At 51.8% G+C, this 283,855-nt stretch overlaps 3 protein-coding genes and 1 pseudogene across 6 annotated transcripts; 1 reads left to right on the forward strand and 3 right to left on the reverse strand.

The window, feature by feature from the left end:
* Nucleotides 1-322: 322 nt before the first annotated feature.
* On the reverse strand, nt 323-50,089 carry CA5A (carbonic anhydrase 5A). Its single transcript, XM_025370763.1, has 7 exons — nt 49,863-50,089; nt 40,407-40,604; nt 18,948-19,066; nt 15,553-15,648; nt 15,036-15,098; nt 4,471-4,626; nt 323-576 (listed from the first exon to the last, which is right to left on the reverse strand). The coding sequence occupies exons 1-7, from the start codon at nt 49,999-50,001 to the stop codon at nt 424-426; spliced, it is 924 nt and encodes a 307-aa protein (XP_025226548.1). The 5' UTR covers nt 50,002-50,089; the 3' UTR covers nt 323-423.
* Nucleotides 50,090-52,010: 1,921 nt separating this feature from the next.
* On the reverse strand, nt 52,011-52,340 carry LOC112613850 (annotated as a pseudogene).
* A 4,159-nt stretch (nt 52,341-56,499) lies between these two features.
* On the forward strand, nt 56,500-185,407 carry BANP (BTG3 associated nuclear protein). 4 transcript variants are annotated; one of them, XM_025371079.1, is made up of 14 exons: nt 56,500-56,742; nt 82,334-82,472; nt 87,492-87,583; nt 90,586-90,761; nt 107,644-107,760; nt 109,440-109,615; nt 122,687-122,926; nt 133,341-133,508; nt 139,095-139,231; nt 141,316-141,378; nt 143,964-144,002; nt 173,791-173,856; nt 180,114-180,257; nt 184,744-185,407. In XM_025371079.1, the coding sequence occupies exons 1-14, from the start codon at nt 56,578-56,580 to the stop codon at nt 184,813-184,815; spliced, it is 1,794 nt and encodes a 597-aa protein (XP_025226864.1). In that variant the 5' UTR covers nt 56,500-56,577; the 3' UTR covers nt 184,816-185,407. The 4 variants fall into 4 exon arrangements, with proteins under 4 accessions (XP_025226864.1, XP_025226866.1, XP_025226867.1 ...); XM_025371080.1 differs by lacking the exon at nt 56,500-56,742 and adding an exon at nt 76,433-76,596; XM_025371081.1 differs by lacking the exons at nt 56,500-56,742; nt 173,791-173,856 and adding an exon at nt 58,110-58,187 and having other exon boundaries at nt 90,562-90,761.
* A 9,936-nt stretch (nt 185,408-195,343) lies between these two features.
* Nucleotides 195,344-198,615, reverse strand: LOC112613851. The gene is given in 5 exon segments (XM_025369731.1): nt 195,344-195,364; nt 195,366-195,442; nt 195,445-195,552; nt 195,555-196,064; nt 198,483-198,615. Coding segments are annotated over 5 exon segments (849 nt in total).
* Nucleotides 198,616-283,855: the final 85,240 nt, after the last annotated feature.

Consider the following 283,855-nt stretch of genomic DNA (forward strand, 5'->3'; position numbering starts at 1 on the left):
CACCATGCCCGGCCAGGAGTTCTCACAAGGAGGAGGCAGAAGCTGTAAAAGCAAGGAAAAGGATCCTCCCCTAGAGCCTCAGAAGGAAGCAGCCGTGCGGACGCCTTGGTGTCAGGCTTCTGACTCACTGAACCATAAGAGAATCAATCTCTGTTGTTTTAAGCCACCAAGTTTGTGGTACTTTGTTACAGTGAAACTAAGCACCCTGCACCTGCCTTGGGTGCCATGACACACGCTTCCATCCTGCGTTATGTTCCCTATGGTACTTACACATCTTTCTTTCACTTGCAGCTGAAGAGTGTATCAACTAAAGCAATAACCCCATTCTCTCTTTTTAATTTCAGAAGTCACGTACAATCACATTGTGAAACCTGGGAAACAACACTTCCTTCTTTCAAAGTCAGTTCTGCTATTTGTGTGGACCTAACGTCTCAAGGATCTTGTGCCCTCATTAGTGGTCTGGAAGGATGCCCAGACCTTCCGGTTCATCAGGGGTTGAAGAGGGCGATAGTTGTTCACCATCATCTTCTCCTCTTCACCAAGTGCAGAAAACAGGAGAGTACGAAATGCAGAGAGCTGGAATAGAGGGCAGCCAGGGTGAGCTTGGTATGAGTGCAGAGTGAGCCAGCCCCTGGGTGTCCCTCAGGCCTTGTGTGGTCCCCTCTCATGCTGAATCAGGATTGCCCGAAATGACCAGTAAATATGGTGTAAGGGACAGTGTGTGCAGAGCCAGGTTATAAGAGGCATTGCCACTTCTGCTTGGTCTTTAGGATCACTTGCTCTGGGGGGAAGCTGGTCGCCATATTGGGAGGGTACTCAAGCAGCCCCGAGGAGAGGCCCATGGAGAGAGGAACTGAGGCTCCCAGCCAACTGCCAGCACCAACTTGCCAGCCACTTGAGAGGGCCAACCTTGGAAATGAATCCTCTAGCCCTAGTTGAGCTTTCAGATAACTACAGTCCCAGCTGACATTGGGCTACAACTCATGAAAGATGGTAAGCCAGAGCCACCCAAATTCACAACCCATGGAAACTGTGGGAGAAAATAAATGATTGGTTTGTTGTTGTTGTTGTTGTTGTTTGACACAGTGTTTTGTTCTTGTTTCCCAGGCTGGAGTGCCTTTGGCGAGATCTCAGCTCACTGCAACCTCTGCCTCTTGGGTTCAAGCGATTCTCCTGCCTCAGCCTCCTGAGTAGTTGGGATTATAGGCATGAGCCACCTTGCCCTGCTAATTTTTTTTTTTTTGAGATGGAGTTTCGCCTTTGTTGCCCAGGCTGGAGTGCAATGGTGTGATCTCGGCTCGTGGCAACCTCCGCCTCCCAGGTTCAAGCAATTCTCCTGCCTCAGCCTCCCGAGTAACTGGGATTACAGACATGCACCACCATGCTCGGCTAATTTTGTGTTTTTAGCAGAGATGGGGCTTCTCCATGTTGATCAGGCTGCTCTCAAACTCCTGACCTCAGGTTATCTGCCTACCTTAGCCTACCAAAGTACTAGGATCATAGGTGTGAGCCACCACACCCGGCCTAATTTTGTATTTTTAGTAGAGACAGCGTTTCCCCATGTTGGTCAGGCTGGTCTTGAACTCCTAACCTCAGGTGTTCCACCTGCCTCATACCCCAAAGTGCTGGGATTACAAGCATGAGCCACTGCACCTGGCCCAAATGATTGTTTTCTGAAGTCACTATGTTTTGGAGCTATTTGTTACACAGCAATAGATAACTGACACATATAATATAAATGCTAAAGTAACATTTGAATTTACTTTTCACTCAAGGAACTAAAAGACTACTTTTTATGACTGGGCACAGTGCCTCACGCCTGTAACCCCAGCACTTTGGGAGGCTGAGGTGGGTGAATCACCTGAGGTCAGGAGTTTGAGACCAGCCTGGCCAACATGGAGAAACTCTGTCTCTACTAAAAATACAAAATTAGCTAGGTGTGGTGGGACATGCCTGTAATGCCAGCTACTTGGGAGGCTGAGGCAGAAGAATCACTTGAACCAGGAGGCGGAGGTTGTGGTGAGCTGAGATCATGCCATTGCACTTCAACCTGGGCAATAAGAGGGAAACTCCATCTCCGAAGGAAAAAAAAAAAAAGACTTTTTATGTATCATCTCACTTATTCACAAAATATACTTATGAACTCTGTGAGTTAACTCACGCATTCAATTAAATTCAGAAGTGAGATTATGTCTACATGCTGACAGCGTACTGAGCCAGTTAACCCTGCGCGATGATCACGTGCCCCCTAGAGTTGTGTTGTGCACGGTGCACGTGGTCTCCTGGGCCCTGACCACGGTGTGCTCATCCACATTTGTGGTCTGCATATTTGTTGACTGTCTCAGAGAGGCAGCCTTTCTCCTCCCCTGGAAAACTCCCCGCCTCCCAGGACATGTGTACCCTGCCTCCCTAGCTCCCCTGCTCAGGATAAGGGGCTCCTGCCCTGCATTTTTACATGACACTGGCCACCCTGGCTTAATACTATTGGTTTTGCTTCTACTTTCCTGCCAGACTGCAGTGTTCTGAGACGAATGCCCTGTTCCTGTGCCACCCCTCCACACCTGCCCCCCTCCCACCCTCTCCTGGCGGCACAGACCCAGAATGGGCACTCGTCACATATATGCTTGTTGAGTGGCATAAGGGTCTTGCTGACAAGGGGCTACCTTCAACCAAAGCCTTCCCCATGTCCGACGGCTCTGCTTCGGAGGCAGGCAGATATTCTGCATCCCACATCTCCAAGTGCGAACGACATCACGCCGTGATGAGTAAACAAGGGAATATTTTCGCTGACCCAGGAGACTGAAAGACCCTCACCTGGAGCCCTCGGAAAGAGCCAGAGATGCTAAGTCCTGCTGCGACTGCTGAGAAACGTCTGCCGGGTGGGGGCGGGGCATATAAGCAGCACACTTGTGGTTCTAAACTGCCTTGGACAGACAGAATTGTTACAGATTCTTAAGATTTCCAGAAAAAAATGATAGTATAAACTTTTATTTATTTTTTGTTTTAATTTTTTTGAGACAGAGTCTCACTCTGTTGCCCAAGTTGGAGTGCAGTGGTGCGATCTCAGCTCACTGCAACCTTTGCCTTCCAGGTTCAAGTGATTCTCCTACTTCAGCCTCCCAAGTAGCTGGGACTACAGGCGCATGCCACCATGCCTGGCTAATTTTTGTATTTTTATTTATTTATTTTTTTATTTATTTGAGATGGAGTTTTGCTCTTGTTGCCCAGGCTGGAGTGTAGTGGTGTGATCTTGGCTCACTGCAGCCTCCACCTCCCGGCTCCAGGTTATTCTCTTGCCCCAGCCTCCCAAGTTGCTGATATTACAGGCATGCACCACCACGCCCGGCTAATTTTGTATTTTTAGTAGAGATGGGGTTTCACCATGTTGGTCAGGCTGGTCTCGAACTCCTGGCCTCAAGTGATCCGCCTGCCTCGGCCTCCTAAAGTGCTAAGATTATAGGCATGAGCCATCACACCCAGCCCAACAGTATAACTTTAAAAAATGTATACAAGTATTATTAACTAATTTTCGGGAAAAAAGGCAATGAAACTATTTAGATAAGAAAAAGGAGGGCCGGACGCGGTGGCTCACGCCTGTAATCCCAGCACTTTGGGAGGCCAAGGCGGGCGGATCACGAGGTCAGGAGATTGAGACCATCCTGGCTAACATGGTGAAAACCCATCTCCTAAAAAATAGAAAAAATTAGCCGGGCATGGTGGTGGGCACCTGTAGTCCCAGCTACTCAGGAGGCTGAGGCAGGAGAATGGCACGAACCCGGGAGGTGGAGCTGGCAGTGAGCCGAAAATGTGCCACTGCACTCCAGCCTGGGCGACAGAGCGAGACTCCGTCTCAAAAAAAAAGAAGGCCGGGCTCGGTGGCTCATGCCTGGAATCCCAGCACTTTGGGAGGCCGAGGTGGGAGGATCACCTGAGGTCAGGAGTTCAAGACCAGCCTGGCCAACATGGGGAAACTGCGTCTCTACTAAAAATACCAAAACTGGCCAGGTGTGGTGGTATGCGCCTGTAATCCCAGCTACTTGGGAGGCTGAGGCAGGAGAATCGCTTGAACTCAGGAGGTGGAGGTTGTAGTGGGTTGAGATTGTACCACTGCACTCCAGCCTGGGCGACAGAACGAGACTCTGTCTCAAAAAAAAAAAAAAAAAAAAAAAGAAAAGAAAAAGGAAGAAAACAAAAACCATGCAGACCCTGGGACAACTCCCATGAATGCCTTGTGTTTGTGTGTGATAGATCAGGGCGCTGCTCAGAACATGCTCGCTGTGATCATTGGAACCGCTGTCCAATCTCAACAAGCTCCTGCTTCGATTGGAAATTTTTTCTTGTGTAAGAGTGCCCCAAAGGCATGAAAGAATATAACTCCACAACGCTCTTATGCAGCATCTTAGTGACGCTGCCAAGCAAGAGAGATGCCTTCCATGAAGTGCCATCATGCCAGTTACGGGCACAGCTCACCTGGCTTGGGGCCACTTCAACGGGCTCCTTCTGGATGATCCAGGTGACCGACTCGGTCAGCGGCGGGGTGGTGAGCGAGCCCGCATAGGTCCAGTAATCCCGGCAGGCAGGCAGCAGACTGGAGGGGTCGAAGGGGCCCACGGCCGCCCGCGTGTCCTGAGAGACCAAGAAGCACAGGCTGTGTCAGTCCTCAGGCGAGACTAGGAGCTTCCATCTTATCTCAGCACGTGAGGCCTTCACGGCACTTGGAAGGAAGTGCTTTCCCCGAGATAAGGCCACAAGGCCACTGCTGTCACACTTGGAAGCAGTGATGAGAAAATATGACCCTTCTATACAGAGCAAGGATTCCTGCCAACTTACATTGGTGGGAATTACATTACTTTACACCAGCTTACGCTGGTGCTTACATTTTTCCTTTTGAAGTCATTTCTTGGCCGGGCGCAGTAGCTCGCACCTGTAATCTCAGCACTTTGGGAGGCCGAGGCGGGTGAATTACTTAAGGTCAGGAGTTCAAGACCAGCCTGGTCAACCTGGTGAAACCCTGTCTCTACGAAAAATACAAAAATTATACAGATGTGGTGGTGGGCGCCTGTAATTCCAGCTACTCAGGAGGCTGAGGCAGGAGAATCACTTGAGCCCGGGAGGCGGATGTTGCAGTGAGCGGAGATCACGCCACACTGCGCTCCAGCCTGGGCAACAGAGTAAGACTGTCTCAAATAATAATAATAATAATTAATAAATAATACAGATAAAAATAAAGCCATTTCTTTTTGCATACTTTGGCTGCAAAAAATATTGCTTTTTATTGTGATAAAATATACATAACATAAAATTTACCATCTTAACCTTTCTTTTTTTTTTTGAGATGGAGTTTTGCTCTTGTTGCCCAGGCTGGAGTGCAATGGCGCCATCCTGGCTGATTGCAACCTCTGCCTCCCAGGCTCAAGTGATTCTCCTGCCTCAGCCTCCTGAGTAGCTGGGATTACAGGTGCCCACCACCACACTTGCTAACTTTGTATTTTTAGTAGAGACGGGGTTTCTTCATGTTGGTCAGGCTGGTTTTTGAACTCCCGACCTCAGGTGATTCACCTGCCTCAGCCTCCCACAGTTCTGGGATGACGGGCATGAGCTACCATCCCTGGCCCATCTTAACCATTTTTAAGTGTAAATTTCAATGGCGTTAAATGCAGTCACATTGTGGTGCCACCATCTCCACCATCCGTCTCCAGAACTTTTCCATCATCCCAAACTCAAAAAACTCTGTTCTGGGGACCTGATGTGGGTGTGATCCTGTGGTTTTTTGTCTTCTGTGTCTGGCTTATTTCACTGGGCATAATGTCCTTCAGGTTTATCCACATTGGAGCATGTGTCAGGAGTCCCTGCATTGTTGCTTTTTTTTTTCCTTTTGAGACAGAGTCTCGCTCTGTCACCCAGGCTGGAGTGCAGTGGCGTGATCTCGGTTCACTGCAAGCTCTGCCTCCTGGGTTCACACCATTCTCCTGCCTCAGCCTCCCGAGTAGCTGAGTCTACATCCGCTTGCCATTGCGACTGGCTAATCTTTTATATTTTGAGTAGAGATGGGGTTTCACCATGTTAGCCAGGATGATCTCGATCTCCTGACCTCGTGATCCACCCACCTTGGCCTCCCAAAGTGCTGGGATTACAGGCATGAGCCCGGCCTATCTGAAGACATTTCTACTGCTACCTTACCAATGAGGGTATCCAGTATCTCCATGATTACCTTCATCTGTCCCCAAAAACTGTGCCTGCCACCCTGCGCTGCAGCCATCCAGAGACTAGCAGGCCTTGGCCTAAAGGTCTGGAGGGTGACTGACCTGCAAGACTCACAAGAGGGGAAGCCGACAGAGATACCTACAGATGGAGCGCTGTGCTCCTGGTGCCGACAAGAAAGCCGAGGCTGGGGCTGGGTCAGCAACCAAATTCCAGTTTAGAGGCGGATTTGCTCGTGGATGTGGCCAGCCACCTCAGTAAAATTAGAGAGGATTATTTTGCATTGAATACACTTACGGCCAAAAAAAAAAAGCTTTAAAAAAAAAAAAAAGAGTCGGGCTCTTACTTTGTCACCCAGACGGGAGTGCAGTGATGCCATCAGAGCTCACTGCAGGTGCTAATTCCTGGGCTCAAGCGATCCTCCTGTCTCAGCTTCCCAAGTAGCTATGACACCACACCAGGGTTTAAAATTAACTGTTTGTAGCCAGGGGGTCTTGCCATCTTGCCCAGGCTGTTCTCCAACTCCTGGGCTCAATCGATCCTCCTGCCTTGGCCTTTCAAAATATTGGGACTACAGGCATAAGCCACTGTGCCCAGCCAGCTCTTTTGGATATATACCCAGAGGTGTAGTTCTATTTATTATTTATTTATTTGTTTATTTATTTTGAGGCAGAGTCTCACTCTGTCTTCCAGGCTGGAGTGCTGTGGTGTGATCTCGGCTCACGGCGGTTGGGCCTGGCCGCAACACAGCCCTCATCAGTGTCCCAACCCAAACAAGCACAATTCTGCACCTGCCCCTGGCTGTGGGACAAGAGTCCAGCTGGAAGTGACAGAGTCTCTGTCTGCAAGGAAGACGGCCTCCCTGCTCAACCACAGCACATTGACTTTGCTGGGCCCTGGCCTTCCGAGGTGGAAGCCGGCAACCCAGATGCCTTGGGCTTGTCTCCTAACATCAAGCAGTGAGGGTCAGGGTCAGGAGAGGCGGCTGAGCTACCAGAAGGAAGCCCAGGAGTGTCCACGCCGACAGACACATGCATCCGTTCTGGGCACACGTGTTCACGTTTGTAATTATCCAGCTAATTTTTTAAAAACAGCATTATAGGCTGGACGCAGTGGCTTATGCCTCTAATCCCAGCACTTTGGGAGGCCAAGGCAGGCAGATCATCTGAGGTCAGGAGTCGAGACCAGCTTGACCAACATGGCAAAACCCCGTCTCTACTGAAAATACAAAAATTAGCCGGGCATGGTGGCAGGTGCCTGTAATCGCAGCTACTCGGTAGGCTGAGGCAGGAGAATTGCTTTAGCACAGGAAGCAGAGGTTGCAGTGAGCCAAGATCGCGCCACTGCACTCCAGCCTGGGCGACAGAGAGAGACTCTATCTTTTTTTTTTTTTTTTGAGACGGAGTCTCGCTCTGTCGCCCAAGCTGGAGTGCAGTGGCGGGATCTCAGCTCACTGCAAGCTCCGCCTCCTGGGTTTACACCATTCTCCTGCCTTAGCCTCCCGAGTAGCTGGGACTACAGGCGCCCGCCACCTCGCCCGGCTAGTTTTTTGTATTTTTTAGTAGAGACGGGGTTTCACCGTGTTAGCCAGGATGGTCTCGATCTTCTGACCTCGTGATCCACCTGTCTTGGCCTCCCAAAGTGCTGGGATTACAGGCTTGAGCCACCGCGCCCGGCCAAGAGAGACTCTATGTCAAACAACTACAACAACAGCAATAAAACCCACAGCATTATTGTGATAGAATTCACATACCATGCAACTCTCCCATCTAAAGTGTACATCCTGGTTGGGCACAACGTCTCATACCTGTAATCCCAGCACTTTGGGAGGCCGAGGTGGGAGGACTGCTTGAGGCCAGGAGTTTGAGACTAGCCTGAGCAACATAACAAGACCCTGACTCTACAGAAAATACAAAAACTAGCCAGGTGTGGTGGCGCATGCCTGTGGTCCCAGGTAGCTAGGAGGCTGAGGTGGGAGGATGGCTTGAGCCCAGGAGGTCGAGGCTGCAGTGAGCTGTGATCATGTCACTGCACTCTAGCCTAGATGACAAAGTGAGATCCTTTCTTAAAGTAAGTACATAAAAATTGAAGTGTACAGTTCTATGGTTTTGGGTATATTCATGGTTGTGCAGCCATCCCAAGTCAATTTTAGAACATTTTCAACACCTCAAGGAGGAAGCTTGGTACTTTTTAGCTCTCGTCCCCACCCCCGCCCTGCTGCTTCTGTCTCTGTGGGTTTCATAGGAACTGAGTCATGTAACATGTGGAACATTTGTGTCTTGCGTCTCTCACTTAGCATGGTGCTTTTGAGGCTCACCCACACCACAGCATGAGTTAGAGCTGTGTCCTTTCTGACTGCCAAATAACATCCCATTGCACGGTCTAGCTGGGCTGCGAAGGAGCACGCTGCTTGTGCACATGGGTAACAGGTGGGTGTGCAGTGAGATGGTCTGTGCACATGGGAAACAGGTGGGGTGCAGAGAGATGTCGGTCTGTGCACATGGGTAACAGGCGGGTGTGCAGTGAGATGGTCTGTGCACATGGGTAACAGGCGGGTGTGCAGTGAGATGGTCTGTGCACATGGGTAACAGGCGGGTGTGCAGTGAGGCGTCGGTCTATGCACATGGGTAACAGGTGGGTGTGTCCTGAGATGTCCGTCTCCTTCTGCCTGCCACACGTCCTCGCTCCCAGGGCATAGATGTGCCAGTCACTTTCTGAGCAACTACTTCAAATCTTCAGAACAACCCTTCGAGAAGTATTTCTGGTTTACTGATAAAGACAGACAGACAGATATAAACAACTTGCCCAAAGCCACGTTGCCAGTCAGGGCCACTGAGGCCTGGCCCGTTCTGAGGTGCGGGCTCTTCCCTCTGTCCCCAGGGCTGCAGGAATCAGTCGGGGGAGCAGCAGGCCCCAGCCATTCCGCTGCGTGCAGGTTTCTTGCCAGTTAAGCTTTCTAGTCTTGGGCTGGGAAGAGGATGTCTGTGTGTTGCATCATCGTCCCTAGGAGCTCCTGTCCTGTCTCTAAGATGCATGAGGGCTGGCGCTGCTATGTGGTTACAGAAAGCTGCTCTCCCCCGGGTCCCCAAAGCAAGTCAGGGCCCTTCCTTTATGCGTGCAGTGAGCCCAGACGGCTAGAATGGGACACTGGTGAGCACACCAATGAGCCTGAGATCATCACATCTATTATCTGAGCATGGATGGACGAGCTACCCGTAGAAAGCACCACAGCCTTTGCTGGTGGAAGTGGGTCGGTGACTTGTTCCACTTTTCTTTTCTTTCTTTTTTTTTTTTTTTGAGATGGGGTTTCACTTTTGTTGCCCAGGATGGAGTGCAATGGCACGATTTCGGCTCACCACAACCTCCGCCTCCCGGGTTCAGGTGATTCTTCTGCCTTAGCCTCCTGAGTAGCTGGGATCACAGGCATACGCCACTACGCCTGGCTAATTTTGTATTTTTAGTAGAGATGGGGTTTCTCTGTGTTGGTCAGGCTGGTCTCAAACTCCCGACCTCAGGTGATCTGCCTGACTCAGCCTCCCAAAGTGCTGGGATTATAGGCATGAGCCACTGCGCCCACCCTATTCCTTGTTTTGTCTTCTTTCTCTTAGACAGGACCCCACATCTTATGAGTGTCAAGCCCCACCCAGCGTAACTCCACCCTTGCCTTGTCCTCTTAGAGCCTCAGTTTCCCCAGGTGTATGATGGGCGCATGGTGGCTGTAACGGCTTCCGTCAGTCCCTGCCACATGGGCATGGGGCTCAGTAGGTGCTGCCCCTGCTGCTGCCAAAGCTGAAAGAGCCTCCACAAGGGCATAGAGCCGTTCCCTGGATCCCCTGGACCTGGTGGGCTGTTTCCAGCTCCACAAGGCAGCCAATTCCCCTGTAGCCCTGACTCTTGCGAAGGCAGGGACGAGGGGTTCCCCAGCAGCCTGAGGAGCTTGCAGCTTGTCCAGGCATGGAGGGTGGGGACCCTCTGTGGGCAGTTTTGGCCAAAACTTCTGGCTACGGAGAGAGGGTCAAAGGTGAAGCCTCGAGGTCTCCATTCTGGGATTGTCTGCCTAGGGTCACCGTGGCCACACTGGGGCTGTGCCTGCACGCTGGGAGCTGAGTGCACAGTGACAGGTCGGCACTGGTAGGGGCCTGTGCAGATGGGATGGCGCTGGGAGTGGGGGGGTCCGGGCTTCCTGGCAGCGCCTGATGTGGTTTTGGTTACAGACTCCGCCCGTGTTTCCCTCGAAGCTGCTGAAAAGCTCAGAAATGTGCAGCAGGGGCTGGAGCTCAGCCTGAGTTCTGACTGAGTGTGGGAGGTGGGTGCTGGGACGGTTGGGAGTTCAGGCTGCATGAACCCACTTCCTTGGTTTAAAAACGGGCTGTTCACCTGCCAGCTGTGTGCCCGGGGCAAGGCCTTCTTTGCCTCTCTGAGCTTTGGTTTCCCTGTGTGCGGAACAGAGATGAATCACAGGCCCTGCCCCACAGAGTGATTGGAAGATTCAGTGTGATAATTTGTGTGGAGGGCTGTCGTTTCTTTGAACCCCTCCCACCAAGGTGTGGGGTGATATCCCCTTGCCCTGAGCCTGGGCAGGTGCCTCTGGCAGGAGTGGCGAACAGGACGCCGCAGGAGCAGTGCTTTGTGACTCTGGAAGCCAGGGTAGAAAAGGACATCGTGTCCATCTGACTCTCTCTGGAAATGCACCCTTGGAGCCCTGAGCACTGCGTAGAAGCCAGCTGGGTCCCCAGGGAGTGACTGTGGCAGGGATTCCTGGAGGGTCCCTGCCGAGTCAGTCCCACAGCAGGGCCCAGACCAGCCTGGAACCAGGAGAGATGATAGGGACTACGTGACTCTGGTCTTTCCTGCCCTAGTTCAGGACAGTTTGTTCCTTAACTGCAGGAAACCAGGAAAGCAGCCCAGAAGCTGCAGTGAGCCCGTCCCTGGGTGAGGACTGCTGAGTTCTTGTGGGTGAGTGGCAGAGCTGGGATTTGAAGCCAAGGCCATCTGCCCTTGAGCCTGAGGCCACCACAGCCCAGTCCTGCCCTGCACTGCCCTCCAATAAGGAGTTAGATTCAACCACACTTCTAGCATTTTCCATCACAAGGCCATCATTCTAAAGTTTCATGGACTCCCAAAAGGTGATAGCTCTCTCTGGGAATCAGCTGACTGAAAGCACCCGTAGCAACAAAAAGCGATTTTAACCTCAATTGGTGGATTTTCGTTTCGTGACGGGCAGCAGCAGCCTGTGTATTCCACAGCAGATGTGTGTGTGTGAGGGCTGGCCACAGCTGGGCCTTGAACTCAACTGCACGTTTAACCAAGAACCAGACATGATCCTTATTCTATTACATTGTAAGAATGCTTCTCTAGTGTGGATTTTTTTTTTTTTTTTGAGACGGATTCTCGAGCTGTCGCCCAGGCTGGAGTGTAGTGGTGCCATCTCGGCTCACTGCAACCTCCGTCTCCCGGGTTCAAGCAATTATCCTGCCTCAGCCTCCTGAGTAGCTGAGATTACAGGCATGTGCCACCATGCCCAGCTAATTTTTGTATTTTTAGCAGAGATGGGGTTTTGCCACGTTGGCCAGGCTGGTCTTGAACTCCTGACCTCAGATGATCTGCCCACCTCGGCCTCCCTAAGTGCTGGTATTACAGCTGTGAGCCACCACGCCCGGGCTACTCTGGATGTTTAATATCTCCATTTCACAGGTAGGAAGCTGAGGCTCAGAGGTGCACAGCTCAGCAGTGGTGGATCAGGGCTCTGGACCCGGGAGTCCAACTGTAGGGCTCTCTGATACACGGTGCTATGGGAGAAGCTCCCGGAAGTCCTAGGCTAGGAGCCTCTAGACTAGAGGGTTGTTCGAGTCTCCTCCCACTCCCTGACCCATGAAGCACAGACTCTTTCCCCCAAGGCTGGTCCTTTTACCTCCTAAGGTCTTTTTTTTTTGAGACGAGTCTCGCTGTGTCACTCAGCCTGGAGTGTAGTGGCACAATCTCGGCTCACTGCAACCGCCACCTCCCAGATTCAAGCAATTCTCCTGCCTCCGCCTCCCAAGTAGCTGAGATTACAGGCACCCACCACCATGTCTGGCTAATTTTTGTATTTTTAGTAGAGATGGGCTTTCACCAAGTTGGCCAGGCTGCTCTGGAACTCCTGACCTAAGGTGGTTTGCCTGCCTTGGCCTCCCAAAGTGTTGGGATTACAGGCGTGAGCCAGGGCACCCAGCCTCTTAAGGTCTTTTAATTTATCAAGGGTCTAACTTGGCCAGGTGCGGTGGTTCACACCTGTAATCCCAGCAATTCGGGAGGCCAAGGCAGGTGACTCACTTGAGGTCAGGAGTTCAAGACCAGCCTGTCCAACATGGTGAAACCCCGTCTCTACTAAAAATACAAAAATTAGGCAGGCATAGTGGTGGGCACTGGTACTTCCAGCTACTCGGGAGATTGAGGCAGGAGAATCGCTTGAACCTGGAAGGCAGAGGTTGCAGTGAGCCCAGATTGCGCCATTGCACTCTAGCCTAGGCGACAGAGAGAGACTCAGTCTAAAAAAATAAAATAAAATAAAATAAAATAAAATAAACAATCTCTTTATTTTCAGCTGAGGAGATGAGCCCAGAGATCAGCATCAGGACCAGAGCTGAGTCCCCGATGGCACTTCCTCCCCTGTCCCTGGCATCATTCCTCCCCTGCGGTTTGCCTAAAAAATTCTGACTTACCCCATGGGGAAGAAATGCTCCAGAACCTTCCCCGGGAGGAACACAGCCCTTGGGTAAAGGGTCCTTCACAGCCAACTCTTTTCTTTCCCATCAAGAGGTGGGACCACCTGGAGTGGAATGTGGCTGCTGGCGGGGAAAACATCCCCTCCCCAGGTTTCCTCTGGCTGTGGAGCCGTGCAGAGGAAGAGGATGGGGCGTCAGAGCTCTCAGAGCTGTGGCCTCGTGGAGTTCCTGAGCAGGCAGATGGGGCGGCAGGGGGTGATCTTGTCCCAGTCCCAGGAGGCCGCCCCAAAGCCAGCATCAAGGCGAAGGCCACGCACAGATCAAAAGGCTCCTTGAACCGCGAGGAAGGGCTGGCCCCAGCTCCAATTGGACCAGCCCGCACCATTGTTAACACAGGTTGAAGCCTCATCCGTCCGTACATCTGAGGCTTGCATTGACTCCTTCCGCCCTGGAATTCTTTTGTTTGCTGCTGAATAAATAAACTACATTTCTTTGGAATTTCCCCTTCTCCCTCAAAGCCTTTTCTCAGCTGATCTTGGAGAAACGCAACACTCTTGTCCCAGCCATCTTTTCGAGCTGTGCTGGATGCAGGGAAGCGTATGGAGAGATGGACGGAGAGCTGTGGTTTGGGCAGGTTTCTGTCTGCCCTTGGGCTTGGGGTCGGATAGGGACTGTTTTAAGTTCCTTCCCAAGGAGAGTGCTGGGTGGTACACGGGTCAACATTCGTATGTTATTACTTAGGGATTTGTTTCAATGTTTTAAAACAAATTTTATCATTAGTGAATATCATCACCCAGAACAAGGCTAAAAATTTTTCGAGCTAATCAATTTAAAGAAAAATATTAGATTGGATGCGGTGGCTCACACCTGTAATCCCAGCACTTTGGGAGGCTGAGGTGGGTGGATCATGAGGTCAGGAGTTCAAGACCAGCCTGGCCAAGATGGTGAAACCCCGTCTCTACTCAAAATACAAAAATTAGCTGGACGTGATGGTGGGCACCTGTAATCCCAGGTACTCGGGAGGCTGAGGCAGAGAACTGCTTGAACCCAGGAGGTGGAGGTTGCAGTGAGCCGAGATCACGCCACTGCACTCCAGCCTGAGTGACAGAGTAAGACTCCATCTCAAAAGAAAAAAGAAAAAAAAGAAAGGAAGAAAAAAAGAAAGAAAAATATTAAATAGATAGGCTGGGCACAGTGGTTCACGCCTGTAATCCCAGCACTTTGGGAGGCCGAGGCAGGTGGATTACCTGAGGTCAGCAGTTTGAGATCAGCCTGGCCAACACAGTGAAACCCCATCCCTACTAAAAAATACAAAAATTAGTCGGGTGTGGTGGCACACGCCTGTAGTCCCAGCTACATGCGAGGCTGAGACAGGAGAATTGCTTGAAACTGGGAAGCAGAGGTTGCAGTCAGCCGAGCTCACACCACTGCACTCCAGCCTGGGTGACAGAGGGAGACTCCTCAAAAAAAAGAAAGAAAGAAAAATATTCAGTAGAGAGTAGTCCCATTGGTAGGCAGACATGTCAAATGTTTTCAGGATCCTGCCTGCATGGCTGAATTTTGGGAACTTCTATCAAGCCCAACACCCTTGTTTTATGAAGAAAGAAACAGGGTCCCAGAGCAGTGGTGATGCATTCGAAGTCAGAGAGAGCCAGCTGTGGACACACGAGCATCAGCCCCGTGGAATCATGTTTCCAGAACTGGAATCACGGCCCCTCGGCGCGGCTCTTTCCACTACACCTTTCCTTTTTCCTTGTAAATGAACCACTGCACTAAACAATTTTGCTTGTCACATGATGCTGATTTCTTTCTTTTTTTTTTTTTGAGACGGGGTTTCACTCTTGTTACCCAGGCTAGAGTGCAATGGCGCGATCTCAGCTCACGGCAACCTCCACCTCCAGGTTCAAACAATTCTGCTACCTCAGCCTCCTGAGTAGCTGGGATTGCAGGCATGCGCCACCACGCCTGGCTAATTTTGTATTTTTAGTGGAGACAGGGTTTCTCCATGTTGGTCAGGTTGGTCTCAAACTCTTGACCTCAGGTGATCCACCCGCCTCAGCCTCCCAAAGTGTTGGGATTACAGGCGTGAGTCACCGCGCCTGGCCTGCTGATTTCAAATATGCAGCTTACCTTATGTTTTATTTCCGGCAAGATGTCCACCAGCCCCTGCAGTGTCTGATGATGGGCCCCGAGCTGCGTGGCAGACACAAGAGGTGTTAGCTGAAAAGGCAGTGGATGGGAGAGAAGCTCAACCCACTGTAAATACACCACAATTTAAAAGCAATCCTTGGCCAGGCACGGTGGCTCACGCCTGTGATCCTAGCACTTTGGGAGGTCGAGGTGGGCAGATCATCTAAGGTCAGGAGTTCGAGACCAGCCTGCCCAATATGGTGAAACCCTGTCTCTATTGAAAATACAAAAATTAGCTGGGTGTGGTGGCACACTCCCATAGTCCCAGCTACTGGGGAGGCTGAGGCAGAAGAATCACTTGAACCCAGGAGGTGGAGGTTGCAATGAGCCGAGACCGTACCACTACACTCCAGCCTGTGTGACACAGTGAGATTCTGTCTCAAAAAAAAAAAAAGCAATCCTAATGATGGATCACCACTTTTTTCATTAGGAGAGCTACACCACAGCAAGCGATTACCTTTAAAAACACACCTATCACAGCCAAGCCATTCTCTCCCATGACAGCTTCCTTGTAATTTTGGTATTTCACAGAATTCCAGTGAACTAAATGCAGCTGAAACACAGTGGAAAGAGAACTTAAATCGATCGGCAAGAAGTAAGACAGTCACTTCCCTTTCTGAACGGCTGCCCTATGTGTCCACTTAATTATAATGAAAGGGCCGGGCGCAGTGGCTCACGCCTGTAATCCTAGCACTTTGGGAAGCCAAGGTGGGAGGATTACGAGGTCAGGAGTTCGAGACCAGCCTGGCCAACATGGTGAAACCCCGTCTCCACTAAAAATATAAAGATTAGGCCAGGCACGGTGGCTCACGCCTGTAATCCCAGCACTTTGGGAGGCCGAGGTGGGCAGATCACAAGGTCAGGAGATTGAGACCATCCTGGCTAACACGGTGAAACCCCATTTCTACTAAAAATACAAAAAAAAAATTATATATATATAGCTGGGCGCAGTGGCGGATGCCTGTAGTCCCAGTTACTCGGGAGGCTGAGGCAGGAGAATGGCATGAACCTGGGAGGTGGAGCTTGCAGTGAGCCGAGATCACGCCACTGCACTCCAGCCTGGGCGACAGAGCGAGACTCCATCTCAAACAAAACAAAACAAAAACAAAGATTAGCTGGGCATGGTGGTAGGTGCCTGTAATCCTAGCTACTCAGGAGGCTGAGGTAGGAGAATCACTTGAACCCGAGGAGCGGAGGTTGCAGTGAGCCGAGATGATGCCACTGCACTCCAGCCTAGGCAACAGAGTGAGACTCCGTCTTGGAAAACAAAAAAACAAAACCAGAGGCCTCCAGTTAAGTTTGAATTTCAGATAAGCAGTGAATAACTTTGTAGTGTAAATATGTCCCAAATATTCCATCTTCCTGATGTCAAGGCACTTGACCTTGACCCTCATCCATGTCTGCGTTTGACACTCCGCCTTTGGTTTTCCTGTGGTGGAAACATGGATCTGGAATCGTGTTCCAGTCTCTGTGTCCAAATTGGCCAGGTGACAGGGATTTAAATCGGGGTCAGCACAGGCTGGGGAAGGGGCTTTCTGAATTGCTGGCAAGCAAGAGGCAGAACTGTGATCTGGGTCCGGTTCCCCGGCTGGGCGTTCCTGTGGTGAGAGCGTGGTCTTGCCTAGAAGGGGCCTGGGCACCTGTCCATGTTTCCTTATAAGCACAGGGGATATGGGGCAGCCTTTTATAATGGGTGCTCCAAGCCCCAAGTCCACCAGGATGGGGCACAGCAAGCCGTCAGGCTTCTTGTCCACCATTCCCCACACTGCTGGGACTCTGGGACCAGGGGCCCCCTGGAGGGCATTGGGGCCAGTGAGAACCACACAGCACCTCGATGCCAGCAGGTTCACGTGCTTCCAGATGCATCTGGGCCAGTGAAGGTGGGTGTGGGCTCTTCCTGCCACCTGTGGCTCACCTGGAATGCCACACCTGAGGCCTCACCATAGACCCCCCTCCCCCTCCCCCCTCCACCCCCAGGAAACCACACACTGCAGCATGGGCCAGACACTCAGCCAGGATGGGGGCCCCCAGCCCTTGCTCAGCCCGAGTCAGGGAGGTCCCTGGGGGCCCAAGCTTACTGGTCTCCTTTCTCTAGGAATACATTGCAACAACCTTCCTCCTTTAAAATATCTGTTCATTGGCCGGGTGCGATGGTTCACACCTGTAATTCCAGCACTTTGGGAGGCCAAGGCAGGTGGATCATGAGGTCAGGAGTTCAAGGCCAGCCTGGCCAAGATGGTGAAAGCCCATCTCTACTAAAACTACAAAAATTAGCCAGGCACGGTGGCAGGCGCCTGTAATCCCAGCTACTCGGGAAGCTGAGGCAGGAGAATCACTTGAACCTGGGCGGCAGAGATTGTAGTGAGCCAAGATCGCACCACCGTACTCCAGCCTGCGCGACAGAGTGAGACTCAGTTTCAAAAATAAATAAATAAATAAATAAATAAATAAATAAATAAATAAAATATCTGTTCATCAAAAACAAAGTTGCAGATAGACGTACTAAAATAAAAGGCATGTTGTTAAATGAAGAGAAACACACAGAAGCCATTGTCGCACTCGTTCTTGGAACTATATATAAATATGTGTATAATTATGACAATAGATATCACTCCCTATTTAAAAAACGTCCCAAGGTCACCTCTGGGTGTGCGGTTAAAAGCAATTTTCATTTTCTGGTTTGGGTGGACTCTAGTTCCATATTAACTGCAGCGTTACTTTCATAACAACAAGTTCAAAAAACAGAAAGAGTCCTCAACTTGAAAAAGCATCAGAAAGTCAGGTGGGTGGGTGAGCAGAGCTGTGATAAAGTGAATATGGCAAAAATGGTCATCACAGGACTGAGACGTCAAACGCGTGGATTCTTCTCGTTCATTTCTTTTCATTTTTTTGTATGTTGCAAAAATTTCATAATAAAATATTTGGGGAAATCTATAAGGCATCACCAAAATGGTGGTTTTTATCACCCAGAAAAACTACAAAAACCAATTCCCAACATTGACCCACACTCATTTTCTCTACTGACTCCCACTTTGGAATGTTGAAAATAAGACTGCTTTAAGAAGATGATCTCGGCCAGTGCGGTGGCTCACGCCTGTTATCCCAGCACCTTGGGAGGCTGAGGCAGGTGGATCACTTGAGGTCAGGAGTTTGAGACCAGCCTGGCCAACATGGCGAAACCCCATCTCTGCTAAAAATACAAAAATTAGCAGGGCCTGGTGGCACGCACCTGTAATCCCAGCTACTCGGGAGGCTGAGGCAGGAGAATGGCTTGAGCCTGGGAGACGGAAGTTGTGGTGAGCCAAGATGGCACCAATGCACTCCAGCCTGGGTGACAGAGTGAATCCTGTGGTGAGCCAAGATGGCACCAATGCACTCCAGCCTGGGTGACAGAGTGAATCCTGTTTCAAAAAAAACACAAAAAACAAAAAACAAACAAACAAAAGAAGATTATCTCTACTGCAAAGATGTGCAAAGATGTTCAGCTTCTCAGCAGAGGGCCTTGTGGATCTGCTAGTCCCTACAGCTGCAAGCACACAGCTGAGTGAAGCACAGCAAAGAGCTCAGGCTCTGACCTTGAATCCCAGCTGTCTGACTTTGGCAAGTTCCATAACCATTCAGAACCTCAGTCTCTTCTTGCGTTGAATCAGAGTGCTTACAGTGCCTTCTTCATAAGAGCAGGGTGTGAGTAAATGGGTGGGGTGGCCGACTGTTCTGGTTTGAGCACTGACAGTCCCAGGTCCCAGGAGATCCTTCACATCTGAGCAGCGGGCATGGCTTGTTCACCCCCCACCATACAGCCAGAGACATAGAAAGTGTATAGATACGTGCCGTTAGGCCACATCTACAAACCTCGGCGGGGTACGCGTGGCCGTCCACTGTGTGCTCCGAGCCCGCCTCGTTCACTGCTCCCCAGTGGAAGTGAAATTGCTTCAGTCTGTAGTGGTTTTCCAAGGGCCCACCACTAATTCCTGGAAATAAAGGCAGCAAGACGTGTGTGTCATTTTGTCTGTTTGTTGAGCTGTGGTGTTACCTGAGGCATTGTCTATGTCAGGGTTGTATAAGCTCACTCACAAGGGGTTGCTATATGGTTGACGTGACAAGCCAAGGTGGGCTTCGTGAAAGGTGGGCTGTGTCTGTCCCATTCACTCTGCCCCACCACCAGCCCAGCGCCTGCCCCAGAGGTTCACAGTAAATGCCGAATGAGGGCAGGGTCCCAGTGCTGCCACTGGGTGGTGGTGGGGGCCTCAACTCGTTGCAGACAGAAATTGGTAAAGAATGTTTCTGAGATGTCTGCCTGTCCTATAAGATTTCCAGACTTCAATTTAAAAAAAAAAAAAAAAGATGTCTTCCAAATATTTTTTAAAAGCAGCTTAAATCCTATCACCAAATAATGTTGTAAAATAACACACAGTGATCAAGGTTTTTGTTTTGTTTTGTTTTGTTTTATTTTGAGACAGAATCTCACTCTATTGCCCAGGCTGGAGTACAATGGCACAATCTCGGCTCACTGCAACCTCTACCTCCAGGTTCCAGTGATTCTCCTGCCCCAGCCTCCCAAGTAGCTGGGATTATAGGTATGTGGCACCATGCCCAGCTAATTTTTGCATTTTAAGTAGAGATGGGGTTTCGCCATGTTAGCCAGGCTGGTCTCGAACTCCTGACCTCAGGTGATCCACCCGCCTCTGCCTCCCAAAGTACCGGGATTACAGGTGTGACCACTGCACCTGCGTGAGAAGGTTTTTAAATAAGCAGACCCTGAGCTATAGCATCAGTCCTGATCGCTCGCAGTCCCTGCTTAATCTAGGCCCACCACAGGGCCAGCTTTTATTGAAACACTCCTTCCTTCCTAAGTCACCCTAAACACTGACCTTGGAGTCAGCGCTCTCCACCTGCAGGCCTCGGGGTGCCCTTCTCCACGGCACAGTGCCAGGTGTGGCCTCCCAGGAGCTTGGTTCGCCTGACATGAGGGACTCAGCCATGAGCATCACTCACCGAGGCCTCAGGCTCTGCCCTGCAGAGTCATGGGTGCTGTCCCCAGGTCCGGGTAGTGCTGGGAGTCTGCCTTTTAATGAGCTCCCCGGGGGGTTCTGATGTGGGTGGCTTCTCCTGTGTCTAAGCCCTTTGTCACTAACAGATTTCCATCAACAACTGCTACAAATGTGGTACCTGTTCCACACGTTGTTTTCATTGAAAGGAGCACAGTATGCTCCCGGGATGGCTGGGCAAGGCTGGAAGGCACTGGCAGAGCTAGAGCGCTGGTCACGAATTCGGGGTGGTCCGAGTGCCTCCCATAGCTGTGGAGGAGCTTCGTGTCACCCACCTTGCTCATGTCACCTCCCACTGCGGCAAAAGCCAGGAAAGCACTGAGCGTGTGATGAATGCCTCGGGGAACTTGACACTGCTGACTCCTGGTGGTTTCCCGACACCAAAAGTATGTATAGTTGGGCTGGATGTGGTGGCTCACACCTGTAATCCCAGCATTTTGGGAAGTCGAGGCGGGCGGATCACTTGAGGTCAGGAGTTTGAGACCAGCCTGGCCAACATGGTGAACCCCCGTCTCTACTAAAAATACAAAAATTAGCTGGGCGTGGTGGTGGGTGCCTGCAATCCTAGCTACTCAGGAGGCTGAGGCAGGAGAATCGCTTGAACCTGGGAGGTGGAGGTTGCAGTGAGTTGAGATCGCGCCACTGCACTCCAGCCTGGACAACGGAGTGAGACTCAGTCTCAAAAAAAAAAAAAAAAAAAAGTACTCATAGTTGGAGGCACCAAGGTGTAAACTGGAAAATGGAAAATGGATTCGGCTCTGGTCCCGTCAGGGGCTAGGCAAGTGGTGGACCAAGCCACAGAGTTGCTCACTGCCCCTCTTCACTCAAAATCTCAGTGTTGGTCTGGAGCAACCTCGGAGTCACACCTAGTTTTAGAAATCTACCATTATGAGCAAGTCTTCTAGTCTGCTTAAATATGCACAGATGAATTACATCTCAATTTTTTTAATGACACAGAAAGAGTCCTTCCCACAATAAGCACACAAAATCACTTTGTTAGGCCAGGCGCAGTGGTTCACACCTGTAATTCTAGCACTTTGGGAGGCCAAGGCGGGCATATCACTTGAGGTCAGGTGTTCGAAACCAGCCTGGCCAACATGGTAAAACCTCATCTCTACTAAAAATACAAAAAATTAGCCGGGTGTGGTGGTGGCTGCCTGTAATCCAAGCTACTTGGGAGGCTGAGGCAGGAGAATTGCTTGAACCCGGGAGGTGGAGGTTGCAGTGAGCCGAGATCGCACCAATGCACTCCAGCCTGGGCGATAGAGTGAGACTCTATCTCAAAAACGAAACAAAACGAAACAAAAAAAACACTTGCTAACAATCAGGTCTTATTCTACGGTGGCCCGCAGTGCTGTGAATGAGAGGGAGAGGTAGGGAAGCCGAGGCACGAGGAAAACCTGCTGGGTCACATTGCAAGAGTTTCATGGTGATTTTCTAGCTTTGAAATTACCAGAGAGATGAGTTTTTTTTTCCTTTGAGAGGGAAGAGTATAAGAGTCAATGGGCCTTTGTGGTTTTCTGTTGTATTTTAATTTCCAGGGAGAGGTTAAGCAGATTGCCAGCAGTCCCTGAGGTATGCCAGTGGGAACCAGGATTCAAATCCAGGTTTGACACCAAAACCCACACCTTTTCCACTTTGTCCTTCAAAGCACAAAACACAATCTTTTTTTTTTTTGGAGACCAAGTCTTGCTCTGTTGCCCAGGCTGGAGTGCAGGAGTCCGATCTCGGCTCCCTACAACCTCTGCCTCCTGGGTTCAAGAGATTCTCCTGCCTCAGCCTCCAGAGTAGCTGGGATTAAGGTGCCTGCCACCAAGCCCGGCTTTTTTTTTTTTTTTTTTTTTTTTTGTATTTTTAGTAGAGACAGGGTTTCCCCCTGTTGGCCAGGCTCATCTTAAACTCCTGATCTCAGGTGATCCGCCTGCCTTGGCCTCCCAAGGTGCTGGGATTACAGGTGTGAGCCACTGTGCCTGGCCTCCAAAACACAGTTTAAGGAACTTACAGAACCACAAAATGCAAGTACGGTGAGCTCTGTGCTCGCTTCTGCCTCAGCCTGTGTCTGAGGTGGAAAGGGGGTTTGTAGCCAACCAGCCCCAGGGGCACCAAAGTGCATTGATTGGTGGCTGAGGGTGGAGCCTGCCAGGGGCTCTGCCTCACTCTTGGGATGGGTTCACTCATGACGAGTTTACTGTGTGGAAATTCATACATGTCTGTATCATCTCTTCTAGAATAGAAATGCCTAGAAGGCAGGGATGATGGATGCTTCATGGACAAATTGGACTGGACCCAACCTGGTAGATGCCATTTGTAAGACTCTGAGTTAAGTCCCACCCAGTTGCACTCTTAGGACAGAAGCTGTTTCTAGGCTGGGCATGGTGGCTCATGCCGGTAAATCCCAGCACTTTGGGAGGCCAAGGTGGGCAGATCACCCAAGGTCAGGAGTTCAAGACCAGCCTGACCAACATGGTGAAACCCCATCTCTACTAAAAATACAAAAAATTAGCCAGGCGTGGTGGCAGGTGCCGGTAATCCCAGCTACTTGGGAGGTTGAGGCAGGAGAATTGCTTGAACCTGGGAGGCAGAGGTTGCAGTGAGCCAAGATTGTGCCACTGCACTCCAGCCTGGGCAACAAGAGTGAAACTCTGTCTCAAAACAAAAACAAACAAGAAAAGAGGCTGTTTCCGTCTGGACCATCACTGTATCAACAGGACTTAGTGCAGGAAAGGGTCATTGAAGGCACACAATGAACCCTCATGGGATGAATGAATACAGGAACGAATGGGATTAGTCAGTTCATTGATTTATTCATTGAATCACTCGGTTGGTAAGCAGCTCTGTGTGTTGCAGTGGAATCGAGCCTTTCCCACGGCAGCTTGGGAACCGCTGGGGATTTCTAGGAAAGTCCACGGAACATAGAAATAGTTAAAGACCTGGATTGGCAACTTAGCTCTGCTTCTAACTTGCTGTGTGACCGTGGGCAAGTAGCTTAGCCTCTCTGAGCCTAAGCCTCTCTACCCGTAAAATGAGAAGAGCGGGCAGGATAAATGGAGACAAGGCAGGAAGCATTTTGTAAAATGTCTGATGATGGCAGTGATGGTGATTGTGCATCGCACACTGTTCGGGGGCTCTGCAGCCTCATCTGTGTAAAGTGAGTTACTACACATTTCTCTTGGTCCCAGCTCAAGCACCCTAGGGTTCTATGTCGGCACATAAATAGGGTCCCAAAGAGAGCGACACCAACTGCATAAGTCCACTGACAGCTGGATGCCTGCCGGACCCCCACCCACAAAACCTAGTAGAAAAGTCAGCCTCCAGACTGTGGCCAACCCACGAGGGCCAGGAACAGGAGCTGTTGAGACCAGAAGGGACTTGTGAGTCTTGAGCCTTTGCAGGGTAAGGTGCTATGCTAACTCTGGGGCTAGAAGACTTTCCCAAGGCCACCATCCCAGCAGGGCTAGAGCCCACGGGCATCTCCTCACCCTTCCTGACCCCAAGCTGTCCCAGAATTCTTTTTTTTTTTTGAGATGGAGTCTTACTCTGTCACCCAGACTGGAATGCAGTGGCGTGATCTCGGCTCACTGCAACCTCTGCCTCCTGGGTTCAAGTGACTATCCTGCCTCAGCCTCCCAAGTAGCTGGGATTACAGGCGCACGCCACCACACTTGGAGATATATATATATATATATATATTGTATTTTTAGTAAAGAAAGGGTTTCACCATGTTGCCCAGGATGGTCTTGATCTCTTGACCTCATTATCCGCCCACCTTGGCTTCACAAAGTGCTGGGATTACAGGCGTGAGCCACTGTGCCCAACCTGTCCCAGAATTCTCTACTGCAGCAGCCTCTGAGGGGCTGGATCCCCCGCCTCTCTACCCATTGGAGTAAGAGAAGTCAGCCCTTTCCAATCTGCCCCTGAGGGGAACCATGAAGCTCTCGGAACACGCGGCCCCTCCTCAGGCTCAGGCTGGCTCGGGGCATCTGCACGCCTGTACCTGAACAAGGGACTTGCTTGAAACGGCAGCCACCCTGGGCTGGGGACCAAGCACGCTCAGGGGAAAACCCAAAAAGGCTACTGTGTCTCACTAGCTCTGTGATACACAAATAAGGAGGGAAGCCAAACGTTGGTTCTTCTAAGAGGGTAACTGCAGAGGAAGGCTGGGCCGCTGCGTTTTCGGGAGCAGCAGGTGCAGGGGCCGATGGAAAACTCGGGCTGGGCTGGAGCGGCCCCTGGTGGCAGGTCGGTGGAGAGACACCCGGCACCCGGCCACGTGGCCCGCGCGGGGCGCGCGCATTTCAGGAAGACACAGAGGCGGAAGGAAAAGCTCGGCCTTTTCATTGAAAATGCAGCGAGTATGGATTCCACAGGAGCCTCTTCAGCATCAGTCTAGTGTGGGATTCATACACCTTGAGCCTCTTTCAAAGTGAAACAGAGAATCTCACTGCAAATTTTAAATCCCACTGTAAATTCCAAAATTAGACCTGCCCGGGAAAGGCCGCCCACTAACAAAATGCCAAGCGTCTTTCTTGAAAAACTGGAAAGCCGTGTTTCGTTGCTCTTCCTGTGGACAACACAGCATAGGGTCAGGAGTGGGGCCTGGAGTCGGACGCATGCACGTTCAGAGGCTGGGGCCACTGCTCCCAAACTGTGTGCTCTAGGTCCAGCTTTTACACCCCTCCTAGCCTCAGTTTCCCCATCTGTAAAGTGGGGATGATCCTTGAACCTCCCACCATAGGACTGTTATTACCATTAAGTCATATGGGAAATACGAAGTCCTTAGCACAGCGCTTGAAGTAAAGGAAGCACTCTAAAACAAACAAGCAAACAAACAAAAACAACCAACTGGAAGCCACTGAAGCCTTCATGGGGTGAAACAGCGGATTACGGGGCAAAGGCTCTCGCTGGCCAGGTTCTGGCGTGTCCCGGGCACCATGCATCCTGTCCATGAGCTCATGTCATTGTGGTGATGGGGAAGGCTTGGTGCGTGCCAGGAGTGTGGTGGAGGAGCTGGTGTTCACTGGGCACCTGTTCCTGCTGAGCATTGCGAGGTAACTTTATGTTCCCACCAGGATGAACTCCTCACAACGGCCCTACAGAGCAGGTCCTGTGAGCCCAACTTTGAGATGAGGAAATTGAGACACAGAGAGGTTCGGTCACCTGCCCCAGTTTAGCTGGCAACCTCACCCAGGTCTGATGGTCCAAGCCCTCAGCTTTTGGAGCAGGGCTCAGGCCAAACTCTGCTACTTGCCTTGCCAGTAAACTTAGGGACCCAATTTAAGGCTGCAGACCTGGATAAAATAATCTCAAAGTGACCTTTATTTTTTAGGTGGAGTCTCACTCTGTCACCCAGGCTGGAGTGCAGTGGTGTGCTCTCAGCTCACTGCAACCTCTGCCTCCCAGGTTCCAGTGATTCTCCTGTCTCAGCCTCCTGAGTTGCTGGGACTACAGACGCATGTTACCAAACCTGGCTAATTTTTGGTTTTGTTTTTGTTTTTTTTGAGATGAGCCTCGCTCTGTCACCTAGGCTGGAGTGCAATGGCCAGATCTTGGCTCACTGCAACCTCCGCCTCCTGAGTTCAAGCGATTATCTCACCTCTGCCTCCCGAGTAGCTGGGATTATGGGCACCCACCAGCATGCCCAGCTAATTTTTGTATTTTTAGTAGAGATGGGATTTCACCATATTGGCCAAGAGTCAAGAGGTCTTGAACTCTTGACCTCAAGTGATCTGCCGCCTCAGCCTCCCAAAGTACTGGGATTACAAGCATGAGCCACTGTGCCCAGCCTACAGTGACTTTTTATAATGACAATACAATGTCAGGGTATTCTCCTTAATTAAAAAAAAAAAAAAAAAAGGCAAGCCCCATTCACAAAAAGGGGTCTTTAAGCTGCCAGCCCCCATCCCCCAGACTCTGCTATCAGCAGGGCTGGTCCACCGGGCAGCACTGGCCACTGTTGCCACAGCGTCCTATGCAAGCAGGTGCGTCAGAACCGGCTTATGGAGATATAATTGAATGATTGCCTCAGCGCGTGCCAGACCCTGCAAACATAATAACAGATGACGTTTGGGGCCGGCTCCAGGCTGTGACGTGCTGGCCCCAGAGAATATTGTCTCTGCTATTACAACAGATGCTGTTAATAGCCATCTATTTGTAGTTCCGGGCTTTTACCAAGATAAGCAGGCTTTTGGCAGGCACGGGTTGTTTGAAGGTTTAAAATTAGTACAAGAGAAGTTTGAGATGTTCTAATTACTTGTAACTTCAAATAACACGATGCTGCAAGGGACCAGCCTGTTTCCGGTGCCATTCTGGGAGGTGATGCCGGTTCCCAACCTGTAAAGGGTGACAGCTGAGGGCTTCCGTGTGCCACCTCCCCAGGCAGGCAGGGGCCGCAGCCACTGCAAGCCTCTGCCCACAGAACTCCATGACGACAGAACCGAGACCGCTCCCTGGATGTTAGCCTCTGAGACCATCACATATTGGCACTCGTTTGAAAGCCAGGCAAACGCGGGCTCCAATCCTGGCTTCACACGGTGGGGCTTTGCAAGTTGTTTTATAGGTCTGTGGCCCAGACTAGACGTTTGTAAAAGGATAATGATGCCTACTTCAGGGGCCCATGGCAAGGACTGAGTACTGTGATGCTTACAAAGTAGCTCCCTAATAGTCCCTGGCACGCAGTGAGAGCTCAAATAATGATCGCCACTTACTTTTATTAGGACTGGTGTTATTGTTATTATTAAAATTACTATTATCACCCAGGCGCGGTGGCTCACGCCTGGAATCCCAGCACTTTGGGAGGCTGAGGTGAGCAGTCACTTGAGGTCAGACGTTTGAGTCCAGCCTGGGCAACATGGTGAAACCCCGTCTCTACTAAAAATACAAAAATTAGCCGGCTGTGGTGGCATGCGACTGTAGTCCCAGCTACTTGGAAGGTGGAGGTGAGAGAATCGCTTGAACCCGGGAGGTGGAGGTTGCAGTGAGCTGAGATCGCGTCACTGCACTCCAGCCTGGGCGACAGAGTGAGACTCCATCTCAATAAATAAATAAACAGTAAAATAAAATAAAATCGCTATCATCATTGCCATCGCCATCATCTCACCATGGCAGAGATCCGCAGTCCCCGGAAACAGATACCATGAGTCTCAAGGTAAGACCTGCACGTAAAGACGTCGAAAGATAAATATATCTTGAGAAGACATGTCTTCTCATGTCCATGACAAGGGGCTTTGCCAGCCGTGCAAGCACAAAAGAAGAAAGGTCCCTCATTCATCCGACAACATCCACTGAGTTTCTCCCGTGTGCCAGGCACCACGCTCAGTATGGGGGACAGAGGGAGGAGGCTGTGGGCTCAGACTTGTCCTTGCAGAGCTTGGAATCCAGGAGGGGCAGACAGTGGTGGAGATAAAAAGCTGTGTGTCTGGGAGGTGAAGGCGCGGGCTTTGGGGCCGTAAACTTGCTGGGGACACCCCATGGAAGTGGCATTTCAGCCCTGAAGATGAGTTTTTCTGTTTTGTCAGGTGAAGATAATGGCGGTTGCAGGCAGACAGGTACGACCAGTGGAAAGGGCCCTGGTGACAGCAGCCACCACGACAGAATAGGTGGGAGTACCAGCCGGCAGAGATGCTGTCGGGGACAGCGGGAGATGGGATTGGAGGGGCAACGGGGTCAGCGCCGGTGGTGGTGAAAGGAAGCGGGGCCTTCGCCAACAAACCCCAACAGGGTTTGTTTTGTTTTGTTTTTTTGAGAGAGAGTCTCGCTCTGTCACCCAGGCTGGATGCAGTGGTACAATCTTGGCTCACTGCCTCATAGTTTCAAGCAATTCTCCTGCCTCAGCCTCCCGTGTAGCTGGGATTACAGGCATGCACCACTACAAATGGCTAATTTTTGTGTATTTAGTAGACAGGGTTTTGCCATGTTGACCAGGCTGGTCTCAAACTCCTGACCTCAGGTGATCCGCCTGCCTTGGCCTTCCAAAGTGCTGGAATTATAGGTGTGAGCCACCACACCTGGCCCATCAACAGGTTTTGAATGTTCCAGTCTTTTTTTTTTTTTTTTTTGAGACGGAGTCTTGCTCTGTCCCCCAGGCTGGAGTGCAGTGGTGCGATCATGGCTCACTGCAGTCTCAACCTCCTGGGCGCAAGCCATCCTCCCCTGTCTGCCTCCTGAGTAGCTGGGACCACTATGCCCAGCTAATTTTTTTTACAAGACCACTGTTAAAAGCCCGGAAGAATCCCGCAGCTCGCGGTGGTGGGCCGTTCTGCATGTGCTAGAGTCTGTTCAGCATTTCAGACAGAAAAACCTCAGCAGTGCTCTTCCGTGGGTCTCCACCGTAGCTCCTTTGAAATCTCTGTTCTTTCTCTGCACCATGGCCCTCCCTTCCTCTCCAATACAAAGAGTCCACACTCAGCTCCCCTCGCTCCTCCTCCACCCCACACTGCCCTAGCACCTCACCCTCCCAGTGACTGACTCGTCCCCGGTTTTGCACACACCTGGGAAGCGTAGCTGGCCCGTCCTGCTCACCAGCCTTGCAGGCTTGGTGAGTAGATCATCCTTGTTTGCTCTTGCCAGGTGCAGCCGTGTGCAGTGGCCCATGAGGGGTCATCTGGGAGGGCACCAGGAAGCGTACGTGATGTCCACCACGAGAGGTGTGGGGAGCTACGGCAGTGCGTCCATCCACTGTGCTTGACGTCGTTTTTCTCCCCAGTGACCTTTTCCTGGACTTCCTAGCTGGATCTCCGTGAGTGCCAGGGCTGCTTCTGGGAAGGATTTTGGACCCAGCACATCACCTGGCACAGTCAGGGTTTGCTCAATATTTGCTGAGAGGAAACGGCAGCCACGTCACAGATTTACAATAGGAGCTTCTCGTATGGAGCAGAAATGTCCATTTGTTGCCTGTGGCTTTGCAGGAATTCCGAGCAGTGGTGAGAGGAAGTCACGGGTGACCACGGTGGGCATCACCGCCTGATAGGGTTGCCGGCTGGTCCTGAGCTCATCACCGCCTATCTTCTGCGTCCACAGTGATTTCTATTAAGTGCAGCGTTTCGTCAGGCAACCGCCCACAGCACTGAGGGGTGGGACGATGGCAAATTGACCCAGACGCTCAGTGGGTGCTAACCACGCGGCAGGTGCAGATGTGGACCCCCAGCCCCACGAGATTGGAGTGCTGTTCAGCCCCGCAGCACCCCTGTCTCCAAGGCTGAGGAACTGGGGTGGGAGGAGGAGGCACAGAGCCGTCTGAACACAGCTAGGGCCACTCACCGGCCCCTGCAGGGGAGCAACGCAGTGGGGAAGCCAGGAGCGAGGGAAGGTGCAGTTGCCGTGGGTGGGCACGGGGGCTCAGCTACTGGCACAGAGCAACACGAGGGAACCAGGGAAGAGCAGGAGGGAGGACATGGGGGTGGGTGTGGGGCTGGAGGACCGGGCGGTCCACAAGGTGGTCAGGACCTCAGTGTGGCTGGCGGCTGGGCGTGGGAGGGGCTGGGATGGAGTCGCGGGCCACCGTCCCCAGAGTGTTTCCCTAGGCAGAGTTCTCATTCCCCTTGTCAGGGGAGGGGACGGGCACAGAAAAGCACAGCAATGAGCCGGGAACAGAGCTGAGATGAAACCTCGGCCTCCCTTGTCTTCAGAACGAGAATTAATCCACAGAGGAGCCCAGGAAAACGCAGGGCACCGAAGTGATGGGTGCGGGGTGTGAGCGACGTGGCCAGCGTGGCCGCCCCACCACCAGCTCCATCCTGAGCGCTTCACAGACGTGGCCCTCTTCATCCACACAACTGCCCCGGGAGCCACTGAACGAGGCTCGATGAAACCTCGACTCGCGCTGCTGCGCACGTCCGACCACAGTCGCCTTTGATCACTTTTGTCACCCAGGGTCCTGTAGTCAGGGCTTTGTGTCTTCAACGGTCCCTGGGAAACAATCTACAAATCGAAGCTCCACCAAACTCACTCAGAGTCACAACATTTCTATCACTGACTGCTTTCCTCCAAGGCCCAAACTGGATTTATAAACTTCCAAAGAAAACTTCATATTGAAAAAGTGATGTACCCACAGTATGGTAGAATGACATTTACCGAGGAAAAATGGGGCCGGGCGTGGTGGAGTGAGCTTGTAGTCCCAGCTACTTCGGAGGCTAAGGTGAGAGGATGGTTTGAGCTCAGGAGAAGCTTGCAGTGAGCCCAGATGCATGTCAGCCTGGGCAACAGGGCCAGATCCTGTGCCAAAAATAATTTTTTTTTTTTTTTTTTTTTGGTGGCTCACACCTGTAGACACAGCTACTCAAGAGGCTGAGCTGGGAGGATCAATTGAGCTCAGGAAGAGGCTGCAGTGGGCTGTGATTGCACCACTGACTGCAGCCTGGGCAACAGAGCAAGATCCTGTCTCCAGAAAAAAAAAAAAAAGGAAAAACTATTGTTTATGCCGTCACCACCCAGTAAACATAGTTACTGATATTTTTACTCCCAGTGTAACTTTCTGGTCCCTTCCCATAACCACATGTATTTGGTAAGCATTTCTTTTTGTTTCAAAATAAGCCAGTAGCATTTAATAAGTAACAACAGTGTATTAGTCTGTTTTCATGTTGCTGATAAAGCCATACCGGAGACTAGGATATTTACAAAGACAAAGAGGTTGAATGAACTCACAGTCCCACGTGGCTGGGGAGGACTCACAGAAGGTGAAAGTCATGTCTTGCATGGCGGCAGGTGAGAGAGAGTGAGAACCAAGAGAAAGGGGTTACTCGGGAGGCTGAGGCAGGAGAATGGCGTGAACCCAGGAGGCAGAGCTTGCAGTGAGCTGAGATTGCACCACTGCACTCCAGTCTGGGCAACAGAGCGAGACTCCGTCTCAAAAAAAAAAAAGAAAAAAATCAGATTGGCAGGGTGCAGTGGCTCACACCTGTAATCCCGGCGTTTTGAGAGGCTGAGGTGGGTAGATAGCTTGAGGTCAGGAGTTCAAGACTAGCCTGGCCCACATGGTGAAACCCCGTCTCTACTAAAAATACAAAAATTAGCCAGGCATGGTAGCACACACCTGTAATCCCAGCTACTCAGGAGGCTGAGGCGGGAGAATCGCTTGTACCTGGGAGGCAGAGGTTGCAGTGAGCCAAGATCATACCACTGCACTCCAGCCTGGGTGACAGAGCGAGACTCTGTCTCAAAAAACAAACAAATTAACAACAAACAAACAAACAAATAAAAAACCCATCAGATCTCGTGAGATTTAATCATTACCACGAGAACAGTATGAGGGAACTGCTATAATTCAAGATGAGATTTGCTGGGGACACAGACAAACCATATAAAACAGCTACTTGCTAAATTACATCCCTAGGCCAGGCATGGTGGCTCACACCTGTAATCCCAACACTTTGGGAGGCTGAGGTGCGCGGATCACCTGAGCTTAGGAGTTCAAGACCAGCCTGGCCAACACGGCAAAACCCTGTCTCTACTAAAAATACAAAAATTAGCTGGGCATGGTGGCAGATGCCTGTAATCCCAGCTACTTGGGAGGCTGAGGCAGGAGTCATTTGAATCCGGGAGGTGGAGGCTGCAGTGAGCTGAGATCATGCCACTGTGCTTCAGCTTGGGCCACAGAGCAAGGCTTCATCTCAAAAAAAAAAAAAAAAAAAAAAAAAAATTACATCCCTGGTCTATGAATATTACCACAAAGACTGACCCGCTGGCATAAGCCCTCTCGGCATCCTCAGTCCACTCCCTCCACCCTCTCCTACACTCAGCCACTCTGCCTGTTCCCTGAACCTGCGAGGCTTGTTTCTGCCCAGGCCCTTGGACTTGCAGCTTCACAGTTAGAGAAGAGTCCTCAGACAAGACACAGGATGCCCAGTTAAGTTTGAATTGCAAAGAAAGCAACACATTTTTAGTGTAGATCCCAAATATTTAGCATCGGTATGGTTTGTGTAATATTTAGGATGCTCGTATTTTAAAACGGTGATGCAGGAATGCTTCTCCCCACGGTCACGAAGCTGACACTTTCTTAGCAGCTGGGACTTGGGTCCAGCGGGGTCTTTTCTGACCATGTTGTGTAATGCTCACAACCTCCCTCAGTGGAGTCATCTCTGGCCCATCACCTGGTTTCATTTTCATCATAGCACTTATTGCTATCCAAAACCATCTTCTTTCTTAGGTACATATTTGTTTATTTTTCTGTAAACTTGCATAGAGAAGTACCTATTTACTAATTAATGTTTACTAATTTTCTTATCTCACACGAACACAAGCTCCTTGGGAGCAGGGGTTTCCCTGTCTTGATTGATCCTTTGTCCCTATAAAAGACCACACAGCACAGAGGGGTCGCCGTGCGCCTGGGAAGCATCTGGGAAGCTCGACAATTAGAAATGGGCTTTTGGATCCAAATGATAACGATAGTGGCTCCACTGCCTGACATTTTGTCCAACATGATCCCACCCCTGGCCACAGTTGATTGGACAGGGATGGCACTCAAACCATGCTGGACCAATCGGAGCCCCTTCCTCAGTCCCGCTCCTAATTAGTGCAGGGCTGGGCCAATCAGAGACACTGCCTGGGAATTTGGAATTGGAATCGAGCAAGAACAGGAACAGTGGCTCCCCGGTGGCCGAATCTCTAACAGGTAAACTTTGGAAGCTGTTTGGTACATTTTCATTTTTCAGTCTCGAGGACCAAAAAAGCAGAGAAAACATCTGTAGAGAGAGACTGGACACTGACTTCTACCAAACTTCCCCCAAAATATTCACACCCAGGCCTGAGGGGAGGAACAGGCGCTACATATAGAATGGACATGAAAACACACATGTGTGCACACATGCACACATGACACATGTGCACACACGAACACACATGCACACGTATACACACGTGCTTACACAGTGCAGACACGTACACAAACACACATGCACACTTGTATACACACGTGCTTACACAGTGCACACGTGCACACACGTACACAAGCACACATGCACAGGAACACACACGTACACATGTATACACACATGTATGCACACAGTGCACATGTGCACACATGCACAGGAACACACACACAAACACACATGAACACACACATGCACACACGTAGTCGTTTTAGGAACTAGACTGCCAGTTTATGAATTTGCAATGCCAAATAACTTTCCCAGGATATAAGCATGATGGTCACATCCTTTCCTCTCAGTCCAGGGGTCGTCCTTGAACCGCACAGCCACAGTCCCAGCCCTGACAGTGCCAGGATTCCCCTCCAAGGAATTCACTCTTCCCCTGCCTCTCATCTTGGAGCTGCCAATCTGTGTCCCACCAGAGGAGCCAAAAGGTTCCTAGAGCCTGCTCCTCTCACGGGGACAGCCCGGCAGGCACCCATCCCCCAACCCCGGGCTCTCAGGCCTCGTTTGGATTTATTTTGAAGGAAGCTATTGTCTACTAAATGCTTAATTCTCCCAGAACGGTGCCAAGCACTTCACACAGCCCTGCCCAATGAGCGGGGCCCTCCCGCACCTTTAGGGATTAAGCTGAGCTCTGTGAGAGCACTCGAGGTGGGACAGGCACAGCGTGGCAGCACGTGGATCCGGCTGCTGTTTTCCTTTGTGACTGGCACCTCTCCTCTCCCCCTTCCCTCCTCCACCCGCTTTGCTCCTCCCCACCCCCTGTCCCCCACAGCTTTTCCTCCTTGGCCTTCAAGGCCATACACATTCCCTGGAAAGAGCCTTTGCCGCCACCTCTGTTACTCATCGTCCTTGGCCTGTGCTCGCTCCAAGTGCTGGCACCCCCAGCTCCTAGGAAAACTGCTGGCAGTGTCCGCAGATGGAAATTTCCTTGGCCTCTCCGTTTATTTTGCTTTGTTTCTGGCCCTGCCACGGTGTGGTCCAGGCCTCCAGAGCCTGTCTGTGCACAGTTGTCTGCACCTCATCTGCTCCCTTCCTTTCCTCTCACCGGCACTGCCCCTCCTTCCACCCAGGGTTTGCTGTGTTTTCGTCTTATTCTTCTCTGTTTCTCTCTGAAAACCTTTCTCTAGCCCTACCTGTCCCTTCATCTGAGGTTCTCCTTCCCTCTGTCCCCGGAGGCTCCTGATTCCCAATCCGGGTGAACAAAGAGGACAGAAAATCTGCGAAGCAGAGGACCGAGAACCTGGAAAAATTGGCTGCAGAGATGCGGAAGGGACCGGGAGCACGTGAAGCTGAGTAGGAGAGAAAGAAAAAGGAAACTGGGTTTCGGAGAAAATGACAAATAAAGTGAAACCAGATTGGCCTGTGTGGACGGGAGCCAAGGGAGGGATGACCCGGCTCATTTCCATGGCCTGGGAGAGACACCGGATCCTTCTTTTGGTCTGTGGCAGGGAGGGGCAAGATCCTTTGAGCAGATGTGAAGCCGGTGGAGAAGCCAAAAGTGAGGTCGGGACAAGGTCAGAGGCTGACCCTGGGAGACAGACAGCGGCAGTGGCCTTGGACCTGAGAGCTACCGAGTCAGGGAGGGGCCGAGGTCAGCTTGGGGTCCACAGCAGGGTGCACGTCCAGCGAGGAGGGCGCCCCATCCTCACTCTGGGAACAGCATCCTCGGCTGTCCTGCGGGACTGCTGCTCTCCACTCTCCGAACATACTTTGCTCCAGGCAGGGTCACCCTCGGGCTGGCCAGACAAGCGGCCAAAGCCGGGCCCCTGAGAATCAGCCCTGGGACGGTGGCTGGAACTGCCGGGAAAGAGGAGACTTCGCTCCACTGGAGGCCAAGTCACAGTCTCGGGTGGCCGCCTTCACCCCATCGGGAACCCCCATGAGTATCCCCTGGGGAAAGCAGAGCCTGGGAGAGCCCTCAGAGGAAAGTGGAGCCTGGGGGAGCCCTCAGAGGAAAGTGGAGCCTGGGGGAGCATTCAGAGGAAAGCGGAGCCTGGGGGAGCACTCGGAGGACAGCGGAGCCTGGGGGAGCACTCCGAGGAAAGCAGGGCCTGGGGGAGCACTTAGAGGACAGCAGAGCCTGGGGCAGCACTCGGAGGACAGTGGAGCCTGGGGAGCACTCAGAGCCCTGGCAGTCATCAACCCCTGCACCTGGTTGCAGCCCGGACTCTTTAGGATCAGAGCCGGCAAATCTCCCTCTTCTTTGCTTATGCCAGTTTGAGGTGGGGTTCTGCCAGGTACAACCAAAAAGAAGTCTTAAGAAGTCTTCACGGAATTCCTCACTTGGAGAGCAGCAGTGAGATCCCAGGCTGCAGGGACAAGAGGGAGGAAGGCAGGGGGCAGTGGCGAGTGGGAGATGGCTCATGCTGACTCTGGAGCTGACGGTGCAAATCTCTTCCCAACTCCACCATCAGTGACTGTACCTTGGAATCTTGAACTCAGCCGTGCAGGAGTGTTTGCACCACGGAAAGTGGCGAACACCACACATCAACGCTTTTGTCCCTCCACCCAGCCCCGGAAAGCCAGCTGCTAGGCCTGTACCAGCATTCCCCACCCATGGACTCAGGAGGGCTGGGCTTACCTGGGACCACTTCTGAAAGCTGCACCAGGCCCAGCTTCCCCGAGGACAAGGCTGACTCACGGAGCGAGGACAAGGCAGACTCACAAAGTGAGGACAAGGCTGAGCTGCAGTCGGCACAGGTGGAGTTAAACAGGCCATAGCCAACTCGCCCCTCGCCCGGGGTCTGCATAGACCCCACCTGCAGCCAAATTACATTTGCGCACACAGTAAAAGGATTAAAACTGATGATCCTCCTGCTCTCTCCTTTCCATTTCTTTGCTCTCAGTTTAGTCACTGTTTTTGTTTGTTTGTTTGTTTGTTTTGAGACAATGTCTCACTCTGTCGCCCAGGCTGGAGTGCAGTGGTGCGATCTCAGCTCACTGCAACCTCCGCCTCCTGGGTCCAAGCAATTCTCCTGCCTCAGCCTCCCCAGTAGCTGGGACTACAGGTGTGCACCACCACACTTGGCTAATTTTTGTATTTTTAGTAGAGACAGGGTTTACCCATGTTGGCCAGGCTGGTCTCGAACTCCTGACCTCAGGTGATCCACCCACCTCTGCCTCCCAAAGTGCTGGGATTACAGGCGTGAGCTACTGCGCCTGGCCAATTTAGTCACTTTTATTTTTATTTTTTTTTTGAGACTAAGTCTCACTTTGTCGCTCAGGCTAGAGTGCAGTGGCGTGATCTCGACTCACAATGTCCACCTCCCAGGTTCAAGCGATTCTCCTGCCTCAGCCTCCCCAGTAGCTGGGATTACAGGTGCTTGCCACCACATCCAGCTAATTTTTGTATTTTTACTTTTTTTTGAGACCGGGTTTCACTCTTGTCACCCAGGCTGGAGTGCGAAGGCACAATCTCGGCTCACTGCAACCTCCGCCTACCAGGTTCAAGCAATTGTCCTGCCTCAGCCTTCCGAGTAGCTGGGATTACAGGCATGCACCACCACGCCTGGCTACTTTTGTATTTTTAGTAAATATGGGGTTTCTCCCTGTTGGTCAGACTGATCTCGATCTCCTGACCTCAGGTGATCCACCCGCCTCGGCCTCCCAAAGTGCTGGGATTACAGGCGTAAGCCACTATGCCCGGTCAATTTTTGTATTTTTTAGTAGAGATGGGCTTTCACCATGTTGGCCAGGCTGGTCTCGAACTCCTGACCTCAAGCAATCCACCTGCCTCAGCTTCCCAAAGTGTTGGGATTACAGGCATGAGCCACCGCACCTGGCCACTTTTATTTGTTTGCTTGTATCAGGACTCTTGGAAGCAAGTGATAGGAACTTAAACTGATTTTAAAAAGAGGCTTATTAGTACAGGGGTTAACTGGGCTTCAGGTACAGCTACATTCAGATGCCCTGAAATTGGCTTGGGCCTTGATTTCTCCCCTTCTTGGCTTTGTCCTCTCATGTGGACACTTTCTCAGGAGGGCCCTCACCTGTTGTGGGGCACAGCTGACTTTTGCCCAGCCACGGAAATAATCTCTTTAAATACGTCCTAGGAAAAAAAAACTCCTTGGCTCTCATTGGCTGGTCTTGAGTCACATGCCCATGCCTGGCCCCATTGCTGCAGCCAGTGACAAGGATGTTCTGAGAGGCCACACCCAGGTCCCCACCCACTCCTGTCTCTGGACCCCCGTGAATGGGAGTCGGGGATGGGCTCCCAAGGAAAACAAGAACGTTGGACCCAGGAGGCAGGAGGATGGAGGCCGAGCCAGCAACACAGCAGATGCCCTTACAAAACCACGGACTGTCAGGATCAGCGGCACCTGGGAGCCTGCTGGCATGAGATTCTTGGCTCTGCCTTGCACCTGCCAAGTCAGAATGTCTAGAGGAAGTGAATTTTATTCACTGATGTGAATATCCTCGCCAGGACCAGGTGCGGTGGGGAAGGGGAGGTCCCAGGGAAAGTTCCGAGGCTGTTCCTGGAGAGGGTGTGCCACACAGACAGGCACGAAGGTGGAGATTCTTGACCTAAAGCAGGCTTTGACTTGTGATCCTGGGGGATAATTACCATCTGCGGTTTTCTTGTTTTCCAGCCTAAAACCTGAGGCTGGGTTCCCTTGGGAATACAGAAACATCTAGATTCCAAGGCACACATGCTGCCACTAGCTAAACAAAAAATAACAAGTGTGCCCTTAAAGCACCGCAGAGATGTCCCTGCTCCACTGTCAACAGTTCTTGTTCTTGCCCTGGGGGGTGAGGGACGGGCCTCCTGCGCAGACCTCAAGGCCTACTGGACACAGCCTCTGCTGGGCTTGAGCCAGAGGCCCGTCTGGGCCCTGGGCCAGCTGCCGGCTCTCCTGGGGACCGACTGTGACCTTAGCCTCACTCACCCAGGGTGCTGGTGCTTCCTCTCTGCGTGGAGCTCAGCTCCTGGTGGCCTCCTGCTCGATTTTTATGGATGTTGGATGCAGATTCTTTAAGGGTGCCCGCTCCCCAGATTCCCTTCTTTGCAGAGCACAGGGTCCCATTGGGAGGCCTCTGTGGCCTCTGACCAAGGAGTTCCCCAAACCTCTTTTTTCGCATCTGTAAAATGGGGACTGGTTTGTGTCTCCCACGACCGTTGAAAGACTGCAGTTGTGCAAGTGAAGCCCTTGGCGAGAAGTGAGTTGGTGACGGGCTAGAATCTGCAGTCAGAACGGAAGCCAGCTCCTCGCACTGGGTCACTCACCCTTGGCAGTCGCCCCTTCTCTAAGCCTCCATTTCTTCTTACATAAAATGAGGGTCCCGCAATACTTTCTGTAGTGGCTTCTGTTTTGTGCCATGCTGCTATTCATGGATGGCAGCGCTTTTTTTTTTTTTTCTTTTGAGATGGAGTCTCACTCTGTCGCCCAAGCTGGAGTGCAGTGGCTCAGTCTCTGCTCACTGCAAACTCCACCTCCTGGGTTCAAGTGATTCTACTGCCTCAGCCTCTCCAGTAACTGGAACCTCAGCTGTGCGCCACCGGCTAATTTTTGTATTTTTAGTAGAGATGGGGTTTCACCATGTTGGCCAGGCTGGTCTTGAACTTCTGACCTCAGGTGATCCACACACCTCGGCTTCGCAAAGTGCTGGGATTACAGGCATGAGCTAGCTCGCCCAGCCTGGCAGTGCTTTTAAAGGAGGTCCGTCCACATACCTTCCTCCTCCTAGTCGTATCAGGATTCCCCTGGGGCCTCCTGCTCCCCACTGCGTGAGGTCTTGGTGAGGACATTAGCCGGGTGCCTGATGCTCCAGCAACTGAGGGCCGGGTATTGGCTCAAAGTAAGATCCCCAGGCGTGTGGGACACACCCGGGAGGAGGCAGATGGGATGCCTGCCGGAGAGGACGTGGGGCTGCGGCTGCGTCGGGGCCCCCGGGTTTGATGATTCCCCAGGAAGAGTCACCGGGTCCAGCACAGAGCCACCCTCAGAGCTAAGCTACATTCAGCAAAAGGATGCAGAGCGAGATCAGCCACGCGAAGAGGTGCCTGGGCTGTATCTGGAGGACTCCAGGGGAGACACACAGGACAGATTTAATTCTCCCCTAAACCAGCAGCAACAACACGTGTGACGTGTTCTGTACCAGGGCAGCTCACTAGCGACTCAGTGCCCAAGGGTTTATTGGGAGCTGTTCACATAGGCACCTGATACCCAGCACGTGGCCCAATTCCAGACTCGCCGCAGGAGGGAGAGCAGGTGTTCGGCATGAAGGCAGCTTACAGTGCCACCAGCTGGTGCTGGGAAAACACCAGGTAGGACCTGACAGCCACCCTGATAAAAATGCAAACATAATAGGCATAGAGAGAACCTTCTCAAACCGCAGAGCATCCGCCTGGAACTTCCAAGAATCATGGTGAAGGTTTGCTGAGATGATCCGCAGAAGCCCCTGGCCAAGCGCTGGAACCCAGTAAGGGCCTGGTGGCTTCCAGGACCTCTCAAGTCACCTCCCAGCCCACCCCGTTCCTCCACCACCGTCTCCCACCTGCATCTCCCCGGACCGCCTCCTATTTAATCCCTGCTCCCCTCCAGGCGCCTCCTCAGTCTGTCCTTCACAGCAGCTGGGGGGTCCATTTAAAAGGTCAGCCAGGGCTGGGCGTGGTGGCTCATGTCTGTAATCCCAGCACTTTGGGAGGCCAAGGTGGGCGGATCACCTGAGGTCAGGAGTTTGAGAGTAGCCTGGCCAACATGGCGAAATCCCGTTTCTGCTAAAAGTACAAAAATTAGCCGGGTGTGGTGGCAGCCACTTGTAATCCCAGCTACTCGGGAGGCTGAGGCAGAAGAATCACTTGAACCCAGGAGACAGAGATTGCAGTGAGCTGAGATCGCGCCACACACTCCATCCTGAAGGACAGAGCAAGACTCTGTCTCAATAAATAAAATAAAGGTCGGCCAGGTCACCGCCTGCTCAAGCCTGCAGTGATCTCATTTCCAGGCTCCCGACACCCCTGCCCTGCTGTGGGCCCATCTTCCTTGCAGGCCTCTGCCTAGATTATCAAGGCCAGTGTGGGCGTCACAGCCACCACTGCCTTCTGTCCTCCACCCCGTTCTGAGTTCCTCTTCCAACGTGCAAAGTGTTCGCATTTCGATTAGCTTGTCTCTCCCAACCCCTGCAGAGCAAGCCCTGCGGGAAGGGGTTTTTCCTTTCTAGGTGCACCTGTGTGCATGCAGATGCTGGCGGCATTCTCATCTGTAAAGTGAGCACCAGTCTCCGGTCCCCTCGAGAACCTTCGCACCATCCCCCGGGTGTGTCCTCCCCCAAGCGAGTCTCCGTCCCTGCCCCAGCAGCACAAGGAAAGCAGCACCTTCCTGCTCTCCTCCCTCTACTCCGCAAAGCCCCCGATCCTGCGGAGAGGAGAAAGTCCTCAAGCTCCAGCTGGCACTTACCTGATGCCTCGGTGACATCGTCAAATTCCACCTGGAAGAGGTAGCCAGTGTTCCAGACGTACAGGCAGGATACTGCGTCATAGGAGACCCTGAGTGGCTTTAGCCGGGGGTCGTAGATGCTGTCCCTCCACTGGATGTTGATGGGAGACTGCCGGGTGCCCCCTGGCACAGAGCCTGGGCCTGTCCAGAGTGGGTGCACTGCAGGGAGAGAGAGGGAGACCCTGAGTGAGGCATCAGCTTCATCCTGTGTTTTGGACGGACAGAGCAGAAACCCGGCCGCACGAGACCCCACAGGTCTCGGCTCACGGGAAACTGGCACGTGGGGGCCCCTGGGCAGCTGGACATGCGCCCACAGGGTGTTCGCCTTCTCCTCTCTTTTCCACACCACCTGGGGACTCTCTTTCCCATCTGGAAGCAACTCCCTCGGCCTGTGCCGCCCGTATTGATGGGTTTTTGACTTCTGTGTTGCCGTCGCCACAGAGTGGCCAGGAGAAGTACGGAGAGACCTTGGGGAGGGCAGGTGGACGGAGGAGGGCGCTGTCCGGAAGGCAGGCTGAGTGCAGTGGGGTTCTTGTCTCTCCAGAAGGGTTTGAAACCTCCCTTCCTCCTCACAGGAATCCCACCTAATGGGTCCTGTGGAAACTGGAGCTGCTTTGGAACTCTCACCCTCCAAGCCCTCTGGCAAGGAGGAAATGAAATCTCAGCGTGGAGAAAATTAAGCGGAGTGGCAGCCCCTCTACCCACTTCCTCGAGGCTCATTTCAAACTGCTTTGATTGTCCTTTTTAAAGTAAGAGCCACTAATCAAAAACAGTCGAGAGGCCAGGAACAGTGGCACACGCCTGTAATCCCACCACTTTGGGAGGCGAGGCGGGCGGGTCATCTGAGGTCAGGACTTTGAAACCAGCCTGACCAACATGGTGAAATCCCATCTTTACTGAAAATATAAAATTAGCTGGGTGTGGTGGTGGGCGCCTGTAATCCCAGCTACTTGGGAGGCTGAGGCAGGAGAACAGCTTGAACCCAGGTGGAGGTTGCAGTGAGCCGAGATCACACCACTGCACTCCAGCCTGGGTGACAGAAACTCTGTCTCCAAAAAAAAAAAGCAGAAAAGTTTATGCGTGAAGCAGCAGCTGTCCATGATCGCACCCCACGGTGTGTGTCTGCCCCGCCTATTCTCTGTGCAGTAGCCTTATTTGAAGACAGAGCTGGATTTTTCTTTTTTTTTTCCTTAAGAGACAGGGTCTGAAGACTCCTTGGGATATCCTGCTCTCGAAACCTGAGAGCAGCTTCCAAATACAGAGTCTACAGAGTCCCCTTATCTGGGGACGTCACCCCAGAGGCCTGGCGTGCCCTGCGGCTCCTGTCCTCACCTTCACAGGCCTGAGCTAAACCAGCTCAGGTTCTCAAAGGGGATTAAATGGAATAGTCTTTTTTTTTTTTTTTTTTTTTTTTTTGAGACGGAGTCTCGCTCTGTCGCCCAGGCTGGAGTGCAGTGGCGCGATCTCGGCTCACTGCAAGCTCCGCCTCCCAGGTTTACGCCATTCTCCTGCCTCAGCCTCCCGAGTAGCTGGGACTACAGGAGCCCGCCACCTCACCCGGCTAGTTTTTTGTATTTTTTAGTAGAGACGGGGTTTCACCGTGTTAGCCAGGATGGTCTCGATTTCCTGACCTCGTGATCCGCCCATCTCGGCCTCCCAAAGTGCTGGGATGACAGGCTTGAGCCACCGCACCCGGCCCTGGAATAGTCTTTTTTTGAGATCAGGTTTCACTGTGCCGCCCAGGCTGGAGTGCAGTGGTGCCAGTCGCCACAGCCTCGAACACCCAGGCTGAAGTGATCCTCCCATCTCAGTCTCCCAAGCAGCTGGGACTACAGGTAAACACCACCACGCCTGGCTAACTTTTTCATTTTTTGTAGAGACAAGGTCCCACTATGTTGCCCAGGCTGGTCTCAAACTCCTGGCCTCAAGCGATTCTCCTGCCTCTCCCAAAGTGAGTCAGGCATCTCCCAAAGTGCTGGGATTAGAGGTGTGTACCACCACACCAGGCGAGGATTTTTTATTTTAATGAACAAGGTTTTTACTGTGTATATTATCTTGTAAATTGCCTTTTTTCATTTAACATTGTGAACTCATTTTGTCAATAAAAAAAAAATATATATATATATACAATTCTTTTTAATGGTGATACATTGTACAATTATGACACAATGTTTAAAATCCATTATTTGGTGATGATATTTAGGTTATTTCCAACTTCTTGCAGTTAAAGCTGTGATGAAGTTGCTGTTCTTTCTCTGTATTCTCATCTGGATTATTTTCTTCTTACAAACTCCTAACCACAGAATTGCTGGGTCAAAGGGTGTGTCCAGTAGAAGTCTAGAAAACAAGGATAAAGATGGATAGCCCTGGCTGGGCATGGTGGCTCACGCCTATAATCCCAGCACTTTGGGAGGCCGAGGTGGGTGGATCATCTGAGGTCAGGAGTTTGAGACCAACCTGGCCAACATGCTAAAACCCTGTCTCTACTAATAATGCAAAAATTAGCCAGGTGCAGTGGCTCATGCCTGTAATCCCAGCTACCTAGGAGGCTGATGCAGGAGAATGACTTGAACCTGGGAGGCGGAGAGTGCAGTGAGCAGAGATGGCGCCATTGCACTCCAGCCTGGATGACAAAAGCAAATTCAGTCTCAAAAAAAAAAAAGATGTATAGCCCTGTTGGAAATGCTTCTCCAGCCGAGTCAAATGGTTAGTGCATTGCTGTGTTTTGTTCTTTAATGAACTTGAAAAATTTTTAAACTGTTATTTAATAAGTAAACCATCAGAGGTCAGTAGAATGTATAATACATGTTTAAGTTAAAAAGTGCCGGGCGGCCGGGCGCGGTGGCTCAAGCCTGTAATCCCAGCACTTTGGGAGGCCGAGATGGGCGGATCACGAGGTCAGGAGATCGAGACCATCCTGGCTAACATGGTGAAACCCCGTCTCTACTAAAAAAATACAAAAAACTAGCCGGGCGCGGTGGTGGGCGCCTGTAGTCCCAGCTACTTGGGAGGCTGAGGCAGGAGAATGGCGTGAACCCAGGAGGTGGAGCTTGCAGTGAGCCGAGATCGTGCCACTGCACACCAGCCTGGGTGACAGAGTGAGGCTCTGTCTCCAAAAAAAAAAAAAAAAAAAAAAGATTGCAGAATCACAGAAGAATGTTTGTTCTAAAATCGCATCTTATCTACTCATCAGTGTTAAAAAGTCCTATGGGAGATAATGGTGATGATAGATAGTAGGTTGGTTGTGTGCCTGTTTATTTTAATTTTCTCTCTTGGCTTTTCCTCTCCCCCATCAACGTGCTTGGTAACATCTGCTAGGGGTCTGCTGTCTGTCTCGTCAACCAGAATCTAAGAGGGGCTTGGTCATTTTGCTGGCCTGTGCATTCCCATGCTTTGACGGCATCTGGCACTATGAATGTTTGTTGAATGAATAATCCCTAGTGTGGATTAACTGCCCCTGCCCCTTACAGATGAGAAAGCAGAGGGCCAGGCGCTGGAGTCACTTTTCCAAGACGTCCAGCAAGCTCGCTGCAGTCTGAACTAAGATCCTGGCCTCTGGGAATCTCTACTAGAGCTTCTGGCTGCTCTAGGCTGTTGCCCAGGTCTCCGGAGTGTTCCCCTGTTTTTTGTAGACCAGTGGGGAGGACACCCCTAAGCCCTTCCCCAGCGGAACCTGAAGCCTGAAATCCCATCAACATCAGACCTGGGCGCCTGGCTTCCCTATTAAGGTGGACGTGTTGTGAGGGCAGCTGTGGGTGACGGGCCCTCCCTGGCAGGCTGGGCGGGCAGGAGGGAGCGGTGGGGACTGCGGCATGTGGAGAGCACAGGGTGACTCTGAGAGGGTCTGCTGCTACCCCGCTGGGCAGGAGAGGGAGGGGGAGGGAGCCCTCTGCTGCCAGATTTTTGTATTTCGCTCTTTTTTATTTTGAGACAGAGTCTCCCTCTGTCGCCAGGCTGGAGTGCAGTGGTGCGATCTCGGCTCACTGCAACCACCAACTCCCTGGTTCAGGCGATTCTCCTACCTCAGCCTCCCAAGTAGCTGGGGTTACAGGCACACACCACCATGTCTGGGGAAGTTTTGTACTTTTAGTAGAGATGGGGTTTCACCACGTTGGCTAGGACAGTCTCAATATCCTGACCTCGTGATCTGCCCACCTCGGCCTCCCAAAGTGCTGGGATTACAGGCCTGAGCCACCATGCCTGCGGTGGATACTTAAAGAGAAGCTAGAAATACAGATGTACAGGTAGAGTATCCCAAGGTTCAGGTGTTGTCAAGTAATTTTTTTTTTTTTTTGAGATAGAGTCTTGCGCTGTTGCCCAGGCTGGAGTACAATGGCGTGATCTCAGTTCACTGCGACCTCCGCCTCCTGGGTTCAAGTGATTCTCCTGCCTCAGTCTCCCGAGTAACTGGGATTACAGGTGCCCGCCACCACGCCTGGCCAATTTTTGTATTTTTAGTAAAGACGGGGTTTCACCATGTTGGCCAGGCTGGTCTAGAACTCCTGACTTCAGGTGATCCACCTGCCTCAGCCTCCCTCCCAAAGTGCTGGGATTACAGGCATAAGCCACTGCGCCTGGCCTTGCCAAGTAATTTTTAAAGTTTTACTCATTGTGCAGCGGGGAAGACACATCTGTGGGCCAAAACCCCGGCTCTCCCCACTCACTCTCCCAGTTACCTGGCATGTTATTTACCACCTTCCCCCAGTCTCAGTTTCTTCATCTGTAGGAAGGAGAATAAGGGAGTAGAATCACAGCAGCTTTGCTGAGAAGATAAGCTCGCTGGCACCGGCGAAGGCCTGGAATGCCTTCCCACGTGTTATAGACAGGGAAGATGCGTTTTCCTGCCCCTGCTTTACATCCCAGCCACAATGCTGCGGTCACACACATAACTCGCTAAGTGCTCCAAAGCCAGGACTAAGCCGGCGCTGGGAAACGGTGGGCCCTGCAGCGTCCTGCAGATGCGTTCTGTTCTCTCTCACGTGATGGACGACTATGGACGCGGGAGCCGGCGGACTCTCTCCTAAGAGCCCCTCTTTGGAGAGGCCGGGTGTGGTGGTGCACGCCTGTAATCCCAGCTACTCAGTTACTTGGGAGGCTGAGGCAGGAGAATCCCTTGAACCTAGGAGGTGGAGGTGGAGCTTGCAGTGAGCCGAGACTGTGCTATTGCACCCCAGCCTGAGCAACAAGAGGGAGACTCCATCTAAAAAAAAAAAAAAAAAAAAAATCCCCTTTGAGGCCTCACAAATCTCCTTTGCATCCAACAGGAAGCAGGATTCAGCGCGCTCTCCGCGGTCCCACGGCCGCTGCCTCCGTTCCTCCCTGCTGGGCAAGGGGCGTTTAACACAGCGGCACAGACCTGAATGTAGACAGAACCCAAAAGCCACGGATGCCACAGGGGAGGCGCTCATCTAGGCAGGAGACGCTCATCTAGGCAGGAGGTGCAGGCTTCCCGGGCTCACAGAGACGCAGGACGCGGGAAAAGCGGGTATTTTTAGGTTCTGCTTGCTGAGCTGCACCAACGGCCCACCAACAATGAAACACCCACGTTGAACTCTGTGTGTGTCACCCAACAAACGGATGGTGGTCATTGCCACCTGCATGGAGGCCACGCCTGAATGCTGAATCGGCTTCCAATCTCTGCACAGCCGATCCCGGTGCACGGCAACGTGGGTTCTATGCTAATTCAACTAGGGCTCCGATGGGAGGTAATACAAACGTTATCCTCTTTTTCAATCAGTCAACAAATATTTACAGAGGTGCTCCTATGGGTCAAGCCCTGGCCCAGGTGCTGGGGACATGGAATCAAAGACCCAGGGGACCAGTGTTTGCTCCTAATTCACATGGGGGCAGCCTGGAAGGAGACCCTCTCTCCCCGATGCATTCTCAGTCTCCAGGTTTGACAATGGTTCAGCAAATCTCCAATTCCTTCCCCCTTAACCTCCATGGGAGGAGCCATCCCCTCCCCTGTTGTCACTAGGCTTGGCCACCTGGTGACCTGCTCTGACCACCAGGACATGAGCAGACGTGATGTGAGCAGTAGCTTGGAATACACGGGCACCACTGGCCTCGCCCTGTGAGTGCCCGCCCTCCGCTGTGAGAAGAACAGGCCTCAGGTGGCTGCGGAGGAAGGATGAGAGATGCAGTGAGCAGGCCTGGACCCACCCAGAGTGGGGAGCCCAGCCCAGCCACACTCAGCTGGGGGGAGCCAAACCCAAGAAGACTTACGCACAACTGAGCAGGAAATACCCGGTAAAATGTCCAAGAATGTGCAGCAGTGTGCTGGTTGGTGTTTAATAAGCCGTTCTCCCAGGAAATTAGAATCTTTGATTTCCAGTGTTTGCCAATTACTGTGGTGTAAATATTTTCACCATGGCCAATTTTAAGTTACCAATGTAATGTTGCTGATCACACACTTAGGAATAGATGGGTACTGCCAGTGCACACCCTGAAATGTGACTGGAAAACATGATTAAATGATCCCTAAAATTATTATTATTATTTTTTCTTAGGGTCTTGGTGTGTAACCCAGGCTGGAGTGCAGTGGCCTGATCAGGGCTCACTGCAGCCTCCAATTCCTGGGATCAGTGATCCTCCTACCTCAGCCTCCCGAGTAGCTGGGATGACAGGTGAGTACCACCATGTCCAGTTAATTTTTTCATTTTTTTTTTTTTAAAGAGATGGGTTCTTGCTGTTTTGCCTAGGCTGATCTTGAACTCCTGGCCTTGAGCCATCCTCCCACATCAGCCTCCCAAAGTAGTGCTGGGATTACAGGTGTGAGCCCCCATGCCTGGTTCTAAAATTATCACTGAACGTTTTGTAACTCTTTGACTTTTCTCTCAAGGCCAAACCACCAGTGATTTTTCAATCATTTTTAGTAATGATATTCTTTTCCCAAATGAAATAACCTTCAGAATGCCCATAAATAAAATACAAACATAGAAGGATGAATTCCTTATGATGTTCCAATCTTCCCCGCTTGGCAGAATATTCTGCTCTTTGTGGAACTCTGAAATGATTTGGCAGAGCCCTCTGTTCGCTGGGAACAGATTGAGGACCACGGGGTAAATGGATTTAGGTGCTAATACAGAATATGACTCTCTCTAGCACAAGATGTAAGAGGACATGTTGCCATAGTAAGAAATGGGATGCTACCTGCTGCCACTGACGGGGCAATGCTTAAATAGACACAGGGCGCCCACCTCTGCCTTTGTTAGCAACAGCAGCAGCTGGCATCTAGCGAGGGCTTCCTGGAGCCATGTGCTGTCCCCAGCCTTTGCAGGTCCCACCTCGGACCCTTCTCCCAACGACACTGTGCAGTAAGCACCATTATCAACCCCCTGTTACAGACGACAAAACCAAGGCTGGGGGAAGTTAAGAAAGTCACAGAGGGCACAGCCAGGCACGGTGGCTCATGCCTGCAATCCCAGCACTTTGGGAGGCCGAGGTGGGCGGATGACCTGAGGCTGGGAGTTCAAGACCACCCTGACCAACATGGAGAAACCCTGTCTCTACTAAAAATACATAATTAGCCGGGTGTGGTGGCACATGCCTGTAATCCCAGCTACTTGGGAGGCTGAGGCAGGAGAATCGCTTGAACCCAGGAGGCGGAGGTTGCGGTGAGCTGGAGATCGCACCATTGCACTCCAGCCTAGGCAACAAGACTGAAATTAGTCTCAAAAAAAAGGAAAAGTCACAGAGGGGCAACAGCCGTAGGGCAGTGGGGTCAAGATTCCAATCTAGGCAGCCTAGCACTCTTAACGGTCATTAAGAATAAAAGACGGGGGCGGGCATGGTGGCTCATGCCTGTAATCCCAGCACTTTGGGAGGCCGAGGCAGGTAGATCACTTGAGGTCAGGAGTTTGAGACCAGCCTGGCAAAATCCCATCTCTACTAAAAATACAAAAATTAGTTGGGCGTGGCGGTGCACACCTGTAGTCCCAGCTACTTGGGAGGGTGAGTCAAGAGGATCGCTTGAACCCAGGAGGCAGAGGCCACAGTGAGCCGAGATGCACCACTGCACTCCAGTCCACAGGTGTGGACCCCAACAGAGGGAATGAGTGCAGCTCACTGAGAATCTGGAGAGGGCCAGGCTTTCTACACTCATCACGTCATCCTTCCATGGCCCTGGAAAGTCTGGCCACCCCCATCTCGAGATGAGGACATGGAGGCTCGGGGGTGAAGACCTGCCGAGGTTCCACCTCAGCCAGCGTCAGTAGCACCGCATGCCTGGGGTCCGGCTCCTAAGCCCATCCTCTTTGGATGGCCCAAACACGGAACGTGTGGAAGATCTGAGTTAGAAGAGAACTTGGCAGCTGCCGAAGCAGGCTCTCATTCTGCAGAGGAAGCACCTGAGACCCAGAAAGAGGAAGGGCCTCGTCCGAGGTCACAAGGCACTGACCATGCAGCCAGGAGGGGCTGGCACGGGGCAGTTTCTTGGCACAGCTGGCTGAGTGGTTTATTTGTTACAGGTTTGCTTGAAAGCGTTCTTTGCCGAAAAGTTTAGGAGTGATCGTGACTGGTTAGCGTAGCCCATTCCGCCAGGTCTGGATGGTGAGTCATGCCAGTATGTCCTATGGGAATATGGACTACCCGCCTGCTCCCAGCATCTCACCCTCCCCAGGACCCCTGAAACAGAGGCTAAATGATTCACCCAAGGTCACCAAATACAAGAGAAACGGAGTGTGGTCAGGCATGGTGGCTCATGCTTGCAATCCTAGCACTTTGGGAGGCCGAGGTGGGTGGATCACCTGAGGTCAGGAGTTCGAGACCAGCCTGGCCAACATGGTGAAACACTGTCTCTACCAAAATACAAAAAATTAGCCGGGTGCGGTGGCGGGTGCCTGTAGTCCCAGTTACTTGGGAGGCTGAGGCAGGAGAACCACTTGAATCTGGGGGGCAGAGGTTGCAGTGAGTCGAGATCATGACATTGCACTCCAGCCTGGGCAAAAGAGCAAAACTTCATCAAAAAAAGAAAAAAGAGGGCCGGGCGCGGTGGCTCAAGCCTGTAATCCCAGCACTTTGGGAGGCCGAGACAGGCAGATCACGAGGTCAGGGGTTTGAGACCAGCCTGGCTAACACGGTGAAACCCCATCTTCACGAAAAATACAAAAAATTAGCCGGGCGTGGTGCCGGGCGCCTGTAGTCCCAGCTACTCAGGAGGCTGAGGCAGGATAATTGCTTGAAGCCGGGAGGGGGAGGTTGCAGTGAGCTGAGATTACGCCACTACACTCCAGCCTGGGCCATACAGCAAGACTGTCTCATAAAAAAAAAAAAAAAGAAAAAAGAAAAAAAAAATAGAAACAGAGTGGAAATCTGAACCTATCTGGCTTGGACGGTCTCTCCTCTCCTGTCTCGAGAGACCCCATCAGCTAAGACAAGGATCCAGTTGCATCTTGGGAAATTTGAGGCTCTACTTACAAGTGTTAGTGCTGGTTTGCCGTGCACAGGAATGCTGAGAACACCATCGCTCTGGCCTCGTTGGACGGCTCCAGAGGGGGGCCCACATCTGCTCCACCAAGGAGAAAGCTGAGGTCTTCCAAGCGTTCCTCCCCGACATCTTGGGTCTGTTCCCACTGACTCCAATCTGAAGAGGGTGCTGTTCCCTGCTGTCCTCACTTTGATCAGGACCACTGTGGACTGGCGTGTACCCACCTCTTTTTGTAGAAACTCATCCCAACCCCTGAGCCTAATGGTTAAAGTTCAACCCATGCCTTTCCCAACGGGATGGGTCCACAGGGAAAAGTGGCCTCTGCTGGGGACAGGCCACTCAGGTCACTGGGCTTTGATCTGGCAAACAGCGGCACAAGTCTGCCAGGGAGCTAGAAAAACTTTACGGGGGTGCTGTGTGAGCACCAGGGGATTACACGGGGCGGGGGCGAGCGGATGAGAGCAGAGTCCCTGTTTCTTTCGTGGTGTTGACCCTGTGGTTTGGGGCTCCGGGACACTCAATAGCAGACACAAAGCCACGGTGTACATGTGAGGAGGGACTGGCAGGCTCAGACGTACAGGAATGGGACTGGCCAAAGTGCTGCTGGGTGGACGGGCTGGGGGAGGAGTCAGCTTCTGTCCACCCACCAGGGCACCTGAAGTCACAGAGCACTTGCTTGCCACAAAATAGGTGCGATTTCATTCATCCTTTTTTTTTTTTTTTGAGACAGAGTCTTGCTCGGTCGCCCAGACTGGAGTGCAGTGGCCGGATCTCAGCTCACTGCAAGCTCCGCCTCCCGGGTTTACGCCATTCTCCTGCTTCAGCCTCCCAAGTAGCTGGGCCTATAGGCGCCCGCCACCACGCCCGGCTAGTTTTTTGTATTTTTTGGTAAAACCGTGTTAGCCAGGATGGTCTCGCTCTCCTGACCTCGTGATCTGCCCGCCTCGGCCTCCCAAAGTGCTGGGATTACAGGCGTGAGCCACTGCACCCAGCCTTCATTTCTTAAATTAGAAGGTAGGAGATCAAGAAACTGCTCCTCTCTGTCTGTTTACAAACATTCTTCATACTTGAACCCAAAATGTTTAAGTCAAACCTTCTTTAATTGATTCTAAAATGGACCCTGTGTACCCAGATAACCCTTCCACGTGCAGAAGATTGAAATTTCTATTCTTATTTTTTTCTCACCTGTTAAGATTTTCTATTTTTCATATGTCCCATAGAGCCCACACTACATTAGTACCTAACACACAGATATAAATGTACATATATGCATGTTCATGGCAAGTGTGTGTGAAAAGCTTTTTACTGGAGTGAGTGAGAGAAGCCCGGGGCCCACCATTCTCTGAGAACCCTCAAATTTCTCTGCATCACTTTTTGAAATAGGGCTTTATTCTCATGTGATAGAAATTGAAAGTCATTTCTTTTTTTCTCTCTTTTTTTTTTTTTGAGACAGAATTTAGCTCTTGTTGCCCAGGCTAGAGTACAGTGGTGCGATCTCGGCTCACTGCAACCTCCTCCTCCTGGGTTCCAGTGATTCTCCTGCCTCAGCCTCCCGAGTAGCTGGGATTACAGGCATGAGCCACCACGCCTGGCTAATTTTATATTTTCAGTAGAGACAGGGTTTCTCCATGTTGGTCAGTCTGGTCGTGAACTCCCGACCTCAGGTGACCTGCCCGCCTCGGCCTCCCAAAGTGCTGGGATTACAGGCGTGAGCCACTGCGCCCAGCCAGAAATTGAAAGTCATTTATAAATGCACTGACTGCTCTCCACCGTACTCCATGATCTCAAAATGATACACTGTCCATGAAGAAATGCTATTTTAGGTGAAAAAATCAAATAGGAAAAACTTGCATTGGACAAAATCCTTGAAAACACACAAAAGTTTCTGCACAAGTTTTGTTCACAGTAATTTCTTTTGCTGAGCCACTGGGCTTTTTTTTTTTTTCTTCATGGTTTGTGTTTTATTCTTTGACGAATGCTTCTAAAACATCACCCTAAGTCAATCTGAAAGGTAAAGTTTAAAATCTTTTTAAAGGATAAGTTATGTGGAATGACTGTTCACTCTACAAAATCTTCCTCTTACGGCTTATGATACACCCAGCCGGCAGGAGCGCCCGGGTTTTCCAAATAGCCAGTTATCACTTTTCTCTTGTCTGCATAGATTTCTCATTGGCTGTCTTCTGTTTTGTTGCATGATCTCAGAGTCCCCCTGCTTTCTCTGAGAGGTGGTCAAGCTATCCTCTTTTCTTCTTCCCTTGCTAATTTCCTGGGTTTTCTTCGTGTTTTCTGGCGGGCACGTTCTCGTTGATTTCCACGGGCCACGCCGACCACCGACAGAGCCTGGAAGACAGCGAGTTGGAAAAGCAAGGGCTCCCTGGCACTCTGGGCTACTGTCACTGCCACTGGATTTTTTATGGGTTTTTACTGATTGCATGGATTTGTACACCTGTTTCCCCCACCTGCTTCATAGCAGCAACTTCTCATTAATAAGGACTCGAACGCCCAGCAGCCCCTGTTGAGATCCTAATCAGCTGTCTGGCTTGGGCGACCTGGATTAATTGCACCATTCGCAGCCTCTCCTGGGGAGTTCGCATCAACGGCTGCCCCCATTGTCAGACAGGAGGACAGAGCTGCCGCCCGACAGAACGTCGGTGCTGACGTCAGCATCCACGCGGGCAGGAGGAGAGCCCTGGGGGACCCCGCTGGCGACCGGTGCTGTTTCTGCTTGCACACACCCAGCTCTTCTCCCTGGCAGCTGCTGGGTTTGCTCTGGGAGACCAGCCCTCCCCACCTGCCCTCCACGAGGCCGGACCAGGCTGACGCTTCCCCCGGACGTGTCTCAGGACTGGCCACTCGGAGTGACGGTCATTGCCAGGTACACAGGCTGGCCAGTAAGCGTCGCCCCGGGAGTCTTGCTGGAATGATTGAGGAAAGAGGTCCTCCCTCTCCCAGGGGATGGCTGAACTGGAAAAACCTGTTGGTAGTTGCTGGGACCCCTTCGTGAGATCCTGCTCAAGAATGGAGAAAAACCAGCCAGGCGAGGTGGTTCACGCCTATTATCCCGGCACTTTGGGAGGCCGAGGTGGGAGAATCACTTGAGCCCAGGAGTTTGAGACCAGCCTGGCCAATGTGGTGAAACCCCGTCTCTACTAAAAACATACAAAAATGATAGCCAGGCTTGGCGGCAGGCGCCTGTAATCCCAGCAACTCGGGAGGCTGAGGAAGGAGAATCGCTTGAACCTGGGAGGCGGAGGTGGCAGTGAGCCGAGATCACGCCATTGCACTCCAGCCTGGGTGACACAGCGAGACTCCACCAAAAAAAAGAAATGGGGAAAAACCAAGCCCAAAGATGGGAAGGGCGGGGTGGAGAGAGAATCAGAGAGAGAAAGAGTCAGAGACAGAGATGAGGGAGTCTGTGCAGTGGACTCCCAGGGGTTTCTGGAGCTGGTGAACCTGGCCCTAGTCCTGGAGGGGCAGGCTTGGGTGTTTTCAGAGGGTCTCATATCAGCCCAGATTGAGAACCGACCATGAAGACTGCTTGGCCGTATGTTTGTCTGGACAAAACAAATCAGTCAAAGTGCTAGGCCGAGGCAAGGCCAGTCTCTCTCTCTCTCTCTCTCTCTCTCTCTCTCTCTCTGCCGAGGCAAGGCCAGTCTCTCTCTCTCTCTCTCTCTCTCTCTCTCTCTCTCAAATGCATGTTACTACGCAGACAGTAAGGGCCTCTGTGACCTTTACAAATGGCCTAGCGCACACACATGTAAGTGGCCCCCATATTTGAGCCTTGCTGACCCACTTTACAAGGGAGGAAGGTACAGGAAGCTTAGGTTGTTTCCCCAGTTTCAGAGGGCACCGTATCCACACAGCAGTGACTGGGTAGGATCCTGGTCTCTTTCGACAGCCCAGAGTGTGTGGCCTGTCCGTGGAGCAGGTGGGATCCATGCCAGGTGGGGCTGAGTGGTGCTGATGACCACCCCCTCCTGTCACCCCTGGATCATCATGTTTCCCAATGGGGTCTCCTTTCAGGGCTCTAGTTCACCCCAAAGCTGACCTCTTCCAGTGAGACCTTCAAACCCTTACAGTGCCCCTGCATGAAGTGGCAAAGTGGGGTGGGGGGATGGGGAGAGTGGAGGACGAATTACAGAAGGAGCGCCCCCCGAGGAACGATTGCAAAGACGTGTTTTCAGGGACAGTCCCCACGACCATGCACGGTGGCCATGATGTCTGGTCTCCCACCTCCGGGAGCTGTGCGTCCACCATCCAGTATGGCACCTGGACACCCCCTCTCCCTTGGCTGCCCCCAGTACTGGGCTCATTGGCAAGTCCTGTGGACTTCACCCTGTGGAACCTCTCCAATCTGCCCATTTCTCTTCATCCCGTCCGCACTGCAACCCCCTGCAGCAAGCTTCTGTCTCTTTCCGTCTCTCACTTGGAGCCTGCCACAGCCTTCTCCACTGTGCTCCCCAAATTCATGCAGGAAAATATATTCCCTCCCCGCACTCCTTTTCCAGTGCTCCAGCCAGACGGGCTTTTCTTTTCTTTTTTTGAGACAGAGTCTCGCTCTTGTTGCCCAGGCTGGAGTGCAGTGGTGTGATCTTGGCTCACCGCAACCTCCACCTCCCGGGTTCAAGCGATTCTCCTGCCTTAGCCTCCCGAGTAGCTGGGATGACAGCCATGCGCCACCACACCCAGATAATTTTGTATTTTTAGTAGAGACAGGGTGTCACCATGTTGGTTGGGCTGGTTGCATACTCCTGACCTCAGGTGATCTGCCCGCCTCGGCCTCCCAAAGTGTTAGGATTACAGGTGTGAGCCACCGCGCCTGGCCGCCAGATGGACTTTTCAAGACACAAATCTGATCCTACCCACTCTGGCCCCAAACTTTGTGAAGTCTTCCCCGTTGCCGCAGGAGCAAGACGACACCCCTTCCTCGCTGACAAGGACGCAGTTGCACCTTCACTACCTTTGCTGCCACATCTCAGCACCTGCCTCCTCTCGTCTCTACCCCCACTATGGCTGTGTGACCCCAGGTGTATCACTCAACCACTCTTACCTTCCTGTTCTTCACAAAGAATAGGGATTACAGTGAAATGTGCCCGGCTCGTGGCCACTCAGCCCGTGGTAACATGAGCACATCTGGGATCAGACCCTCTACTAAACGCTTCGTCACCTCCATGCCATGGACCCCTCCCAATATCCCTGTGAGCTGTGGGATCTAAACACCAGTTCCCAGAGTGGGAAGCCGAGGCTTGAGAGCCTCAGCAACTTGCCAAGGGAAGACTCAGACTCTAAGCCCTGGCTGGGCAAACTCCAAGTCCTCACACTTAAGGGCAGCCAGGCTCAGCGTTCCAGCATTCCACTCGGCCTCCTGGGCTTTTCCTGGGCCGCTGAGTGCATCGTGGATAATTTCTCTTTCTCCACCCCGGTGACATTTTCAGAGAGAGGAACCGTCGGAAGGTTTCAGGGTTTTCTTGACGTGGGCGTTTCGAGGTGTTGACGAAAGGACCTCTGTGACCTTTACGAATGGCCTAGTGCACACACATGTTAAGTGGCCCCCATATCTGGTGCCACACAGGCCAGAGCGCACTTCCTGCTCCTCTTATAACGCCCTCACTAATGTGACTGTAACTTCATTAACTCCAGGGGACCAGATTGGATCCTTGTACCGACTGGTGAGTAAGTGAACCTTCACTGTAGACAGTGGTCTTTGCTGATGACTCGCTACTTCATTTTTTAAAAATTACAGTGAATCAACTATATGCCAATATTGAACAGTGTCTTCCTCTGTTTTAGCTTCCAGAGCAGCAAAATAAAAACTAAATTAAAACCATCAAAAACAAAAAAGTGTAGTAGTTCATGCCTGTAACCCTAACATTTTGGGAGGCTAAGGCAGGAGGATCGCTTGAGTCCAGGAGTTCAGCCTGGACAACGTATTGAGACCTCTAACTCTACAAAAAACAAAAAAATTAGGCAATGATGGTGGTACGTGCCTGTAGTCCCGGCTACTCCGGAGGCTCAGATGGGAAGCTCACTTAAGCCCGAGAGGTGGAGGCTGCAGTGAACTATGATTGCACCACCACACTCCAGCCTGGATGACAGAGCAAGACCCTGATGCAAACAAAACAAAACAAAACAATCAACAACTGCAGCATAGGCACAATCATAGTTGGCTTCATTTCTGATCATGACCTAGTCAGCAGTGGCCTTCAACAAATCTCACTGTAGCTTGTTGGATGGTCACAGACAGATTCACCTTTGCCCACAGGTTCCTTCTCCCGTCCACTCACACCTGTTCATGACGCTGGGCCCAGCATTGCACAAGGCCTGCGGATAGGGAAAAGGCAGCTCCAGACACGGATTTGGGGATGTTCTGAAATAACACGAACAACATCACCCTAAGTTGGTCTGTTTTCGAGCCAGATATTCAGGCATGGATGCTAAGAATTCTTACATGGGCAAGTATTAATATTTGAATGCAGCCGTGATTGAGGTGGAGGTGGAGACAAAAGGCGTGTCTCCCTAGAACATGTTTTGTCTCCACCGCCGGAGGGAATATTCCGTGGCAGCTCCCGCATGCACCCTTTCCCTCCATGTGAGTGGACTCCACACTCTAAGCAAGGTGTTCTGTATTGCAAACTCGGCTTGTGCCTCTCTCCAGCCCTGTGGCCTCGCTGGGCAATTTTTCTAATCTCTTTGGAGCCAATCTTCATGTTGAAAAACGACAGGTCCCATCTTCAGATCGACACCTGTCCCAGTGCTGCCATTCTGTCAAGGCTCCTCCTTGGAGTGTTTGTAAGTCATTTTTACTGCGAAGTAACCCAGCCACCGGCCTCAGGGGAACCTCCGAGCCTAATTCTAGAGGAGACTAACTCGGTAAGGTTGCCCAAGGTCGCATAGCCCATGACTGCACCGAATCCTGTTTTTATTATTGGCAAAAGGGAGCTGGGCAGGAAATTCAAGGTAAAGCATTTTGTTTTTCCCAGTGAAAATAGCTCCCTTGCCCTGTGCTTGGGAGATCAAAGGCATTCTTGCTCATTGCAAATAATTCAGAAAACAGGAGTATAAAGAGGAAAATGAAAGGCAAGGTAATTCTAGATAAGCAGAGGGAGATAACCAGAAATGACATTTCTGGGAATTGCCCTATAGTTTGGGAATTTTTTCCTATGATTACCCACAAATGCACATTTATTCTACATAAACGATAACGTGTGCACATTCACGCCATCACTTTTTTATTTTTTTAGAGCCAGAGTCTCGCTCCGTCGCCAGACTGGAGTGCAGGGGCGCGATCTCGGCTCACGGCAACCTCTGACTCCCGGGCTCAAGCGATTCTCGTGCCTCAGCCTCCCGAGTAGTTGGGATTACAAGGTGCGCGCCACCAGGCCAGGCATAATTTTTGAACTTTTAGTAGGGGGGGGGGTTTCGCCATGTTGGCCACGCTGGTCTCCAACCTCCACCTCAGGTGATCCGCCCACCTCGGCCTCCCAGAGGGCTGGGATTACTGGCGTGAGCCACCATGCCCGGCCGCCATCACTTATTTATATTATGAGTTAGCTGTAGGACATATCTAAGACCATGGTCACTGCTGCGCGCGCTAACTCCCGCGCGCGTGCACTCAGGCCCCTCTGGACAGACGCTGGGGACCCCTGACCACTTATGTCTGGGAAAACGCCACCAAGCGCTCCGGAACCTCAGGGCAGGATCCGCCGCAGCAGCAGGAAGGACCCGCTGGGGGCGCACAGCCCACCTGAGACATTGTAACTACAAGTCCCAGCAACCCTTGGTGCGGGGACAAGACGGACGACCGGAGTCCGGAGAGACTACAAGTCCCGGCAGGCATGGCCCAGACGAAGGGACTACGAGTCCCCGAATCCATGGCTCCCCGCTTGCGCAGGGCACCCTGGGAGGTGTAGTCGTTGAGGGAGCTAATGCCTATTCATTCCGTCTCAAAGAAGATGCAAATTCCTCACACCGTCCACTGAGGTGATTTTTCTCAGGCAGGCCACGTGCGTGGGCGAAAAACGGGGGGAAAAAGCTCTGGGAAGCCGGTACCGTCGCGGAAGAAGGCCGCCTGCGCATGCTCACCAGGAGGCCGAGCGGGAAAAGCGCGCGCAGCTGGCCTCGCTGCCCGCAGGGGGGGCCTGGCCCCAGCCCCGCCCCCGGCCCCGCGCGCCCGGTGAGCCTGCGCGGAGGGCGGGGGCAGAGCGTCGCGGGGAGGGGCTCGCGGCGCCTGCGCAGAGCGGCGGCTTCTCTCGCGAGGACGGACGCCATTATCGCATCTCCCCGACAAACACCACGAGAATTCCGCAGCCCACACGGTAATTGCAGCTCCCGCAGCCGGTCGCGCCTCCGCCTCCCCCTTCCCGCGGGGCGAGAGCGAGAGCGAGATCTCCCTCCTCCCTCCTCCTCCCGCCCGCCGGGCCGCCCGCGCCGCAGCCCCGCCGCCTCCAACCGCCCGGGCCGGGCGAGCGCCCCCCAGGCCCCGCTCCCCGTCCCCGGCCGCGCCCCGGAAGAGGGGCTCCCGCTTCCTCGCTTCCGCACCCCCGGCCCCGCCGTGCCCCGGCGTCCGTTGAGCTGCGGCTGCCGCAGCCCGGCCCGGGGGCCTCGCGCTCCCGACCTCTGCCCCGGGCCTAGCCCCGCGGGAAGGACCCGGGGCCACGGCGGGGAGACTGGAAAGGCCTAGAACCGCGCCCGGGCTCCTCTGGGGACCGAGTCTCCCAAGGGGTCGCTCCTGCTAGCCAGCCGGGAGCGACAGGAACCGTTTTTGTGCCTCCTCCGTGGCTGTGGACTGGAGCCCCATAGCCCGGGACTCGCACATGCAAGTCTCTGGCGAGGCAGCGGAAGGGACGATCCCGGGGCGACCGCCGACCCCGGCGAGGACCCCAGCCCGTCCCCCTAGGGGCCCCGATGAACGAGGACTTCGGGGTGCCCCCTCCCCAGCACGTTTGTGCGATTTCTGTGATCTAGTCCTTAAGAAAGGTGGCCGTTTTTTTTTTTTCGCCCCTAGGATGCAGAAAGTAGATGACATTCCATCCACACTGTGTGAGCAAATTGGAGAGAGTAATAGAGGACTGATGTTTTTCACTGATGAGATGGTAGGGGTTGCCTTGCTATTGGAGAAATACATCATCCCTGAAGAACTGTGAGCAAGTGGAGCGAGTGTGGGCTTTGAAGGGTAGCAAGCTTGCACCCTGACCGGGGAGGGCGCCGGTCACGCAGTTGTTGGTGTGGAACAGGTAATTGCCCTGTTTGGAGTTGCCTGTTCTGCCCGGGAATGTACTCCAGGGCCTGACGGCGATGGCAGAACTATAGTAAATAATAAGAGGAGGCAGTCGTAGGGGCCACTTTTAGCTGGAAGTTCTTGGGGGACAGAAAAATAACTTGGAGTAGTGAGTGCTTCTGAGTAAGCTCAGGAAACAGCAAAGAAAAACTGGATCTGGTCATTTAACACGCAGCTCGCAAATATCCAGTGCTAGAAGCAAACACCAAAACGCGGTAAAATTCTGTATGTAGGTCCACTTCCCGTGTCTGGCAATTAAAATAAGAATATATTCTTGCGATGTTGGATTCTGTCATCATTGGCTTTATTTTTTGGAGATAGGGTTTCACTCTGTCCCCGAGGCTGGAATGCAGTGTGGTGATCTTGGCTCACTGCAGCCTCGGCCTCCCTGGCTCAAGTGATCCTCCCACCGCAGCCTCCTGAGTAGCTGGGACCACAGGCACCACCACCCCTGGCTAATTTTTGTATTTTAGAGGGGGTTTCGCTTGTTGCCCAGGCTGGGGCTTTAATCTTTTTTAAAAAGAATATCCATTTGTGATTCCACGCTGCGTGGGGGCAGCTCAACATCTCGGGTGCTTCACCATGACCTGGGAGGCAGAGGCTGCCCCCACTTTATAGATGAGGTGGCCAGGCCCGCAGACACTAAGGGACTTGCTCAGATGTACAGAGCCAGGGTTCAAATTCAGTCTGTTTGAAGCCTGTATATTTAGTATTTTAATTAATGTATACAATAGGAACATCAGTGAAAGACTTACAGTGAAAAGCAGTGGTCCCCTGCCCCACCTCTCAGCCCCATTCTTCAAAGAGGTTTACATCTTGAGTGGTTTCTTTAGGTCATTCTCCATAGCTCTAAGTAAGCTGATCTTTTTCATTTTTTTCCTGAGATAGGATCCCCAGATGTTGGCCAGGCCGTACTTGAACTCCTGAGCTCAAGTGATCCTCAGCCTCTTTAGTAGACGTTAATACAAGTGTGAGTGACTGCACCTAGTTCTAAGCTGCTACTTGGTTTTACACAGCCTTGACTTTTCTGTTACGATGGGGTGATGGAACCCTTCTGTCATATCCCACCTCTTCTATCCCCTGGACTGTCTGTATCAGGCCTATGTAAATACTGTTCTCTTCACAGACAAATTGAGTGTTTCCCTTCCTGTACAGCATGTTTTTTTTCTGTTAGTCATGGCTTTTCTCTTGGCACTTTCTGTTCCCATCGACTCCTTACATTGTTTTAAATGATCTCAAGGATAGTGTCAGGTCCCCTTCCTCCTTCAGCCCGTAACCTTTTTCTCATCTGGATGGGTTATTCTTTAGCCTGCAGATGAGCCAACCTGATACTTTCCTTTCTTCTGCGGCTGGGTGCGTTCAGAAATGTTTTCATCTCGGCTTTGTTCATTTCCACAGGACCCTCTGGCAGATGCTCTTCCTCTGTGGAGACCCTTCTCCCTCCCTGAACGCTCTTGGATCCTCTCTTTGGTGTTAATGACATTTTACCGTGTGCTGAGGTGTGTGGATTCCTACTCCGGGGACTCTTTGACTCTGGTGCCTTGTCCTTCAGCTCTGGGAAGTTCCCTTGTTCTGTCTGAGAAGTTCTTCCTCTCCAGCTCTGCTCTTCTGTCTTAGGAGTTCCTGTTAGTTTGTGATGGACATTCTAGATGGACCCCCTGGAGTTGCGTCTTTATCCTTCCTTCTGTGTCTTGTTTATTCTCATTTCTGGGAGAGGGCTTTCATATGTCTTCACAATCAAATTTTTAATTTCCAAGCATGTATTTGTCTTGTTCCTTTTTCACAGTAGCTTATTGTTTTACAAATGCCTCATCTCCATGACTCTAGGGAAACTAATAAGGATTCTTTCCAGTTCCTCTTTGTTCTGATTTCTTGTTTCCACTAATGTCACTTAAAAAAGAGTGTTGGCTTTTTGCTCTGTATGGCAAGTCCTCCTCAAATACTGATATTTACTGTTGTCTGAGGCAGGAGGAGGCCGGCGGAGAGCCCGGGTCTGTGGGGTGCTTTTGAAAGAGTCCAGTTTTCCCTTGGGTGATTGGGAGCCTGTACTGTGGGACCTGGAGCGCCAACTTGCAGATACTTTCTCTGGGCTGCTCCGCTTCTTTGGGAGCCCCTTTGCTGGCCGTGGGGGAGTTCGCTCTCCTGTGCGGGACCGACTTGGCAGGTGCAGGTTTGGCCTGTCCGCAGGGCTCTGTGAGGCCTGGAGCGCCACGCCTGTGCCCCCGGTGCTTTCCCTTTACCCTGATTGGGTTCTCTGCATCTGTCAGGAGTGTGTTCTTTCTTGTGGGTTTATAACACTCTATTAAAGATGATGTTAATGGGGTGGGAGGACATCACCTGTGTGGCCAGTCACTTCCCTTGAGCAGTGGTTTGAAAGCCCGTTCTATTCACCCCGCCTTCCTGCTGCCTTGTGGCCTTGGTAATTGCCCACAGTCGATGGGATGAGGTGCCAAGCCACTGTTCCACAGCCGCCTGCGAATTGCGGCGTGGGCTGGTGGCTCTGGCCCTGTGGCCTTGGAGGGCTGCCAGCGTACCTGGGCAAGGCCTGGCAGACCCGTGTGGTAGCAGAGACCCTGACTCTGGCTCCTCGCTGGGTCAGTGTGCCAAGCGGGCGGTCTGCCCTGCTGGTTTCCAGGAGGGCCTGCAGTGAAGCAGTGGCGAGCATACTGGGAGCATGATCTTGCTGCCTGGTAGCTGACTGTCACTGGGAAGTTGTGAGTAGTGAGGTGGGCTCTGTCTTCTGTCTGCCAGAGCCTTGCTAGCAGAGCGGTCCAGGGGCCGGCAGCATCCATGTGTCACTTGGGTATTGGTGAGAAACACAGACTTTTCAGACCCCCCCCCCAGGTTCTCATGCAGAATCAGACTGCAGCTTGGTTAGCTTTTAATTTTCAGGTAGTTTTTGACTTTACAGAAAAGATGGAAAAAATATTTCACTGAGCTTCCCTGTTCTCTTCATCCGCTTCCCCTAATGTTGACATCTTATGGAACCAGGCATCCATATAAATACCAGAAAGTTCACAGCATTATTGCCTAAATGACAGACCTTATTCGAACTTCGGTTTTGCACCAGTGTCCTCTTGCTGTTTTGGGATCCCCTCTAGGACCCCACACTTAATGTCCTCCTGTCTGTGATATTTACATAGTCACAAAGTATCTCCCCCAGGACGTACATCACAAAGGGAGAAATAAAATTGTAGCCTCTTGGTGGAAAAACCCAGCAGATATTGCGTGAAGCAAGTGATCAGGGTAACACCATCAGTCATAAGATGTTGACACCAAGGACCCAGTGTGACACATCACTTCTCTGGCAGTGTTGCCAGAAATGCAGTCTCATCATGACAAAATGCTGCACCCAACCCGGGGGATGCTCACCACAGTCCTTGCCAGTGCCTCTCAAAAGTGTCCGGGTCTTGAAAGACAGGGAGGCTTAGAATTTCTTGCAGGCAGGTGGCTCGATGATGTGTGCACCGTGGTCTACACGGAAGGGCTTCCCTCAGCCTTGAGGGAGGTGAAGGAGTAGGGGCTTGGGGGCTCCAGGCACAGGTGCTGGGCGGTGGGCCTCAGTGGTCTTGCAGCTCCCCTGTCACGCTTGTTAGCCTTTGGGTTCCTCGTTGTCTTCATTGATACTGTACAAATCCCAAAAACTCCAGTTACACGATTAAGTGATTTACATGACATGGCGTCGCAAGGCTGACTTGAAAATGTCCGTGTAACTCAGAGCACCGGTTTAGCCACTGAAATCTAGAGAAACTAAACATTTCCTCATTTGGAAGGAAAGACTTCTGGGGGAAAGTAAATTCGAGGGTCTCCATGAGAATGTCTGAGATGAAAGCTTTAGAAAGCCCTCCCTGTGCCTGAGGTAGATAAACATCGATGTTTTCTCTTCACACGGGTGATGGCGGTGAAAGGATGACTTCATTTGGCTTGGTCAGCAGAAGTGCTCTGAACCATCCGGAACTTTGGGGGCTGTGGGAAGGAGTTTCAGGAAGTTGAAAACATTATTGGGTGGAATTGCACTGTTGCAGTTTGCTGTGAAAAAGCTACGCTTGTTTTGTTCGTCAGCTGCACCCGGGGCCCATCAGCCCCGGCAGGAGAAGAATGGGGCCAGCGATTGGTACACGGCCTTCCCGGCCGCAGAGCTGCCTGCTTTGGTTGTAATCGTAGGCAAGCTCAGGTTTCTGCGTCTGCATGTCCCGGTGGGCTCGCCTGGGACTCCCCTTTGTCTGTTGTACAAGACTCTACTCTGCCCGCCCTTTTGGAAGACAGGATGCCTCCATCCTCAAGGAGTAGAGAAACACTCTCCCCATCCTCCATCCTGACCCCCATGCGGGGGGTGAAGTGCGTCCCAGAAGCCCCCTCTCCCGGGTGCCATAAGTCTCAGAGAGGAGCACCCCGGGGCCTCCGTGACAGGAGCCTGTGAGTGTCTTTGGTTAAAATGTGCAGGAGGTGTTAACTCCTAAGCTGCCAGCAGATGGTGGGCCGAGATGCTGTGAGGTCACAGGAACTTGATTCCTGTTGTGAAAGAGCCGCTCTGCCCCTTTCGCGACTACACTCAGTCAAGAACCGTCCAGTTTGATGAAACGTTTTGGATCGTCACCGTGCATGGTGGCTGCTCCCACGTGAGGTGTCTCTCTGCGGAGGGGGTCAGTGGTGGTGGAGGACACCGCAGTGCTCCAGTCGGAACCCACAGGTTACCAGCTTACAGCGTGGGAGCTGTGGAAGGATACATGGAGAGGAGGCTGCAGTGAAACACCTGGGAAAGCTGGGCAGAATGGAGCGGGGGCAGATATTGGCCATGGTCACCTCCCCTCTGCTCGTCTGTGTCCACGTTCTGTCGTCGTCAAGACCAGATCCTGTGTGGACCGGGTGGGCCGGTGTGGAGTCCTGTCAGGCGACCTGGGGCGGTTTTGAGCTAAGCCCACGGAGGCCTGCAGCAGGGCCCTGTGCTGACAAACTTTTCGCTAATAACCAGTTGCCTTCTGTGTCTGAGAGAAGGCCGTTGTGGCCTGTAGTGATTTCCCTTTTCCCTCGAGATGAAAAGTCATCAACTATCTGGAAGCAAAACTTAATCTTCCTGAAAGTAGAAACGTGTTTGCATGGAGCCGGGAGGGAGAACCTGGTGCGTGCTTGGCATTTCCTTGCTGATGTGAATGCACTTCTCGTAAATGTGGCAGAACGCCTTCACCGTTCACCAGAAGACGCAGCAGGGGGAATTGGGCCACGGTCCCCACTGTCATCATGGCACGCTGCAAGCTCCGTGGGTGGTGGTGGCCAGGGTGCGGACAACCACTGCCGATGCGTATCCTCATGTGAGCTCAGCTCTTGTGTCGGTGGGAGCTGGGGTTGGGTCCCTGAGCAGAGTATCGCCACCGCCAGCCTGCATTTTGTGCTGGAATGCTTCCCTAAGATTCAAAAAGTTCACACCCTATGTGTTTTTAGACTGAATCTGACACAGAAGGCTGGGTGCCCTGTTTCCCAGCTAACAGTTGTTGTGGCTGTCAGTGGGCAAACACAGTTTGCAATAATTGGCCTGTTGTCTTACAATTTCTGGTTCTCTTTGTGGTGTAGGTCATGTTAGGTGGTGGTCCTTGGTCACTTGTGCCACGTGCCCTCATGTTCTTGAACTCTGAGTCCCTAGAAACTGGCACTGGTCTTATTTGAGTGCGTTATTTTTCAAACTTTGGATCTGAACCCAAATCAATTGAATGGGCCATGGCCAGCATTAAGAATACTGGATAAAAAGGAGCGTGTCTTGGATAAAAAGGAGCGTGACTCAGAGTGGCTAAGGGGTAGGTATCGACTCAGGAAACTTGCAGTGATGAGTGTATGAACTTATCGTAGCCCCGGTCGAGAGCGTGGAAACCACTCTTTTGTGATGTGCGTCTACTAGCAGATGGTTATGCACAGCATTTGACTGAATTTGGGTAACTCTGGATGTAGTGTGTAAAGTATTTTTTAAAAGACCATTCACTGGGCCAGGCATGGTGGCTTATGCCTGTAATCCCAGTGCTTTGGAAGGCGGAAGCTGGAGGATCACTTGAGCCCAGGAATTCGAGGCTGCAGGGCTGCAGTGAGCCACGATTGTGCCACTGCACTCCCGCCTGGGTAGCAGAGTGAGACCCTGTCTCAAGAAAAAACAAACAAAAGCTATTCCCCTTAAGCCAGTGGCTTAGGGCTGGCTGTAATTGAACATGTGGCCTCTCATCCAAGTTCATTTTAATCTGTGGTAATCAGACTAATAACCTCGCAGTAGAAAACCCACCAGTGAGCTCAGCGGCACAAACTCACAGCCCAGCAACGTTTGCAGAGGGGAAGGCCCAGAATGCTTGGAGGCTTCAGGATCCATCCTTCGCAGAGAGAATTCTCATGGGGGAGGGAGAACCTCGAGGCTCCTTGGGACTGAGGGGAGCATCCTCAGCATGATGTTCGCACCTACGCCGGGGACTGGATGGTGACACCATGCATGCACCATGGGGATCTTTGTGGAGTTCACCGATGGATCCCAAAGGCCCAGAACGGGACGGCACGCTTTTCTGCGAAAGGCCCAGAACGGGACGGCGCGCTTTTCTGCGAGGGGTCAGAGTATGTTTCTGGCCGTGTGGGGCGTGGGATGTCTTGTGCTGCTGTGAAGCCGCTCACTCTGCTGTCGTGCTGAAAAGCAGGCACCTTATTTGTGGACACTGACATTTGAGTTTTATGTAATTTTCTCATCATGAAATGTTGTTCTTTTGTTATTTTTCTGTTTTAAAATGTAAAACCCATTCCTGGCTCACAGGCTGCATAGAAGCAGGTGGAGAGCTGGGCTGGGTTGTGGGCCCTTGCGTGCCACCCCTTGACCTACAGTGTGTTTGCCCTGGGAAGGAATAAGACGAGGTTGTGTAGCGAGGCAGTGGCTGAATGGGGAGAGGCCTGGGCCCTGCACAGAGGAGCTGAGGTGTGAGGCTGCCTGCGAGGGAGGTGGCTGACCAGGCTTGGTACTAGCAGGCTCTCTGGGGAGGAGGCCCTGTGGGGGAAAAGCGCTGGCCACAGGAGGGCTTGGCAGCCATGGTCTTCCTGCTGCAGCCCGTGTGGTTTTGGGAGGGATGCACAGAGCATTGGGGGACAAAGAGACGGCCAGATCAGAGTGTGTGTGGCAGAGGGGCGATGCCTCCCTTCAGAGCCATGGGCGCCAGCGTACTTGGTGAGAGGCCAGGTCCCAGGTGAGGGGGTGGGCCAAGGGCGAGTCAGGGAGGGAGAAGTCTCAGGATGCGGAAGGGCGAGATGAGAGCAGGGTGATGAGGGCGGGGCCACAGAGAGGTGCCCTGGTGGGACTTCTGGTAGTATTCTTGGGGAGAAAGATAACGGAAGTGAGGAGGGTTCAGCTGTGGAAGTGCTGGGATGACTGATCCGAGTGACCATGGCCTAGACGGAGTTTAAACCCTGGACTGAAGAAAGTGCCGGTGAGAGGTCAAGGCAGGAGATGAAGACCTGAGGGTGACAGGTGTCCCTGGCACTTCCTACCCCCGCCCTGGGAGATGGTCCCCAGGGGCACCTTCACTGGGGGCTGGCCCTCATGCACACCAGCCAAAACCCCTGCCCACCTTCTGGGGGCTTCTGGAGCAGAGCAGAGGCCCCGCGGACCATGAGGATGGCTGCAAGGAGGGGACATGTGAAACACTTGCCGAGTGCAGGTGCCCACGCAGCCAGGAGCTTGCCTGTAGGGCTTGTGTCTGACACCTGGGAGATGAATTTCAGTCTGATGGTGGATCTGGATCTAGATGGCTTGCTTGGGATTCAGCAGCGAGTGGGAACAGACCGCACTTGAGGATGGGCTTAGGTGAGGGTTTGGAACATGCTTGAAGAGTTTGGCAGGCAAGGATTTGGTCATAGCAGGTGGATCACATCGTGTATTGGGAGGGTTTTGCTATTTTTATCCTAAAGACATACTTGTTTGCAAACCTTTATTTTGGAACAGTTTGAGATGTGTACATATGTGGCAGAGAGAGCGTAGGGAGTAGCCCAGTTTCTCCTGTTGTTGACAAGACGCCTGACCGCAGTTCCGGCACAGCGTTGGGCATGCCCGGCCGACTCAGCAGGTGAGCTGTGTCACGAAATCAGTGATTCTGCTCTGATAAAACGGAAAGTCCACGGAAAGCACTTTCGTTGTATTTTGAAGTTGGTGATTGTTGAGGAATTATTTGAGTTGCTAGTTGAACTAGCTGCTTTTTTCGTGCAACACTGTAAAAGAATAATTGACGATTTATTGACATCTCTCACTAAATGAATGAAGTTAGCCTGTCACCTCAAATAAGTTAACTAACAGTGTTTGTTGTCAGTGGTAAAGTTTGAGCTGTCAGGTAAAGTTGGAATTTTGGAAAGTTTGTCTCTGCCACCGTGAGCCCGAGAGCGCCCAGTAAAGAGGATGCCAGTGCTAGTGCTGACAAACTGTATGCGTTGGATATTAGAGACTGAACATGCGCAAGAGCTGCCTAATTCGGTGAACCAGCATTTTCCAGATGATTGATGCAGGATCATGCCTGGGTAAAAGATCCGTTTACAGTACAAGTCAAGCCAATGGATTTTAAAGCCATAAAGTGCAGAAGCTCATGGATACAGTTCAGATTCCACATTGCAAACAGCCTTTAAGGAAAAATAAAACACACTTGTTGCATTTTGGTGTGGTGTTAAAGAAGAATCTCCACAATTATCTGAAGAGGCTCTTAAAATACTTTTCCCTTGTCTAACTGCATCTCCTTGTGAGGCTGCATTTTATTTTTTTTGTACTTTTTGTAGAGACAGGGTTTTGCCATGTTGCCCAGGTTGTTCTCGAATTCCTGGACTCACAGAATCTGCCCCCCGGGCCTCCCAAAGTGCTGGGATTACAGGCATGAGCCACTTTGCCTGGCAAGGCTGCATTTTTGTCATATGCGTCGACCAAAACAACGTATCACAGCAGACCACAAGTGGAAGCAGATCTAGTTGTTTTCTATTAAGCCAGGCATTAGAGATTTGTAAAAATGTAAAACAATGTCCCTCTTCTCACTGAGGTTTTGTTGTTGTTCTTTGGAAGCTATAGTTATTTTTCATAAAACTTGTTTTGTATGTACTATGAATGTTTGTCCCCTTTCAAACTTGTGTTCAAAGTTGATCCCCAGTGTCACAGTATTAAGAAGTGGGTCTGTTAAGAGGTGATTAGGTCACAGGGGCTCAGCCCTCAGGAATGCGTTAGTGCATTTATAGACTAATGGGCTCTCCTTGTGGTGGGTTAGTGATCATGAGAGGGGGTCTGTAATAAAAGCCAGTTTGGGTGTCTCTTGTATCCCCACCAGCAGGAAGGTACTCCCAGATGGGGCCCCTGGACCTTGGACTTCCCAGCCTCCTGAACTATAAGAAATACATTTCTTAGGCCAGGCACAGTGGCTCATGCCCATAATCCCAGCAGTTTGGGAGGATGAGGCGGGTGTATTAGCTGAGGTCGGGAGTTCAAGACCAGCCTGACCAACATGGTGAAACCCTGTCTCTACTAAAAATAAAAAAAATTAATCTGGTGCAGTCACGTGCGCCTGTAGTCCCAGCTACTCTGGAGGCTGAGGCAGGAGAATCACTTGAACCTGGGAGGTGGAGGTTGCAGTGAGCTGAGATCATGCTATTGCACTCCAGTCTGGGCTGCAGAGCGAGACTTTATCTCAAAAACAAAAAACAAAAAACAAAAAACATTTCTTTATGTAATAAATTACCAGTCTCAGATATTCAGTTATAGCAACAGAAAATGGACTAAGGCAGCTTGATACGTGATGTGTTGATTTGTATGATTTTTAAATGAATTAACAAATATTCAAACATTTTTTGTTCTAATTTCAAATATGGCAAATATTGATAGGTATAATTTATACAAGTACAAGCTCTTCGGGACCCTCAGTAGCTTTAGGATGGTGAAGAGGACCCTGAGGCCGGAAAGTCAGAACTACTGCCTTAGAACCTACACGTTTCTTAAGATGTATCCCTAGAAATTATGTATGCTCAGGTGAAATTGTGCATGCTAATATGTTCAGGTTTGGAATTTGACCACTCACTTACAAATGTGAATTTTTCTCCCCTTTTCCCCGCAAGCACACGTTTGGAGGGCCGTCTTAAAGAAAAAGCCGTGTTGCCTGAATGATGCCAAGAATAAGTGGAAGCCGTCGGGAGAAGTGTTCTTGCTTCTTTCTGATTTCCTGCTTATCTAGTATCTAATCGGTCATTTCCAGTCTTCTTTCCTGTTATTTCCCATCTCATTCTTGTACGTTCCACTTCAGACTGATTTAGGGCAAAAGAAGTAAGCTGAGACTTTTTCACATATCTCGGTTTAATAAAAATTGACTTCTTCGTGTCAGTTCATCCTGCCTTTCTCATTATTTCTTTGTTTCTAGACTTACATCCCGAGAGGATTTGACTAAATGGAATGATTAATTTCTTGGCAGTTTCCTCGTTTCTGGAGATTTAGCTTTTTACCAGGTACTGCTTAGTCTCGTCTTTAAATGGGAGTTCCTGTCCTAATTTTTATGGCTCTTCGGACTTGCCATTCCAACTCAGGTGGCCTGGGAGTCTCCACACGGAAGCCATCCGAGGAGAAGGGCGGTAGGACGAGCTGGGGACGGGCTGGGAGCTTGGTGGCTGTGGTCCCTCCTGTCACTTGACTGTCTCAGGCGGCTTCTCTCCCTGTCGCAGGCACTGTGACTGCTTAGGATTGCGCCTCACTCGTGCATGTTCATGGGCGTTCCCCACTCAGTTCCTGAGTGCAGTGCAGGCCAGGCCCTGTGCTAACTTTTTGCCAGCAGGGAATATACTCAGTTCATATTTTTGTCATCCATAAAGTGAGGTAGTCCCTTTAAGACATGTAAGGAGTATCTATGGCTGTGGAATGCATCTTTTTAGACTGGCCGCTCTGCATGGATCTGATGACGGTAGGTACTGTGATTCACACCACGTCAGAGCCCCGCTCTGGGAGGTGACACATCTGGGCTATATTGTTCCACTTCCTGTGGAAATAACTGCGTCCAAGTTAGATGCAGCCTTAGGGCTTTTCTGAAGGCTTGATAGAAGAAACAGCTCTATGAAGAATGTCTGCTCTAAAAGTACTGATGGGAACAAACCCGTTACATTGTAAGACCCCCTAATGATGCCTGTGATGCGGCTTAGACAGCGGCGGCGGAGATCCTGGTGTTGAACACAGGGAGCCTTGCTTGACTTTCCTTGCCGCTGTTTTTCGTGTGATACTGATAATCTATAGCAGTTTATTTTTTAACTTTTACTGTTAAAGCCAAGTTTTATGCCCAGTTACAGTGGGTTTCCTTTTATTCCTCTTCTAATGGCTTTGCGGTTTTGTTTTATGGGTGTCCAATATTTTTGAAATAGTAATAGCAAAATTCAATACCTTTGCAGCTGTGTGTTTCACCGAATGACCAGCTGCCGTTAGCCTTTGCTGACAGTGGGTGGGCACTGTTAGATGTGTCAGTCACACTGATTCCACGTTCATGAACTGAGCAGTTAGATTTGTCACTTAATTATAGCACAGCCCGTACTGAAATCAGGACATGGGCACAACACACTTTGAAAACCTTAATCCTTGGTTTTTAAATAGAATTTCTGACATTCATCATTGTGCACTGGGGAATGACGTCGGTGGTGTGTTCTCACTGGACTCATCACAGATGTATTCACTGGGTATGGCGCGGGCTGGGCCTAGTGCCCGGCCGTGAACACAACCATGCTGATTCCTGCCCTCGTGAAGCTCACCTTCTAGCAGGAGACACTAAGCAAGAGAAACCTTTCAGATGTGTAGTAAGTCAGACAGTAGAGCAGGAAAGGCTGTTGTGCACATCAGTGTTGCCGAGGTGTCCAGGAGGCGTGCAGGGGCGACCAGCGCCGTGGTAGGGCCCCGAGCTGGGTGTGTCCCTGAGAAGCACGGTTCGGAGGCCCAAATGCAGGGTCCGAATGTGGCGGGGAGGAGAGCCCAAGGGGCTGCAGAGGGCCCGTGAGATGGGAAACCCTTGGAGGGCTTGGAGCAGATAAGGGACGTAGCCTGGCATGTGTTTTTATGTGACGCCTTGAGCGCTCTTTATTGTGATCACAGCAGAGGTGCAGGTGACAGTGAGATGGCCGTGTGTGAGCCAGGTCTGAGGGGCTGGCCTGGGTCTAGGTTGGGAGTGCCGGGCTGGGAAGACGAGGCCGGATCAGGGTGAGGGAGAGGAGAACCCAGGAGGACTGAAGTTTTGGCCTGAGCATCTGGGAAGTGGGTGTTGCTTTAAATTGAGCTGGAAAGTGTGGGAGAAACAGGTTGATTTGAGGTGGGTGCCAGGAGGTCAGTTTGGACGTGTTAGAATGGAGACGACCCCCTAGGGGAGACGCCTAGTAGGTGGTATGCTGTGTGGCCTGCAGTTCACGTGCGAGGTCTGAGCTGTATGCGCCATTGGCATGGAGATGTATCTGAAGCCACAGGCCGATGAGCCGCTGGGTCAGTGCTGACTGAGCAGAGGTCCCAGGGCTGTGCCCTGGGTATCCTCAAGTTAGGAAGTGGATGTGGGACCAGCAGAGAGAGTAGAGGAGTGGGGGCCAGGCAGGGAGGACAGCGTGGGGAGGAGCTAGAATGAGCCGCTCAGGCCTTGTGGTGGGGAGAGTATGGGCAGCATTTGGGCTGGAGCAGTTTTTGGGGAGTAACTGAGTGACAACCCGAAGCGGGGGATCTTGAGGGGATGTGAGCACCGAAAATGGAGACTGCAAGTACAGGTGGGGGGGCTTCTGAGGAATTTTATCTGAAAAGGAACAGAGAATGGGGCTGCAGCTGGAGGGGCAGGAAGGAGGGCGGCAGGCAACGTGGGGGAAGGGTGTGTGAGGGTGATGCTGAGGGACCAGGGGGAGGGGTGCTGACTGGGTGCGGGGCACATGCCCGAGGAGCGTTCTTGGGAACTGAGAGGGAGGAGAGCAGGATCACCCACTGAGCCTGAGGCGCAGAGGGTCCAGGAGCAGGGAGAGTTGGCAGGGCTGGGCAGGGCTGGGCAAGCTGGGTGGGGCTCGTGGCATCAGGCACACCTGAGGTTGATTGGCTGTGGATTCTCTCCCTATCCCTGCCCGGATGTGTGGGTCCCCATGCCTTGGTGGCTGAGAGGTGGATTTAAGGCCGGGTTAAAGGTGGTTCTGTAAAGTTTATCAGGATTTGATGTCGTTGACCTTGTCTGTAGACACATCACTTTGTTTTAGAAACAGTTTCACAGGTAATAAATAAATAAGGCCTATGGAAAGCTCAGCAGTCCAGGAGGGTGGAGTGGACGGGAGAGTGAGGCTCGCGCGGTTGGAGCGTCCCTGCTCTGGGTAGCCTGAGGTTTGCTGTTCGTCATCCCCGACCGTCTTGTACGTGTTTACACACATGGACAGATGACCACACGTGGTGGACACCATGTTTAGGAAGCAGAATTGGGATCATATCGTCTGCACTGCTGTGCAACTTTCCACTTGTGTGCCTTCCTGTCGCTGTCATGTTCTGGAGGTCTTTCCATTTTGTTTCACGTGATTCAATCAGTCTCATCCGTGTGAATGACTTTGTGGAGTCTGGCAGTCTGGGTGGGCCTGGATTCTTCACCACTCCTATTCTACTGGACATTCACAGTGTTACTCTGGGCTGTAGGCCCTGCTTTTCCATATGTGCCCTGAGCCCTGCACCTTTTGGTGGACTTGGTAGGGTTCTGAATAGTCATCACAGTAAGAGGCTTGCTTGAGCATTAGTCTCAGTCCAGCTGTTTTATTGTATTAAGACTGGACTATCCCCAGGACTTCTGAGAAATGGCAAATTTAATTTGCCAAAATAGCAACCACAGGCATTGCTGTGTTCCAGTTTTCTTGGGCTTGTTGCCCTAGTTTTTTCTATTGAAATCTTTACTGTTAGCAGAATTTTAAATGACTCTTGATCCTGGCAACAGAGGCGTTCTGAGTAAACAACTTGAATACTGTGTGGTGTCCTCATTTGGAAGAGGTTAGGATTCAGGATTTTATGGTGAATGCAGAGTATTTTCTGAAGCTACTTGCAGAGCTTTTAGAAACTAGGAAAAAGCTTGAATTGGACATTTAAAGCTATTTCCACCAACCCCTTAAGGGAGGCAGGAATTTAACCTGGACTCTGGGGACCCAGGGCCAAACGTTTGTGGAAGTGCCTCAGGGCATATCCTTGGGTTTAGTCTGGCTGCATGTGGTGGGCTCCAGAATAGCCTGTTTTGAACCAGGTGGTTGGTTATTTTCCTTTGCTTTGAGGAAGTCCGAGGCAGACAGCCTGGGCCTGTGTGGCAGCTTCCTGGATGGGCGGGGCCTGGGCTCCTTCCTTCCAGGGCTTTGCTCCTCGGTGCCAGCTCCTGCTGTCTCTTTCCATGCCTGCACCAATGGGAGGAGGAGCAAGGAAGAAGGGACAAGGCCAGAGGCCAGGGCCTCTGAAGGAGGTTTCCCCGGGGGCTTCCGTGTGCCACTTCCAGGCTTGTGTCACAGCCTGCTGTGGGACAGGCTGGCAAGGGAAGTCCGTGTCTGATGCCCCGCACACCTAGATGTCAAGGGCTCTTCCATGAGCTCTGGGGAGAGCAGTTACTGGCACCGGCAGCCAGGAGTCTCTGGGATTAGGGGAGCCTCTGAAACTTTGCAAAGTCTTGTCTGTCTGTACTTTTTCCTGGAAAAGGTTCTTTTTTTTTTTTTTGTATTTTAAGTAGAGATGGGGTTTCACTATGTTAGCCAGGCTGCTCTCCAATTCTGACCTCAGGTGATCCGCCCACCTCCTCCTCCCAAAGTGCTGGGATTACAGATGTGAGCCACTGCACTCGGCTGGCAAATAATAATATAATTGTACATTTTATTTTATTTTATTTTAATTTTATTGTTTTTTGGTTTTTGTTTTGGTGTTTTTGAGACGGATCTCGCTCTGTCGCTGAGGCTGGAGTGCAGGGGCATGATCTCGGCTCACTGCAACCTCTGCCTCCTGGGTTCAAGTGATTCTCCTGCCTTGGCCTCCCGAGTAGCTGGGATTATGGGAGTGCGCCATCACACCCAGCTAATTTTTGTATTTTTAGTAGAGATGGGATTTCACCATGTTGGTCAGGCTGGTCTTGAACTCTTGACCTCATGATCTGCCTGCCTCAGTCCCTCAGAGTGCTGGGATTACAGGTGTGAGCCACAGCGCCTGGCCTTTTTTTTTTTTTTTTTTTTTTTGTATTTTTAGTAGAGATAGGTTCACCATGTTGGTCAGGCTGGTCTCGAACTCCGACCTTAGGTGATCTGCCTACCTTGGCCTCCCAGAGTGCTGGGATTACAGGCGTGAGTCACCGCACCTGGCCCGAAAAGGTTCTGTAGTGTTTTTTTTTTTTTCTTTTTTTTTTTAAGGTTCTGAAAGTAATCTGTGACCCCCAAATCTTTTAAATGCACCAATGCCAAGGTTGGTTGGGTGGTTTTTGACTGAGGACTACTGGTTTCATTAAGAAGTTTAGTTGGCTGGGTGCGGTGGCTTATCCCTATAATCCCAGCACTTTGGGAGGCCGAGGCGGGCGACTCACCTGAGGCTGGGAGTTCGAGACCAGCCTGATCAACGTGGTGAAACCCTGTCTCTACTAAAAATACAAAATTAGCCAGCCGTGGTGGCGTGTGCCTGTAGTCCCAGCTACTCAGGAGACTGAGGCAGGAGAATTGCTTGAACCCAGGAGGCGGAGGTTGCGGTGAGCCGAGATCTTGCCATTGCACTCCAGCCTGGGCAACAAGAGTGAAACTCTGTCTCAAAAAAAAAAAAAAGGTTTTATCCCTTTAATAATCTTTGCTTCTGGTTCTTAATTTGGAAAAAAGGCGGCTATATTGGTGACGTGTAGCTTTGATCTTCAAGCTGACTACCAGTGACTCTGAGCTGAAAGGTCCTCTTCAGAGGACACAGGTGTAGCGTCACCACGTAAATTTCACGCTAGTTGCACCTGCCAGGGCACCTCAGTCAGGCCCTGTGGCTTCTGCTTCCCTGGAGCAGCTCCGAAGGCTGAGCACGACCCCAGTGTTGATCCTAGCACCAGTGTTTGAAGAACGTGAGCGTGCGTAGGTGGAGTTGGAATGGACCCTACCCCCACAGCTTAGATCTGCATATTTTCCTGTCCGATCCTTTTTTAGAAGTATACTTCTTTTTCTTTTTGAAAAGGTGATAAATGCACATGATAAAAATGGAAACATTATTAAAGGATGAAAAGTGAAAAATAATTTCCTTTTCACCCGTGTCCCAGGCTGTTGTCGGTCTTGTATATCTTAACCCAGAAATACTCTGTGCATATCTAACATACTTCTTAAAAATAAAGCATGTCGTCTGCACTGCCCTCGTCCACACTGCCCTGCCCCGTTGATATTCACGGGATCCTGCACCTTGGGAGCTGCTTCTCAGGGGCTCTTGTTGACTCCTGAAGATGTACGTGGTATATTCATCCTTAGCTGTGCAATGCTGACATCCATTCTTTTGCTGCTAAAAACAATGCCTTAAGTTGTTTTGTTATGGGTTTTTTTTTTTTTTAATATGTAGGTCTTTGCACACATATGTGAATGTATGTGCTGGCTGAATGCTGTGTGGGGCATGACCAGGTTAAGGGCAGTGGCCATTTAGCGTTTTGATAGCTATTGCCCTTCAAAGAGGTTGTACCCATTTACACCCCCAGCAAAAGTGCAACAGCCATGTTTTCTGATATCTTCTGGCTAAGTGTATCATACTTTGATTTTTGCCAGTCTGATCGGTGAAAAATGGTGTCTTATTTAAATTTTTTTAAAAAAATTACACAACAGATTGACTATCTTTTTCTTTCTTTTTTTTTTGAGACGGAGTCTCACCCTGTCACCCAGTCTGGAGTGCAGTGGTGTGATATCAGCTCACTGCAACCTCCGCCTCCACGGTTCAAGCAGTTCTCCTGCCTCAGCCTCCCGAGTAGCTAGGACTACAAGTGCGCGCTGCCACTCGCGTCTAATTTTTTGTATCTGTAGTAGAGATGGGGTTTCACCATGTTGGCCAGGCTGGTCTCGAACTCCTGACCTCGTGATCTGCCCACCTTGGCCTCCCACAGTGCTGGATTACAGGCGTGAGCCACCATGCCCGGCCTGACTATCTTTACATAACTTCTTTTTCTGGAATTTCATTTTCATTTCCTTATGCTCATTTTTGATTAGGTTGATTTTTTTTTTTTTTTTGACAGAGTCTTGCTCTGTTGCCCAGGCTGGAATGCAGTGGTGCGATCTCGGCTCACTGCAACCTCCGCCTCCTAGGTTTAAGCAATTCTCCTTTCTCAGGCTCCCTAGTAGCTGGGATTACAGGTTTGTGCCACCACGCCCTGCTAATTTTTGTGTTTTTAGTAGAGACAGGGTTTCACCATGTTGGCCAGGCTGGTCTTGAACTCCTGACCTCAGGTGATCCACCTGCCTTGACCTCCCAAAGTGCTGGGATGACAGATGTGAGCCACTATGCCTGGCCGAGTTTCCTAGTTTTGATTTTGATTTTCCTATTTGCATTTCTGTGGTGTAGTTTAGCATGTTCTTCTGGCCTCTGTATTTCCTGTCACTTAGAAAGTGTTAGGATTCTAGAAGCTTAATTAGATTGAGCATTTTTGTTTGTTAGTTTGGTAGGGGAACCTCCCACATAGATGGTGTTGAATTCTTCATTAATGAGGCAGGGTAGTGTGTGTTTTTCTGTTTCTGATGGTAACAGCCGCCTCTGTTACCTGGATTCTTGATTTATCAGGGATTGCAAAATGATGATTGTTCTTTTGTTGGAATACTTTCATACAGAGAAACGTTCTGTTGCTTATGATTTGGTTTTTCAGTGATATGATTTGTATAGAAAGGCAGAATAAATGCTTGATTTTTTTTATTACCATTAAAAAATTAAAGGCTTAATAATATTATGAGCTCATGAATTTAAAAATAGTTCCCTTTCAGCCCAGTGAAGTTGTTACCGTTGTTGATAGTCTGCTTTTCCTTGTTCACAAGGGCATCAGGGATGATAGAATTGCACACAAGGCAAGGCGTTCTCAGAAAGAACTCTACCGGCCGGGCACGGTGGCTCACGCCTGTCATCCCAGCACTCTGGGAGGCTGAGGTGGGCGGATCACCTGAGGTTGGGAGTTTGAGACCACCCTGGCCACATAGTGAAACCCCGTCTCTACTAAAATACAAAAAGTAGCCAGGTGTGCTGTTGGGCACCTATAATCACAGCTATTCAGGAGGCTGAGGCTGGAGAATCGCTTGAACCCGGGAGGCGGAGGTTTCCGTGAGCTGAGATCCTGCCCCTGCACTCCAGCCTGGGCAACAGAGTGAGACTCTTATCTAAAAAAAAAAAAAAAAAAAAAAAAAAAAAGAAAGAACTCTACCACTTCCTATGGCCACTGAATGAACATTGTAACATTGGTTTTTGTTAGTTTTTGAAAGTTGTTACATTTGTTTTTTCTTTTTTTTTTTTGAGACAGAGTCTTGCTCTGTTGCCCAGGCTGGAGTGCAGTGGCTGGATCTCAGCTCACTGCAAGCTCCGCCTCCCGGGTTCACGCCATTCTCCTGCCTTAGCCTCCCGAGTAGCTGGGACTACAGGCACCTGCCACCTCGCCCGGCTAGTTTTTTTGTATGTTTTAGTAGAGACGGGGTTTCACCGTGTTAGCCAGGATGGTCTTGATCTCCTGACCTCGTGATCCGCCCGTCTCGGCCTCCCAAAGTGCTGGGATTACAGGCTTGAGCCACCGCGCCCGGCCTACATTTGTTTTTTATATGTACTCCCAGTTCCTCCCAGTTTCAAGCAGTTACCTTGTGTCTGCATTTAGCACATAGCCTTGCATACTGCTCCTTCATCTCCTCTGTCTCAGTTCCGTCTGGAGATAGGGCGCTCCGCTAGCCGCTAGCTGCTCTTCCGGATGCCTCTCCAGTGGTTTGGTTTTCCGAACCTTGTTTGTTGCTAGTGCCTTCAGGAGGGGATTTTGGGAATATTGTCCTCTGAGGACTGGATGCTGCCTTTATACTTTCTTTATACTTTAAAGTAATTTTGTCTGGATATAAAATTTTTGGCTCACATTTCTTTCCTTGTGTGTCTTAAATATGCTAATCCTTTTTTCTGTTGGAGTTTGATAATCTAATTTTCTTTCCATTATAAGTCACCTAATCTTTTGCTTGGATGGCTAAAGGAATTTTTCTTTAAATAATGTTTTTGTTGGGCTGGATCTTGGTGTTGGTGGTTCTGTTTTTGTTTTTTTCCCCTAGGTTGTGGTGTATCCTTTTTTTTTTTTTTTTTGAGACGGAGTCTGGCTCTGTCACCCAGGCTGGAGTGCAGTGGCGCGATCTCTGCTCACTGCAAGCTCCGCCTCCTGGGTTCACGCCATTCTTCTGGCTCAGCCTCCCGAGTAGCTGGGACTACAGGTGCCCGCCACCTCGCCCGGCTAGTTTTTCGTATTTTTTAGTAGAGACGGGGTTTCACCCTGTTAGCCAGGATGGTCTTGATCTCCTGACCTCGTGATCCGTCCGTCTTGGCCTCCCAAAGTGCTGGGATTACAGGCTTGAGCCACCGCGCCCGGCCGGTGTATCCTTTTAATGCGTAGTTTCAAGTGCACCCTCCTGTTTTCTGGAGAGTTTTCTTGAATTACAGTTTCTAGTATATTCCATTTCACTGCTTTAGTTTTCACCTGTTTTCGAGACAGGGTCTCGGTCTGTTGTCCAGGGTGGAGTCAGCCTTGCCCTCCCAGACTCAAGTGACTTTCCCGCCTCAGCCTCCTGAGTAGCTGGGACCACAAGCACGGGCCACTGTACCTAGTTAATTTTAAAAATATGTTGTAGAGGCGGGGCCTCTGTACATGTCCAGGCTGATCTTGAATTACTGACCTCAAATAATCCTCCTGCCTCAGCCTCCCAAAGCATTGGGATTACAGGCGTGAGCCACCGTGCCTGGCCAGTTTTCATCTTTAGCATCTCCTATTATACATATGTTGGGTCTTCTTTTCCTGTCTTATGTGCTACTTTTTTTTGAGCTTTTTTCATCTCTTTCATTTCTTTTTTATTCTTGAAAATTTTGTCATTTTGTTTTTCTTAAGGCACCATTGTGTTTATTTGTTCTAAGGTTCTTGTAGTTTAGGCTTCATTTCTGAAGTTATTTTTTCTTTTGTTTCTAATATATTCTGAGTTCTAGTACCTTGTTTCTGAGTTTTTCTAATGCTGGTTTCTGGTTAATGGTATGTTATGTGTTTAATGTATTTCAGTTTGTTTTGAATTATCAGGATTTTTTTTTTTTTTTTTTTTAGTTTTCATCTTTTTGGGGGACATATGTTTCTAGAATGTTTTCATTGTCTGCAGTGATGTTATTTTGCTTCTTATTCTTTTAAGAAATATGTTATTTTTGCATGATATTTGGCCTCAGTACTTTCTGTTGCTCATTTTTATATGACTTTTTCTTTTCTGAATGCTCAGAAGGGAGGCTTGGTTTAGAATCGTTTCTCTAATTTCAGTGTTTTGGGGTTCTTTCCTGTGTTGTTTTTTGAAAGTTTTAAAAATGCAGCAACTTATTTTCTCAGCTCTCTAGGCTCCATTCTCCCCTCCCACCTTTCATTAGCTTTCATGTTCCTTGGTCTCTAGTTTCCATGCCCTGCACATTTTGTGTTCAATTCCAGGCTGTTTCTTTTCAATGTGTTTGGCCTAAAAGGGAGCTTTGAATAATGAGTTTTGAGAGGGCTTGGGGTCCAGAACACTTGGGCCTCTGGGTCAGCCCTGCAGGCCTCTGTGTGGGTCTCCTGGTGGATCCGGCAGCTGCTGCTCTCAGCCCGGCTCCTGCTTCCCTCTGCTTCCTCCGTCCTACGCCCGTGTGCCATGCTGACCTTGTGGCTTCCAATGTCCCCATCTGCTTGTGTTTGGGGTTCTTGAGGAATATCCTGTAACCTCGTTCTGTTGGCGGTGTTGACCTGGATTTTGGTTTTGCTATCCTTGGAGCTGTGTGTGTCTGTATGGGAGGATTTAGGGAGATTAAACATCTGTCTCATTCCGTCTTTCTCGGCTAGACTTTTTAGAGGTTAGCGCTGGTCCCTCTGAGGCTTTGTGTCTCCCCCTCCAGTTATTTGTCATCAGCTCTTTTTTTTGTTAAGGACAATTAATTTATGTTTTCTCAGTTCATCTAATCTTGTGTAAAGTTATAAGGTGGGAATAAAAATACCTTTGTTATTTTATAGATCTTGTATTTGATCACACATTTATGAAAAATATTGCCTTTACTAATAAAGGAAGATTTAAGACAGCACTTGGCTCCTTCTTCCACGAATTGTTATCCCCAAGAAATTCTAGAGCTGAGGCGAGGTGCAGTGACTCACACCTGTAATCCCAGCACCTTGGGAGGCCGAGGCAGGCGGATCACCTGAGCTCGGGAGTTCAAGACTAGCCTGACCAACATGGAGAACCGCCGTCTCTACTAAAAATACAAAGCTGGGTGTGGTAGTGCATGCCTGTAATCACAGCTACTCAGGAAGCTGAGGCAGGCAAATCACTTGAACCCAGGAGGTGGAGGTTGCGGTAAGCCGAGATCGTGCCATTGCACTCCAGCCTGGGCAACAAGAGCAAAACTCCATCTCAAAAAAAAAAAAAAAAAGAAAAGAAAAGAAAAAAGAAATTCTAGAGCTGTTGCCATTTAAGCTGTAAAATTTAAACCTAGACAAAGGAGAGGAGGAACTGCATTTTTCATTGGATTTAAGAACACGTGTGAGGCCTGCTTTTGTAATTTCATTCCTGTTGGGACTCATCCATTAACAGAAGTTGTGGCCGGGCGCGGTGGCTCACGCCTGTAATCCCAGCACTTTGGGAGGCCGAGATGGGCGGATCACGAGTTCGGGAGATCGAGACCATCCTGGCTAACATGGTGAAACCCCGCTCTACTGAAAATACAAAACTTAGCCGGGAGCGGTGGCGGGCGCCTGTAGTCCCGGCTACTCGGGAGGCTGAGGCAGGAGAATGGCGTGAACCCGGGAGGTGGAGCTTGCAGTGAGCAGAGATCGCGTCACTGCACTCCAGCCTGGGTGACAGAGCGAGACTCTGTCTCAAAAAAAAAAAAACCAGAAGTTGTGAATAGACTCAAGAGTTGAAACCATGTGACCTGAAAACCCCCCTTTTCCTTCTGCGATGGGGGTTGTGGTTAGGGACAGTGAACGGACTCTTCCTGATGAAAGGAGCTGTGCTGTACAGAGCTGGGCACAGGGTTTCTGCCCTTAAGAAGTGTATAGTGTAGTTCAGGGAAAACAGTTTACTTTATACCATTTATGTGTCAATCATTAAAATACAAAGCATAATCTGATAAAAAAATATTATGGTCACATTCATTCCTCATTTCAGTGACATCCTATTTTGCACTCCTATATTTGGATCTGTGTGTCCATAGACCGTAGTTTGAATGATGCAGCCTCATTTTTACTTTGGAAAATAAGTTCTCTTGAGGCCTAATCAGAGCATCACAGGAGCTGGAGGAAAGCCCCTGACTGTTTCAGACACTGTGCCAGGCTCGGGGATAGCACCACCCTGGACAGCACAGTTGTGGACAGGACAGATGGTTCCCCCTTGGTCATGGTGGCTCGATGCTGCTCGGGCTCAGGACAGAACCTGAGAGCAGAAAGAAAGCAGAGCAGGGGTGCTGCCCCTCCGCCGGGCCTGGGGGCAGCAGAAACGGAGTATGGGTTCTAGTCTAGATGGAAGCGTGCAGTTGGGAGAGATTTGGGAGGAGAGATGACGTATCACCATGGAGACCAGTGGTGTGGTGTGGGTGGGATGCTGCTTTCTGGGGTGTGGTGAGTGTAGCAGGGCTGAGGCCCCACGGGAGCAGGAAGTGACAGGACGTTTGCTGTAGGCAGTCAGGCCCCACTGGAGACTTGAGCTGAGGGAGAGGATGTTTCCAAGCCAGTGTTGGGAAGGTGGCTTTGGAAGGGCATGAGGAATGCGGTGGAAATGGAGACGCCCTGGGTGACTTGTCCAGTGGTTAAGGAATGAGGCAGCGGGTGGCGTTTTCAACTATTTGTTAATTTTCAAAGAAACTTACCTTTTGGTGGTTTGAGGCAAGAAGAACCCTGCATGTAAAAATCCACAGACATTCTCGGCCTCTTGCATACATGTGCACGGCTCGTGGTTTTCATCATTTCACATGTGGCGATGGTTAATGTCCTCTCCTCCTCCTTTGCTTCTGTTTGGTAGGTGACCAAAAGCCAGCCCCTCTTCGAGTGGAACTCTTGCGTGTTGACCGGCCACTCTCCTGTGCTCTGGATGATGTCTGAACACGACCTGGCGGATGTGGTTCAGATTGCAGTGGAAGACCTGAGCCCTGACCACCCAGGTACAGAGCTGTGGGACAGTAGGTGAAATATTACTCTCACTATTCTTGAAAAACCAAAAGCTGCTGCAGTTATTTTCTTTTCTTTAAGCAGAAGTCAAAGTAATGCATGCTGTATATGAAAAAGTTTGAATCCTAGAGATGTGAACACTGTCGGCCCCTCCCTTCCCTCGCCCCTGCAGCCTCAGCCCCATGTTCCTTCTGGAGGGGGCCCCGTGACACTTTGTCTCGAGGGCTGTCTCTGCTCCTGCTGCTCGGGTGTGTGTGTGTGTGTGTTCTACACCCTCTCCCCTGCCCCATCCCTGTGTGCGGCGTCATGGATCCTTACCATGTTGTGTGTGTAATCCCGTGTGTGGCCATGGATCCTTACCATGATGTGTGTGTAATCCCCTGTGTGCGGCGTCGTGGATCCTTACCATGTTGTGTGTGTAATCCCCTGTGTGTGGCGTCGTGGATCCTTACCATGTTGTGTGTGTAATCCCCTGTGTGCAGCATCATGGAACCTTACCATGTTGTGTGTGAAAGTCTGCTCTGTTAGCAACTCCGCAGAATTCATTCACAGGTGCCCCCTCCACAGTTGACTTTTCCCTTCGGGGGCTCCTGGCATAGTCTGTCTGATTTTTCCTTTATACACAACCCTATAGGGAAGATCCTTGCATATGTATCTTGGCAACTAGAGAAGTTCCCAGAAGGAAAATTGCTACGTGTGTTTAAAATTTTGTTAAGACACTGAGAGGTTCTCTAGAAATGTTTTACTAATTCTTCCACTGACAGTGCTTGAGAACACGTTTTTTTCTACACCTTTGCTAAGGCTGGTAATTTTTAAAAATGATGTTAAAGGCACATGTCTACTTTGAAATAATAAACTTGTTTAAAGGAGACCCTTGAGAAATGAAACCTTAAATTTCAGGAACTTCATCTCTTCATCTGTGAAAACACTTTGTCCACACTTACTGTTTTAAAGAGATTTCTTCTTCTTCTTCTTCTTCTTCTTCTTCTTCTCCTCCTCCTCCTTCTCCTCCTCCTCCTTCTCCTCCTCCTCCTTCTCCTCCTCCTCCTCCTCCTCCTCCTCCTCCTCCTTTCTTTTCTTCTTTTCTTCTTCTTCTTTCTTTTTCTGTAAAGTGGTATGTGTTTTATTGTTCTGTTAAGTTTGAAGTGACAAGCCCACCACAGCTAAGTCACTGAGTGTTTCGGTTGCCTGGTTATTCTTTCAGGAATGTTCGAATCGAAAGGCTGACAATTTATTCCTCCAGAAGAGAGAATTTTCAGAACTCTCATAAGGAAGTCTGATGTCCATTCCTATGATCTGTTTGCTCTGTTAGTCGAGAAAACTACATGTGGAGACTAGTTGTAGTCTGGAAGGGGAGGGCAATAGAAATAGTTTTGGGGTGAGGTGAGCAGTCCCAGGGGAACATGAAGGCAGCATTTCAGGAGTGCTGTTGGTTAGTTTTCCACACGATCACTGCACATTATTTTACAAATCCCTGTTTCTAGTTTAGAAGGCAAATGACAGTTTCTTTAGAAAACATACACTGTAATCTTGTAAAAGAAAACTGTTCCAGTTACATCATTTCCAGTGATTTCAGAACCATTAAAGTTCTGACAGCCTACTTCCCCAATAAATCTCTCTTTGTAGACTGTGGCCCAAAAAAAGCTTAGAGAAATAATTTCGAATCTTGATTTTGTTCCATCTCTGTTCCTTAAATGCCTGAGAACTATGATTTCTTGAGTATTTGTTAAAAACCTACTGTGTGCAGAGCTCGTTGGCCTGCCCAGTACAAAGCCTGCAGTCTGGACCCAGGAGAAGGTGTGCACAGCTGCAGGTACCTTGGTGTGTCACGCATGTTTGCATTCATTGTGGGTTTAAAGTACTTTCCTCATCTCCAAAGTATACATCTAATAAAGTTTAACAGGATAGTCAAGAAAGTAGAAGAAATAAGAATTTTCCATAATCCTACTGGTTGTAGCAGCTTTTAAATTGTTGATGTGTATGTCTTTCCAATTTCTCCTTATTTTTATTTAAAAGAAAGACTTCTAGGATCATCTGACTTGATGTGTACCGACCATGGCTTGTGCTAACTCTACCTGTCTGAATGCAAAAATTGTGACTTGCATAAGGCCTGTCATTGCAGTTGATTGATTGTGATGTCTTTATTTATTTATTTGTTTATTTAAGACAGAGTTTTGCTCTGTCACCAGGCTGGAGTACAGTGGCATGATCTTGGCTCACTGCAACCTCTGTCTCCTGGATTCAAGCGATTCTCCTGCCTCAGCCTCCCGAGTAGCTGGGATTACAGGCGCCTGCCACCATGACCGGCTAATTTTTCTATTTTCAGTAGAGACAGGGGTTTCACCATGTTGGCCAGGCTGGTCTCGAACTCCTGACCTCAGGTGATCCACTCACCTCGGCCTCCCAAAGTGCTGGGATTATAGGCGTGAGCCACTGCACCCAGCCTGATGGTGATATTTTAAAAATGAACAAGGAGTTATTTTAATTCTAAAAGTAATGCATACAAAATTATAAAAAGCAACACATACAAAAAGCAGCAAAGTACAAAGAAGAAAATAAATGTCACTTGTTGTCCCATTATCTGTGGAGTCATTACTGGAGTTACTGCATGCCTGTCTGCTGCCCTTATGACGAAACTAGCTCTGTGACCCCAGAGAAGTCCCGTAACCTTTCTGGACTTGTTTTCTTCTCAACAAACTAAAAAGTTAGAGTAATAAGTGCGAGGGTCTCTCTCTGTTCTTCCAGGCCTGGTGTGATGACCAGTTTCCAGTGAGAGTAAAGAGCCTTTGACTGAGGTCCTGGGAACGTTTGACTAACCACAGGCACTTGCGGGCATGGAGTTTGAAAAGTTTCGTTATGTGAGAATTCATCTGCAAAGGCTTAGGTGGTGATGATTGACGCGCTCCCTGCCTCTGAGGAGTCATGAGGCCGAAGGCAGGGCCACGTGCTGCTTGTGAGCCGACAGTAGTCCTTGGCTTTGGATAATTTCCCACTGGGTAGATCAGATTTGACTGCTTTTGCCTAGGACCTGTGAGAGGTTCCTGTTAGAACTGTGGGACAATTCTGCATCTTTAAGTTTCAGAGTTTTGAGCGGAATCATCTAGTGTGTACAGGCTTAAAGGCATGGACCTTCTTTTTTGTTTTCCTGTTAAGATCTTCTTCGGAATGTGAATCTATATAATTCTGCGGGGAGTTGCTTTGGTGGAGGTGGAGGCAGGGACCAGAGAGGCCTGTGCACTTGGCTTTCCTCTAGCACCTGGAGAATCTGAATGCCAGCCAGGAGTGCTTCACCCACATCTGTGGGCAGCCTTGCGTGTAAGGTGCTGGGAGGGTGGTCTGCTCTGGGGTGGGTGCTGTCACCTCGTTGGTGTCACAGTATAAAAGTATAAACAGGTGTGAGCTGAGGCTCTTCCAGGAATGGCTTCCCGAACAAGGTGGCATTTGAGTGGGGCTGGACAGAAGGTGGTTAGATTTCCCTGGTGGAGACGGCTGGAGGGTTGGTAGTATGGGAAGGGCTGGGGCACAGTCCACACCAGCAGAGTGGGGCGGGTGTCATCTGGCCACAGTGAGGTCATCCTGCTTGGCTGTGACGTGGGTGCCTTGAAAGCAGATGGTGTGCCAAAGGTGTGCATGTGCTCAAGGGTATTCCCAGTGGCCTCATTCAGATTTCTGATTTTTTTCTACCAGGAGCGTTACAGTAAGCATGCTCATATGTATGCATGTATATAGCATCTATTCGTATATACTGGCATTCATTTTTGTAAATAGTCACACACTGGTATTACTGTTAAAAACTTAAAGCTATTAATACTATAACCTGGATAGTTCCAGCTACTCAGGGGCTGAGGTGGAGGGTCCCTTGAGTACAGGAGTTTGAGTCCAGCCTGGGTGACATAGCAAGACCTCATCTCTAAAAAACGAAAACAAACAAAACAAACAAACAAAAAAGAAAGATTAATATGAACGCAGAGTCCATGTTTGTTGCTCAGTGAAGAGGAAGGCTGCAGACAAACCTGTTGACGCGGTAGATGGTCTCGCACCTCCCACATGTGTACCGTTTGTTTCTCTTGATGTGTGAGCGTGTAGAATAGAGCACGGTAGGAATGCACTGGACAGTTCACACTGTCATTTCGGGCAAGGAAATGAGAAGAAAAAAACACTCGTGGCACAATCTACAATCTTTAGCAAGAACTGTTGACCTTTTAAACTTCTGTCTATAACTGCAAATATGTAAATTTTTAAAAATTGACTAGGTCAAAGGAAAAGAGAGGACTAGAAGGGTGACAGACAGATAGACATGTGGTTTGCAGAGATGAGGCAGTTGTGGCCGATTTTGGTCTTTGATTTTGAGGTTATCTTTGACTTTGTTTTTGTAGTCAATTTTAGACAAAAGGAAGGAGGTTGGGACCAGACTGTGGCCGCCCTGAGCTGGGGCCGAGTTGCTTATCCTGTGGGAAGCCGTGGCGATCAGCTGAGGCTGGCTGTGTGATGGGGGCAACTGGTCTCAGCTGTGCTGGGAGGGTTGGGGTTCTGTCACTTAATGTGTTCAGGTTGAGACTGTTTTGATTATTAGCACCTATGACGATGTGATATTCAGTGTTGTTTTTCCCCTTTCAGTTCTGGATCTGCAGTTAGAGTGGCTTTGAGTTTGGAATGAGGTGACCAACAGATACAACTTTATTTTGAAGTGGGGAAGAAATCATTATTATCGATTGGGTTTTATCAAACCAAACAGGGCAGCCCCATAGAGCATTGAGTCAGAAGCTTGCAGATTTGGAGTTAGGATTGACTCAGTGGCACATTAATTGCCCAGTGTCTGGGCTTTTCTTGGGATTAAGGAGTTATCCTATTTTCTGCCTGACTGAGAATAAGTTTAAAAAGGCAAAATATGAAATAGGTTCTACTATTTCTCATTCAACCTTAAGGTGTCAGCGCTGTTTACTGTCTTAATGTTAAAATAATTCTGTAAAACTTTTCATGTTAAACATTTTTTTCTCTGTCACCGATTTCAGTTGTTTTGGAGAATCATGTAGTGACAGATGAAGACGAACCTGCTTTGAAACGCCAGCGACTAGAAATCAATTGCCAGGATCCGTCTATAAAGGTAAAAATCTGACTCTGTTCTGTAATGTGTAGTGCACTGCAGATTTCAAGGGCTGCTGTAACAAATCACCATCAACGAGATGGCCTAAAAATGTAGCCTGTCAGCGGTGGAGGCCAGAGATCAAAACCAAGATGCGGGCAGGGTCTGGCTCCCTCCAAAGGTTCTAGAAGGTGGATCCTTCCTGCCTCTTCCAGCTTCTAGTGGCTCCGGGCCTCCCTCACCTTGTGGGGCTCCTTCCAGCCTCTACCTTCCGCTTCATGTTGCTGCCACCTTTGTGTGTCTGTGACTGTTTCCCCTTCTTCCTCTAGTAAGGACTTGCCATTGAATTTAAGGCCCACCCTAATCCAGGTTGATCTCATTGACTAAATTACATCTGCACAGACCCAAAGAGTTTCTAAATTACGTCTAAATTACATCTGCACAGTTTCCAAAGAGACCACATGGGTAGGTTCTAGCGGTTAGGATGTGGATATACATTTTAGGATGTGGCTGTATCACCAGGCAGCCCACTACAGAAGAGTGTGAGCCATTTTTTTCTCTTGAAGAGCACAAAGAGTAAGAATTGTTTACCTTGAGATGCTGCTGAAGGAGGCATCTTCCCACACACCTGCAGGCCCATTTTGGGTGGAAGGAAAGTGAACTTTCTACCAGTGATGAATGACTTCTGTGTCTGCCATTTAAGTCACTTAGATTCTAAAGTTTACTGGATGGGGTTCTTCAGAACCGCTCGTTCCGTTAATTATTTTTGGATCTTTGAATTTGCTTGATTGGTTCCAGTGTTTGCAGAGTCACAGAGGTAAATACCAGCACGTGTGAGAAGTTTATGAGAGCAACACAAAACCAAAGTCACTTTTCATGTAATTCCTCTACCTACACAGGGTTTCTACTTGGTCATATTTAATTTGTTTTGTTAACAAGGAGAAGCAGTGTAAATGTGTATGAAAAACTTAAAAATAAGTTCACAGTAAAATGCCCGTTTCCAACCAGTTGATAGGATGTGGCTCTGTTAGTAAACACTGCGTTTTCATCTCCTAATAAATACAGTTGTAATTTTATCGCAGAAGACACACCTGTTACGCCCAGCACAGAAATATATAAAGTGGGCATGGAAGCGGCCCTGCCTTTGTCCTTGTCCTACTGTTGAGAAGAGGTTGGGCCCCCGGTTGAATGCGACCTGCGTAGAGTCATGTGTGGCTCTAGGTTGTTTTATTAGCATGTAAGAGTGATTTTCCCCCAAACCCCAGGCAGAATCATTTGTAGTTCAGAATTAAAATAACGTGGGCGCACTGTTCAAAGAATTTGAGAGCCGAACATTTGATGTTCTCCAGTTGGTGAAAATAGTGGGGTTGTCAGTGGCCATTCAGGGATTCAGCCACCCATTGTTGCTTTTCAAGACGACGCATGTTTGTCATGCCATGGACCGTGCTCATTTGTAGGTAAGCTGACTGAGTGTCATCCGCGGGGTTGGGTCCACCTGACACCGAGGCTCCTTCCCTCTGTCACACGGGCCTTCAGCGTCATTCCAACAGAGAGTAGTCAGTCAGGGAGGGTGAATTTCACTTGGTTTCTTTAGCTCCTGTCTATATCAGCGCCTAGTGGTGAATGTTGCCAGGAGAGGTGGTGACCTGAGAAAAGGTGAGTTGTTGGGCAATATGTGGATTTTCCCTCCTGCAGTGCTGTCTCTGCCACTATGTACACCAGGTTTCCATGCCAGCTTACATGATGTTTGATATCACTGTAATTTTGATATTCTGCAGATTCCCCTTAGATCAGAAAGGAGAGTGGGCTGTAGGTCAGCCGCAGTTAGTGGGAAAGCTGTTCCAGCTCCAGTGTGGGCCGGCCTCCTGCTCCGCTGTGAATGTGGGCCGGCCTCCCGCTCCCCTGCGAGTGTGGGCCGGCCTCCCGCTCCCCTGTGTGCAAGCTCCACAGCCAGCTCTCAGTGGCTTCCGCAGTGCCGCCCCTGCTCTCCCGCGCCTACCTCCCTCTTCCTTCTGATGTGTGCACTTTGGGCCCCACACTCTTCAGGCCATGGGCAGAAAAAGAGAGAGAAAAGACGAAACACAAATTCTGTGGTATTTTCAGCTATTGATTCTTAAGGCAGGTGCCAGCCTTCCTGACTACTAAGCGGGGCTGGTGGGCACTCCCCCAACTTGCCCCTCCCTAGCCCGGAAGGAGTGTCCTTCTGTCTGCTGGTGAGACCTGGTGGAGGGTGTCTCTTTTGCTCAGTGAATTCCTGCGTGATTAACACGTTTCCACATGTGGTCCTGGCGGCTCCTGGCTGGGACGGCAGTTGGGGAAATGAAGTTCTTCCCTTTCTGCTTTGTGTGTTTCTCTGTTTCTTGGGTTTGAGTCCGACATATCACTGCTCACGGTGGTTACTTGGAGTTAGGAATCCGGAGGAGAAAGGGCAGACGTGGAGCCCGGCTTTGTCAGCCACTAGGTGGCGAGCTTGCCGCTCAGGAGCCCCACGGGAGCCTCAGGACCGAATCCTCAGGGCCGTCAGGGCCACAGGGGATCCAGTCACCGTTTCCGATTAGGCAGCTTCCGATTAGGCAGCGGGGTGTGATGTGAATGTGCATGGCCTGTGGCTTTTACGCTGTTTTGATGTTAGGTGTAATCTGTTTTTATTGTTGAGAAGATTTGACTAGTTTTTGTGTAAATTTACTGATTAATAATAACATATTAAAGTACATACTTTTTAAAAATTAAGTGGACTTAACTAAGAATTGCAACTGCACATAGAAGTGAAACCATGATGAAATCATCACATTTCAAACAGGACGTGTGACTCGTGTGTAAAGTGGGAACTCGTTACTCTCAGGCTTCTGGCTCGTAGCTAATGAGCCAGTTCCAGTGTGGAGATTGTCCTGTCTGAATAGATGGAGTTGAGATCAGGAAATAGCTGTTCGGTGTTTCTTGGGGTTGTCTTCTTACAGTTCAGGAGACCCTTCCTAAAGCCGGTCTTTTTTCACTTCCAGTCATTCCTGTATTCCATCAACCAGACAATCTGCTTGCGGCTGGATAGCATTGAAGCCAAGTTGCAGGCCCTGGAGGCCACTTGTAAATCCTTAGAGGAAAAGCTGGATCTGGTCACGAACAAGCAGCACAGCCCCATCCAGGTTCCCATGGTGGCCGGCTCCCCTCTTGGGGCAACCCAGACGTGCAACAAAGTGCGATGGTAAGAACAGACCAGGGTGCCGGGGCCTTCAGGTCACTTGGGGAGAAGCGGGTCACCTCCTCGCCCAGGCCCGCAGCTTAGTAGCTCAGTTTGCTGGAGATGCGCGGTGTCTGCCTTAGCAGTTTCTAACTGAAGCTGAGTTTAGTTAGACCGAAACCGAACATGTGGCATCCTGCCAGGACGACCTGAAGTCATCCTCACGTGTCCTTTCCACAAAACAGACCCCTGCACCTTTTCTTTGGAACTAACCCACCCAATCTTAGAAGATGTATATGTGCTTCTTTCCTTTTTCCTACTCTACCTGGCTAGTCTTTAGATACGTTTTTCTTCATATGTGGTGTTTATACATTTCATGTGACTATACCAAACTTTCCATTCAAGCCTGCAGTTTTTATTTTGCTTATTTTTAAAAAGTAGAGTCTAATCTTAGAAGGCTGTGTGGTAGTTTGTGAACTGCTTGAGTAGAACCTTTATGATGTCTTAGAAAGTCTCAGAGCTGCTTGGTGTCCACTCATCCAAGGCTTCTTGTCAGATGCTCCAGCTAGCAACTTGTGCTGAAGCTCAGGCTCTGGCGTTGCTAGCCTTCCCCACACCTGGCCAGAAAGAAGTCCTGCTTAAGGCCGCGGACACGGCATGGCTTTGTGCTTGACGAGGGGCCTTTTGACTGAGCGCTGCTCTCTTCAGGTTCCCTGGTCTGGCCGCAGCCTTCTGCCCGGTGTGTCTGGGAGGAGAGAGAATGATGGGATGGCAGCGGTGGGGCCGGGGAGGACATGTGGATGCCGAGGAATGGGAGCCGCAGCAAGCCTGGAAGGACTGTTGTGACCTTGCCGCCCATGTGTGCTGGCAGCTGGCGCTGGGTTAGGTGCTTTGTGGACCTTGCCAGGGAGTGTGGGAAGGGAGAGCAGGGGCTCCTTGGCTGGCTGGGCATGGGATGTTCATGAACATACCCTAGTACCGAGGTGGCTGGCTGTCCTGGCTTGTCTGGGGGCAGCTCCAGATGATGGCTGCTGTGCTAGCTGAAGCATTGGTGCCTGTTGGAACTCTCAGGCGTGCCGGGGGTTTTGGAAACGCTACCCCGCCCTCCAAGCTCCGCTGCTGGCGGTGGAATTGGCATTTCAGTTCGCGGGCGGGAGGTGGGGAGCGTTCGTGTGCTCCTCTGAGACGGGGCCTTCACCCTGCACATATGCTGTCACTCGCGTTTCCCCCCAGCAGGAGTTTGTTTACTGTGTCCTCTGTGCAGGGACGCTGTTGGGCTCTCAGGTCAGCTGTGCAAAGCTGTTGGACCCAATGCCTTTTTTTTAAGGATAGTTTTTTGGGGTAATGTCCTCTTACCCTAAAATGCAGTGTTTAGAAAATATAACTTACGTCTCAAAAAAGAAAAAAGAAAATGTAATTTATAACTTAAAATTAATGGACTGCCCTAGCTATAGAGAATAAATGTGATAGTATTGTGTGATAAGACAACACATTTCAACATGGTGATGGTCGGCCGTGAAAAAGTCAGACGTCCCACCTGGTGTGTTGCATCCTGGTGATTGGGGGGTGGTCCCTGCAGACGGACCCAGGTGTGACACTGGGAGTTCAGCCCCCAGCTGGTGATGGAATGTTACAGAATAGTGAGCAGTTGCTAATGAACTTTCAAATAAAGCAAACTATAAATTTTTCTAGACTTATGTAATAGTTGAATTCATGGAAAATTCAAGTCATAGTAAGACCGTGCAAAAATGTTTTGTGTGTAAATGTTGAATAGAGTAAGTTTCTGAGTTCAGAGAGTTAGAAGCCTGTTTTCCACTCGTGAAGTTCTGGTTCATTGTAAGTTTTGTGCGTGGAGAGTTTTTGTTGGGTGAGACTGTCTCACTCATTGAAGGACGTCTCAACCTCCCTTACCTCTGCCTGCCAAATTCCAGTACTTTCTGAATCTTGACCACCAAATATGTCCCACCGGATCTCAAAGCATCCCAGGGCTGCATTGAGAACCATTGTTCTAAGGAATTAAACACAAGGATGAACAAACCTCTCCTGTCCCCAGAGCCTTGTGTGCCGGAGGATGGCTGCCCATCAGGTGTCACTTGTCACTTTGTGCCAGTGCTGGGCAGGTCATTGTCACCACTTGGGAAAAGTGTTGACAAAATCGATGGTTAGATTCCACCACTGACGATGTGTGATGGGGAGAGAAGTTCCTGTGTGAAGAACTCCAAAGGCTGGAGTGTGGTTTCCGTCGTGGGTTGGCCTTGAGGGTGCCTTGTTTGGATTCCATCTGCATGGGGTGGAGCTCGGGCCTCTGGCTGGTACAGTTGCCCTGACGGACACTGGGGTGACCTTGGCCAAGTCACGCATTCATTTCCATCTGAGTTTCTAGTTTCCTCATCTTTAAAAAGAAGATGAGGGGGCCGGGTGTGGTGGCTCAAGCCTGTAATCCCAGCACTTTGGGAGGCCGAGACGGGCGGATCACGAGGTCAGGAGATCGAGACCATCCTGGCGAACACGGTGAAACCCCGTCTCTACTAAAAAAATACAAAAACTAGCCGGGCGAGGTGGCGGGCGCCTGTAGTCCCAGCTACTTGGGAGGCTGAGGCAGGAGAATGGCGTAAACCCGGGAGGCGGAGCTTGCAGTGAGCTAAGATCTGGCCACTGCACTCCAGCCTGGGCGACAGAGCGAGACTCCGTCTCAAAAAAAAAAAAAAAAAAAAAAGAAGATGAGAGGAAGAGGACCTGGAGCTCCTCTGGGGCTGCTTCAGCCCAGGGTCCTCCTGCTTTCTGAGGGTAGCAGTGTCTGTGTTCACGAAAACACATCCATGGGGCGGATGTTGGCCACAGACCTGCCATGGCAGAAATCCCCCGTGCTTCTCTCTGCGTGTCAACAAGCAGTGAAATAAGAGTAAAGTTGCCTAATACTGACTCAGATGCACAATCCAGTTAACCCAGATGTGTGAGATCTTCTGGTTTGAAAGCACTGTATTGGCAAGGCAAAATCAACCTATTGTAGAATATATTTTTTGTATATCAACATGGGGGTTATTAATATTGCTAATAAAACCATTATTTGTAAAAATTAAGATTAATAGAAGAATTATTCTATTTTCTCATAGCTTTAAATAGGATAAAAATATATTCTATTTAAAATCCTATTTAAAATATATCCTATGCAAAATCACAAGAAAACAGAGGAGTGGTTTCCTTTTTTTTGAGACTCTGCTCTGTCACCAGGCTGGAGGGCAGTGGTGTAATCTTGGCTCACTGCAACCTCTGCTTCCCAGGTTCAAGCAATTCTCCTGCCTCAGCCTCCCGAGTAGCTGGGATTATAGGCATGCACCACGCTGCCTGCCTAATTTTTGTAATTTTAGAAGAGACAGGGTTTCACCACGTTAGCCAGGCTGGTTTTGAACTCCTGACCTTAGGTGATCCACCCTCCTTGGCATCCCAAAGTGCTGGGATTACAGGCGTGAGCCACCATGCCTGGTGGAAAGTTTTAAATGTGGTATATTTGAATGACTTTTAAAGGAGGAGGCTGGGTGCGATGGCTCACACCTATAATTCCAGCACTTTGGAAGGCCAAGATGGAAGGATCACTTGAACCCAGGAGTTCCAGACCAGCATGGGCAACATAGTGAGACTCCCATCTCTACAAAAAAATAAAAAAATTAGCTTGGCACAGTGGCACCCGCCTATAATCCCTTAGGACGCTGAGGTGGGAGGATTGCTTGAGCCTGGGAGGGTGAGACTATGGTGAGCTGTGACTGTGCCGCTGCACTCCAGGCTGAGCGAGGTCCTAACTCAAAAAAAAAAAAAAACAAAAACAAAAACAAAAAGGGTGTTATTAAGTCTGGCATTTCTTTCCATGTAAGTTCTTTATAAAAGACAGTCTCACTCTGTCATGCAGGCTGGAGTACAGTGGTGCAATCTCGGCTCACTGCAACCTGTCCCTCCCGGGTTCAAGCGATTCTCCCACCTCAGCCTCCCGAGTAGCTGGAACTATAGGTGCATGCTACTGTGCCTGGCTAATTTTTGTATTTTTTGATAGAGATGGGGTTTTGCCATGTTGGCCAGGCTGGTATCTTTCCATATAAGTCCTGAAAATTAGAAATAAAAATTGCCAACAGTTGAGAGCTGTTGACAGAAAATTGTGGGAGAGAAGTAGCAGATAAGAACTTAATCCCATTATGTCAATGAAAAAAAGTATGTTTAAATTAGAAAATTACTAATTTGTAAACACATATGAGTGAATGAGAATTGTCTGTCTAAAATGTGGGCAGTGGAACTTTGAAAAGGAAAAGTCTCCAAATAAAGTTAAAAATTGGTTAGCATTCCAAATAATAAGGTGCTTCTATGGATTATTTATTTTGGGACTCAGATATTTTGAGATGGGAGTCTCGCTCTGTCGCCCAGGCTGGAGTGCAATGGCATGATCTCAGCTCGCTGCAACCTCTGCCTCCTGGGTTCAAGTGATTCTCCTGCCTCAGCCTCCTGAGTAGCTGGGATTAAAGGCGCACGCCACCACGCCTGGCTAATTTTTTTTTTTTTTTTTAAATTAGAAACGGGGTTTTACCATGTTGGCCAGGCTGCTCTCGAACTCCTGACCTCGTGATCTGCCCGCCTCGGCCTCCCAAAGTGCTGGGATTACAGGTGTGAGCCACCACCCCCGGCCGGGACTCAGGTATTTTAAATGAAGATTAGGAGTATGTGAGTCACAGATAGTATTATATCCAAATCGTATGCTGTTAAAATAGCCCAGGGTTCCCAGGGCTCACTCCTTGCTGTGAGGGATTAGCTGGGAAGTCCGAGTGTAATCTTATAGCACAGATGCAGACACCTTCAGGGGCTTTGAGTTGTGATGAGGCCCCCGGAGAAAGGGCGAGAAGCTGCCCCCTGCGGTGTCACTTGCCCTTCTGTTTAGAGCGGCTGCATCTGCTCAGAGCCAGCCCAACCTTCAAGGGCGGGCACAGCCTTGCAGCAGCAGGGGCGTCACTGAGGCCCCCTGTCTGTGTGTGGAAATCCACCCACCTGTGGGTAATTTCTCATTAAAACTGACTTGCACCAGTCTGTGCTGTCAGTGCTGAGAGCTGATGAGTTTTTCCTTGTACTCTCTGGAACACAAAAAGGCAGTGGAGTACCGCTTGCCTCACTTGGCATTTTGGATCCAGATTTTTGGGTTCTACACCGGAATGAGATTCTTTAAATAACTTCGAGAACAAAGGAAAGAAAAAGAAAGCCCTTTTTATTTGAAGCTAAAGTTGAATCATTGTAATAAAAATGTGAGTCACCTGGATGGGCCTCATCCAACAGCCATCATCCACTTGGGGACAAGAAAAATGGTCTTTTAATTTTTGTAGGTAGGTGCTTATTTTCTTCCTGCAGATGTGCAGAATTTTGCTTCATTGTAATTTTGGTGTAGCAGCCTCAGGTTTTAACTTTAAAGATGTTTGGGCCTGTCCTTTGAATGCTAGTGTGGACAGGTCAGTTGGGGCATTATGTCACATGGCCTGCAGGGATCCAGGGCACGCACATGTTCACACTTATACAAGTAAATGTTAGCATCCTTTGTCTGTACTTCCAAGCTGGACAGAGACAGTGGTGTGAATAGGATGCAGCAGAGCATGGAGTGTTGCCCATCAGGGGGTGCAGGCCCACGTGGCTGTGCACATCCAGGACACAGGGCGGGTGACAGGGCTCTGTGTGCCCAGCACACCTGTGGAGTTGGCTGATGGGCAGCTCAGACTGCAGCTCACAGCCCAGGATTTTCTGCTTTGTTTTTGTTAACATACTGACTGACTCGCAAAATTATTTTAAAAAATAAAAACAAGCTAATTTTATTTTAGTTTATTTTAATTAAAAAATAGATTTTAAAAATCTGCTTTTTAAAGTCACAGATGTTTATCTTTAAGAACGTTAAAGAATTAAGAACTAGCATGTTTCTACAATTTTACAACAATTGTAAACCATAGGCTTCTGTATAATACTAGTTCTGGAAATTTTTAAAAGTGTGATTTCTTTTAAAGTATGTCTTCCAGAGATGGGTCATGTAAGACTCAATGGGGGAGAAATTGTTCTTTTCCTCAGAACTGACTGTTGACCTGTGGAGAGTTGAAATATTTGTTTAAGGAATGATTTTAATTCCCTCTAGTATGCTGGCTGCTCATTCTCTGTTTCATTTCCTAGAGGGTCTTTTATTTTGTTTTGTTTCCTAGAGGGTCTTTTATCTATTGTGTTGATAGATACTCGTGGAAAGGCTGTTGTGGTGGTGTGTAGAGCTAGGCCTCGTTCTGAGCATCTCTGTTCTGGCATGGGAGCACCAGAGTTCTTGGCCAGGGTCAACCAATCTTTTCAGTTTTGGGTCATTGACATTCCCAGTCAAAATTATAGCATTTCATAGGCTTTAGAATCTGACAAACTCAAGGGAGAGCTGCTTGAATTGTGAAGAAATGGTCTGGTCTCAGCTAAGATGGTTTTGTTTAATTCTTTTCTTATTTAATAATTGAATTTTGGTTGCTTGCATTTAATTTCGTGTACATGTGATTTCTTTTCCTGACTGGACTAGAGTACCTTGCACAGCTGCATATTTTTGGTGACCTAATTGTGATACCTTCTACATGCTCGGACTGAGTACTAGCCAAAGAAAACATACAGTTTACATACATACAACTTCCGGAATTATTCACATAATCATATGCTTTAGAGATACAATCTAATAACCAGACCAATGAGAAACATAAATTTAAATGTTGTGATGATAATGTACATTCTAATAATTTGGAGCACTTCTCTAGTTTTAGAATAACTCATGACTCATTGGGATTGTATTGAATCTGTAGATCAATTTGGGGGAATTGCCAACTTAACAATATTGAGTATTCTGATTCATGAACATGGTATGTCTCTCCATTTATGCAGGTCTTTAATTTATCTTAGCAGTCTTATACAGTTTTCAGTGTTCAACTCCTGTACATATTTCATTACATTTATCTCTGAATACTTCATACTTACAGATGCTATCATAAATGGTATTGTATTTTACATTTCAGTATCCAGTTGTTCATTGGAAGGATATAGCAGTACAATAGATTTTTCTTTACTGACCTTTATCCTGTGCCATTTCTAAATGAACTTGTTTTATATTTTCTGTAGGATTTTATTTAAAAAAATACATAATTATGTTGCCTTTAAATAGAGTTTTGCTTCTTCCTATAGAATTTCTATACCTTCCCTTCCTTTAATGTGCTGGACATGATCTTTATTTCGGTGCATTTTCTTTATAACAATATTTTTGCCTTATTCCTGATCTTTGAGTGAAAGCATCCAGCCTTTCACCATTAAGTCTGATGTTACCTGTACGTTTTTCCCAGATGCTCTTTATCAGGTTGAAGAAGTGTCCTTCTGTTCTTTGTTTCATGGGAGTTTTTCACATGAACGAACGGACATTGGATTTTCACATGCCTTTTCTGTATCTTCCCGAGATGATGGTATGGTGTTCCTTTTTGATTCTTTTGTTAAAGTAAATGACGCCGATTTCGAATACTAACCGAACCTTGCATTTCTGTTGTCGTAAACCTGACTTGATCTCCGTGTACTCTGCTTTTGCTCTATGGATCAGTTTATATGTATATGTGTATATATAGATATAAACTGCAAGCTCCACCTCCTGGGCTCACGCCATTCTCCTGCCTCAGCCTCCCGAGCAGCTGGGACCACAGGCGCCCACCACCACGCCCGGCTAATTCTTTGTATTTTTAGTAGAGATGGGGTTTCACCATGTTAGCCAGGATGGTCTCGATCTGCTGACCTTGTGATCCACCCACCTCGGCCTCCTAAAGTGTTGGGATTACAGGCGTGAGTCACTGCGCCTGGCCGATCAGTTTTCTAATATTTAATGAAGAGTTTTTGCGTCTGTGTTTGTGGGATGTGTTAGTCTGCAGTTTTCTTTTCTTTTTTTTTTTTTTTTTACCATGTCTTTGTGTTGTTATCAGGATATTGCTGACCTCAGCAGCGGAGCTGGGAAGCTGCCCCTCGTTGTCTATTTTCTGAAAATGTTTCTGTGAGATTTTTATTTCTTTTTAAAAATTTGATAGAATTTGCCAGTGAAGCCTAGGTTTTTAATAATAAATTCAATTATTTTAATAAATATAGGTGTTTCTAATAAATATAGAAACACCACACACTGTTCCTCATGGTACCCACTGTATGTTTTCATGACTGTGGGTCCATGGGACGCTCTGTTGCCAAGCCTCCCTGGGCTCCTCTGATCCGTGACCGTTTCTCACACTTCCTTGTTTTTGGCAACTTTTTGAGGATCTTTGGGTCGGGTATTTTGTAGGATGTGCCTCTGTTGGAATTTGTCTCCTGACTAGACTGGGGTCACGGGTTTTGGGGAGGAAGGACACGGAGGTGAAGTCCTTCTCGTCACATCCTGTCCTGGCCAGCACCGTCAGCAGGACTCAGTGCTTGATGCTGATGTGGATCACCTGGCTGCGGTGTGCTCTTCCGCATCTTCCACAGTCAGGTGACTTGCCACTTTCATCCTGCACTTTGGAAGGAAGCCGCTATGCCCGTCACCCGGTTGTGGAGTGGGGAGTTGTGTGCCGCCGCCTCGAGGGTGGAGTGCCACAGATACTGTTGTTAGTCCACCTGGGAGGCTTGTCTCTTCTTTCCCAGTGATTCATTTATTCACTCGTCTGTTTCCATCAACGTCTGCTCGTGGAGATGTACTTTACTCTGTGGGTTAGAATCCAGTTCTGCTTCATTCTGGTGCTCACATCCTTCCAGCTTTGGCCACTGGCAGCTTGTCAGTTGGCTCCTGTGCCCCTTGACATTCCCCCCATTCCCTCTTCATTGTAGGTGTTTCATCGTTAGTGTTTTTTTTTTTTTTTTTCCTTTTGAGACAGAGTTTTGCTCTTGTTTCCCAGGCTGGAGTGCAGTGGGGTGATCTCTTACTGTAACCTCCGCCTTCTGGGTTCAAGCAATTCTCCTGCCTCAGCCTCCCAAGTAGCTGGGATTACAGGCCTTGCCACCACACCCGGCTAATTTTGTATTTATATTAGAAACGGGGTTTCACCATGTTGGCCAGGCTGGTCTTGAACTCCTGACCTCAGGTGATCCACCTGCCTTGGCCTCCCAAAGTGCTGGGATTACAGATGTGAGCCACCATGCCTGGCCTGAGCACTTTTTACTTGCACAGCGCTACCAAATACTTCTCCCGGCTCATTGTGAGTGCCTTTCCCAGCCTAGAATCAGCTGTTTCTCTGTGAATTGAAAAATGACGTTAGAGACCAGGATGCGGTGCGCGGAGGGCCCTGGCGTTAGAGACCAGGATGCGGTGCGCGGCGTCCTCCGAGCATGGAAGGGGTCCTGGGTGGCTTTTCACCCAAACATGTTGCCTAGGAACCCCCTGTCTTGTGCCGCTGCAGCATGCTGACTTCTGTGGAGTCAGTTCTGACGCTGCTTCCCTCTCTCACTAGTAGTCATTTCTGTAGCTTCTAGGGAAGAGGAGGAAAACATATACGTCCTTGACCTGCTCGCCCTTCTGATTTGGGATTGTTGGGTTGAAGTCACAGATCTCTGTCAGCGCACAAGCATGGCTCCTTGGGGACAGCAGCGTGAGGAGTTAGATCTGGAGCCTCTCAAAGCCGATTGATTGCCAGAAGCTAGAAGCTTCTTTCTTTAGCAGTGACTTTTTAAAGGTTACTCCCATTTCTCTGGTGCAGTGGTTATTTGGAGAGTTGGCTTTATGTTCTGTTTTGCTTATTTCGTTAGATATTAGGAAGAAAACTTTAATGTCAATTTATTTTTACCCCTGGGTATTTTTTGTTAGGTCATGTTTTTATGAGTTTTTAATCTTTAGCGTGGTGCAGTGGCTTAGGCCTGTAATCCCAGCACCTCAGGAGACTGAGGTGGGAGGATCACTTGAGACCAGGAATTGAAGACCAGCCTGGGCAACATAGGGAGACCCCGTGTATAAAAATAAAATAAAACAAAATAAAAAACCCCTGGAACCTGCAAGCAGTAGAAATATACTTTAGTAAATGTTTGATTAGTCTGAATGCTGACGGTATTGATTGGGTGACATGAGCCATGGCAGTAGAGGGTCCCCTGGACTTGTGATTAGCGCGGTGGGAGGGTGCATCTTGCTTGTTCAGGGGGCAGTTTGGGCGATTCTCGTCCTCCCACAACTGCCCCGGGTGCCTCTGATGCCTGAGCCTTCTACTGTGTGCTCACCCTGTGGCCTTGGGGTCCTCAGCCTGGGAAGAGGAGAGACGTGAAAAGGTGCATCCTGTTGTTAAAACCTGTGTCCTGGAAGTGACACACCTCTCGCCTGTTAGAGTCCATGGGTGGAATTGGGCCACAGGGCCGTGTGTGCACAGAAAGGGCTTGGGAAATGCAGTCTGGATGTGCGGGGGCTCCTGGGACAGGCCCTGATGGCAAGGGAAGTGGGCTATGGGCTGCCCTGGCCTGGGGGGCTTTGGGGGGCCTGCTTTTCCTCCCGCTGAAGCTCTGAGCAGCTCCTCTTTTTGTAAGCACATTACATCAAACCAGTTTCTTCTTTTGTTTGGCCCTAGTCCTTGTGTGTTATGTAGGAGCATAAACATCCATGGGAGAAAATGTTCTTTGGGAACAGGTACTGGAGTTTAAAAGAAATCTGTCCATTTTTTCTTAATAAGTAGAAAGCAGAAAAAATTACTTAATTCTTTTTACCTTGCTGTTGTTGAAATATTTTTCCTTGAGAGAATTCATAAAAATTAGAAAACTAATATCAGCTTTTCTAACCTGCACTTGATAATAATTACTTTGAATTATAAAAGGGATGCCTACGCGTGGCGGCAGCGTGTCACGTGGTGAGGCTGCACTCGGTGGGAAGGAGACAAAAGCTTGTTTTTGTTCAAATATACGTCAGATATCCCGGTGAAGTTCCTCCTCTCCCTGCCGTGAAAAACAGCCGGATATTGCGGCGTGAATGGGAGTGGTGGGTGACTGGACTCCACAGGTAATGAGCTCTGGGTCAAGATCTTGGGCTCAGCGGGGCGCCGAGGGGAAGCAGCGTGCCGGGCCTTGTTCGCGCGGTGAGCTGGAGCGGGAGCCCCTGGAGGCTGGGGGTCCCGCGGTGCCCAGGGTGGGCTTCTCACTTACTGAGTATCCAGTGCAGATGTGTTAGGTGCATATTTAGCGGGTTTGGCCCTGGGACGTTTGAAAGTTGTTTCAACTCATCTTTGGAGGCTTGGTGCTTGCTTTCTCCTCAGATTGTCCTCTCGGCATCTCTGTGTGAGTTGAGGGTTAGGCGGAGAACAGAGTTGTGTCTCTTCTCCGTCCTGTGATCATTTGTGCCCAGGCAGAGGTGTGTGTCCAGCAGGCACCCACGGTGGTGTCTGGAGTCACCGCTGCAGATCAGGTGACTCTCTCGCCTCGTCATTTCCGCATTCGACAGCTTTCATGGAGCCCAGCCCCAGTCTCAGACCGGGACCCACCCGGCGTCTCAGCGGCCTGAGCCACTTAGTTGGAGCTGGCTTCCGATGCTAACCTCTGCTGCGAGGGCTCTCGGGCTCTGCTCACTGGCTGCATGGGTCAGATGTTCTGCTGCTCTGAAGTGCTGGCTGGGCCCTCGTCCTGGGTGCTGGCGGGGCGCTGGTCCTGAGTGTTACGGGGCCCTCATCTGGGTGCCAGCTGGGTTCTGGTCCTGAGTGTTGCTGGGCCCTTGTCTGGGTGCCAGCTGGGCTCTGATCCTCAGCGTTGCTGGGCCCTCGTCCGGGTACTGGCTGGGCTCTGGTCCTCAGCGTTGCTCTCCTCCTCCTTCCCGTGTCATTGTCTCTGAACCATTGCGTAGGTTTTCAAGTCTCTGCTTCAGAATAACTTAGTTTTCATTTCCTTTTGTAATAAAACATGGCAAACACAAATTTGTGAAAATAGTTTAAATCTTGCATTTCTTAAGATTTTTAATGTTATGTCTTATTTTGGTGGCTTGTTTTGCGTGTACTTGAACAAAGCCTCTTGATGTCTGTTCACATGTGCTGCATTTTGTATGGTCCACGAGCAACAGGGGCCGCCCTGCCAGTTGCCTAGAGCATGGGGCAGGTGCTTGGGGCTCCGAGATGAGGTGGTTCCCTGAAGCAGAAGAGAAGTGGAAGGCCACTTTATAAGCTTAGCGTGGAAAATGTTTGCCATGACAGCTTTCAGAGTGGAAGATTTTATTTTGTTTTATTTGTATGTTGCCCAGGCTGGTCTTGGACTCCTGGGCTCAAGCCATCTGCCTGCCTCAGCTTCCCAAAGGGTTGGGATTACAGGTGAGAGCCACTGCGCCTGGCTGAAGAGGTTTTGTTTTAAATCCATCAAAGTAAAACAGTTAAAAACCTCAACCAATGAAAGGGTGAGTTGTAGCAGTAGTTGAAATAGGATCGTTGCCGTTGTTGTCCAGCAGGTGACTAAAAGCATGAGAAATACTTAGTTTTGAACACGGGTTCTGTCACTGGTAAGTGGTGAGACCTGGGACAGATCCTAATCTTTCTGAGCATCAGTGTCTTCATGGTAAAGCAGGTAAAATAGCCAGGATGGCTGGGAGCGAGACATGTACACGAAGTACTCAGTACTCCTTGAGCTCAGCAGAATGAAGACTGTTACTTCCTGGTGGGTCCCCGAGTGCCCACTCCGGGCTGGGTCTCATGGTGGCTGCCAGCTCCTGCCAGTCAGCCCTCAGACTTTAAGTCACCTTTAGTTTAGCACCTCCTGGTGGAATTCAGAACTGACCCTGCACAGTAGATGGGAACATTCTAGGCTGCCTTTTGGCATCCTGCTTGGTGGGTTCTGCTCTGGGTCGGGATTCTCAGTCTTTGCTTTCAGCATGCAGAGCAGCAGCATGTGAACCAGCGGATCGAGAGGCATTTTACTCAAATGGGAGGCTCACTCTTGAATTCCTCCGTGTCCCGAACAGTCTTCAGCCATGTCCTGTGCATTCTCCTAGGGACTTTGGGAGACACCACTGGATGAGCAGAAGGACCCCGTACAGGGGAAGGCCACGTGGAAAACTAAAGCGTAGTGAGGAGATGGCAAAACAGATGAAAGGCTGAGGGCTGTGGGTCAGAGTGGTTTTGGTTAGGAATGTCAGCTCCTGTCACATATTGTATGTTGGCCTCAGACCTGATTTTGCCATTCACTGGCTGTGTGGCCTTGAGCAGGTTAATAGCTTCTCTGCGTGGGCTGCTGTCTGTGCTGTGAAGATGCTGCAGGGCCCGTCTCATGAGGCTCAGTGACCTGCTTCTCAGTTTCTTGACTATCCTTACAGACACATTTCAATGCACACACATATGTGTCTGTACTTACCTGTGTTTTTTGTCGCTTAGTATTGTTGTGGCACTTTTTCCACATCAGTCCTTAGATAGGGACTTCATTCTCCTTACTGTTCCATAATTTTAAAAAAATGTATTCTTTTGTGCAATTTGAGGTTGATTTAAATTGCATTAGTTGAAAGCATGTAGTTTCTGGCGTTTTTTAAACATTAAAATAAATTACTTTTACAGCACATTATAATATTGATCATTAAAAACAAAACTGGTTTATTGTTTTTTTTTAAATTTTTCCATTATAATGTAAATATCATGATGCATTTTGAACGTCTCTCCAGTAAGCTTTTGGCAGTCGAATGTTCTATCACTTTCTGGTCTTCGAACTTTGCTTTCCGTTTCATTTCCCTCACAGAATTTCATCCTGTTAGCATGGCTGTCGCGTGCCTGGGCAACAGAAACAGGGATGTAAATCGAAGCTGAAAAAGTTTGTATTCCTAACCATAAGGCCCTAAGGGCTAAAAAAAAAACCCCTTTTGGATTGAATTCCTACTACAGTGGTTGAACAAAACAGCGTGACTGTGTCACCCACTTAGAACTAATTCTTGATAATAAAATACTGGGAATATATTTTTGAGTAGTTAGATGGGGCTTTTTGGTTAATTATTGTATCGATGGATGATTGATTATGTTTGACTGCTTAGATGAGAGAGGATTCCACGTTGGTTCTGCTGTTTTTGGTTTTTGTAGCTCTAGGGTACTGGGAAACTCGGGTCACACCAGTAATATGTGGGAGAGGAAGGAGTCCTCAGCTTCCTTGAGTTATGTGCCAGGGGTCTCAGTGGTCCGTTCTCAGAAACTGTTTTTGATGATCTCCATCTGTTTTGTTGAAAGCAAAGGATTGCAACCCAGCTGACTTACCGAGGGCTTTGTAGTCAGCCGGCGAGGCGCTAGTTTTGTCACCACCATGCCAGTGTTCAGGTGGCCTGTGCTGGCTCCTGGGGTCTGCGCCCTAGGTGGATGGTGCGTCCAGTGTGCTCAGAGCAGAGGTGGTTTTTAGGTGGGAAAAGGGCTTCGTGGAAGGGAACACACACATCGAGATGCTCGCTCACGGAGAGTCCTCTTTAGGAAACAGGACGTTCTGGAAGGTGGGGATCTGGAGACTGCGTTGCTGAGAGCTGTCTGTATCCACGAGCCCCCCAGAAAGCTGTGGGGCACCTGAGGGGCACATTATTCCAGCTGGGAGCTGGTTGCCTTAGAACATGATTTCCGGCCGGGCGCGGTGGCTCACGCCTGTAATCCCAGCACTTTGGGAGGCCGAGGCGGGCGGATCACGAGGTCAGGAGATCGAGACCATCCTGGCTAACATGGTGAAACCCCGTCTCTACTAAAAATGCAAAAAATTAGCCGGGCGAAGCGGCGGGCGCCTGTAGTCCCAGCTACTCGGGGGGCTGAGGCAGGAGAATGGCGTGAACCCGGGAGGCGGAGCTTGCAGTGAGCCGAGATCGCGCCACTGCACTCCAGCCTGGGCGACTAAGCGAGACTCTGTCTCAAAAAAAAAAAAAAAAAAAAAAGAACATGATTTCCTTCACCTTAATAAGGATCTTCAAGGGAAAAAAGGTATATTTGGTCAAATGACCTTGCCAGATGGTGGCCTGAATACATTTTACTCTGTTAAACTTTCTTCTCAGACCGTTAATGTGCCAATGGCCACTGTGAAGAGTCATTAGGGGACTGCTGGCCACTCAGCAGCACCGTCCTTCTTCAGTTGCTCATGGGGGAAGAGAGAGAATGAATGTGTGTGTGGACATGCTGTGAGCCTAGGATCCGGAGACAGCAGCCTTCCCACATGCTGTGAGCCTAGGGTCCCGGGACACCAGCCTTCCCACATGCTGTGAGCCTAGGGTCCCGGGACACCAGCCTTCCCACATGCTGTGAGCCTAGGATCCCGGGGCACCAGCCTTCCCACATGCTGTGAGCCTAGGGTCCCGAGACACCAGCCTTCTCACATGCTGTGAGCCTAGGGTCCCGGGACACCAGCCTTCCCACATGCTGTGAGCCTAGGATCCCAAGACAGCAGCCTTCCCACATGCTGTGAGCCTAGGGTCCCGGGACACCAGCCTTCCCACATGCTGTGAGCCTAGGGTCCCGAGACACCAGCCTTCCCACATGCTGTGAGCCTAGGGTCCCGGGACACCAGCCTTCCCACATGCTGTGAGCCTAGGATCCCGGGACACCAGCCTTCCCACATGCTGTGAACCTAGGGTCCCGGGACACCAGCCTTCCCACATGCTGTGAACCTAGGATCCCGGGACACCAGTGTTCCATAGCCTCCACTTGGGGAACATACCAAGCTCGTGCAAGCCAGGTAACCTCTCCAGTTCCACATCTCTGAGGAGCATAGGACTGTTGCAGCCTGTAGGTGACTGTGGTGACCAAGCCAGCAGCCACCTGGGCTGCTTTTCATACCCGATCTGTAGGTCATTTATCAGGTTTTGTTGTGTTAACTTTAGGTGTCACCAATAACAAGTAGAGGAATTTTAAAAATAGTATTTTTGAATGAAATGCAGTTGATTATGCCTTTATTTTAGGAAGAAAACCTTCTGGTCCCGTGATTTACTTGGGCATGGCATGGCGCTGTGCTTGCACTCAATGTGGGGACAGTTACAGGGACACTAGGCTGGATTTTCCTGTGTGCAAATCACAGAAAGGCAGGCTTTCCAAGTTGGTTTTTGGGGAGTGAAGTTCAAGAACGGTGTTTCATCCTCAGGGGATAACCACTTTGTATTTCAAGTGCTAGTTCCTTCTCTCCCCACCCTTCCACAACAAAGTGTACCTTAGATATCCCTTGTGACCAGAAAGTGCTAAGGCTTAAAAACGCACAATTGAAATCTGTGGGTGAGTCTGCACTTTGAGATGAAGCTGTGTTAGCTGCCGCCTGTCTGAACACACTAGTGCTTCCTCCAGGGTGGTACCAGGTTTGGTGGTTTCTGGGCTGTGGTTTGTCTTTGGTAGAATTGTTTCCTTCAAAGCAGAACCCTGAGCCCTGTGGTTGTGGCTCACACATGTTCCTGTAGAACCTGGAGGCAGCACGTGTGTCCTTCCATCCCAATCCAGTGTGATGTTTGCCCCTTTCTTTCTAGGGCGCTACCGTTTTGGACGATACCAACACTTACATGGTTACGAACGTTAGATCTGTACCATAGGAATTAGTTGGGATGGAATGACTGAAAATGTCAAGCCGGTTTTCATGCAAGTGTGTCACCCCAGAAGCTTTATTAACTGGGTGTGATAACAGCTGGTGTGGTCGCAGTCTGTTCTGTGTCACACACTCAGCATCCTCATCCCGGCTGTCCTGAGCCTATCCAGTTTTACAGACAGAACACCAACAATTAGGAAAGTTACACTGTTAAAAACCCCATCTCCAGTTTATTCTTCCTTAGCGTTTGGGGCTCCTCCCCGCTCAGGACGGGTCCCTGGGAGTGGACTATGTTGAATGACTCTTAGGCCTCCCCCTCACTGCGGGTCCCTGGGAGTGGACTGTGTTGAATGACTCTTATGTGCTCTTACCATGAATGTTGTTGTTTTAAGGCCTTCTTTTTCTTTGTGATTCTTTTGTTCCCTAGCGTCGTCCCCCAGACTACAGTAATACTCAACAATGATCGGCAGAACGCCATTGTAGCCAAGATGGAAGACCCCTTGAGCAACAGGGCACCGGATTCCCTGGAAAATGTCATTAGCAAGTCAGTAGCACGAAACCAACCCCACCTTTCCCTGCCACTGTGAGGAGTCCCGTGAGAATAAGTCAACGTCCCCAAGCCAGGGCACAGTCCAGCACGCACTTCATCTCTGTGGTCACAGGGTTGAGCTTGACAGGCACCGCCCCAGCTCTCTGAGGTCGGGGAGGGCAGGCTGGGTGATGCTGAGTGCTGAGTCCAGCCACACCAGGGGGCAGCTGCCGCCGGGGACTTCTGTGTCTCGTGCTGGCTGGGGTTGTGGAGGGGGCTGGCTCTGTCTCCTCACAGCAGTCAGTGAAAGCATTCATCCTCCCACCTAGCTCAGTGGTCCTCACGTCTGCCTGTCTGTGCAGAGCGTGTCAGGCAAGCAGACGCCCTCTCCCACGATTGCTAAGTGGTGCAGGCATGTTGAGTTTATGACTTTTTTCTTATGCCTTTTTCTCTTGAGACATTTTGAACGGAACTTGGGTCAGAGGTGGGAGTGGACAGAAGACGCCATCCCTGCCCTGTGTGAGGGGAAGGCTGTGCAGTGGCTTCCGGCTGGCATCCGGGCCCTGCTCTCCCCAGGAGTGCCCCTTAGGGCTGCGTGAACCCCTGAGGATGCTGTTGCTTTTTCTTTCCCATCTGTGTCTTCACAAAGTTCTATTTGCTTTTTCTCTCAGTCTCCTTTGTGGATTGCTCCTCCTCCAGCTTCGTCCCCTTTCCGTATTGTCTTAGCTCAGTTCTCCAGGGCTGCAGCTGTGGTCACGAGGGTCTGATACGTGGGGTGAAGGGAGAGGAGTTGGTGATGGGTGGTGAGGAGGTGCCAGGGTCAGCTGTGCCTCGGGGGCTTTGCGCTGAGGTCAGCCGGGCAGATAGCCAGTGTTGAGATCAGGTTCAGCATGGACAGCGCTCTGGAGAACCCAGGCCAGAAAGTGCAGAGTGCAGCCTCCTCTGGGTGCGGCCAGTGTTTTCAGCACCCCTTTTTTTTGACTTTGCAAATAGAGAAATTGTGGTCCTTTCTCTTCTGGTGCATAGCAGTCCACGGTAGGGGATGTTGAAAGGGTCATTAAAAAAGGGAAGTAGTAAGTCTCTAAATCATCTTTTTTTTGAGCACTTGTGGAGCTGGCCTCGCCCTGCTTTGCTAGTGGTTCTGTCTTTCCACATCAGCAGCCCTTGGGATGATGGCAGCTCCGATGGGATCTCAGTGGGTTTTTTAAGCCCCTTCAGGGTTTTTTTGCCTGTGGGCATACTTGGGAGTGCTGCTTGCTTTGCAGAGGCGGAGCCATCTCCAGCACGCCCAGCAGCATGGATCGAATTGACCCAGGCCTCTGGGCACAGTCTTCTGATTTAGTCTTTCCTTTAACCTCGCCTGAAAAAAGACTCTTACCAGCATTCTATAGGTTGACTGCTGAACTCAGAAGGCAGCATACTAGGCCTGAGTCCCAGTGAGTTATGATTTTACTTCTTTTGTGATACAAATATTTTCTTTAAATGGTTAAGTTTTATTTTATGCAGTTTCGTTTAGCCCCGGGCCATTTTCTCCTATGGAGTTGCTATTAATCTTGGTAGAGAGAGCGGTCTGGGAAGGCTGTGTGATCCACTGGTCCATGCAGAGTTAGATCTTGTGATAAGGAAAGCACTGACCTTCGCGTGCTGCTTGTGGCTCTTACCACACTGGGTTGGTGTGTTTTTTTCCCGTTCAGCGCTGTGCCTGGGCGTCGGCAGAACACCATTGTGGTGAAGGTGCCGGGCCAAGAAGACAGCCACCATGAAGACGGGGAGAGCGGCTCGGAGGCCAGCGACTCGGTGTCCAGCTGCGGACAGGCGGGCAGCCAGAGCATTGGGAGCAACGTCACCCTCATCACCCTGAACTCAGAAGGTGCGTCCCAGGCGTCTTCTTTCCTTGGCCAGAGCAGCAGGAGGATTTTTGTTTGTTTGTTTTGCTTTTTAGAAATTAATTTAGTTGTTTTTTAAAAAAGTGATACAGTGGCCGGGTGCAGTGGCTCACGCCTGTAATCCCAGCACTTTGGGAGGCCGAGGCAGGTGGATCACCTGAAGTTGGGAGTTCAAGACCAGCCTGACCAACATGGAGAAACCCTGTCTCTACTGAAAATACAAAATTAACCAGGCGTGGTGGCAGGTGCCTGTAATCCCAGCTACTTGGGAGGCTGAGGCAGGAGAATCGCTTGAACCTGGGAAGTGGAGGTTGCGGTGAGCTGAGATTGTGCCATTGCACTCCAGCCTGGGCAATACAGCAAAACTCTGTCTCCAAAAAAAAAAAAAAAAAAAAAAAAAAGTGATACAGTATAGGACAAGCGCAGTGGCTCACGCCTGTAATCCCAGCACTTTGGGAGACTGAGGCAAGTGGATCATGAGGTCAGGAGTTCAAGACCAGCCTGGCCAAGATGGTGAAACCCCATCTCTACTAAAACTACAAAAATTAGTCAGGCATGGTGACAGGTGCCTGTGATCCCAGCTACTTGGGAGGCTGAGGCGGGAGAATTGCTTAAACTCGGGTAGCAGAGGTTACAGTGAGCTGAGATTGCACCACTGCACTCCAGCCTGGGTGACAGAGACTCCGTCTCAAAAAAAAAAAAAAAAGGTACAAAAGAAAAGAAGAATAAAGGGAAAATAACTTGTGATTCCACCATTCTGAGATCTCTAAACCTTTTGTGTTTTTTTTTTGTGCACATTTCATAAGATTTTATAACTCACTTCTTTCCCCTACACGGTAGAAATCTTTCCATGTTAGTGCAGATGGACAGAGTCGCTTTTAGCCAGTTTTGCTTATTTCATCAGGTCTGGATGCTTTCCAGGGATGGCTCCCTGTAAGCTTTCATTATTGAAACTAGCATTGGCCTGCTGTCTTTTCATGTCTCTTGGATCCGTGTCTGGACATGGGCTCTCAGAGGCAGATTGCTGGGCTAGAGGATGCAGAGGCAGGACACAGCTTCCACGGGGTCCATGACGCACTGCCCGTTTCCTCTGAGATCTAGAAGGATGTGACCCTCTTTGTCCTACTTGGACTCCTAGTCGGGGCTTCTCTCCTGCAGGGCTCTGAGGCGCCCTCCCGCCTGGCCCTCGGCCTGCCCAGTGTGCCTTTCAGAGCCCTCTTCCCCGGAGAGCCTCTGTGTGCCCTTCATCCGTAAGTGACCAGATGACTGTCAGTTACTACAGTAAGGAGAAAAGAAAGAACCAAACAGACTTAGCTTTGTGCGTGGAGTTGTAAAGCATGTGTTTTCCTTACTTACTAGGAAGATCTCCAGTTTTTTCTGCTTCTGCGTCTGAGTTGTTGATTTTTCCTAGCAACTCGATGTTGATTTGTCTACTGAACAAAGGTTTTCCTGTTAGGAAGACTCATTACCTTATCTGAAACATCGAAAACAATGTTTTCCACAAAAATTGACTTTTACCTAATACAGATTGCTAGGATTCAGATGGCAGAATGGCGGGAAGAGAGAGAGGTTGAGCTGATCTTTTTTTTTTTTCCAGTTAAGATCTAATTTATATACCATAAAATTGACCGTTTTAAAGCATACGTCTCAGTGGTTTTTAGTACATTCACAAGGTTGTACAGTCATCACTTCAGACTAATTCTAGAGTATTTTTTATTACCCCCAGAAGAAGCCCTGTGTCCATCAACAGTCACTTTCCGTTCTCCCAGCCTCCAGTCCCGGCACCCAACTCATCTCCGTCCTTGTGGATGTACCTGTTGTGGACCTTGACTCTAAATGGAATCCTGTAGTGTCACCCACATTGTAGCTTTTGCCCCAGCATTTGTTCCTTTTCATGGCTGCGTGATATGCCGAGGTACGGATGGCCCACATTCTGTTGATCCATCATCAATTGATGGACATCTGGGTTGTTTGCACTTTTTGGCTGATGTCAGGAATGGTGCTGTTGTCAGGAATGCTGCTGTGAACATTGATGTGCAGGTTTTTGTGTATGTAGGAATTGATATGCAGGTTTTTGTGTATGTAGGAATTGCAGGGTCAGGGCAATGGAGTTTTTCACACATTGAATTTGAGGAACGGAGGGGTGCTCCTGATTTCATTTTCATGGAAATTGAAAATCACATTGCAGTAACGACAGACTAATTGTTGTAATTAATTATTTTTCGATGTGGGTTTTGTGTAAATCCCCACATAGATCTGGCCACCCCTTTCAGGCCTGATGTTTGTTTGATTTAAACTGTGTTAGCTGAGGCAAAAAAAAAAAAAACAAAACTTGGTAGTTCTGGGGAGTCCAGGGTCATAAAAACAAAAAAAAATCTAAATGAACTTATGAGAAGATACCAAATTTGGAGCCTGCTTAATATTAATCTGTATCTATAAGGAAAAATACAAATTTTCTTTGTGTCTGAGTTTTTAAGTTCTTTTGATGTTTTGTGTAAGACATTTTTCTTTAGCAAAGGCTCTGAGCAGACTTCATAGCCGTTTTTGCCACTGATTGTCCTCATCAAACATAATTTTGTTGTACAACACAGGTTGTGAGGATTGGGGTGAATTGCAGAACTTTTTCTCATCTTCAACTTGACTTTGTTTTGAAGGGGAGGTCATCATCCCGAGCCATTCTGTTTTCTCATCCCATTAGGAGGAAACATTTATTGTAATATATCTCTTTCAGTGACTCTGTCCTTGGGAATGTCTATCCCAGTGGGGTCGGTGTTATGAAAATATCTGCTTGAGCTGCCTTATTTGGCATAGTGGCTTGGTGAAAATGACACCCAGAGGAAGTCATCTTTAAATGATTGCTGTCTGTGTAAATGTTGGAAAAATAGCCAATCCATTAATGTCTCTGATGTCAGATTTACTCTCAACCCGTGGTGGTGTCATCTCTTCACCATTTCCATGGGGGTGCGAATGTGCCGAGAATGGGGCCAGCAGCTTCCTGCCTGTGCCCCTCTGTCCCAGAGCATCTGGGCAGGCGGTGAATCAGTGAGTTTCTACGAGGGAAAGCATTAGGAATATGAGAAGTGCTAAAGGGGGGTGCGCTTGTCTTTCTGTTTAGTTGTTTTAGGCTCTGATAAGAATCAGGAGCCGCAGGAGACAGATTGTTCTTAGCTTCTCGTTTAAGTATTTAAGTGCCTTAAGTCTTAGAGAACCACAGATTTCAAAATAGTTATTTCTTAAGAATTCCAAATGGCTTGTGTGAATTGACATGCTGTTTTATATCAAATTTGGAGTCAGTTTATTATACTGCAAAGATACCATGTCATTTTATTCTAGTTTTTTTCATTTAGGTAATTCCGTTTGTCATGACAGACACTCCACTGGAATAAGAAGGACGGTAACTCCCAGCTATTGAAAGCAGGGAACAATCGACTGTGTCTCATTGGAATAAGAAGGACGGTAGCTCCTGACTATTGAAAACAGGGAACAATAGACTGTGTCTCATTGGAATAAGAAGGACGGGTAGCTCCTGACTGTTGAAAGCAGGGAACAGTAGACCATGTCTCATTGGAATAAGAAGAACGGTAGCTCCTGACTATTGAAAGCAGAGAACAGTAGACTGTCTCATTGGAATAAGGACGGTAGCTCCTGACTGTTGAAAGCAGAGAACAGTAGACTGTGTCTCATTAGAATAAGAAGGACGGTAGCTCCTGACTATTGAAAACAGGGAACAATAGACTGTGTCTCATTGGAATAAGAAGGACAGTAGCTCCTGACTGTTGAAAGCAGGGAACGGTAGACTGTGTCTCATTGGAATAAGGACGGTAGCTCCTGACTATTGAAAGCAGAGAACAGTAGACTGTGTCTCATTAGAATAAGAAGGACGGTAGCTCCTGACTGTTGAAAGCAGGGAACGGTAGACTGTGTCTCATTGGAATAAGAAGGACAGTAGCTCCTGACTGTTGAAAGCAGGGAACGGTAGACTGTGTCTCATTGGAATAAGGATGGTAGCTCCTGACTATTGAAAGCAGAGAACAGTAGACTGTGTCTCATTAGAATAAGAAGGACGGTAGCTCCTGACTGTTGAAAGCAGGGAACGGTAGACTGTGTCTCATTGGAATAAGAAAGACGGTAGCTCCTGACTGTTGAAAGCAGGGAACGGTAGACTGTGTCTTCGTTCTTGTGCCTGCCTTTTGTCAGTAGTTTTGGTCTTAGTGTGCTCATAGCTTTGTTTTGTACTTGAAAGTGTGTGGGGCCCCATCGTTCAATGACTAAGCTGCCGGCTGAGTTAGAGAAACAAGTTGAGCTAAAATGGACCTAGAGTGGGATCTGTTTGTCCATTAAGGGAATTAGTTAGGTTCTTAATCAAGAGTTTAAATTCCTGCTGTGTATGCATTTGCTAATTCCTACAAAATCCTACACGTAAAATGTTAGGTACTTAATTTCAGTGGGGAAGGATTGTCATTGAATTCTAGTTGAATTATTGCCAGGAGTTGGTCCCATGGACATCCCAGTTAGTAGAATGACTTACATGGTAGCCCTTGGTGATGCTGGCGAAGGCAGGTGAGGCACAGCTGGGCGAGTTGGGCAGCTGTGAGAGCTGTCAGCTGCGGCCGTCCTTCAGCTGCTACTGGCACACCATGCTGTGTGGTCAGATTCCCAGACCTCGCTGTCCACGGAACGTCAGCCATGCACGTGGAAATAAGAACATGTAGCCACGCTGTGCTGTGCAGATTCACAGACCTCAGTCCACGAATGTCAGCCATGCACGTGGAAAAGAGAATGTGTAGCTACGTAGCCATGCTGTGCTGTGTGGTCAGATTCACAGACCTTGCAGTCTGTGGGATGCCATCTGTGCACATGGAAAGAAGAACATTTAGCTACAAACATTCCTCAAACATTTATTTACAGAATTCATCTTCTCTGGTTTTAACATAAGTGCTGTATGTGTGAGGTAACAGGGTAACACTTTTTCATGGCAGTCCTGAGGTGATTGCTAATAAGAATAGGGCTGCAGATAGATGAGTGACCACAGTAAAACCAAGGGAAGCAGGAGACAGCAGCGTGAGAACAGTCGTGGCTCTGAGTGCCACAGGGCGGCCAGAAGGGCAGTCTGGGGAAGTGAGTGGGGTTGATGGTGTCTCAGCAGCTTGGGTTGAGTTTCTGGATGCACAGCCTGTGTCCCAGGATGGAGGTGTCGGGAGCAGTCTTGACCCATGACTGTGCTGGTGCCGAGCAGTCAGCAGTTCACCCAGACTCCTCCCCACCACCTCCTCCACCCGGAAAGATTCCTTCCCATCCCTGCCCTGTGAGACCAGACGCTTGGAGAGCAAACTTCTCAGGCGCTAGAGGCGCTCAGCTCTCCAGAGCTCAGGCGCCGACTGGTGCTGGACTCGGGTTCTCTGCGTGACCCAGAGGCGCAGGATCCTTTTAACTCAGGGTTAAATTATTTTTCACTTTAAGAGATGTTTAAGCGTTATAGGCAAAATCTTTACAACAGAATTATTGATGGAAGACAGCCCACTCAAAGAAAACCAAAGCAAAATAAAAGCAGCCCACACCAAAAAAGCATTTTGAAAGAAAATGGTATGGTGTTCCATTTCTAAACGGAAGCCTCTGTAATGTGTAGTTTGTGGAATGTCAGTGTTACAGATGTCTAAAATTCTCAAATACGATGTCACATAATCATAAAGTTCCTGATTTTAGAGCGAGGCCACCCTATCAGGAGCCCACCTGGTTTTCATAGTTGTCCTCCAGGCGTGTGGACTTTTTGCTGTTCAGGACACCTCCTCTCTTCCCCTCCCCTCCCCTTTTAATCTTTCTGCTCCCCTTTTCCCATCCCAAGTATTCATTAAGCATCCACTAGTACCTGATGGGAATGGAGGTTCTTTTGAAGCATCCGTATGTGACATCGTAGACATCTAGCCAGTAGATGGCCAGAGTTGGCGTGTTTGGGACAAATGTGGCCTTACCTTTATGGGGTGTCCCTATCCCCCAGGATCCTGGCATACCCCAACACGTTGTATTTTCTTGTGGGGCAAATAATGATGAGGAGCCCAACAGATAAAATGTCTCATGCGTTCCACATAGAATTCTTATTCTCCACCTTGAATAGGAGAGATGAATTATTGACAGTTACAGTTAATCATGTCCTGGCTCCGGAATCATTTTGAGCTGTGATGTGTGTAACCACGCAGCCTGGGCTGCCTTTAGGTTTGAATTCTACGTGGGTTTGCTCTGTGTTATCCATTGTTGGAACCATTATGCAGAGTTGCTTTTGAAATTCATAAACAGCTTGAGTAAGCCTTTGCAAAAGCCAGTTGAAAATTAATTTTTGACAGGGATGGCATATCTAACATGAATCTGTTCTCTGAAGACTTACCTGGAGATGGTGAGGCTGACCTTGAGCTGAATTGTGGAGTTGGTTGTGTTGTGGAAATTAACACCACGCTCTAAGGCTTTGAACAACCCTGCAGTCCAGTGACTCGTAAAGGATGGCCTTCTGATCTGTTCACTGTCCTGCCGGAGACGGAAATCCGGCATTTGTCACCTCTGTGACTACAGGGGACTAACGTGTGGAATCCCAGGGACAGGAATACTGAGCCATCGCCTGAAAAATGACCATGGAACTGTACTTCCCAGGGTGTTGGTGTGAAGTTAGGGCTTTGGTCTTGGACAACACACAGACTAACATTTATCGGAATTGTTTCATCTGCTCTTGGGAAGTCAGCATTCAAGTGAAAGTAGGAGAGAGAGGGATCTTAAAAAGACTATTTCAATTATTGGTTAATTCCTTTCTATAGACTGACTAAGAAAAAAGGATAAATGAATAACTATTCACTGTGGTCTGACAGTACAGATTCCAGGCTGGGGTTTTTAAATCATTGTTTTGTTTCCCTTTTTACCCCCAGTAGGGAATTCTGAATATATAAAAGTCCAGTAATCCAGCAGATTATATCAGGAAGCAGATATGAGACAGTGCCTTCCATGTCAGTGCAGAAAAGGCCTCATTTAAACTCTGAGTCTTTGAGGATCGGCAGCTTTCTAGGAAGAGACACTGGAAATGTGTGAATCACTGGTCATTAGCAGGCAGGGGCTTCTCATGGCCTAGAGCGTTTGCCTCCTTTCCCAGTCTGCCTCTCACTTGGCCTGCGACCTCTATCAGGGTCATTCATTTCTGCAGACGTCTGAGCACTTTTCCCGTGAGATGGATCGTGGACTGGCTCAGCTGCTGGAGTTACTGTGAGGACTGAGGAAATGAGGCCTCTGAAGTGGTGGAGGTGTGGATTCAGGAGCCTGCCTGACAGGACGGGCCGTCCCTCAGTGCGGTGGGACGTGGGCCTGCCCCCTGCCTAGTCCTTAGACTGCTGCCCGCACCCGTCAGAGCTCAGCGGGCCTGTGTGCTCTCCTGTACGGGAGGTGGGAAGCCTGCCTGGAGTGGTATCCTTCATGGTCTCTCTCTACACACGGGGCCCTCCTCGTACAGGTCAGAACCCGCTTGCCTCAGAACCTCCTTGCTAAACAGGGCCCACCCCACAGCCTCTGATTGGTGGGGCCTGAGAATGAGCATTTTCAGCAAGTTCCCTGTCACTGCTGATGCTGCTGGTCTGAGAACATGCCTGAAAATCTCTAGCACTTAGAGGAGTGCAGTGGGAGTGATGTTGTCAATAGGAAATCCGTGGACAGAGGTGTGGATGGGAACCAGTAGACGGGTGGGTCAGCACTGATAATGTGGCTTTGCTGAGCAGGAAGCACAGGGCGTGGAGCTGTGAGCCGCCAACACAGAGAGGCCGGCACAAGCTGGGTCCTGCTGGACGCTCGAGGCGGGAGATTCCTGGGAGGACAGGCCAGGTGGCCTTTGGGTAACTCTGGTGGAGGCAGAGTCTAGAGTCAGAGTCTCCTGCAGTGCTGAAAAACGGCCAGGAAGAAGTGTTGAGGCCTGGATGAGGCCAGTGATTGTGGAGGGAGGGCTCATTGTGACCTGTGGTGCAGGAGGAGCCACCCAGAGCTGGGGCAGCTCCGTGTGGGATGAAGGGCGCAGCCATCCTTGGGTGCACTGGGTCTGGACGTTTGCACACCGGCCCTCGGTGGGGCCTGAGCCTGCGAGAGGATGAGCTCAGCGGCTGCCCCGACATTGCCTTGAGGTGGGAGCCTGGGGAGGACGGAGGTGGCAGGTGGCAGCCCCCCCAGGAGCCGACTGTCCCCCTAAGTCAGGGAGATTCTTGGTCTGGGCGTGGAGAGCCCACGTCATCCCTCCTGGAGGGTCTCAGTGACACTTTGACATGATTTCGACTCACTGCTTGAAAAATAACTCTGAACTCTTGTCCAGTGTTTACTTTAAAAATATTATCTCACCACAGAGAGCTCAGCTGAGTGTGTTTCAGCACTGTCAGTTCCTGAGAGAGGCGTCAGGATCTTTAGCAGCTTGGTGGCTACAGCTGAGAGCCCCTGCCCACCCTCCCCACACCGTCCTCGCACTGGCCCTGCATGGCCCACGTCCTGGTGTGGGTGGGTGATGGTCGGGGAGGCCGATGGCATGGGATGCTGCTGCCCTTCCTGCTGCCTGCCTCGGGTCCTGTGTTTGGGATCTCCAGGTCCTAAGTCCAGAGATGCTTGGTGTCGCTGGAGACCACCTTCATCTACCCAGAGTTCCCGTTAAATGAACCTCAGTGCTAGGAACGCTGGGAAGTTTAAAGACAGTGGGTCTCATTGTGAGCCCTACTGACCCCAGGTCCTCGGCCGTTCTTGGATTACTGAGCAGCCCTGTAATCAGCTGCCTGTCCCCTCTGCCTGTGCCCTCTGCCCGTGCCCCCTCAGCTCGTGCCCTCTGCCCGTCCCCTCTGCCCGTGCTCCCTCTGCCCATCCCCTCTGTCCGTGCTCTCTCTGCCCGTGCCTCGTCAGCTCGTGCCCTCTGCCCGTCCCCTCTGCCCGTGCTCCCTCTGCCCATGCCCTCTGCCCGTGCCTCCTCAGCTTGTGCCCTCTGCCAGTGCCCCCTCAGCTCATGCCCTCTGCCCATCCCCTCTGCCTATCCCTCTGCCAGTCCCCTTTGCCCGTGCCAGTTCAGCTTGGACCACGCTGCTCGCTGCCTGGGTGACTGGGCCCTGCTTGGTTCTCCACCCTTCCCTGTCTCTCCGCTGCCCTACGTTCCCTGCTCCAGCCACGCTGGTTCTCTTACCTTCCTGGAGCACGTGGCCTCTCCTGGCCCAGGCCGGTGCTGCTCCCCACTCTGGAATGTTCTCTGGAGTTCTTACCCTGGGTGGCTCCTTCCCCCTTCCCTGCTTGGGGTCACCCGTTCTCATCTGAGATCAGCTGTACCCCTGCCTGTCTCCCCGTTCGCTTACAGGCCACTGTCCCTGGCACTTGGGAGTCAGGAGGAGCAGGGCCGAGGTCTCGCGCTCCAGGAGCTACCGGGCGGCTGCTGTGCAGGGACTCAGGTACTCAGGTGCTCCTCTGGTGCCTCAACGGCTTTCACTCCTTTCGTGCTCCTTTACCTGGGGCTCTGTACTGGCGCTGCCAGGAGGCCTGGCTGGCCTGGGCTGGGAGCCCATGTTGAACAGCATCTGTGTGGGATCGAGGCTGATTCCCGCAGCCCCGGTTCACGCTGGATGGCATCTGAGGGTGTCGCCCTGGCTTGAGCCCAGCCCGGGTGCAGGAGTCAGGGAGACCGTGCAGTGGGACAGTTCCCGTTCGCCAACTGGGCCTGCGCGGCCTCTGCTTCCCAGCCACCAGGGGCCACAAGCAAATCTCTGCCCCTTGCCCAGGCCCCAAGGCAGAACATTTAAAAAAATCCTCCCTTCACAAGGACAGACACAGGGAAGGATTCAGCCCCTTAGGTTAGATCTGACCAGGAAATCTGTGGCTGGTCTAAGGTCAGCACGAGCGGGGAGCTGTGTCTGGGGCCTCCCGTCCGTGTGGGAGAAGCACGTGGCGCTGGGAAATGCGTGGTGCAGGCGCCAGTGCTCCAGAGCTGCCTCGGCTGCCGTCCTCCCACATCTTGGGTTTCCCCTGCAGATTCCCATTTAAATCGTCAGTCCCATGGAGTCCATGACCATCTCTAGCCATGGTGTGAGCAGCGTGTGGCTTCGGATCTCAGAGACTGGACCACTGCTGCCTTGGCTCACAGGCCCCCTCTGTGCCGCCCTTCTCCTCTCCATGGCTTCCTGACTGGACTGCTGCTGGCCAGGGCTGCACTGCTGTGTTCAATGGCATTGGCCTGTGACCCTGAGCACGGGCTTAGATGCCGAACTTTAGACCCAGTGCCAGGCACTTGGGTGTCCCATAAGGATTTGTAGATAAAGTCATAAAATACCCGGAGGTTGGATTCTCTTAGCTTTCTAACTGTGGCCTCTAGACAGCCCCTGCCATGAGACTCCATCCATTAGTCTTGAGGTCACATGTTTCCATTTCGTTCCTCATATACAGGTGGAATGTAATAGTGGCTGACTGATGGATGTTCTGAAAAAATGCACGTCTGAGTATATGTTCCTAGCAGCATCCCTGTACTTCCGAACCACCTGTGAGCATCGATGCTTCTTACTCATCTCTGTCCTGAATTCCAAAAATTAGAGCTGTTTTCTATCCTTAGCTACAGCCAAGAGCCCAGCCACACTGCCCTGCCCGTGACAGTGTGTGTTTGTGAGGACAGGGTGACCAGCCCTGCTCTGATATTTCATGGAAATCTTATGTTTCAGGGAATGGGAAAGGCTGCCTGTGGAGGGAACTGTGCACACTAGGAGCATCCGGCAGCCACCGGCTTCTTGGCTGTGCTCCAGGCTTCCTGGCCCGGTAGGCAGGGCTGGCTGCCCTTGTAGGAGCTGGAAAGTCAATTTTGGAACATTTCAGAATAAAGCTCACAGACGTTCTGAGGCAGCGATGCCCAGGGTGGCATGACTGTAGCCGGCCCTGGGCCTCGGAGACTCCGGCATAGTGTGGGGTCCCTCCTAGGTCCCGGCCCCTCATGGGAGGTATTCAGGTTTCCACCCTTCCACAGGGGAGGATGTGCCGGGGGTGGGGAGACTCTTGCAGCCTCACTTTGGTTCAACTTCAGGGTCGGAAGAGATTATTTGTGAAGCTGCTGAGCTTCCAAGCAGGAGTGCAAGTTTTCCCGTTTATGATCCTGTGTAGAGCTTTCTTCTGTCACACGGGGAGGCTTTGAACAGGGAGTTTGACAAGCCACCAAGCCTTTCACATACTGTACTTGGTCAACCTGAGGACAACTCGGAGACGCCGTTACACAGAGAAGGAGTCTGTGGTTCAGAGAAGACCAGTGACTTATGAAGGGTCAGCTAGGAAGCTGAGAGCCCATGCTTGGGAGGGAGGGAGGCAGAGAGGTATAGAGGGGCTGGCGGGTGTCACTGCCTGGGCAGCCAGGTGGGAAGTCCCACTCCATCGCCACAGGAGTGTGCTTTGCAGGCAAGCTCAGGCCACTCCAGGTGCCTGGCCACCCTGTCTCCTCCGTGTGGAGCGTGGGCCTGTCCATGGGTCCTTGCTGTGGCCTCGCTGACAGTGGAGAACATGGCGCGTTCCCACACCTGAATGCGCTGGTCTGGGCGACTGCACTTTAACTGCCCTGAGAATGCTGGTGTCCGGGGCATGCTGTGACTTAACACTCTGTGCAGAGGCAAGGACTGGCATCGTGTGCACGGGGGCGAGGCAGGCCGGCTGCTGACGCTGGAGTCCCTTACCTCTGCATCTTTCTTGGTGTGAGTGGCTGGCCAGTGGGAGAGCATGGCTGGCAGTGAGGCGTGAGGGGCCCCAGGGAAGGTTCCAAATGCTCTGCAGGTGGCTGGGGCAGGTACCACCTGTGTGCGAGGATATCGGTATTGCTGGGGTCCCGGGTCCAGGATGAGCAGAGTGTGTGACTGTTGGCGCTCAGGTCCCAAGGCCCCACAGCCCCACAGGCATCTGGCCCTGCTGCTCTCGTGTCCCTGCCCCTGGCTCCGGACGCGGCCTTGGCTTTCTCCTTCTGTTTTTAGTAACCTTTGGGGTCACAAGATCACAAGGGGTGTGTTCCACGTGGTTAAGGGACGTCTGTGGCAGGGAAGGAAATTTGGCTACAAGAAGGGGAAGGAATTCCAGTACTCTGGGCAGGAGGTCAGAGCAGGTGCAGTGCACAGACCCCAGGCTCACTGCGGAGCTGCCCAGGGGGGAGGCGTGAGGCTCACAGAGCATGAAAGGGCAGTGGCCCAGAACACTGTGGTGGCCGGGACTCTACGGGGAGGAGTGCAGAGCCCCTTGGAGCTCCACATGTCCCACACAGAGCCATTTTCTCACGCCGGGCCGGGCCGACCCTCAACAGTGCAGAGGGAGCGGTAGAGTGTGCTCGGCTCTTTGGACCATGGTGAGGGCCCAGCAGCCTCTGCTCAGCGCAGAGTCCTCTGAACACAGGAAGGAGCAGTGGCTCTCCCTTGTCCCAGAGACAGGTGTGCCAAGTGGTCTCCTTCCAGATGTGGGCAAACATTGACCTTTTTATTTTTTTAAAGCTTTTTACCCTGCTGGGGCTGTGAAGAGAACCTGGCGTTTGAGACCAGAGCTTGTTTGATGTCAGCTCTTCCAGACCTGAGGACGAACTTGGGCCTGTGCTCCCCCTGGGCGCTGCAGAGGCTCCTGCTACTGGACACACACCCACCAGCCTTCTGCGAGCAGCAGGCAGGGCTGTCCCGGGAGGTTCAGATGCGGGGGCGCTAGGTGCGCTGCGATCTGCTTGCTTCACTGAGTTAGCAGGGCGGGCTCAGCTCTGAGGGGCCGGCCTTCAGTGCAGAGCAAGGAGGATTGCCAGGACACGGCCTGCCTGCCACATTCATCCGTGTGACATGGATGGAAGGACACCTCGGCCGCTTCTGGGGGTGGTGGGATCGTTCCTGTTCCTCGCCACTTCTTTCTTGGGCAGCAGTCGGAGGCTCCAGCGCTCTTGGTGACTGCATCACAAGTCAGGAGGGATCTGCCCAGCCCTGCGCGGAGCACCTTTCCTGGGGGTGTCTCAGCAGAACACTCTGCTGTCCTGAGTGTGAGCTTATTTGAGCCTTGGCCATCTGAGGACCCTGTCTTCTCTTTTTCAGAGGATTACCCCAATGGCACCTGGCTGGGCGACGAGAACAACCCCGAGATGCGGGTACGCTGCGCCATCATCCCCTCCGACATGCTGCACATCAGCACCAACTGCCGCACAGCCGAGAAGATGGCGCTCACGCTGCTGGACTACCTCTTTCACCGCGAGGTGCAGGCCGTGTCCAACCTCTCGGGGCAGGGCAAGCACGGGAAGAAGCAGCTGGACCCGCTCACCATCTATGGCATCCGGTGTAAGTCGGACCCCGCCTTGGGGGACTGGGGTGTGCAGGGAGCTGAGTCAGGACCCACATGTCATCGCTGAGGACGCTGGCATCAGGAGTTCCGGCCCAGGGCTGCATTTCTCCAAGCAGTTTGAAATCCCAGCCCGAGGATCAGTGCTCGAGGGGGTGGACGCCTGGTTGACCCTGATGTGCTCACTGCGCCCGGCAGGCCTATACCAAAATAGCTCATATACCCCATAATATAGATACCTACTGTGTACCCTTAAAAGGTAAAAAACTCCTCGCCTCCTGTCTGTAGGCCACTCTTGAGGAAGGGAGAGGAGGAGGAGGAGAGCCGGGGCCTTCCCTGCCATCCTGGTCGTGCTGACCCAGGCCCTCCTGAACCTCTCCGCAGCGGGTGGAGTGCCGCCTGCCTCGAGGGCTGGGTCTCAGCAGCCGTGCCAGGGCCTCTGTGCTGACCTGGCTGTGACGGGAGCCAGGAGAGCTCCAAAGCCTGATTTTCGTGCCCAGCCCAGCCTGTGATGTTTCCCTCCCTTCTGAAGAGCGGGGCTTGCTCCAGGTGGCGATGGCGGTGCTGCTCGTCAGTGATGTTTGATGGGCGCTCAGATCCTCCTTGCCGGCATACATGGTCCATTTGCTCCACCGAGCCCGTCTGCTTCAGAAGCCGTCCTGCTGGCTTCTGACAAAGATGTAAAGTGAAGCAGCAGCAAACACAAGAGACACGAGGTCCCTGGCGGAAAGGTGTGGGAGGGTGCAGCGGCCTCCGGCAATCCGGGCTCTGGAGAGTTGCCACAGGGGAGCATGAAATGTAAATCTGATCTCGCAACAAGGCAAGCGAGGCAGACCACTCGATGTCCAGGTTCTCACTGTGCAGGGGGTGTCCGGGGTCTCACCGTGCAGGGGGTGTCTGGGGTCTCACTGTGCAGGGGCCACTGTTCAGCAGGAAAGAGCCTTGCTTCTCTGGGAAGCGTGGTGTGGCCCGTGAGCCTCTGTCAGGAGCAGTGAGGAGGGGAAGGGCTCGGCTGTTCAGTAGCTGCTGTGAAAATGGGGTCTAAGTAAGACTGAGGGGGTCGTGCTGACTGCAGGTTTTCCTGGAAGCTGCTGAGAGGTGGAGCCAGGTCCCACCCACACGCGTGTGCGCAGGTCATGGCATCTTCCCATGCGCCACGTCTTGGCCCAGGCGTGTGCGCTAGCTGTCAGACACTGGCGGACGCCCGTCCTGGACCCTGAGGGTCGTCTCAGATAACTGCCTGGGAGACCACACGTGGGGCCTCCTCACAGCTTCTCAGCAGTGGAGTAAAGCAGGTCACAAGGATCAGAGGGTCATGGGATGGGGTCATTCGCAGCTGCCTTCTGAAGGGCCACGTGGCAGATGTTTCAGGCTTTGCAGGTCCTAGGGTCTCTCTTCAACTGCTCAGCTCTGAAAGCAGCCACAAACGAGGTGTCAGTGCATGGCCATGGCTGTGCTCCAGCAAGACACTGCCTTCAGAGGCAGGCAACAGGCCCACTGCCCTCTCCACCCTCTGCTTTAGGGCATGGCGTGGCCAAGAGCACACATCTGCGCCCCTGACCACGTGATGTGCTTCCAGCTTGAAAGCCGGGGGTTGCTTTGTGCTGGTGCTTGGTGTGTGGATCACAGTGTAGAGTGTGCTGAGATGTATAGATGAGTGAGAAATGGCCCTGACAGCAGAGTGTGCAGTCAGGTAGATAGAAGTGTCTGTAACCTGAGAGGTGGCATTGTGGGGTGTCGCTGCAGTGTCAGTCTGGGCTGAGAGTTGGAGGCACAGCCTGGACAGAGGAGCGGGTACTCTTTGGAGAGGATGGTGGCATGTGGGATGAGCGTGCTGTGCTGTGTGGGGCAGTGGCTTTCAGGGCTGGGCCCTCTTCCCAGGTGAGGAGTCCCTGCTCCTCCAGGAAGATGACAGGGGCCTCAGATGTGAGGCTGGAGGCCGGCTGCTCTGCCTTGGAGACGGTGCCTTGGAATGTCAGGCTAAGGATTCTGGGCTTTCAGGGCATTGGCTGCGATTGGTGTTTTTTTAGTCGGGCACAGGGAATGTTCCAGCGAGGTGACAGGGACGTGGCAGGGCAATACTCAGAGCAGAGCCCATGGCGGTGGGGTGACTGTGTCTGTACTCAGGACGTCCATGTGGGGCAGTGGAAGGCCCTGTGTGGGGCAGAATGGGGCAGGCCCCAGCTCCTGTGTGTGATGGCTGTGAGCTGACCTTCCCTGCCGAGCTTCTCCTTGCTTGGGAAGTGCTGCCAACCTCGATGGGGGTTCGGAAGCCAGAGAGGGGAGTGGGAACCTGGCATGGGCCACCACCCTCTCCCCTGGGCCCGCTGGCTTCGGGGCTGTCCCCCAGACAGCTGAGGTCACTGGCTGTGTTCACCAGGCTGCTATGGCTTGGGGCCCACGCCCTGCCTCCCCAGGCTCTGAGCTGGGCTCTGGAGCACGGTCCCCTGGCAGGGGCGTCCGCTAGCACTGTCATTCTGCTGGAAGTCCCTCCGGGGCGTGGCTCCTGGGCTCGCTTACAGCGCCTGGCCCCTTGGAGATGCCCGGTGAATTCTGATCTCTCGAGCAGAGCTCTGGGAGGGTCATGGTGGGGCTGACCTTCGGGTGACTTTGCGTGAGGAAGGCTGGCCTGTCCTCAGGGCCATGTGGAGGGGCCTGGAGCAACTGCTGAGTATGGACCGGGCTGTGCTCTGGAACAGGAGTGCCCGGGGTGCGGGGATTCTGGAGACGTGGGCAAGGCTTGGCTTCACAGGAACTCGAGAGTTCAGTCATTGCTGTGGGTCGTGGGAGATGGCCCATTCTGTATAGTGGGCACCACCTCCCGTCATACACTTCTGATTTCCACAGACAGTTGTGTTTACGTGAAGCCCACGTGGTGGGCTTGTGTGCGTTTTTGGCGGGAGGCTGTGCGGGCTGTGAGGGTTCCTGCCAGTGCCCGTGGGTGGGGTGGTGGTGAGCTCTGCGGACGGTGCTGTGTCAGCAGCCAGAGCTCTGTCATGTCACAGGTGCGGCTTCCTTTTTTTTTTTCAGGCCGAGAAACCTGTGCATTTTCTTAAAGGGGAATTCCCGATTCTGTGTATATTTGCCATATTTGTTAAATAGTTCACAAAGCATGAGTAAGTGTCTCAGAATGTTGAGACGCCGCATTCATGCTCAGAGCGTCGTGGGGAGAGGTGCGCCATGCCCTCACTAGGCATCCATGCAGCTGCGTTGTGGGCAGGCAGGTAAGCCACTGTGCAGAGAGCAGGTCGCGGGGCCACAGAGGAGGAGATGGACGTGGCTCGCCACAGCCCGTCTCAGCTCCGTTGTGTCTCTGAGCTCGTGGCATTCACCCAGCGTCCTGGACTGCAACCCCAGGTGTGTGGTGTCCCCAGCGGGATTGGTGGCGCCCGGACGTGCTGCCTGCTTAGCAGGAGCTGTGTTGTTGAGCGACTGTGGAGTCTGTGCTGTCCAGAGGCGTGGGTGGCGTTCGTGTGAAGGTGGCCGCTGTGCCCTTGCCAGGCGGCGTTCGTGTGGAGGTGGCCGCTGTGTCCTTGCCAGGCAGAGAGCTGGGCACGCAGGTCCGGGCCTCTGTCTGTTACAGATATTCACAGTGGGTGGAGATTCCGAGTCTTCACTGTTGCACTGGGCCTTCAGAGGGCCCAGCGAGTGGCCTTGTGGTTAGACAGCGTGGACACAGGAGCCAGCGAGCCATCCTGCTGGAACCACATGGGCGAAGCCCCGGGAAGGGGGGCGGGCAGGGCAGAAAGGAGCCTGGAGTCTGTGGGCCACACACTGCTGTCTGCCCACCTTCCCCCCAGGGTGGTGGCTTCTGTGAGCACCTGGCCTTCTTAGCACTCACCTGCCACCTTGGCAGCTCATGAGCAAGGCAAGGTCTTTTTTTTTTTTTGAGATGGAGTCTCACTCTGTCACCCAGGCTGATTTGCGGTGACTTGATCTTGGCTCACTGAAACCTCCGCTTCCCGGGTTCAAGCGATTCTCCTGCGTCAGCCTCCCAAGTAGCTGGGATTACAGGCACCTGTCCCCATGCCTGGCTAATTTTTATATTTTTAGTAGAGACGGGGTTTCACCATGTTGTCCAGGCTGGTCTCAAACTCCCCACCTCAGCCTCCCAAAGTGTTGGAATTACAGGCGTGAGCCACCATGCCTGGCCTCAAGGCAGTGTCTTGTGGGACAGGAGCAGGGGCTGACAGGGTGGAGTCAGCGTCTATAATTGTGGCCTGTGTGACCATAGGCCCTTGCTGTGCCTCCCTGTGCCCCAGCTCCTCTGGTGTCCAAATGGAGAGGAACCTTGCTATGTGGGCTGAGAGAGCACGACCCTCCCTCACACCAGCCCTTGAGGGCAGCGGGCAACACCTGCTGGGCTTCCTTCCTCTGGAGTGAAATCCGGAGGGAGATTGGAACAGGAGCCCTTCCTTCTCCCTCCACCTCTGGCCAGGCGTACCTGTGCTGCTCGTGCTTAGATGGAATTGTTGAAATGTTAAAAGCATTGCTTTACCTTTTCTCTCTGTGGCCCAGTTTCATTCTTATTGCTGATTGTTGCTCAAAAAACCAAAACAAATCAAATAAGTGCATGGACCAAACCTCCCAGGCCCCAGCTTGAACAGTGGCAGGAGCAGAATTGGCTGCATCGCCCCACCTCACTCTCTGCGTTGCTTCAGAGCCCACAGTGACACCTGTAGCCTCAGCAGTCAGGCCTGCGGCTGTCCTCACTCAACCCAGGCAGCTCACGAGGGAGAAGATTTTGATTTAAATTTCTCCTTATTTGTCAGCAGAAAGATTTTCTTTCTTTTTCTGGAGAAAAAAGTCTACATTTTGAAACACACAGTAGGTAATGTCTCCACCACCTTTTTGAAATGAGGTTATTGAAAGAGGGAGGTTATTGCTTTTTGGGGTGTTGGCTTTCTTAGGGTTCCCACGGTTTGGTGGACCCCCCAAATTTGGGCAGCTAACCTAATTTGTGTTTTACGCAAAAGTAGCATATTATTGCAACTTGGAAAACCTTGGGGCATTTTCCTAAGGAATGTGCTCTTAGGACAGCAGCGTTCGCCTCTTTTCTCTGTGAAGAGAAGTTGGTTTAGTTCTTAGGATTTCTATCCATGGCTCACGTACGCCTCTGCTTGGACTGTGCATCCAAGCCGGTGACCCCGGATCTGAAGGCTTTTCTAAAAGATGCTGTCTATAGCCGTGCCACCCTGAAGACACCCGATCTCGTGTGATCTAAAGAATGCTACTGTGGGTGGCAGGTCTCCACGAGACCTCCTAGCAGTTACGGAGAGACCGGATTCACTTGCACAGAGTAAAAAGTTGTACATTCAAGGTTGACCTGTCAGATGATTGTGGTTCTTTTCAGATCATTCACTCCAAGAGCAGGTGGTCCTGGCCCCGTTGTGTCTTGCAGGGTACCTCAGGTTCCTGTGGCCGCTGGAACAAAGCTCACAGTCTGGCTGGCATGGAACACTGCGCAGGTCTGGAGGCCAGATGCCTGGGATGAAGGTGTGGGCAGGGCCACGCTGCCTCTGAAGGCCCTTTCCCTCTCCCAGCTTCTGGTGGTGGCCATATCCCTCCGATCTCTGCCCGCGTCCCCCACGGCTGTCTTCCCTGTGTCTCCCTCTGTGTCCCTTTCCTTACGAGGACAGTCACTGGATTTGGAGCCCCCTCTCCTGCAGGATGACCTCCTTGCAACCTAAGGAATCACATCTGCAGAGACCCTAGTTCCCCTTCAGGTCACATTCCGGGGTCCTGGGCCAGGACATGAGTTTTGTGGGGACAGGGGTGGTCAAGTGCTATCTCTTCTCCAGGTTCTCTGTGAGGTGAAATGGTGAGGCTGCCCTGTATGTGTCCTTAAGGGCAGAATGTGGACTCCACGCAGGGGTGGGTGTTTGTCTTGAGACATTGAGCGCCTCATGGTGACTGAGAGCTGGGAGGAAGGTGTGGTCAGTGTGGGCTGCAGGCAGAAAAGTGAGCGGAGCCGCCGCCTCAGCAGCAGCTGACCCACATGCTGTGACCTGGAGGTGGTCCTGCAGGTGGCTGTGAGGGGTTCTGTTGCTAACAGACCGAGGACAGGTGTCACTCTATCGTTTTTTCTCATAAAGGAGTGAGTCAGCAGGCTTGGAGAAGGCGGTCAGCGTGGCCTGGAGGCTGGACATGTGAGGTGCGTGGGGTGTGGGCTGCGTGTGCTTCCCCCGGGAGGGAGCGTGTCAGCTGGCTTCCATCGGGCAGAGGCTTCGAGACGCCCTTTGTTTTTCTAGGCAGCGCTATCACGTCGAGTCTGTAATTTCAAGAAATCAATTGTTGGCACTCAGTTTTGTGCTGCCTTCCCTTGCACTTGAGATTGCACTAGCAGGGGTGGTGCTCTTCTTTCCTTTGTGACTGATAAAGCCCCGTGCCACCCACCAAGGCGCAAGATTACAAGCCCTCCTGGCTCTCTCATCTCGCTTCCCACAGTGCCGCTCATGGCCCCACAGATGGAAGGCTGGGAATCGGTTTATGATTTGAACCACCAGAGTCAGTAACGGGGATTCTGGAAAGTGGGAAGGCAGCTAATGGTGTAATGGGGACTCTTCAGCTCTTTGGGAACTGCAGGACAGCTCATCAGGAAAATAGAGGTGTGGGCAGTGGCAGGGATGCTGCCTGGCTGAGCCTGGAAGGCAAGCCTGTCCCGGCCTGGAGGGGCCTCGATGGGCGTGGTGTGGGGATATGCTGGGGAAGCAGGGACTGAGGCCAGACAGGGTGTTCTGCTCCCGGTAGGGTGATGCCGCGCTGTGGGGATCCCATGAGCCGCAGCAGCTGGATGCCGAGCACTTTTGTTCTTCTTGTGTCCTGGGCACTGCTGCGGGGGAGACTTCTGCCTCGATCGAAGTCCGACTAGGCCTCCTGGCAGCAGGGGCTGTGGGTGCCTTGGGCTGAGGGAGCTCAGGACAGCAGAGGCATGTGTGCGGGGCTGTGCGTGTTCTTCCCACCTCCCCGAGTGCCTCTCATGGGTTCTCAGGATCCAGTGAGGGCCGCTGCCTCTCCACCTGGGTGGGCCCAGGAAGCTTGCACTTTAAGGCCAGTGCTCAGTCCTAACTAGTAATTGGACTTGGACACATCACTTCTCCTTTTTCTGGCTTTTGCCTCAAAACCAAAGTGAAAGTAGTGACATTCCTACTTTATGAGGCTTTTAGAAAAAATGTCCATCAAATAACATGAGATCAAATGCTTTAAGTGGAAAATGACAGTTAAATTCAAGGTGATCTTTTGATCCCATCATGATAGGATTTTCCTGCTCCCTCTGTTAAGTGCAGCTGCTCGGTGCTGTCACAAAAGGTAAAGGAATCTGAGCCCCTCACAGACCCTCAGAGCCCCGAGGGCTGCCCAGAAGCGAGCGCTTGCCCCAGCTGCGGTCCAGTAGCGTCTTCGGGCGCCGCCTGCACTCATCTGTGCATGTTCAGATCCTCCCCCTCCTAACCTACCGCGCTCTGCAGGCAGTGCCTGGGCGGCTGGTCTGTTCTCTGGATCTCCTTGGTGGCCAGCAGGGGGCATTTGCCCAGGCTGGGGCCTGGAGCGCAGATCAGAAGGAATTAGGTAATTTGATGTCTGAGGACAATGGAAACTCGTTGGCGGGTAACTAGATGAATATGTATTTTTTTATTTAAAAGGTATGAGTAAGGGTTTGAACTGGCAACTCTATTTTTACAAAGTTGAATTTAAATTTTTTTTTTTTTTTTGAGACGGAGTCTCGCTCTGTCACCCAGGCTGGAGTGCAGTGGCCGGATCTCAGCTCACTGCAAGCTCCGCCTCCAGGGTTTAGGCCATTCTCCTTTCTCAGCCTCCCGAGTAGCTGGGACTACAGGCGCCCGCCACCTTGCCCGGCTAGTTTTTTGTATTTTTTAGTAGAGGCGGGGTTTCACCGTGTTAGCCAGGATGGTCTCGATCTCCTGACCTCGTGATCCGCCCGTCTCGGCCTCCCAAAGTGCTGGGATTACAGGCTTGAGCCACCGCGCCCGGCCGAATTTAAATGTTAATGTTTTTACTCATTTCTCTTACCCATACACCTGGGTGTTTTAGGTATATTTTCTTTCCTGTTACTAACCTGTTTTTAAATTTCGTATGGACTCATTAATCCTTTGAGGTATATGGAAGTTTTCTCCTGGAGTGTGAAGGTGGGAGGGTAACAGGAGGGCGGTTCTGAGGATGTTTCTTTTTATCGACTCGTGCTCCAAAGTCATTGTCCTGCTGGTGGGATGGCTGTTTCTTTTCTTGTCTCCTGGTGGCAGCAGCTGGGCTGCTTTGTATCTAAAGTCAGTAGTTGGGCTCTCCTGAAACTGTTGAAGTGGAGATTGAAAGCTGGGTTTTACGGTAACTGTGGTGCAACCTCTGGCAGTAGCTGGGCTCTCCTGTAAGGATTTCATTGTGATTTTAATGGTTGGATTCTCCCATGACCACAGCCAGGGCTGGCTTCCTCTGTGAGTCACTAAGGCTGCTCAGCCTGGGGCTTCCTGAGGCGTCTCCGTCACCCAGCCAAGATTTGAGGGTGACTCTGATTATTTTAGAGATGACCTGAAAATTGGAAGCCAAAGACCTGCTGCTTCACGTATGATTTCTTTTATGCGTGAGGATAAAAACGTGCTGCCAAAACGACTTCAGGTTATTCTTCCCTCTGATCCTGCAAATCCCGCCCTCCTGGCTGGTTTCTTTTTGTCTATAGCACAGACAGGTTGGTTGTCGTTATACAGAGTCAAACGTGTCTCAAGTATCTACTGATAAAAAAGTCAAGAGGCATGTTTCCAAAACCCGAGGGACTTTTGATACCTAATAGAGTACTTAAAAAACCAAACACTTCTTCCTCTGTTTCGATTGTTTCTACCATTTTAGTCTCAATGGGAACAGATTTTTAGGGTTTGGGCAGTAGAGTCCAGACTTGAGGCTCTTGGTAGTTGAAACAGGACACTTTTCAGCTTCATCTTATTACTACAATTCTGGATTCCATCCGTGTATTTTCCTGTAAATTAGTGAAGTTGCATGAGCCAGCTAGAGAGGCCAGTGTGTTGAAGAGCCCTTCCCATGATTCCCACATTCGTCATCGCTACAGGGAAAGGGTCTTGTGGCCTAGTGGGAAGTGACTGGGCGTGCAGCGGGGTGCTGGCTCCATCCTGTCACCTGCTCCACTGTGGCCTTTGGATCCTCAGTTTTCTCCTTGTTGAATACAGGGCACCTCTGGATGCTACTCAAGGCATGCTGAGAGCTCTCTGTAGTGCAGGTTGTAGAGAACTGGGGGTCCCAGGACAGTTCTCTGCTGTGTGCACGGTGAGCCCCGGGAAGACGATGCATCTGGCTTTGGCTCCACAGTGAGAGTAGGTTGTGCCCACTCGGCTTGTGGTGTAGGGACTCCAGGGATGAGGACACAGGCCCTGCCCGTGAGGAGGTTGTGCTCTGGTTGAGAAGGCATGATAGAGAGGTGTCGGGAATGACGTAAACAAGCCCCAGTCCTGAGCAGCCATGGGAGGGTGTCTTACGGTCTGTTGTAATCACTGTTTACACGGGAGCAGCCACTGCGCGCGAGAACGTTCTAGGTGCCTGACCCGCATGGGTGGACACAACAAAGGCCCCTGTGTTTATGAGGGGGACAGAGTAACAATACATACGTGAATTCTCCAAACTGTGTTTGTGAGGGGAACAGAGTAATAATACCAAACTGTTTGTGAGGGGGGCAGAGTAACAGTACACATGTGAATTCTCCAAACTGTGTTTGTGAGGGGAACAGAGTAACAGTACACACGTGAATTCTCAACTGTGTTTGTGAGGGGAACAGTGTAAACTACATACAGGAATTCTCCAAACACTGGAAGGTGGTCAGTGCTCTGACAAAACAAGTGGGAGGAGGGTGGGAGCCCAGGAGGGCGGGAGGGCGGGAGGGCTGGGTGGTTATCCAGAGGGATGGTGGAGCCAAGACATGAAGGAAGGGAGGGCGGTGGCCAAGCAGGCGTGAGTAAGCAGAGGACCGACAAATTCTAGTTCAATTGTTGAGGTCCCTGATCTCATCCTCTGGGCATGCAGGACCTTAGGTGCTGCTGTGAGTTCAGGGCAGAGGAAAGTTGGAGCGTGGACGGTCTGGGAATCCTGTGAGAGCCCCAAGTGTGCAGCTGGTGTGGGCAGACCAAGTCAGAGGGATCGAGAAGTTAAACAAGTGGAAAGAGCATGTCATGACCCCTTAGAGATCATTTGTATCTTATGGGGAGCCCCGCCTGTGGGCCAGCTGAGTACCTTCTGTGGAGCGGGCCTTTCTGGACCCTTGCAGGAAGATGGGGCCAGCCTGGCCGGCTGGGGTGCCTGGGTGAGGCCTTTTCTGCGGGCCCCGGCTCTGCAGCCAGGCAGCTCCTGATGGCCATCCTGAGCAGGCCTCACCGCTTTTCCTTGGATATGTCCTTCCAGGTCACCTTTTCTATAAATTTGGCATCACGGAATCCGACTGGTACCGAATCAAGCAGAGCATTGACTCCAAGTGTCGCACGGCGTGGCGGCGCAAACAGCGGGGCCAGAGCCTGGCGGTCAAGAGCTTCTCGCGGAGAACGCCGAACTCATCTTCCTACTGCCCCTCAGGTAGGCCTCATGCCACAGGAGAGGCCGCCCTTGCCTGCTTAGGGCAGCTGGCCTGGTGGCATTTTTAGGGGCAGCCGGAGTGTGGCCGGAGGCTCTAGCAGTTGCCAGGAGCTGAGGCCAGAGGCTTGTGCGGTGCACACGGAGCAGTGGAGCCGCAGGACCTGTGCCTGGCCCTGTGCGCCCTTCACACAGACAGCCTCAGGCCTGCTCCAGGCTCCTCACACAGGGCCTGTTGGACCTCCTGGAAGTCTTTTGGATGGGGGCAAGGAGGCCGAGGCCTTTGCATGTGGCTGCCGGCCATTGTATTCTCATGATTTGCCTGGTGACTCCGGGTGAGGGGTGGGGTGGATTCTGAATTGTGCTTTATTTTTACTTTGAGTTCATGGCCTTAGTTGGATTTATCCACAAGATAATGGAAGCAGTTCTCTTGGAGTTGTCTCTCAGGCATTGCCTTGGGAGAATTTTCACTAGGAATGACAATGTGACTTGATATTGCCTTTCACCCAAGACATCTCAAAATATTTTAATAAGTATTTGAATGAAAACTATTCTTTTAAAGCTCCCCACGGTAGCTGCATTGGCAGCGGCTCTTGGAACTTGAGCTCTGATTGGGGCTGGGGTCAGGATGCGAGGGCAGCCGTGGGCAGGGCCAGCTCTCCTGTTCAGTGGAGTCTTTGTCGGCCAGAACCCTTTGTTCTGGAAGGTCCTGCAAGTTACAGACCAGATCACCTGGAGTTCTCCCGGGGTCTCTTTCTGAACTGGACTTCAGGAAGTGGTTTTCCCAGGCTGTTTTGGTAGTTATCAGATACTCAGCCTCAGCTGCTGCCCAGGGGCTCCAGGATGGGAGGTGGCTGGCTGCAGTGGGCCACACAAGTTGTGTCCCTAAAGCAGCGCTTTCTTTTTTTTTTTTTTTTTTTGAGACGGAGTCTCGCGCTGTCACCCAGGCTGGAGTGCAGTGGCGCGATCTCGGCTCACTGCAAGCTCCGCCTCCCGGGTTCACGCCATTCTCCTGCCTCAGCCTCCTGAGTAGCTGGGACTACAGGCGCCCGCCACCGCGCCCGGCTAATTTTTTGTATTTTTAGTAGAGACGGGGTTTCACTGTGGTCTCGATCTCCTGACCTTGTGATCCGCCCGCCTCGGCCTCCCAAAGTGCTGGGATTACAGGCGTGAGCCACCGCGCCCGGCCAAGCAGCGCTTTCTTGAGTGACCTGTGTTGAAGAAGCTCTTCTAGGCCTTTCTATTACAATGAGGAATTCTGCCTTGGGACTTTAGAAAGGTAGCAGTCCTGGGGGATGGGTTAACGGCGTTCAATGAAATACCATGTAGCAGCGTAACCTGTGGCTGTTGAAATGGGGCTGGAGGAATATTGCTCATGACTTGAATTCTGCTCTTGAATATTCATAGCTAGGCAGAGAGTGGGTGTGAGAACTAGACTTATGGTATGAGACCATTTTTTATTGCAAATATATAGGTGTATGTGGAAGGTGATTAAACATTTTTGTGTGATCATTTTTATAGTGCCTGTCTCTAGGTAGTAGGATAATTTTTATTTGTCTGTTTTTCATTGTAGTTTCTCAGTTAATTCCAACAAGCACTGCGTTTGTTTTATAGTTTTAAAAAATGTTGTTTAAAAGTCAGAGGGGCCGGGTGTGGTGGCTTATTATGCCTGTAGTCCCAGCACTTTGGGAGGCTGAGGTGAACTGATCACCTGAGGTCAGCAGTTCGAGACCAGCCTGGACAACATTGTGAAACCCCATCTCTACTAAAAATACAAAAATTAGCCGGGTGTGGTGGTGCATGCCTGTAATCTTAGCTACTTGGGAGGCTAAGGCAGGAGAATCACTTGAACCCAGGAGGCGAAGGTTGCAGTGAGCTGAGATTGTACCACTGCACTCCAGCCTGGGTGACAGAGCGAGACGCCATCTCAAAAAAAAAAACAAAAAAGAGCCAGGTGCAGTGGCTCACGCCTGTAATCCCAACACTTTGGGAGGCTGAGGTGGGCGGATCACGAGGTCAGGAGATCAAGACCATCCTGGCTAACATGGTGAAACCCCGTCTCTACTAAAAATGCCAAAATAATTAGCCGGGCTTGGTGGCAGGCGCCTGTAGTCCCGGCTACTCAGAAGGCTGAGGCAGGAGAATGGCGTGTACCCGGGAGGCCGAGCTTGCAGTGAGCTGAGATCACGCCACTGCACTCTAGCCTGGGCTATAGAGCAAGACTCCGTCTCAAAAAAAAAAAAAAAAAAAAAAAAAAGAAAAATGTCAAGGAGAGGAGATTTCTGACTTTAGTCAGGCATAGTAGCAGGAACCAGATTGAATTCTCTTGCCATCGAAATCTGGAGAAAATCTGTGAATCAGCTGTCCTAAGACATTAGACAAGTAGCAGCACAGGACCGTGTTCCTGAGAGAGGGAACGCGAGAGGAGGGAGGGGGGAATGCCAGGCAGAGCACAGCTGCATCAATCACCACGTGGAGGAGGTGGGTTGGAGTTGAGAGAGGCTGAGGCAGCTAAAAGTGCAGTCAAGTTCTTAAGAGCAGAGGGTTACACGGGGGCCTCCTTGGGTGTTTGGGGGATTCCAAGGCAGGCATGAGCTGAATGGTTCCTAAGCTCACACCAGGCTGGGTGGCGATTGGATTCGCAGCAGCCAGAGTGGAGAATGCTCAGTGATCAGTCACTGCACTAGCAGGCCACGCCCACCGGCGGCTACACTATCGCCAGAGTAAAGGCAGAGCTTAAAACCGCCATCACTGCACTAGCAGGCCACGCCCACCGGCGGCTAACCTATCCCAGAGTAAAGGCGGAGCTTAGAACAGCTGTCACTGCACTAGCAGGCCACGCCCCCCAGCGGCTAACCTATCCCAGAGTAAAGGCGGAGCTTAAAACAGCCGTCACTGCACTAGCAGGCCACGCCCCCCAGCGGCTAACCTATCCCAGAGTAAAGGCGGAGCTTAAAACAGCCTGAGAAAGATCACACTGAACCACAAGTAACAACAATTTTAAAAGAAAGACAACAAAACCTAGACATCCAACAAAAGTAAAATTCACCATCTCCAGTATCCAGTCAAAAGTACCAGGAAGCAGGAAATTGTGACCTGTGATCAGAAAATCAGAAGATAGGAAGGGACCCTGTCTGGAATTAACTGACCGGGACATTGAAATTTATTAAATATAGGAAGGGACCCTGGCTGGGATTAACTGACCGGGACATTGAAATTTATTAAAATTACATTCAAGAATTTAAAGGAAAAAAGGAACATAGCAAGGAGAGAAATAGAAGACATCCCAAAGAACCATAGGGAACTCCTAGACTTGAAAAGCGAGGAGAGTGGTTTCCAGGCTTGCCTGCCATGTATTTCGGGTACGTGCACTTGGTAAGGTTAGCGGTCTGTTTCATCCAATGGGGAGTCAAAACCCAAGTTAAATTACTTGCCAGGACCTTAGTAAGCAAGAAGCGGTTGTTATATAACCTGACGACTGCCAGATATGTTGGCCTGCGTCATTAGGATACTAAAATCTTGAAAGGGTAGATTTAATGAGCTGAAATTTCATAGCTGAAAATGTAGACTCAAAACATTTGCACAGGAGTAGACGGTGGTGGAGCAGCGTGTGAAGCAGTTTTGCTGGCTGCGCCGGTGTGCAGGACCTTCCTCGGAGCCCGTGCGGTTGGAAGGTGCACTCTGGAGCACACCCATTCTTAGCTTGTCTGCCCTGTGGCCCTGGGGGGGCGTTTTGGAGCTGCTGGGAGGAGCTCTCCAGGGACTGTCAAGGTGGCAGTGGGCTGGAAACTGTTGTCTTTGGGGAAACAGTTAGAAATTGAGATTTCACAAGGTTTGATAATGGTTAGATGCCTGGAGAAGCAGCGCATCAGTGAAGAATTAGGCTGGTTTTGTAGGTGCTGAGAGGGTCAGTGGAGGAGCAGCAGGTCCGTAGAGGTGGGCTTCAGCCCAACTGGGATTTCGTCATTTTCTTCCTGGGGTCCACAAGGCTTGCTGGAGGACCTATGGTGCTAAGTGCTCTGTAACTGCTCAGGCAGACAGGAACGCACTGTGGAGCGTGCAGCACTGCCTGGGGGTGGTTGCTTTGGGACATGACCCACATCTGGAGGTGCTCAGGTGGAGTCAGGGTCTTTGGCTGGAGCCGAGCTCTCCACGTTCAACATGCAAGAGGACCACCTTCGAATCTCATGAAATTCAGATTCTGATTTAGTGTAGCCGGGCAATTTCTAGCATATTGCAAGTATCAACATTTTATTATGTGACTGGGCACAGAGGCTCATATCTGTAATCCCAGCACTTTGGGAGGTTGAGGCAGGTGGATCATTTGAGGACAGGAGTTTTAAACCAGCCTGGCCAACCTGGTGAAATCCCTTCTCTACAAAAAATACAAAAAAAATTAGCTGGGCATGGTGGTGGGTGGCTGTAATCCCAACTACTTGGAAGGCTGAGGCAAGAGAATCGCTTGAACCCAGGAGGCAGAGGTTGCAGTGAGCCAAGATCACGCCACTACACTCCAGCCTGGGTGACAGAGCGAGACTGTCTCAAAAAAAAAAAAAAAAAAAAAAGCCAACATTTTATTGTTACTTTAAAAAATGTTTTCAGTGGAATCTATGTACTATGGCAATTTAATACCTACCATTAGCTATTGGTAAAAAATACATGGAAAGTTTTCTTTTCTCTCCTCCCCTTTCCCCTCCTCCCCCCCTCGCTCTGTTGCCTGGAGCTAAGTGTAATAGTATGATCTTGCCTCACTGAAACCGACTCCCAGGTTCAAGTGATTGTCCTACCTCAGCTTCCCAAGTAGCTGGGACTACAGGCGTGTGCCACCACACCTGGCTAATTTTTGTATTTTTAGTAGAGACAGGGTTTTACCATGTTGGGTAGGCTGGTCTTGAACTCCTGACCTCAGGTGATCTGCCTGCCTTGGCCTCACAAAGTGCTGGGATTACAGGTGTGAGCCACTGTGCCCGGCCCTTCTTACTACATTTTTATGCTTAAAAGTTTTTTTTTTGATTAGTTATTATAATTCTCTGCAACAAAGCTACGTGTATACATTGAAAATTAAAAAGTTTTTCTGCGCTCTTAATATTCTAAGTGTTTAAGAAAATTAAGATTGAGACATCATTACAGTGAAAATTAATACACAGTACGTCAAAGCAAATGTATCTCATTTTGATTAAACACAGCAAGTAAAATTTGTCGGAAATGTACCTTTAAGTGTATGGATGAGGCTTTTGTCCTATTAGTTTAATTACCCATGGACAAATATTGCCAGCCTGAAACAGCTTTTAATGTCCACTTGAAGAACTTTATTCATTTAAAGAAGTTGGGACTGGAAGGGGTTTTGTCACAGCAGCATCACTCCACTCTCAGGCGCTTCTGCATTCCATGTTGGAAGCCTCAGTTCCTTAGACTCACTCGTAGCCATCTCTGCAGAAGAGTGGAGACGCAGCGAGTTGAGGGAAAATGAAGCATTTCCTCTTCTCTGCTGTGGGAGTCAAGAGGGAGGGACAGGGGTGCACACATGCCGCAAGAGGCAATGCCTAAGAAACTTATCGTTCACCCCGTTCACACCTGTCGCCCCCACAGAGCCAATGATGAGCACCCCACCTCCCTCCAGCGAGCTTCCACAGCCACAGCCGCAGCCTCAGGCCCTGCACTACGCGCTGGCCAACGCTCAGCAGGTGCAGATCCACCAGATCGGAGAAGACGGACAGGTGCAAGTAGTACGTACCCTCTCCACCTCGCACCTTGGGAAAGGGGGCTGCAGGGCGGGCCACGGCAGGGCCATGGCGGCTTCCACCGGTTCCACTGTTTCGGAAGCACAGTGATAGCTTGGGAGGAGGCACAAGGTCCCCATTTAAAGTAGAGGTTGTCGTAGCCATGCGCTCTTAACATTTCACAGGTGGGGGCGGCTGCTGCAGAGCCTGGGGATTGAAGCACATGGTGGGGCGGGCGCCCAGCTCACCTCAGTCCTGCCAGCAGGCAGGCGAGCAGTCAGCTGCGAGGGTTAGGCTGTGTGGTGGTGCCTGTCCCAGCTCGTGCTCCTGGGAAGCATCAGAAATATTTCTCAGTTCAGAAGCGCAGGCGCCCTCTCACTGAGGGAAAGAGTCATTTCCTTCTAGGATCAGTGGCAAAAGCTTGAGGTCATTGTTCCCATCAGCGTTTGCCTTGGAGTTACTCAGCACACCTGGGTTGGGCGGGCACTGCCCCAGCAATGAGTCAATGTCCTGCCTTGCCCTTGCAGAGTTCTCTGTTGGGGTTTTGTGGCCCAAGCTATGGTCAGCCTGATGAGCTCGGGGCTGACTCCCGGGTGAAGTCCCTCTACAGACACCTCCTGGATTCTGTGGTGCAAGAGTAGGGGGTGGCTGAGAAGGAAGGAAGACTTTTTTGGAAGCTTTGCTGGGTGACTAGGAATTTTACATGTACCAGTAGACATCGCTGATGTCTTTAGTGGCACCAGCACCCTTGGGTCCTCTGAAGACAGAGGTCATTGTGTGCCTCTGTGTCGCCCAGGCTTTCTCCTGGAAACAAGGTCCTTCGCTGTTGAGAGTGGGGCATGGCTCTCATCTCAGTGTGGCTTCAGCACGCTGTCTGGAAGAGGGAAGGCTTCCAGAAAATTCTGGGGCTTTTAGAGGGGGCATTACCCTTCCTCTTCCAAAGGAGATGAGACAGTTATGAATGGTGAATCTTATTTAATAAGCTTATTAATTTGTTTGACATTGACAACGTCAGTTCCTCTCATCTTGTTAGTAAGAAGTTCTTTGAAAGAGTTCCAGAGTAGATAACTTTGCCATAAGGCTTACATAGAACATTCTACAGGAGTTTAAGATCCATTTTGACTAAGAGATAATTTCAAATAAGATAAGGGGTATTCATTTCATTTATAGGTTTATAGGAATTATTTGTCTGCCTGTATGTATAAACATTGGATTCTTTGACTTTTTTTTTTTGAATCACATTTATTAGTGTTTACTCAAACTGTTTAAATAGTCATATGAGTGTTTCTTTGATTTAAAAAACGTTGCCTGCCCTGTTGTGAGTGTAGGCACGTGAATAGCTCCCCTGCTCCAGCCACAAGCTCCATGCATAGCCTCCCAGCTTTCCCAGAGAGCTGAACGTATCATTTGGAAGAGGTGTCATTCTGATTTTCTGTTTCCCCTCTTTTCTGTGTGTCAGGCACATTTTAAAATTGACTTGTTTAGTAACATTTAAAGTTGTAAATATCTTTCCTGGGACCTATTGCTCCTTTGTGAAGTACTGGAAGATGTTCTGTGTATATTACACAGTAGCCCCCCCTTACCCATGCCTCCACTTCCCCAGGTTTTAATTACCCATGGTCCACTGTGATCTGAAAATATCAGATGAGAAATTCCAGAAATAAACAATTTGTAAGTTTCAGATTGATATTCTTCTGGGTAGTAGTATGATGAAATCTGGTCGTCCTGCTCCATCCCATCTGGGACGTGAGTCCTTCCTTTGTCCAGCATGTCCAAGCTGTGTGGCACGTATGGGCAGGAGAAAGCATAGCATATACGGGGTTCAGCACCATCCACGGTTTCTGGTGTCCACATAGTGGGGGGAGGGGTGCTTCTTGAAACAAAACCCTCATGGATGAGGGGGACTGCTGTGAACCAAAAGCTTAATTTAAAGAGGTGACCACAGACTGTATTGCACTATTCAGGATTCAGTTATCTTTTTGAATTATAAACAGATAAGAACAAACATTCCGGAAGACGTTTCTTGTTTCCTTTGCTTTTGATTTTCTTCTGATGCTTCTTGGTGTCTTCTCTTGCTGCGGATCCCACAGGGACACCTCCACATCGCCCAGGTGCCGCAGGGGGAGCAAGTCCAGATCACGCAGGACAGCGAGGTGAGTCACCTCTTGCCGCAGCACCGTCCCTGCAGGCACGGTGCCCGCATGGTCTCGACCTTCATCGGTGTCACAGTGCGAGGGCAGCCGGGAGTCCCAGAGGACGGGGAACGTGGGCTTCAGGACTCTGCTTCCAGGGTGCACGTGGCGGGCCTGCAGTCTCTGTGGCCTCACTGCCTCCCCTCCTGTCTGTTGGTCTCCACAGCTTCTGGTCTGTCTTGGTAAAGATCTCCTGGGTTGATGTTTCTGCTCCTGGCTGGAAGTGCCCTCTGAGTACCCTTCTCTCCCTGTCTGGCCCTGTCCTTCCTGCCAGGGGAGGCCCCCAGTGTGGCTGAGGTGTGGTCTACCCCTGCACAGGTGACCTGACATACCCCCTCACCTGCCATGTGGCCCCAGCTTCCTCGTGGCCTCTGTGGGATTAGTGCCGATTTCATGGGACAGTGGGGAATCCCATGAGGTGATGCTGCCGGTCCTGAGAGCTGGGAATAGCCCTTGGCGCACCTGCCAGGTCTGTGATTATCTCCGCTGTCTCCATTTCTGGAGCTCTCTGGAGCTCTGCCTGGCCATGCACTCAGAAGTGTGGGCTCAGCTGCTGTTGGGGTCTGGAATGTGAAGGCAGGAGTGACAGTCTGAGTTCTTGGAAAGCTGAGGCTGGCCGGTTGCAGTGCTCCGTGTTTGCGTGCCACAGCAGGACTGTCTCCTGGGTGGCTGGTGGCTGTCCTTCGACTCTGGGCTGTTTCCTACAGTACGGGCAGCAGCAGGCGCAGGGCACTAAGCAGCACACACGTGTTGTACTGAGTGACCGTGGTGCGCTCTGGGGGATGAGGAACATGGCTGTTTCTAGGTCGTGACAATAGCACCAGCGTTGTGTTCGGTGCATGACAGTGTGTCATTACAAAGATCTCAGCTTTCCCCACACACACCAGCAGCAGAGTCTAGGAAGCTCGGATGCTGAGGTCGAGGGGACTCATGGAGATGTTAGCATGGGAGGCCTCCCGGGAGCTCGTGCTGGGTGCAGGTGCTGTCGGGGAGCGGAGGAGAGAGAAGCCCTGCCTTCGGAGATTCATGGTGGGCGCAGAGGCTCCTGCCCAAGTGCCCATGAGCAAGACTGTGGACACATGCATGCCATGGCAGGAGGAGCCCCAGGGACTCAGACGTGTCTGCGGGCGGTGGCTTTAATTTGGACACCAGCAGTTCCCAGTGGGTTATCCTGAGAGAGGAGCACATGCATAAGTATTCCGAGGGTGGAATCAGGATGAGGTGAAAGGGGAGTAACGAATTCTTGTGGGGGCCGTAAGCGACTGGAAATGAGTGGGCTCATCCACACAGCAAGATGACCAGGTCACTAAGAAACATGTGGTCAGATGGATGGATGGAAGGAAGCACCGGGGTGGGGGGCAGGTGGGGGACGGTCCCGGGAGGCCAGAGTGTCTAGGAAGGAGCAGGGCCTGGTTCTGTGTCTGTGGGTGGGTCAGAGACCGTCTCTGTGGAGATGCCGGGAGATGGCACCAGTCGGCTCAGTGCGGTCAGGTGCAGGAGTCGGGGGCCTGAGCGGCTGCGAGGTGCAGGATCCCAGCAGCACCTTCCAGTGCAGGAGCTGCCTTTGAGGGGCAGGGGAAGGTTTGCTTCTCAAGGCACAGACAAGTGGGGGCTAGAGGCTGAGCTCACTGTCAGAGAGCTCAGCCAGAGTTCTTGAATACCTGGAAGTCCATGCAGTTCGTCGGAATGCTTAATTTCCTTAGAGTCATTGGAAATGAAGGAAAATTGAAACAGCAGCAAAAGAAAAAACACACATTTGCTTTTTATAGTTTATGCTAAAAAATCTTGACTACTCGAATTGCAAGTTTTTATTATTAGTTTTTCCTCTTTTCAGTTTTCAAAACTGAATCCATCTTGTATAGGTGATCTTTTGTTTTCATTAGGAATTGAATGCAGTTAGAAATTGCTGATAATACTAATGATGGCTTTGTGATAAGTGACAGTATGCAGTCTCCACCGTAAATTCATACCGTGTTCATTTGAAATTATTTTGTTAAAACAGGATATCTGCAAATAAACGTTTAGCAGGGTCTAACAGTCTTAAAACAGTTCCTTTTTACAACAAATGAAAGCGAGTTTCTAGCTGGAGAGCTCTTGGTAGCTCCGTGGTTGAGTGAGCTGGTTCCTGGTGTGCGGCCCATGTCCTGGCATGGTGATGCCGCACAGCTCAGCAAAGCGTCCTCACTGGGAGAAGCTGGGTGGCACACACATAGGACCGCTCTCTGCTACTTTCTGTACTTTTTGTGAGTCAAATTCTTTCAAAATAAAAAATGAAGCCAAAATGACATTTTCATTTGGGGTCAGGGTGGGGGAATGGGTACAGTGCTTTTTGAGTTGTTTGTTCACCTTTAAGATAATAAATAGTACCTAAAAATCTAAATATTTTATTTTGGAGCTTTTGTTGCTACTAGAGGTTGAATTTTTAGAACCAGTGTTTTTCTTGTTATTCTCAAATGGCCTGTGATGTGTCTTGGCGTGTTTGACGAGTCTACGGGTGTCTTGGCGTGTTTCTGCTCATGACCGTCTCCTCCTCTCATTCTTTGCAGGGCAACCTCCAGATCCATCACGTGGGGCAGGATGGTCAGGTGAGTGTCCCAGTGCGGGAGTTGCGCTGCTGAGGGGTGGGGCTCTCACAGGAGGGGGTGGGACGGTCAGGTGAGTGCCCTGGTCCCCATGTACATGTGGGCATTGCGCTGCCAAGGGATGGGGCTCTCATGGGAGGAGGTGGGACGGTCAGGTGAGCGACCCCAGTCCTTACACATATACACAGGCATTGCGCTGCGGAGGGGTGGAGCTCTCACAGGACGGGGTGGGATGGTCAGGTGTGTGCCCTGGTCTCCACACACACGTGGGCATTGCGCTGCCAAGGGGTGGGGCTCTCATGGGAGGGGGCGGATGGTCAGGTGAGTGCCACAGCCCCTCTGTCACATACAGACCATTGTGCTGCCAAGGAATGGGGGCTGCCACAGGAGGAAGCGAGGGTGCGAAGGCCTCTCAGTGTGAGCCCTAGAGCAGGACTGGCTTTCCTCACCATGGCAATGCACAGGCCTGGAAGGGGGAGGGTGGGGCTTGGGGGTCACATCTGCTGCTCCGTAGGATTTCGGTGGCTTTTGCATTCTGGCGGAAACGTGCCCTCCCCTCCAACCCCAAACCCCACCCCGTGCAGATGGTTATTTTCTGCACACGCATGTGGATGTTGGTGGTGGTCGTGTTTGAGTAGATAGCTCTGGTAGGAAAAGGTGGTTTCACTCCTGTATATTGCCGTCAAACTCACAAACTTGCTTGCTTTCTAATCCTTGACAAAAAGAGTGACCATTCGTTGAGCACCCCGGTACAAGTTGTCTTTACAAAATGATGTGTCCTGACAGTGCGGGTCCTGGGGAGGGCATTGCTGTGCAGGACACAGTGAACTCGCTGGAGGTTTTGAGGCTGTGTGTTCCCAGGTCCTGGTGAAGACCCTTTCTATTCAGGAGACGGCTATCACCTCTGGATCATTATTGAAGAGTCTGGGTGATCTTCCCATTTCGTAAAACAGAACCTGGGAGGTTGGCGGTGAGAACCATAAACACAGAGCTCACTGCGTAGAAAGATCATACTCATTTTTCAAAACCACAGCGCACTGTCCTTTGAGGAACCTGCGTGCATTCCCTTTGCCAAGGCCAGGCCCTGCGGATCTCTGACCCAACTGAGCCCAGGGCACCCCCGGAGCAAGGTGCCTCACAGATGACAGGGACAGAAGGGCACGTGCGTCCCGTGGGCTTTCCCTTGACCCCTCAGAGGCCCCTTGGGAGAAGGGCTGCAGACCCTCCAGAACTGGTTTATGTCAGTGTTTCTTAGTTGGAAAGTTTCTTCTTAAAGATCAGCATGAGGTTTTCTCAGGTAGTCCTGCAGCGTCGCTCATCTGTAAGTATGCAATTGCTGCCTTGGAGAAGAGCCAAAGGAATGCGCAGTTTTTAAATCCACACTTGTGGCTTTGCGCTCATTCCGCTGGGGTAATGAGGCTGTGGTCGGTGCAGTGTGGGTTGGTTCTCCCTGCCTTTCTCTGCCATGGTTCTCACAGTCACTGGGGCAGCAGAGGACAGGACTCCCAGCCGGTGGTCCGTCTTAGTTTTGTGCAACATAGTGGTTTATGGTTATGCTGGTAGTGGAACTGTATCATAGTTAAAACGCTTCTGGACTTTAACTCCTAGGAAAATTTTTGTAAGGCATGTCACCTTCGATATTCCCTTGTTCCCCTCTCTGCCTCTGAACAAAATCTACTTGGAATTTTAAAGATAGAACCAGGCTCTTTACACTGTATTACTGCAGTGCTTCTGTTTATGATTGTAGACAGAATCCTCCCACCTCTGTTGTGAGGACAGAGATTCCAGCTTTTCTCAGCAGGCGTGGAGGCCCATTGACTCCAGCACAGATCTGAGTTCGGGAAGGACTCAGGGTTGATGTTGGAGGAGTTGCTGTCTGGAATCCTCTGAACAAGGCTGTGTTCTGGTGTCTGTCGTTCCTCCGTCACTGCTGCTGCCCCACATGCCTTTGCACTGCGAGCAGGGTCTCATCTGCTGCTCATTCCCGTGTCTGCCGTGGCCCCTCCAAGTCCCCACTGTAAGTGGCCTCACTGCAGAATGCGTAAAGCTGCCGTACTACCACTTTTTATGTGAAACGAATAATAATTTATAAATCACATGTTTTTTTCCCCCTTATGAACTCTCCTATGTTCTTCCCACCTCCTGATTCCTATTATCAGTTGCATTTGTGGGACCTCAAATCAAAGATGGCTTCAGGAGAGGCCAGTGCTACCACTCAGGGTAGCAGGCAGAAGCTCAGTACATGGCCCCTGCTTCTCTTTAAGGAAACTGGTGTATGATTTAAGGAAACCGTTGTGTTATCTGAAGCTGCCTTTTCTGGTAAATCTGTGTAGCGAACCCCTCATCTTCCATTTGTGGAAATTCTTTCTTTTTCCATCATTTGGCCAGTTCTCATTCCTGCAGAGCTTCACCCTGCTCATGCAGGCTTCGTCCTCCGGGCTGGCCACACGTTTGGGAGACAGAAGGATGTTTTAAAAAGCACAGAGAAGCCCACTCACCTCCATGTTGTCTACTGGGCTAAGAAGCCCTGAGCCGTGTGGGGGGTCACCCAGCCCATTCGCTCTCCTCCCCGCCCCTGTGCCCACAGGAGGATAGTGCATGTGGGTCTAAGGCTCTTTCTTCTCCAGCCAGACTTGACCTCAGAAGCATCCTTCGTGTGACATTGCAGATGGCTCAGCTCCCCGTCCTGTCCCGGAGGCCCTTTCAGCTCCCCGTCCTGTCCCAGAGGCCCTTGGCCTGCCCTGGTTGTGAGCACTGGCTTGATTATGGGAGACCCTGCAGCCCACGCTCGCTCCAGGGAGCTGAGGGAAGACAAGGAACAGCACCCCAGCTGGAGTAAGAGAACACAAAGAAATGGATGCGGCTGCTTTAAGTTCCTAGATCACTGAGGATTAGCTTAGTAGTCCCATCTGATTCCCTAGTTCCAACTGTCATTTAAGAATGGTTATGTGGCAACAGACTCAGAATCTGACAGAGCAGCTAGAAATCCTCTCGGGAGGGTGGCCAGGCCTACCCTCTTCTGGCCATTCGTTTTCCATCCTGGGGCCGGGGTCTGCGCCCTGTGTTCTGCGCCCTGCACCCCATGCCCCACATCCTGCACCCCGCCCCCTTTCCTTGTGCTGGGCTCACACTTGTTGCTGTTTTCCTCCTGTTCCACTTCTGAGGTGATTGTTGCTGTTACTTCTTGCCGTTAACTGATTATTTTCTGATCAGTGGACAGCTTCTGTGAAAATAGCCTCCGTTCCTTGTTCCATGGAGGGAGGGATGTGCGCTGTGCTTGTGGATTGCTGCTGGGGTGGTGGGTTTGAGGCCGCGTCTGCAGCCAGCAGCAGCCTCAGTTCCAGGAGGGCCCTGGTGGCTGTGGTGCTGGGAAGCGCCATTGTGCTGCGTTGGTGTGACCCTGTGGCACCGGCTGCCAGGGGGCCATCCTGTTTGAGTCATGTTTTCTTCAAATTAAATATTGAGAGATTCTAGTCACATCCCACAGTTGCCATTTGCTGTCTGAATAGAAAAGATGAAGAATTGCATGATTTGAAGCCATGTGGTCAGTTTCATGTCCACAGCGGCCTTGCTTTTCTTCCTTGCTGAGAGATGGAATGCCCCATCTGGTGCTGGGTTGCACCAGAGGGTGGGACTCACAGCTGTTCGTTGACTCTGGGAGAGCTCCCCTGGCTGAGGCCGTCTGCTGACAGGTGCTGTGCAGGTGAACATGACCCTACACTAAGGAATACTGATTAGAGTCCATTTCAGGCCCTGTTGGGCACACTGAGAGTGCACAGGAACCACAGAGCCTGAGACACAGTAGGAGGGTGGGAGACACAGTAGGAGGGTGAGAGACACAGTAGGAGGGTGGGAGATGCAGTAGGAGGATGAGAGACATAGTAGGAATCTGGAGCGCCACCTGCACCAAGGCCTCAGGACAGCGGATGGCACAGCCACAGGGAGGGTGACTGCCTGTGCAAGGCCAGAGGCCATGGGCACCCAGGTCCAGCGAGGTTGGATGGAGCCCCCAGTGCTCAGCCTCCTGTGACCAGTGTTGGGGGTAGCAGTAGCGGACAGTGCATCCCAAATGTGGGCACGAGGTTTGGAAGGATTGGCAGAGCATCAGAGGCTTCATAAAGAGCCATTTGGGAAGATGAGGTTCAGGGGATGGTGGCGGGTGCGAAGGTATGGGGATGCACTGGCTGCATGGTGCCCACTTTCTCCTCTCCGAGCTGTGCCCTCCGGCGCTGTGTCTCAGCCTCCCCTCCAGGAGCGCTCACTTCCTCCCAGCTGTGGGCCCCTGTGGCCTCTGCTCTGCCAGCTGCCCAGCTGTGGTGACCAGTTTCCAGTTTCCACTCCAGTCCTTTCTCTGTCTTTATTGTTCATTTTGACCTCTAGGTGCACATGCTGTCATGCTCCAGTGTTCCAGCATCGCTGGCTGGGAGAGGGAAGAGGAGGTGAAGGGATTCCTTAGAACACTGACATTGAAATTGCAGCTGAATCTTTAAAAAAAAAAATTGTTTTGTGCTGGCTCATACCTGTAATCCCAGTACTTTGGGGAGGCTGAGGTGGGAGGATTACTTGAGCCTAGAGTTTGATGCCAGGCTGGGCAACATAGTGAGACCCTGCCTCTACAGAAAAAAAAAAAAAAAAAAAGAGCCAGGTGTGGTGGTGTGTGCCTGTAGTCCCAAGCTACTCATGAGGCTGAGGCAGGAGGATCGCTTGAGCCCAGGAGGCCCAGGCTACAATGAGCCGTGATTGTGCCACTGCATTCACGCCTGGGCAACAGAGCAAGACCTGTCTCAAAATAAATGAAGTGTACAATTCAATGTTTTTTTCAAAAAATTAAAATATTTAAAAAATTCTTTTGAACCACTTCAGCTGGTTTCACAGGTTGTGTATTGTCTTCCCTCCTGAATAACAACTTTACGTAAGAACGAGCATTCTGGTCACTGTGGGAGGTGCCTAACGAGAGTCTCCATCTCGGGCTTTGTAGAGCGGAGCCCCGTGTGTGTGGACATGTGCTGCCCTCCTCGCCTCCCGCACACTGCCCCGTCCTCGTCATTCCTCATCGTGCACCTAATCTGCTGCCGGGGAAGCCAAACAGCCACTGCTGTGGGAGGTGAAATGAAGATGTAGCGGCTGGTTCTGGTCATGGCTCCGGGCGTGGGTGGCTCCTTCACGTGAGCAGCGTGGAGCTGAGCCTGGGCCTTTGGCTGTTCAGATGCGTTTGTGGCTGTGTTCTGGGTGCTTCTTCGTTGAGAGTGGAGTTCTGGAGAAACGGCTCCTTCGCAAGCTGATTACACTGTGTTGATTTCTTTTGTCCCTCCCTCACTGGGGGTGCGAGGCATCCGGGCAGCATTTTCCTCTACTGGACGATCCCCGTAGTGTTGGCTTTGTTGCTCAGTGAGTGTTTGAAATTAATCATTTGCTGCCCTGGGCGTGAAGATCAAATAAGGATATCATAGTAGCAATTCGGAATGATGTAGGTGGAGGTGTTATTGCCCATGTGGTTAAGGGATTGCAGAATTGGTTGGAATAGAGGACAGGCTTTGTATAGTAAATTAGACCAGAATCAGGGGCATCTAGAATTGCCTGAAATTCCCTGGAGCTGGGAGAGGCAGTCTGGTGTGCCAGCGATTCACAGAGAGGGAGAGTACGTTCAGAGTGTACGTAAAATAATTTCTTGTCTAAGGAATTTCAAGTTTCAGTTAGTGGTAAGGATAATAGAATCTTTAATTTGGTGCAGATTTTCAGAAGATTCTGAAAAACAAAAAAAGCCCTTAAAAATTAAGAGTCATAAGGATTGAAGTTTGCAGGGAGGTAGATGACTTTATTTTTGAGTGCATTTTCAATGAAAATTGATGACTTTTTTTATGAGGTCATGGGAACTTTTGCATAAGGTGGATAGACCAGTTGGCCACTTCAGGAGGCTGGCAGAGGAACCACTGGTTGGTCATACCTGCATCTTGGTGCAGCTGCTTTGCTGCCATGGGTACCCTGAGCCAGTGCTGCATGACCTGGGCAGACTCTCCGTAAAGGCCAACTCTCATTCTGCAGCGGATGCTGCCTGCCTCGGGAGTGATGAGTGCACGCAGGCTGCATGGCTGGACTCTACCAGCATCTGCACAAGCCACAGCGGGAAGCAGCATTCCATTACAGTTCTAGAACCCTCCTCTCTCGCTCGTGCGTGTGCACACACAGTCAGAACAGGTCCACAGTACAACAGGCCACAGCGAGAAGGCAGCTTTCCATTGTGGTTCCAGAGCCCTCCTCCCTCGCTCACGTGTGTGCACTTACATGGTCAGAACAGGTCCACAGAACGGTATTACTGTGTGCTGATTGCACTAATATTTTTTATTCTGTTTTCTGTTCTGCTTTTCTGTTTCTCTTCCTTTTTGTCTCTTTGAAAACTGGCTATGAGACATTGCATTGATTTTGCAACCCACACTTTGAAAAATACTGGAATAGATGATCGTTAATGTCTCTTTCTTAAGAGCTTGTAGTTCTGAGTTGTAATTGAGTAGCTGGGACTGTAGGTGTGCACCACTGCACCTGTGTAATTAAGTACTTTTTGAAAACTTACAACTATATAAAGTTTACACTGCAAATACTAATATTCTTCCTCTCATATTTTGATAAATCAAAAGATTTTCTTGAATTGGGGAGCTTTTTAAAAAAATCACATTCAAGTTTAAGAAAAATGATTATAAATGTGCTAGTTAAAAAAAAATTTTAGTGTGCTTCTCAGGGCTTTTCATCTAGATTAGGAAAATTAGGATTATCCGTGTCACTTGGGCATTAGAATGAAGTATCCCTGAGAACTGCAGTCAGGTTTTTGGCGTGGCTGGCCTTCTGTTGGTCGTTTGGCGGGTATGGGACAGAAGATGGCTTGATGTTTGCTGTGGCTGGCCACGCCCCTCCACGCCATCCACAAGCCTCTGACAGAGTTGTCCGTGCGTGCATTTGAGTGTTTTTTGCAGAAGAGGCCGGGGCCAAAGGAAGGCCTCAGTTGCAGCTGGGCTGTACCAAGGGGCCTCAGCGGGAGCAGCCCTTGGGGGCCAGAGCCCAGCCTCTTCCAGCAACAGAAAGGACCTTTCTTCCCTCTGCAGCACTTGTCGGATATAACATGCCTGACTCGCTCGTTGATTCCCGGAAGAGAGGCACTCCCCTCGCTCCCCACATAGCCCTGCTATGCTGGGCACTCAAACCAGCCAGAGGTGGGGGAGCCTGTGAGTAGAGTGGAGAATTGGAGGTGGTGCCACCCTGACCACAGCACCTTTCTTCTCCCTGAGGCCGCCTCCTCAGATACTCTTCTTGGCCACAGATGAGGGCCTGGCTGTGGTTGGCAGATCTTTTGGGAGAGAACTGGATGGGTGGGGGGTGGGAGAGTCGCCACAGGTCCCAGTCTCAGGGCGGCTGCTCCCTCAGTGTCTGTCATCTTGGGATGCAGCAGTGTTGCCTCCTCGTGCTTCAGTGCCCTCTTCACCGCAGTGGGGTGCCAGTAGCACCTGCTTAGGAAGTTGGTGGGCTTTGCTGGGTGCACATGGTCCACCTGGCACTCACCAGCCTCTGGGCTGCCCTTGGCGAGTGCCGTCCACACTTCAGCACTCAGGGAGGGGCGGTGCAAATCCTCAAAAACTGACCACACAAGCACTGGTGCCCAGGTGGTGAGTAGGTGGGCTGAGGTCTGCAGACAGAAGCTTTACCCTGTACACGTGCAAGGAGTAACAGCTGCTCATTTGAGTGACATCACTGGACTGTGGCCCTTTGAGCCTCCTGATGCGGAGGTTGGCCTTTCACTTCTGCCTTTTGCATGTGTGAATGTGTGTGTGTGATTTTAGAGATACTGTTTTAAAACTGCATACTCAAAGCATTAGTTAATTAACTAGGAAGTATTCTCGTGTGAAAATGATCGCCAGGACTGAACCTTTTAAAGCAGATCATCTGAACCTCGTCACTGTAAAGCAATCTGGACTACAAAATTCATTCTTTCACGTGAATGGAACGATTTGGTAAAGAAACACTGAACGTAACATGGACGTGCTCTAGTGATCGTAGGGAGCTGTGAGCTTGTGCGGTCTTGGGTGGGAGTCGGCGTTTATGGTTTTTTTTTTTTTATGTTTTTAATTATTTTTTTTTTTGTTTTGAGATGGAGTCTTGCTCTGTTGCCCAGGCTGGAGCTCAGTGGTGCAATCTCGGCTCACTGCAACCTCCGCCTCCCAGGTTCAAGGAATTCTCCTGCCTCAGCCTCCTGAGTAGCTGGGATTATAGGCGCCCGCCACCACGCCTGGCTAATTTTTGTATTTTTAGTAGAGACGAGGTTTCACTGTGTTGTGTTTGTGTTCTTTAAAATCTGTATCACGTTGGCCAGGTGCGGTGGCTCACGCCTGTAATCCCAGCACTTTAGGAGGCTGAGGCAGGCAGATCACGAGGTCAGGGGATTGAGACCATCCTGGCTAACACTGTGAAACCCCGTCTCTATAAAAAAAACCCAAAAAATTAGCCGGGCGCGGTGGCGGGCTCCTGTAGTCCCAGCTATTCATGAGGCTGAGGCAGGAGAATGGTGTGAACCCAGGAGACGGAGCTTGCAGTGAGCCGAGATCGCGCCACTGCACTCCAGCCTGGGCGACAGAGCAAGTCTCCGTCTCAAAAAAAAAAAAAACCAGCCATATCACATGAACATGTTTTGGTGATCTTAGGGAGCCGTGAGCTCGTGCGGTCCTGGGTGGGAGGTGGCATTGTTTGTGTTGTTTAAAATCCCAAACCAGAGTTCCCGGGGCTGCCGGGAGTTTAGGCTTGATGCGCGTCACATAACACAGAACACCAGGGTGGGGAAGGGCCAAGACTGCTTGCCCTAGTTCCTTAGCGAACACTGCCAGTTTCTCCCCACATCTCCGTTAGGTGGTGAGAGTCTCAGCCAAGGCAGCATTTTCATGCATGTCAGTGAATGGGCCTTGCTCCTTCCCCTGAACCAGGAAGCCGTTTGGCCCCTCGCCTGGGTGTGCGTCAGTCAGGCTTGGTAGAATGGAACATGGCGCATGTCTGTTCTTTCAGCCCTCGTTGGAGCTCAAAGATCAGTGCCCATGGGTGTGAGCTGGGATGGCTGTGGGTGGTGTCCTTATTCTAATCCAGGCTCTTCCCGAACATGTGCAGGAGGGCAGTAATTCAGGGCACCGGGCCTCACTGGAGTCTGATGTTCTCAGTGGAAACAACCCTAGTGGACTCCTACTAGTCACCCAGAACAGCCATTCTCCCCACAGAGCGCAGACCACTCCTGCAGACCATGTTCAGGCCGTCAGAGGATTTAAAATACCAGTGAGCTAGGGACGCAGTACATAGTGGGCTCCTTCCTATGTGTGGTGTACTTGGCAGTAATGCACCCAAATGTTGGGTGTGACTGTGCTTTCTTTTTACGCTGCTCTATGTACTGTCGTGAACAAATTTTGAAGATTCTGTCTAAATTTAACCCTGATTAACAGGGTCCGCAAGGGCTTGGCCGAAGCAAATGCTGGGACTTAGGGGGCTGTCCCCTGGGGAAGGCAGGAAAGCTGATGGGTAATGGGACACGCAGGGCCTGCTCAAAGACCACCAAGGCCTGCTGGGTCGGGTCCTCTGACTCGTGTTGCTTCAGCAGCTGGCCGTGACTTTGTCAAAACAGTTTTTCAATTTGGACAGTGAAATATGAGCAGAATTTTGGTATATCATATAGGGGATAGTCAGTTATCAGAGTTTAAATAGCAAGAGGTACATTTGCTATGGCTCTGATTAATTTGATGTGATCGAAGACTTAGCCAACTAAAAATAATTTTCCAGAAGTATCTAATCATTTGGAGAAATAACTAATCTGTCTCATTGAGGAGATTGCAGCACAATTGTAGAATTAAATAAAGCGCAGACACCATATGGGAGGTTGGATTTCAGTAATGGAGGAAAGAAGGGGCCAGAAGAAAGGACATCGATTCTAACAGTTGTCGCGGCATTGAATCGGCGCTCACACAGATTAAAGAAAGGAGGTGGTTTCCAACAGTGTTCTGGGTATTGAATCGGGGCTCAGCGCAGTTTCTGACCTCAAAATTGAAGGCGCTGAAGTCAGTGTCTTCGTCAGGTGTGGGGTGCGGGGTCTTTGAGACTGTGCGGCACACTGGACCCTCATGTCGGGAAAGCTCTGCGGACCACGTCTTTCCTCTGCTCTCACACTGTGACCATCGTCAACACACAAAAAGACTACAGGGATCAAACGTGGATTTTTTTCTGGACACAGCAAGCAGTGGACACCAGCTGGGTGTCCTCTAATTCAGTTCCGACATGGAGAGAGCGTCGGATCCCTCGGGTCGAGGACTCAGGCCCCGGGACTGTCCCCAGCCACACCAGTTGCAAGTTCAGGCCTCGGGATACTCCTGGCCGACCTGCTTCAGGTTGGGCTTCCCACGACCCGTCTTTGGGTTTGATTAATTTGCTGGAGTGGCTTGCAGAGCTCAGGGAAGCACTTTTATTTACTGTGTTTATTATCATAAAGGATACTGCATAGGCTATAGATGTGGAGATGTGTCAGGCGAGGTATGGGGGAAGGGGTATGGAGCTTCCAGGCCCTCCCTGGGCACCACCCTCCAGGACCTGCCCCGTGTTCAGCTGCCTGGAAGCTCGCCGAACCCCGCCGCCTTAGGTTTTTATGGAAACTTCGTGACATCAGCATTCCTTCCCGAGGGTCTAGGGCGGGACCCTCTCATGGGAGGGTCTTAAGACCCACAGTCAGCAAGCAGAGGATCGTTAAGAGTGAAAGGAGGGTGAGAGAAGGTGAGAGCCTGCCCCTGAGGCCCACACACCTGGCATCGTAACAAGAGACGAACCAGGGCTGTGGGAGTTACGGGCCAGGAACCAGGGACAAAACCAGTATCTCTCATAAACACCACAGCTCTTCATAGGGTTTTCCAGGTGGAGTCACGGGGGAGATGGCTGGGCTCAGGCACTCCGAGAATGGAGAATGCTGTGGCCACACGCTCAGTGACACACCGCCCTAGCCACACGGCATCCAATGAACACCATACATCTCTAACGCGTTTCAGTGTGCCAGAAGGAAAAGCGTTTCCTCCTCCGTCTGATTTCTTTACAGATAATTGTTTTCTTGGGGATTTAGATTGCATACAGTATAGGAAATGTGTTGTTCTAATTGGAGTATAGTACGATATTCTTCCAGTTAAGAACCCTCTTCAGGAAAGAGCTGGTGTGTGGGTGTGGCCGGCTGGTGAGCTTTTCAGTCATGTTCACAAGGGTGGGAATCCTTGTCCTCCGATCTTGTTCCTGACATGTCAGCGAAGATTAACAGGGACAGATGCAGCTAAACAGAGCCAAGATGCTGTCTGTCTGTCTGCATCTGTCTGTGCATCTATCTGTGTATCTATCTATCCATCCATCCATCCATCCATCCATCCATCCATCTAATCGATGAGACATTAGTCTCACCCCGTTCCCCAGGCTGGAGTGCAGTGGTGTGATCTTGGCTTACTGTAGTCTCTGCCTCCCGGACTTAGACGATCCTCCCACCTCAGCCTCCCAGTGGCTGGGACCACAGGCTCGTGCTACCACACCTAGCTGATTTTTGTATTTTTTGTAGAGACAGGATTTTGCCATGTTGCCCAGGCTGGTCTCGAACTCCTGGCTTAAGGGATCCGCCTGCCTTGGCCTCCCAAAGTTCTGGGGTTACAGGCATGAGCCACCACGCCTAGCCTGACAAGATGGTTTTTAAACTAATAGCTGTGCCTCTTTAAGACACACACTTGTTAATGGTTGTGTTGAGCATCTTGAACTGCCAGCTGCCTAAGTGGTGTTGCAGCCACAGGAGTCTCCAGGCACGAGTGAGCCAAGATTGTGTAAGAGCATCTGCACTCAGAAACCCATCATTTGGATAAGTGTGTATTTGCTGTTTTTTAATTTTAATTTTAATTTTTTATTTTTGGAGACAGAGTCTCTGTTGTCAAGACTGGAGTGCAGTGGCGCAATCACGGCTCACTGCAGTCTCTGCCTCCAGGTTCAAGCAGTCCTCCCACCTCAGCCTCCCGAGTAGCTGGGACTACAGGTGCGCACCACCACGATCTGCTAATTTTTTTATTTTATAGAGACGGGGTTTTGCCCTGTTGCACAGGCTGGTCTCGAACTCCTGAGCTCAAGCGATCCGCCTGCCTCGGCCTCCCAAAATGCTGGGATTATGGGTATGAGCCACCACACCCAACCTGCTGCTTTTCAACTGCTTGCTGGTAGGTTGCAGACATCCCAGAACTCTATAGAACACTAAACACGAGGGTGTTGTCCTGCACAGCCAGTTGAGCAGTCACTCTTGCTCCCGTGATCTCTTGCTGCCACAGCCAGACTGTCAACTGCAGCCCCCGCGTAGTTGGGGGGCCTCACAGCATGAGATCAAGGCTCCCAGGACGGGGACTCCCTGGTGGTTTGGGGCTGAGGCTGCAGACCCCTCGAACCTCTGTGGAAACTGCGCTTCCCTTGAGGGATGGGGCAAAATATCCATGCCAGAATCTTGAATTTGAAAAGACTGAGGTGTGGGGCGGCCTGTAGGGCATGGGTGGGGTGCGGCACCTTTCAGGGCCTGTCACTGCCCTACATGTGTAGACGTGGAGCCCCTTAAGGGCAGGATCCGTGCCCAGCATGCAGTGAGCGTGTAGAAATCATGGGCTTTGCAGGAGCCCATGCCTCCCTGGGGCTCGGCCTCGGTGCCCCACGCACAGTAGGCACACGGGAAGTGCGGCCATTCCCAGGCACTGCTGCAGTGCCGAAGGCGATGTGTTCCCACGCAGACACTGATTCGGTGAGCCACGCTTCCCTCTCTCAGGGTGCCTTTCCCTGCCACAGTTGCAGGTTGTGGGGCTGTTCTGTCACCTCCAGTGTTGTGATCTCAGGAAGACAGCAGCCCACCCACCTGGCATAAAAATCCACGGAGAGAAATTCAGGATTTCTCTTGATTTATTAATTGTGTGCTTTGTTGGGAGCAGCTCGGCAGATAAGTACAGTTTTATAATTATGCATCATTAAATAATAACTGCTAAATAGACTTAGAGCTTTGTTTCCTACATTAAAAAATCTAGATTTAAAAATTCCAGGTTTATACAATTTCTGAGGTATCGTTTGATTTCCATTCATCGCATTTATTTGAGGAGTTTAAGAAAATAAAGTGAAGACCTAAACATTTCCTCACATGACCAAGAAATAATACTCCAAATCAGTGTGTTTCTGGAATTGGTAGCTGCTACTAGCTGACCTCAAATACCTCTTGGAGCACCGTATCTGGAGTTTTTCTCACTGGGCACTCTAACAGCCAAGGACAGGCACCCATTCCTGGACAGATGCTGGTATATGTGTTGTTCTAGTTACTACTAAATTGTTACTAAAGAAAATCAAAACAAAACACAAGAAAGATACATCAGAGGTCACTTCAGCTCAAATGGCAGCATATGGACATTCTCTGGCATATCCAAGTTATCCTTAGAAAGCTGAAATATACCTTCTAAAGCATTGTCACAAGGTAGCGCTCTGCCTGCATTAACTCAGGGGCCCCTCTCTGAAGTTGGAGACTTGCTTTCTCCTATATCTTTACCTGTCATGTATTTCTGAAGAGAAATGAGATTCAGTTCAGTGACTAGGTTGAGTGCTACTCTTACTTTGGAGATGAGGACAGTAGACAGGAGCTTTTCCAGGACCGTTTAGGGAGTTAAAGTCAGGGATACATCCGGAACTCAACTGTCATGATTCCTGAACATTGCCTGCAGTTCCCCCAGAGCTCTACCATCATCATCACCTCCACCTACCACCACTGCCAACAGAACCACCTCTACCACCTCCACCACTGTCATCTCCATCATCCTCACCATTATCATAATTGCCACCATCATCACAACCACCCTAACCACTACCACCACCACCTTTACCATTATCATCTCCATCATCATCACCAATACAACCACCTTACAACCACTACCACCCCCACCTTCACCACTGTCATCTCCAACATCATCACCAACGCAGTCACCCTAACAACCACTACCCCCACCTCCACCACTGTCATCTCCATCATCACCACCAACACAACCACCTTCACCACCACCATCTCCACCATCATCACCAACACAACGACCTCCACCTCCACCACTATCATCTCCATCATCATCATCAACACAACCACTCTGACAAACACTACCACCACCTCCACCACTGTATCATCATCATCAATGCAACCACCTTAACAACCACTACCACCACCACCTCTACTGTCATCTCCATCAACATCATCAGCAGCACAACCACCCTAACAACCACTGCCATTATGTGCCTCATCCTCACCACCACTACCAACAACTCATCTTTCACAAGCGTGACCTCTGCTGCCATCGTCCCTGTCACCCTCTCCATTGCCCTTACCTCTGCCACCACCACCACTCCCAGGGCTATCACAGCCATCAACAGCACCAGCACTGTCAAGGAGTCAAGTTAATTTCCTGATTATCCTGAGTTGTGTTCTAATCTGTTTTGTTTTTGGCCTCTCACCCTCTCCCTGTTGAGATTAAAATGACAGTGCCTCCTTTGCCCAGCTCAGGAATTTTTATGGAGGGTCAGTGGGCATGGCTTCTGGCCTTACTATGTGGGCCTTGAGTAGTGGCTTAGGTGTGATAGAAATGGAAGGTCCTCAGTGTTGCTTCAGGATAAAACTTCACAGTGTTGAATTTGGATTCTGCAGATTGAATCCAATGTGCAGTATGTTTTGCACAGTTAGTACCAAACGCTGTTCCTAGGGGATATTATATCTATTGAGATGTTCAAATCTGGGTCAGTTCTTTCTCTGTATTTGGAAGATTTTCAGTCACATGGGAAACTTTTCAAGGCTTGAGTATTAATCATGCTGCTTAGATCATGAATCATGACATTATTTAGTACTGTTTCTAGTACATGTGTATTTTAATACTGGGATTTTTTTTTGCCCTTTTTTGCCTTTTTTTTTTTTTTTTAACAGATATAGCTAATGTTATCTAAGATTTGCACAAAGAGAGCTTATATACGTTTATAGGCTAAACAATGTGAAATCCCTGGAAAAGCTAGGAGGTATTTTGTGTATGTTCTGGTAAACCCATCTCTAATGTGTACACCCACCCACCCCCTCCCCACACACACCCCTGAATAATCGAATGTGTGTACGTACACATGACACATACATAGTTAGCAAAGCAGTGACAGATCCAGGGCCTTCCCACTGCGTACATGTGTGATGACTAGGGTTCAGCTGACAGCAGATTTGGTGACCCTGAAGCTTTTCACCTTCTCTCCCATCTTTGGCATTTGTGTTTCTCCTGATACTTTGTTTAAGAGTAAGTTTCAGAGGCTTTCAGAATCTTTTTCCATGAAATAAGGCCTTCTAGACCCAGCTGGGAAAAAGATTAGAAGACATGGGAAATGTCCAACATTTTACATGTAGGATTTTTTTGGAGAGAGTGAGGAGGAGGAGTGTGAGTGTGCAGGGTGTCTTTATCTATAGCTGAAAAATGGCCTCTTGTATTTCTAGGAGGCTTTAGGCCACTCTAAATGGTTTGTCACAGAGGGAGGATCATCTTGCTTTCCTAGACACACACCCTGTGTCACTTTTAATAAAAATGCTCCCATCAAGAAAATACATTCCTGCATCGCATGCCAAAACACAGGCAGAAATCTTGGAGACTCTCAGTGGTTCAGGGAATTAATCTCTTATGGAAAACCCTTCCCTACCAGAAATGGTGGAAAATGTAATTTAAACCATAAAAGGTCAGAAGTAGAGTGAGTTTGGTGTTGACTAGTCCCAAGAAACCGCCTAGGAAAGGTGTGGAGCTGCCCGCATGCCTCCTGCTGCCTTGCTGGGGGGCTCAGGCCCACCTGAACAGCCGGCTCTTCAGGTTCCTTGCCCTGTCTGGGGAGGCGGGACCCTGACTTACAAAGGGAGACCGTGGTGTCTCCTGCCTGTGGCTCTGACACTGAAGGGGTCCTTGTGGCCCCATAACAGGCTTGTCGTATGCAGCAGAGTGTTCTGAGAGTGTGGAGTGGCTGCGGAACTCCAGGGACTCTCTGCTCCTTAGCTTCTTGGTCTGTTTTGGCAAGCAGCAAGGAAGGTAGTTTCAGGCTTGAGTGACGACTAGTCAGTGAAATAGGTGTACTATTCTGAGGGCTATCATTTTTGTCCTGTTGAATTTCTTGGGACACTGTCTGTGGTTGCAGCATAGAAGAATCTTTAAGTCAGGCAAGGGCCCAGGACAAGCTGGACAAAGTGTTTGGCTGGGAAGCGTATTCTCGCTCTCCCTCTTTTTTTTTTTTTTTTTTTTTTTTTTTTGAGAGAGAACATAGATGAAATGATGACTGAAATGTACATTTTCAGTGTTTTACTCAGTTGAAACAATGGTGCCTTTGAAGGGCTCGCTGTTAGCTGAAGTGGAAGTGTCTTTATCACAATCCCTGAGATGCTCCCACTGCTCTGGCCACGCTTCACGCTGGACCCTGCACCCCCCTGGCCCTTTTGTTTAGCCCCACATCAGACTCTGTGACATCAGAAGTGGTGGCAGGCGTGATGATTCGAAGATTGTTTTTGATCAATTTTGCCATTTTCAAATATATTTTTAAAAGATTAAGTAAAAGAGTTTAAATAATGTAAAACACAAATTTTATCCATTTCTGTTCCTCCTCATGCCCAGTGTGGTGTACTTGGCAGTATCCATTTCTGTTCCTCCTCATACCCGGTGTGGTGTAATTGGCAGTGCTGAGTGATCGTCGAGTGAATGAATACAAAATATTTGGAAATACTCTCGTTTGAGCCATTTAAAACTATGGCTTATGTTCACCAGATCTTTAATCATGAAAACATACAGAACAGTACTGATTTAAAGCTCTAACTCAATAAGCAGAAAAAGTGTGACTTCTGAATAATTTTACATATCCTTTTGGTAGGATCCAAATGTGAGAAGTTTTTCTGAATAAGGTGGTTTTGGTGATTCTTTGGGTGTTCTGAGACTTTTCTGTCACCGTTGTTGAACCGTGTCTGCCTTTTCTGGTGGGCAGGCCTGCCGCGTTGTGGGGGTTTAGCGACTTCACGCAGCTGGTGTGGGACGCTTCAGTGTGAGGTGCAGGCCAGTACCCAAGAGCTTGCCTGGCGCGCCTGTTGCTGTGGGTGCCTCTGTGCAGGGCAGCTAATGGGTGTGTAAAGGACCCTTTTGCCCCAAGAATTATCTGCTGGAAGGCTACCAGAACAGCTGCTGACGAAAGGAAACCCGGGCGTTACTGCTGCACCAGGATTCCTGGCCTCTGGAGGAAGGATGGTGGCCTTCTCCAGGGGGATGCCCTGGAGACTCTTGGGGTCCCCTCCACATGTTCACGTTGTCAGAATCCAGAAACAAGGAGTGGAAAACACCCCTCAGGTCGCTTTATGCTGATTCTGTTTAGGCCCCGGCTTTTCCCTCTTGCAAAATGCACGCACTCTGGCCCACGTTGTGTAAAATTGGAAGAATGTTCTTCACACCCTTCGTGTTGGCAGTGTTTGGGTCCTGATTCTTACATCCCAGAAGGGGAGTCATGGCACTGTGCGAGACAATCTGACGTCTGACAAGTAAGAGAGATGGCGAGGGCGTCTGGGTGGGGTGGGGCGTCTGGGCAGCAGGGGCATGCAGTGACTCGCGCTGGCCCTGTCCCCGCACCCTGGACGCCAGGGCGAGTGGTGCTGGCCGGATGCCCGCAGTGAGGAGGTGCGGGGCACACAGGGAGCGCTTTCTGGACAGTTCGGTGCGGGGCAGCAAGTGGTCGCCTGTGTTCTGACAAGCCAGGGCGCCGAGGCTTGTTGTGGGCCAGGGAGCCTGATTGAAGTCACACTCCTGTCCCCTTAAACTATGAAACGGCGGAGTTACACAGGGGAAGAAAGGGTTCAAGCGTAATATAATTTCCTACCTTTTTTTCACTCTGAGAGTGAACCGCTGAGTGGCTGTTAAATTCATTGTGTATTTACGAGGAATCTTTCATCTAGAAATTGTAGATGCAGGACTGTGCCGGTGCCTGGTTAAAACGTTAAAGCTGGTGCTAAGAGTGTGCTGAGATGCCTGAAAGAGAAGCTTATGTTTTTTGATTCACTGGCCTTTGGGAAACTGAAGGACAGTGCGAACAAAGATCCTTTTCTTCCTCAAACGGGAGCTTGTGATTTGTCGGGTTTCACGCGGGTGGGCCCAAGGAGGACGGCAGGCAGGGCCGGGACGTGCTGATGTCAGGCGCCTTCGTCGACCGAGCTCCCCCTTGGGCCCTGTAAGGCCTTAGGTGTAGAAGTGTGGCTTGGGCCGCAGCAGGGTCCAGCTCCACGGCAGTGCTGTGGCTTCCTAAGCGACTCTAGCACAGGGGCCATTTCTGATCCACAGACCAGAGCCTCAGAGGGATTCCTCTTTACTCTGACCACTGGACGGGCTGTTTCCTCTCACATAGGCAGTACAGGGGAACTTGGCAAAGTTTTAATAAAACCCACCACCATCGTTGTTTCCATTTTCTCTAAGGAGTCGCAGCCCCAGATGAAACGTGTGTCCTGCCCGGGGTTTGCAGGGAGCCTGTGGTATCCAAGACCATGAGACTGGGAGGCTGTGATGAAGAAGCAGCTTGGACCCATGGCTGCTCTTGGCTGCATTGCATAATTAGCTCTGGACATAAAATATGCATCAAGGGTAGAAAAATAACCCAGGAATTATTTTCATGTGTAGACAATCTCTTATTTATAACGTTCAGGGCATTGTTTACGTTGACTCCCAAAGTGAGATCAACGAAAAGCCCATAAAGGGGCCCCTGCCGGCTTTTCCTTCTCCCTCCTGGTCGGCCCCTGAGCCGCTGCTCCTGCTTTTGGCAGCTGCTCCTGCAGTGGTATCCCTCACGCCCGGTGTGGATCAGCGATGTTGCCTGGTCAGAACCCCTGTACCGCAGTGCTGAGGACCGTGCTCCTGCTGGTGGCAGAGCATGACCTTAAGAAGAGTAGGGATGCAGCTGAGGGAGGCAAGGCGGGTGTGACGAAGCCAGAAGCACGGAAACCTCAGGAGGCCACACCTGGTCCTCAGTAGGTTCTGAGAGTGAAGGAGACGCAGCACCTGGGTTGTTGAGGAAGGGCTGCTGCTGTAGGGAGGAGAAAGCTGGGCTCCTGAAAAGTCCGCTTAGCAGGGGAACTGGTTGGCGAGTCTGAGTCTGGCTCCCGGGAAGACGTTCTGCTGGACCTGAGCTCCCAGCAGTGCCGCCAGGGTCGCTGGAGTACAGCCACAGGGAAACGTGAGTGATGAGCAGGTGGGCGGCCAGGAACAGAAGTAGAGTCACAGCCTCGAAGCCACGTTCCTTTCATCACACAAGCTGAAGTAGGAGGGTTTTGGCTAAATAATTCTCCTCGCTGTTTTACAGGGAAATCTTTTTTTAAAGTCCAGTGAAGCTTTTGAAGTTTCTTAGAGACATGTGTCGCTCTGTTGCCATTCTTCCCCTTTTCCTAAGGTTTCTGTCCTGGACAGGGAATGGCTCTGGCTGCCACAGGCAGCGTGTGCGATGGGCTGGTCTGGGGGAGGCTGGGGAGAACTGCACTCGAAGCCTCTTCTGCTTTGTTCTCGCCAGCTCTCCAATCTTGGGCACATAAGTTAGCCCCATTAACGGGACTCCGTTTCCCCACTGGCAGAATTGGAGCTTTTTTGTTTGCTTGCTTGTTTGAGACAGAGTCTCGCTCTGTCACCCAGGCTGGAGTGCAGTAGCATGATCTTGGCTCGCTGCAACCTCCACCTCCCAGGTTCAAGTGACTCTCCTTCCTCAGCCTCCTGAGTAGTTGTGATTACAGGTGCCTGCCACCACACCTGGCTAATTTTTTTTTTTGGAGATGGAGTCTTGCTCTGTCACCCAGGCTGGAGTGCAGTGGTGTAATCTTGGCTCACTGCAGGCTCTGCCATTCTCCTGCTTTAGCCTCCTGAGTGTCTGGGACTACAGGTGCCCACCACCACGCCCAGCTAATTTTTTTGTATTTTTAGTAGAGATGGGGTTTCACCATGTTAGCCAGGATGGTCTTGATCTCCTGACCTCGTGATTTACCCACCTGAGCCTCCCAAAGTGCTGGGATTACAGGCGTGAGCCACTGCGCCCGGCCATGCCTGGCTAATTTTTGCATGTTTAGTAGAGACGGATTTTCACCACGTTGGCCAGGCTGGTCTCGAACTCCTAACCTCAAGTGATCCGCCTGCCTCGGCCTCCCAAAGAGTCGGAATCACAGGCGTGAGCCACTGCACCTGGCCCCAAATCGGAGCTATTAATAACATCACAGGATAACCTCCATGCCAACCACCCAGCACCTGGGTCCTCCTAGCAAACCCACTGTGGTCCCTGCACCTGCTCATGTTAGGCTGAGCAGTGCATCCATAGGGCTGACAACTGAGCTGTTAGGATGTGATCGGAGACTGCAGCCGGTCGGTGGACTCTAGGCCTGGCACCCAGCAGGACACACACCAGAGGGCCGTGCTGTCCACGGTGGACTCTAGGCCTGGTGCCCAGCAGGACACACACCAGAGGGCTGTGTTGTCCACGGTGGACTCTAGGCCTGGTGCCCAGCAGGACACACACCAGAGGGCCGTGTTGTCCATGCAGGGCTGTGCCCTCCCGACTCACATGTCTAAGTTTCCCTTTTACATGTGAGCACTTGCTCCCCACCTTCCCCAGGCTTCCACTATCAGGGCCTGTGTGGGGCAACTGCAGGTCTCCTTCATACCTGCCTTCAGGGTGCTGGGCCTCACCTGGGTGAGGCCCCGCAGGTCTCACACTGGCCCAAATGCTGGCCTTGCGATGTGGTCAGCAGCCCTAGCAGCCCCATGTTAACTCCCAAGGCTTTCCTCACCCAGCTCATGAGGTGCTCAGTGTGCTCACTTGGCAGAGGAGCCTGGCATGTTTGGGTCAGTGCTGGGACCGCATGGGAGTGGACGGCAGGGGTGAGAGCCCCAGGCCCGGTCCGCCCCGCTCTGAAGCCCTGCTCGGGGCCATGCTGCTGTCGCTGTGTGACCCTGCCGAGCCCAGGGCCTTGCTGCTGCAGGATGCGGGGCACCGTGACTGTGCAGTCGGCGTCCTACTCTCTTTCCTGTCATCTGAAGACTGAGGAGGGGAGCGCTGCGCCCTCCCTGTGTCGATGCCCTCAGGGTCAGGCAGCAGGCGATGGGTTTGTGGGCCACAGCGCGAGGAGAGCAGGGAAGGCCGGCCCACACTCTCCTTCCTGTCGAGGGAGGACATGAGCCTCGCTCAGCCAGGGCCTGCGGGGCCAGGGCAGCGTCCGGGGTGTTTGTGGAGGGCAGCTCATGGCTGGCATCACCTGCAGGAATTCCCCTCACAGTTCTGTGTGGACGAGAAAGCCAACGCCTTGGTTGCAGTATGAGTGATTACAGTCTTCACTACGGCATTTTACAAAATAAGCTCAGTTCAGATGTGTCCGTGCGTGACTACTTTAGCTTGAGCTCTCTCTGGACCGTGGCTGTTTCTGACTGGAATCACCATGATGAAGTCTGCTCCCCACCCCGTCTTTCTCATGGAGAGTTCCTTTTGGTTTCTTGTTTTTCATGCAAGTGTAAGAAAGTAATGGCTTGAAAGCAGCACCATCCGGACGCAGGTCACGGGCGCAGCCACTTCCCTGCCAGCTCCTCCCAGAGGCGCCTGCTCTTGGCTGAGCTGTCATTGTTGCTGCTTAGGTGTTTTTCACGTGGAGAAAGTTTGGAGAAATATTTTTAACCTGAAAAACATTTGCAGGGGTTTCTGACTCTTGGTATTGATTTGATAATGGCCACTTGCTGACCTCAAAATTACTTGCCAAGAACAAACTGAGTAAAGATGAGCAATTGTCACATTTAAACCAAGCTTTTCTTTCCCAACGTGAGTGTCTGAAGACACCACATGGAATTCTGACAGGAAGGGAGGCCAGCGCTCTCCGCCTGCGGGGCTGAGGATGCAGCTTGGGGTTTCTGCGGAAAACGGGAGGTGGTGCGTTAAACCCGCTGCAGAGCCTGGACACCTCCCTGGAGATTGGCCTGTGAGATTCTCGCAGGTAGCCATGACTGCAGCCGGGAGAACCACGTCATCCAAAACCGAGCGCTCCCACAGGTGCATGAGCACAGGAGCCCCGGCAGGAAGAGGGAGGGGAAGGGGAAGGGGTCATGGGCCCACATGTATTTTCTCAGCCAGCCCTGGGGCGCTGTGCATACCTGTGGTAGGGCCTCTGTCTGTGTCTCCTCCACACCCGGGGCCTGGGGAGCAGCTTAGACCCCAGGCAGGCACTCGGTGAGATGCCAGAGGGAGCCCCTCGCTGTGGGGCAGAAGGCTCTGCCTGGCTTCCCTGCCGAGTCCTGTGAGAGGAGAGGTTTATCAGCCACACGTGTGACATGCGTCCTTGGGCAGCCAGAGTTCTGATGGTTCCAGGAGAACCGACGTGAATCCTGCTCTGTCGGGCCATGAGGATGGCGCGGTCCTGGGGCCCTTTGTACACACAGTGTTGATCACATGCTGCTCCCACGGTGCATCACCTGCAGGCCTCAAGGTTGCTGAGATGCTGGGGTGGAGCACCTTGCTGTGCGTGCAGAAAGGGGATTTAGGCCTGAAAACATGTTTGGCTATTCAGTTTCCATGTGTCTCTCACCGTAGCTCTTGCCTGAATGTGGCGTTTTCTGGGATTTTGCCTCAGATAGAGAGGGTGCCCCGAGGCTACGCTCCTTCCCAGAGGGTGGGTTGGGGCCCAAACCTCAGAGCTGCCCTTGCCTGTGCTGAGTTGGGTGAACGCCACAGCCCCTTGCATGTAAGGGACGGATGTCTCAGTCCTCCACAGCTGGGTCAGGCTACTTAGCAGTCCTTCTGAAGAAAGGGCAGGTTCTTCTGAGTTGGAAATTGGAGTTTGGCTTTTGATTGTTTTTTGAGACAGAGTCTCTCTCTGTCACCCAGGCCAGTGGCACAATCTAGGCTCACTGCAACCTCCGCCTTCCAGGTTTAAGCGATTCTCCTGCCTCGTCCTCCAAGTAGCTGGGATCACAGGCACACACCACCATGCCCGGCTAATTTTTGTCTTTTTTTTTTTTTTTTTTTTAGTAGAGACGGGGTGTTGCCATGTTGGCCAGGCTGGTCTCGAAATCCTGACCTCCAGTGATTTGCCAGCCTTGGCCTCCCAAAGCGCCGGGATTACAGGCGTGAGTCACCATGCCTTTTTAAGTTTGGCTTTTTAAGCTATCTGTGCTCGTTGTTTCTGAATGTTAGCAGCTCTTTTATTAGGATCCATGGCAGCGTCAAGCTGCTTCAGCTGTGCTTCCCGTAGACCTGCTCCCGCCCTGCAAGGGAGGAGTGGGAGAGGGTGTCTAGAGGCAGCTGGGAGGTCTTCAGATCCCCCTTTATGAGGGCAGGGGGCACTCCCCTCTGAGCTTGCTGCGGGGAGCCACACGTGGGAGGAGGGGGCCCTCAGGATGTTCTCAGGAAGCCGTAGACCAGAAGCCTTGGCAACAGAAGACCAGGTGGCCAAGGGGCGTGGGGTTACCGCATTCCCGCTGAGGACCTGAAAGTGGGCAGACTGGGCCTGGGCTGTGAGCCCCACCCCAGGGCTTAGAAATGACAGAAGTCCATTCCCTCACAATTCCAGAAGCCCCATGTCAGGAGGTGTGGGTAGGGACTGCTTCTGGAGGCTCTGCTGTAAGGGCGGGGCGGTGGGTGGGGCGGGGTAGGGTGGAGGAGGTGTATGAAGCTGTGGCGAGGGGGCACGCCCTTCCCAAGCAGTGCTTGCTGTTCTGGGCTTGAGGCCACACGGCTCCAATCTCTGCCCCTTCTCTGCTTCTCTGTGTTCAGATCTGCCTCTTCTCATAAGGCCCCTGTCACTGGGGTAGGGCCCACCTGAGCCCAGCGTGGCCTTACCGTAACTCACGTCTGCAGAGTCCGTTTTCAGTTAAGCCCAAGTTCACAGGTACCAGAAGTTCTTGAGAGTTGCTTTTCAAGGGACATGGTTCAGGCCACAGGACCCTCCCCACCCCCATACCATCTTCGGCAGAATGTTGGCCGCTGCCTCGCCTCGGCCCCACGTTCCTGCAGGCGTGTGCTGAGCCCTGGCCCAACAACACAGATGAAGCTTTTTGCAGGAAGATGTGAGTTTGGTGAGGTTCTGGGTGCTTTGGGGCTTCCCGACAGAGACGTGTGCTACTCCTTGCGTCCCGTCAGGGCCCTACCAACCTCACTGTCAGACATGACACACGCCAGGCCCCCTCCTCTGCTCCCTGTGTGAGACCGCACGGTCATGGACACCCCGCTGAATGCGCCTAGGTCAGGTGCACTTGAGACCTGCCATTGGGGTGGAGTCACCTGGAGCCATAGCCTGGTGGGGAAGGCTCACATTCAGCCCCCAGACTTGCACACACACACACCCCAGGAGGGCTGAGGTTGGCACATGGCGGGGTTCTCTGTGTAGCGTGTGGTGAGACTGGCTTGGCCCAGCCGTCCGTCTCTGGGCCTTCCTCTGCAGATGGTGGGTGCTCTGACTTACCCAAGTGAGGGATGGTCTGCTGCGGCCGAAGGTGCTGACGTGTGAGCGGCTCGTGTGAGAAGTGTACAGAGGTGCTGTTAGCCACCAGTGCATAGCGACCACCTGTCGGCACAAGTGGCGAGGCCGTGTGTTTCTAAGCATAACACAGTTTGAAGTGTGTGCAGAGACCACCATGCATTGCCCTCCGGGCAGAGCCCACCTGACGAGGCGTCTCTCTGGGTCTCCCCAGCCTAGCCTGGTCTGGCCTGCTTGTCATTCCTCCACTCGGATGGGCAGTGTGGGGCTGAGATTGGGAAGGCTGGCCCACCCTCTGTGTAAAAGCCGCGTTTTTCCATCACAATTAGGAGGGAGAGCAGCTGACATTGGACACGCGAGCGGTCCTGTGCGGAGGCTTCCGACTGAAGTGAGCTTAGCGGGAACGCTGGGTCACGTGTTTTTAGAAGTTCGTTCTTTTGCCCTATCACAGTGGCTTCAAACGTATTTTTTGTGCTGTACAGTAAGTTTTCCAAGTTAAAGAAATGACCAGAGCCATGAGAACGGTGCCATCGGGAGGGTGCGTGGAGGCACACGGAGGTGGCCTCTCTCTGTGGGGAGGGAGAGGCTCTTCTCACCGTCAGCTCTGGGCTGGCCTCTCAGCCCTCGAGATGTGGAATTGGATGGCAGCCCGGCCGGGCTCCCTGACCTGCCCCTCTCCCTTTCCTGGGGATGCCTGAGCAACACCATGGCGATGGGAGGCTTGTGCACGCGTCATGCAGATACATCCTTACTTTCTTCCCACTCTTCCTCATCCCCTGCCCACCCACCCTCCCTCTCACCATCCAGAAGCCAGAGACCTGTGGTCCATGGGGAGTGCCACAGGCCTCGGGGTTGACTTTGGTTGTGTTCTTAGTGTCCCCCACCCTGCCCCAGTCAGTCAGAAGACCCCAAGACACACGCATGTTTAAGGTCACTCCCAGGAGCACTGCCCTGCCGGAAGGTTGGGGTGGGCGGCAAGCACCCGCAGGCTTCCACTTCCCTTCCTTTGAGTTTTTAGCCTTTGTTTTGCCTTCTACCAAGGCTATGCTTGAGGTTCATGCTGAACCGCTGGAGCCAGCTGCGGAGCACCGTGGAGACTGCCGTGCGTGGGGGCTGCTGTGCCGCGTGGGGACTGCCGTGTATGGGGACTGCTGTGTGTGCCGCTTGCCAGGAGGCACCTTTGTGTGACTGTGGGGTCCCCTGGGGCATCTTGCCATCGCTCCGGGCTGTAAATCTGGCTTATAGCTGTTAGCCTGTTAGCTTTGAAACTTAGCCTTTTTGGCCCGAAGGATGATTTTCTAAAACGCTGGATCAGCTGACTTAAACCCTGAGGTCTGCAAGAAGCCTCTGTGTGCTGTTTCTTGTTCTGGAGGAGGAACGGGTGTCTGCGTTTGCCTGCGCTGGCCTGCCGTATGTGCTGTTTCTGACCATCCACTAATGGGGGATTTGGTTTGTGAAAAGCCTTAGAAGTGGAATTTAAGGACACGTATTAGTATTCCCATCAGTGGGTTTAAAGGCTTAAGAATGATGATGTGGCCTGTTGGCATTTGCTGTAGGGACATAGGAGAAAGATTTTAGGCCAGTTGGGGGCATCACTGGGATGAGCCTCTTTCTCTGAGCACCTTGGTTGTTTTTGTCTTTTCTTTTTCTTTTTCTTTTTTTTTTTTTGAGACAGAATTTTTGCTCTTGTTGCCCAGGCTGGAGTGCAATGGCGCGATCTCAGCTCACTGCCACCTCTGCCTCCCGGGTTCAAGCAATTCTCCTGCCTCAGCCTCCCTAGTAGCTGGGATTACAGACACGTGCCTCCACGCCTGGCTGATTTTGTATATTTAGTAGAGATGGGGTTTCTCCATGTTGGTCAGGCTGGTCTCGAACTCCCAACCTCAGGGGATCCACCCACCTCGGCCTCCCAAAGTGCTGGGATTACAGGCATGAGCCACCGCGCCCAGCCTGAGCACCTCATTTTTCTAGTATGAGGAAGCTACTTTTGAAATGAACATCTAGGTTTCCCTCATACCTTAACAAGTTGGATTCAAAGCTGAATGACAAACACAAAGGACTTCCTGGCTTTTCCAGCACCCCTGTGGATTAGCGGTTTCATCCTCGTTTCTGTCCACACACTTCAGCAGTGTTCAGAGTGGATCCTTTAAGCGCATGGGGGGTGGGGTTCTTTGGTTTGTTTTGCGTTGCACCTGAGTGGATTCTTGGTTAGATTCAGGATTTTGTATCTGAATAGTACTGAGAAGTCCTTGGGCTTCTTGCATTGACCTCAGAGTTACACCAGTTTAGCATGATCTCAGTTACGTATTACACAGAATTTCTGCATTGCCAGTAGATAGAGGAAACCAGATGTGTGTGCTCAAAATGCAGTGCTTTTAGGCCGGGATTCCCTCAGTCGGCTGCTTCCATTCCTACCTTCTGCCACTTTCTTTTATCTGAAAACAGCTGGCTCGGTTTCGGAAATGTTCAGGGGAAAACCCTCTGAATGGAGCTGGGAAAGTAGCACGTGTCTCCAGCCCTGTCCCCAAGCCTCCCTCGAGATGATGAGGTGCTGCCCTTTGGGAAGTCCGCTTGAAGTTCAGCCGCAGGCCGGCGTCACTGGAGCCTGGGAGCCAGGACACTGTCCGTTCCCGTGAGCGGTTTCTGCATTCCAGAGCCGGTTCGGAAATGCCTCAGACCGGGGCCGGGCTCCAGACATAAAGCCGGCAGGGAGAGGGAAGAAGGCATTGAACGCTCATTGTTGGGCACCAAGTGGGAATTCAGCCCAGCTTGCTCTACCCCTGAAGGCCTGCATCAGACTTGGGGTTCCCTTCGTCGCAGGGCTCCGTCCTCCCAGCAGCAGGATCGACTGCGCGGATCCAGGGCACTTATCTTGGGGTGTGCAGCATTCTGCGGGGACCCTGGCACGACCTCATTTTTGCTGCTTCGCATTTAAGATCTGACCCCTGAGTTTTACTCTTTACCAATTTAAAATCAAGTCCAAATCAACAGATTGTATCTCAGCCTCCCATGTGTTTTAAGAGGCTGCGCAGTGCATGGAGGTGCCCTCAGCCTGCAGCAGCGCAGCCACACGGAGGGCGCACCGCCGCCTTCTGCATGACTGTTCTCAGGGTGCGCCGTGCCTTCATTTCTGCGCGTTTCACGGCACTGCCCTTCAGTATCTGCCCCTGACCCCGGTTCCCTTGTCTCCAGGCCCAGCGCCTCGGCTCTCACCTCTTGGCCCTCCCCTCCCCCGACATGGACGCTTTCTGCCCTGGCCTGGGCGCTGGTCCCGGAAGGAGGAGTTGTGTTGTGGTCCTCCCTGCCCTCCCACATGGCCCGCTTGGCGTCCTTGCTTAGTTAATAGGAATTCAGTGTTTCATTATGAAATCCACATATGGCAAAAATATGAAACAATCCACCAGGTCCATAGAGAAAGTGAGTCCCCTCCCAGCCAGGACCCTCAGCCCCTCGGTGGGGTGACCGCTGGTCACTTCTCATCTCGCCTTCTGTGCACAAGCTCCTGTGTTGGTTTTGTAATCACTTTACGTTTTAAAAGATCCCTTGATAGATGAGTTTAAGATCAGATCACAGCTGTTCTTAATGAGACTTGGGAAACCGTGTTGCTGGTTTCCGAGACGGTTCTGCCGTCCTCTGGCTGTGGAAGGCACGTCATGGCATCCTGACAGTGATGATGTTCCTGCCAGCATTGCCAGTGACATGACTTTTCAGACGATCTATGCAGCTCATTACACTGGAAGAATTACAGTGTCGGAAACCTCAGAATCTAACTTTGCAGCTTTACAATAACAATGAAGGTAGGCATACCCAAGTGGTAAATGGAAATAAAAGTAGAAAATGTTCTCAACTGGGAATGCATTTGAAAAGTCATGACTTTCAAATGTTTCTATGTTGATTTTGTCTTGATAAGTTTTTCAGAAATGAGCGAAACACTTAATGTACATGTAAGATTTGAAGAAAGAGGTACTGAGGCTTTTGTGAGGAACAAAGGCATAGACCTTGTTGCTGCCCTGGAACTCGTGTTCTTGTGGGGGCCAACCACAAGCAGGCACTGGCACTGGGGGACCAGGGTCGGGGGTCTCTCTTCAGAGGCAACAGAGCGCGAGGCTGGGGCAGGAGGTATCGGGGGCTTGAGAGGTGCAGGGGAGCAGGGGGAGAGTGGAGGGGGTAGACAGCGAGGTGGTGGATGGTGAGGCAGGTGTGTGTCCACAGCGGGGCCTGCCTCCATGGCAGCGCTCCCACCGCCCTGTGCGTCCATTGCACCCTTCTTGCTCTGTGGTTACCTGTGGTCAGGGACAGTGGCTTCATCTCCCTTAGCACCCTTGGAAGCAGTGGTGGCATCATGGAACTGGGAGAGTGGCTTTTGTTTGGAGGACAGATGTGCCCATTCACTTAGGGTTCAGGAAGTGAGTGGGCCTTGAATGAGCAAAACAGCTCACCTGCCTCCCGTGGACAGATGCTCGTAGGAAGCAGCCAGGTGTCCAGGCCAGAACTGGGTTGGCCATGCGTCCCCTTGACTTTCCTCCTCTCGGGTTTGCCGAGGAGAGGGCATCGCCAGGCTGGGTGCCTGTGTGGTACCACGTGGCACTCACTGAGGAGGCCTGGGGACCCCTCCTGGACATGCCTTCCTCCCTTAAAAAACAATGATGCTTTTTCCAGACACAGAGACTCCTGTGGAGGCCCCCATGGCTGGCAGTGCTAGATGGGAGCCTGGTACCTGCATGCGGGTGGGGATGCTGCCTCTCTTGCCCCCAGGGCACTCCTCCGGCTGGGACAGGAGACAGCCAGGACCCCACCTTCAGCTTCTGAGGGCCATGGCCCTCAGGCTGTTAGGAGGCCCTGGGAAGCAGCTAGAGCCCAGTGGCCACCAGGGGAACACGAGTCAGAGGACGGTTCATTTTTTTTCTCCTCCAATTTTTGTTTTGGCTTTTAAAAACTCCTACAGTGCAAACTCTTTCTAATGGAAAAGAGTGGTTGCTCTCCTTGAAGCTGCCAGCCCGCCCTGAAGGCACAGACTGCTAGGCCTTTTGTTTCTGTTGTTTTTGCTGTTTGGGAATTTGATGTTTTAATAAAGAGCCCTTTGGGGACCTGGCTGGAGGCTCCTGTGGCTGCCCTAACAAACGACCGCAGACCCCATGGCTTTACCGGAGGGCAGAAGCCCATCCTGGGTCTCAGTGGGCTGAAAGCAAGGCAGGGTTGGTCCTTCTGGAGGCTCCAGGGGAAAATTCGTTTTCTTGCCTTTTCCAGCTTCTAGAGGCCACCCGCATCCCCTGCCTCCTGGCCCCATCCGTCTTCAAAGCCAGCAGTGGCCAGGTGAGTCCTTTGTACATCCCATCTCCCCCACCCTCTGCGGCTGGGAGGAGCCTCTGCTTTTAAAGACCCCCGTGATGACACTGGGCCCACCTGGCCATCCAGGGTCATCTCACCATGTGAGGGTGATCAGTTGAGCCACATCTGTGAGGTCCCTTTGCCCATGTAAAGTCATACCACAGGGCCCAGGGATTGGGACCTGGGTGTCTTTGTGGGGTGGGTAGCTCTACCTAGCACAGCCAGCTGGGGTGAGATGCGCTTGCAGGTGCTTTCTGAAGACATGACAGGAACTGGGGGGAAGGATTTCTCGCCATCTTTTGTTCAGAAAATTGATAGCACCGTGGCGATGGTTCCCTCAGGCTGAACTGGTCAACCTAGGAGGGAGGAGAACAGGGACCGGCTTTGCTTTTGTTTTTATTCAGGAGAACTGGGCTGGTGGGCAGGACCAGCTTGCATGCTTGCTCAGCTAGAGCACAGACAAAGCGAGGTATGGAAGGGCACCCCAATCCCGGGAAGCCCGCAGGATCCCAGCCCCACGGTGTCGCCAGCGGAGCAGCTCCGCTCTGGGAGGACCCCCCGCCATGCTTGCCTTCTACCTCCTTCCTGTCCCTCCTGGGTCCACTGCCCAGCTTAGGGTTCTTGGTGGGGACGGGAGCGGGAGAGGGTGTACACCTGCGCCTGCGACTTCTGCACACCTGGGACAGCGTCCGAGCAGCCTCCGCCGTCCCGCTACTGCAGCAGGTGCAGGGCGAGCAGTGACCATGCGAGGTGGCCTTGGGGCAGACGGGGCTTCTTCCAGACACATTCCTTAGAGCACCGAGGACTCAAAAGAGCCTTTCCTCACGAAAGGGCCCCCTGCCGGGGGTCCCTCAGAGTACACAGCTTTTAGACTCTGAGATGAGGTTCACGAATGTGGAACTGAACCGCCCAATAAATGTATTAACGAGAAGTAAATGTCCAGGGAACATTCCTCACCCCCAAGGCTGACATTACCAACGGGCAGTAATTTTCCTTTGAGTGAAACTTGGGAGTTTGGTGTCATTTCTCTCTGTGGCACTGGTGCTGCCTTGTGGATTGCTGGGCGCTGCGGGCCTGGCTGCCTGGTGAAGGGCCTCGGCCATGCCCACAGCCAGGAGGCACTCAAAGGAACCCAGCTTGGACTCGGTCTCTGACACTGGCCTCTGTTCCCAAAAACAAGTGCCTCCTGCTCCTTTTTCCTAAAATTCTGTTTATTTTCAGCTGAGCTGCGTTCACGTAAACTAAAACCACATTGCCAGGAAAAATGTAGTTTTGAGGCAGAAATGAGAAGATCCTACTCCATAAATCAAGGATGAAACTAGAAATTTCTGTTGATAGATTCTTGAAAAACTCAAAACATTGAATCATTTTGTTCAGTTTTCTTCCCCCACCGAAAGGTGCCAAACCTTGCCTACGTTGCCTGTGTGTGTCTTTGCCATTAGCCTTCAAAACGCGGCTCCCAGTGGTGCTGGTGCTTCCTCTTACTCCCTTGGGAGACTTGAGGGTCTTCCAGGGCGGAGGGGAGGCAGCAGTGCTGTCAGTGGCTGTGCGAGGCTGGGTGACTCTGCCCGGCAGAGGTCAGAGCCGTCGGCTGGGGCACGTTGCCATAGCGACCTAGACATTTTTGGATGGAGGTACCAGGCAAATTTTTTGCTGAGTTTTGTACTCGCCTGGAAACCCAGTTATAGGAATGCACACTCACTTTTTTATTAATTGGTGTTGGACACACAGCACGTGGCAGGGTCCTAGGGCCTAGGTGTGTGGGGGAAGCTGAGACCGCTGACCTTTAACCCTTTGCAGCTCTGTGCCGCCTGCCACTCAGTGTGTTCTTTGCTTTGATGCCAGTGGAGTGGCCAACTGGCCTGTGTGGCTGGTCTCATGGGGCCGAGGGGGCCAGAGTCGCTGGGCTGGGTGTGGGGCGTCACAGCTGTTTGGCCTCTCAGCCCCCGGCCAATGTCACCCAGGTGTCTTGCCCAGTGCTGGGTGGTTCCCACCTACACCGCATCTGCGCCGGGGCCTCCCTCAGGGAGGAGACTCGAGCTGGACCCAGGCTGTGACCCTGTGCCCTGCTGCGTGCCGCCCCCGCCCCCCCCCAGCCAAAGGCGGGACCCAGGGTCTGTGTCCTGAGGGGCTCTAGGCCAGCCCCACCTCACCTGTTGCACTGCCACTGCTCAAACCCGATTTGAGATAACTTTGTGGGTATTTTATGCCAGAGTTTCAGAGTCTTGTATTTCCTTGGCACTATTTCCAAATCTAAGGGGTCAGCTGCTGCTGCTCCCATTCAGAGCTGCTCCCCAGTGCCCGCCCCTCCCTGCGCCTCACAGCGCTCACCCTGCCGTGCTCCAGCCATCCCTGCCCTGGACGGCCAGCTGCCCCAGTCCTGGTGCTCCGCCCTGTCACTGACCTCGCCCTGCTCCATCCCAGGGTAAACCCCAGGTCTCCACCCAACCTGTCAAACTCCCCACTCCGTCCTTCCTGCCTGGTTACACCCTGAGATGAGGGGACCCTGGCAGTGTTCCCGGCTGAACCTTGCTTTCCCACAGTTACATGTCGCTCGAGGCCTCCCTGTAGCATCCAATGTGTCAGTACCCCCTCCATCCCCAACAGATGTGCCTTCCCCCCATTGTCTGCCTGCTTGTCGTCAGTCCGTGACACGCCACGTATGTGATGAGGAGGTGCTTGGAGTGACACCGTTCTGTGTGTGGCCACGCACTTCGTTTCCGTTTTCACATGTGGTTTAGAGCTGGGTGTCCGACAGAGGTGCCCGAAGTGGAAAGCGTCGTGCACTCGGCCCACCTGTGGCCCCTGCAGAGCTCCGGCTGTGGCACAGGCTCCCAAGAGCCGGGGATGGAGGAGGCGCGGGTTTGCCGTGTGCTCCTTTGCTGCTTGCCCAAGGCTTGGCTTTCCTGGTGGTCACCTGGTTGGTGTGAACCTTCAGCTTGCGCCAGGGTCCCCCTGCTGTCGTGGAGGGCAGGCAGGTGGGTGGATGGTTGGGAGTTACCAGTCAAGTCCCTGCGCCGGGCAGACCGTTTCCTGCAGGTCAGGAGTTTTCAAGGCCTCAGCCTGGTAGGAATAGTTGAGAAACACTGGTTCAGGCAGCTTGCTTTATTCACAGCCCTGAGACACCTCTGGGACAGCCCCTGAGGATATTTTTTCCGGAACTTTCTCGGGGCCTGTGCTGTGATGAGTGGGAAATGCAGTTTGGCAGGTCCTCACAGAAGAGCCCACCAGTGCGGATGCTGGCTGCCTCCTTCAGTGGGCACCAGCCCAGGTCTGGGGCAGGAACGTGGGTGGCTGCGGATCCATGCAGGACAGAGCGACTGCCTCAGTGCATGGTGGAACTGAGTACAGAGCTCCTCCCCTGCCCCCTTTCCAAGCGCAGCCTTGCCCGGCCTATTCCCAGGCATCACTGAAAAGTTACTGGCGGTTTTGCACATCGGCAGGAACGTCTGCTCTCCCTTCCTTCCTCGGGAAGAAGTTCCTCTCTCCAGGGGCTCCACCTCCCTGGGCGCCCTCATCCCCAGCCTCATGGTCTGAGTCAGAGTCTCTGCGGCTGATGGGGACTTGCTCCCTCTCCTGCCCCTATCCCTGCACCCAGCCCAGCTGCGGCCCCAGGCCCAGATGCACGGCGCTCCAGTGGGCTTGCCCCATCCTGTGAAACAGAGTCCAGAAACCTCAGTGTGCTCGTCGTCAGGCTGGGTTCCGAATGGCGTGCTGTCGCTGTGGGACCTCGGGAACCCAGGTGCTTCTGTATGGCCTCTGCCCCCACCTGCTGTGTGATGGAAGTCCAGCCCCTAAACTGCCCCTACCCCTGCCCAGGTCTCACTTTCTCCTCTGTAAATGGCACCTGGACTCAAGGGCCAGTAGCCCCTTTGTCAGCGTTCTGATGTCAATGCATGTACTTCACAATGCTCTGCTCTTTCTGTCCGTCACCAAAAGACTAACGTTTGTTCCTTGGAAGACTACAGTTCACCCTTGAACAATGTGGGTTTGAACTATGAGGATCCACTTATACGTGGATTTTTTTTCACTAAAAATTATACTGAGCATGCCTGCCTCCTCTTCCACCTCCTCTCTCTCTCCTGCCTCTGCTGCCCTGAGACAGCAAGGCCAGCCCCTCCTGTTCCTCCTCTTCCCCCCAGCCCCAGTCAGCATGCGGACAGTGAGGATGAAGGCCTGGGTGACAATTCACTTCTGCTTAATAAAGATCCGCTTCTGCTTAATGAATAGCAGCCGTATTTCCTCCTGCCTGTGCCTTTCTGAATACCACATTTTCCCTCACTTACTCTATTAGAGGAACACAGTAGATGGTACGCACCACAGCACATGAAATACCTACTCACTGACTGCTCTCGGTAGGGCCACTGGTCAACGGGCTATTAGTAGTTAAGTTCTGGGGAGTCAGAGGCTGTACGTGACTTCAGCTACACGTGACTTCAGCTGCACAAGGGGTCAGTGCCTCTAACCCCTGTGGTGCTGAAGGGCCAGCTGCACAATGAATGAATCCCCGGGACCGCGCCGGGCCCACGTCCGACACCTGGACTCAGAGGCCTCTGCAGTAGGGGCCGTCGGGTAAAGAAACCCCACAGTCCAGCAGGACGTTCTGACTCTGGCCATATTCCTTCTAGTATAGCATCTGTTTCTGACTCTAGCCATATTCCTTCTAGTATAGCATCTGTTTGAGACGACAAAATCCCGAGGCAGAAGGTTGACGCTCCTTGGGTTCATTCTCATGGCTCGGCTGGTACCCCGAGGCTGATCCCCCAAGGCTGGTGTGCTCGCAGGTGGTGGCTGGCAGGGTTGCCAGGCTTGTCTGTAAAGGGACAGAGGGGATGGGTTTTCAGCTTTGGGGGGCACACCTGGTCTCATCACAGCTGTTCAGCATGGCCCTTGGGTCATGACAGGCCAGCATGTGGCAGGCCTGCAGGCCTGTAGATGCCCACTGAAGATGGAGGTTCCTAGAATTGTCGTGTAGCACAAAATTTTTTTTGCATTTTTTTCTGTCATTAAAAATCATTTAAAAGCCATTCTCAGCTCACAGCTGTACAAAAGCAGCCAGCAGGTTTGATCTGGGCGCCATACTTTGCTAACCTCAGTGTAGAGTAAACTATACTTTGTGTCTTTAAAAGGCTTCTCTTCTAGCATTGCAGGTAAACTTTGCTTAGAAACATAACTATTTTTAAAAGCACATGTAGGTGAAGTCTAGTCTTTAAAGCACTTGTAGGTGAAATCCCTGGTCTGGGGCTGTCTCTGCAGTGTGTTTGCAGGGGCCATGCTTGCTCTGTGCAGTGCTGCTGTCATCCAGGGCAGGTCCCACGGGAGGCCCGCTGTGGCCAGGCTCCATGGGGTGGGGCGCCCTGGGACAGGGGCTGCTGCTCTTCCCAGGGCCACCAGTGAGACTCTCAGTGTGTAGAGTGCGGTTCTGTGTGGAAGTTGTGGGGTGCATCTCCTGACCCTCCCATAGTGGGACGCAGCCTCAAGTGAAGACCCCACAGCCCATGTCGAGTGCCTCAGAGCTGGGGCCGCCCACCTGCCTGCCTGGGCCCTCTTGACCCCGGAGCTGCCTGCCTGGCTGTTGGAGCGCCTGGTGGATTGAGTGGGAAGTGGGTGTAGGTGCTCACAGGCGATGGGGTCACCAGAACCCACCCAGGGGCCCCTCACCTGTCCCCCATTCTCATCCCACACTCTGGGAGGCGGTAGAAGGTCGGGAGGGCCAGCGGGACTCTGCCACCAGGACTCACTTCCGCCCCTCTTGGAACTGGGCCTCGCTTTCCTGCGAGCTTCTCCTGAGTTCTCAGTGCCCACCTTTGCTCTCCCTGAGGCCTTGAGGTGACTCTGCCTTGGGAATGGGGAGGGTTTGGGTCTCAGCCTCCCTCATGGTGCTGGCTTGGGTCTGAGCCCTGACTGGCGCTCTGGGAGCCTGTGTTCTTCATGGTTGCCGTTGGGATTTTTTTCCAGGAGGTCCTGTGGCATTGGCTTTTGCTTTCTCTGTGGAAGCTCTGCCTTGCTTTTTTTTCCCCCTTTTGTCCGCTCTGTAGGTGCTTGAGGGGGAGTTACAGATCCAGCAGAGGCTCAGTGACACTCTCCCTGGACCTGACGTGACCCAAGAGTGATGGGGAGACAGGATGTGCCACCGAGTCCTCGGTGTGGCCCTGAGGCCGTGTCCCTGCCGCTCAGGGTGTGCAGTCTGCGGAGCCGCGTGGGTTGTGGGCCATGCCACTGACGGGACTGTGTCTCTCCAGGTGCTGCAGGGCGCACAGCTGATCGCCGTGGCCTCCTCGGACCCCGCGGCGGCGGGCGTGGATGGATCGCCGCTCCAGGGCAGCGACATCCAGGTTCAGTACGTGCAGCTGGCGCCAGTGAGCGACCACACGGCCGGGGCACAGGTGAGTCTGGGGCCCCGCGCCGGGACACTGAAGTGATGGCACGGCCGCCTGCCGCTGCCACCGGGCACACGTGGCCCCGGGGCTTTCTCGTGACTCCTCCCGTGCGGAGGGCATGTGATCGGACACGGATGCCCATCTGAGGGTTCCACGTCTCCCACGCACCATGAATGTGAAGGTGAGAAGGTAGATCCTGCCCCAGTTCTAAATTTCAACTGATTCTGGAGACTGTCCTGTGGAAATCTTTGTCAGTTCAGGGGCAGAAGTGAAGCTCTGCCCTGTGCTCCCTCCATGGAGCCCTTTCCTGTGGGCTGGGGAGCATGGGGGCCCTGTCAGCTCGAGAGCTCCCTGCCCCTTGTCAAAGGCCTCAGCTTGGGGCAGAGCCGGCACCTTGGGCCATCATGACCCTGGCGTCCGCCGAAACAAAGTGCAGGTCTGCTGTGCTCTGTGGATGGCCTGGTAGGCTCATGGCCAGCATCTCCAGACCTCGCAGGCGGAAGCGCCTGAGGGTGCGGCTGTGCTGACATCCCCAGGGTGGCCGAGGCCCAGACAAGAGCCCGTGATGCCATGGGCTGTTTGCTGTGAACACAGGAGGCGGAAGGTGGCCCTGTGTCCCGGAGCAGGCTTGGTCCCGCAGCTTCCGTGCCGCCTGGTTTGGGAACTTGCCCAACTGGGACCTTTTCCTTGTTCTACCTCCAGCTGGGTGGTTGACTGCTGCCCAGCCCTTTGGGAACATTCTGGCTGCTGTCTCTGGGTCTGTTCCTCTCCTTCCTGTGGACCCAGCACTGGTGATCCACCTGTGTCTTGATGCCATCCATCTTCAATGCTTAGAATTAAAATCCTAGATGTCTGAGCAGCCTTTCCCTGCTCCCCGGGCGCTGCTGAGGGTGGGTGTGCCCGTCAGCCCTCGGGAGGAGCGGAGTCCTCCTCAGGAGGCGCTTGCTGAAGAATTGGGCTCAGTAGAGCCCACGCTCACCAGGGTGTGCAGGTCGCCCGGCTGGGCAGTTCTGCAGCCCCTCAGCCGCAGCAGCCACGTGACGGTGTCAGTGCTCACCTGACACTCACGTCTTCTTCACAGCACGGCAGCTGCGGGCCCAGAGTTTAAGGGCCCATGTCCTGTAGAAGGCCTGGCTCCTCCTCCAGCCTGAGCCTTCCTGCTGTGCCGATGGGCGCGGTGGTCCCCGCACAGGCACGCCCTGTACTCTGTGCCCATGGGTGTGGTGGCCCCCGCACGGGCATGCCTGCATGGTGTTTGGTTCTACACTGTCGCTGACCCCACTGGAGATGGGCTGGTAGCACATGAGGGTCATGGGCACAGAATGGGCAGGCGGGAGGTGGGGGGTGGGTGGGATGGTGAAGGCAAACTCTTTGAGCAGCGCTTATTTTATGTGGTGTGAACCTTGACCTGCCCGTGAATAACAGTGAGGCGTGGTCAGCCCATGCTAGGACGCATGGCGGCCCCTTGTGCTGTTCCAGACAGGAGCGCTGCAGGAGGGCAGTTAGGTCCGCGCCTGGGAATCTAGATGTGGGGGCCATGCCTGAAAGCTTCTGCTGCATTATAAGTTTGTGGTCATTTCCAGATTTCACAATTGAAGAAACCTGTGTCCCATGGTTGGTGTTTACACCCCTAGCTTCCTGTAAGCTTTCTCTGTCACCATGCCCTCCCTGGCAGGCCCCAGGTGAATGATTTAATTAGGATCCATCGTAACAGCGAAGGAAGACAGTGTGCTTAACGGGCCGCTTTCCCTGCAGAAGACCCCAGTGTGGTTGGACTTGGTGGTGAGCAGGTTTGCCTGTCCGAGGCCAGGCAGCTGCAGGGTGCGGTAGCTTGTCACCAATTGCACAGCTCTCTGCCTTACCATCTCAGCTTGTCCTCAGGCTAGCTCTGCCCCACTGGGAAGTGGACCGAAGGCCTTCATGGTGGCCCTGCAGGCGTGACTGCACCCAACAGAGACGGGTTTCTGGTTGAGCCTCCTTATCCACTGAAGTTCCCACCCCAGCAACGCTCGGGAATGGCCTGGCATCTTCCGTTGGTCAGAGCAGGGTCACACACATGAGCTAATTCTAGGAAAACCTGTGGCTCGGCTGTGAGGGCCTGGCTCTGAGAAGATGGGGTTCCCTTAGGAGGGAAGGCAGGTCGCTGGCCTGTGGGGGTGGCCAATCCTCAAAGTGGAGAGTGGGGCCTGTTCCCTGGAGCAGTGGATTGGAAGGGTAGGGGGGTGCTATTTGCAGGGAAGACACTTGTCTTAATGCAGGGTGGCCTGCGGGTGTCATAGGCTCCCTGAACCATCTGTAGCAGGGGCAGTGCCTCCACCAGTGCCAATGCCTGGAACATGGGTCTGGCCACCATCCTTGGAGGGCAAGTGAGTCCCTCCCAGCCAGCCCAGACCTGTGCCCCACTGTCCTCACCCACCCTGGTCCCTAGCTGCCTTTCCAGCTGTCCGGGGGAAGGAGCGTTGCATCCCAGGCAGTGGCCCCCCTACCCCAGCCTCCTGTGGCCTGCAGCCACCCACCCCAGGCCCTGGTGTGGTTCCTCCATTCCAGCTCAGGCTCGCCCCTTCCCCAGGCCCTGGTGTGGTTCCTCCGTTCCAGCTCAGGCTCGCCCCTTCCCCAGGCCCTGGTGTGGTTCCTCCGTTCCAGCTCAGGCTCGCCCCTTCCCCAGGCCCTGGTGTGGTTCCTCCGTTCCAGCTCAGGCTCGCCCTTCCCATTAGGCCTTCCCAGCTGTGGCTGGGCTCTCAGGAGACAGTCCCTGCACTGAGCCCTCATCCTACCCAGGAAGGCCCCTTCTCCATCCGGAAACAGTATATCGAGTGTCATTTGACATTTGTCTTGAAAAAGCACAACCTAGACCAGGTGTGGTGTTTCATGCCTGTTATCCCAGTGCTTTGGGAGGCTGAGGCAGGGGCGTTGCTTGAGCCCACGACCTCAAGATCAGCCTGGGCAATGTAGCGAGACCCCCATCTCTACAAAACGTAAAAAAATTAGCTGGGGCCAGGCACGGTGGCTCGTGCCTGTAATCCCAGCATTTTGGGAGGCTGAGGCAGGCCAATCACCTGAGGTCAGGAGTTCGAGACCAGCCTGCTCAACCTGGTGAAACCCCATCTCTACTAAAAATACAAAAATTAGCCAGGCATGGTGGCAGGTGCCTGTAATCCCAGCTGCTTGGGAGGCTGAGGCAGGAGAATCGCTTGAACCTGGGAGGCAGAGGTTGCAATGAGCCAAGATTGCACCACTGTACTCCAGCCTGGGTGACAGAGTGAGACTCCATCTCAAAAAAATTTAGCCGGGCGTGGTGGTAGTCCCAGCTACTTGGGAGGCTGAGGTGGGAGGATCACTTGGGCCCATGAGGTCGAGGCAGCTGTGAGCTGTGTTTACACCACTGCACTCCAGCCTGGGCAACAGAGCAAGACCCTATCTCTAAAAAATGGAGCAGGACCTTAACTATAGTAGAAGTCACCAGGTGTCTTCCTCTCGTGGGGTTGGCCGTGGGCTCGTGGCTTCTCCTGGCTCTTCCTTTGTGTGCCCTCCAGCTGAAGCTTCTGGGAGTGTGTGCACGGAAGCCCTAGAGTGGGCTCCTCCACTTGGGGCATGTTCCGTGTGGCTGAGCTGGAGGATGAGTGACTTATTCCAAGATTATATATTTTTCCTTTACTTTTATTTATTTATTTATTTTTGAGACGGAGTCTGGCTCTGTTGCCCAGGCTGGATTGCAGTGGTGCAGTCTCGACTCATTGCAGCCTCTGCCTCTTGGGTTCAAGCGATTCTCCTGCCTCAGCTTCCCTAGCAGCTGGGACTACAGGTGTGCACCACCACACCTGGCTAATTTTTGTATTTATTGTAGAGACGAGGTTTAACTGTATTGGCCAGGCTAGTCTTGAACTCCTGACCTCAAGTGATTCACCCGCCTCAGCCTCCCAAAGTCCTGGGATTATAGGCATGAGCCACTGCACCCAACCGCCTTTAACTCATTTTAAGATAAAGCTGTGATTGTGTACTTAAGTCCTTTTAATATCTGTAACTCATTGACCAGACCTTATATTTAACTTTGAGGGAAGAAACATAGCTGCCCGGAAAATCCTTTGTTGAAACATAGGGACAGTGTTTATAGGAAGGCAAAATGGTCCCTGAAGCTTCAGGGAAATATCTTAGGGAGGGCCAGGATGTTCTCTACTTTCGGGTTACTTCCCAGTGAGGCGGCGGGTTCCGGGTGGAGAGGCAGGAGCAGCTGCTGCGCCGGCCGGGGTGGCCGAGGCCATGTGGGGGTCGGGCCGGGGCCTGGATGGGCCGGAGCTGCCCTGTGGGCACATCCTTCCGCTGGGAGAGAGGCGTTCTGTACCAAGTCGGGTGAGCCTTGGGGCCGTCAGGGCTCCTTCGCGCTCCTGTGTGCTCTTTCTGATTCTGCCTGAATGTTGCTGGCTGTTCATGACACCCCCTGGCCATGCAGTGCTGGGTATTTTTCTAGAAAGTTCCTCCTTTCTCCCTTTTGCAGACGGCCGAGGCCCTGCAGCCCACGCTACAGCCGGAGATGCAGCTCGAGCACGGGGCCATCCAGATCCAGTGAGCGGTGCCCGCGGCACGAGGAGCGCCCGGCACCAGGAGCCCCTCGCTGGCTCCGCCCATGGCCCGGCCCCCATGCGCCCTGCTCTCTCGGCCTCAGCACAGGCAGCGGCTGCACGGGCTCTGCTGAAGTGCGTCTGAAGCTGCTGCCTCCGCGGGGAAGAGCGCCCTATCAACTGAAAGAGCAGCCGCCGCCGCCCCCAGCCGGAGACCTTTCGTTTGAGTCATGCTGTTGGTGTCGGAGGACGGAGGGGAGGCACAGTGCGGAGAGCGTCGCGTATGCGCGGGAAATCAAGAACTATGATATTTTTCTGTTTAAACAGCTTTTTTTAATTTGCTATGGTGTTTATAACAAAAAAGAAAATTTGAAAAAAAAAATCCCAGGGGAGTAGCAGGAGCCCTTTGCTGTGTGCTCTGTCCGCTGTCATGAGACAGGAGCCCTTTGCTGTGTGCTCTGTTCAGTGTCATAAGGCAGGTGTTTGCAAAGCCAGCTCTCGGTTCCGATGGGGTATTGCTGACCTACTTTTCTAGGGGAAATGCTCTCAAACACTGTAATTATGCATTTCTAATTAAATAAAATGTATTTATGACCACAACAGCCTTACGCTCTTCCTCCTACGGTTCGCCAGAGTGCCTGTTCCTGGGGGGCTGGGCTTGCTGGGCTTCAGGCCACGCTGCTACCCTCTCCACTGTGCAGACAGTAGGTGTGGGCGCCCCGGGACAGTCTGAGTTCTGTTTCCGTGTCGTGGCTGTCGAGGGGAAACGTGGTTTAGGACACAGCTACGGAACGTCTTGTTCTCGTAAACCACAGAGCGCTGCCAGCTCCAGAAGGCACAGTCCTGGGGTCCTTAGAGAAAGTTGCAGCCACAGGGGCAGACCCTACTACTTACAAATTTTTTTAAGGCAGAGAAAATACCTGCAAATAGAAGTGCTAGAGGCAGTTTGAATCTCTGGTGACCAGCCAGGCCTGGCTTGCTTCACCCACACCGTTGCAGCAGTTGCGTTGGGGGCTTGGGAAGGGCCTACGTGGAGCCACGTTCGCCGACTTAGAGCAGGGCTTCTCTGTGCGTTCTCTGGGAGGAGTTCCGCGTTGCCATCCAGACGGTGGTGGCTCCAGCCTGCCCCACCCCGTCGGGAGCCTGGACTGGGTCCCCTTGGGGGTGAGGGTCTAGGATGAGCTGCCCTCGAAAGGGGGGCTGCGCTCTTGGGTTCTGTGTCTCCCTCGCTGGGGGGCCGCTTCGGAAGATGGCCGCCACAAGGAGCCGGGGAAGGCCTCCCGGGAGGTCACTGGAGCGCGGCCGCTCTCCAGGAGACAGAAGGGACCAGCTGGGAGGCGGGGTGTAGAATGTCAAATCCACACGCATCTGACTGGAATCCCAGAAGGAGAGAATGGAGAAAACAGAAGGAAGATGCATTTCAAGGATTCAGGAAGTAGAACAGAACCCCAAGTAGGAAAAACGAACATCAGTCTCTGCTTCGACACGCGCAAGTATCACAGGCAAAGATCATTTTGACAGCAGCCAGAGAGAAAGGACAGATGCCTGTGATGGGATGAAAGCAAGGCAGCAGGCGTGGGCACCCACTGGGTGCTGAGTGGAGGGGGAGCCACTGGCGCAGAGGAGAGAGCTCTCGGTCTGGGGCTGGGTCTTCAGTGAACCTGTTGTTCAAGATGCTGGTGACACGCTACCAGCTGACTCAGCAGTTCCACTCATAGGATCCACCCCGGAGCCCTCAAGACAGCTGCTCACACGTGCGCCTATGCTTAGATGTGCCTAGCAGCACGGCTCATACCAGCCACAGGGTAGACGCAACCTGGGTTTCCATCAGCAGATGAAGGGAGAAACAAAGCCCGCTGTCCGAAGAATGGGACGAAGAATGGGACGTCATCCAGCCACGTGAACAGAACACAGAGGTGTGCTGAGCAGAGTCTCCAAAGAATGGACGTCAATCCAGCCACGTGAAGGAATGGAGCACGGATGCGTGCTGCAGCCCGGCCAGCACTCGGAGGAGCTGTGCTGAATGAAGCCATGTGCAGAGGACCACTTACTGTTTGATTCCATTGATATGAAATGTCCAAAAAAGACAATTGCAGAGAGACCGATTTGTGGTTGCCAGGGACTGGGGTGAGGCAGGATTGGAAGTGACTGCGAATGGGCAGGGGGTTTCTTTTTGGGTGATTAGAATGTTGTGGAATTAGTGGTGACGTGTGCACAACTCTACACTGAAAGTCACTGAATCCTTCACTTAAAAGGGTGAATTTGTTGGCATATAAATTTTCTCAAAATTACAAAAATAAAGAATTAGGTGGTATGTAAACAAAAATTTATAAACAAAAATTGAGGCCGGGTGTGGTGGCTCATGCCTATAAGCCCAGCGCTTTGGGAGGCTGAGGTGGGAGGATTGCTTGAGCTCAGGAGTTAGAGACCAGACTGGGCAATATAGTGAGACCCCATCTCTACAAAAAAAATACAAAAACAATGAGCTGGGTGTGGTGGCACGCACCTGTGGTCCCAGCTACTTGAGTTCCTGAAGCGAGAGTATTGCTTGAGCCCAAGAGGTTGAGCTGAAGTGAGCTATGATTATGCCACTGTACTCCAGCCTGGGTGATAGGACAACACCCTGTCAAAAAAAAAAAATCATTTCTGATGGCACCTTCTTTACAGGGAATTGTTAGGAATATTCTTCAAGAGCAGGAATATGAATCCAGGGGAGGTGCCTGGAGTAAGATGGAGCGGTGGACAAAGAGAATAATAAACATACATAAATTGTTTCATTGAAACTTTAAAAACAAAATACTGGAAAACATTACTGTGTAACTTGGGCCATGGACGAAGGGAGGTGAATTGTTTTAAAGCCCCTGTATTGCCCTGCAGAAAAAGGCTGGAAGGACTGTGCAATTTATTTATTTATTTATTTATTTATTTATTTATTTAGAGATGGAGTTTCACTCTTGTCTCCCAGGCTGGAGTGCAGTGGTACGATCTTGGCTCACTGCAACCTCTGCCTCCCGGGTTCAAGTGATTCTCCCACCTCAGCCTCCCGAGTAGCTGGAATTACAGGCACACGCCACCACGCCCAGCTAATTTTTGTATTTTTAGTAGAGATGGGGTTTCACCATGTTGGCCAGGATGGTCTCAATCTCTTGACCTCGTGATCCACCTGCCTTGGCCTCCCAAAGTGCTGGGATTACAGGCGTGAGCCACCACGCACGGCCTTGTGTTTTTTTGTTGTTGTTGTTTGTTTGTTTTGAGACAGAGTTTTGCGCTTGTTGCCCAGGCTGGAGTGCAGTGGTGCGATCTCAGCTCACTGCAGCCTCTGCCTCCTGGGTTCAGGTGATTCTCCCACCTCAGCCTTCTGAGTAGCTGGGATTACAGGCATGTGCCACTATGCCCAGCAAGGATCGTGCAATTTTAAGTCCTGGAATTCACTATGACAAACACTTCAGAAACAAGGCATAGAAAACGTTTGTAGAGATGCAAGGTACTGCAGCAAGGTGATGAACACCTTGATCCAAGCCACGTGTGAGGAATGTCACACCCAACAACCTCAGGGAACACGCTCTCCTCCAAATTGCCACCCACTAGAATGTGAATCCACCTCAACACCACAGGATGGCAGCTTGCAGAATGTGTTTTGTGACCAAATTGAATTGAGGCAAAAATTAATGAGAAGAAAAGTAGAAAATCCCTGAATGTTTGGGAATTAAATAACAAACATTTACGTAACCCCTAGGTCAGATAAGAAAGAAAACTGGACATGTGAAGGTATTTGTAATTGAATAACAAATGCAAGTTGGTCAAAACTCGGGGAATATCGACAGTTGTGTTAGAGAAAAGCTTAAAAACAAGGAAAAATTAATGAAATAAGGCACAAAACGTAAGGTAGATACAACCAACAAAACCAAATAGGATTCTTTGAGAAGACTGGTACACTTGAGAAAGCCCTGGTACACTAGTCAGAGAAAAGAGAGCAGGGACAAATTACAATGTCAGAATCTACAAACCCTTCAGACATAAAAACTTGAGACTGTCTCAAAAGTCAGTTGGAAACGTTAGATGCAATTGACAAATTACTGGGGAAAAAACTGCTATAAGAAGAAACGGAACATCTTACTAGCTCCTGTCTTTCGGAAATCTTACCTATATCTTGCCACAAAGAAAAACTCCAGGCTCAGCATTTCACTGTTACGAAAAAAACAAAAAACGTAAGACTCTCATTTCTCATCTTGTTTTATGAGGCAGCATAACCCTGACACCAAAATCCGACAAGGATGTTTCAAAGAAAAAAAGAAAATCCAGGCCAGTGTCTCTCTTGAACATCCTAAGCAACCCTAAACAAAATATGAGTAACCCTGATCCAGTGACATTGATGATCTATCATGATCAAGTTAGGTCCAGGAATGCAAAGTTGGTATACTATTTTAAAAGTCAGTGTATTCCATCACACTAACAAAAGAGGTAAACTATATGGTTATCTTAATAAATGCAGAAAAGTAATTTGTAAACTTCAACACCCATTCATGATGAACTATGCCTAGTGTACCATTATTGGAACGCCAAGCATGTGGGAGTTCTTTATATCCTACTGCTCGAGCTCATTGCTAAGCAGTAGGCGACCTCAGGCAGAAATGGGTTAAGAGAACCTTTAGCAAACCAGGAATAGAAAGGACCTTCCTTAATCTGATCAAAGGTATCTATAAGAAATCTACAACAAGCTGCCCATTCAAGGGTGGAAAGCGGAGAGCTGCCCCCACCACCCCCTGCCACTCCCTGAGATGTAACAGACAAAGATGGCTGCCTCTCACCACAACGCGCTAGCACACCAAGGCAAGAAAAGAGGCTTAAAAGGGCCGGGTGCGGTGGCTCATGCCTGTAATCCCAGCACTTCAGGAGGCTGAGGCAGGTGGATCACCTGAGGTTGGGAGTTCAAGACCAGCCTGAGCAACATGGAGAAATCCCGTCTCTACTAAAAACACAAAATTAGCCGGGCGTGGTAGCACATGCCTGTAATCCCAGCTACTCGGGAGGCTGAGGCAGGAGAATCACTTGAACCCAGGAGGCAGAGGTTGTGGTGAGCCAAGATTGTGCCATTGTACTCCAGCCTGGGCAACAAGAGTGAAACTCTGTCTCAAAAAAAAAAAAAAAAAGGCTTAAAAGGCTTTAAATGAGAAACGAAGCTGTCAGTATTTACAGGTAATATGGTTATATGTGAAGAAAATCCAAAGGAACTCACAAGCAAACCGTGAATAAGTGAATTTACAAGATTCCTGCCCACAAGGCCAACATACAAAAAACTAATTATATTTCTAAATTCCAGAAACAAACAGTAATAATCACTTACAAATGTTATTATAGACACTAAGAAATTTTTTTTTTTTTTTTTTTTTTTTTTTTTTTTTGAGACGGAGTCTTGCTCTGTCGCCCAGGCTGGAGTGCAGTGGCCGGATCTCAGCTCACTGCAAGCTCCGCCTCCCAGGTTCACGCCATTCTCCTGCCTCAGCCTCCCGAGTAGCTGGGACTACAGGCGCCCGCCACCGCGCCCGGCTAGTTTTTTGTATTTTTTAGTAGAGACGGGGTTTCACCATGTTAGCCAGGATGGTCTAGATCTCCTGACCTCATGATCCACCCGTCTCGGCCTCCCAAAGTGCTGGGATTACAGGCTTGAGCCACCGCGCCTGGCCGACACTAAGAAATTTAAACTATGTAGAAACAAATCTAACAAAAGATGTCTGGGACAGAAAGCTATAAAATATTAGGAAAGTGAAGAAAACCTAAAAAACAAACAAACAAACTGGAGGTGGCATGTAGCCTGTTGGTGAATGCAAGCCTCAATATCATAAAGATGATCATTTTTCTCTAAATGGTACATTCACTGCAATTTCAGTGAAAATCCAAGCAGAGATTTTTGTGGAAATTGCATGTTTATAATAGAATGATTTATATTCCTTTGGGTATATACCCAGTAATGGGATTGGTGGATCAAATGGTATTTCTGGTTCTAGATCTTTGAGGAACTGACACGTGTCTTCCACAATGGCTGAACTAATTTACGTGCACGCGTATGTCTATTGCAGCACTATTCACAATAGCAAAGGCATGGAACCAACCGAAATGCCCATCAGTGAGAGACTGGATAAAGAAAATGTGGCCGAGGCAGGCGGATCACTTGAGGTCAGGAGTTTGAGACCATCCTGGCCAATATGGCAAAATACCGTCTCTACTAAAAATACAAAAATTAGCAAAGCATGTGGTGCGTGCCTGTAATCCCAGCTACTTGGGAGGCTGAGGCAGGAGAATCACTTGAATCTGGGAGGTGGAGGTTGCAGTCAGCCGAGATCATGCCACTGCACTCCAGCCTGGGTGACAGAGTGAGACTGTGTCTCCAAAAAAAAAAAAAAAAGGGAATTCTAGAAAATAAAGGGAATTCCCTTGACTCGATCAAGAGATTCCACAGAAGCCTTGCGGCCACAGCACGCGTCCCCAACGTCGGGAGCGGGGCTGGGTGCCGTTCTCACAGCTTCTGTTCAGCTGTGTGGAGGTCTTGGGAGCAGAGAAAGAAAAGGAAACAAGCCAGAGGCACACTGTGGAAACGAAAAGACAAAACTCGCTATTCGCAGGTGATGTCATTGTGTTCTAGAAAACTCCAAACAATTCCCAAAGATAACCTAAAATATTTCCCAGGGATAAGTATCAGAACTATTAAGAGACGTCAGCACGTTTTTGGGGATCAAAGTCAATATACGAGGTGTCACTGCGTTTCTGTCATCAGCGGTCATGCAAAAAGGAAACTTTAAAAAGCCACCGTTCAAAAAGCTTTAAGATATAGAAATGTCAAGAAATAACTCGTTAAAGATGCGAAAAGTGTTTATGGGAAAAAAAATCATAAAACTTGACTGAAAGAGGTTAAAGAAGACCTAAATTAAGGGAGCCCCGTCCCGCATCTGTGGACTGCAGAGCACATTGCGCTGACCCCTGCCCTGCCGTCTCCCCTGTAGCTGGCTCCCCTGGCCCCTCCTTCAGCAGGGCCAGGGGCCCAGACCCACGGCTCCCCTCTGCATGGACACACCCTCAACCCCTTTGCACCTCGGAGGACTCATCTAGACAAAGCCCCAAACTGAGATGATATGAGCCTTCGCCTGCCCTGGACCTGAGATTTGGAGAAGCAGCACACACCTGGTTGCATTTTTGCTGTGAAACCACAGGCTTCCAGGCGACCTCTTCATTCCGCCTGGCGGCCCCACTTCCCTTCCCTTTGCCTTGAACCTGTGCATTGCCTCCCCACCTCCACTCCGCTGATGGGGACGCCTCCCTGTTCAGCAGCCAGAGCAATGAAAAGAAACCCCACAGGCACCTCAGCCACATCCACTTACCCACTGCCCCGCGCTCACCTCCCTCTGCCCCCCACATGGGCGAGTGTCTGCCTGGCTCCCCCAGCAGCTGGGCCGCGGGAAGATGGGCAAGAGCGAGCTCTCTGGGTGCTTGGCGGCAGGTGGCCATGGAAAGTGGGTCAGCTCGGCTGGTGGGAACAGCAGGAAGGTGTGGACGTCGGCCTGGCACTGGGCAGGGGTGCCTCTCAGCAGAATGGCATGGGGGCTGTGACAAGCTCCCCTCCGTCTCTGGTCCTGGAGTCAGACTAGACCTTGGCTGCATCCGACTCGAAGGCTCACCATGGATGACGGATTGCCCAGCCCATCTTCCCTGGGGGGTTTGATCTGAGACCATCGGGATCCAGCAGCCATGAGTGTGGTGGCCAAACCGAGACCAGTCACCCAGTGGGGAAGCTACATCACACGTTTAAAGAACACCAGGCATTTCTACACACAGTGTGGGGAGGAAATCCGTCCTGATTTTGAACTTTGGCACAGCGGTGAAACCGAGGGTAGCAAACTCTGTGTAAGGAGAGGGCTCCTTTCTATAAGTGGCCCTCCATAGCCGGAGTCCCGGTCCCGGGAGATGCGTGTCACGTGTGTGGCCTTGTGATAGAGCCGCTGGGGTTCTCTGTCCACTTCCGGGTCACCCCTGTGTTGCTGGGTGGGCTCCTGTGCCCCCACCCCAGGCCCTGCAGGCTGGCTTCCCAGTGGACTCGGCTGTGGGAGGTCCTGGCAGGGTGGGCGCTCCTTCCCCGCTCCCCCACAGCCCCATCCCTGGCTCCAGCATCCTTAGGATCTTTGCCCCTCAAGCCCTGAACCTGGCTGCTCTCGGGCTATACAGAAACCTGTTTCCTGCAGGGACATACATTTAAAGTCCATTAAAGCCTCAGACCGGTCGGGTGCAGTGGCTCAAGCCTGTAATCCCAGCACTTTGGGAGGCCGAGACGGGCGGATCACGAGGTCAGGAGATCGAGACCATCCTGGCTAACACGGTGAAACCCCGTCTCTACTGAAAAATACAAAAAACTAGCCGGGCGAGGTGGCGGGCGCCTGTACTCCCAGCTACTCCGGTGGCTGAGGCAGGAGAATGGTGTAAACCTGGGAGGCGGAGCTTGCAGTGAGCTGAGATCCGGCCAGTGCACTCCAGCCTGGACAACAGAGCGAGACTCCGTCTCAAAAAAAAAAAAAAAAAAAAAAAAAAAAGCCTCAGACCTCCTGAGCACACCTGCCTAGCCGTGTTGTGGACAAACAAGGGGCTGACGAAATGCCTGTGGAGGCTGATTTCACTGGAGTCAGGGGAAGTCTAAGTAAACAGCAGGGGCAGGGATGAAAATAACAGAACAGTGCCCCAGATAGCAGCCATGTGCCGGGGAGGCTGGGCCAAGCATTTATAGAAACTGCCCAAAGAACACCACAGGGCGGGCGTTTCGGTCCATTTTACAGACCAGGAAAACCGGCGGAGAGGCCGAGTGACTGCCTGAGGCCACACGCAGCTCTCCCGCCCCGTTCGCTTACGCACATTGTTGGCCGTGCAGTGAAGGGAGTTCCCAGCAGTGTCCCCGCCCGCTCTCATCCCATTGCCCAGCTGAGCCCCTCCCTTGGCTCTCCCACCCGTGGGCCTGATAGCCGCAGCTGGGATCCACGGGACACTGCAGTCCCCCAGGCCTCGGGTCTGTGCCTCCTTAGTCACCTGTGAAGTGCCTCCTATGCGCCAGCTCTGCCCGTCCAGGGAGAAGCAGCATAGCCCGGCCACCCGAGGCCTCCTCGCTTCCCCATCTGAGGTCCGTAATCAGAACTGCGGGCTTCTCCCCAGAGGTCAGGGCAGCAACAGGACAGCCTCAGCCTCTTTAGATGCTGCCTTCAGGGAGCAGTGAAAGAAGGAGGGAGAGAGACAAGAGAGCACCTGGCCGCGTCTCCCAGCCACGCCAGGCAGGTGGGCGGCATTGATATACTGGGTACCGCTCTGGCTGTCACCGGGGCCTGGTGGTCTCCTGGAGTCACAAGCAGCCGTCTGAGATGAGGTTTATCATTTTGAGCTAGAATAGGACTGAACCTCGTTCCTGAGGGGCTGGCCGGGCCGGCTCTCCCTGCCCGCTGGCGTCTCCGCTGCCTCTGCTGTCCTGAAGATCTTATGAGAGTTCACATTACTAGAACGCCAATGTGGGTTCTCCTCTGGGCTCTGGCCCCAAGGCACCCCAACCTCAGACATATCACCCCCTGGGCCTACTACAAATGGAGCTCGCAGTTCTCATGATGGGAAAATCTCTACCCCATCATTCATTTGGGCTATAGAAGAAAAAGAAATTATTTTCAGCTGCAGCTTCATTTTTGGAATCGTGGCAAAAATGTTAACAGCGGAGGGAGAAGGAGGCTGGGCACCCTGCCGTGAGGCTGGTTTTTGTGGTCCTGGGCACCATCCGGTCACTTTAAAGAAGCAGGTGTCCCCGATGGTACATGTGTGCCTTGTCAGGGTGCACTGTCGGCCGCCTGCTCGGAGTTGGGACACACGTGAGGGCTATGGGGACCCGGGGGGGGGGGCTGGCCAAGTGACTCTGCCGTGGTCCAGTGTGGTCTCTTCGCTTGCTGGACGGTGGCTCAGCCTGACAGGCTTCACAGGTATTGACAGGTCTGCGTCCAGTGCTGCCCCACACAGACGGCCCCTCCCCAGGTCCCGCATCAGCCAACGAGAGGTTCCTGCCCCCACCTCTGGTGACCCCAGCTCCGGTCGCTTCTGCCCAAAGGCAAATGAGCTTTTCCTAAAGTCCAAACCCAGTGGTCCCCACAAATCCGAGCAAAGCTGGAAATCCTTGTTCGTTCTGTGGTGGGCAGGGTGGGCGACTCTGTGGCTGGAACTGCTGTTTTCAGCTACTGTCAGCTGAGCCTTGCCTGGAGCCTCAAACCGCATTGAGGGCTTTCTGTGCTTTGCCTTCCAGAATCCTGGCTGTGGCCTCATGAAACAGGTGCTGTTAAAATCAGCTGCATTGGAAACAGCCGAGTCAGGCAATGAAGGCACAGAGAGGTTAGACAACTTGTGGGAAATCACACAGCACCGGTGCCTCCACATTCACACTCCACCCCTCTGCGTGCTACAATCCTGACCAGTCCCACGTTCCCCAGGACGAGCCACCAGCATCCCGGAAGGGGTTAATCCCTCTCAGGCAGCTCAGCTCCTGCCACTCTCCCGAAGTGCTTTTGCACATGGTCTGGTCTCGATGTGCCCAAGACGGCCCTGTGCTGGGGAGGAAAGCGCTTACATAATCGTCCCGAGTGTTTTGTCTCTCAGGCGGTGCGCACACCCCACTTGGGTTGCAACACAGGCAAGCAGATGCCAGGAAATTCTGAGGCTGCTGCTGAGCCTGGGCTGGGTGAGCTCAGACACGAGACCCCCTCACCTGTTTGGGCCCTTGGCTTCCTCTGTGCCCCTCCCGAGCGGGGTCCCTGGCGCAGACTCTTGTTCAGGCCGTGCAAGGTAGGTGCGTGGTCAGGAGTCCACGGCTCAGGACAGAAGTCATTTGGGGAACCAGTGAGACCTTCAGCGGCTTGGAGGAGGCTGAGTGGGAAGAACGTTCCTGCCTGGGCTGAGCACTTCACAGAGGGGACTGGGCCGAGGGGAGAGCTGCCTGCCCTGGAGACCCCTCCCTGCCTTCCTGTGCTGGCACAGCCATGCCCGGCCTTGGCTGGGCAGCTTGGACTGAGGTTTCCTTGTGACCCCTCCCCAGAGTGTCTCCCGGGGGCACAGGCCCTGGCGGCATGCAAGTCACCCGGGGGGTTTTTAACAGAGACCAGCAACCGTCCCACAGAGGACTGGGGAGCCGGCCTGTGGCTGGTGTGGGGGAAGCAGGCACTACCCAGCCATGCCGGGTGGACAGAGGCGTTTTCCACAGCTTGGGAAACAGAGCCGGGCCAGGAAGGTTGGAGTTCAGCCCTTGGGTGAGAGCCACGGGGCCCTGGCTGAGCCTCACCTGCTCTCAGAGCCCATTTCCTTTTCTGTCAAATTCACGATGGGATCTGGCCCCTGACTCCACCCCAGCAGCACCAAACACACCCGCTGCGGCAGGGCCCGGAGAGGGGCGGCAGCGCGGGTTGTGTGCCTGGGGCTGGGGGATGAGTGTTGGGGTCTGCCAGCGCTGACAGTGGGGTGAGGACCACGCCCCCTGGATTCCCTCCACCACCGGACCCTCTTGCCTGGCGGGGCAGCCGGGAGACTGAGCATTCTCCCTGTCCTGAGGCTCTTCCTGAAACGGCCCCCAGGATCCTATGAGCAGGAGCCACACAAGGCCCAGATCAGCCTCGATCTCATCTCGAACACCCTGACTTCTTACACAGGAAGGTGCTGGGTGCGGAGCTGTCACTGTGGGCGAAGGACCCAGAGGAGAGGAGTGAGCCGAGGCTGCCTGCCCATGGCCAGGGGATCTGAGTTGGGACACGTTTCCCTTTTGGTGGCCCTCAGACCCTGCCGGCTGCCGCCTCGGACCCACAGCCTGGTGGCCACGAGCCCATCTGAATGCCTGGAGTTGGGAGCTGGGCTCAGGTGGTGGAAACTGCGCTTCCCTCCCGTCCAGGCCGCCTGTCATGGGAAATGGGCCACCGGAGCCCCTGCCCGGCAGTTGGTTGCCCCCCAGAGCTGCTCCAGCCAAACTTCTCCTAGAGGTCATGCCCTCCACCACATGCTCCCACCCCACTGGGGCCAGCCCTGCTGGAGGAGGGGGTGCCCCCACAGAGTCTGCCCCCGCCGCTGCTGGTGAGGCCCTCCGGGTGTGACCACACAGGGCCCAGGCTCCCGGCCAGGCCGAGTGGGCGCAGGGCACGGCTTCTCTGTGGAGTCCCAGGCTCTCCGCCTCCAGGGCCCAGGCATGCCTGAGTGAGGGCCTCATACTGGGGGTGGGGGAGGGGTCTAGGAGGCAGTTGAGGAATCCCCCAGGGCGCCCCAGGCCAGGCTGATCATAGCAGAGCAGCCTTAGCATAGCTTCCAGCTTCCCCTGGCCTTTGCCCCTTTGCCGCAGGTCTGCAATGGGGGCTTTTCAAAGCTGATCTCAGCGCAGTGGGCGTAGCTGATTCCAGGCCCCGGGCTGCTGACCCAGGGAGGAAAGCCTGCATCTGCTCGTTGCTGGAGTTTAGCACAAGCACTGCAGATGGCAATCCTGTGCCCTCGTGAATAAAGTGTGTTTCATCCCAGTGCTTCTCTCTCCAGCCAGGGCCAGGCTCCTAGAGGGGCTCACAGGGCTCCCTAGCTGGACTCCCTTCCCCAGCCCCTTCCTCTTCCCCGGCTCCTGGCAGAGCGGGGCTGTCATTTCACCAAGCAGCCATGGGGGTGGGGGCCAGAGCCTTGTGGGCTAATGGGGGTGGGGGTCAGAGCCTTGTGGGCTAATGGGGGTGGGGGGAGTGAGATGGGTCCCTGCCCGTGGGGGAATGTGGGGGCCCGGCGGTTCTGGAACAGGAGGGTTTCTGCCCCCATGCAGGAAACACAAATCAATGTCCGAATGTTTGGGGTTGTTGCAACTGGGGAGGGGGTGATACTGGCAATTTGGGGGTGCAAGTCAGAGGGAGGAGGGAGAGAGGGAGGAGGGAGGGAGGAAGGAGGAGAAGAAGGTGCCCAAGCCCCCATTCCCCAGGAGAGGTGGTGCCCAGGACTATGGTGCCCTTTGCAGGGCTGGCCTCCCATCTCCATGGCATCGCTCTCTTTCCTTCTCAGGGACTTGGGGTGACCATGAGCCATACTGTCGAAGTACTTACTGTGGAAGGTGGAAGAGCTGAGGAGGGCACCCGACAGGATCCCCTGGGACACCCTGGCCCATGCAGTACCATTCGAATGCATGAGATCGCAGGCCCTGTGACGGTGCCTGGGGCATGAGGGGCCTGCCCATCCTGCAGGGTGCTGCTCAGATGCGTCGGCCCTGGGAGGCCCCTCCTCGCCAACCTGGTTCACTCTTGCAGGCCCGCCCCAGCCTGTGCCTTCTGCTGGGGCAGGGTCTCGGGCAGCAGTGGACAGTGGCCAGGAGGGCGCCGCTCAGGTTGGGAGAGGCCCGTGGGGGGCTGCACCGCGGTCCACACAGCCAGCTCTTTGGGTTGTGTTTCCTGCACACAGGGACATTCGCAAGCCCTCAGCACCGTCAGAATCGGGGAATGGACAGGTCCATGCGAGGCCGCACTGCAGCCTGGCCATTGTCCCCACGAGGTTCTGAGAGGGGAATCTGCGGGCATCACGCCCTGCCCCAAGCCGCCCTCTCTCCTCCATCTCTGTCAGCCTGTTCTGGCTCCTGGTCCCTCCACACTGTGGGCACTCGGGCTGCTTTGCAGGATACCCTCGGCTGGGTCTGCCTCTCGATTCCTGGTGATGAGATCCTGGGTGGGCAGGGACAGCAGGGGGTGAGGCTGCGCTCCGCGGGTGTCCTGGCAGGGGGTGTAGAATCTCACCTGGGCCGTCTCTGGTGACATGAATGCCGGCGGTTTTATTGATGCTGCGTCTGCAGGCTCCCCTGCAACGTTGTCCTCTCTCTCTCTGATGATTAATCCATGTTCTGTGGGGCGTCCTTTAAAGCCGTGGGAACGTCCATGCGCCGCCAGGCTTCCAGCTGCTCGTCTGAGCCTGAGCTGTAGGGCTACTTGTGCCCAGGCCATCTCCTGGCACCCTCGGCTCCCACCCCCCACGCCCCCCATCGAGCAGGCTCCTGAGTGCTCGGGCACGGCCTCGTAGCCCCGGAGGGTCGCGATCTCCTATAAGCCTCTGGTGTTTTCCCTTCCCAGACTGGAGCTGGCCATTTCTCCCAGGAGTCCTAGCCACTTTGAATGGAACACGGTACCGAGAAGCCGAGGTCTGGGTGCTGGGGATGCTCACACCCACGGAGGCCGGGGTGTCAAGGGGCTTCCAACTGCAGCCTCTTGTGGGATGGTAAAGCAGCCTGGGCAGGGGCGGAGCTGAGAACAGAATTTCACACCCGAGGTTCTCGGACTGGAGCTCCAGAGGAGCCACTGCCCAGGGGCATTTAGAGTGTCTTTTATGAAAACAAACAGTTGAAAACCCCAGATGTCTAACAATGAGCGAATGATTTGGCGAGCTGTGCTCGGGGTCTGCCACGAATTCTTGGCTCCTGGACGGTGGACTGGGGGTGGAGGACACCAGCAGGAACTCTTAGAGGGAAGCTGGGGGAGGTGGGGGAGAAAGAGCTTTGGAAAAACAGCTTCGACTTCCCTCTTGGGTGGAGGAGCCAAGGGGAGGGCACGCAGCCAGGGACCACGGGCGGCAACGCTCCCTCCTTCTCAGGGTCCACGAGCAGCAATGCTCCCTCCTTCCTGGTGTCCGTGGGCAGTCGGTGCTCCCTGCTTTCCAGGTTTCCAGGGGAAGTTCCACCCCCTGAATCTTGACTAGGATGCCAGGGAGTTGGGGAAGAGGTGGGACCCTCGAGGACAGGCCGTAGCCCTCATACCCAGCCACCCGTAAGGGAGTGCAGCTGCTCCACACAGTGGAATTCTCTCCGTACAGAGAGCTCAGCCCTAACGCCTCCCCTTCTTGCCGATGCCCTTCTTGCCGATGCAAGACACCCCTTCTTGCCGATGCCCTTTTCTAGCCTGACCTTGATGGTTCCTAGAGCCTGGGGGTAAAGCGTTCCCTGGCTCACTTCCTGTAACATCAACTGGAACTTTCCATTATGGTCTAAAAATAAGCCCAGCACTTTGGGAGGCCAAGGCAGGAGGATCGTTTGAGCTCAGAAGTTTGAGTCCAGCCTGGGCCACTTAGCAAATCTTCACCTCTACTAAAAAAAAAAAAAAAAAATCTGGGTGTGGTGGCTCATGCCTGGAGTCCTTGGAAGGCTAAGGCAGGAGGATCACTTGAGCCCAGGAGGTGGACACTGCAGTAAGCTACAATAGCACCATTGCACTCCAGCCTGGTGGACAGAGCAGACTCTGTCTCCATCATCATCATCATCATCATCGTCAGCTCTCAAGCATCAATCAGACCTTATTCTATAATGATGATGGTCACACAACTCTGAATAGACTAAAGACTAGTGAATTGTGCACTTCACATAGGTGAAATGTATAGTATGTTAATTATATCCAAGAAAGCTGTTTATTTTTAAAGGGATTTATCATTCTAGTAACAAAAATAAATGATAATCGTGTGACTCTTTGGCACTTTCCTGTTTTTTTTTTTTTTCCTGTTTGCTCCTTTGATCATCCAGCACACGGGTGGGAGGAAGGCTAGGTTTCGCTATCATCTCTGCCTTGCCAATGGATGAAGCCCAAACCCCAGGTGGGAAGTGCTGGGGTGGAGACTTCAATCCAGGGACTCTGGCCTGGGGCCTGTCCCATGTGTCATGTCAGCCGGCCTTTCATCATCTTAGCCTGATCAGTCCTGTCTAATCTGGTCATCCTCGGGTTGAGTCATTGGAATCCCTTTGGCCCTGTCACTGAATCCCCCTCTGGGACAGCTCTGTGGCCTCCAAGATGAACCCACTGACCCATACCTCCTGGGGTTTATCATCTTCCTACATTGACTCAGGGCTGATGCATATGACCCATGGAACATGGCAGAGCTGACAGTGTGTGACTTCTGTGACTGAGCTGTACAAGGCACCACAGCTTCTGTCTTGGTCTCTCAGGTCATCCACTCTGAGGGGAGCCAGCCACCATGCTGTATATTCAGGTGGCCTCATGGCAGGGTCCATTTGGAGAGAACTGAGTTCTGGCCAGCAGCACCACTGGCCAGTGTGTGATGGAGTGACCTGGGAAGTGGCTCCTCCAGCCCCAGTCAGGCCTTCAAATGAGACTGCAACTCCAGCTGATGCAAGACTACAGCTTCAGGAGACTTCAGGCAAGAATGCTCAGTCAAACCCCACCAGAAATAGGCACTCTTATTCTATCAGCAAGACCATGGCCTGCAGTAATGTGGAAAGTGGCTCAACAAGCTGAATGATCAAGCTAGCAAGCTTTGTAAGGAGGGCACTGAGGGTAGCATATCTTGCACTTTATTTTATTCTATTTATTCATTTTTTAAAAACAGTAATATTATAAAATAGAGATGGGGTTTTGCCGTGTTGCCCAGGCTGGTCTCAAACTTCTGGGTTCAAGCAATCCACCTGCCTCAGCCTCCCAAAGTGTTGGGATTACAGGCATAAGCCACTATACCTGGCCTCTTGCTACTTTTAAATAAAGTAAGAGAGGGAAGAGATAAACTAAAGGAAGGGCTGTTAAATATAAAAGAGATGCTTTCTGTCTGAAAACAATACTTTTTCTCATTCCCAGCCCCTCAAGGTGGCACACAATGCTGAGAATAGGAAACCTGGGGATGCAGGTCATTTAGGGAACAGGACGGGTGATGGTGGCAAGCCTCCCAGATGGCCCCAGTGACCCCCCAACTCCCGTATTTGTCTATGTGTGCTCCCCTCCCACACAGCAGGGCTGGTCTATGTGGTCAGCATAGAGTACAGTGGTGGTCAACGTGTGACTTCCCCTTGAGGCTGTATTATAATGGCATTGCAGCCTCCACTTGGCCTGTTGGCTCACTCACTCTAGAAGAAGCCAGACACCATGCGGTGAGGACACTCAGGCAGGCCCCAGAGAGTAACTGGGGCCCTCAGCCAACAGCCAGTGCCAGCCCACCTGCCTCGTGAGGGAGCCACCAGCCCCAGTCAAGCCTTCAGGTGATGCAGCCCTGGCTGACATAAAACCACATGAGAGACCCTGAGGAAAACCACCCTGCTGAGCACTTCCCACCTTCTTGGCTAATAGTCTGTGAGAGATAAAAAGTGATTTTTTGCTCTCTAAGCCATTAAGTTTTGGAGTGTGTAGCAGCACAGAAACAGATATAAAATATAGCAGCATATAAAAGACCTGCATGGAATTCCTGTGGAAGTGGGGATGCACCATGAATTTGGACCAGGGACAGACAACATCATCTGTTTTTCCTCCCTGAAACCCTTCTTAATGATCCTGGGGCCAGGGCACTCCCATCAGAATCAATGACCTGCTTTGGGTTTTAATTCTAACCAGCACTGGAATACCCCCTCCAACATGCAAGGTATCAGAAGGACTTGCTTTTGGTTACTTAAACACACCAGGCCATCTGACACCCTCACTAATGACAACCACTTTGCAATCTCACTGATTCTCACTTGGACAGCCAGTGTTTGACTGGTGACTCTTCTAAAAGGTTGGGCGTGCTGTTACCCAGGGGTGTGCTCTGTGCCTGCCGGTGGAGGAAATGCTTTGTCCGAAATCCTAATCAGAGTCCTAGTGCCAACCAGGGTGTCAGCCTTGGCGGAGCCCTGGAGACACCTGGGAGCTCTGAACATGTGGCTGCCCACCCTGGGAGCCGCTGGGAGCTGGAGGAGGCAGGAAGGAGCCTCCCTGGGGCCCTCAGAGGGTGCACAGCCCTGGAACAACTGGATCTAAGACTTGGCCTCCAGTGAGGGAGAGGGCGAATTTCTGTCACATGGACCCCCCAGTTTGTGGCACTTTGCTGTGGCAGCCCCAGCACCCGGATGTAAAGTGGAGCTGGCGTTGGCCCCACAGCCCTTTCTTCCTGCTTCATGGCCCCCAGGAGAGACACCCTGAGCTCCCGCTCTCCCACACACACTCGAGGCTGAAAACACAGGGTTTTTACGCCCAGACCTGCTGTTTCTTTCAGTTGTAACTTTTATCTTATGAAAACATTTCTGACCTACTCGAAAGTAGAAGGCCAGGACTCATCGCTTCTTCCTCCTCTTTCCACCCAAGGATAGAGAGAATAAAAGCCAGTCACATGGTCCCTGCAGGAGGATGCCATGTGGTCACTGCTGTCACCAAGAGACTGCACAGGCTCCAGCCGTGCATGGGCGCCCCGAGTGTTAACCGGGCTCAGCCACAACCTCACTTGACGGCAACACACAGAGGCATCTGCCTGTTAAGCAGGTGGTCCCCCAGGGTCCCCTGAGTGCGCAGCCAGGGAACCAGATGCCCACATTTCCTCACCCTCCTCCCATCTTCCCTCCCTCATCTTCCTTCACGTGCTTGAGTACTTGCTCTGAAATCCAACCTTTAGTGACGATAAAGGAATGAAAAAGAATTCCCTCCACTTGAAGTGGACAGCAAAGTCCTCAATTCCTCTAGGACCCTCTGTCCTTGGTTTAAGTTTGTAAGAAACTTCTAGGAAATGTTGCTTCTATCTTATGTCAAGGCTTCTACACAAATGACAGATGTCCACAGGATGACGGGGGACTCTCCCTGCTGCCCAAAGACCCCCTGGCTTTCCTGAGGGTGATGCACCTGCCCAGCTCCCTGCTGCCCAAAGATGCCCCGGCTTTCCCAAGGGTGATGGGACCCGCCCAGCTCCCTGCTGCCCAGACCCCCCGGCTTTCCTGAGAGTGATGGACCTGCCCAGCTTCCTGTTGCCCAGAGATGCCTGGGATTTCCTGAGCGTGATGAGGCCCCACCTGAGGATGGCTGCATTTGTGCCAACTTCAGATATTTCATCTGAGCCAACAGAGGCTCTAGAACTTGGAATCCACCAACGTTGACCAACACTGGGAGCAGCGTCCGGAGCCCCAAGACAACCTGATCACTCAGAGATCTCTCTTCCCCACCCCACCTTCTTCCTGAGCCATGCACAGAGAGGGTAGACATTGAACAATGATTAGAAGCAACTCCAGGGTCCCTCCATGGGATTGAGACCAGGTGACAATGTGCGCCAGGCATGTTCTAGGAAATGCTGGAGGAATAGGGCCATCTGGACCCGTTGAGAGGTAGGTGGTTCCAACTCAGACTTCAGAGGGAGCACCGTGGGTTGGGGTGAAAATGGCACTTCTATCTCTAGAGTTCCCCCAATGGCCAAAAGGTGGAGTCAACCCAGATGTCCTTGGATGGACTGATGCCTGCTTACCTAACATGAGGTGCCTCCCCACCGAGGAGTAAGACTCAGCCACAGAGGAGTGAGGGCCTCATCCATGTTGCGGTGTGGGCCAGCCTGGAGAATGTCATGGAAGTGGAAGAAGCCAGAGGCGAGGGCCACATGTGGCCAGCTGCATCCCTGTGACATGGCAGAGCAGTCAGGGGCCCATGGGTGGTTGTCCGGAGCCAGCGGGGATGGGCAGTCATTGGGTGGTCTTTGGGGATGATGAAAAGACTTTGGAAGTAAACGGAAGGCATAGTACAGCATGCGCCTCATGCCACCCACTGTGTCATAGTTTAAAACCTTAATTTTATGTGCAGTGAGTTTCACTTTAATTTAAAAAACAGGAAGAGAAATACCACAGGATGAGAATTCTTTACTCACGGTGTGCTCTGTGCATGTGAGATGAATGTCATACCCCACACACTTGCAGACTCCCAATCGGGTGCTGTTCCTGCCCTCCTGGAGTCAACGACCTGTACGAAGTCCCCAAAAGAATGGGATGGTGCCCCGGCAGCCTGGGGCTTTGAAGGGGGAGGGCGTCACCCAGGTGGACCCTGCCAGACCCCTCACTTAGGGGCGGCTGAGGGTGCACCAACCAGTGTGCTGGGACTCTGTGTTCTGACCACAGTGCTGGGGCCCTTTCTAGAAGCTTCCTGGAAGCGAGAGTCAGTTTTTGTGTAGGCGCGGGGAACGCAGGCCGGAGGCCCCATAAGGACGGGCACATCTCCCTCCCGGAGCCTCACTGGCCACACCTGCTTCAGGGGAGCAAAGGGAGCTGCTGGGGCACTCGGGCCATGGGAGGTGCCAGTCAGAAGGTGAGTGTGAAACTGGGGCGCTCGGGCTGTGGGAGGTGCCGGTTGGAAGGCGAGTGTGAAACTGGGGTGCTCAGGCCATGGGAGGTGCCGGTTGGAAGGCGAGTGTGAAACTGGGGTGCGCGGGCCGTGGGAGGTACCTGTCGAAAGGCGAGTGTGAAACTGGGGCGCTTAGGTTGTGGGAGGTGCCTGTCGAAAGGCGACTGTGAAACTGGGGTGCTCAGGCCATGGGAGGTGCCGGTTGGAAGGCAAGTGTGAAACTGGGGTGCGCGGGCCGTGGGAGGTGCCCGTCGGAAGGCGAGTGTGAAACTGGGGCACGCGGGCCGTGGGAGGTGCCCGTCGGAAGGCGAGTGTGAAAACAGCAGTGTGGAAGCAATGGAAGGGTCTTTCCAAGGAAGCAGGTCTGGGGAAAAAATGAGGGGGCGGTCAGGATGGGCTTCTGAAACATTTTTCAAATGTCTGTTTTCTCATTATAAAGGCAATGTATGCTCATTGTAGCAAACTTCAAAAATACAGGAAAGTAGAAGGTGGGAAAAGGCGCTGCAAATCTGCCGTCCAGACCTAACTGAGAACGCAAGGTGTGCTGCTGCCCTCGGGGCACGTGCCCACGCCTCCTCCTGCGCCCGCCCTCACATCTCCCCATCCGGCATGAAGCCGCTCAATAGCTATTTATGGGCTAAATTTTGGCCATGATTAAATTCCTGTGACTCGGTTTCCCTGGAAGCTCACGAGAGCCCAGGACGCCTTAAGTGGATGGAACGGCGACGCGGGGCTCAGGGGAAGGCAGGGTCACTGATGCACCTGCACTCCACCTGGCAGTAGCCTGCCTCAGTGGCTGCAGCTCAGTTTTGGGTGCTGTTTATCTCCTACAAATGAGGAAACCAGAGCTCTGAAAGCACCAAGGCTGGCCGAGGGTCCCCACAGAGAATTGAGGAGTGGGCTGGAATCCCCCCCAACCAGTGCCTCTTGCTGAGCCTGGAGTGGGGTCTGAGTGTTACACTCTCTAGGGGAAGCCCCCACCGAGGGTGACCCCCCCAGAGACCAGAGGGCTGGACATCCCAAATTCCTTGGAGCAGGTGCACCCCTCTGCCGCCTGGGAGGAAAAAAGCCCGGTGGGTTAGGAAAAAGCCGCTCACCCTCGCAAAGCCGCAGCGTCCTGGGCCTTGGCCGCTCGTTCTAGTTTATGGTGAAAGCCAGGTGGGGCCGGAAACAGACTCTGTGCCTCTGAGGCAGCCGGACGCAGCTCTTGATACAGAAGGTTGATTTTGTCTGGATCCCTCTTGACCAGACAAGGTAGGGTTAAGTGTGTGAAGGGGGAGAAGGGAATGCTTGAAACTTCCCAGCCCAGAGCCAGCCAGTGCGCGGAGACACAGCCCCAACGCACTGCTGCCGCTGCGGGCACCTGGGGCGTGGAGCCGGACACGGGGCAGCTGTCCCTCTGCAGCCACACGCCACAGGGGATGAGCGCCGGCAGACACGCCCGCTCGCTCCAGGGTAAGTGCAGTGTGCGGCGTCCGGGGCGGCTCTGGGCGCTGGTGTCAGGGAGGTCAGAAGTGAAGTGTTTTCACGCAGGCCGGATTCGATGCGATTGGGCCATCCGGATTGACCATGGTGTTGATCACGATGCCTTCAGCCTCGCAACCGAGGGGGTGCACGCAGGGGAATGTGCCATCTGGGAACGTCTTTCAGGCAAAACAAGGCATTTTGCTTTCCAGTTCATAATAGAGAGTGCCGAACCCAATGCCAAGAGCTCAGAGGCGAATTCATTTGGTGGGAAGAGTCTGTCTGTGTCTTTGATCTGACGTGGGTAGGGGCGTCCTCCCCAAGTCACGATTTCTATTAGCTGCTGACTTTGCCTTTTCTCCTTTTTGTGGCACGCTCCAGGTGACAGACTTACCTCTCAGCGCCCGGGTTGGGATATGCCGTGGACAGACTCAATGAGCTAAACATGTTGTTAATTGTGCATCTCATTACAGCTTTTTTTTTTTTTTTAAGGAAAGAAAAACAAAGTGTGGAGGCGGAAGGGCTGGGTGCCCCGGCCATCCAGGGGCAGGATGAGTTTGGGGCTTGCAAGTCCACAGTGAATGTGAGGCAGGCACCGTCAATAATGAAGTGTCTTTATGATATTTGTAAGCACTAGGCTCTTCTCAATCCTTTTATTCGAACACGTTTCAAAGCAGACCCCCTTCCTGGCACTTCTGTGAGGCGTCTGCTTCCCATTACAAAGCTGGGCCATGAACGAAAGTGATAATCGCGGCTTCCAAACATAAACTTCCTGAAACTCCTTTAGAAGGCTCCTCCATGACGTGCAGACATAACCAGAAAGCCGTCACACCGGGAGGTCGGCCGCCGGTGCGTCTTGGCTCCGTCGTGATCCTGGTGAGGGTGGCAGGTCGGGATTGTAAACTGCAGGAGGGGACTTAAGCGACAGAACAGGGAAGAAAAATGGCTGAGTTTAGCAAAAGGCCGGCCTCAGAAGTGACTTCCCCCCTGCCCCCTGCCCCCCGCCCAGTGTCCTTACGCTTTGTGCAGAAATCCGGTGTGATCTAAGATACTGGTGTGGAATTCCCATGTGATGGCGATTTGTCACGCCTTCCAGTGTCCTGAGCAGGAACAGGACAGAGGCCGTCGGTGGCTTTTTAGTTTAAAACATAGGGCCTCGGCCAGGTGTGGTAGCTCACGCCTGTAATCCCAGCACTTTGGGAGGCCGAGGCGGGTGGATCACCTGAGGTCAGGAGTTCGTAGAGCAGCCTGGCCAATGTGGTGAAACCCCATCTCTACTAAAAACCACAAAAATTAGCTGGGTGTGGTGGCAGGCGCCTGTAATCCCAGCTACTCGGGAGACTGAGGCAGGAGAATCACTTGAACCTGGGAGGTGGAGGTTGCAGTGAGCTGGGATTGCACTCCAAGAGTGAGACTTTGTCTCAAAAAACAAAACAAGGCCGGGCGCGGTGGCTCAAGCCTGTAATCCCAGCACTTTGGGAGGCCGAGGCGGGTGGATCACGAGGTCAGGAGATCGAGACTATCCTGGCTAACATGGTGAAACCCCGTCTCTACTAAAAATACAAAAAACTAGCCGGGCGTGGTGGCGGGCGCCTGTAGTCCCAGCTACTTGGGAGGCTGAGGCGGGAGAATGGCGTGAACCCAGGAGGCGGAGCTTGCAGTGAGCCGAGATCACGCCACTGCACTCCAGCCTGGGCGACACAGCGAGACTCCGTCTCAAAAAAACAAAACAAAACAAAACAAAACAAAACAAACAAAAACAAACAAAAGAACATGGGCAGGGCCTCTCACCCCGTGTGGTGGCTTAAGGACGCAGAGCTTCCTGGCCACCCTTCGGCTTTGGTCCCATCTGTCCTCACAGCAGTCCAGGGGCTAAATCACAAGGTACCGACGGCCCTCTTCGTCCTTCCTGACTTCAAGGAGAGTTTCTTTGCAGACCTAGTACTTGGATTGGGCTGTGAAAGAGGAGGAACCCTCCCCGGGATAGATGGGGGTAGGTGGGGGTAGGTGGGGGTAGGTGGGGGTAGGTGGGGGTAGATGGGGGTAGATGGGGTAGGTGGGGGTAGGTGGGGGTTGATGGGGGTAGATGGGGTAGGTGGGGGTAGGTGGGGGTAAGTGGGGGTAGGTGGGGGTAGGTGGCAGTAGATGGGGGTAGATGGGGTAGGTGGGGGTAGATGGGGTAGGCGGGGGTAGGTGGGGGTAGGTGAGGGTAGATGGGGTTAGGTGGTGGTAGATGGGGGTAGGTGGGAGTAGGTGGGGGTAGANTGGGGGTAGATGGGGTAGGTGGGGTAGGTGGGGGTAGATGGGGGTAGGTGGGGGTAGATGGGGTAGGTGGGGGTAGGTGGGGGTAGGTGGGGGTAGATAGGGGTAGGTGGGGGTAGGTGGGGGTAGGTGGGAGTAGGTGGGGGTAGATGGGGTTAGGTGGTGGTAGATGGGGGTAGGTGGGAGTAGGTGGGGGTAGATGGGGGTAGATGGGGTAGGTGGGGTAGGTGGGGGTAGATGGGGGTAGGTGGGGGTAGGTGGGGGTAGGTGGGGGTAGATGGGGGTAGATGTCACTTGCTACAAAAGCGTCTGCTGCGGGGCCCCTGATCGCCGCCTCCCTGCCTCCATCCACCGGGACCTGGCCCCTTGGTCTTGTGTCTGTGGAGCCTCTGTGGTGACACATGGCAGAATGTGTGTGCTCATGGCTTTGGTTTCTCTGGAAAGGGTGTCCCAAGATGAGGGTGTTCAAAGACTCTTCAAGGACAGGAATTGCTCTCCTCCAACCCTTTAGATGTGGATAGAAGTTTTGTTCTCGTGTTTTATGTGGTGCCCGACGGTTATGTTATGTGATTCTTCAGCACCAAGAATGGGATCGTCATCACTTGCTACAGCTGTCCTCGTGCGTCCACTGCAGTGGCTGGTTTCTGGTGGATGCCCCTCCCAGCCCCTCCCCCGCTCCCCTCCCCTGGGTAGAGCAGGAACAGGACAGAGGCTGTCGGTGGCTTTTTGGTTAAAAACATTGGCAGGGCCTCTCGCCCAGTGTGCTGGCTCAGGGACGCAGAGCTTCCTGGCCACCTTTTGGCTTTGGTCCTGTTTGTCCCCACAGCAGTCCATGGGCCATGAGATCTCAAAGGCTGGGCACGGGAGGCTTTGCTCTCTGTCCTTCACACCAAGCTGGCCTGAGCTCTCCACCTGCTGGGGCTGCCCAGTGCTCCTTGGCTCAGAAACTCAGAAATGCTTCCAGTCACCCCCCCACGGGACCAGCGTGAAGACCCGGTGCTGGGGCTCCTGGCTGGTGCTGTCACCGCTCAAGTTTGGGGGCCTGCCCTCCTTGTCCTCCCCGAAGCCCCCCTCCCTAACCCCTGGGGGTATCGGAAGAGTGGGGGTTCCTAGTTGCATTTCTCCTGCGTGAATCAGATCATCTTCTTACCCCACGGAAGCCTTGGGACGCCGAGGCTGGGTGGGGACGGTGGAATAATCCTCCGTGGCACGAGGATGGTCAGTGTGCTCGTCACTCTTAGCTGCAGTGAGTGTGACCGTCACCAGGGCTGCTGTGTGAGGAACGGGAGTTGGCTGCGTCTGCTCTGCCCCAGGTAGTTAATAGGGTGGTTTTCACTCCTTGCCAAAGCCCAGCAAGGCAAACAGTGTTTAACTCTTTTCTTGGCTGAAGACATGGGACCTCAGAGAGGTTAAGACACTGGCTGGGGGCCACCTGGCCAGGAAGCTTCCGGGCCTCGCCTGCACCAGAACTGTCCGATGGGGACATCATCTGCCTCCCAGACAGTATCTTATCTTAAAAAACAACAACAAAACACAAGGGATTTATTGAGAGACACTTCACGTACCACACCGTTCACCCGTTAAAGTGCAATTCCGTTTAGAACATTTAGAGATGAGTACCCACGACCTCTATCAACTCAGAAACTTTCATCACCCCAGACAGAAGCCCCCAGCCTCTTGCCGGCCCCGCCAGCCACACTCTGCTTCAGTCCAGGAGTCGTCAGCTCTGGTCCTGTCCCACGCGCAGGTCACACAACGTGTGGCCCTTTGGGAGTGTCTCCCTCGCTCAGCATCACATTCTGGGGGCCCGTCCACGTAGCCAGCACCACCCCAGATGACAGCTCGGGTGTTCTTGTCTGAGCCGACGAAGATTCCTAAAGAACGGTTAGAAACTTCAGCTTCACTGGCTCCAGCCAGTGTGGACGCCGCTACCCTTCTGCGATCCCGTTTTCTGCCTGTCCCCACAGTCGGACAAAATGTGCTCCCCACTCCTCCCTTTCTCCTACGCCTGGAGGCCTCCAGCTAGACTTCCTTCAGGCCTGCGTTTCACTATCAGTATGTGGACCTCTGGTTATTTTTTTCCTGGAGAGGACACTACTTGAGTATTAGGGGGAATTTTGGCCAGGCACAGCAGTGGCTCATGCCTGTAATCCCAGCACTTTGAGAGGCCGAGGCAGGAGGATCACTTGAGCCCAGGAGTTTGAGACCAGCCTGGGCAACATAGTGAGACCCCATCTCTACAAGAAACAATTTAAAAAAATTAGCCAGGTGTGGTGGTACATGTGTATAGTCCCAGCTAGTTGGGAAGCTGAGGCGGGAGGAACACTTGAGCTGTGGAGGTCAAGGCTGCAGTGAGAGCTATGATGGTGCCACTGCACTCCAACCGGGGCAACACAGTGAGACCCTGTCTCAAAAAAAGGAAAGAGGAATTTTGATCCTCAACACTATAAAGGCCTCTATAACACATACAACATTTTCTTTTCTTTTTCCTTTTTTTTTTTTTTTGAGACAGAGTTTCGCTCTTGTTGCCCAGGCTGGAGTGCAGTGGCACAATCTTGGCTCACTGCAACCTCTGCCTCCCAGGTTCAGGTGATTCTCCTGTCTCAGTCTCCCAGGTAGCTAGGACTACAGGTGCCTGCGACCAAGCCTGGCTAATTTTTGTATTTTTAATAGTGATGGAGTTTCACTGTGTTGGCCAGGCTGGTCTTGAACTCCTGACCTCAGGCAATCCACCTGCCTCGGCCTCCCAAAGTGCTGGGATTATGGTGTGAGCCACCTTGCTTGACCACATACAGTATTTTCAAAGGGCCCAGGGGGACACAGTGAGCCCAGCGACCCCAGGCAGGATTAGTAAATAAGCATAATCGGCAATGGATGAAGAGCTGAAAGCCTGAGTGCTAAGTTGTAAAGACTCAGAAGCCCTGGTGGGAGCTCGGTGGTTGATTGATGATGTCTGCCACGACTGGGTAGGGGGTTAACAGCATGTGTGCTATGTGGTGGCATCTGGTACAGATTTGGTTGGGTGGGAGAAGTCCCTGGATTCCAGAAGTCAGGGTGGGCACACCCAGGAAGCAAGTGCTCACACCCCCTCGTGTGTTGATGGCTGGCCTGGCTGGCCTGGCTGGCCTGGCCCGGGAGGGTCCATCACAGTTGCAAGCTGCGGGCTGACTGGGTCTTGGTGTGGGCCCAGCAAGCTGCTTTCAGGGAGTCTGGGAGGAGCTGCCTGTCAGGTCAGCCACCTCTGAAGAGTGGAGGGTTTAAAAACCAGACCCCATTGCCCTGCCACACCTGCAACATCTGGCCCAGCACAGCGTGTGTCCTTCTTGGGTATCCAGGTTCCTGCAGAGGGAGACAGTGTGGTTGCCCCCACGCCCTGGAGTCAGTGCGTTGCAGGACCGTGACGGCCCCTCCTCTTCCTGCATGCAGCTCCTGCACCCACCTCTCCCTGCTCGTGATTTACCTACGGGGCTCGGCACAGGGATTCCTGAAGGAAATTTTCTCCATCCGCGAGGCCGTACGATAAACTCCCGCAGATGAGATTGGCTGTCTAGCAGAGGAGACCCTGTGTACTCTTGTGTTCTAGAACTTTCTTTTGGCGTCACCTTATTATTTTTGCAGCCTCCTGCCTAATGTGTTTCTTTTGAAAGGTTAGGTTTTTCCCTTTAAAAAACGATTCAGACAGCAAACGTGAACAGAAAGGAGCAGGCTGCCTGTGTCCACGGGTCTGGGCCGACCAGGGGCTTTCCTATGACACTGTACCCAGAGTAGCCCCCACTGTGGCCTTGACAGATGCTTCCTTGTTGATTCTGCACCACGGGAGCCAAGGCAGGCTGGGTGGGCCATGGCTGTTCTTGGTCCCAGCGATGGCATTCAGGTGCAGGCTGGGGTGGGGGTGGCACCGCACTCTGGGCATCAATGCCGCTGGCCACCAGCCTGGGATGCCACGGGATGGAGCTCAGCTCAGCCACCACCTCACACTGCCACACAGGCCAGGAGGCGAATTTAGCTGAAGTCATCACACCCAGGTGGGAATCCCACTGCCTGCCTTCAGGGAGGGCGGCAGCAACGCCAGCCTCTCCAGGGTGATTTTCGGTAGAAACAGACCCCTCTAGATCCCGGAAACTGGGCCCTCACCATGGCCGGCTCAGCCTCACTGGGGGAAGAGCCATCATAATAACCAAGTAACAGCAGCGAGGGTCACGAGTTCTGCCTTTGGGGCGTGCTGGCAGGCGGGCGGGGGTCTCTGTGCCTCGGCCCTCTCAGGCCTGTGCAGGAGGTGCCACGACTGTCCCAGGCTTCAGACAAGCTGACTGTGGCCAGCTGGAAAAGACTCCCCTAAATAAATGCCCTGATCCCCAGAACCTGTGCTTGATGCCTGGATTATCCCATTTTCTTTTTCTTTTTTTTTTTTTTTTGAGATGGAGTCTTGCTCTGTCGCCCAGGCTGGAGTGCAGTGGCGCAATCTCGGCTCACTGCAAGCTCCACTTCCTGAGTTCATGCCATTCTCCTGCCTCAGCCTCCCGAGTAGCTGGGACTACAGGCGCCCGCCACCATGCCCAGCTAATATTTTGTATTTTTCATGGAGATGGGGTTTCACCATGTTAGCCAGGATGGTCTCCATCTCCTGACCTTGTGATCCTCCCGCCTCGGCCTCCTAGAGTGCTGGGATTACAGGTGTGAGCCACTGTGCCCAGCTTGGATTAGCCCATTTTCACACTGCTAGGAAGAACTGTCCAAGACGGGGTAATTTATAAAGGAAAGAGGTTTAATTGACTCACAATTCAGCATGACTGGGGAGGCCTCAGGAAACTGACAATCATGGCAGAAGGCAAAGAAGAAGCAAGGACTTTCTTCACAAGGCAGCAGGAAGGAGAAATGCCGAGCAAAGGTGGGAGAGCCTCCTAAAACCATCAGCTCTCACGAGAACTCGCTCACTACCACGGGAACAGCATGGAGGAACTGCCCTGTGATTCAGTCACCTCCCCCCGGGCTCTCCCTCCACACGTGAGGATCATGGGGATTAAATTCGAGGTGAGATCTGGGTGGGGACCCAGAAACTGCCCATGTCACTGCCCCGTATACAGCACTGCTGGTGGCTGAGGGTCACGAGGCTAGGTCTTCCCAGATGATCCAGCTGGGCCCGACATAATGGCAGGGTCCTTTTAAGGAGGAGGCAGAGGAGGATTCGGCCCACGCAGAGGCAATGGCCCTGGGACACAGATGTGGAGGCAGAGATTACAGGGAAGCGGCCACAAGTCAGGGCACACCTGACCTGCAGACTTTGCAGAGGCAGGAATTACTCTCGGTAGCGCACAGCCCTGCAGCCCTTGGCTTTGTCCCCACAGGGCCCACGTTGGGCTCCGGCCTCCACGCCGCGTTTTAAGGCCCTCGGTTTGTGACGTCACGGCAGCCCAGGAGCCTGGCGATGGCTGAGGACTGAAGGACCCTCCCACGCCCTGCACGCAGGCCTCGCTGACCCCGGGGTCTGAGCTCCTCCGTGTGATCTGTATGTCATTTGGAGGTGGATGCAGGGTAGAGAAGAGAATACTTTCTCCAAGATTTTTGTCCCCTTCTCTTTGAAGAAATGAGGCCATTTCCTTCTTTGGGAAGCGCCCTCCCGTTGCCCATCCTCAGCCTACAGTCACTTCTGGTGGGTAAGAGGCTGCAGACCCCCCAGCCCACCTCTGCGCCTGCTGGCCAGGGGGAAGGAGGCAGAAGAGACCCCGGCTCTGGGGCTCTCCCTCTCCTGTCCCTGCCAGCATGTGCCACCGTGGTCTGGGAGACTCGCTGGGCTCTGTTCCGGCAGAGCTGTGGAGCCTGGGCTGGCCATCCCCCCAGCATCAGTTACATCTGAGCAATGGGCGCCTCACCTCCTGTGCCACCTAGGCTGGGCTGAGATGGGGAAGACGGGAGAGGCCGGGGCAGAGTAGGGTGCAGTGATCCACACCCGAGTGGCTTCATGGAGCCTCACTGTGAAGAAGGGAAGGTAATTCCAGTTCTTCCTTGTTTAACTGAGCTGCATGAAGAGAGCATGACACGTGTTAGTAAAAACAGAAACAGGCATGTGTGTGCAGGGGCCTCTGTGCGTGGGCACTTAGCGTCACCCTCTGTTGTCACGCGGCTCCACACGCGAAGCTTTGGGGTTTCGGCTCTATGATTCAAGGAAACTCACCAGGAGAATGACGTTCCTGAGACTCGTATGTCTCATCCCAAGCCTGCCAGGCACCTGGGGCTCCTCTGCAAAGATGGGCCTCCTGGACTTTTCCTGGCCTTACTGTGCCCCGACGCCCGCAGGGCAAGGCACTTTGGGCTGGTTGGCATCTGATTGTCCTGAGGCTGCTGGAATGAGTCACTGCGAACCCACAGCTTGAAAGAGAAGCGTATTCGTCAGGGCCTTGGGGCCGGGAGTGTGAAGTCAGGGCATGCGCAGGGCCGCGCTGCCTCTGAAGGCTTCTGGGAGGCTCCCGGTGTTCTTGGCTGTGGCCATGTCTCCCCAGTCTCTGTCTCCGTCTCCATGCAGCCTCTCCTCTGTTCTGTGCCTCCAATCTCCCTCTGCCAGGACTCAACTCAGCAGCCCGCCCTAAGTCCAGGATATCCTCCTCTCAAGACTACGAACTCATCACATCTGCAGAGACCCTTTTTCCAAATGGGGCCGCGTTCAGAGATTTTGGGGAGTAAGGCGGGGACATTCCTGCTTGGGGGTCTCACCTTTCAGCCCCCACATCCCTACACTCAGATTTGGGAATGGGAAGCAGAGTAGACTGTGGGGACCTGGGGACGGAGGTGCACGTCTGTGGGGACGCGGGGACGGAGGTGCACGTCTGTGGGGACGTGGGGACGGAGATGCACATTGTGCAGAGAGGAGGTGTCACTCCATCGGGGCCAGGACAAAGGCCCAGGGGGGAACAGTGCGGCCGCACGCTGCTGTGTGGCCACGTGGGCAGGGGCGGGGGCAGCTGTCGCTGAGGCTCCTCCAGTGTCTGGGGAAAGCAGATTCTCCTGGCCTGAGACGGGCACGTAGGTCATCACAGCCTGAGGCCTGCATTTCCCCAGTGCTGGGCCTGGTGCCGGCGCCGTCTTTGGACCAGTGGCTTTCGGCCCCCGCATTGCTCTCCCTATCTGTGAAATTCGAGTAGGGATGGAGCCTGCGTGGCTGTGCACGGAGCATTTCCAAACCCCGTGGCGTCAGCAGCAGCAGCAGCAGTAAGTGCCAGCCCCCGGAGCAAAAGCCCGTGAGGCGTGCAGACCGTGGACCCCGTGTGCCCATCCCTGTGAAGTGGTGGGGGGCTCTGGACTCCGAAAAACCAGAGACTGCAAGTGGCTTGGAGGCATGGTGCAGTCCTGGGGTCGCAGGAGCACGGAGCGTTCCGCATTTGAAGAGTGTTTATGGAGACATCCGCAGATGGGCAGGATCCGGGACCACAGCAGCCATGCCACAGGACGTCCTCCGGTGAGCCCTGCACCATCGCGCTGTGGCCCTGGCCATTCCCGTGGGCCAGCACATCTGGCTCTGGCTGCTGATGCAGCACATCTCGATTCTGGACTGAGACTCTATGGCCACGCCCGGCGTCTCCTGGGTGCAGGCAGAAGACGGGGCTCTGGGGTTGCTGCCTGGAATTCAATTGCTCTTTCCATCCTGAAGAAACCGGCTGTCGCGTTGCACAAGACCGTGGTGACGGGGGCTTCTGGGGGTGAGGATCTTTGGGGGTTGAGTTGCTGATGTCCTAGGATCTTCTCCCCACCTCTGTTTCCCCAGAGAACTCTCAGCTCCAGGGTCGCCACTACGGCGTGACTTCCCTGAAAGCAGGTGGTGGTGACGCTGTAGGGTGTTGGCCTCCTTTCCTGGCACTCACCCTCTTTCGGGGCCTTGCCCACTGTATTGGGGGCCACACGTGTTTGCTGAGGGTAGGTCATCATAGGCACCATAGCTTCTTGCCCCCGCTCCCCAAGACCACCTGGTCCAGGGGAGGCCAGCGCCATGTGCCAGCAGCTCTGTGGGGAGGCTCAACAGGGGCGTGCTGAGGCCTAGCACCCAGAACCTAGCACCGGAATGCCTGAGCCTCACCATTCGTGCCGGCTTTTCCCCTCACTCCTCACGTATAGAATGCAAATACTTTGAGGAAAACAAAGGCATGAAATCATTGACACTTTAGAGTTGGAAGCAGCTTCAGAGTCACGAGTCCAACTGGCTCTCCCGAAATCACCCAGGCCGAGGCCGCCCCACCCCAGTACCCATCAGAACCCTCTGGAAGGCGAGTTCAGACCCCCGGAAGCTGCCTCCTGGGCTTGTGTTTCAGGAGCCTGGGGCGGGCCCTGAGGCTCCACGTTGCTGACTAGTTGCAGGTGGTACCGCTGCCGGCCCAGCCCGGCCCGCTTGGACTTGGAGAACCCGCTCTGGCTCACGCCGCACTGAGCTGGTTGCCGGCTGGCCCGCCACGGTCTCCGTCCGTCTTCTCTGGCAGGGGCTGGCTCTCCCAGGTGTCACCGAGTGCCTGGTCGCTCCAATTCAGTTTGCTTACAGGGTCTGTGCGTAACACCCAAGGCCCCTCTCCTGTTCCTCTGCATCCACATGGCGTGAGTAGCTTCCCCAGCCCCGGTGCAGCCTCCTGACTCCAGGCCCGTCTGCCTCAGCGTGAAGCGTATCGGAGAGATGTCCTCCCAGCGTGGACTGCCGTCCTGCAGGTCAGAATCGTGGTCATTCAGAACCGCTCGTCTTAAAGTGCCTTCTCTAGACAAAAAATCGCCTTTTCCATCGAGGGTGGGGAGGCAGAAAAGTGGCCTCCGACCCAGGGAGTGCTGTGCGGGTCGGGCAGGTGCTGGTGGGCTCTAACAGAAGGATTTCCACGAGGGGCCCCGGGCAGCAGGTGCAGCTCGGCCGGGCGTAGCCGCGCTGGAGACACGCGTCTGCAGCTGAGCTCCGTGGGGCCTTGGGACAGGCGCTGGGAAACCTTAGAAACTGCAGCCCTGGCCCGTGTGGCGCAGTGTCCGTGGCAGGGAAGCTCAGGAAGCCTGCGGTCCAGCCTCCTTCACAGATAAGGACGCTGCGGCCCAGACCGGTTGCAGTCAGTGTTGAAGGCCCCTTGCTTTTCTTCAGCCCCCAGGCACCAGGGCCGGGTGGGGCTTCCCAAACCCCACTGTCAGGGCCCCTCCCGCACCGCCCCACGTCAAACCATTTCCTGCAGCAATGGGGCTGTGACGCCACTTTCGAAGCGGCCAGCGTGAGGAAGGGCTTTTGAACTAAAACCACTCCCCGCAGTGGCCAGTCTGCAATGGGCTGTTTTTCTAAAGATATTTTTGTGGGTACATTGTAGATGTATATGTTCACGGGGTACATGAGAGATTTTGACACAAGCATGCAATGCATAATAATCGCATCAGAGAGAATGGGGTCTCCATCCCCTCAAGCATTTATCCTTTCTGTTACAAACAAGCCAGTTGTTTTAGTTATTTTAAAATGTACAATCAAATTATTGTTGACTGTGCTCACCCTGTGGCACTATCAAATAATAGGTCTTATTCATTTCTTCTATTTTTTTGTACCCATTAACCACCCCGCCCCCCGAGCCCCCACTCCCCTTCCCAGCCTCGGGTAACCCTCCTTCCACTCTCTATGTCCATGAGTTCAATTGTTTTGAGTTTTAGCTCCCACGAATAAGTGAAAACGTGTTGTTTTTCTTTCCATCCCTTGATTGTATCACTTAACATAATGACCTCCAGTTCCATCCGCGTTGTTCGAATGACAGGATCTTGTTGTTTTTCGTGGCTGAATAGTTCTCCGTCGTGTATGTGCCACATTTTCTTTATCTGTTCATCTGTTGATGGGCACTTAGGTTACTTCCAAATCTTGCTACTGTGAACAGTGCTGCAGTAAACATAGGCATGCCGGCCGGGCACGGAGGCTCACACCTGAGTCCCAGCACTTTGGGAGGCTGAGGTGGGCGGATCCCTTGAGGTCAGGAGTTCAGTAAACACAGGACTGCAGGCATCTCTTTGATAGACTGATTCCTTTCTTTTGGGTCCATACCCAGCAGTGGGATTGCTGGATCCTATGGTAGCTCAATTTTTAGCTTTTTGGGGAACCGCCAAACTGTTCTCCAGAGTGGCTGTATTAATTTACATTCCCACCAACGGGGTACGAGGGCTCCCTTTTCCCCACGTCCTCGCCAGCGTCTGTGACTGTCTGTCTTTTGGATAAAGGCCATTTTAACCAGAGTGAGATGATAGCTCACGGTAGTTTTGATGGGCACTTCTCTGATGATCAATGATGTTGAGCTCCTTTTCAGACGCCTGTTTGCCATTTGTGTGTCTCCTTTGAGAAACGTCTATTTAGATCTTTTGCCCATTTTTTTTTTTTTTTTTTTTTTGAGACTGAGTCTGGCTCTGTCGCCCAGGCTGGAGTGCGGTGGCCGGATCTCAGCTCACTGCAAGCTCCGCCTCCCGGGTTCATGCCATTCTCCTGCCTCAGCCTCCCGAGTAGCCAGGACCACAGGCGCCCGCCACTTCGCGCGGCTAGTTTTTTGTATTTTTTAGTAGAGACAGGGTTTCACCGTGTTAGCCAGGATGGTCTCGATCTCCTGACCTCGTGATCCGCCCGTCTCGGCCTCCCAAAGTGCTGGGATTACAGGCTTGAGCCACCACGCCCGGCGATCTTTTGCCCATTTTTAACCAGATGATTAGATGCTTTCCTATAGAGTTGTTTGAGCTCGGTATATGTTCTGGTTATGAATCCCTTGTCAGGTGAGTAGTCTGAAAATATTTCCTCCCATTCTGTGGGCTGTCTCTTGACTCTGGCTTGCTTCCTTTGCTGTGCAGAAGCTTTTTAACTTGGGGTGGCCCCACTTGTCCGTGTTTGCCTTGGTTGCCTGTGCGTGAGGGCATTGCTTGAGAAGTGTTTGCCCAGGCCAGTGTCCTGGAGATTTTCCCCAGTGTTTTCTTGTAGTAGTTTCATAGTTTGAGGTCTTGGATTCCAGACTTTAATCCATTTTGGTTTGATGTTTGCATGTGGCGAGAGCTAGGGGTCTCATTTCACTCCTCTGTGACGTGTAGCCAGTTTTCCCAGCACCGTTTACGGAAGAGACTGTCCTTTCCCCCATGTACATTCTTGGCACCTTTGTTGAAAGTGAGTTCACTGTAGGTGCGTGGGTAATGGGCAGCTTTTCCAACTGGTGAGTTTTCACGGCTTCTGGCGCTTTGACGTCTGGTGGCAGGACAGCCTGGTGAGCAGGGATCCTGCCCTGTGGTTGCAGGACGTGAGGACCTGTGGCTGAAGCCTGGCTCGGGGAGGAACAGTTTACCTCCCCGAGGGAAGCATGGGCAAGGCCACACTTTTTGGGTCTCAGTTACCTCCGTAGACTGTGGTGAAAGCACAAAGGCTCTTGCAGGCAAATGGCCTGTCGTAGGTCACGTCTGGCTTGTCTTAAATGGGTTACAAGTGGCCCCTCCAGGATGGGCAGTGCAGGACCCTGGCTGTGAGATGTGCATCCCTTCTGCTTAATTTCCCTGACACAGCTGGTTTGACACCCCCCGGTGCAGGCTGCAGGGAGATCAGAGACACACGCAGCCTCTTGCTTTGAAAAGTTCACCGTGTGGTCCAGAGCATGGAGGAACTCCCAGGTGTGACGAAAGTTCTTGCTGCACTGAGAGTGCCGTGGGACGGGACACCCGGCTCCTGTCAGGGTTGCACTGGGCAGGGCTGTGGGCCGTGCGATGGGAGGTCCTGTGGTCCCATGATGTCCGGTGAGCACCATGGGTGGCTAAGGAAGGGGTTCCCCCACCCCACAGCCAGTCCTGCCCCCCACCCACAGCTTCATGGCCTTTGCAAGTCCCTCCACCTCACTGTGCCCAAGTCTGCCCACCTGTGAATGGGGAGAACGATCAGGGCCACACTCACTCACTGTGGGGGTCTCGGGGGAGAAGGACAGGGACCACACTCACTGTGGGGGTCTCCAGGGTGGGGAATGACAGGGGCCACACCGCGGGGGTCTCAGGGGAGAATGGATCAGGGAACGCGCAGCGCCCAGCTCACTTCCCAGCCCGTGAGCCAGGGTAGACGGAGCCGTGGTTCTGGTGCTGCCTTCTCTGCGCCTCCAGCTTTTGCAAGTGTTGCCCTGGGCGTCAGGGACCCAGTCTGAGCCTCTCTGCAGCCTGGTGAGGGCGGGCCTGGCCCCTAGACGCTGCCATGTGTGTGGTGAGCCTGCTTGCTGGGCCCACAGAGGGGCAGGGAGGTCAGAGGGGTTGTTGGGGACGAGGTGCCTCCCCTCTCCACCTACAAGCCCAGCAAGCCTGGCTCCTTGTGGCCGCCACACTGAGAATTCTGGGGCGCCATTGCTTTGGGAGGAAGTGGACACTGGAAACAGGCCGGGGGAAAATGGCTTATCAGTCTGTAAAAAACTTCAGCCACCATTCTCTTGCCGTGGCCTCTGGTGGAGATGATGCCTCTGATGTGGGGGAAACAGAACCCAGAGGTGACTTAAAAAACAGCCACCAACCCTTCAGGTCGCAGGGCAGCGAACGGTGGCTCTGTGAGAAAACGCAGCTGGTTCCGCCCCTGCCCAGCCTGTCCTAACCCTGCAGCCTGCTCTTCTGTGCCGGGCTCTTGCGTTCAGGGTGTGATTCCATTTAATTAATACTTAAACCAAACCTCAATGTGCAAAGGGGAAACGTGGCAGGAAGCACACCAAAAACAGCCACTGTGTTTATTTTCAAGGGGCTGGATTATTTTATGCATTGCTGTCGTTTCTGATTTATCTACATATATCTATATATAATAGATATATGTTAAATATATATCTATATATCTATATAATATATATTAAATATCTATAGCTATATATAATAGATATATAGATATGTATCTATTATCTATAATAGATATAGATATATATCTATTATATATTATAGAAATATATCTAGATATAAATATATATTATAGAAATATATCTAGATATAAATATATATTAAATATATCTAGATATATAGATATATATTAGATATATATCTATAGATAATATATATCTATATATCTAGATATATATTAAATATATATTATATATCTATATATTATATATCAATATAATTATATATTATATATATGTAGATATCTAGATATATATATAATAGATATATATTATTTTCATAATCAGAAAAACACATTATAAAAAGCTTTAGGAAGACAAGTACCTGTGTGACACTCACGTGTCCTGGCTGATCAGCCAAGGTTGCTCCTCCAGAGAAGCTCGGGGTCACCGCTGTGCACCTCCAGCTCACGTCAGCTTTGTGTGGTGTACACAACTCCATCCTCTCCCCCTTCCCCTCCTGAGTTGGCCGTGGTTTATCTGGGATGGCCATGGGCTCCACTAAAGATACTCACCGTCCAGGATGGTGGAGTGGAGAGAGAAAAATGCCAGAGTCCTGTGGCTTCGGGGGCCCTGTGTGTTCCTGGACTTCCTAGCTCTAGTTCTGGAGGCCAGAAGGGAAATTAAGAGGCTAGCCGAGCCGTACTCCCTCCAGAGGCTCTGGGGTGGGCCCTTCCAGCCGTACTCCCACCGGGCACTCTGGGCCCTTCCAGCCTCTCCCAGCTCCCGGGCACTCCAGGTATTCCTGGGCTTGTGGCCGCTTCGCTCCCATCTCTGCCTCTGTCCTCACTGGCCTCTTCATCTTTGGAGGCAAACTGCTCCCGTCCCCCGTCTCTCTTGTGTAAGGATACGTGGTCATCCAGGGTGGCCTCCCCATCTCAGGTGGAAAGTGTGCGCTCTGGGAAAGGCTCTGTGATGGGGATGGAAAGAGAAGCTGCAGAGCAGGAGAAGATATTCACAAACACACACGCCCGACTAGAGCCCTGGGGTCCAGACTGTGTAGAGAACTCTCAAAATTCAACCGTGAAAAAACAAGCCGATATGAGCATGGGCAAGACGTGGGGGGGGGTCTTCACTGAAGAGGATGCAGACGGCGGATCAGGACGTGGCAGGTGCCCCTCGCCCGCAGCCGTCGGGAAATGCACTGAGACCACAGGCAGGGATTGCCGCACCCCCGTCAGGGCGGCCAGCACAGAACCGGTGATGCCGCGGTGTAGGCACAGGGCCTGGACCTCCATTGCTGGCAGGAGTGCACATGGCATGGCCACTCTAAACACCAGCTTGACGGTTTTACCCAAAACTAAACACCCAACTAACGTACAACCCCGCAATGACACTCTTGGGGCGTTTATTCCAAAGAAAGGAAGACATATCTTCATGCCAAAAACTGTGCAGCTGTATTTGTAACAGGCAGAATGTGGAGACGACGCAAGCCGCCTTCAGTGGACACGCGCAGGGCCGCACCGGGGAACGCTACTCAGCCGTGAAAACAAACAGACCAGCTGCACACAGCAACTCGGACCATCTCCAGAGAATTCCGCCGAGTGGGAAAAGCCGACCTCAAAGAGGCTCTACATGCCATGATGCTGTTTGTGTAACCGGCATAATCAAAGCAAAGACGGAAAACATGTCCGTGGTTTGCCAGGGCTGGGGACGGGGGGTGGGGGGAGGAGGAGCCGCAGGGGGCAGCTGGAGGCAGCCTGTGATGAGGGGAACCGTTAGTGCTTTGGTGGTGGTGGCAGTTACACGAATCTACATGTGTGATAAAACGGCCTTGCCCGAAGTGTGTGCGCGCACACACACACACACACACACACACACACACACACCAGGGCACGCAGAGCTGGCAGAATCTCAAGGGGCCCTGTGGGTCATGCCAGGCTGATGGCCTGGCATGCTGCTGTGTTGGCACACCTGATGCTCTGAAGGGTGTGGCTGGGTGGGAGTGAGAGCCAGGGACGCATGAGGGCTGGGGACATGTGACAGCCAGGGGCGTGTGAGAGCCAGGGACGCGTGAGGGCCGGGGACGCATGAGGGCCGGGGACGCGTGAGGGCCGGGGACGCGTGAGGGCCGGGGACGCATGAGGGCTGGGGACGCGTGAGGGCCGGGGACGCATGAGAGCCGGGGATGTGTGAGAGCTGGGGGTGTGTGAGAACCGGGGATGTGCGAGAGCCGGGGACACGTGAGGGCCGGGGACGCGTGAGAGCCGGGGATGCGTGAGGGCTGGGGATGCATGTGAGCCGGGGACATGTGAGAGTTGGGGGTGTGTGAGAGCCGGGGATGTGCGAGAGCCGGGGATGTGTGAGAGCTGGGGGTATGTGAGGCTGGGGATGCGTGAGAGCCAGGACAGATGTGTGCGGCTCTCTCGGCCTTTCTCTGAAATTTCCTGTGCATCTATAATTATTTCAAAAATAAAAGTTTTTTACAAAAACAAAAAAACGAAGAAAAAAATCACCGCAAATTCCTATTTTGTCCCTTTGATCTTTTTTTACTTGGAGAGACAATTCAGGTCTCTGAATACTCAACCACTGACTGCCTAGAAGACCTCGGGGAGGGCTGGGGCTCTGAGGCTCAGGCCAGTTCACACCTGTGGAAGTGCCACGTGTCTTCAGGGACCGTGGAAGAGGGGCTTTTCCTGGGGAAGGGCTTGACGCTGCTGCACTCTTGCTGAGACCTAGCTTCTCGGAGCCCCAGTCGTCGTGTGCGAGTGACCTGGGAGGTGGACCTGTCGGAGCGACTGTGAGGGAAGCTGTGTGAAGGCGGGAGGCTGCCGTGTCGTCAGTGGCAGCTCTGGCAAAGGGAAGCTCCACACACAGCACCCGTCAGCAGAGCAGGAGGAGGAGTGCGAGGGGAGGCGCCACACTGATTTTATTTGCTTGTGTTTTGAGACAGAGTCTTGCTCTGTCACCCAGGCTGGAGTGCAGTGGTGCAATCTCAGCTCACTGCAACCTCCACCTCCTGGGTTTAAGCCATTCTCCTGCCTCAGCCTCCCCAGTGACTGGGACTTCAGACGCCTGCCACCACACCCGGCTAATTTTTTGTATTTTTAGTAGAGACGGGGTTTTGCCATGTTGGCCAGGCTGGTCTCGAACTCCTGACCTCAGGTGATCCGCCTGCCTTGGCCTCCCACAGTGCTGGGATTACAGGCTCAGCCACCACGCCTGGCTCCCATCTTTTCATTGAAATCTTGCCTCACAGCTTTTAAAGTCTGTACATTTCTTCTAAGTTCTTTTTAGAATTCTTCGCAATGTTTTGGTGGAGCCTTTTGAGTTTCTTCATGGGCTCTCCACAGCCCCACCCTGAGGACGGGAGCCCTTCGGATGGGGCCGGTGTCAGCAAAGGAGGCACAAGTGTCTCAGCCGCTCCACCTGGTCCTGCCCACTATGGGCCCAGATAATTGTGGGAGCAACGTCTACCATTTGGGCTGACTCTCTGCTTTCTGTGTCAGCTCAACTGTCGCCTCCACCTCTGCAGAAGGAGGATGATGGCGTGCAGGGGTCAGGCACGCCCCGATGCTCCTGGAGGCCCATCTTCCTCTTTTCTTCCCTTCAGAGTGCACTGATCTAGGCTCAGATTCCCCACTCTTCGGCGTCCTTAGCAGAGTGGCCCTGGTGTCAAAGGACTGCTTTTAAAAGAAGATACAATTCTGACTCACAAATACAGAATACATACATGTCAATGATTTTATCTGACTCATTAACTAATGCAGGCACCAGTAAGATGTTTCCGGCATTTGGAAGAGAATTCCGGAGAACCGCACAGCTAAGCAATAAGGAATGCTGAGATGAGTTTGCAAATAGATGCAGAGCTGCTTTACCCCCAGGCGGTCATCGGCTGCCGTCCACGGAGATGCTGTTCACTGTGTTTCTATTGCTCTCACTTTTCTAGGATTTACAAAGTTGTAAAATAGCCCCAAGACAGTGAGAGGCAGGGCGCTAGGCAGGAACTGAGTCACTGTTTGTTTTTGCTCGTTTCAAAGTCTTTTGCAATTTTCCCTGACACTCGTAACTCTTGGGCTTGTTTTGCCATCTGTGGAATGAAAATACAGTTTGTCTAGTCCTCGAGGAGTTGTGAGCTTGAAAAGAGAGTGAGTGAAGAAATGTCTTCTAGAGGCTTCTTTGTATCAGCTGAGGCGGTCTCATGGTTAGCTCTGGGTGCCCTGGGAAGTGGGTCTGAAATTCACTGTTTCATGATCCCCTGTAGGTTTATCTCCCTCCCTTGCTTCATCCCCACACTCTTCCTTAAGGCCACGTCCCTCAGTGCGGAAGCCCCGGTCGTCCTCAGCCTGTGGTGCACCTTCAGGGCCCATCTGTGCCGGGTCCTCAGCCTGTGGTGCACCTTCAGGGCCCATCTGTGCCAGGCGTTTGTCATTATTAAGGGATCCTGATGAGAATAATCTTGCACTGCTAGGAGCAACTCAGCCTTCTTCTCGGTCACCAATTTTCCTTCCAAGCCAATTGCTTGAAGCAACCAAATACCAAAGTTTCCATCAGATGCCTCACTCCACGTGCACTGATTAACCACACTGCTGGTGGGCCACGGGCCGGCGGCCTGGATATGTTTTACGCAGAGGGTGGGGTGGAGGCGATGGAGACACAGGTGCCAGAAACTGTCCCCCACTGGGTCCAGCCATCTGGGCGGATGCCAGCCGGCCCAGCTCTGGGTGTGTGGGATGGGGCTGTTCCCAGGCGGCTGCCTCTCCTGGTTCTCTGCTGGGAAGTCGAGGGCTGACTGATAAGGTTTTGCCCATCTCCCTGAAGCCTGGTGTTGGTTAACTGGGAACGTGTCGTAGGGAGTGGGGTTAGGGAAGAGATGGGGACATCTGGTTCCTGTCCTGCCCACTGTTTGGGACAGGATGGTTCAGCCAGACCACATTTGCAAAGCGACAGCCATCTGTGGAATCCCGGTCTGTGGGGTCCTGGCGTTGGGTCTGTCTGCTGCCGCCGTGCACGCTGTGAGGAGAGCACTCTCGTCTGAGAAGAATGCCTGGGGAACCACATGCAATCAAGAGGCCCCCAAGTCCGCCAGGGAGGGTGGAGGCCGCGCTGGGGAGAGTGTGCTGGGGCCGGGGTGGATGGATGTGTCCCGTGGAGGGGGAGGCGTCGCCACTCAGCCATTCTCCAGCTTCCCTGCTTCCAGGGAGTGCAGAACTGCCCCGTGGCTGCTGAGGAGGAGAGCAAGTTTCCGGGGCAGCCCTGGGCCCAGGAGAGCCACTGCCTGCCTCAGCAGAGCCTCGGGACACTTGCTTTCTCTGGGGTCGGTGCAGGAGGCCCAGGCCCCTGCCTTTGCTGCATGTGCGTTACAGAAATGGCAGATGATAAAACTAATTCCTGCATCGGAGCTTGGCGCTCATTTCCCGGAGTGATGTCATCGGGCCGGGGGGACGCATTAGCCAGAGGGCTGGGAAACAGCGAGATGGCGTGCCCCACCTCGGGGAACACAGGCAGCTGGAGGGCGTGGGCGGTGTTACTGGGAAGGTCACCTGGACTGGGCGGTCGCGGGCTGCCGGATGCTGGACCCGCAGCCTGAGCTCCACAGCAGGCCACGGCAGGGAGGCGACAGCCCCGACCCAGGGACAGAGCCGCCCTGTCCACGGAGCGTCCAGACCCACCAGAACGCCTGAGTGATTGCGGCTCCCAGGCAGGCCTCACTGCTCTGGGACACATCAGGACACGTGGCAGCTCCCAGCACAGCGGAAGGCCTGAGCCCTGAGAAGGCTGGCTGGAACTCGGAGGACGGAGCTTGTCGAAGGCGTCTTGCATGAATTCTGGAGGAGACGCCCGTGATGAGGGCAATTAGAATCCAGGCGTGAGCCCGGGCTGGCTGTGTCCACTGGAGCCGCCTGGCCTCAGCCGAGGGTGGGAGGCTGTGTGGTTTCTTGGCCCTCAGCCCTGGGGCCTTTCTTGGCCACTGGCATTGGGTGAGGTTCTGGAAAGGCCTCACCATAGGTGTGGGGTGTTTTGCACCCTCTCCTTCGCTGTGGTGGCACGAGGCACCCACTATGTACCGTGCACGGTGGGGTGGGGTGCCGGGGGGCAGGCACTGCGCTTGGCACTCTCCTTATACTGACTTTGGTCCTTGTCCAATTCCTCCAAGGAGTTCACCCTATTATTAAATCTCAAAACAAAAACCAACCAAACAAAAAAACACATACTCAGAGAGTTAAAGGGAGAAACTAAGCCGCTGTCACCAGTGCCATGTCATGGGCCGAACATTTCAATATCGATTCTGGCCATCGGAGGGGCTGGCTCAGTGAACTTCCGGAACAACATTGTTCGCAAAGAAACAAAATTGACCTTGAAGGGAGCTCAGCCTTGGCCAGATGGGCCCTTAAAGTCTGGCTGTCACGTCACAACCCCAGCTCACAGGCTGAAATCCAGCCCTGGGCCGCTGCGAGAGTTGAGTAGGTAAAATTCCATACATATTTAAGCTGATCTATAAGTTATTCCAATGACCTAAGGAATCATACATCATTTTGTGTGTTGTTCAGTAACTTTTAAGCCCTGACTTCCTAATCCTAAATTGGCGCAGTGGTTGCAGGCCGCACTGCGCAGTTCTGATGTAACTGTGCAAAGACTTTTGCCTACTAGGTCTTGGGTTTGCTGAAGTGTACTGTTTATTATTAGGAATTTATTTGTCAAAATATGCTTCTTTTATACTCACTGGCCACTAGAACAGAGGCTCGTGGTAACACGTACAGAGATGGTGCATCCCTGTCCTCTCACCAAAGTGATTCCTCTCCCTTTTGCCAAACTTCCACAGAAGCCAAATAAACAGTGTAGACACTCTGTCACTCTCTGTGGTCACAGTGGCCACTTACATCTCACTCTGTCACTCGCTACGGCCACGGCGGCCACTTGGATACTTGGTCAATAACATGGAGAGGTCAGCATTTACCCTGTGTGAGCCGGTGACCTCCAAAAGGCAAACACAGTCAGTTTGGTCAGGAGCCGGAGGATTTGTACACATATTTGTATGCTTTAGGCTACCACAGTTTTATGTGTGTGTACATATATATACTTTATATATATATTCTTAGCTCTGTGTATGTATGTGTGTATATAATATATGTGTATATATGCTTAACTCTATATGTGTATATATGTGTGTGTATATATAAATATATATTTTAGAGATGGCGTCTCACTTTGTCCCCCAGGCTGGTGTGCAGTGGTGCAATCATAGCTCACTGCAGCCTCATCCTCCTGGGTTCCAGTGATCCTCCTGCCTCAGCCTCCTGAGCAGCTGAGACTACAGGTGCCTGCCACTGGGTCCAGCTGCAGTTGTTGTATTTTTGATACTCAAATTGCCTCTTTGTTGGCTATCACATTTATTGATGTATTTTGCTAAATGGTTTTAGTGGTTTCAATGGCACATGCTGGTGAGTGTGGACGCATTTTTGCACTCGCATAGCCAGCACCATGCTGAGACTACCCGTCACCTGGAAAGGCCCCACTCCACCCCATCTATGCCCCAACCCGTCTGCCTCCCTCGCTTGGATGAGACAGGGTTTTCCAGGGTTTCGTGTCCGTGGAGTGGGGCGGCACGCACTGGCTGTGTGTCTGTTCTTTCACCCAGCAGAGTATCGAGGTTTCTCCACGCAGTGTTACCTCTCAGAAGGTCGTTCCTTTTATTTTTGAGCAGTGCTTCATTTGTGGATGCACTACAGTTTGTTTGCATGTGCACCTATCGATGAAGATTTGGGTTATTTTCAATTTCGGGCTGTTGTTTGGAATAAACTGCCGTGGAGATTAACAGCAAGTCTCAGTGTGTGCCTGGGTTTGCATTTCTCTTGGGTGAGGGCCCAGGAGAAGAATTGCTGGGCCACGTGATGAGTGTATGTGTGACTTTATCAGCAACGCCAAACCTTTGCCAAAGGGATTGTTCCATCTGATAGATGTAGGGGTGGGTGGCATATTATGGTTTTATTTTTTATTTTCCTAATTTATTTTTCATTTTCTAGTGACTAATGATTTTGAGAATCTTTTCCTATACCTCTTTGCAATTTTTGGTGAAGTGTCTATTCAGATATTTTACTCTTTTTTTTTTTTTTAAGACAGATTTTCACTCTTGTCACCCAGGCTGGAGTGCAATGGTGCAGTCTCGGCTCACCACAACCTCCACTTCCCAGGTTCAGGCGATTCTCCTGCCTCAGCCTCCCAGGTAGCTGGAATTACAGGCATGCACCACCACACCCAGCTAATTTTGTATTTTTAGTAGAGACGGGGTTTCTCCATGTTGGTCAGGCTGGTCTCAAACTCCCAACCTCAAGTGATCCGCCTGCCTCGGCCTCCCAAAGTGCTGGGATTACAGGCATGAGCCAACACGCCCGGCCAATTTCACTCATTTTTATGGGGCTGTTTGTGCTGAGTTTCAAAAGCTTTTGATTGTGGTCTAGATGTAAGTCCTTTATCAGGTATCTGTTTGGCCAAAAATTTCTCCCACTCTGTGACTTGCTTTTTATTTTTATTTTATTTATTTTTTGAGGCAGGGTCTCACTGTGTCGCCCACGCTGGAGTGCAGTGGTGAGATCATGGCTCACCGCAGCCTCCACCTTCTGGGCTCAAGCGATCCTCCCACCTCAGCCTCCCGAGTAGCTGGGACTTCAGGCACCTGCCACCACACCCTGCTAAGGTTTGTAGTTTTTGTGGAGACAGGGCCTCACCGTGTTGCCCATGCTGGGCTTGAATTGGGCTCAGACAATCCACCGGCCTCAGCTTCCCAAAATGCTGGGATAACAGGCATGAGCCACCATGCCCAGCCTGACTGGCCTTTTCATTTCTTAATCATGTGTTTTGAAGAATAGAAGTTTTTTTGTTTGTTTGTTTATTTTTGAGACAGAGTTTTGCTCTTATTGCCCAGGCTGGAGTGCAATGGTGCGATCTTGGCTCACTGCAACCTCCGCCTCCCGGGTTCAAGCAATTCTCCTGCCTCAGCCTCCCGAGTAGCTGGGATGACAGGCATGTGTCACCACACTTGGCTTATTTTGTATTTTTGGTAGAGACATGGTTTCTCCATGTTGGTCAGACTGGTCTCGAACTCCTGACCTCAGGTGATCTGCCTGCCTCGGCCTCCCAAAGTGCTGGGATTACAGGTGTGAGCCACTGTACCTGGCCAAGAATAGAAGTTTTTGATGTTAAATTTATCAATCTTTTTTTAATGCTTTTTGTGTCCGATCCAAGAAATATGTGTCTATCCCAGGGTCATGAATAATTTTTCCTGTGTTTGCTTCCAGAAGTTTTCTAGATTAAGCTTTTATAATTAGATCTATGCTCCATTTCAAGATAATTTGTGTGTGCTGTGAGGTAAGGGTTGGGCTCATATTTTTCCATATGGATTTGCAGTTGTGCCAGCACCATTGGTTGACAAGAATGTTCTTTCCTCACAGAATTGCTTTCGCACTTTGTTGAAAATTGACCATTTACATGTGGGTCTATTTCTGGACTTCTTTCATTGATCTACACATGTATCTTTACACCGGCGTGCTGTCTTATCATGGTTTTATACTATATCTTAAGATAGTATGTCTTTTAAATTTGTTCTTCTTTTCAAAATTATTTTAGCTATTATAGATCCTTTGTATTTCAGACATTCAAAGAAGAATTGGTACCAATCCTACTGAAACTATTCCAAAAGATGGAGAAAGAGGGAATCCTCCCTAAGTCATTCTATGTAGCCATATAAATTTTAGAATCAGCATGTTGGGTTCTACAAAAACAGCCTGCATGGCTTTGACTGGAATGAGTTAAATCTACTGACCGATTTGGGAAGAGTTGCCATCTTAGCTCTGTCCAATAGTCCAATCCATGAACATAGTTTGCCTCTCTTTTTATTTAGATCTCCTTTCATTTCTCGCAGCAGCATTTTAGAGTTTTCACTATCAGGTCTAGCTCATACTTTGTGAAAGGTGAAGGATTTATATGACCTGAAGACAAATCAGGGTATACTAGCTCATATTTTGTTAAATTTACCCCTAAGAACTTCATGATTCACTTGTAAATGGTATTTTAAATTTTGCAAATGGTATTTTTAAAAAATTAAAATTTGCAATTGCTTGTGCTTATAGACAGAAATATCGTTAATATTTGCATATTGGCCTTTATCCTGAGACCCTGCTTAGTTCTAGTTCTAGTAAGTTTTTAAAAAATTCTGGCTGGGTGCGGTGGCTTACATCTGTAATCCTAGCACTTTGGGAGGCAGAGGCGGGTGGATTGCCTGAGCTCAGGAGTTTGGGACCAGCCTGGGCAACATGGTGAAACTCCATTTCTATTAAAATACACAAAATTAGCCGGGAGTGGTGTTGGGTGCCTGTAATCCCACTCGAGAGGTTGAGACAGGAGAATCGCTTGAACCTGGGAGGCGGAGGTTGCAGTGAGCCAAGATTGCACCATTGCACTTCAGCCTGGGCAACAGGGCGAGACTCCATCTCAAAAAAAAAAAAAAAAAAAAAAAAAAAAAAAAAAATTCCTTGGGATTATCCAAGTAGAGATTTGCATTGTCTGTAGATAAAACAGTTTTACTTCTTCCTCTCTTGCATGCTTTTTATTGTTTGTTTCTGTCTTTACTGTACTGGCTGGAACCTAGTACAATGTGAGATAGAAGGGATATGTGGAGACGTCCCGGCCTTGGGGGGAACATCTTGTATTTCACCATTAAGGATGATGTTAGCTCTAGACTCTACAGAGATGTTCTTTATCACTTGAGGAAGTTATTTTCTATCTCAGTTGTGCTTGGAGTTTTTAATCATAACTGGATGCTGAGTTTTGCCAAAGCCTTTACTGCATCTTCTGCAATGATCTTATTGTTTTTCTCCTTATTCTGCTTATGTAGTGAATTGCGTTGACTGATTTTTGAATGCCAACTCTGCATTTTTGGGATGAATCTCACTTTCTCACTTGGCGATAATATGTTATTTTCATGTTTTTTTTTTTTGAGACAAAGTCTTGCTCTGTCACCCAGGCTGGAGTGCAATGGCATGATCTTGGCTCACTGCACCCTCCGTCCCCTGGGTTCAAGCAATTCTCCTGCCTCAGCCTCCCGAGTAGCTGGGATTACAGGCATGCACCACCAGGCCCAGCTAATTTTTGTATTTTTAGTAGAGACAGGGTTTCACCATGTTGGCCAGGCTGGTCCCGAACTCCTGACCTCAGGTGATCCGCCCACCTTGGCCTCCCAAAGTGCTGGGATTACAGGCGTGAGCCACCGCGCCCGGCCTATTGTCATGTTTTCTGGGATGGATTTGTTCATTTTCGTTGAGGAATGTTGCCGTGCTCACGAGGGCCTTGCTCTGCTGTCGCCTGCAGGTTCCTTCCAGTGTTGTCCGTGTCACAGGCCTCATAACACAGATGAGAAAACAGTCCCTCCTCCTTCACTTTCTGAAGAAGTTTGTATGAGTTTGACATCATTCTCTTCCTTAAATGTCTAATAGAATTCAGCAACGAATCCATCTGGCTTCCAGGATCTCGCTAGAATGGAGTATTATCACCTTGATTTCATTGCTTTCGTTTTTATGGTGACTTTCTATTTGGTCGGTCGATTCTGATTTTTCCTTCACAGTAGCAATATCAAGGTTGATTTCTCAATATGTGCATTGCAGCTCATGAGCAAATCTGTTTAAAGAAAGATAAGAAGTGAACAGCATTCCGGGGCGGGAGGAGGAGGGTGGTATTCAGATACAGCGAAACCATTTGTTGAGAGTGGAAAGGCTGGTGTGATGAGCCCCACCAGTGCTGGAGGCGGCAGGGAGGGCCTGGGGCTGCCCTGTCTCCCCTCTACCTTGGGAGCCGCTGTGTGAGTTGAGCACTGGGCTGAGGGTGGGGTGGCCTCCTTTCCATCTGAATTCTGTATTTGAGATGAAGAAGGCTGGATTTGGTGACAACAGGAACTGTGTGTAGAAGGAAAACTCTGTTTCTTGAAGCAACACCTGCTCCACATTTCCAGAGGGTTTTGCTATCTCCTCACCTCAGAATAAGGGAGACTTTACAGGACCAGCCCAACACTGAAGATCAGAGTCTATTCCCAAAACGCCTCCCCAGAACCAAGCTCCAGGACACACAGGCACGAGGCTTGCCTGTGCCAGCGGCCACGGCAGTGAGTATAGGCCAAGGGTTCTGCACAGGAGGGGCTGTGCACCCATTTAGGTCTCAGCCCACCGGCCTCTAGTCTGTGTGAATTCTGTGGGAGTGAGACCTTTACTCCCTGGGCTCTGGGAGAAGGGCAGAGGATGGCAGCTGTTGGGTGACCCAGATGGCGAGACGACATCAGCACAGATGCCTGAGCTGCTGAGGATGGGTGGCCCCTCTCGAGGCCAAAGGTTGAGCCCCTGAAGGCCACATTGCCCAGAATGCAGGCCTTTCTCAGGGGGCCGTCAGGAGAAGTAGGGGGTACCCCTGGGTAACTTGGGGCACAGGCTGGTGCAGCCCTATCCAAGGATGGCTTGAAGTTTTACATTGAATTCCATGATATACTTTTAAAAATATGAAAATGATGTTCATAATAACAAACTGGTTGAATTATTATTATTATTTTTTGCTGTTCTCACCCTCCTACCCTCAAATACAATCGATCCTCCATGAAGTGGCACCACTGTGGTTCAGAACACTTCGCACATTGCTTAGAGGTTTCTCCACCTGGAAGGACCTGAGCTCCTAAGCAAAGGTGTGGGCACTCCCTTTGTGGGTGTGAAAGCCCACAGCTCAGACAAGAGACCCCCTCCAGCAGAGGCAGGGGCTTCTCCTCCAGACCCAGGTCTCCCTTTGCCCCTGAGCTGGGTCACGTAAACCCCTCTAGGCTATGGGTTCCCCAAGCTGGCTGGGCAAGAGCTGGGGCCCTACCAGCCCCTCCAGGCCTCTGCTAAGCTTCCTGGGACAGTCTAGACAGAGCGTCCCGGGGGCTCTGCTCACCTGGGCTGGGAGGATCTGACAGGCAGGCAGGTGGGCAGAGCAGAGCGCAGGGCAGGCACTCCCCTCGCCAGCATCTGCTCCTGCTGAGAAACCTCCTGGCTCACAGGAATGACCAAGAATGGAGAGAACCTTCAATAACTGGAAACGGCACCACGCTACAAATGTGTGAAATACGCACGTTTCCTTTGAATGATGGTACTGTGCTTATAGATACAGCATTAAGTGGAGAAGAGTATGTAAAATGAGTTAAGATAAACACTCGGTAATACAGTGATAAAAAGTTAAACCCCGACTATCAAAAAGTACCTGACCCATTCATTCCAACTGGAGCTCATCCCTGTGAGCTCTGGGTCAGAGAGATGAGCTCCCCAGCTCTGCCACCGCGCCTTGCAAGGTACCAAATTAACATGAGCCTCGGACTCCTCATCTTCAAGTGGGGTTAGCCTTAGGGTTGTCTCGGCCTCTGGTAAGCCATCACGGCAGGCTCTCGGCGGGGTCTGGTGGGCAGCAGGCCCTCAGTGAATCTTGCCACTGCCTCTGTTCTTACTTGGAATCTGTGAGCTGTGAAGACAGAACTCATCGTCCTCTGCTTCTGTACTTTGCACATACAGTTTTTTATTGCGACAAGCTCTATGTTGCACGGCATTGATTTATGCAAATATCTGTTTATTTATCTGGAGTCCTGCCCTCTTTCAACACAGTGCTTGGAATTCAATAGGTTATTTGTTAAATGTATTTTCAATAGGTTATTCTTGTTAAATATATTTTTGCTAAATGGAAGCTGCCTGGGCGTGGTGGCTCATGCCTATAATCCCAGCAGTTTGGGAGGCTGAGGCAGCAGGGTTGCTTGAGCCCAAGATTTTGAGACCAGCCTAGGCAACATGGGAGACCCCACCCCTACTAAGAATGCAAAAAACTGGCCAGGTGTGGTGGCGCACGCCTGCAGTCCCAGCTACTCAGGAGGGTTGAAGTGGGAGGATCACTTGAGTCCGGATCAAGGCTGCAATGAGCCATGATCACACCATTGCACTTCAGCAGCCTGGGCAACAGAGCGAGACTCTGTCTAAAAAAGAAAAAAAGAGAGAGGAAGCTATTGCCGCACCAGCCACCGAAGCCCCTCTGAGGGAATCCTGGCATGCTTTGGTCTTTGGTTTGGAAGAGTTACCAGTTTCAGACTCAGCTTTTGTTGCTTGTGATCAAATCCTGCGGTGGGAGTGGTTTCTGTAGCTTTCTCTTCAGTGAAAAACATTTCTAGATCTGCATTAAGAGGACTAAACCGAATGCGGGGGTCAACGGAGTCGGGCTCGAGGACCGTTACCGTCGGGCGCTGTTTGTCTCTAACCCGGACGCCAAGCCTCCCAGATGCCAGCTTGCAGCATTGGGGTGCGTGCGCGGGAAGCGGGAGGCGGAGCTGTCCAGCCCTCCCTCAAAAGCCGGGGTCGAGGCCATCTGGGGGTCTTCAGAGAGGTGTCGCTGTACGCTCTGGACAAACCGCATGCCAGACACAGCAGGCATAGTCGGTTCTGCCAAAACATGACATCTGCTTTCCTGGAAACCACCACGCGGGCAGAGCGGCGCAGTTAAAAACCACAGGGCGTGTGGGGAAGGGAAGCCAAGGGTGCAGCACTCAAGGACTTCACCAGCACCAGGTTACAAAGGGAGTGGAGGCCAAGGTGGGTGGATCACCTGAGGTCAGGAGTTCGAGACCAGCTTGGCCAATATGGTGAAACCCCGTCTCTACTAACAATACAAAAATTAGCCGGGCGTGGTGGCGGGCCCCTGTAGTCCTAGCTACTGGGGAGGCTTAGGTAGGAGAATCACTTGAACCTGGGAGGCGGAGCTTGCAGTGAGCCGAGATTGTGCCATTGCACTCCAGCCTGGGCCTTAAGAGTGAAACTCTGTCTCAAAAAAAAAAAAAAAAAAAAAAAAAAAGGGAGAGGCACCTAATAGAAATGGCAGCACAGCCTCCCACACATTCAGTGGTTCAGACGCACAAAGATGGCAATGCAGATGTTGCCTAGGCTGGTCTCGACACAGCACCGGCGCTGGGAAGTGACGCTGCCTGGGATGGCGGGCACGTGGGAAGGCCCGGCGGAGGGCGGGTATGAAGTGGCCGTGGGGTGTTGGCAGAGACAGGCGGAAGTCATGCCCTGATGAGGACAAGGTGCCCAGGCGGCCAGGGGCAGGGGGTGTGAGGGGCGTGTGCTTCTCCTGTTCCTACGTGGCTCGGTTCCACGGCGGGCAGCAGCAGCATTTGCCTGGCATTTCTGGTGAAATTGAACAAAGGCAAACACAAATTTGCACTGTGTTCAGATCGTCTCCTACAAATCAATTGCTTTGGAACCAATTGGCATTTTCAAAACAAACGGGCGGCAGAACTGGCTGTCTGGGCCATTCCATGTTGAATAACGTGCAGAATCACACCCCGTTGAATAAATTTCAAAAGTGACTGCTTTTCTCAGCCAGAGACTGTTGAAAAAAATGAAAAACAAAACAAAAGAAGGCAAAACAAAACAAAGCCTGGCGTGTCGCCCAAGCCCTTGTGACCCCTGTCTGGATGCAGACGGGATGGCCTGTTAGAATCGCTCGGCGCTCCCTTCCCAGGGGCCTGTTAGAACCTCTCGGCGTTCCCCTCCCAGGGGCCCAGGACTTCTCCTAAACCACCCCTTCCCCGGGCTTCTCATAGTCAGGCAGAGAAGGTCTTATCTCTCCCCAGTTCTGAAAAAAACACCGAATGCCCCTCGGGCTTGGGTGTCCTGTTAACTTCACAGAGCTGGCGAGGCGAGGCAGGCTGGGGCGCTCCTGGACCCCAGGTGCTGGTGCAGGGGTCGCTCACAGAAGGCAGGGGCTGACCTGGCCGCACGGCGTCCACCGCATGTCTCTGGTGGACACTCTTTCCAGGGGTGGGGTCCTGGCCGCACGGCGTCCACCGCGTGTCTCTGGTGGACACTCTTTCCAGGGGTGGGGTCCTGGCCGCACGGTGTCCACCGCATGTCTCTGGTGGGCACTCTTTCCAGGGGTGGGGTCCTGGCCGCACGGCGTCCACCGCATGTCTCTGGTGGACACTCTTTCCAGGGGTGGGGTCAGGGATGGGTTTGGTTGTTGCCTAGATGCTTCCCTGGGACACGGCTGGGCTTTGGGGTCAGCTCTGTGACCTCCTGTGGGGAATTCCCCTGTGGTGGGTGGCTTGGGGCCCCCAGCGGCCCACGCCCACCTGCCTGCTCTGGGTGGGATGCTGCCTTGCCAGCTCCTAATGACTCCCGCCCGGCCGGCGCATCTCCGGGGCTGCTGAGGACAGGGCAGCGGTGCTCCGCCCGTGGGAAGCTGGGCAGTGGTGGGATGGCACTCCTGGCCTCTCCATCTGCTTTGAATTACTGCCTGGAGTTCTGATGCTTCGTGGCCGCTCTCCTCCTCATGTGTTGGACATCGCCGTCTGTGGCCCTGGCCGTATCGATGACTTCAGCTGGCTCAGGCTGCACTTGGGGTCATGCCACAGCACCAGTCCCCGCCCCTGCCCAGGAAGGGGAGGTTGCTTTCGGCCCCCGACCCCCACCTTCCTGCACCCAGGAAGTGATCCCAGTCATTAGGTGCTTGGGGACCGACGCTCTCTCTGTCCTCCCCATGCCCTGGCCTTTGGCTCCCCATGGCGACTGGCTGCCCAGAAGAGAGGCTGCAGCTCCATCGTCCCCCTCGCTCCCTCCTGGGTGCTCAGCCCACCCAGGGCACGCCGTGTAGTCGGGGGATGGGGGTTGGATCTGGGACTGGCCCCATCTCTTCAACTCCATGCGGCTTGAGAGACTGAGTCTTTCCCAACAAGACGTGGCCATCCAATGTCACAAACTCATCTGAACTCACACAACCTGGGGTCTTGGAGACACACGCTGGCCCCAGCTCTGCTACCATCAGCAAAACATTTTCAGAACTGTTTAAATAATCCATATCACATTCTTTCCTGTGCTCTTGGTGGTGACAAACTTTCATCTTACGAGAGCAGATTCAAGTTTTCAAACTAAATGGAGACCTAAGTGCGGCTCTCCTGGGCCTGGTGGCCATGCATGTGGCTGAGTGTCCTGGGGCAGTGGCCGTCCGCCGTGTCAGCGCACGCTTCCTCTTTAGTGAAGTCAGAGGTGGAGCATCAATTACAGGAGGGTGAAGCGAATTTGGACATAAACAGGTCAGCTGAGGCTCCTGTACACAGCAACTGCTTTGGGCAGCACTATGGTGACTGCCACAGGTGAAGGGCTCACAGAGCCAAGGCATGCCACTCCAGGTAGGCACAGGTGCAGTGGGCACGCTGGGAGGGGTGCAAGGAGACCCGTGGGCAGCTCCCATGGGAGGGTCACCACACACTGAGGTGGGTGCCAGGGGGGCCGCCCTTCTTGTGTAGCTTGGTTTTGAAGCAGAGTGCAGCCTGCGATCAGCATTACCCACCAGCTGTGCTGCAGCACACCGGCCACAGCACCTCACACAGAAGGCGGGCACTGAGACGGGCCCTGCCAGGGCTCCTTCCGCCCTCATCCTTGGTATTATTTCAGCGCACCAGACACAGCACCTCACGCGGAAGGCGGGCACTGAGACGGCCCTGCCAGGGCTCCTTCTGCCCTCATCCTTGGTATTATTTCAGCGCACCGGCCACAGCACCTCACGCAGAAGGCGGGCACTGAGACGGGCCCTGCCAGGGCTCCTTCTGCCCTCGTCCTTGGTATTGTTTCTGATAGCCTAAGAATAAAGGGTTATTTCTGATGATTCCTGTGGTCAGATCATTACTGCTGGCGATCCTGCACGTTCCCAGCACTTGGCAGCTCGAGAACGTCTTTTGCATATAGGATTGCATCTTTGCTTTTCAGCCCTCGCTGTCAAGCAGCCCCTGGGGCCTGTCAGGGAAGGGCTGAGGAAACCGCGGCTCACACAGACGGTGGGAACGGCAGACCCCGCCTGGGGCTCTGAGTCCAGGCCGGACACAGATTCTCACAGGACGATTTAATTTAATGATTTATGTATTAAATTTATTATTAAAAATAAATAAAACCAACAGATTTAAACAATAAATTAATTCAACCATTCAAGCAACAAATTTATTCAATAATTTTAATAAGTCAATAAATTAATAAAATAATAAATTAGGACAAAAAATAACAAATAAAATTAAATAATTTTTTTTTTTTTTTTTTTTTTTGAGGCGGGGTTTCGCTCTGTCACCCAGGCTGGAGTGCAGTGGCCGGATCTCAGCTCACTGCAAGCTCCGCCTCCCGGGTTCACGCCATTCTCCTGCCTCAGCCTCCCGAGTAGCTGGGACTACAGGCGCCGCCACCACGCCCGGCTAGTTTTTTTGTATTTTTTAGTAGAGACGGGGTTTCACTGTGTTAGCCAGGATGGTCTCGCTCTCCTGACCTCGTGATCCGCCCGTCTCGGCCTCCCAAAGTGCTGGGATTACAGGCTTGAGCCACCGCGCCCGGCCAAAATTAAATAATTATTAATTACCTAACTTAACATTCATAGGATATTAAAGTTATAAAATTCTTGTGTTTTGAATATTGGAAATACCTTGACCTGGCTTTCTGACTGTACGTTATGCATAAAAACGGAAACATCAGCCAGGCACGGTGGCTCACGCCTGTAATCCCAGCACTGTGGGAGGCCAAGGCGGGTGGATCACCTGAAGTCAGGAGTTCGAGACCAGCCTGGCCAACAAAGTGAAACCCCATCTCTACTAAAAATACAAAAAATTAGCTGAGCATGGTGGCAGGCACCTGTCATGCCAGCTACTCGAGAGGCTGAGGCAGGAGAATCACTCGAACCCCCCAGGACGTGGAGGTTGCAGTGAACTGAGATCACGCCACTGCACTCCAGCCTGGGCGACAGAGCAAGGCTCCATCTCAATAAATGAATGAATGAATGAATGAATGAATGGAATCATCACAGTGATCCCAGTCATTAGGTTTAGAGTATCATCTTCCTGAATGTATTGTTATCTAAACGGGTGTCTTTCGCATTTAGCTTTACAGCCACTTTTTCCACCCAGTGGTATTTTGTGGCCATCCTTCTACGTCGGGACACATTGCTTTATTCCTTTTCACGGCTGCACGGTGTACTGTTGTACTCACTCTTTGGGCAAATGTTTACAAACCATGTGCTGTGTGCTGGAACCATGTGCTGGGAGCTGGGGACACACTGAGGAGGACAAAGGTCTACGTGGATGCACCACCATCCATTTCACAAACCCCGTATGGATGGGTCTAGATCATTCCGTGTAGTTATTTTCTGCAACGAGCCACGTTGCAATGCATGTCTTCACTTATCCATCTTTGCATCTATTAATTATTTAGAATAAGTTCCTGGACGTGGAATTACAGAATCAAGAATAAGCACATTTAAAATCCAGGCCGATGTACAAGTAGCTCCTAAAAAGCAGGCATCAATTTCCATTTGCCGACCCCGTGTGGGTGTGCCTGCCCCTCTCACCCTGACAGCAGGGCATTGCCATGCTTGTAAATCCCTGCCGCCTGGTGGGTGGCCTGTGCCTCAAGCAAGCAGCTGTCATTGATTGTGAGTTAGGATTGACAGCTGTTTGCATTTTTTCTTTGGCTGATTGCCAGTGTATATTATTTTAAAATTTTAAATGGATTTGTCTTTTCCTTATTGATTTATAAGAGCTCTTTCTATATGGAGGATATTGACTCCTTGCCATACACCCGCTGCCATTTTTCTCTCTGTTGATTGATTCATTTCATCAGAGTTTTCATCTTCTTTCAAAAGAAAGTCCCTAGGCCGCTCCTCCCTGCAGGTAGCTCCTGGACAGGGATCAGTCCACCTCCATGTGCGTGCCTCGCTGATACAGCCAGCGTGAGGCCCCAGGCAGCAGGGGCTCCTGACCACCTGGGAAGAATGGGCACTCCCTGCTGGTGAGGAATGGAAGGCTATTGGCCTGGGGACCCGAGCATTCCGTGGGGCAGGGCTAAGGAGGAATCATCTCCATAAATCTTTAGTGTCCTCGTTTCTCCCCTCCTTTATCTCATAAGGCCTCTTGGCCGAGCCCAGTCTCCCCTGAGGAATCCTTTCTGGCACACATCCTTTGTCGTCTGCTTTGTTCTGCTGCTCAATGTTTGGAATTCCAGGCTCACTGAGAAGTCATCTGTTGGGGAGAATCTGGGACTGATTGACACTGTTGTCAGTGACGCCGCCAGATGGGGCTGACTCCTGATGAACGGGGTTGGCCAGGGTCAGTCTGGGCCAACAGTGCCAGCCCGAGGCTGCTTCCCCGGGCAGGGGCCATCTCATGGGTGCCTGAGGGGTGAAAACTTGGGGTGTTTGTGTCACCTTGACTGGTGCACAGGAAGGCCCCGCACGTTAGCTGTTGGTGAGGAGCACCAATGCCCAGGGGAGCACCCACACCCGGGGCCCCTCATTCCTGGACATTCAGTTCCTCAGCAACCCTGGCTTGGTGCTGGGACCTGTGATCCACAGGCACAGATCTGTCTTCAGGGATCTCACTGTGAAGCTGGCTGTGTTTTATTCTTTTTTTTTTTTTTGACGGAGTCTCGCTCTGTCGTCCAGGCTGGAGTGCAGTGGCGTGATCTCGGCTCACTGCAAGCTCCGCCCCCCCGGGTTCACGCCATTCTCCTGCCTCAGCTTCCCGAGTGTCTGGGACTACAGGCGCTTGCCACCACGCCCGGCTAATTTTTTGTATATTTTAGTACAGACGGGGTTTCACTGTGTTAGCCAGGATGGTCTTGATCTCCTGACCTTGCGATCCACCCACCTCGGCCTCCCAAAGTGCTGGGATTGCAGGCATGAGCCACCGCGCCCGGCCAGCCATGTTTTATTCTATGTATTCAGCTGGACAAAGGTCCCCCAGTCGTCCACGTCCTAGTCCATGGACCTAAGAAAGTGCAGCTGGATAGCAGTGCCAGAGGCATTGTGAAATACAAGCCACTGCTGTTAAGTCAGGTTCCTCTGCGCTGGGGAGGCTGCAAGGAGTAGAGTCACCTCTGGCGTTGTCTTCCAGCCTGGCCCCTGCCCTGCTCCTCCTCATCCCATCCGGCCCGCCCTACAGGCACAGATGTCCTTCTCACTACTCTGATTCTCATTTTGTAAACTCAGATTGCTGGGATAAAGCAGAGGCATGTTCAAGGCATGCAGCTGTTCGGAGCTTTGAGGATGGCGTGCCGCAGCCGTCTCCAGCTTGGCCAGGAGGCTGGGTCCAGATGGCGGCAGCAGGGTCTATTTCTGGCTATTCGTAGCCCCAGGCTGGGTTGAACATTTAGATGAATGAGTTGTGCGCTCCTGGTGGGCAGCACCTGCCGTATCGTGTGTCCTTCACAAATAAACCTAGCTAGCAGATGCAGCGTGGGCCCTGCCCATGGAGACTAGTTGACATTTTGCTGATTAGTCAAAGAGGAGGCCTGGAGCCTGAACAATGGACGTCTGATGGCTCATCTCATCCAGAGATCTCCTCGTGCCTAGTACGAGTCTGTCCCCAGTTGCCGTCCTGCCAGCTCTGCCTTCCTTGTGGGGAAGATTAGATGATTCTCACATACTGAGCGTGCCCAGTACAGAGCAGGGCACTGGGTGAGTGCTTGGGTTGGTGCAGTCTGTACCTGAGTGATGACTGTGGAGGGCTTTGTACTGAGCCTGGCCACTGGGAGGGAAGGATGCAAAGGTAAGTTCTGTCCTCCACACTCAAAGATTTCAGCATCCTTGGGCAGACATGCATGTATGTAACTATGCATACATACAGCCATGTGCACGTACAGCTGTGTGTGCAGATAGCCATGCGTGCATACAACCATATGTGCATACAGCTATGTTAGCATACAAATACACGTGCACACAGCTGTGCATGTATACCACCACACACACATAGAGCCGTATGTGTGTAAAACCATGTGTGTGTAGACCATGTGTGCACACAGCTATGCATGTATACCACCACACACGCATAGAGCCATAGGTATGTAAAACCATATGTGTGTAGACCGTGTGTGCATACAGCTATGCATACATACAACCATGCCTGTGTACAGCTATGCATGCATATAGCCATGTATAGCTGTAAACAGTCATGTGTGCATACCACCATGTGTACATATAGTCATGTGTGCATACAACCAAAAGTGTGACAGCGATATGTGCATGCAACTGTGTGTGTGCAGCTATGCATGCATGAAATCATGCATGTATATGGCTATGTGCACATATGACCATGTGTGCATACCTCCACACATGCATGCAACCACATGTGTCAGCTATGTGTGCATACCACCATGCATGTGTACAGCTACACATGCATACATCCGTGCATGAATACAGCTATGCATGCATATCACCATGGGGTGTGCACAGCTCTGTATGCATACTACTATGTGTGCATGTGACTGTGTGTATATAACTATGCTATGAGCCATGGTAGCTCATTGCAAGAAGCAAGGGAAACACAGCCAAGGAGTTATTGTAGTCTTTAGAGGAAGAGCTTCTTTACACCTGAGGAGGAGAAAGATGTTTGATACGAGGCATGTTCAAGGCTCAGGGAGCAATGTGAGGTGCAGAGCCCTGGGTTTGCAGATTTGGCTGGGAGACCATGCCTAGCCTAGGGAGACAGAGGGTGGGAAGAACAAGACGAGACTGGAAAGCTCTAGGGGCGCTGTCTTACCCAAGACCATAGAGCCAGGTTAAGGCAACAGCAGAGCCTGGAGAGGAGCTGGCATGGCCTCTGTCACAGAGCATTCCTTGTTTTCATCAACACCACTTCTGGTCCAAGGGAGTGCCCGTCTCGCTCAGTGTCTGTGACATTGGACAGCAGAAACTTGGAATCAGGCACACAAACTATCAAGGTGTGTTGAAACTATCAACCATCCTAAAATGTTCCATGGACTCTTTCGGCATCCAAGAGCAGGGACTTTACTATTCCACACTCGGCCATAATTTTGTAGTACTTGGCGAATCATTACTCACTGGCAAGAGTTCACTGTTGTTTGTCTTCTAATCACAATCCTGTTTAAACCATGTCCTAGCGCTGGGATTGGCCCCTCCCCTGCCCTCACCCTACTTTCCCAAATGCCACACCAAAGTCTTGGCAGGGGATGTGCCTGCCTGGGAGTGCCCAGCGGGTTGTCATGGGATGATTACACAGAGTCATAGCCCCAGCTTCCTTACCTCTTGGAATAACAACACATAAACCTCCTAATTTTCATCTTCCTTCTACATAAGCCTGATTGAATAGTAGAAAAGTAATCTTTTTAAAAGGAATCTGCAGCTAGACACAATATTAGTTAACTTTATGTGGCAGTGTCTGAATAAAAGGGACATTTGCAGTTATGCAAGGTTGGTTCTGCAAAGGAACATAACAAACCATCACCAGATTAACCTCTAAATCCATTCAAAATGCCATGTGACCAAAGTCACCTCTTCCTGATTTCAGTAAACTAGAAATAAAAAGCAGCCTTCTTAACTTCATAAACTTGCATCGAATATTATTCCTAATGGAAACACATTTAAAGCATTTCCACTAAAGTCAGTAGCAAAACAAGGGTGTTGGTCTTGCTGCTACTTTTCCATGTTGTATCTGAGGTCATCGCCAAAGGAATAAGACAAGAAAAAGAAATAAGCAACATAAGCATGGCTATTCACCATTCGGCTGCCTGGAAAATGCTAGAGGGAGGCCTCCGGTGAAATGCTAGGCTGTGCTGACGGGGGGACCCTTTCACACTGTAAACACATAGACATTCTGGGGGAAATGTAACATGCGACTTTTTTTTTTTTTTTTTTTTGAGACGGAGTCTTGCTGTGTCGCCCAGGCTGGAGTGCAGTGGCGCGATCTTGGCTCACTGCAAGCTCCGCCTCCCGGGTTCACGCCATTCTCCCGCCTCAGCCTCCGAGTAGCTGGGACTACAGGTGCCGCCACCATGCCTGGCTAATTTTTTGTATTTTTTAGTAGAGACGGGGTTTCACCGTGTTAGCCAGGATGGTCTCGATCTCCTGACCTCGTGATCCACCCACCTCGGCCTCCCAAAGTGCTGGGATTACAGGTGTGAGCCACCGCGCCCGGCCAACATGCAACATTTTAAATCCATAGACAAGCTTGAAAGAAAGACTGGGAAAGTTTTCAGGACTAGAAATGAAGAGAGAAATGAGAGGGTGTTTCGGAGACCCTGAGAATTGTGACAAGGGTCAGAGCGGAGACCACTCTTCATCCCACGGGCCGGAAGCTGGGATTGAGCCTGGCCAAGAGGCTCAGAGCCCCAAGGAACTGCATATGCTGTGAAAAGTGGATCTGAAACCTTTTTGCCCCCTGGCCCTGGCCCTGGCCCTGCCATCCGGGCTGGGCAGATGATGTTGGCAGGCCAGAATCCTCTGAGCATTATCCTGAGGCTCGAAGGTGGAAATAGATAGGAGGCACCTTGAGAAGCCCAGAGGGATGCCTAAGTGGGTCCTTATCAACAGTGCAGAGCCCAGTGTGAGCCTCAAGCACTGCACTCCAGCCTCAGGACTGAGCGGGTCCTGATCAACAGCACAGAGCTCAGCGTGAGCCTCCAGTCTCAGGAGCTGGAAAAACTCCTTCTGTTTACTGAGCACGTGTGATGTGCCAGGTGTGGCCCTGGGGCTCGAACTCTATTGCCTGGTCTATAAAGCACACGTTGTCACCACCCCATTTTACAGAGGAGGAAACTGAGGCTCGGGGAGGCTCAGCAGCTCACAACTGTGGGGAGTCAGCCGGCGGCAGCTGCGTTACTAGGATCCCACCCGAGGGTCCCTGATGTGGGTCACACCTGTGTGCTGGCTTTAATCCCCAGCCTCACCTGGACCTGCAGCCTGGGACCAGCATGGCCCACAAGGGTGGGACGAATGGCATTGTTACCCTCCATGCACAGGGCCCCTCAGGAAGTGCCCCTGCGGCAGAGTCAGAGTCTCAGGAATAAAGGCAAGCAGAGATCTCAGTTTCTCTGCCTGAAAACTGGGCGTGGAAAGTCCCACCTCACCGGCCTGTGATTGGGATGGGAGGAGACAGCCTGAGACAGAGCCCCAGGCACTTCACCAACACCTGGTGAGCACTCACTGACTCCTCACCTGGAGAAGCCCTGGGGGGTGGGGGCGCAGGAGCCCACCCATGGGACGCCCACCTGGGGCTTCTTCAGTCATGGGATCGGCACAAGTGCTTGATTGTTTTGTGCCTCAGTTTCTCCCTGTGTCAGTGGCGATTTTAACAGTTCCAACCTGTATGACACCATGAAGATGGAATAGGTTAACGTGCTTAACGCACTCAGGGCCGTCTCCAGCCTTAAGGAGGCACTGCCCAGAGCGGGGTGGAGCGCCAAGGTCGTGTTCCATGTTGCTGGTGGGACACAGATGCCCTCCAACTCCTTCCCCCTAAGATGCAACCACCAGCCTGGAACTGGAAGTGGGGATCACCCCCACCCGCGGGCCTCTGCTCCCTGCCACGCATGGCCCATGGCCATGCGTCTCCCCGCAGTGGGAGAAGAAAGCCAGGAGGTGGCCCAGGCCCAGGGCTGACACGTGTCAGACATGGTGAAAATGCTGCCTTCGTGTCTGACGTCTGTCTCTTGCTGTTAAATGATGACAGCTTGTCAGAAACATCACACACGTTTGCTCTAATTAAGGGAACGCCGTGAACAAGCCACAGCCTGGGGGGAGCTGTCCCAGCTGGATGTGTCCTCTGAGCGGTCCCCACCCACGTCCTCCCTGAGGGGAGCTGTCCCAGCTGGCTGTGTCCTGCGAGCGGCTCCCGCCTGCGTCCTCCCTGTGGCCGCCCAGGCCATGCACCAGCTCTGTGTCTCCTGCATCTTCACTTGTCTGCCTGGCTGGCGGCCAGCAGCGCCAGACCAAGGACCCACCGCTATTTCCCTGTGTTCGCTGCCTTCCTCTTCCCAAGGCCACCAAGAGCCCCTGGCTCTGGGCCTCCCATGCGCCCTTCCTCCCGCCCATCGCCAGTGTTTACGAGGGCCTGCCACATGCCAGGCGCAGGGGAAATGGCGCAGGGTCAGAGGCAGAACCCTCCTGCTGGGGAGACAGGAGTGGGGAGTGGCCTCACACCCCAGCGGAGGGGATGGAGGAGGTACATCCAGGCCATCCTGGAGCAGAGCAGAGGCTTGGTCCAGCCGATGGCAGTGAGCAGCCGGCAGGACAGAGGCCACAGCAAGGCCAAAGGTGTGCTGGGGAGGGCAGGGGGCATCTCTCTGGTCCCCGCAGAGCTGCCAGCCACTACTGCCTCTGTTTGTTGATCGGGTCATGCTTAACTTCAAGAACCATGTACAGTGTTGGCCACGACATGCCGTAACCAGAATAAAATAGGACTCTGCCTGGCGTCAGCGCAGCTGTCTCACGTCCTATCAGGAGGCAGCGTGGAGATAAGTGGCTGGTGTGATTAACGCCGGCTGCCTCTGCCCTGGTGGAGAGGACGGAGGACATCACGTCCCTCCCGCCACCCCAGCCCGTGACACGTGACATTTAAAGATTTTTCTTGCTCTTTGAGGCACATTTTTCTATTTCTATTTTCAAGGACAGATGAGGTCATAGTCACAGTGTGTGCTGCATTTGAAATGTTTTAGGTTAATTTTTTGACTTTGATTCCAAAACCTCTTTAAGACATTTGTTCTTTCTGTCATCACCCGTGTGGCCCAGTGAAATCCTGAACTCTAAGGAGAAGGTGAAGCTCTACCCTTGCTTTTCAGCCTCAGAGGGTGAAGTTAGAAGTTCAACATGTTGGGCTTTGTAGCTGTTTTCACCTTGTTTTCTAGACATGTCCATATTCTAGAGTCTCTTATCTTGGGAAGTTACACACCTTGTTTTTGCCTTTTTTTTTTTTTTTTGAGATGGGGTCTCGCTGTTTGCCCCGGCTGGAGTGCAGTGGTGTGATCTCGGCTCACTGCAACCTCCACGTCCCAGGCTCATGCAATTCTCATGCCTCAGCCTCCTGAGTAGCTGGGATTACAGGCTCCCACCGTCACATCCAGCTAATTCTTGTATTTTTAGTAGAGACAGGATTTCACCATGTTGGCCAGGCTGATCTCGAACTCCTGACCTCAAGTGATCCGCCCATCTCGGCTTCCCAAACAGGCATGATCCACTGCACCTGGCCCATTGTTGCCTATTTAACGGTTAAAAAAAAAAATCTTTAAACCTTAAGTGACCTTAAGTCTCGGGGAAGGGTGATGCGTCATGTTCAAGGAAATAGCTTTGCAGTCAACCAACTAGCATTTTGAAAGCAATTATTTTGGAGCACTTCAAACACACACACACAATGAATGCACGCCACCTGGGGCTCGGCCACACCACCACAGCCCCTCGTGCTGTCTCTGCTCTCCCCACCTTCCCTCCCACTGGGCTATTGGTGGCAAATCCCAGATGCCTTTCTCAAACTCATGCATTGGAATCCCACAGCACTAGCTTTGCCATCTAGCCCCTGCGAGCCTCGTGCTTGGCCGCTGTTCACCAGGCCGAGCGGCCCTCTTCGTTTTGCCGCTGTTGGTGCAGAGGCGCCTGCGATGGGCCCAGGGCAGCGGCTCTGCTGCCAGGTCTGGTCTTCCAAATGTCTTCTAATTGCTTCTGGCAAGAGCTCCCCTCTCCGGCTCCCCTAGGGGCCCGGTGAAGACCAGAGCCGGATGCTGGATCCTGGCTGGGCTTTCACGTCCTCCTCACTCCCGATCCCAGGGGGCCTCTTGCCCCCTCATTGCAGGCTTAGGGTGCTGCCCCAGCCCCCAGTGCCGGGCAACTGCTCTGCAGAAGGATGCCTGGGAGACGGACGGGCTCCCCCTGCTGCCGGAGCCACCCGAGGCCATGAGGGCAGTGGGTGGCAGACGTGGGGTGATGAGTGGTGAGTGTCCTGACGGGGCCTTCAGACCAGGGCCCAGCGGTCCGGCCTCTGGGAAGCAGCCGAGAAGCTGGAATTTTCCCAGCCGGCCTTGCAGTCCCGCGTTGGGAGATTGAGCCGCTTTGTGTTTTCTGGGCTTGAGAACAGGAACAGCAGCCTCCCTCCACACGGCAGCCAGCGCAGGGCCGGCCTGCTCGCCCTGGCTGTGCACCCCTCCTTGCTGCCTGTAATCCTGGAACCACCAGCTCCTTGGGCACAGTCCAGGCTGCTCAGGCATCCATGTGCCAGCAGCACCACGATCCGCCTGGGCCCGGGTGACTGGACGGCCATGCCACCTGCAGCAGCAGCCGTGGGTGGAGCCTTCCTCCCTGTGGCCCCGGGCCTCCTGCCCCCAGGCGCAGCACGGAGCTAAGGTGAGGCCCGGGGAGAGCGGCCGTCCCCCACCAGTCTCAGCCCCCATGGGTTTTTCTGGGCTCCTGGGAAAGAATCTGGCGGCCAGGGCCCGAAGCAGAGACCCCAGGGATGGGGACAGCTCTTCTCTCCCGCCATCTCCGGCCTCTGCCCTGGGGACGGCTGCTCCTGTGTGCTGCGCATTTGTGGGGGTATTCCTTACGCCTCTCCCTGGCCTTACAGACGGCACAAGGGTGGTTTCCAGCCCATGAGATCCATTTGCACCTGAGAGAAGGGGCCGCTGTCTGAAGGGCCTGCAGGACTCCAAGGCACTCACTGGGCTGCCAGGATGGAAGGGACCCCTGGGATGAACGTGACCAACGGGTGGACTGAGGCTAAAGGGGCCGGAAGAGCACACTGGAAGAGAGGACAGTGGGGCTTCCACCACGGTACAGCGTGGGTGGCCTTCTGGGGGTGTCCCAATCTCAGAGAAACTGTCCGCACATCAGGACAGGTCGGCTGAATAATCGCCCCAGAGGCACCCATGTCCTGATCCCTGAACCCTGCAAACATGTGCCCTGATGTGGCAAAAGAGACTTTGCAGATGTGACTGAGGCTCCCTTTCCAGGGAGAGGACCCTGGATTCCCTGTCCTCTCAAGTCCTTGGAAGAGCAAGGCAGATGAGGCCACAGAGAGACTGCAGCTGCCACGCAGCTGGCTCTGATGGAGGAGGAGGGGCCACGAGCCAAGGGATGCGAGGGCCTCGGAAGCTGGAAATGCGGGGACAGTCTCCCCTGGAGCCTCCGGGAGCAGCCAGCCCACCCACGCCCTCGCCGTAGCCCAGGGAGACTGGAGTCCCACATCGACCTCTGACCTCCAGAGTCAAAGTCCGTCTGTGTTGTTTTAGCCACGGAGACTGTGGCTATCTTCCTGCAGCAGCGGGAGACACAGGAAGCTCTTGGGTGGGGAGCACCTGCTGGGGTCCAGGGCTGCGAATTCAGGCCAGTGGAATCCCAGCCCCCAGGAGTGTGGGTGGGAGCCGGGAGAGGTTCTGGTCGGTGCTGGGAGGAGGGGCCAGGCTGCTTTCACTCTCAGGGAGGGGCCTCTGAGTTGCAGGAGGTGGGGGCCTCGAGGCTGGTGCGCAGAACACCTGCTCGGTGCGGTGTGGTCACAGGACGCTGCGCCCCCTGCCAGCTAGGGAGTCCCCGGGCAGCTGCTTGCTCAGCCCTGGGCCATTCCAACATAGCCCTTAGACTGTGAGCGTGTTGGATGCACACTGGCCTCCCAGTCATCATGGGCTTCCTGCCCTCCACAGCCCATGTGCAGCTGATCAGGTGGCTGAGCTCAGAGAATATCCCACGTGGAGGAAATCTGAGTGTCGAAGAGAAACCACAGCCTGGCGTCCCCAGGCGGCAGCCATTGCGGCTTCCTTTGTCGTCGTGTGTACGCTGGCGGTCACCTGTCTTTGCACCCCGCTCTGCAGCCTCCAGGCGGCAGCGATTGCGGCTTCCTTTGTCGTTGTGTGTACGCTGGCGGTCACCTGTCTTCGCACCCCGCTCTGCAGCCTCCAGGCGGCAGCGATTGCGGCTTCCTTCGTCGTGTGCACGCTGGCGGTCACCTGTCTTCACACCCCGCTCTGCAGCCTGCAATGGGGCTTTCCCCCAGTTCCTCCCGTAGATCAGTGTGTGTTCACTCACCAACCTGCCCCTCCGAGGGGCAGAGGCCGGCAGTGTTTTGCTCCTTCAGAGACTCCCTCGGGCCCTTGTTCCCAGGTCCACCACCCCCATGGGGCCTGCAGTGTGTTCTGCACATGGTCCAGCCACACAAGAGGATGTCCTGCTCCATGCCAGACACACGCCAACGGCCCAATGAGAGTAGAGTTGGCCCCGGCACTGTGCCTCCCGCCAGCATCCCACTCTGGGGGGGTTTTCTTTAATCATGAGTCCTAAGGGAGGCGGTCTCCTGTGGGGCAGAACTGGCCAGAGGGACGATGTGGAAGCCTGGCTGTGGCACCAGTGTCTCTGAATCGCAGCTCCTTAGAGCTCACAGGACCCTTTCTCTGGGGACCCTGAGCTCCCAGGTCACTGGTGTCCCTGAGGCAAACGCCCTTCCAGGAGCTGTCAGTGGATCCGGGACTTGGATGGGCTCCTCCCTCTGGGCTTGGCAACCCCGCCTCGGCTTCTGCCGCCACCCTGCCTTGGTGGCGGTGAGGCTGTCGTCGCTCTGGGGCTGGGCTGGTGGGAGGCGCCGTGCTGGGGCCAACTCTGTTCTCACTGGGCCGTTGGCCTGAGTCCGGCATGGAGCAGAGCATCCCGTTGTGTGGCCACGACCTCGTGTGCCGGGGGGAGTCGTGTGTGGGACACGCCACAGGGTCCTCAGGACTCAGACAGTGCCTGGCACGTGGCAGGTGCTCTGGCCGTGGCTGGGTGGCAGAGACCCTCGCTGCGGGCCACCGTAGCACATCCTCAAGGGTGAGGTCAGGCCCTTCTGGCTGTCTTGGTGCCTGCCCCATTTATTAAATCAAAGCCACCTGTGCTCCCCGCGGTCCGGAGGGGCTGGGCCTGGTTCATTTGTCATTGTTCAGAGTCAGAAGCTGAGCTCACAGTCTTTCCTCCAAGGTCACACAAGGTCTCCTGGTACCACATCAGCTGATATTGTGGAACGCTCTCCTTGAAGGACAGCGGCCAGGCCCGCGTCTTTGTGCTACTCCTGGAAAGAGATGTGCACAGGCCACGTGGGAGACCTCTGTGGGCTCTCCGGCCTTCGCTCAGCCAGAGATAATTCCCCTGATGTGTGCTGGGTGGGGGAGATTTCCATGGATTCATTTTCACGGAAAAGACCAAAGCCGTCCAACCGCCCCTTATCTGTCGGGCCGGTGTCTGTGTCCTGGCAGAGGCCATTTGTCGGCCCCCGCCTCTCCCGCCCCGTCTCCATGCAACTGTAGCCTGAGTGCAGAGATGGGCACATCCTCGAACAACCCTTTCTGCTTCTCCTGACACCCTTTGCAGGGCTCCAGCTTGGGGAGTGGAGTTTAGTAAGCAGCGGGTAAGTCTTGCACTCAGTCCAAAAGTAGCAAGGGGACTGATTTGTTAGGTGGTCTCACCACTGAAGAACTCCCCGCAGCCCCAGCAGCTCTCCCGGAGACACGGATGATGCAGCTTTACCCCGACCCGTGCTGGGCAGGCTCTCTTTCCCTCTTTCACTTTCAGGTTTCTCCTCAGAAAACAGGCTGTGGAACTGGTCTATAAACTCCTTTGTCCCCAGTGAACTCCTACTTAGTCTTCAACGCCCTGCTCACATGCCTGTCCTCTCCAGGTAGATAGGCATTGTCATCCTTCGATTTTGCTGTGCTCCCCATAGAACTGGCCAGGTGTTGCCTACCTCTGTCAGGCAGGGGCACAGCCCCGCAGCACATCACTGGGTTTAAAAATCATTTGTTGGTTGGGTGTGATGGTTCATGCCTGTAATCCCATCACTTTGGGAGGCCGAGGCGGGTGGATCACCTGAGGTCAGGGGTTCGTGACCAGCCTGGCCAACATGGTGAAACCCCATCTCTACCAAAAATACAAAAATTAGCTGGGTATAGTGGTAAATGTCTGTAATCCCAGCTACTCAGGAGGCTGAGGCAGGAGAATCGCTTGAACCCGGGAGGCGGAGGTTGCAGTGAACCGAGATCGCACCGCTGCACTCAGGCCTGGGTGACAGGGCGAGACTCCATCTCAAAAAACAAACAAAAAACCAAACAAATAAACTACAAAATGTGCTACAAAAATCAATTTAGAGCCATTTTCCTCTCCCGATTCAGTTAGAGCTGTTTTTTGTTTTTTGTATAAATATTTCGAAGGGCAATCCATAGCATCTGGGTCAAATGTAGACTTGCCCTCTGAGTTGCCTCTATGTTTAGGGGGGTGTTAGGGTCATCTGGAGGGTTGCTGACAGCAAATAGCAGCTCCCCCTCCTCTGGGTGGACTCAGTGTCTGGAACGGTGCCCAGGAATCTGCATTGTGAATCAGCCCTTCAGGTGATTGGCTGCGGGTGGTCTTCGGACCCCACAGTGAAAATCCTGCCGGTCTGGGAAAAGTGCTGTGTACAGGAAGCACCGGGACTGGGTGGGGCCGATTTGGGAGCTTTGGGCTTTCCAGGTTCGACTTTCAGGCCTTTGGGAGGCAGCACTCAGGATGGGGGGTGGGGAGGGTGCCAATTTTGAGGAAGCAGCCTCTAAAGAAGAACGTGAGACTGGCCCGGCTGCAGAAGCGCCGTGGGGTTCCGGGAGGCAGGCTGTGGAATTCTGCGCCACGTCATGCGTCTCTCACCATTGTGAGTTGACACGTGGGGAAACTGAGGGTAGAGGCGGGGGTTTGAATTCCTCAGGCCCCGGGAAGGGGTTTGGAGCCATGGAGTTTGAAAGTATCGTCCTGAAACATCCAGGAGGAAAGTGCTTATGTATCATTTACGACTCGCTAATGAAAATGGCACAGAAGCAACATTCGACTGCAGGGCCAGTGCCCGTCCAGGTGAAGCCTCGCAGGGGGCAGCTTTCTGGGACCTCCCCGAGCTACTCCGCCGGCTCAGTCCAAGGGCAGGCCCTCTGCAAAGAAAGTCTTATTCTTTTGAAACAGGAACCCTCAGGGGCTGCCCGGGGGCCGGTGCCGACTGTCACATGGGCTTCATCCAGGCCTCGACTGTCAGCCAGGACAACCCCAGATCACACGGACGCAGGCCGTGGTCAGCCGGGAGCGTCCACGTGGTCAGCCAGCCTGACGTGTTCGGTGACTCAGCCACAGCTTAAAACACGGAAGCTGGGGAGCGCTGGGCGGCTGCGTGTCAGGGAATGAGTGTCCCGATGGAACGACGGGTCAGAAATGGCCGCGGACTCTCCTGCTTCCAACCAATTTCACTTTGTGGTGCTCACCTGTAAGCAATTGTCAAAAAGTCCACAGATGCGCAGGGCTCTGGGTGAGACCCCTGCCAAGGTGGCGTCTGCTGCAGTCCTTTGCTGTTGATATAATTGTGTGCATCACACCACCGCTTCTAGTGTCTTCCGTGTGGATTGGTAGGCACCATTAGTATCGTAATCATTCTTTTAAAACCAAACAATACTTGCGTGCACCCTCAGTTGGCTGCTGCAGTAAGTGTTTCCTGTAACCCAAACTGCTGGTCGAGAAGGATCCTCGTTCCGGCCACTTCTGAATTGCAAGCTACAGCTCCTGAGAACCTGAGCCCAGGCTTTGGCAGGAAGCCTCGAACAATTTTTAAGGCACCTTAGTAAGGACGTCCCCGCATCCATCACAGCAACAGTGCAGAATTGCTCTGAGCAACAAAGTCATGGGAACCCAGAAACTCAGAAAACCCTTTTCTGATAAATAAATATTTGCGTAAAAGATGTTTCTGGGGAGGAGCTGATGTTCTCACACCAGCAACAGACACCCCCTTCTGACACAGAAGAGATGGAAACGCTGCTTCTCAGCTCTCAGGGGCAGGGTGTGGGGCAAGCCCCACGGAGAGAGCTGGCTTTGGAGAAGACGGGCTGGAGGTGAGGCCGCGGGTGGAGGAGGGCAGGCGTCTCAGGCTGTGGATGCAAAAACAATTCTGAGAACTGTAGCGAAAGGAAGATTTCATTTTAAATGTGTTGAAAAAAATCACCATTTGGCTAAGATTCTGCACCAGGCTCCGCCTTGCCCTGGCGCTAGTGCATAGCCCTCTGAGATGGGCTTTGGCGTTGGAAAAGTCATGGGCGGCCGTGAGCAGCCCACAGGCACGCTCTGGTTTCCACAGGTCTCCAACACTCCTCTGCAGGGTTTCTTCTGGGGCTGGGGGAGCGTAGCTGCTTTTCCCTCCATGGTGCTGGCCGGGGCCAGGGCCTCAGCAGCTGTGGATTTTTGCTGCCCCTGTGGTCCCGAATCCGTGCTGCTGCTGTCTGCCTGGCCCGCTGGATGCCTCTCCGTGAAATCTGTCCCTGGCTGGGTCTTCTGTCAGGCCCCACTGTGCCAGCCCTGACGGAGTCCCGGCGTCCACAGGCCGGCTCTGCAGTGCTTTATCCCTACATCTGTGCTAATTGGAAAAAACATTTGCCTCTACCTGGGCCTCTGGATGGATTTTTTTTTTTTTTTTTTTTTTAAATGTAAGCATTACATAGCAGTTGCTAAATCGCTTCCCTCTCTTCATTTCCAGAGAAACTGTCCCTTTCTGGGAAGGCAAGAGTCAGAAGGACTGCAGAGCTGCCAGGGAGGCCACAGCCCCAGTGATTCGCTTTGTGTTTCTGACACAAGCAGCCGTCTAATGATTTCTCAGACTTAAACCATTTGCATTTTCATTAATGGTTTTGGAGCCGGGGCAAGTTTCTGTCAAGGGGATCTGCTCCAAACGCCGTCTCCTCCGCCTCGCTGGCCATGAAGGGCTCCGGCGGGGCGCGCCCCCAGCACCCTGGCTCCGGCTGGCGTCTGCTGCTGTGGTGACGCTCTGTATTGGATGGGGGGAGGCATGAGGGTTCCCTCCCATGACAGGATATTTCTTTCTGAACTCCTGCTGCCCCGGGCAGGTCGGCGGGGCTGGGGGTGTGGACAGTGCCCAGCACGGGCTGGACGGGGTGTACCATTTCCAGCCCAATCTAGTTCTCTCTCCAACCCTGGGACCCAGGTAAAGGGGCCGAGTGGCTGCACCACAGTGCAGGGGGCCTGCGGTGGTGCTGGGCTCCACACTGAGCACCCTAACCCCAGTTATTCCCTGAATCCCTTCATGTGTAAAGCAGTGGGCTGGTCTAAAAGAGGCTCCGTTGTCTCTTCTGATGCTAACACCTTGGTGTCGGTGATGCTACCTGGTGTTTTGGAAAAAAAAAAAAAAGTGGCTGGAAAATAAGGTAGACTTTACCCATTGCCCTGAGGATTTTTCCCAAGTGGGTAGAAGGATGCACCTGCCCGCCACAGGGTGAGGTTGACCTTTGCTTATGGGGACACGCAGGTGCACGGGAGTGGCACGGCCGGGATCTGAGCCTGGGTTTTCTCGCTCCATATCGTGGGCTTTTTTCCTCACTAAGCTGGCGACTCATGTGACTCATCCACGTCCAGGAACAGCTGGCAAGTGCTTCTGGGCAGTGGGGTGTGGGTGGCAGGGTTCAACCAGCGCTTTAATGTGGACATGAGCCACCTGTGCGGCAGACAAAATGTAGATCCCGTCCGCAGGTCCAGGCGGGGCTGGAGATTCTGCATCACCAACAGACCCGGGCACCACGATGCTGCTGGTTCACGGACCACATTCCACAGGGCACGGGGCTAGGCTGGCACAGATGAGGAGATGCAGAGCTGGGGACACAGACATAGAGCCTCCAAGTCCAGAGTGGGCCATGGAGCCCAGCTGCAAGTGCCGGCCCGCGGGGCTGAGTTCAATCCTGCTTCTGCCGTTAGTGTGTGCGCAGCCACCTGTTGACCCCGCTGAATCTCCACTGTTTTGAATGACGGCTTTATTGAGACATAATTTTCCTACCATATAATTCAGCTTTTTAAAGTGTACAAGTCAGTGATGATTGGTTATAGACACAGGTGTGCAGACAGCACCAAATCAATTTTAGATCATTCTTGTTGCCCCAAAAGGAAACTCTGTCCCCATTGAGCAGCCACTCCCCTCCTCTCATCCCCCAGCCCTCGGCAACCAGTCCTCTGCTTTCTGCCTCTGTGGATTTGCCTGTTCAGGATGTTTCACAGAACCGGGATCACACACGACGTGGCCTCTGCTGTGCCTCTTTCACTCCGAATGGCATTATCAAGGTTCATCTGTGTTGCAGCATGGACCAGAACCCCATTCCTTTGTATGGCTGAATCATATTCCATGGTGTGGATGGACCACAGTTTATGCATGAATTTGGTGGGAACTTAGGTCATTTTCACTTTTTGGCCATTACAAATAACGCTGCTGCAAACACTGGTGCGTCAGTTTCTGTGTGGGCGTCGGCTTTTGGTTCTTGGGTGTGCACGGAGGAATGGAATTGCTGCATTGCAGGGTGACTCTGTATTTAACTTGAGAAGCTGCACCATGACGTTCCCACTAGCAGTGCACGAGGGCCCCATCATCACCATGTTCTCATCAGCACTCACTGCTGTCTGCCTTCTTCTCACGGCCGTACTCGTAGATGTGAGTTGCCTCTTGCATGATTGTGACTTGCACTTCCCTGGTGGCTGATGACACTCAGCACCTTTCCATGTGCTTGCTGGCCATTGTGTATCTGTTTTGGAAAAATGCCTATTTAGTTCTTTTGCCCACATATTAATTAGGTTATCTGTCTTTTTATTATTGAGCTGTAGAGGTACTTTATATAGTCCAGATACAAGTTCCTTATCAGATGTGTGATTTGCAAGTAGTTTCTCCCATTGTGTCTTTTCACTTTCTTGATGATATCCTTTGCACAGAAGTTTTAATTTTGACGCAATTTATTTATTTGTTCTTTTCTTGTGGTGCTTTTGGTGTCGTATATAAGAAACCATTGCCTGACCCAGGGTGATAAAGATTAATACCTTTGCTTTCTTCTAAGAATTTTATAGTCTTACCTCTTACATTTACCCTTGATCTACTGTGAGTCCATTTCTGTGTATGGTGTGAGGTAGGGGTTCAGCTCCATCCTATTGGACATGGATATCCAGGTGTCCTGGCACCGTTTGTTGAAGACTATTCTTTCTGCATTGAATAGTCTTGGTGCCTTTGTTGAAAATCAATTGAACCTACATGTGAGAGGTTGAAGCGTTGGATTTGTATCTTTGCAATCAGGATAAAAATTAATACCTGCATCATATTGCTATTACAAGGGTTGAATGAAACAATCCACAGGAACGGTGTCTTATCCATGCCCTGGCATCCCACAGACCCCTAGAGTACCAGGTGATGACAAGGTGAGGAGGAAGGACAGGGATATTCTCTCCTGGGGGGACTTGAAGTGCTGCTGGGGGCTTGCTGGTGGGGAGCAAGCAGCATGACCCAGCTGGGTGTGCAGGCAGAGGCTTCACCACTCCAAGCCCTGTCTTGTTGCCATGCCAACAACAGCCTGGCCCACGAACACCCAACCTGGCCAGCAGGGATGGAAATAATTATTCTGCCTTTTCACAGAGATGGACGATGATCTCAGGTGAGGGGCAGGGATTTGGAACAAAACGTCCTTGGTAACAAAGCCTCTAAGAAAACACAGCCCCAACAGTCGTCTCTAGATGGGCCTCAGCACCTGGGTTTCCTCACTGGGCCCCCATGACCCATGCAGACGATGCAGGGATGCCCCTCCCTTCTGTGGGGCTCCTGTGTCCCGGAGGCTCTGCACCCATCACTCACAAGCACCAGGGCACACAGGCAACCGGCACCACTGAGGGACACACACTCGTTGCTCTCTCGGGTCTGAAGCTGACACCACCCCCCGCCCCCTGCACAGGCCCTCTCAGGAAGGCCTGCTGTCTCGGTGTCCTTTCTCCCTGAACACTCAGTGCCTGCTGGACTCAGTGGAGCCCTACAGCCTCAGGTGCAGGACCCACTTTCTTCCATACAAGACGCACCTCAGGGAGGCCCGGACTCTGAGCCTCTCTCCTATTCCAGGAATCCATTTGCACCAATTCCACCTCCTGTGCAAAATCGCATGCAGACAGTTTGAGCCGCGTCCTGGTGAGGGCTCTCCTCCATGTCATTGCGGCTCAGAGGGCAGGAAACCTTGTCTGCCAGCCATGGTGAGGGTGGGACAGCACCCCTCTCTCCTCCAACCCCCCCAAGGTCCCCAAACCTGCTCTCATCCACCGCACCATGACAGACCCTCTCAGGGGCTGGAAGTGCCATAGCAGATAGACTCTCTCAGGAAAGTTTATTTGGTTGGATGTGGGGCTGGTGAAGAAATGCCCAGCTCTCCACTCCTGGTGGCCTCCTGGGCCCCAGATGCCTTCCCCGAGGCCCCCATCCCGAGTCAGGGTCAAGGGCTCCGTGTCGGGGCTGCTTGTGTGTCATTTTGATGTGACCATGCCATCCTCGCCACTGCTGGGTGCCATGCCCATGCAAAGTGCTGGCACCTGGTGAAAATGCCTGGGTCTCTGCTGAATGACCAGGGATCCTGCATTGGGGTTCACAGGCACCTCATCCTCTCCTGTCCCTGAGAGGCAGCTCTGAGGCCTGGATGACACACGAGGCTCTGAGACTAAGTGCTTTGCTGAAAGCCAAGGCCACCCGGGCCAGCAACGTGGTCAGGTCCTGCTGCTGGGATGCTCCGGGGGTCTGCTGTCGGGGTTTCCGCCGCCCCCCAGGGGATGCCTTATTGCTTGCCTGAGCCCTACAGACTCAGGGTCCAGGGTGGGACCTGACAATGTGCACTTCTGGCAAGTCCCCCGGCGTGCTGCTGCTGGGGCCCCACCGTGAGAACCCTGGTTAGAGGCAGCCTCTGGGCCACACAGCAGGGAGGCGGGAGGTGGCAGGTACGGGCTGGGAGGCTGGGGAGCGTGGGCAGCTGTGACAAAGCCGAGGCTCTGTGCTCTGGCTGCTGGAGAGTGGGGTGGGGGCATGGGGAGGCCCCGGGACAGGCCATGGCAAGGGTGTCCGGGTTGCAACCCCACCCACCCAGAGCTGCAAGGCCACATCCTGCCATCTGGGGGTGCTGTGGACCCCACAGGGAGGGTGGGAGAGCTCAGGCTGGGGGCCTCGGACTCCGACAGTGGAAGCACCACCTGCCATACCTTGAACTTGGGCACGTGCCTGCCTCTGTGCAGAAGCCTGGCCTCATCTCTGCTGTCCCCGGCAGCCTCTTGGTCAGGACTCAGGGCTGGACAACCTGGCTGAAGCCCGCTGTCGGCAGGGCAGGACCGTGAGCCTGGAAACTGCAGGGGAAGAGGTGGGAGAACGTGGTCGCCGCGGCCCCTCTGCTGGGGAGCTCCACTACTCTCTTCTAAAGTGGATCTATGGCCTGTGGACAGCAGCTCCCGCCCTCCGTGGCAGGAAATCAGGCTGAGTCAGAGCACAGACAGGACTGGGGTCCGGGGGGCACCGGGTGGTGCGGGGGGCAGAGCTCTGCAGGAAGACTCCTTTCCAGCTCCTGGGGCCCAGAATCGAGTTGTGGTGCCAGACCTCCTGGGGCCTTCCTCCATCTTCCTTCCCCGGACCTCGCTGGGGCAGGGACCTCAGCTCCCCAGGTGCACACATGCTGGGCCAGAGGGGCTTCCTCTGGGGTGGGTCGGTTTGTACAGAACTTGTGGCCTGTGAGATGATTTCTTACCACCACCCAGGTCACGGATGCTCACACGGCCGTGCAGGCCACTCTCACCGTCCTGGTCATGGGATACTCAGACGGCCGTGCAGGCCACTCTCACCGTCCTGGTCATGGGATACTCAGACGGCCGTGCAGGCCACTCTCACCGTCCTGGTCACGGATGCTCACACAGCTGTGCAGGCCACTCTCACCGTCCTGGTCACGGATGCTCAGACGGCCATGTGGGCCCCTCTCACTGTCCTGGTCACAGGATGCTCACAGGCCTGTGTGGGCCATTCTCACCGTCCTCCTCTGGGAGAACTCAGACTCACCGTGCTCCTGTATGTGCTCCAGCCTCAGAGTGTCCGGGCTACATCTCGGGACTTCCCAGCAGGTGGGGGTCCCACAACCCGGCTGCTCGCTAGGCTGCCCCCTGCCCCACCCAGCTTGAGATGGCCTTGGAGGAGTTGGAGGCCCGTCCCTAATTTCATGCAAACCTCAGCACTCACGTGGAAATAGAGGGAACTGCGTGGGAGCCCTGCGCACTAAAGGCACCAACCCTCTGCCTCTCGGTGGTTTTCCCAGCGTCTGAGCACATCCCTCACCGGCAGCGAAAGGCTTGCTGGCTTCTTCCATCCCCTGGAATGCAGTCCGGCTCCCCAGAATCAGGCAGGAGCCCCTCTGCTCAACTCCCCCTGCCGCTCTCCCTCCCAGTGGCCCGGTCCCGCTGGGCAACACCTGTCTGCGTGAGCTCTTTCCCCTGCACCCTTGGTTTCCTTGAGGTTGCCTATATGGTCTCAGGGCACTGCAGACTGTGGAAAATATTAGGAGCGATGGTGCCTGTGTGTGTCCCGTGCAGTGTGCAGCGCCCAGAGGAGCCGTCTGTTCTGTGCCACGGCTCACGGGTCCATCTGCTCCCATCTTCTCAGAGTCCTGGGGGACAGTCCACGGCTCTGTGGATCTCGTGTCCATGTGGCGCATGGAAACGCTTCAGGGATCTGGGAAGGGCAGGCCTGGATGGGTGAGTGTGGAGCGCGGCATATGGAGAGAGGGGTGGGAAGGAGCAGCCCCTCCACGCGTTCTCGTCTCTAAATCAGCCTCTTGAAACAGAAACAACAGCTGAGCCTCCTTTTCTGACTTTGCATTTTCCTTTGAAACAGAGCTGCATTTCTTCAAAGCCTCTAAGTGTTTATATTAACGCTTTTCCTATAATTTAAAATTATTTGCCACATTCTTGGGGCTGTTTCTCACCTCCCGTCGTGCAACAACTTTCTCATCTTCACAGACACATGGGCAGCCATCTCTGTCCCTTGTCAGCAGCGGTAGGCAGTGAGGCTGTCATCCCGCAAAGCGAGGATGGCCCCCGAGGGATGAGAGAGTGAGGGTTGTGAGGAGACAGCACAGGCTCGGGGGGGAATCCTGCAGAAAAGCTGCCTCCCCCATCTGAACTGGCAGCCTGTCTGATGGCAGAGGGAGGTGGCTGGTATTTGGGTCCAAGGCTGCCTGGATCACCTCGGGTAGCTTGTTTTCCCTCTTTCTGACTCAGTTTCCTGAAATGTGAATTCTGCCGGTTTTTCTGCTATCCTATATGGATGATTCTACCCACGCAGCCTTCATCAGTCACACAGAACCCACGGAAGGGTGCTGACCCCCGTGCCATTTCTTCCGAATCCTGTGATTGTGACAAGGAAGGAGACCAGGTCTGGGGCCAAGGATCCACGGCTTGCCAATCTCCCTTTGGAGCAAAGAGACAGCAAATATCAGGTCCAGAGACTTTAGTGGGCAAGATGATCTCTCTAGAATGTAACAGGTTTTTAAACTATTTTTGAAGTGACCTCTCACTGCTGACAGCAAGAGATGCTGGTTTCCTTGTTAGGGCCGGCATCTGTCCGAGAGCGGCACTTTTAACGCGGCATTGCTGTTGGTCACTGCACTGGAACGTGCTTGGGGAGCAGGGGGTGCTGCCTGCGCACTTTGCACTCTGACCTCGTGCTCCTGGCTCCATCGCGGTCTTTCCTGTGGATGCGGGAGGCGTGTGGGCTGTGGGCAGAGGCCTGGCGAGGCCTGAGAGGAGCTACCAGCCCTTTCCCTTTTCTCAACTCTTTTCACAACAACTTAGCTAAAATCTTCCCTCTGGGGCATCAGGTGGGTCCAGAACAAGGGGTTGGGGCACCACTGTGCCTCCCGCTGTTGGTGGGGTTGGGGCACCGCCGTGCCTCCCATCGGTGGTGGCAGAGGTGTGGCACCTGCTGCCCGGCCCCCGACATTGCCCTTTTTCCCACCCAGCGGCCTGCGGGATGCACTGAGCCACCCAGCTGCCAGTGGGCAGGAACAGTGAGCAGCACAGGAAATAAAAAGGGTTTTAAAGGCCGGGTATGGTGGCTCACGCCTGTAATCCCAGCACTTTGGGAGGCAGAGGTGGACGGATCGTTTGAGGTCAGGAGTTCAAGACCAGCCTGGCCAACATGGTGAAAGCCTGTCTCTACTAAAAATACCAAAATTAACCAGGTGCTAAAAATACAAAAATCAGCCAGTGGCAGGCACCTGTAATCCCAGTTACTCAAGAGGCTGAGGCAGGAGAATCACTTGAACCTGGGAGGCAGGGGTTGCAAGGAGCCAAGATTGCGCCACTGCACTCCAGCCTGGCTGGAAAAAAAAAAAAAAAAAAAAAAAAAAGCCTTTATTAATTGCATAGAAAAGTCCAGCCTTAAAGATACATTGATTTATCTTTGCAGTGATAATACAAATACCAATTCTGGTGGAGCATAATATCACGGTAAAAACAACATTCTCCCTAAATGGCGACGACCTGTGGGGCAGAAACGTGCTTGGAACTGATGGTGCTGCCTGCAGGCCTGTGCTCATCAGACTCTTACCCCAACACAGTGGAAAGCGGAGGTTTCAGTGGGTGCAGAGTGACCAGACCACAGCATGTGTGTGAGAAAACTGACGCTGAATGGAAACACGAAACAAACGTCAGCTCAGTCAACGCTTTCTGTTTGTCGCTTGTCACCTGTCAGCATTTAGAGAGCACGTCCTTGCCTCTGTAAATCAAAGTGGCTCATGATGGCATCGAACCTTTTCGTACGTGAGTGCTCTATAAATTTTGGTTGCATTTTATTTGGACTTCACGAGAAGCTTGCAATTATTCAATGAACGTTGTGCCAGAAAACATCAGTTTTGTAAAAGAAAAAAACAAACAAAAAACCAAACAAACAAAAAACTAGCTCAAGGAAAGAAAAGAAGCCGAGATAAATGTTTCCCTGCGAAACCGAGGGACAGCTGAGGAAGCCAGATGACGTGAGCTTGCGTGGCTCATGGACTTGGCGTGCAATGTTCCAGTTTCACTGTGGAATGTCCTGCACTTGGGCAACAGTCTTCTGATGGAGTCCACATTTTTAAGTTGGATGTATTTATATTCTGGACCCAAATGGAATGCCGTTGAGACGGCCTATGATTTTAGAGCATTTAAATTTAGTGAAACATTGGAAAGAATCATAAATAGGGACAACTTTTTGGAAGAGTTTTGCATGAAGATTCGTCCAGTTTTTTTTGTTTGTGAAAAGTTCTCTGAATGGAGACAAGAAGATGGTACGTACACAAATAGCCAGGCTGAAAGAGCCACACATCTCCACATGGAAACAGGAGAGCTGAGAAAATCCTCCATTTAGCCGACTTGCCCTGAGCTTCCTGGGTCTCTCAGACTTGTTGGAAGGGTATTTTTTCAATAAAATTATTTCACACTACAGAGTAGAGTCAAAGCTGTCAACATTTTTTAATTTATCCATCACAAAATACAACATTGAAAAAAAAATTGGAGGATATTTTATGAAAAAATAAAAGTAATAAATAATGAAAAAAGACATTCTTCAAACAACAAACAAACAAAAAACCACACCAATGACATAGTGTTAGAGCCAGAAATGCTTGAAGACTGAAATGAAGTTTGTAAATATGTAGCAAGAATAATTATTCTGCTTGGTTTTTTTTGTTTATTTGTTTTGTTTTTGTTTTTGTTTTTTGAGACGGAGTCTCGCTCTGTCACCCAGGCTGGAGTGCAGTGGTACGATCTTGGCTCACTGCAAGCTCCACCTCACAGGTTCGCACCATTCTTCTGCCTCAGCCTCCCGAGTAGCTGGGACTACAGGCGCTCACCACTGCACCCGGTTGATTTTTTTGTATTTTTAGTAGAGACAGGGTTTCACCGTGTTAGCCAGGATGGTCTTGATCTCCTGACCTCGTGATCCGCCTGCCTCAGCCTCCCAGAGTGCTGGGATTACAGGTGTGAGCCACTGTGCCTGGCCATTCTGCTTGTTTTTTAAGTGTAATCAATACAAAGAATTTTAAAAAAACATTTTGTTTCAATATACAGATCTATTGAAATGATTTATTTTTGACAATAGATTTTAAATAGAACTGTTTTATAAGTCTGCCAATAAAAATAAATGTCAGAAAATAAATAGGCATTTCAAAAAAGCATTTATCTTAACAATTCTTTTTAGTGCCCCCCCCCTTTTATTCTCAGTGTCTTGGTTTGCTTGACAGGTTCCATTGACACCCTGGCAGTGTGTTGTACATCATATTTGTGGCATGATTATTGTTCACTTTTGTTGCCCTTTCTTCTTAAAGGTACAAATGATATCTTAATTATTTTTGTATTAATCATTCACTCAATTCAGCTATCCAAAAAATCCTTAGTGCCTACTCTAAGTTGGGTATTAGAACTTTGTAAACTCAGCGTGTAGCAAGAGTATAGCCAAAGAAGGCCCTCTAAAGTTGGATGGATGGACGGTGGGTGAGGAAGTAGGTGTTGGATGGATGGGTGGGTGGATGAATGGGTAGATGGATGTGTGGGTAGATGGGTGGCTGAATGAATGGATGGGTGGGTGGGTGAGTGGCTGGATGAATGGGTGGGTGGGTGGATGGATGGATGGATGGATGGATGAATGGGTTGATGGATGAATGAATTGGTGGGTGGGTGGATGGATGAGTGGTGTAAGTGGAAGAATAGATGGGTAGATGGGTGGGCAGTTGTGTGGATGGGTAGATGGATGAATGGATGGGTGGATGGATAGATAGAAGGATGAATGAATAGAAGGAAGGAAGGATGGATGGATGGATGGATGCATGGGTAGGTGGGTAGATGAGTGGGTAAGTGGATGAATAGTAGGGTAGATGGATGGGCAGATATGTGGATGGGTAGATGGATGGATGGATGGATGAATAGTTGGGTAGATGGGTTGGCAGATATGTGGATAGGCAGATGGATGAATGGATGGGTGGATGAATGATGGATGGGTGAGTGAATGGATGGGTGGATAGATGCATGAAAGGGTGGGTAAGTGGAAGAGTGGATGGGTGGATGGATGCAGGGATAGTAGCTGTACAGATGGATGAGTGGATGGATAGGTAGGTAAGTGGATGAATGGATGGGTGGATGAATGGATGGATGGATGAATGACTGGGTGGATGAGTCGGGTAAGTGGATGAATAGTTGGGTAGATGGGTGGGCAGATATGTGGATGGGTAGATGGATGAATGGATGGATGGATGAATGGATGAGTGGGTGTATGGATGAATGTATGGATTGGTGGGTGGGTGGATGAATGGAGTAAGTGGATGAATAGTTGGGTAGATGGATGGGTGGATGGATGGATGGATGGGTGGGTTGATGGATGGATGGATGGATGGATGGATGGATGGATGGATAGATGAGTGGGTGGATGGATGAATGGATGAGTGGGTGAGTGGATGAGGGGATAAGTGGATGACTAGTTGGGTAGATAGATGGGCAGATATGTGGATGAGTAGACGGATGAATGGATGGGTGGATGAATTACAGATGGGTGAGTGAATGGATGGGTGGATGAATGCAGGGATGGTAGATGTACAGATGGATGGATGGATGGATGGATAGGTAGGTAAGTGGATGAATGGATGTGTGGATGGATGGATAGATGGGTGGCCAGATTCTTGGATGAGTAGATGGATGTTTGGATGGGCAGATGCATGTGTGGGTGGATGGACAGATGGGGTGGGTATGTGGCCTGAACTTCGTTGTTGAGGAGGGTACTGTTGATACTCTGAGTTTTTTCCCTTTCTGTGTTTGGCGTGGGTTCTGGTTCATGACAGCACAATGCCTTCATTGGCCAGATGATTTCATGGTGCTTTATGACTCTGCCAGTGGGGATCACAGGGCCTGGTCATCAGGGCAGTGGGTGAGAAAGCAAGATGAGGTCAGAATAAAGCCCTTAAACCCCCACAGGGAAGCAGCTGGGCTTTGGATTTCTGGGCGGTGGGTCTGCAGTATCCCCTGTGACTGAACAGTGCATGAGTCCACTGGAGGCAGGACCAGCAAGGGACACTTTCCGCAGGGCAGGATCACAGTCTATGCCAAACGTGCTTTCCAGATTGGCTCAGGGCCAGGCAGCAGGTGGTGTGCCCCGCCATGCTACGGTCCCGAGGGAGGGGAGGGCCATCGTGGGATAGGGCCAGGTGGCGGTGGTGTGCCCTGCCATGCTACGGTCCCGAGGGAGGGAGAGCCATCGTGGGCTCATCTGTCTTTTATCCCCCCGCAGGTGGTGTGCCCCGCCATGCCAAAGGTCCCAAGGGACGGCAGGGAGGGTCATGGTGGGCAAGTGTGCCTTTCATCCCCTGGGTGGCTTTCAGTTGTGTTCAAACCAGAGTGGCCTCGCCCAAAGGCAGAGGCAGCAGGGCTCCTGTGAGTGGGCTCAGGGCACCCAGCAGGGCCTGTCTGGCACCATGTGCATTTCCTTGGAGTCACCTCCCCAAAAGGCTGCCTGTTGCCTCCCCGTGAAGAGCATGTGCTGCCTGCCCTGGCTCCCAACGCCCAACTCACGCCGCCCCAAGGAGCTGAGGCTTCTCTGGTGCCTCCCAGTCTCCGTGCCTTCAACCTGGTGTCCCTGATGGCTGTGAAAGGCTGTTGAAGGAGGACATTGCTGCGGGGTCTGCTGCTCTCTCCTAGGCACCATTTCAGAGGGCTCCCTTGGGCTCATCTTCCAGAAACTGGGAACGCAGGGCTCTGCTGTCTGAGGCCTTGCTCAGCCTCTGCGCTCCTGGGCTCTCGGGCATGAAACAGCTGGCAAGAATCTCTGGGGACTGCTGCGCCCTCTCTGCAGGCCAGGGCCTCAGCACACTAACTATTTTAAATTTTTAAATTGTGGTAACATAAGACATACCATCCTAACCACTTTTAAGGTACAGTTCCGTGGGACTCAGTACTTTCTTTATGCTGTGCAACCCTCACCAGCGTCCATCTCCTGCACCTATTTGATTCCAAACTGAAACTGCGTCCCCACTAAACCCCAACTCCCCGCCTTCCCTGCCCCAGCCCAGCCCCGCCTCCTCCTTTCCATCTCTGAGTCTGATGCCTCCAGGAGCCTCGTGTAAGTGGGATCCTGCAGCATTTGTCTTTTGGTGCCTGGCTTATTTCAGTCAGTACAAAGCCCCTGAGACTCATCCACGTGGGGTGTGTCAGAATCTCCTTCCCTTTTAAGGCTGAGTAGTGTTTTTTGACTTTGAAACCCTTGCACAACCCCAGAAGCGGGCACTATTGTCACGCACCCTGGGGCCACTGAGGCACACGCCGGTGAGGCGGCCGACCCGCCTCCCATGGTCACTGCGTGCGGAGCGAGATTCATGACAGACAGGCTGGCCCAGAGCCTGCATTCATTCTGTTTTCCAGCATTTTATTATGAAGAAGTTCAAACATACAGTAAAGTTGAAATAATTTTGCAGTCAACACCCACACACCCACCACCTAAATTCCATTAACGGTGAACTACACTCCCTTTGATCAAATCTCCATTCCTGCCTCCCTCCCTCTTTCCCTCCCTCCATCCATCTTATTTTTGGATCCATTTCAGAAAACAACTGCGGACACAAGCATGATTCACTCTAAACACTTTTAGCTCAATTTCATTAACTAGAGTGCAATCGTTGTTTATGTTTTAAGTGAAATTTCCTTGCAGTGAAATGCACAAGCCTTAGATGTGCGGTTCACTAAGTTTTGGCAAATGTGAGCGCCACTCAGCACCCTCCCCAGTCAAGACGTGGAACTGTTCCCACCCCAGGAAGTTCCCTCTCCGCTCTCCCCGGCCGTCCGTGTCCCTCCTCCACCCCTTGAGGCAACCATTGTCCTGACTGTTTCATCAAAAATAGATTTTTTAGTCCCAGAACTGCATATAAGCCAGAGTCTGCATTGGAAACCACCCATGGATAGCACCACTGGGTAAGGCGTTTTTCAAGGGCTGGGTTTCAGAACCGATACGCCTTTCCTACTCTGTGGATCAGGGTTCTCCAGAGAATCAGAATCATAAGTACACACACACAAAATATGTATGAATGTATATAAAATATGTAAATATATAATAATTATATATCTAAATCCACAGCATTGATAACAGATAGCATTATATCTGTAAAATCATTTCTATATGTGTGATTTTTTTTTTTGAGATGGAGTCTCACTCTGTCGCCCAGGCTGGAGTGTAGTGGCGTGATCTCCACTCACCGCAAGCTCTGCCTCCCAGGTTCACGCGATTCTCCTGCCTCAGCCTCCTGTGTAGCTGGGACTACAGGCGCCTGCCACCTAGCCCGGTTGATTTTTGTATTTTTAGTAGAGACGGGGTTTCACCGTGTTAGTCAGGATGGTCTTGATCTCCTGACCTCGTGATCCACCCGCCTCGGCCTCCCAAAGTGCTGGGATTACAGGCGTGAGCCACCATGCCTGGCCTATATGTGTGATTTTTAGGAGTTTTGTCTTGCAACCGTAGGGGCTGGCGAGCTCATGGTGGCAGGTGCTGGCGGGCAGGACACTCAGACGGAATCCATGCTGTGGTCTTCAGGTGCAACTCCCTCTTCTCTGGAAAACTGCAAGTTTATTCTTTTTTCTTTCTTTTTTTTTTCTTTGAGCTTGTCGTCTAGGCTGGAGTACAGTGGTGCGTTCTTTGCTCACTGTAACCTCTGCCTCCCGAGTTCAAGCGATTCTCCTGCCTCAGTCTCCTGAGTAGCAGGAATTACAGGTACACACCACCACGCCTGGCTAATTTTTTGTATTTTTACTAGGGACGGGGTTTCACCATGTTGGCCAGGATGGTCTTGAACTCCTGACCTCAGGTGATCCGCCCACTTTGGCCTCTCAAAGTGCTGGGATTACAGGCGTGAGCCCCCGCGCCTGGCTCACAGGTTTGTTCTTCAGGCCTGCCATTGACCAGATGGGTGCCCGCATTGCAAGAAGAATCTCCTTGACGCTGGCAGCTGGTTGCTGATGCCAACCGCGTCCACCTGGCACCCGCACCGCGGTGTCCAGGCTGCTGCTTGACCGCGGCTGCCCCAGCCCGCCGAGTGACACGTTAGGTTTCCCTCCCGCACTGGACGCCTGCAAGTTGCCACCTCCTGCCCTGGCCCTGGTTAGGGATGTGGTGGGGAGGTTTCCAGGTGAGGGAGAGCAGGACCCAGAGACCCAGCCCCGGGGGAGCCCTGAGTCCGTCTCAGGAGCCATTCTGTGGCGTTTCCTCATTTCTCCGGTCATGCGGGCGCCCGTCCCGGGCAGAGCTGCAAATGGGGGGTGGGTGTGGCCACCAAGCCCCCGCCTCTGGCTGCTGGAAGAGTGGCTGTTGTGTAACAGAGGGATTCTCTGCACGGCTTCCCAGGACGAACCGCTCCTTACAGCCCATGATCTGATTAGGTTTTAATGAGAATAATGTTGGCGTCGAGGAAGGAAGAATCCAGCAGTGTTTTGATGTCAGCCAGGCGTCTTGAACACGGCCCCCCCACCACACATTTGGAATCTGGCACGACCTGTCATGCAGTTTGGCCGGCGGGTCCCCCTCCGCCCGCTTCGCGATGAACCCCATGTGCGTTTCCAGGGAGACGTGAGCCATGTGTCCCTGATTCATTTACACTCCGTTCATCAAAACACAGTTTTGTAAGAGCTAATTGGTGCCGGGGTAGCCTTTCAAATCTTTTTTATAAGCCTCTTACCATCTCTCTAGTTTTGAGCCAAGTGTTAACAGAACCTCAACTTCAAAAGACTGAAGTTTGGTCCGAAACTCCGAGTGCGGGTGTCTGAGGGGTACTGAACTTGGCCGAACATTTTCTGCTGATTTGAGGCTGAGCAAAGCCAGGCAGTTGGGAAAGATGCTGGAATCGAGGCAAAGTTAACTGGCTTTTTTTCCCCACATGTTTTCTAGGTTGACAACAGCTTTGAGCTGGGAATTCCGTGGCCTCCCTGTCACCTGCCCGCTGTGGGTCTGGGCTCGCTTACGTGTGATTGTGACCTTGTGTGGGGTCACTCATGTGCGATTGTGACCTTGTATGGGGTCGCTCATGTGGGATTGTGACCTTGTGTGGCTCGCTCATGTGCGATTGTGACCTTGTGTGGGGTCGCTCATGTGCGATTGTGACCTTGTGTGTCTCGCTCATGTGCGATTGTGACCTTGTGTGGCTCGCTCATGTGCAATTGTGACCTCGTGCGGGGTCGCTCATGTGTGATTGTCACCTTGTGTGGGGTCACTCATGTGCGATTGTGACCTCGTGCGGGGTCGCTCATGTGTGATTGTGATCCTGTGCGGGTTCAAGAGGTGTCCGGGCAACTTCTTTCTTTGTAATAGTCCCTTTTCTCCTGCCAAAGAATGGGGCTTAGAGAAGTCGTTTTGTCCACATCTCCTCTCCAGAACAGTCTGTTTATCTGTCCATTCATTCACCGGCTTCTTTAATCATTTGTATTGCACACCTGCCATTTGGCAAGCACCGGGACGAGGGCTGGGCTTCAGGGATTAGCAAATGGCACCGTGGAAGGCCTTCCGCAGAGCAACGTGGGAGCTGACAGCTAAGCAGAAAAATAAGACTCTGAGGCTGGGCTTTGTGGTGGCTGCGCCTGTAATCCCAGAGTTTTTGGGGGGCCAAGGCGTGAGGATCGCTTGAGCCTAGGAGTTTGAGACCAGCCTGGACAACACAGTGAGACCCCACCTCTACAAAAAATAAGAATTAGAATCTGAAAGGGCAGGAAGGAGCCTCCTCATGTGTGGTAGGGAGGATGCCATCTGGAAGGATGTGGGGAGGGGGACAGGACGAACATTCAGGTCAGGAGACAGAGTGTTAGGGTCCCTGGGGCACCAGGGGACGGGCCAGAAGTATGTGCAGCTGTGGGTGGGAGGGGCAGCCGTGAAGAGCGTGGGGAGGAGGACAGGGCCCAGCTCAGGCATGACTGCCACGCGGCAGAGGGATGAGGTGACGTTGGTGCAGGAGAATGTACCTGTTGTTGTTGCTGAAGTCAGGTTTGCTGGTATGTAATCTACGTTGGTAAAATCCAGTTTCAATTGCTGCTCTCTGAGTTTTGGTGAATGTGTACAGTTGTGTGACCAACATGGAAACGGAGGTGCAGGATGCTCTGTCACTCCCCCAGACTCCCTCGTGCCCTGGGAGTCAGCCCCTCCCCTGAACCAGCCTCTGGCAGCCCCCCTCTGATTTCTGTCCTGGAGACGATTTTGCCTGTTCCACAACGTCATGGAGGTGGAGTTCTCCAGTACGCAACTTTTCACCTACCACAGCGCGTTTGGCAATCCAGGTTGCAGCCCGTCTCCATCCCTCTTAGTCCTAAGTTGAGCCCGGGGTTTAGAGGCACCAGCTGTGGTGGTCAATCCACCTGCCGAAGGACGTTTGGACTGATTCCGGGTCTGCCGATTGGACACAGAGCTGCTGTGCGTCTTTGTGCCCAGGTCCTTCATGCTCACGTTGGCCGTCTGCCCCTGTGTCCCAGCACCCAGCCAGTGTTCCAGGAATGTTTTTAAGGACTTTGGCGTGTGCATGTTGAACAAACCCTTCTCCAGAATGGCCGTGCCACGTTCCCACCAGTGGTGCATGAGGGTTCCTGTGGCTCATCAGCCTCTGGCACATGGGCCCACCAGTCTCTCTGGGGTTGGCCCTGCCAGTGGGGTGCAGTGGCACCTGGCTGGGGTTCCGAGATGCATTTCTCTAGTGACTAGTGATGTTGTATACCTTCCATGGACTTCAGCTGCTGTTTTTAGGATGCATTTATGGGGGGTGTGGTGCAGAGAGCATAGGCTGGAGGAGGACAGAGCACCCGAGTCCCACTTGTGGCTGCTGACTGGCTGTGTGACTGTGGGTGAGTCACTTAACCTCTCTCAGCCGCACTTCCTATCACTGTGTTTCTTTTCTACCTTTATCTAAAGAGGTATATTTGACAAAGGGAAATTGAATAGACTCAAGCGTGCAATGTGAAGCTTCGGTGTGCGTATACATTGCCGAATGATTAGCGCAATCCAACTGATTGTCACATCCATCGCCCCACAGTGACCTTTGTGCGTGGTGAGAACGCTTAGGACCTGCTCTTCTCAAATTTCACATACACAATCGATTATTCTGAACTAGAGTCAGGCTGTGCATTAGATCCCCAGGACATATTCACTGTACAACTGACAGTTCTCACTCATTGATGGACACCTCTCCGTTCCCTTCCTGTTCCCAGCCCCAGCAACCACAGCTCTACTCTCTGCTTCCGTGAGTTCAACTTTTTTAGATTCCACATGTAAGTGAGATGGTGCAGTGTTTGTGTTTCTGCACCTGGCTTATTTCGCTTGGCATGACGTCCTCCAGCCTCCTCCACGTCCTCACAGATGACAGGACTGCCTTCTTTTTAAAGGCTGTAGCGTGCTCTGTCATGTCTACCCCACGCCCTGCTTGTCTGCTCGTCTGCCGAGCAACCCTTGGGATGGTTCCTTTCTTGGCTGTTGTGAGCAGGGCCAACACGTCTCGATGATGTACCGATTTCCTTTCCTTTGCATAGGTACCCGCTGATGGGATTGCAGGATCATATGGCGGTTTTATTTTTCATGTTTTGAGGAACCTGCCTACTGTCCTCCCTGGAGGCTGTGCTAACTGACCTTCCCCGCACTGTGAACAAGTGTTGCTGCTCCACAGCCAGTGCCAGGGGTAGCGGGGGGCAGCGGCACTTCCCCAGGCTGCTGCTGCGAAGGCCAAGGTCCAGGCACAGGAGGGGAAGTGCGTCACAGTTCAACACTCACCCCAGGACAGCCTCTAGGAGTTCAGCGTGGTAGGAGTACAAATGTCTCTTTTTTTTTTTTTTTTTTTTTTGAGACGGAGTCTCGCTCTGTCTCCCAGGCTGGAGTGCAGCGGCACGATCTCCACTCACTGCAAGCTCTGCCTCCTGGGTTCACGCCATTCTCCTGCCTCAGCCTCCCGAGTAGCTGGGACCACAGGCGCCCGACACCACGCCCGGCTAATTTCTTGTATTTTTAGTAGAGACAGGGTTTCACCATGTTAGCCAGGATGGTCTCGATCTCCTGACCTCATGATCCGCCCGCCTTGGCCTCCCAAAGTGCTGGGATTACAGGCGTGAGCCACAGCGCCTGGCCACAAGTGTCTTTTAAACATACATTTATCTAAATTCAAGAGAGAAGCTAATTTTAAAGAAATACATTAAATGAATAACAAGGTAGGCATTTACCGAGGAAGGCATTTAACAAGGTAGGCATGATGGAGATTTGGCAAAAGTCATGAGGGTGCATGTGTGAGTGAGGTTCGGGAATCCCTGAAATAATGCCAAGTGCCTTGGCCTGTTCCAGCCCCAGCTCCACCCCAGGTAGTGGTGGTCCATCTGCAACCTGTTCCAGGAGCATGTTGAGAATTCGAAGTGATCGCTGCCCCCAGGCGCTTGCCTAGGAACACCTGGAGTTGTGTGGAGCATGTTTCAGAGATTGCACCCCAGGAGCTCAGTGTGAGAACTTGCTCCTGACGGTGCCACCCCAGGCCCAGCCTGCCCTGCTGCATCTCAGAAAGCTCCTGAAGCAGGAACCCTACCTTTCTGCCAGGATGACACATGCAAAGAGTGTCAGGCTCACAGTCTTGGCTTCAGATACACACACAAAAATAGTCACATTCTTAAGTCCTATTATCAGGTACTGTGTCTCCATGATCTCCGATGAATAGTCCCAAATGTTAGCTTATGAAAAATGCACAGACTCTGTGGTTAAATATGGACATTGTAGAGAGTTTATAAACGGGTAGAAGACCCATCACTGCATTACCCTGGGGAGAAGTGTCCTTTTTCCTGAGATCACGTCCTTCCTGCTGTTTGATGGAATGACAGTGACAGTAGAGGGTGATGTGTTTGTTGGGGTCTTTAAAATGTAGAAATAAAAAAAGAATTTGTTCAAAAAAACTCAAAATTTTACTGCTATTTGGACATCTGGTTCTGGCTAATATGGGGTAACAGGAATGGGGATTTACACTCCTGCTGCTGTAAACTACTAGAAAACCGGATGAAGTGTTCAGAGCATCATGTTCAGACATTGGACAACAGATAACTCAAGACTGTGATCCCTGTGAGAAAGGACACAAGTGTCCCATGGAGGTGCCAGCTCACTGCAGTGAGGGGAGAGGAGATCAAGGTGGCCATCTCGTTGAGTAGAGGAGATAGAAATGAGTTCAGGGAGGGCAAATGACAAGAACCAGAGGGCAGAGGACTGGAGAGGAAAGCCCTGCCCAGAGAGAGTGCCAGAGCTCTGCAGAGAGGGCCCCCAAGGTTTTGGCTAAGCATTGTGTGCGTGTGAAGAAACTGCTGAAGGCTGGGGAAAGGGCCGAAAGGAGCATGCAGAACAATACTTGGAGCTCACACAGGGTGGGGGTCAGCTTGTGTTCCCACCAGCCAGGGTGGAAAGACTTTATACTATGAGAATCCCCAGAAGAGTGTTGCCTGAGAAATGGTGGTAAATTAGCCGTAGCCTAAGGCTGCTTTGGACCCACCCTGACAACATTTAAAAGCAAGCCTCAGAGAGATCGAACTGATTCCAAATAACTTAATTGCACACCAGAATAAAGTCCAACACTATTCAGAGGAGTACCACGAAAGCCAGAAATCAACAATGAATATTCACGATGTCTGGCATTTGGTCAAAAATAACCAGATATGCAAAAAATTAAGATCCTTAATTGGAGGTGGGAGTGGGGGTGGGAATCAATCATAAGTGACAGATGATGAAATTCACAAAGATGCTAAACGGCTATTAAAAACGTTTTCTACGTGTTCAAGAAGGAGGAAGAAAACGTGGTCATGTAAGGAGAGAAACGAAGCATATAAAAGGTCACAAAAGAAAAATTTTAGAGATAGACATTGAATACCTGAAATGAAAAATATGCTGAATGGGATTCACAGAATAGAAGAAAAGATTATTGAGTCTGAAGCTAGAGAAACTACAGCTATAGCTACAGAAACTGTTTGAATCAAAGCAGAGAAAAAAGTCTTTAAAAAAAAAAAAAAAAAAGGCCAGACGCAGTGGCTCAGGCCGAGGTGGGCGGATCACGACTTCAGGAGATCAAGACCACCCTGGCTAACATGGTGAAACCCCGTCTCTACTAAAAATACAAAAAATTAGTTGGGTGTGGTGGCGGGCGCCTGTAGTCACAGTTACTTGGGACACTGAGGCAGGAGAATGGCGTGAACCCCAGAGGCGGAGCTTACAGTGAGCCGAGATCACGCCACTGTGCTCCAACCTGGGTGACACAGCAAGACACCGTCTCAGAAAAAAAAAAAAAAGTGAAAAAGAAAAACAAAAACAAAAAACAGGACACTGGTGACCTGTGGGATAATATCAAAGCATTGTGCCTATGTGTAACTGCAGATCTAGAAAGAGAAGAGAGGCAGGGACAGAAAAATGTTTTGAAGAAATAATGGCCAAACATTTTTTGAATTTATTGGAAAGGATAAACCCACAGATCTAAGAAGCTTGATAAATCCCATGTAGAATAAATACCAGAAAAACCACATCAAGGCATATTATAAACAAATTTCTGAAAGCCAGTGATAAAGAGAAATCTTAGAAGCAGCCAGATAAGAAAAGACATATTATGTATAGAGGAAGAAAACATGAGAGACAGCAGATCTCTTGACAGAAACCATGCAAGCCAGAAAGCCATGGGAAGACATCTTTCATGTGCTAAGGAGGGGGTTGGTGGGGAGAACCTGCCAAGAATGACTTTTTTAATTCAGTAAAAATATCATTCAAAATTGGAGATAATGATTATTTTATGCCAATAAAAACTGATGGAATTCATTGTCAGCATATCTGCTCTACAAGAAATGTTAAAGGCTTTCTTCAACATTTCTTTTTTTTTTTTTGAGACGGAGTCTCGCTCTGTAGCCCAGGCTGGAGTGCAGTGGCCGGATCTCAGCTCACTGCAAGCTCCGCCTCCCGGATTCATGCCATTCTCCTGCCTCAGCCTCCCGAGTAGCTGGGACCACAGGCGCCCGCCGCCTCGCCCGGCTAGTTTTTTGTATTTTTAGTAGAGATGGGGTTTCACCGTGTTCGCCAGGATGGTCTCGATCTCCTGACCTCGTGATCCGCCCGTCTCGGCCTCCCAAAGTGCTGGGATTACAGGTGTCAGCCACCGCGCCCGGCCAACATTTCTTTATTTTTCTTCTTTCAGCAGAAGAAAAATAATTCCAGATGGAAATTTAGAGTGACACAAAGCAGTGAAGAGTAATTATAGAGGTAAATGCAAAAGATAGATAAATGCATTTTTTTTCTCTGTAATTCACTGTTTAAAACAATTTATTTTGGGGTTTATAGTATATGTGGAAGTAAAATCTATGACAATAATAGCACAAAGAATGAGGTTGGGGGAATGGAAGTGCACTGCTCAGTAATTCTTACACTCTATGTGAAGTGGAACAGTATCATTTGAAAGTAGACTGTGAGTAAGTTAAAATACATATTATAAACTCTAGAACATTCAATAAAAAAATTAAGGGATAGCTAATAATTCAATAGTAGGATAAAAGAGAATCATTGAAGATAAGACCCTGGATTAATCTAAAAGAAGGCATGAAGAAAGGAAAGAAGAAAGAAAGAACAGATGGGGGCAAATAGAAAACAATTGCAAGAAGATAAATTTAAATCAAACATGATCAATAATTACATTAAATGTAAATTAACCTGCAAATTATGAACAATTGTAAGATACAGTAAAGAATGAAGACCCAAGTATATGTTGCCTACAAGAAATGCAATGTAAACATGAAGCACAAGTAGGTTAAAAGTAAGAGGGTAGAAAAAAGATATAGTATGCTAGCACTAATCAATAGAAAGATAGAGGGGCTCTATTAATGGCAGACAAAAGAGACTTGCTAGCAAAGCATATTAGTGGAGATAAAGACAGTTATTTCATAATGATCAAGGGGTCAGTTCATGAAGGGGACACAAAATCCTAAATATGTACATTCTTAATAATAGCTTCAACTTACATGAAGCAAAACCTGATAGAACTGAACAGAAAAATAGAGAAATTCAAAATTATAGTTGGAGGCTTCAGTACCCCTGTATCAGATCAGTCAGAGTGCAACCAGAGGAGCAGAATTTGTCTGTCTGTCTGTCTGTCTATCTATCTATCTATCTATCTATCTATCTATCTATCCATCCATCCATCCATCCATCCATCCATCCATCCATCCATCCATCCATGCATCTATCTATCTATCTGTCTATCTGTCTATCTGTCTGTCTATCTAATCTATCATCTCTCTGTAGTTGATCCTTGAACAACATGGGTTTGAACTGCAGGGTCCACTTATAGGTGGATTTCCTCCCACCTCTTCCAGCCCTGGGACAGCAAGACCAGTCCCCTCTTCTTCCTCCTCTGCCTCAGCCTACCCAACATGAAGATAATGAGGATGTTGACCTTTACAATTATCTACTTCCACTTAACCAATAATAAATATCTTTTCTCTTCCTTATGATTATAATATTTTTCTCTAGCCTTATTGTAAGAATACAGTATGTAATATATATACAAAATATGTATTAATAACTATTTCTGTTATTGGTAAGGCTACTGGTCAACAGTAGGCTATTCATAGTTAAGTCTCTGGGGAGTCAAAAGTTATTTGCGGGTTGCCAACTGTGCAAAGGTTGTCACCACAACCCCTGCATTATTCAAGGGTCAACCGTGTGTGTGTGTGTGTGTGTGTACACATGTGTGTGTAAATGAAGTAGGCTTATGTCATTGTGAGGGCTGTCTTCAAGTGTGAACAGGGTGTGTGTATACACATGTGTGTGTAAATGAAGTAGGCTTATGTCATTGTGAGGGCTGTCTGCAAGTGTGAACGGGGGTTGACATGACGTAGACACAAGCCAGAGCCGTTGTTCATAGGAGGAATTTCTTCTTTCCCTTGGGAAAGGCTTCCTGAGCTTTTAAGATCTTCTGACTGATTAAGTCAGGCCCTCCCAGGATAACTCCCCTACTTAACATGGACCGATTATAGACTTTAACGATGCCTGCAAAATCCCTGCACAGCAGCACCTAGAATAGATTTTGATTGGGTGACTGGGAATGTAATCTCACCAACAGACACATCAGAAAATCATCACAGCCCTCTGTCAACAACTGATAGAATCAGCAGACAGAAAGTCAGTAACATATAGACTTGAAGAACATTACCAATCAGCTTTACTTAATTGGCACTTACAGAAAACTCCCTCTAACCACAGAACAAACATGGAACGTTCATCAAGGTGAACCACATCCTGGGCCATGAAATAGATCCCAATATACTTAAGAAGATTAAAATCATACAAAATATGTTTTCTGACCACAAGAGGGTTAATTTAACTAGACCTCAGTAACAGAAAGATGTCTGGAGACCACCTAAATATTTGAAATTAAAGAACACACTTCTAAATAACTCATGTTTCGAAGAATAAATCACTAAGAAAATTAGAAAATATTTGGAACTGCATGAAAACGGAAATGCAATCCATCACACTGTGTAGAGTGCAGGTAGAGTTGCACTTCAGAGGGAAATGCATAGCATTCAATGCTTACGTTAGAAGAGAAAAAAGGTCCCAATTCAATTATCACCTTGAGAAACTAGAGAAAGAAGAGCAAATGAAATTCAACAACCAGAAAGGAGAAGAGAATAAAAGGAAGAATCAGTGAAGCAGAAACAGAGGAAATCCGTTTCACTGGTCCTTTTAATTCCAGAGTTAGAGGACGCTGCTCTGATCTATATGATGATCTAGGAATTATCTTACCTAAATTTGTATGATTATCCTTCCTAAGTCATAGATGACAAATAGGTTCAGAAACACCAGGTGGCTAGTGTGTGGTGAAGCTAGGACTCAAACACAGGCCGTCTTGCTTGTTGAAGTTCCCACCTGACTTCTGCCACACCAGAGCTACTGTACTCCCAGAGGGCTGGGGGATCTCAGCTTGATGGCCTGAGGACATCTGGCACCCTGCACCCACCATAGCTCATAAAATGCTTCCATTAGATGGGGATCCTGAGTTATTAGTACCAGACTGCACAGAGCTCACAAGTTCCAGCCTTCTGTCCGTCATCACGCAGGGATGCTTTTGTCTTGGGAGATGCCAGAGTGAGCTGACATCACTGGCGCTGCTCCTCGAGGCCATCCACCCAGAGATGTGCAGTGCAGGGAACATGATGGATTGGACCTGGGCCTAGGGGAGCTGGCTAGGACGCCCACATACTTTCCATCAACATTTCAGAGGCGTCAAAGATTTGTTCTTCAGTGCCAAGGAACTTGGCCAGGCCTGGCCAGGCCATGCCTCCAGCCCCTGCCAGGAGCTTCTTCACTAGGGTGTTGGACAGCAGAGAGGCGATGGCGGCCTCCACACACCATCCTCTCTTCCATGATTAAAGAGCTGCTACAAAAAGTCTCAATCTTGAAACTCAAAGAAATAGAAAAAAAAAAAATGAAGGTGGAGAAAGTTGTTATCACGATGACCACGTTTGTCCCTGGCAGGTTGCTAAGCTGCCTATGGTGGATTGGCCCATGGCCTGTCAGCCCACATACAGCCCCGGCCTCTGCCACAACCCCCAACTCCCAGCGCAGATTCTGGCTCACTCATCTGCTTTGCAGTAAGTTTGGGTCAAAAGAGGCCTTGAGAAAAGAGACAGCCCAACCCAAACGGATGTTGCACGGAACACATATGGGATCATAAATGCTGAAATGACGGATTCTTTTGTCCCACCTTGAAAGTTTTGGCAAGGCGGGGCATCCCGGGAATGGGATGGGCTTTTCCCAGGTCATAGAAACCTCGAGGCAAAGGAGAAGGCATCCGTGCACGTCTCTGGTGACTGACTGACAGGTGATAATGTTTGACTGGAGCAGAAACATTTCTGGACTAATTCACCCCTTTGCTCATCTGGATAGAAAAAGAGGGGTGTGCCGGGGAGGGAGAGAGTGAGAAAATAGAAGTGGATCGAGGGGACCAGAGCTGAACTCATATGCCAAACTATACACACCGCAGGCCTGACTTTCACCACGCAAATGCAAGGTTGAATCAGGCACAACAAATCCAAATGCTGTTTACTGAAGGCTGGAGGTGTCCAGGCTCTTGCGGCTTGTGGAATGCTCCCCTCCTCCCCACCCTACTCCCGACTCTCCCGGTCCTCACCCCCCACTGGCAAATGAACTCGCTTTTCCTTCCATGCAAGTCCATTGAAATCAGGATATTAGTTATATTTGAAGTGACATGTTCTAAAGTTACTCGGAAAGAAAAAGGTATCAGTTTTCCATCAAGGCACTTCCTATCCCAAACATGGTCCTGGGGATGTTCCCCTGACACCGAAACCAGCAGACCCTGCCTGTGGCTCCTCGGCCAAGACCAGGCACAGCCAAGGCTTGGCCTGGCTTTTCTGTTGTATCAGAGTGAACCTTGCTCACCAGATTCCTCCTGCATTTAAACCAGGCCTTGTATTTTTTTTTGTTTTGAGGCAGGGTCTTACTCTGTTGCCCAGGCTGGAGTGCAATGGCGTGATCTTGGCTCACTGCAACCTCCACCTCCCGGGTTCAAGCAATCCCCCTGCCTTAGCCTCCCAAGTAGCTGGGACTACAAGCATGTGCCACCATGCCCGGTTAATTTTTTTTGTATTTTTAATAGAGATGGGATTTTACCATGTTGGCCAGGCTGGTTTTGAACTCCTGACCTCAAGTGATCCACCCACCTCAACCTCCCAAAGTGCTGGGATTACAGGCGTGAGCCATCGCGCCCGGCCTGCCTCGTACTCTTGAGGTGGTGATGACTCTTGCAATCTGTAGCTTTGTAAGCTCCCCATCCGAATCTCAGGCACATTTGACTTTTTCACTCTCATAGGAGTGCTATCCTTAGTCCACTGATCAAACTGCTGAGAGCAGTCCATGGCCTGCCTGCTGTCATAGCCCATAAAGCAGAGTTGGAGATGAGAGGGGAGGACCTGGGCTGGAGTGTGGGCAGGAGGAGATCCTGCAAACAGGGAAGGTACAACAAATAAGGCAATAGTGAAGATAAAAGGAAATTTTAAAAAGTACTTAACAGCTCTGCCTATGGAGTAGCCATTGTTTTATTCCTTTAATTTCTTAATAAATTGGCTTTCACTTAAAAAAAATCCAATGGAAGGAAGAAAATAGGAAAAATTATTGAAAAAGAACAGATGAGACAAATAGAAAACAAGTGTCAAGGTGGTAGATTTAAATTCCACTTTCCAATAAAAAGATCCAGATTCTTAGGTTGGGTAGGTATAAAAACAAGATCCAACTCTACGCTATCTGTAAAAAAAATTAACATAAAAACATAAATAGATTGAACGTAAAAGGACAGAAATAGCTATATTCTGAACTATTAAAAGAAAGCTGCGGCAGAGATGTTAATATCAGATAAAATAGACATCAGAACAAGGAATATTACCAGAGATGAATAGATACATTATATGATCATATAAGTGCCATTCTGGCCGGGTGCAGTGGCTCATGCCTGTAATCCCAGCACTTTTGGAGGCTGAGGCAGGCAGATCACCTGAGGTCAGGAGTTTGAGACCAGCCTGGTCAACATGGTGAAACCCTGTCTCTACTAAAAATATGAAAAAATTAGCCAGGCGGGTACCTGTAATCCCAGCTACTCAGGAGGCTGAGGCAGGAGAATTGCTTGAACCCAGGAGATGGAGGTTGCAGTGAGCCATCATGGTCCCACTGCACTCCAGCCTGGGTGACAGAGTGAGATTCTGTCTCAATAAATAAAAAATAAACAAATAAATAAAACATAAATAAACAAAAGTGCCATTCTGTAGGAAAATATAGCAATTGTAAATATGCTTGCACCTAACAGCAGAGTTTCAAAACACGTCGATCACAAAGTAAAGGAAAAATGGAAAAATCCCTGAGTATCACTGGAAACTTCAATACTCCTCTAATACTCCTCTCTGTAAATTATAGAACAAGCAGACAGGAAACAAGTAAGGATATAGAACCCTGAATCACAATATCATCCAAATTGACTGCTTTGACATTTATTAAGCAATACTTTCAATACTAGCAGAATACACACTTTTTGTTTGTTTGTTTGTTTTTGAAACAGAGTCTCGCTGTCGCCCAGGCTGGAGTGCAGTGGCGTGATCTCGGCTCACTGCAAGCTCCGCCTCCTGGGTTCAAGCAATTCTCCTGCCTCAGCCTCCCGAGTATCTGGGACTACAGGCGCCCGCCACCACGCCCAGCTAATTTTTTGTGTTTTCAGTAGAGACGGGGTTTCACCGTGTTAGCCAGGATGGTCTCGATTTCCTGACCTCGTGATCCTCCTGCCTTGGCCTTTTTTCACAAATGCACATGGAGCACTCACCAAGACAGACCATATTCCAGGCCATAAAACAGATCTCAAGAAATTTTAAAAAGTGAAATTATGTGAAATACGTGGCCACAACAGAATTAAGCCAGAAATTAATAGTATGTCTCTTCAAATATTCGGAAGTTAAAGAACATATTTTAAAATGACTCATAGATCAAAAAATCCAAAGCGAAATTAGAAAAAAAGTTTAATTGAGCAAAAAAGAAAATACATATGACAATTTGTAGGTGCTGTCAAGGCAGTGCTTGGAAGAACATTTATAGTATTAAATGTACATATGTGAAAAGAAGAAAGTTATCAAATCAGTAATATAAGCTTCTACCCTTAAAATCCTAGAAAAGGAAGAGCACAATAAATTCAAAGTAAGCCGAAGGAAGAATATGATAATGA

The sequence above is a fragment of the Theropithecus gelada genome, chromosome 20 (genome assembly GCF_003255815.1).
Source record: "Theropithecus gelada isolate Dixy chromosome 20, Tgel_1.0, whole genome shotgun sequence".
In the NCBI taxonomy this organism is placed as follows: Eukaryota; Metazoa; Chordata; class Mammalia; order Primates; family Cercopithecidae; genus Theropithecus; species Theropithecus gelada.

Coding starts and splice junctions, on each gene's coding strand:
- CA5A (XM_025370763.1), bottom strand. CDS start 50,001: ATGTCGGGGAGGAACGCTTGGAAGACCTCAGCTTTCTCCTTGGTGGAG. Junction 15,099..15,552: donor TGATAGGTGTGTTTTTAAAG/GTAATCGCTTGC, acceptor TCTGCCACGCAG/CTCGGGGCCCATCATCAGAC. Junction 577..4,470: donor TTGAAGTGGCCCCAAGCCAG/GTGAGCTGTGCC, acceptor CCTCTATTCCAG/CTCTCTGCATTTCGTACTCT.
- BANP (XM_025371079.1), top strand. CDS start 56,578: ATGTTGAAAAACGACAGGTCCCATCTTCAGATCGACACCTGTCCCAGT. Junction 139,232..141,315: donor AAGACGGACAGGTGCAAGTA/GTACGTACCCTC, acceptor CGGATCCCACAG/GGACACCTCCACATCGCCCA. Junction 180,258..184,743: donor ACCACACGGCCGGGGCACAG/GTGAGTCTGGGG, acceptor TCCCTTTTGCAG/ACGGCCGAGGCCCTGCAGCC.